Consider the following 288,358-nt stretch of genomic DNA (forward strand, 5'->3'; position numbering starts at 1 on the left):
AAGCCCAGATCCCCCTGAGCCCAGTGTGTGTGTGTGTGTGTGTGTGTGTGTGTGTGTGTGTGTGTGTGTATGTGTGTGTTCGTTTTTTCTTCAATCCTTCAATCCTTCAGTGGCCCAATCAGATCCATCGCTGGAGCAGAGTCAAGGGACAATAACCAGTCACACTTTCTAAAATCTGCTTGGGAAATGCAATCGTTTTCCCCTAAAGACGCTTCCACACATAATGTTCCCCTTCATCAGGAAGTATTACTACATCTGGAATCCATTCATCTAATTATGTCTAAAAAAGATGTCAGGACCACGTGGTCTTCAGATGTAACTTAAAGTAACCAGTGACCTTTTAAAAAGGCCACCTTGAGTGGGGATGGCGTTGAATCCTGGTGGCAGTAAGCTGCACAACCCTGAGGCCGTGTGGAAATACATGCTGACTCAGGTGCGTGGACCACAGGCAGCCCAATATGTCCTCATTTCCTGCTTAGCAATTTTTAGACTGACTTAGCTCACTGACTACAAAAAGCACAATTCTCCCACACACTGTGCTTGGGTTGGGTTTTAATGTAACATGCTCACAATTTTTAGCTTGATTTTAAATGACAAGCGGAATTTCTTTCCAAAGCAAGGGTTATCTGACTCGAATGATAAACTTGTGGAGTACAATAATAACACCAGAAGTTAGTTTTCCAGTGTAACCTAATTGGTTAAATGTGTGCTTACAGCACATATACATGGCCCGGAAGCTTCAGTGTTTTGTCTCTGCTCTGGGGTTACAGATGTAAGTCACCACCTTGCACCTCAGTCTTTGCTAAACAGAAAAATATTTCCCCAAGTTTACCTTCTGTCTTTTTTTAGTTCTTTTTGCGATATCTCGAACATGTCTGTAGTCAACATTTAAAATGGACAAGTTATCAATCTACATTTTATCAGCTTGGTGTCCTTGTAATGGTGAATCTTCGCTGTCCACCGGCCTGGGTCTGTAATCACCTAGAAGACACATCTGGGGGTCTGTCTGTAAGGGTGTTTCCAGGGAGCTTTCACTGAGGAGGAGAATCAGCCTCTGTATGGGCAGAACCAACCACTGGCTGTGGTCCTCAACCGGGTACAAAGGAAAGAGGCAACCCAAGTGGCTTCCCACTTTAATGGATTCGCCCCTTTATGCTTCTCACTGACCATCGTGTCATGCACGTGCTTTCTAATGGTTCTCTTTTGGTGTCACTGTTTCAAGTCACATAGCGGCGTCCGCAGAGGTGACTGTTCTTACCTGACCTACTGCTGGACTGTATAAAGGCTTCCCAGGATGAGTCAGCTTTGCGTTCATTAAACGATCATATATTGTGTTGATACATGACTGGATCATTTTTTGGAGCTTCGCCACGATCGTGTAAGTGGCATTATGGTGGCCTTTGACTGCTTAGTCACCAGAGAGTGGCACTATTGGAGGACTATACGGATTAGGAGGTGTGGCCTTGCTGGATGAAGTGTGTTACTGGGGGGTCAAGGTTTCAAAAGGTCTTAACTCTCCCTCTCCCTCCCCTCCTCCCCCTCCCTCTCCCTACTGCTCCTGCACCTGCCTGCAGGCCACCATGCCCCCTGCCTTGAGGATAATGGACTAAGTCTCTGAAACCACAAATTAGCTCCCAGTTTGACACTCTTCTTGTAGGAGTTAACCTGGGCGTGGTGTCCCTTCTCAGAGATAGAACTGAGGCAGGCCTTATTCCAAATGTTTTTGCTGTCTTCAGTCAGACCTTAATGGCCATATCATGTTAGTTTCTCAGGTTGTATGTCATGGCATTTCTTCTTTTTTCGTACTCTAAAATGGTTTAGTGGCCTTGATCAGCACTGATCTGGGACAGGGCCTGTCTACGTTGTCTAGGCTGACAAACTCCATGTAACCTCCTGCCTCAGCACCTGAGTAGTTGGGACTAGGACTGCTGCAGGTCTGAAGGGTGCGCCTAAAACACTCCGTCAGCTTCTTGCAAGCTTATCTACGTAGGTCCAAGTCGTCCGTGTAGATTTTCTGAATCCATTTGCTAAATTGTATTTCTTTAGGTCATTCATGGCATCCAGATTTCAGCTGTATTTGTAAGAGATTGTACAAAACCCTACCACAAACATTGTGTATTTGTGCTTTGCCCGGCACTGAGACCATGGGGTAGGTAAACTGTTTGGCTCTTTAGGAATCAGCTTTTAGATAATTTTTAGTTCTGCTTATTTTTTTTAAAACTGGTTGAAAGTTTGTTTGAATCTACATATTCCTAATGAGGGTGTGCTTATGTTTGTGGATGTGCATGCCACAGCCGGCTTTGGAGTTTAGAGGACAACTTGGGGGCGGGGTGCTTCTCTTTCACCAGGTGGGTCCTCGGAATGGAACTCAGAGAGTCAGCTTGGTTGAAAGTGCCTCTCTCTGCCGAGCCATCTTGCCTGTCCTTACAGACCGAGCACTGCTACTGCCTGCGTTCATCCCTCCCAATTCACTCTGGTTTAATTTGATGATATTTTCTTGAATATGTGCCTTATGTAACTTACTCGGAATAAGATGCTACAAGAAGATGCTCTATTTCGATTTAAAATTTGTTAAAGGGGACGTTTTTTGCTATTTTAAACTTACCAGGGAAGTTTGAGTTAAGAACAAATCTTGAGCTGGAAAGAACGTAGAACCAGAAAAGTTCCGGCTAGCTCAGTTCCGGAACAGCAGGCGCTATTTATAGAGGGGTGGAGGGAAGTACAGAAATAGGCTGATTGGTTCCTGCTCCACCTTTGCCATGTTGGGACGTGGTCCAATCGGCAGGAAGCCTGAGATTGGCTGGCGCCTGGCTGTTTATGATTGGCCAAGGCTGGGCCGTTGTTACCCTTCCAAGTTAGGTTTGTTAGGCTGCAGCTCCTTACTGGGAACTCAAAGCAGGGCTCCAGCCTCCAGTGGTGTCTGCTGTTTATTTCATGAGGTAGATTTTTTTGTAGTCTGAGGGTCTTCGCCACTCTAGAAGCCTCTTTAGAAGGAAGCGTGTGATAGTTAAACGAAGGTGTATTTCGATTGCAGTTATTTTCTATGACGCTCTCTTGCCAGGGGGTAGAAAAAGAGCTTGAAATAGAAAGACAACAGGCAAACCTCATTACAGTTTATATAAAGGAAAGTTGAATTGTGAGCACTAAAAGTAGTTTGTGCAATGACAGGCGTACAAGCCTCGTGGAGCTGTGTCAGATTCTAAGTGGTCTTGTTATCAGAATCCACTATACAAAACCAATACAAACGTCAGTAGGCTACTCGGTGAGAACTCCTTCAGTACACTGTGCCAAACTGTGTCAAAGTCCTCATCTAAGCCCTGCAGCCCAAAACGAGTATAGAATAGGCACACGGGAAGATCATGCTTTGTCAGAATTATTTATTTGTTCTTGAGATAGGGTCCTCCTCTGTGGTCCAAATTGATCTTGAACTCACAGTAATCCTGCCTCAGGCTTTCAAGGGCAGTGATTACAGAGGTGAGTCCCTGTGCCTTACCAAGGCATGCTCAACCTCATCTCAAACACGTCGTCGTCACGAAACATCTTAATAAACCGTGTTACACGGGATGTGCTTGCTCTTTGAGAACCCTTTAAGAGTTTGCCCAGACAGCTGTGCTAGTCCTCCTGTGGGGCTCATCATATTGTGGCTGCCGGCACTTTCCAGCGTTAGTGCCCCTGCTGGTCCATAGTTTGTTGGCGTTTCACTTATAAAAAATGAGGATTCCGTAGAGCGCTTACCTAGGAAGCACAAGGCCCTGGGTTCGGTCCCCAGCTCCGAAAAAAAGAACCAAAAAAAAAAAAAAAAAAAAAAATGAGGATTCCTCGGGACTGAGGAGACTCAGTGTTGGGAGCTGGCCATGCGAACATGGGTGCTGCTAGTCTGGATTCCCAAGTCCAGCAAATGCCTGATGGCCGTATTAGTCCACCTCAGAAGGCAGAGGCTGAGTCCCAAGAAAAAGCCGGTCAGCCAGGAGCTATATCTAAAATTCTGGGTTTGACTGAGAGACCCTGCCTCAGCGATTGAGATGGAAAAGGGATTGTAGGTGATTCCCAACCTCGAGCTGGGGACTCCAGATGGACACACATCACACCACACACCCTTACACAGGAAGTGGAGAAAGAAAACAACCTTTAGGGTCCTGGAAAAGCCTCCTCAGCACTGTTGGCCCTCACCTCCTCCTCCTGCTTATTTTGAGGCAATATTTTACCATGCTGTCCAGGAGGAAGAAGCAGGAGGAACCTGAGTCCAAGGCCTGCCTGTGCTGCAGAGCAAACAGGCCACAAGGAGAGTAGTGAGGCCCAGACTCAAAAGGAAAAAGGGGGAAAAAAAATCAAAATTAGAAATCAGTCTTAGTGACGTAGACCTATAGTTCCAGTTACTAAAGATGCTGAGATAGAGGATCGGAAGTTCAGTGCTAACCTGAGCTGTATGGTGAGTTCAAGGTTAGCCTGAGCAACTTAGTGAGGCCCTGCCTCAGAACAGAAGGATGTCCGGGATATTGCACAGTGGCAAAGATCTGGCTTGCATGGATAGGACTCTAAATTCAATCCCAGCAATGAAAAAAATAAAAATTATAACTACCATAGGACCTAGCAATCCCACAGAAACTTCTGTGTATCTGATGGTAAGGGACTCTGTATCTCTATGTCCCTACGTTTGCTACATTGTAATTCATAACAGCCAAGATACAGAGTCAACCCAAGTGTCTATTCCTCTGGGGAAATACTCTCTCCTGGAAGAAGCTCAGAAAGTTACAGGATCTGTGAGGCCCCTTCCTGCCTTACATGAGCAGGAACCACCGTTGTGGATGAGGCTGTAAGCAGCCAAGGCTGCTTGTACCAAGATGTGGAGGGAACTCTGGACACAGCTTTTGTGAGTCAGCACTGGTGTGTGTGTGTGTGTGTGTGTGTGTGTGTGTGTGTGTGTGTGTGTGTGTGTGTAGAGGGGAATTGTTGGTAATGCAGCTGCACTTGAATGGAATAGTTTCTTTGGTTTGCCGTTGGGGCCTCTCTGGGTGAAGAGGTATTTGTTCAGGTCTCCTCAGGAAAAAACAAGAAATACAACTGGTCCCTGGACAGAGCCTGATGGAACTGAAGATGAGCTGGGGGAGGATTGACTTGGCTCCTATAATTGGTGATGAACAATGAACTTGAGGCTGTCCTGAGGGCGGAGTGTCTGTGGAGTAGTCCTGATACAGTTCTTTCCCCCTGTGATTCAGGATGGTTTGTCTCCTTGCTCTAGAAGCAGCTGTGTGCATCCTACAATGTGTGATAGGACATGCCACCAAAGCTGTGCTGTCTAAGAGTGAGTCTTCTCTGGGGGTAATTTTGAGGTGGCTGTCTTCCTTAGGTAGTAAGCCTCCTTATGGAATGGGGTCCAGTTTACCACTATCTCCCAGACAGCTGACGAGTATCCCATATGGGACAGTGTTCTACATGGACTGTGATGGCTGTTGTGTGGCTTTTGCTGTGGCCAGTAAGACACGTAGTAGAAGCAAAGCTGTTTGCTGGAAAGAAGCTGTGCATGTAAAGAGAAATCACAAGAGGAGAACCATGCAGATGCTCTCCTCTGCGCTGGCCTCTGATTTGGTGGGGGAAGGGGATAAAGAGAGTACGGGAAACAAGTGCTAGCTTGCTATTTCATACAGCTGGCAGGATGCAGGGAAGACAGTATGAGCCAGATCTAAAGAGCACTTCCTGATCCAGAAACTTGGAACCCAGGGGAAGAATCAGACAGTGAAGAGGAGACAGTGAGGTAGAAGATATCCTCGAATCCAACCTTTAATAGAGAGAGAGGGAAAATACAGGATTCAAGCATGCGAACTGGGACCCTTAAGAATGGTTCAGGGTAGGAAGCCATGGTCATCAAGAAATGTTCTGCACGGGGCTGGGGATTTAGCTCAGTGGTAGAGCGCTTACCTAGGAAGCGGAAGGCCCTGGGTTCGGTCCCCAGCTCCGAAAAAAAAAAAAAAAAAAAAAAAAAAAAAAAAGAAATGCTCTGCACTTAAACTCCCTTAATTGGGGAAGACTTCTGAATAATGAAAACCTTGCATAAGATTGCATATGGGAACAGACGGGGTCAGTGTGTAATGTAACTAACTACTCAGCCCTCCTTGAAAAACAAAAACTACACAGCCTGAAGCAATGAGAGAAAGGGCTCAACTGAGCCACCAGGGACCCTGAATTGCCACTGGCCGAGGTCCCCATAACGATCAGGGGACACAAGTCAATATAGAGAGGGTAGACAGCAGTAAGGCGTTGAATGGGCACCAGACAGAGATGTCTGTGTGCCACAGGTGTTCACGGGAGAGCTAAGAAAGAGGAAGTTGAGTCAGCAGAGACCTAGAGACTCTGATCCCTGTGGTGGGACACAGTCTTCATGAGGTAGGAGGCCTTGGTGGATCTAAATGGTTCAGACTAGCACAGGAGCTGTGTTTGCATGGCACATGGCCCTACGCTCTCAGAACCTAAAGAAGTCTGTCCAGGCCACTGAAAGGCAAATGTGACATGTTCAGTGTTGAGCTGGAGTTCCTACGACAAATGAACAGAACACCAGATGTAGGGCTAGTGAGCTTCTCTGAAGGCTTTAAAACCTAAACAATTTACAAATAGTGTGGAAAAAGCTAAGCTTACTGTAGGGGTGCCCCAGAGAATGCTGTAACGGTTCTCCTGTGCAAGAAAGTACAGAGAGGGTGAGGACTGTTCACCCAGCTTGGGGTCCCTTCAGCAGCGAAAGGCAAAGGTCATGTGGCTGGGTGTAGTTAACAGAAAGGCAAGGTCACATGTGGCCCACAGCCTACAAGAACCAGGGAGCTGGCTCCAGTGACAGTCATGGCAGACTAAGCAACAGTTTTGCTTTCCCTGGGCCCTGAGCTGTGTCAAAGAGCACAAAGGACCAGTTGGGGTGGGAAATGCACAGCGGCTCCATGGTGACAGCAGTACCTTAGGTTACAATGGCTAAGTGGTTCACTGCAAGCCACACAGAGGGACTGGATGGTTAAAGGCCCCCATCCACTCTTTTGACAAAATAAGGGATCCAAGTGATGGGATTGTTTTATGTGCTGTTAGACCTGCTCCCACTGACTTGTAAGTAATGCCTTGGCCATGTAAGACCAACTTTCACCAGATGACGGTGGCCTTCAGGTGAAGATCCCTGCCGCCTTGTGTAAAGAGGTTTCATTAAACATCGTTAACCTGGGCCTTTGAAATATTTAAAAAGAACAGCTGTCAGGACAGTGATTAGCAGCTGAGGAGTTGATTGGCAAGGGGCCTGAGGGGAAAGGGCACTCCTCGGAGGGAGCCATAAGGGGGTAGAGGGAAGACCTCAGTGTTAGGGGCAGTCTGATCTCCCTCTGAGTTGCAGGGGAGGCATCACAAACCATGAAGGACATCACTATGGTTTGTGGATTGCATACTGAAGACAGAACATCTCTGGTTGCCAGCTAGGGAGCTTCCTGTTCAGTCTGTGATTCCTGCCGAGAATAAGTGTCTGTTGCTATGGCACTGTGGTTCGCTTAACTGACTGGAAAGGAAGAAGTAATCGCACACCTATAGCAGCCTCTCCTAGGCTCAGCAGCTTTGTGGAACAGGTGAAGAATTTGAGACTAGAGGAATGAACAGACTGTTGTATGCACCTTTTCTCTCCATTGACTTCTCGGTAGCAAGGACAGAAGCACCTGCCACTCTCAAGGCTCCTGAAGCTGTTGTGAGATTCGCAAGGCTCCTCCCACCTAAGTAGTTAGTGAGGACACTCTCTAGCAGGGTGATCTGCCTGTAGCCATGTGGGGATCTCTGGGGATGCAGCTTCTCTGAATCCCCACCCAGGCCACGATGGGCTTTTCTGGGATGGAGTTGTGTACCCATCCCTGTAAGTAACCCCAGTAAACTCAGTGATCTACTAAGCTACTCTTGGGTAGAACCGGTTCTTTCCTATGTGCCCTTAGCAGGGTGAACAAGCATTCATGCCTACCCAGAAAAGGCCATGCAACACCTGCAGATGGATAAGGAAAATAAAGGATTAAACAGACTTTGAAAAGAAGCAAGCCCTGCGATTTGTGGTATTAATGTATGGTCTCTGTAAGTGAAGTAAATCAGGTACAGTAGTCAGTGCTATACCGCATAGTTGAAATCTTATAAGGGAATTGGTCTTAAATATGTTTATACACAAGCACACAAAGATAAAAGGGGCATATGTGGATTTAAACACAGACACATTGTTTTCCCTCCATAATCATCTTTCCTTGTTATTAAAGGGATTTTGTAAGCATTTTTGAGTACTGTGTGAGTTATACAAATACATTATTTAGCGACTTTTCTTAAAAACAGTTATTTGTTTTTCTGGGTACGCTGTGTCAAGGTGTTCGTGTGAAAACACAGGGCAACCAGCAGGAGTTCTCGCCTTCGGACATGCAGGTCTTAGGGATTGAACTCGAGGTCATCAGGCTTGGCAGCAAGCTCCTTCGTCTGCTGAGCCCTCTCATCAGCCCCATTTAGCTATTAAAAAAATTCAGTGCCTAGCTCTATTGTACACAGTTTTTGGACAAGCCTTTGAGATTATTTTATTTAGAGACAAGTATCTTGCTTCATAGATCAGGTTGGCTCTGAATTATGGTCTTCCTGCCTCTTCTAAGTGTTGGAATTACAGGTGCACTACCACAGTGGCTTTCAAATTCCTTACTCTTAATGATGGATCCCAATGGGGGCGGGGGTAGGTTGGGTATGAAGCTATGAACACTTTGGTGTAGACTTGCTGGAAAGGTGAGCTGTACTCATAAAATGGCAGGAGGACCTCAACACCTGTTCTCTTGCCAACATCGCCTTTACAAGAGAAAAAGGTCACCAACGATCCCCATGGGCTGTGGGCTCGAGCAGTTGAAGTAGGACCATGTACTCTGACAAACCCCTCAAGCATCAGAGTATGCATCTTCACTTTTCTTCAGGGTGGCTTTCGACTTCTATTTTTGAGCATCCTTCTTTTAGGCTTCTCGGAATTTTCCTTTCTTGAATGTTCAACAGTATTTTTGTCCCCAGCTCTTTGAGTATCCCTTAGGAATCTCAGCCCCACTATGTCCCCAGTTGAACTCATTTTTTCTCCTACACTCATTTTAAATTTTGGTTGATGACATTATCAACCACCCAGGCTAATCTAGTTGGAAACCTAAATCTTGTAAGTTGATGTCTCATTTCTGTATTTAGTTACTAGTTTGTCCAGGTCTATCTCTTAGCTAATTCAAGTATCTCCTGTTTCTCCTTGTGGGTCTCGTTTTCCTCAGAGGTCTTTGGCCATTGGCCTACAAGAGTGAGGGGAGCAGAGGTATGGGACGGTAGGGTTCAGACAGCTGTGAGTACAACAGTGTGACTTCTGGGTTCAGCTTCAGCTTTATTCAAGGTGAACAAGGGCTATAGGCTTTTTTGGGGGATTAGGTAGGGAGTGCCAGTGTGGGTGTACATCATGGCTGGGGCTGAGGTGCTGGGCATGGAATTCCAAGAACAGAATCTGTAATCTGTCCATGAACTATGTGACTTTCCTGAGGTTTTGGGGGTTGCAGGTGGGAAGGGCTGACTGGTTCCAACACAGTACCTACGTGTCACATAGCAGAGAAGGCTGAGCAGGACTTACGTGCTGAATCACACAGGACTCACAGGAAGCTCTGTGCAGGACCATCCTCTAGACAAGGTCAGGCAGAGAAGTGAAGTCCTGCTGAGAAAGGGAGTCCTCCATTTTGCACTGAGTTCAGAGAGCTATCCAGACATGGTGGACAGTGACCTTAATAGCAGGGTCTTCCAAGATCTCCTAAGCTACCCTGTTTAAGCTTTTATCATTGGAAACTACTTTCACCAGTGTCTCTGCCACTGTCACTCAACTCATAACCTTATATACTGCTACCGAATGTTTTTTTGGCTGTTGTTGTTTTGTTTTGAGATTCTGCATAGCCAGCCCAAGCTGGCTGAGGAATTGTAAACACATGCACATACATAAACACAGGTCAAGAATTGAGGGGGGATTGGTTGGTAAGGAGGGGGTACAGTGAACGGGACCACAGTACATTATATATTTGCATGAAGTTGTTAGAATGTTCTAAACTTGAAGGTGATGATGGCTTCAGAATATCCTGCACTGGAAAGCATCGAGTTTAGAAATGGACGAACTGTATGTTATACGAATTGTTTACTAATAAAGATTTATTAAAAATGACTTTGATAGAGTAGACATTGTGAGTTGTAGGTAGTTAATACCACTAAACACAACCCTTGGCTGTCTGCTGAGAGTTAAGCCCGAATAACTGGACGTACAATGCAAGCTTAGAAATTATAAGTTTGCAGACTGTATTCACAGATAACTTCGTGATCCAGCCCCGGCTTAGCTTGTCCTTTCTGTCTTCTACTATCTCTCCTAAATACCCATCCTGAACGCCAGTCCTCAGAGTGCTGCTGAGTCTCAACTCCTCCTGGATGCTCTAAGGAAGGGGATCAATGAGCTATACATCTTTCCCAGGCATGTCCTCATTGATCCAGACAACCCGACTCAACATAAAAGCCTTGGAAGTTTAAAAGTAATAAGGGCATTTTCTTGACTAGAACTTTACAATCTCGTGTAAACTAGGAATAAAAGCATCTTTAAAAAGTTTATATCCCTTCTGGTTTGCAACAAAGTAAAAATGACATACTTGATATGTGTGGCAGCAAGTCCCCCAGTCTGAGGTGCACACTCAGACGTGAGCCTCAGCTCAGCTGGGTGCATCACTGACAAGTTCTGGTGCCCTCTAACCTCTTCCTGATGAGCTGTTTGTGCTTCTAACTCTGAATGTGCACAGCTGTGATTTTACCATATGATGATAATGCTATTTTCCTTCGGTTTCTCCCATTATGTCAGATGATCCGGAATAAAGAAAGAACATACATACATACATACATACATACATACATACATACATACATACATACATACTTGCAACTATGTATTCACGTACATGTATGTACAATTAAAGCATGTCTGGGACCAATGAGGTGACTCAACAGATGAAGGTACTTGTCACCAAGTCTGACAACCTAAACTCAGCCCGCAGAACCCACATGGCGGAAGAGACCCCAGTCCTGCAAGTTCTCCTCTGACTGCCACACAGTGATGAGGACACTCTCACTCACAAATGGTTGTAAAAAAAAAAAAATGAAAAGTACGTTACCTTCAAAAGATGCGTGAAAGACTGTAGGAGCCAGAGGGAGGGGATGACTGTAGCTGGGTGTGTTCATGATACAACAGGACACTTGCCCATATGAACCAACCATGGCTATGACTGCAGACTTCCTCGAGCCAAGAGGAAGTCAGGAGGTTCGACCCCCAAGATGAGCACCTTTGGGCAACTGAGTTCTCTTGTCAGAGGGAGTGACTTGGTCTCAGGCACTGGGTCCTTAAGCGCCTACCCATGCTCTGGTGAATGGCCCTGCACCCATGCACACACAGGCATGTAAGTGGACACTGATGTGCTCATGGGTAACAAGTACACATTCGCTTTCTCTGGTCTCAACTTTTATTTCAAGCATTTCCTATGGACTTAATGGCCTTCTGTGTTGGTGGAAAGCAGGGTGTGGGCCAATCTTTGTAAGAAACACCATGCACATATAAACTACATTTTTCATAGCTCTATTTGGCTTACAGTTCATACATTTGCACTGAGCAACTATGAGTGTGGGAAAATGCTCTTTCTGGATCGGACACAACGTGCATTCTATGGGTCTAGGGGACAGGGGACAGACTGATCTCTCATATGAATCTTCTCTGTGTAGCACCGTCATAGTCATATCCACTGGAAAAGGCAGGAGTCATGAGGCCAGCATGGCTGTTGGACACAGTTCCAGCAAAGAAAACTGGGCCAGATGCCACGATGGCTGTCATTCTGTCTCTCACATTTGGGTTTTTGTCTCTGTGCACTGCATTCTTGGGGACTTTCTGCATTATGATTCATTTTATGATTTTTCCCGAGAGAAGTCCTAAAATAAACATTACCTGACCCTTGAAAGAACCTGCGTTTCCCGTGTAAAGATGTATTTCATAGATCTGCTGCAGCATCTCGGTGTTGACGCACGTTTACCTCGCGTAATGCAGTCTCTAACATACAGTTAGTGGCAGCTAAACGTTGGCATCTCTGTATCTGGGTATGGTTTCAGTCCATGAGGAAGCCCTGCTACAGAGTCCTGCGGTGAACAGTGTATGTGACGTATACAAAGGACCTATGAAAATGCAGGAAGTGCTCCAATTCTCTAAGTGGTTACCACTCAGGTAAGATGCCTCTCCAGTGATCTGTCTGCAGAAGTAATACATAACTGAGTGCGTTTTAAGGCTTAATAATTTAAGGTAAAAGTCTTAAGACCCAAGGGTGAGAAAGGAACGTAGTTTCAATTATAAACTTCTAGACCTTGGGGGAAGTTTATTAAGAGGAACATGCAAAACAACTTCACATTCAGAAGACAGACGCACAGATGTCTGGGGAACGAAGGTGCGCTTTAATTGCGATCACATAAACGGTTTCACACTACAAACTACTTGTCAATGCTTGGTCACAGCTTCATGGGAAAATGAAGTGTTTTGTGTGGAAGAAACAACAGCAAGTTGGAATTAAGAAGTTGTGTATTCTACCCCACAAGTTAGCTGTAGGATCTTTTAATTCTTATGGTCACAAAAGCCTTCCTTTACCACTTAAAGATTTACCATTAAATCTTTACATTTCTACCCAGCTTTAACATCTGTGCTCCGATTTCAGTGTTTTCCTTACATCCTCCTGCACTGCACTAGAAACTGAACTTCTTACTTACTCTACTCACCTTCACACATGAGCGCAAAGTCCATTCAGTTACCCATTGGGCTCAGTAGGATAATTAGGCCTAAATGAGTGGTCCTGCAAGAGTGCCTAGCTTTTTAAAAAGGCATAGAACCAGGATCAGGGCAGGGCAGGGGTGGCTCAGTGGGTAAAGGAACTTGCCACCAAGCCTGATGATCTGAGTTCAATCCCTCCGACTCCTGTGGTGGAAGGAAGGAGAGAACTGACTCTCACAGGTTGTCCACTGACTTCCATGTATGTGCTGTTACACACACACACACACGCGCCTACCCACGTAAACACCCACCGAACGAATTAATATAAAAAAATGTAAAACCTTTTTTAAAGTCATGAAAAGGTTTTATGGTATAATAGATTCGTACTTGAATGGAAACAGTAGTGCTGTTTTGGGATAAATAACTCTGTATTAACCTGGTTGTTACGTCCCCATCCCCTTAAAGGGATCCTCGTTAGCATCTAAGATCCTATCGCTTACTTTCGGAGCATCGATTATCTGTTTTCCTACAAAGCTACAGACTGAGAGAAGTCTGACAAAGGAAGGAAACAGACGAGAGGAAGCACATGCCCGCACTAGGACTCAGTCAGCTGCCTCATGCACTCATTTTGGTTAATGCTGTGATAGTTTGGAGCAGTGCAGTTCCAAAATATTTCTCCCATGGCATGCAAGAGGGAGTGACTGCTGGAGCCACACAGACAGGACAGTTTCCACACGCCTTCGAAGGGTCAAATGCCTATCCTTACATACCTAGAAAAGCCAAACTCCTCTTAGTTTATTAGCGGTATGGCTGAAACCTGAAGTACGCTACCTCTTCATGTCCTAGTCCTGAAATGCTGGGAAATCTGGGGTCCCTCTGTCTCCCCAGCCGCAACACTCAGCCTGAGTCCAAATGTGAGTCACAGACTGATTCTGTATAGTGCACACTCACACAGTAAGTTTATTGGTAAATTATTATGGTACCGTATGCAGAGTCAAGAGTAAGTCAAGAGTGAGTAAGGGGTTGATGTATTTGGATACTGACATGGAAATTCTTGAATAAACGAACAAATCATTAGGTAGGGAAGAAAACTGCAGCCAGGGCTTTCTTCAGTCTTCTAATCTAATGGATGTAGAAAACATGCTCATAAATTTAGAAAAACATTTTCAAAATATGAGACATAGTATTAATAAATAAGTTATATTTACCTCAATAAATTAAAAGACTCCATCAATTTTAAGGACAGTCTATATTTGGCTAACTAAATTATAATTTAAATATAAATAGGCATCAAAAAAACAGGGGTGGCATAGTCTAAATCTCTCCCGACTGTGAAACTCCTAATGCTGGGTTTCCAGTTCCAGGATTGTCCACTCCCCTTGAGGCGAACAATCTGTGGAAGAAACACTAACCGTGGTGGCACTTGCTGTCAAATCGTCAAGTGGGGACGACAGTTCACTCCACCTGTTCCAAGTGTCAGCGTGTGCTGAACCCTGAGGTTTCGAACTATCTCGGGCTAAAAGGAGTGTCTGGTTGATTAAATACTGGGCTAGGCTCAGGTCTTCAGGCAGAGAGCTGGTCACATTTAAGTTTGCGTCTTGTTCAGAAAGCAGCTGCTTCAGCAGTGTCCAGTCCTGCTTTGCAAAGGGCTGCTCATCCTCAGAGGCCCTGTCTGCAACATGGGTTCCTGACTCCTCTTTCTGCTCACACGCTGCTGTTAGAGACATCTCATGTATTGGAGAGAGGGTTTTTGAAGGCCGGTGGTCATACATGGTGGTTTGTGCCATTGTATCACAATCATCTATGTCTCCTGAAATAATTCACAACACTACACAATGTAAAAATTGCACGTCGATACCCCTCAGAGTTTTGTAGAACAATATTAACACAATATAACAGTATTAGTTCCTCTCAGAAAAATACAAGATGGAAAAAATAACATTTTTACAAAATTGACAAAATTTTGGAGGCATTTATTTTTCTGTGTTAAAAAATTCAAGGGTAATGTTTAGCAGCAAAATCAATGTTGGTAACTAACAATAATTTTCCATATTTTAATTTGAAAACTTAGAATACAGAAAATAACAAATCATTTAAAACATAAACATAAAAGTACACACAAATCTAATTCACTACAATAGAAACTCAGAAAGAAAAAAAGGCAGCTATGTAAGGTCTCTATAAAGTGACTTGGTTTCCTGGGGCAGGATGGACACCCTGTGCCTAACGTCTTATTTATATAGTGCACATGCAAAGGAGGATGCAGACCAGGACAAACAAACAAAATACAACTTTGGAAGATCTCCTACCTTTATCATTTTACTGAATAGGGATTTCTGGTCAATATATTTTTAAATTATGATACATAATACTCAACCAGCTACTATTGCATATTTTAATGTCGGAATTATTGAAATAAGAAAGACATAAACACAGTTAGACAAGGGATTATCTTAGCCTATGAAATAAGCCGGGGTTTTGTCACATATTGTCATGGCCTCTAAGTATAACTGTGTAGGAAACTCATCTCTTCGCTTGAAAACCTCAGAATAGAATTATATTGATCCTAAGAAAGTTTTAGTCTCTGTAAAATGCATACAAATTATGATAATTAATCTAGTTAAAATAGTTTAGTGCTTCTTAGTAATATCACTATGGTTATTGCACAGCCCTCTTAGATCTATGCTAGCAAGTCCATAAATCATAGCCAACGTAACGTAAAACTCCCCATGGTCAAGAATGCTTCTATTAAAGCAGACCGGGTAACTGAAACAACACCAAACTAAGTCCTTGTCTTCTCCAGGTAAGAGCTACATGTTATCTGTGTGTAATAAACAAGGGTTTCCACTACACATTAATTACTCACTAAGATCGTAAGCAAACAATAGATAATGAATAGCTAGCTCATTTTCATATTACTAATAAATTTAAGTTCTCATTTAAAAGTTGAGACTGTAGCTTAAATATTCTAACTAAAATATAACATCCCAGGCTACAGACAACTTTAAATGTCTATTTCTGTACATTACCTGAAAACACAGCATTATTAGCTCTCTTGGGAGGTGTGGGGTGGGTGGCTGTCACTTGACCGTCCTGAGGCAGCACCTGGCTGGGACAGGAGTCGAGAGATCTCGCTGAGCTGATCTTTGGTATGGTGGAGCTGGGTTCTCTCTGGTGGAGTTCCAAATGACATGGCCGTTCTTGAGATCTGGTGTCCCCGTCCGTGAGCGTGCCGTGCTGCTGCAAGCCGTGAGCCACCTCACGTTTACTAGTCATGTCTTTACTTTCTGGAAAAGGCTGTTGGCTCGCTTTGGGCGGGACATCTAACCTGGTCTTCTCACCTGTTGAGACACACTGCTTATCTTGTCTTGGGAAGTCTCTGCTCCTAGGGCTCAGGAGAAAACCTTCATTTTTATGCCCATCGTTGCCTCTACTGTATTTGTGCTCTGCAGTAGTCGCTTCATTTTCTTTGAAAAACCTGGAGTAGCCTGTCCTTCCATGATGCTCATAGGAAACACCATCAAAAACATCAGAAGGTGAAAGAGAATCTAGGGAGGGCTGGAGGGGGGTATGGCCTTCGCCTTCGTCAGACCCCACTTCTTCACACTCATCTACCGAGAGCAACACTGACCTTCTAAACTTCTTAGTCGCAGAAAACTCACGACTTTCATGTTCAGTTCCATCTTCAAAAGCTAAGTTAATTATCCCCTGAACGTGCTGAGTACCTGAGTTGGACGGAGAGGAGTGTTCCCTAACGTTTTCTGCTTCAGATCTTTCATCTTCTGTCTCATCTGCTGAAGAAGAAACCTGGTCTACTTCCTGAGCAGATGGGACACTGCCCCGTGGAGCACTTCCCTTCTCCCTGGGGTGGACTATCGTAGATCGAGACCAGGGATCTGGCTTCTTCCTAGGGGTCTCATCATCACTTGCCGAGTGGAGCGGGAGGTCTCCCCCACCCGGCTTTCTCACTCTGACTTCGGTTCTGAGGTCACCTTCATGCACCTTCAACTCCTCAGGGGTGCTGGTGTCGCTGCTGCTTCTCCCAAGGAAGTCATGGCACAGCGCCGTGCTGCACTTGGAGACGCCTCTGTCATGGGAGCCCTCGTCATCCTGAGACCCCCCAGCGTCATAGTCTTCGGAGCGGGGCTTTATGTCGTCTGAGGATGTGGTAGCGCTGCCAGTGTCGGATTCTGGACTCTCTCTCTGATGTGTGGCACTGGTGTTCAAATCCCAGGGACCCGTGAATGGAGCTTCCGGAGCTTCATGGCTCTCTGAGGTTCCTGATGCTTCCATATTTTTATAACCTTTTTCAGATGGTTGTCCCAAGAGACATCTGGAGGAAACAGCTGAGGTGGGTGTAGCACATTTACTGTCCTCTGTGGCACAGTCATGAGGTAAGTGGCCTTGAGCTGAGAGTTCTTCTCCGTGAAATGGGAGTTTTCTGTCGTCCTGAGCAGACTTTAGGGTACCACTCATCCCTGCAGGAACACTCGGTAAAGCTGCTTTCCTGGCCACACAGTTCACACTTGGTTCACGATCTGTGCCTTTTCTCCCCGTTTGTCTCTCTCTGTCTGATACACAGACTTGGTCTGTATTTGCTGTGTTGGAGTTGATCCAGTTTTCACTTGGATTTGAAGTCACGGGTTTCAGAGAAGCGATGCACCCACAGTTTGGGTTTGCACTGCACTGACTTGAGACCTTGTAAGCGGGTGTGTGGCTTTGCTCTATACTGGTCAGTTCTGACCTCAGCTCATGTTTTACTGAATCACCCAGGGTTGACCCATCTTGGTGTTCTCGCTCCTGTCTCGTTTTCTCCTGATTGCCTAACGGACTTTGTGGTTGAGGTCTGCAGGGTGACGGGGATGCTTCAGGACCATTGGTGTCACTAGCAAGGTTAACCAGGGACTCAGGAGGCCTCTGTTTAAAGACCTGGCTCCTGTTGTCATTCACACCATGAAGCACGCTTCTCTGTGTGGTGGCTGCTTCGGGGTTGGAAGGCCGTTGAGAAGCCTGACTTTGCAGCGTAACTTGTCCAGGAAGCACTTTTTGTTTTGAGTCTTTACTGGTCATGGTTCCACCTTTCGTGGACTGACTTGGGTTTTTAGGTGTTGGCTTTGCATTAACCTTCTGCAAAGTTGCGTGTCCTTGCTTGACAACTTTTCTCTTAGGCATCTGTTTGTCCGTTCCGTGCCTCAACCTTGTTACGCTTTCATCAGACTGCCTTGAAGATATGGAAGATTTTACTGAGTGTGGCGACTCTCCTTGCGATCCTAAGAAAGTTCAGAAAAGCAAAGTACTCTCAGATTCTGAGATGAAATTATTTTTTCTAATTTTCAAGTCACTTTAGAGAAAATAAAATCAATAAAAACCAAAGGGAAACATCTAACATTGACAGTCAAGAAATAATAAATAATGATAAAGTAGAAAAGCCCCAATATTTTAAATACAGAGGGACAATTTTATGATCTTACTAAAAACCTTTGAACAGAATCTCTTTTTACCAAGAGCCTTCATTGTTGTGCCAAAATTGGATTTACATAAATATGCAATAGCAGAAAATCTGATTTTCTTCTATCAAAGCAACAAGAAAGGTCTTCTCTTTGAAGTGTTCTTTGGTGGGGGGGAGTAAAGAAAACAACACAGCTGAAAAGAAGAACTAACCTAAAAACAAACGGACATTTGTTAGTTTCTCTTCAAACTGGAATAAACGTATACTGGGTGAATATAGTTACAGCTTATTAGGCCTGACAACCCAGCTCTGCAGTGAGAACCAGATCATTGGCTACAGGAGATTCAGAACTAAAATTCCATTTATGTGTTCTGGTTAAAGTCTTAGAAATGAAATTTGGGTCAATCAAATCTGTCAACCCCAATTACCAGCTTTTTGTTCTATGTGTGATATATTTGGGGGTGCGGGGGACTCTAGAGACTGAAACCAGGGACCTGTGAAAGACAAGCAAATACTCTGCCACTGAGATACACCAGTCCTAAGACCATTTACACCTCGTTTCTGTTACTAGAATATGAGTAATTTCATCTGCTTTGATTTTTTAATTGACTTTCAGTGTTAATTCATCATGCAAATCAACATTTTTTTTGGTTTTATAAACTGTTCTTACACATGAGTGTTTAATGCATAAAAAAATGTGTGTGTACTTGTGGTGTGTGACTGTGTGCATACATGCACATGTGGTCATGCCAGAAGTCAATCTCAGTTTGTGTGTGTGTGTGTGTGTGTGTGTGTGTGTGTGCATGCTTGTGTGTGACTATGTATGCACAGGCATATGTGGCCATGTGAGAGGTCAATCTCAGTGTGTGTGTGTGTGTGTGTGTGTGTGTGTGTGTGTGTGCATGCTTGTGTGTGACTATGTATGCACAGGTATAAGTGGCCATGTGAGAGGTCAATCTCAGTGTGTGTGTGTGTGTGCGTGTGTGTGTGTGTGTGTGCATGCACATGCTTGTGTATGACTATGTATGCACAGGTATATGTGGCCATGTGAGAGGTCAATCTCAGTGTGTGTGTGTGTGTGTGTGTGTGTGTGTGTGTGCATGCTTGTGTGTGACTATGTATGCACAGGTATAGGTGGCCATGTGAGAGGTCAATCTCAGTGTGTGTGTGTGTGTGTGTGTGTGTGTGTGCGTGTGTGTGCGTGCGCATGCTTGTGTGTGACTATGTATGCACAGGTATATGTGGCCATGTGAGAGGTAAATCTCAGTGTGTGTGTGTGTGTGTGTGTGTGTGTGTGTGTGCGTGCGCATGCTTGTGTGTGACTATGTATGCACAGGTATAGGTGGCCATGTGAGAGGTCAATCTCAGTGTGTGTGTGTGTGTGTGTGCGTGTGCATGCTTGTGTGTGACTATGTATGCACAGGCATATGTGGCCATGTGAGAGGTCAATCTCAGTGTGTGTGTGTGTGTGTGTGTGTGTGCATGCTTGTGTGTGACTATGTATGCACAGGCATATGTGGCCATGTGAGAGGTCAATCTCAGTGTGTGTGTGTGTGTGTGTGTGTGTGTGCATGCTTGTGTGTGACTATGTATGCACAGGCATATGTGGCCATGTGAGAGGTCAATCTCAGTGTGTGTGTGTGTGTGTGTGTGTGTGCATGCTTGTGTGTGACTATGTATGCACAGGCATATGTGGCCATGTGAGAGGTCAATCTCAGTGTGTGTGTGTGTGTGTGTGTGTGTGTGTGTGTGTGCATGCTTGTGTGTGACTATGTATGCACAGGCATATGTGGCCATGTGAGAGGTCAATCTCAGTGTGTGTGTGTGTGTGTGTGCGTGTGTGTGTGTGCGTGCGTGCGCATGCTTGTGTATGACTATGTATGCACAGGTATATGTGGCCATGTGAGAGGTCAATCTCAGTGTGTGTGTGTGTGTGTGCGTGTGTGTGTGTGTGTGTGCATGCTTGTGTGTGACTATGTATGCACAGGTATAGGTGGCCATGTGAGAGGTCAATCTCAGTGTGTGTGCGTGTGTGTGTGTGCGTGCGCATGCTTGTGTGTGACTATGTATGCACAGGTATATGTGGCCATGTGAGAGGTCAATCTCAGTGTGCGTGTGTGTGTGCGCGTGTGTGTGTGTGTGTGCGTGCGCATGCTTGTGTGTGACTATGTATGCACAGGTATAGGTGGCCATGTGAGAGGTCAATCTCAGTGTGTGTGTGTGCGCGCGCACGCACACGCATGCTTGTGTGTGACGATGGATGCACATGCACATGCATTCATGACAGAGGTCAGTCTCACTAGTGTCTCCTCGGGACTCACAGGCTGCTCTTTTGAAGCTCTTACCGGGACGTGGGTCTCACTGCTGAGGTAGGTTGCTGTTGATGACTGCAGCCTCAAGGATCCTGCCACCCGCCTCTGCCTCCCTAGTGCTGAGGTGCTGCGTGTGCTCCACTCACCGCCCTCGGCTTTTCTCCCCTAACCCTCGTGTACAAAGTCATTCCTCAGCCCCTTCTGTCCCTCCCTCCTCTGCTTTCTTATTTACTGGAGATAGTGTTTCACGCAGCCAGTGTTTCATGGACTCACTATACAGATCAAGGATGACTTCGCCTTTATCTCCCCAGTGGAAGGACTACAGGCATGTGCCACTAAGCCCAGGAAGAAAGTAGTATTTAAAACTGGCCGTTATGTGCAAATTATATAATGTAATCAGTCTCCCTTTTTCCTGGAACCCCGAGGAACAGCAGCATGGGGACTGGTTCTGGAGAACCTCCCTCTCCTCGCGGCTGCTGAAGTCCTGCTGTTTTGTAGCAACCCTTCAGTGCTGGCCTCACACCCATAGCTTCTCCAGTCACCGAGGAGACTTTCAGGAACCTAGGCGTGCTCCACAAGAGGACCGGAAGTGGAGACCAGTCAACCGCTCCCTTAAATGTCACAGAGGACAGGGCAACCCAAATCAATTCCTACCACCAGAATCTCTCTCTACCGACCATGGAGCTTCACCTCGGGAGTCTGAGGCACCTGCACTGGTAATGAGTAATGAGTAAGGTCCTATCTTGCTCATGTGCAGTGGCAGCCTGGCCGGAGCTTGGCTTGTCCAGCTGACACTGGCCTCGAGCCTTCAGGCCATTGCAACTTTACCTTGGGTCTGAGCCAGGGTGGGAGGGGCGCTCTTTGTCCGAGGCTGAGCTGCTGCATATCCATTGCTGCTCCCTCTTCTCTTGGCCGCTGTCTGTGGTGCTGAATCGTTAAGTCCTTTGCTGCTCCCTCTCCCTTTCTTTATTACACTGAGAAGAATGATTGCACTTAGTAGTGTAGTGACATTCCAAAAACGTGAGCTTACACACCTGTCCATGAGCACAACCATCTATGATCACATGTTTTGTCAAGAAATAGAAACATATCTCTTCTGAAAATAGAGAAACCTATGTTCACACACCAAGTTTTGAAAGAGAAGACCACATATGATAAGTCATAAGTTCACATGCCATTAAGTATAGCTAAGAAACTCTTACTACATTGTTTCATTTTATATAAATAGGAAATAAAGTTTAAAATATAACTTCATAAATATATTATTTAAACAAAGAAAAATCTTTTAGAACAGTTAGCTAAAAATTCTTATATAAATAGCTTGCAGAGACAGACAGGTAAAACGCTGAGCTGAACAGAGTCTCACCTGCTAGTCACAGAAGGGCCTTGCTCATGAATAAAGCTTTTCTTGCTGGATGTTCCACTGGTAACTCTTGAAACTGGTCGAGACTTCACTGCTGTAACAGATTGGGTAAATACACAGGTTAGATAGACAGTGCTGACACGGGAGAGGCCACACTCTCTCGGTGCTGACACGGGAGAGGCCACTCTCTCTCGGTGCTGACACGGGAGAGGCCACTCTCTCTCAGCTTGAACCTATCCATATAAAACACACTTTAGCATTTAAAAGTCATGCCAGGACCATCTAGGAACTTTGAAGTATTAGGAGTTACTGAAGATGAAGGCCTCAGGGATGGGGATGCGGCTTACTTAGTAGTGTGTTTGCCTGGCTTCATCTCGAGCGTTACATAGACCCCACATGGTGGGGTACAGCTGATGTCTTAGCACCTGGGAGGCAGGGATGCAGGATGAGAAGTTCAAGAGTGTCCTTAGGGATGAAGTGGGTCTGAGGCTAGCATGGGCTGGTGGAAAGGTCTCAAACAAGCTTCTGCAGTGCTGAGGGGCTGGTGGAGATTGCCTGTCTAGCATGTGTAGAGCACACCCCCATGTTAACAAAATGAGTGCTAAAACCCACCTACAGTTGATGTTACTCCATTGTACACCATCTGTCCCGGGGAAGCACTAACGTATGGCTTCTTGTCACAAGACTTGTCTTCTACTGATCCGTTTTCTTTTGTCTCATCCACAGAGCCTGTGGAAGCCAAACGTTCCATGCTGGAATTTGCAGATCTACTGGAGGGCCCCACAGTGGCGGAGCACCCATTATCTTTCCCTTTCACTGTTTGCAAAGGCTTGGCTCTGGCTTGTGTGTTCAGGTTTGCAGTGAGAACCTTGGGCCTGGCCCCTGTGGTCTCCCCTTCTTGGTTCTGGATCCCTTTTCCATGTGCCAGGTCCTTCCGTCCAGTCGCTGCCATTCTTGCTGGTCTTCCCACAACTGTGGACGATATACTTTCTAACTTTGTGTGAGCATTGTTTTCTGTTTGGGGCTTTATTGTAGTTTTAGGCTTGCCAGGGACATGTGTTGCCCCGGTTTTCACCTCTGTGGTCACCTTGGACACTTTGGTGCCCTCGCCATGCTTGGACACTTTGTTCACACTGTTTCTGTGAGTGCCTGATGCATGCCCTGACGCTCCTAGTCCATCAGATCTCATCTTCTCATTAGTAGAGGGAGACGCCCGACACAGTTTTTTGTTATTTCCCGTCCAAGGTTTTATTTTTATAACATCAGAGCCTTGTCTCCTTTGCTAGGAAAGAAAGAAAGAAAATCTATAAATCAACGAGTCTTTGACACAGAATGTTTTATGTTTTAAGAACATTTTGGTTTGGCCTTTTGTTTGTGATAGGGTTTCATTCACTCTGTAGCTTCAGCTGGCCTGGGGCTCACTGTGTACAGCAGACTGGAGCTCACTGTGTACAGCAGAATGGAGCTCACTGTGTACAGCAGACTGGAGCTCACTGTGTACAGCAGACTGGAGCTCACTGTGTACAGCAGACTGGAGCTCACTGTGTACAGCAGACTGGAGCTCACTGTGTACAGCAGACTGGAGCTCACTGTGTACAGCAGACTGGAGCTCACTGTGTACAGCAGACTGGAGCTCACTGTGTACAGCAGACTGGAGCTCACTGTGTACAGCAGACTGGAGCTCACTGTGTACAGCAGATTGGACCTCACTGTGTACAGCAGACTGGGGCTCACTGTGTACAGCAGACTGGGGCTCACTGTGTACAGCAGACTGGAGCTCACTGTGTACAGCACAGCAGACTGGAGCTCACTGTGTACAGCAGACTGGACCTCACTGTGTACAGCACAGCAGACTGGAGCTCACTGTGTACAGCAGACTGGACCTCACTGTGTACAGCACAGCAGACTGGAGCTCACTGTGTACAGCAGACTGGACCTCACTGTGTACAGCAGACTGGAGCTCACTGTGTACAGCACAGCAGACTGGAGCTCACTGTGTACAGCAGACTGGACCTCACTGTGTACAGCAGACTGGAGCTCACTGTGTACAGCAGACTGGAGCTCACTGTGTACAGCACAGCAGATTGGAGCTCATTGTGTACAGCAGACTGGAGCTCACTGTGTACAGCACAGCAGACTGGAGCTCACTGTGTACAGCAGACTGGAGCTCACCAGGTACACCACACAGGACTGAAGGCACGCACCATGATACTGGCTTCGTTGAAGTGTTTAGAAGCAACAGTTCAGCAAAGCTCGCATTATGCTAGGCTGGTGCTCTCCCATGGGCGACATAGCCTAGTTTGTAAGTTCTTGTTATGATTTAGGATCACCCAAAACTTGAGCACCTTATCATTTTCATAAAAGCTTTGGTTACCGCCATCATTTCTGAAATACAGCATTAAATGCTTATTTAATTTGTGGTATTACAGTAGAAATTAACCCAGGAATATTCAGGCTACCCTGAGTTACAACACTGGAGGGTCTCTGAAGCCCTTCCTTCCTCAGGGCCATCATTCGTCACCCTTACAACACAACCCTTTGAAATGGCTCCTGCAGCTGTCTTCACTTGTTACATAAGAAACTGGGTCTTAAAGCACACGATGGCTTATCCAAGATCACATGCCTGGAAAGGCCAGAACTGAGACTTGAGCTCATGATGTAGTCATCCAAATTGTAATCTGAGGGATATTATAAAAATTCTCACCAAAAAATCTTCAACTCTGTGAATCCTTATTAAAACAAAATGACAAAAGCTTCTAGAAACACAATGTGTACAACTTGAACAGCTTAGGTTTAAAAGAATTCTAGATGTCAGGAGAGCACTGGTCATCCGAGGTTACGAGGCTATGGAGGAGAGACATCCTAACAAGAGCTGAGATGGGGAAAAGGGGAGGTAACACCAGGGCACAGAGCAGGCAGCACCTCCCTAAGAGGGAGAACAGCTTCAAAGCTGCTGAGAATCTTAGAACACACGTAAATTCCCCACTTTGGCAAAGCTGCATGGGGCTGTAAGGCAGAACTTGATATAACATACTGGGGGTCCAACAAAACATAGTTATATAGTTCAAGGCTTAGCTTATAAATATGGAAGGCTTCCAATATATTAAAAAATCGACTCAGCTAACACACATGTGTATAAGACAATAAATAAAGGCTAAATTTATGCAATAGCAAGGTATAGTAATAATGGAATTAATAGTGTTGTCCTAGCTTTGGCTTAATGGGGCTGGGATCGTGTGGAATTTTAATCATATTTTGGCTTTAGATTATGTAAGTTTGTAGAGTGGAGAATATTTTTCTTCAGAATGTGTTCAGAATTCTACATGATGTAAATATCAAATGGCCTTTTTCACTGGTTTTTATTTTCTTGACTTGAAACATAACCCCCTACCCTGTCCCCTGTCCCCTTTGGCTTTTGAGACAGGGTTTCTCCATGTAGCCTTGGCTGTCCTAGAACTCACTGTGTAGATCAGGCTGGCCTCAGTATCACAGAGATCCATCTGCCTCTGCCTCCCAAGTGCTGGGATTGAACGTTAAACCACCAATACCTGGAATATTTCTCTACTTTAAACACAACTTAGCGGTCTTTTTATGTATCTGACGCCATACCCTCAGACCCAGGACATGGCTGCTGTATGTACCAATTACAAGTACTTGACTACTTTTGACACTGTGGATGTCTACCAAATGAATTTAAAGACACAGCACACTGTGCTCTTAATACCACTTGCTTCTTTTCACCCTACACAGAGAACCTGAACAATGAGCCTTCTCTCGTGACAAGATTGGCAAACTAAAAGCAGGCCCAAGTTGAGTCCTAGATGTCTTAACAATTCTTCGTGTATTGGAACAGCGCCAATATGCTATCTGCCAAAAAGAGTTTCAAGGAAATGAAAAAGGCATATATTTCCTTTGTCAGATGACTATGGGACATTCACAGCATTTAAAATGTATATATTAAACGCCCAATTGTTACTCCCTCTTAAAATTAGCTTTAATTAATAAAAACTTAACTTGGAAATGTAAAACAACAAGTTTGCATGGCTCTCACTGGAGCTGTCCGCTGGACATACCTGGGAGCTGGAGAGCACGGGCTTCCTGCCAAGCCTGCGGTCATCACCCTTGTCAAGTGCGGCTGTAAACACACAACAAACGCCTGACTCCAGAGCAGCACCAAGTTCTTACATCACACTTTAGAATAAAGATCCTTCAACCTTATTCTCAGGCTAAGAAGAGCTCATGTTCTCAAGGCTTATAATGAAAATGCAAAACCACACACGTCCATTCAAAAATCCAGAATTTTCAATAACAAGTTTAACTTAGTTTCTAAATGTCAAAACAATTAATATTTCATACATAAACTTAATATGAAAAATATCTAATTACTCTAAGCATACTCTGCTGAAATTAAGAATTTTTTCTGGTTTTACAGATTTATTATAGGATTGTGGAATGAGAAGAGAAACAGATATTGTTCTCCCTTAAAATAAGGCAGGAAACAGTCCTGCAAGTCATCTCACTCTTACTGGAGCTAAATAAACATCCACTGTGTAAGTTACGTTTTTTCGGGAATTATTGAGAGACTTGTGCTTATCCTTTTAATACAAGAACTAGAATGACACCAGAAAAGTATGTGAAATAATGTCATTCAGGGTAAAGTCCAGTCCAGACTGTCCAAATTTACAGGATTTAAAGCTTTCAAAGTTTTACTTTGAAGAAGGAATTTAGTTGCAAGTGTAAGTTCTCAAATGTGTACACACACACACACACACACACACACACACACACACACACACTAAACAGCTATCAAACACCTACAACCTCCGTCCCATAAGATGCATACTGTACGGCAGAGCAAGAAACCCTAGAGATGGCAAGGATCGATTGCAGCAATCGAACGACACAGAGAAATTAATAAAGATTCTCAAGTCAGCACCTCAGTAAGAACCTCAGGATGTTAGAACAAAGGTGACCCAAGGAAATAATTACACACAAGTCAGGATTCCTTACAGTTCAACCCGTTTGCACTCTGAGAACTGCCCTGATGCAGCCTAACAGCAGGAGAAGCTCGAACAGTGCCCGTAGCACACTGACAGCTTGTCCAGGTGTTTAAGCATGTGTAAATATGCAGATTTCTAATGGCTACTGTGAGAGATTACAGAACATGGAAATCTAACTTTGTTGTGCATTCCTGTAAAAAGGAGAAAAACAAACTTTGCTGCCAATCAGAAGCACGATCAAAGGACGCCTGCCGAATGGTGCTGACCTTTTGCTTCTTCACAGTCATAGACTTTGAAAGAAAAGCCAGAGTCTAAAACCAGTACAGAAAAGTCACAGGGGAGGTGTTCAATTTCTAAAGATTCCATGATTTTTATTTCACAAAAAAGGAGTACCTTTGAAAACTGTTCTCTAATTACATCTAGTGGCTTTATTAAGCAGGTCTAATGGCTTAAGAATTTAACAGAGCTGAGGTGTAAGTTACGGCTTCCATGTTTTAAAGCACTAAACGCCGTCTTTTAGTTTATAAGGAAAAGTAGAGCTGCAGCTGAACATGGCAGTCATTTCTGAGGCACCTGCTTTAACCTAAAAATAGTCACGAAGCCATTTTAGTTCCACACCCTCAGAATTCTATCCCAATGTTTTAAAGCACGCGCACTTCCTGACAAGACATACATCTTTCGTTTAATGCTAATGTTTGAAACGGCTCCTAGGAGATGTCAGAGATGACTGTTAGGCTCCTGAGGGACCCTCCGCAGTAGCACACACTGCATCCCTGAACCAATCAACTGTGAAATAAAGCCATCTACGCTCGGCAGAAGCGCAAGGAGAGAGAGGTTCTTGTGAGAAGGACGGGAAGGAAGCTTTAGTAAAATACACCTTCAGGGAGAGCGTGTGCTTGGTGGTCTGCCTGCAGTGTCTGTCCTTTCGCTTCAGCTCCTACCCAGATGCCTGTATTCATGTTTTAGGCAACTGTGGCTGGAACACTGTAGCTAGTATACAGGAGGATTAGAAATTGATAATTACATACAAAGGAAATAAGTTTCATTTTCTAAGAACAGCACACGAAACATGGTTTCTCCAAGCTGCCTAATACCTCGCTAGTTTTGGGTAGCACTCCATTGCTGAGCAGAAGCTCACAAATGCTAACCACCCAGCCTCCAGAATGCCTTCCAACTATCTGCTCTCACAAAGATCACCGTCGGAGGACACAGACCCGAGGAACAACATACCTGCTTGGATTTTCTGCTGATCATCTATGTGCATCAGCTTCCAGCTCTCTGTGTGACGGACAGCATAGAACGACTGAACCAGGAAGGTCCACAGCTTATCACGTACGGCTTGGATCCTGCACGTAAAGCCCTGTGTTCCAGCAACAAATCAGCAGCTGGTGAGCCACATCGCCATAGCAACCAGTCATTATTCCTTCCCGAATCTACTTACTCCTAAGCTACATCAATGATGTCATCAGTTACATTTCTAAGATCACTGAGTACATGCTATTTATGAAGGCTTACTCATTAACAGAATTTTATAGTGAACATGAAGCTAAATGCTACTCTTTAAACTACGTCTTATTTTAAAACACCAGTGGGTTTTTTATGAACACCTTCCTCTGCCTTTTCAGATCAGCTATGACATTACAAGGTCAAATACTCTATGTAATAATAATAAATTTAATGAAACATTCTATCATTCTTATAGAATAAAATGCTAATAATTCATAATTATTGTCACTGGTTAATTGCATTTAAAAATAAATGATATTTACATTTTTATTTTTCCTACTCAATCTAGTTTAAAAATAAGATTTATTTTGAAGAAAAAGAAATTACCAATAAAAGTCATTAATGATTAAAGACACTAAAATATACACTTTATACATACATGTTACTGTAATTATCAGAGAAAAATGCCAAAGTTACATTGTGTTAGATAATATTGCTAAGTCCCAAGCTGGCTTAGAATTAAGGAGCCAAACTGCTGAATTCTAAACTTCTATAAAATGCTAATTTGAAGGCAAACATAACTGAAAAAATATATTAGTAAATATACCAAACATACATGAGAAGCTATATGAAGCCCAAGGTGTCCAGTACCTAACTTCAGTGACCCGTGCAGTATTGAAACTGCATGTGCAACTTAACAGCTTAAACCATTCCCAATACTGCAGTATCCTAATGAGCTTCGCTGCATTCAGTACCATTTCCTCTGCACTGTCAGACTTCAGTAATGTGTCCAGAGCCATGAGCAGAGAGCAGCTATTCTCAGCGGTGATACTGTCTTCAATTGCTTTAAAAATTTTGTCCAACAGATGAGCTGTGCTGCTCATTGCTTGTGACTACAAAACACAGAATTTGACATTTAATGGAATACATGTAAAACACACAAGAAATGTTAGAGTCTAGTGTGACAACAGCACAGTCGTCATGGCGGCTACACAACATCACCTGAAACTGTAGCCACTCTTCCTTATCTGCTTGAAAAACTGCATGGGCACAATCACTCCCCGCTCCATGCACACACACACACACACACACACACACACACACACACACACCTGTGCACACATGTACACATATACACATGCAAGCACATATGTGTGAACATGTACATGCACACACAGACACACACGCACACACACATGTACACAGATGCACACACATATGCATACACACATGCACCCAGAGGGCCACCACACACATATGTGTGCACAGGGTTTTCAAAAGCTAATACAACTGTAATAATAGAGCCAAGAAATAAAGACAGCAGCTTTATTTAGTGACTAATTTTAGAGAAAGTTGGCTCCGTATGAAAATGGGGTTTTCAAGAACCATTATCTTTACAACTTGGGCCTCTAAAGTATAGCCATGGTGACTGAGGGTTAGAGTTGGCCCAAGTACAGTGTGCCTTGCCAGGACACTCAGCCTGTCCGTCCCTCCTGCCAAAGCATCCTGTCCACCACTGCTCCAAATCTGTTGCCATCTGCTGTGGGGTTTACTCAACCCAGAACAACTACATCAGAGGCAACCTGACTTTAAAAGTGCTTATGCAATTCAAGCCAAAACATAAAGCTGGGACCAGCCACAGCACAGCACAGCACAGCACAGCACAGCACAGCACAGCACAGCACAGCACAGCACAGCACAGCACAGCACAGCACAGCACAGCACAGCACAGCACAGTCGAGACACAGCACCTGCAGGAGAAGAGTGAAGCTCGCACTCTCCATGACCTGGGAGAAGTTTTGTACAATGAACGTCACACACTCTCCTTGGAGCTGAGATGCCATCGACAGGGCTGCTTCTGTCCACTTCACCCTGGGCAGACCCGTGATTAGCTTATCACTTTCCATCAGAAGCAAGGCGGCATTCCCATGGTTCTAGAATGTTAGAAATACTTGGAAAAATTAGCTGGAATTACTACTCATAAAGCAACTTTCTAAGCAAACCAAATCCTTTTGATTTCTTGGGATGTTTCCTATGAAAAACAAAAGTGTGGGTAACTATTACCCTGTCATCTGACAGGCGAGGTCTAAGTGCAGTGAGCCCAGCAGCAGCTCAGCCGCCAGCTCCTGATTCTTAGAGCATATCAGCTCGGCAATGGATGGAAGGCTGAGTACTCAGCATGCCACTCTGGAGTACTGAGAACTTAACCACAGTACTGTCTCGCCTGATTCTTACAGACACCACATTCTCTCTGAACCAATCCCTCTCTTCTATGCTTTTTTAAAAGTATAGAATAGAGTTTATTCAGGGCATGGGGAGGGGAGGGGAGTTGAGAGGGTAGAAACAGAGAAAGGCGGGGGGGGGGGGGGGGAAGGATAGGCCAGACATGAGCACGTGGGGAGGGGTCTTGGGGGGGATGGAGAGAGAGGGGAGTAGATAGAGCAAGAGGATAGAACAAGAACAAGAAAGCAAGAGCTCCTTTATGCTCTTTTTTTTTTTTTTTGGTTCTTTTTTTTCGGAGCTGGGGACCGAACCCAGGGCCTTACGCTTCCTAGGTAAGCGCTCTACCACTGAGCTAAATCCCCAGCCCTCCTTTATGCTCTTAACACAAACAAAATTATTCAAATATGAACATAACATATGTGTGTCATACTGGGTCAATACAAAACTCTATGATTACTGGATTTCTACTAGGACCAGACACTTAGGTTATATAATAGAGTTTTATGACATTTTATATTTAACCCTTAAATATTAAACCTTAAAATTTTTATTCCTTTTAACAGTAATTTAATTCATTAAAATGCATAATGTTTCAATTGTCTTAGCAGAATAAGCAGACTCTGCTAGGCTGGAAAGAAGATCCAGTGGTTAAGGGCATTTATTCCTCTTCAAAGGGCCTGGTTCAGCACCCACATGGTGGTTCATAAATATCTACAACTCCAGTTCCAAAGGCTCTGGCACCATCTTCTGGTTATCACAGGCAACACGCACGCACACACATGTACTCAGACACGCATACATGCCCACAACACATGTGTGTCTCATACATACTCACACCTACATGCACATGTTTTTTTCGTATTTTTTATTTTATGTGTATGGCTATTTTGCCTATATGTATGACTCTCTATCACAACATGTAGACTAGAAGGGGGCATCAGAACCCCTGGAACTGGAACAACAGATGGCTGTGAACTGGCATGTGCTGGGAACTGAACCTGGGTCCTCTGGAAAAAGAGCTGGTGCCTGGACCATCCTAGCTCTCGTTTTGTTTAAGGTCCACTTAGCATTTCCTCCTGTGCTTACTTGACTTCCTGAGCAGCTGCACTCCCTGAGGCTGAGGTAATAACCTGATGACTCTACTGCAGGCATCACAGTGGAGCCCGCTACACGCAGGTGAGCAGGTAAGCCTAGCAGATAGCGCCCCACTGCTCACTGTAGATACACTGTGGTGCTCCATGGCAATACAACTGAGTATAGCAGAGAGCTTAGCTTGGAATCTCTTGGGAAACTAAAATATGGACACGCTAAAGTGATAACAGATGGTACAGACTCCTTCCATACTGATCTGAATATGTGATGAACGCTAATGTTAAATACCCTCACGTACATAGTAAAAATCTAACACTTCTAGACCCAACACAAAATTTCAATTCAGGTTAATACGATTCAAAATCCAAAGTGAATGTAAGGTATTATGAGGAGAAGTCTCCCTGGTTAGTCACCCTGGTTAGTCACCCTGGTTAGCTGTCCTTTGTTGTTGTTCTGCTTTTGTTTTTGTCAGCCTGACAGAAGCTAGAGTCACCTGGAAAGAAGAAAACCCAAGTGAGCAAATGTCTCCACAGACTGGCCTGTGGCCATTTTCCTACCTAATGCCTGACTGGGAAGTCCACCTTACTTCAGGCAATGCCACCGGGCAGATGTTGCTAGATACAAATAAAGCTGACATCACCCTAAACACCAATAGCTTTAGAATGGCAGCAATGTATTTTAAACCTGCTTGACTTTGTCATTTACATCCAGCCTGTTCTTCTCTCGTCTGAAATAGACACAGTACCTGTCTTATACTAAATTTCACAAAAATAACAAGTGATGTCTGAATAGTACATGTCTGATACAAACACCCAAAGATTCATAGGTACCACTAGTATAATAAACAATGCTTCTACTGAACCAAATTACAGCAAGAGTAACTCCTGCCATAAACAGGGTGACTACTCAATAATGAGGAGAGCTAGTACCAAATAGTAGGTGACGAAGCCCTTGGCTGGCTGACACATGGCATTTAGACGACAGGAGCGGCCCTCATGTCATGTCCCAGCTACACTTGGAGTTGCCTTCTGTGTAGCAATCTCATGCTGCTACCCATGGTTTAGTCAGAGAGACAGGGCTGGCTAGGAGCACATGAGAGAAAAGAGAAGTGGGGGGAGAGACAGAGAGAAGGTGGGGGGAGAAGTGAGGGAGGGAGAGAGACAGAGAGAGAGAGGGAGGGAGAGAGGGAGAGAGGGAGAGAGGGAGAGAGGGAGAGAGGGAGAGAGAGAGAGAGAGAGAGAGAGAGAGAGAGAGAGAGAGAGAGAGAAGGTTTGGTAGTTCTTCCTGGTGCTGTAAGAAAGCAGGCTGAGCAAGTCATGGGGAGCAAGCCAGTAAGCAGTTCTCCTCTGTGACCTCTGCATCAGCTCCTGCCTTGGGTTCCTGCCCTGACTTCCCTTGGGGATGGAGAGATGTCTGGAAGGGTCCTCCCTAAGTTGGTTTCAGTCCTACCCTGATTGTGTTGTAATTCTACCTGGAAATAGACACAGAAGGAAATTCAAGAAGTAAACTTTGTCAAAGTCAAGCAGCAAACATGTTAGGATGCTGTACGATCAATCCCCTCCCCTGCCAACATGGCCCTGAATGTAACTGTGCACTGTGCTTTATTCCCGAGTAAAAAGAGTGAGTCATGTTGCTTCCTAAAATGACATGCATCACTATACAACATGCTAACCCTTTCCTTCAAAGAAAAAAACAAATGTCAAGCTCTGTGTTTCTCACACTGTGCTAAGATCACTACATCAGCTGAGTCCAAAGGTGCCCTGAAGGGAGGCAAACTTTTGCTAATCAGTCACCAGGAGCAATTCTATGTGGGGCCATTCCCAGTTACCCATCTTCATTTCTGGATACAGAAATTTCAACTACAAGAAAAACAGCACCTTAAATGCAAGGCTGATCTAGGTAGATACTGATCTTAGAAGACACTGCCTCAGCCTGGGAAGGCTGCCACCTAGCTGGCACTGTACTGCACCTTCTGAAGGGTCTGCTGTGTTCTATCAGACCAGTAGTTTCAGGACAATAGGGAAAGTCATTAATTCAATGAGTGACAGAAACACGAGCCTGCTGCTGTTTTTAATTTCTGTGAGTGAATTTTTTAGTCATTGTTGTACTGTGTAGAATACCAAGATGATAAAGTATACATTCATGGACAACAGTTTTAGCAGAAACAGTTAGGGAGGCAAATCCATGTCCAGAGTGAATTCCTATTGCAATAAATACAAATGTATCTCTTCCATGAAGGAAGTGGCCTAATGTAACCACCTTGGGAATTGGTGCCATGGAGACGGCCCAGTGTGGTGTTCTCAATCACCGGGTGATTGTTTGCCTGGACTACTGAACCGATCGATGCACAATCTCCATTTCTGGAGCTCTTATGTCATAGGAGGTCAGCCTGTCTGACTGAACCCCAGACTAGTGAGGTAAGCACTGAGAGTGTCTTCAGAAGAACAAGTGCTTAGGGTGGGGATCTCCAATTAGGTCCTGAGTTACTGTGACTGTCATCTTGCTTTACAGAAACATTAACATTCAACTTCTGCATTCAGATCACTGTGAGTACTGCAGACTGAGTAACCTTTCTGATCGCACATAAGCACAGCGTTCATAAACGTTCTGATGCACATAAGCATAGCATTCTAATATTTCTGATGGGCACATTAGCACAGCATTCAGACCATACTCACTAAGGACTGAATCTGCATACTGAGACACGTTTTCTGAATCTCAGGAGGAACATTTGCAAAGCTTCTTTCCGACCAAAACCTTGCAAAATGGCTTATAATGCAGCTGTTAAAATAAAATAATCCAAGTTAGAGAAATTAAAATTTTTAAAGTCAGTATCTTTGCTTTCAATCATATAAACAGTACTACATATTGTGGCTGATCCTCAGTTAGTTTTATGGGCTCTAAGACAGACAATTATATTCCTTTTCAGAAATGCAGAGGGCATGAGGTCACCATGCTCACAGGTAAACACTGGAGAAACTAGGAATGTTAATCATGCAGGGGTATCTCCTCAATGGAAGAAATAAAATGTCTCCATCCAGAAATCTGGGAGTGAATGTTATTAATGACCTGGTTCCCTTTGCTATATCTAGAGCCAGACCTCACCCAAATCACAGACACTCTCCTTCCTCCTTCCCTAGCTCCCAGGTAATAGAGCCCATCCTTATCACATGTACTTTGTGAAGGAGTTTCTAAGTAGCCACACCTTAAACTTTAGTGTGCACCAAGAACTGGAGTTTCCCCACAGTACTGTGTTTATGACAGCAAACCACCTGCGGCCAGATCCCACAGTTTGATGCAGTCAGGCCTAACTGAGTTTTCATTCTCACCTTCTCAAGGTTTGCTTCCTTGCTGGCCATGATGCCTACAAGGATCCCAGCGCCCCCACACCTGCACCAGCACCCATACCTGCACCAGCACCCACACCCGCACCAGCACCCACACCCGCACCAGCACCCACACCCGCACCAGCACCCACACCCGCACCAGCACCCACACCCGCACCAGCACCCACACCTACAATAGCACCCACACCAGCACCCACACCCACACCAGCACCCACACCAGCACCCACACCCGCACCCGCACCCACACCAGCACCCACACCTGCACCCATACCAGCACCAGCACCCACACCAGCACCAGCACCCACACCAGCACCCGCACCCATACCAGCACCCACACCAGCACCCGCGCCCAAACCCACACCAGCACCCGCACCAGCACCTGCACCCGCACCCGCACCCGCACCCACACCAGCACCCACACCAGCACCCACGCCAGCACCCACACCCACACCAGCACCCACACCAGCACCCGCACCCACACCCACACCAGCACCCACACCCACACCAGCACCCACACCAGCACCAGCACCCGCACCCACACCAGCACCCGCACCCACACCAGCACCCACCCCAGCACCCGCACCCACACCAGCACCCACACCCGCACCAGCACCCACACCCGCACCCGCACCCACACCCACACCGGCACCCACACCCGCACCCACACCCGCACCCACACCCGCACCCACACCTGCACCAGCACCCGCACCAGCACCCGCACCAGCACCCGCACCAGCACCAGCACCCGCACCCACACCCACACTAGCACCCACACCCGCACCAGCACCCACACCTGCACCGACACCTGCACCCATACCTGCACCCACACCTGCACGCACACCTGCATGCACACCTGCATGCACTGCTCATCCACAGAAACAGGCACTTAAAGCTGCACTGCTGAGACCGACCCCACATATTTTAAGTGACATCTAGATCCACACACCTTCTCAATTGGTACAACTAGTTAAGAACTAACACCCTGAACTTCACTGAAAACACATACCAAGGTTAAAATTGCCCACAAATGTTGGAGGGTAAGAGTATACATTATATAAATGTGTGCACTATGTATAAAGGACACACACTAATAGCAGTACAGAAGGTGACTTACTTCATGTATGTATTATATAAACATGTGCACTATGTATAAAGGACACACACTAATAGCAGTACAGAAGGTGACTTATTTCATGTATGTATTATATAAACATGTGCACTATGTATAAAGACACACACTAATAGCAGTACAGAAGGTAACTTACTTCATGCAGTCAGCAAAAAGGCTTTCCACTCCGACCGAATGAGCAATGACTAAGCATTCTAGAATAGATGCCCACGTTCTGGGAACAGGCTAAAATTGATAGAAAATATCATATTTAATCTTTTTAATTTATAGAGGCTGGAAATATTTGGTTCATAAAGAAAAGCTGATTTATATATCTAAACTATAAAACAAATCCATACAATTCAAAATTTAATGAACCTGAAATTTTACTTTTTGGAGATCATGATGTAAAATTAAACAAACCAGATTCAGAAAAATAAGTATTATGCTTCCTCTCACATATAGATATAACTTAGATAAGTATTACTGCTTCCTCTCACACGTAAATATAACTTAAAGTTCACATACACCTGTGTGTGCACCTGTGTTTCTGTAGGACACCACAGAAAGGGGGCTATGAAAAAAAGATGAAGGGGTCCGGGGGAGGGCAGCAAGGGACAAGAAACAACACAGTGGGATATACACAGCATAAAAGCTGACAGGGATAGTGTGGTGTGGAGAAGAGGACCACGGTGAGGGAAAAGGTGGGAGCAGTGGGCAGAAGGAAGATGGGTTTAATTTGTTAATTAATTATTTTTATTTATTTACATCACAAATGTTGCCCCCTCATGCTCCCCCTCCCCTTGGCTTCTGAGGGTGTTCCGCCCCCACATCCCCCACCCTGGAGCATCAAGTCTCTGCAGGATCAGGCACACCTCTCCAATGGCGGTCAGCCCAGGCAGCCTTCTGCTGTGTATGTGCCAGGCCTCAGTCCCGCCCTGTGTGCTCTGTGGTGGGCGGCCGCTACCAGGCTGTTGTTAGGTTGTTTGCCTTTTTAAATCAAGATAAACACTACTGCTAGTTTATACGACACATTTTGAAATATCTACTTCCTACACTTAATTCTCTGTCTGGAATTAACTAGTTCCAGAAATATACTTGCAGCCATTTTCTAGTTAGTGTCTAATTTTTTTCTTAAAAAAATAAAACAAACAAAACTTTCCAGGCAAAAACCTGTGCATCGGTGTTTAAAGAGGCTTTAGTCACACTTTGGGGACAACAGTAAGTGAACTAACTGTAGCACTTCCATGCAACGAATGTCACATTCAGCACTGAAAACCGGACAGAGGAACCCTGCAGATAACCACTGAGTGTCAGTACAAAGCAACCGTGTAAGGCCTGATTCCAACCACCAAACTCCAAACCCCAAACTGCACGCCCTAACTGTGCCCCAAACTGACAGTCTGGGCTCAGCGCGGGTTGTACTCTGAGGCTATACTCTGGCAGAGTTAACAGAAGGACTGCTGCACACAGACCAACGCGTCCACTCAGCCTTCCTCAGAAACCCTGAACCAGGGTACTCTTCCTGTACCCCCTTACCTTGGCAAATGGGGCATCTAGCTTCTTAGGAGTACACTAACTGTGACACGCCAAACCGCAATTACATCAAGGGTCCCTAAATCCTATTAATACAACCACCTCCTGTAGCTCAGAGGAGGGAGGGGGACATCAACGCACCCACAAAACCTTCAGCCCCAATCTGATGCCTACAGGATGAGCAGGAATAAAGATGGAGCAGACACTGAGGGAACAGCCAACCACTGACTGTCGAGCCACCCCCTGGGAGAGCCACCCCCTGGGAGAGCCACCCCCTGGGAGAGCCACCCCCTGGGAGAGCCACCCCCTGGGAGAGCCACCCCCTGGGAGAGCCACCCCGACGTCAGCTATTAATGATGCTGCCCCTGGGAGAGCCACCCTGACGTCAGCTATTAATGACGCTGCTATGCTTGCAGATAGGAGCCCAGCATGACTGTCTCCTGAGAGGTCGCATCCAGCAACAGGTGGAAACAGCAGAGACCACAGCCAATCAGGTGGAGCTCAGGGGAGTCTGGTGGAAGGTGAGGGAGAGAACTGAGTGAGCCAGAGGGTCAAGGATACTACAGGAAAACCTAGAGTCAACTAACCTGGGCCCACGGGGGCTCAGAGAGACTGAACCCCCAACCAAAGAGCGCAATGCGGCTGGACCTAGGTCCCCCACACATCTGAAGGAGACGTGCAGCTTGGTCCTCACGTGGGTTCCCTAACAAGTGGAACATGGATGTCTCTGACTCTGCTGCTGCCACTGGATCCCCTTCCCTACCTGGACTGCCTGGTTGGGCCTCAGTGGGAGAGAAGGTGCTTAGTCCTGCTAGGACTAGATGTCCCAGGGTAGGGTGGTACGCAAGCTAGCGGGTGGCTCTGACTTCTCTGACGAGAAAGGGAATGGATAACGGGTTAGGGATTTGTAAGGGTGGGACTAGGAAGAGAGGAGGGAGGGGTATGCGGTTGGGATGTTATGTCAATAAAATAAATTATGGAAGAAAAACACACTCAGACACACAGGCACATACAGAGACACACAACATATACACACATAAACACACAGATACATAAACAGACACACACAGAGACACATATAGACATACACATATAGACACACAAGATATGTGCACACACACATATACACACAGACATGCACATATACAGACACATGGACACATAGACACAGACACACATATACACACACAGTGTGCACACTGACACACACAGACACATGTAGACACACAGAGACACATGTACACACACATAGAGACACAGACATACACACACAGACATGTGCACACTGACACACACAGACATATAGACACAGACACACACAGACACATGTAGACACACATAGAGACACAGACATACACACACAGACATGTGCACACTGACACACACAGACACATGTAGACACACAGAGACACATGTACACACACATAGAGACACAGACATACACACACAGACATGTGCACACTGACACACACAGACATATAGACACAGACACACACAGACACATGTAGACACACATAGAAACACAGACATACACACACAGACATGTGCACACTGACACACACAGACACATGTAGACACACATAGAAACACAGACATACACACATAGACATGTGCACACTGACACACACAGACATATAGACACACACACAGACATATAGACACAGACACAGACACAGACACAGACACACACACACACACACACCAAGGCCACCAGGCTCCTCTGGCCTGCACACCCTGCCCCATCACCATGGCTCTTCCGGGCTCTTACAGGGTAAGCCCCCTCTGCACCACAGCTGCCTGCTCTTCATGACAGGTGGTCCTCCCCTGGTCCTTTGCTGCCCCGTCCCAGACAGGCAGCCATGGCAGCACCGTGGACTCCCCTCGATGAGAGACAGCCGTTTGGCACTTCCGTACTTCCAATAATTTGTCCAAGGAGAGACGGAGTTAGGTGGTCACTGTGCCCTCTCTTATGCCTAACAACCCGAGAAACCAGCACTCATCTGCTAGTTGCAGCTTCGAGTTTATAGATATTAAAGATGATCAGTGATCTATCACTGAAGTCTACTTTTAAATACTCTCTGCTCTAAGAGCAGATCGAAACTTTTTAAAATGTTTCCTTCTAATCAGGTCAGTAATTTCAAACTTTAAAATTAAGAACTACTGCTAACTTGTTTGTTCAATTGTTAGGAAGGTAGCATTATTACTATCATTACCGTTAGTATTTAAGACCCTAATGTGGGCTGGGGCATAGCTCGGCTGGTAGAGAGCTTGTGTAAAATGCACAAGGCTGGGGTTCGAGCCTCGCGCTGTATGAGACGGGCATGCTGGTGAACGCCATGACTCCAGCACTGAGGCGAGAACAGGAGGTTCCTCAGCTTCATAGTGAGCTTGAGGCCAGTCCAGGATACATGAGACCCTGTCTCAAAAACTAATAAAATAAACAACTGAATGCACATATTTTACTTTGCTTATTAATGCTTTTCTTTTTAAACGTTATTTACTTACTTATTTATTTTCAAGACAGGGTTTCCCTGTGTCGCACTGGCTATCCTGGAACTCACTTTGTAGGTTAGACTGGCTTTGAACCCACATATCCGCCTGCCTCTGCCTCCTGATTGCTGGGATTAAAGTCATGGCACTACCACTGCCTGGGCTTATTCATTTGTGCGTGTATGCGTGTGCATGTGCACGTGTGTGTATGTGTGTGTGTATGTGTATGTGTTTTGCCTGTAAAGGCCAGTCACTGTGATGAATAAATGAAGACTAAAACTTTTTTTTACTTATGGTACAATATTCCAAGCTTCATTTATGAAAATTTAAAGTCTACAAAGCAGTAATGTTTGAGAATCAGCTCAACAGGAGCAGGAATCATCTCAAATACTCACTATCACAACAATCCAGTGTACAGTAAATGTAGTAAGCATGTCCCACAGAAGACATGCCAAACACGGAGGTGTTTCCAGTGTCTTAATAGAAATACTGCCCCCCCCCACACACACACACTAGAACTGGGAAGTGCTGATCATGTGGGTCTCTGTGGCGGCTGGGACCTTCCATCACGTGTGGTGCAGGCTGTGCAGCCATCAAACCCATTCAAGCGTTGGCAAATGATCTGCCCAATTAACCAAACACCGAGTGGGTCACTGATCATGCAATACAAGGAGCAGCATTCAACTCAACATGCATGACACATTAAAAGTAGGGCACGTGTGTGTGAGGATAACTCATAGAAGAGACTTACAATGTAGACAGGTGTAGTCAGTTTCTTAAAGAATCTCAGCTGAGACTGGATACTAACACAAAACATTTTTCCCAACTATTACTTTTAACCACATCTGTCAAATCTTTTTTCCTAGTAGAGTGCTACTTTAATACTTCTGAAATATCTGAGCCAAGCCTTTCCCTCCTCTCAGACTAAGCCTGTGGCCGGGAAACCTGGAATGGAGTAGAGCATGGCCCAATCTCCACTCTTCTGTTCTCTGGGTCTGATTCCTGTGGAAGGGGCCTGCATGGCTATGAGCTCCTTATATGCTTAAGTGAGGACTGAGAGAGTAGGGAGCTGTCCTTACGTTACTCTAATTCAGGCTCAGAGAAGGTCCTACCCAATGTAAAAACACGTAAACGTTATCCAAATGGCCACATTACAAGTCAAACAGTGGGTAACATTGCATCAAGAACCTAATAACAAACACTGTATAAGCAATTCTTTTAGGGGTGTTTGCTCATTGCTAAGTAAATATGTGCTCAGTGAACTATAGAAAATCTGCAGAATAAGAAAAGCATAAATACGTGAATTAACTTACATTCAAAGTGTATTAAAGAATGGCAAATCAAGGCTAATGCACAAAGGCTCGTTCTTTAGATAGTAAATTTGTGCAAATCAAAACATGCTCAAACTCCATCAGACAGGGGCTGTGCTCAGACGCGGCAGAGGGAAGGGGAGGAGCTGACAAATCCTTTGTGGGCCTTGGAAAAATGGAGCTGCTAACAGGTTTCCTTTCTCCTGCTGCCAAATTCAACAGGAGGCCTAGCTGTGTACTCTATCTTTGAATTATACAAGATTTTTATATACTGTCAACAAGTCCCCATATCAATTTGACTTTTCTTAAAATCATTACTTTTATTTTCTGGTTTTATAGGCATTTCTTGTGTTATTTTTTAGCGAGAGTCCTTATTAGCTAAATTGTGACATTTTTAAACATGACTGCATTAAAAGTTCAAAATCTAACACATATTAACTGGTCATTTGTTAGAATTAACAATTACCTTCTGAAAGAAATTACAGTAATCTCTTCTTAAAACATAGATTGCTACTTCTCTTAATCCTTCCAGTCCATACATATCAGCCACGTTCAGTATCTGACTAAAATAAACAGATATTAACTGATAATTCTCAAATGTAAAATCAGAGAATAATACACCATAATTTCTTGGTAATATGTCCAGAAAAGGAGAATCTGAGTTATTACTCTAACTTGCTCTGCATTCTCAGGTCACAGCCATCAGCACCGACACAGCCTCTGTTCTGTGGTGAGGAGGGCGGGAGAGCCAGAGGGAGGGCGGGCGTGGAGCTGCCCCTCCCCCACGTCTCAGCGCTTACAGAACAAAGGACAGGGCTGTAAAGGCTGTGTGTGCTCTCTTTAGAGTTTACGGTTTGTGAGGAGTGTCTGTGCACCACATGCATGCAATGCCCTTGGAGGTCAGAGGGGGCACCTCTCGGAACTGGGGTTACAGATGAGCTTCCGTGTGTGTGCTGAGAACTGACCTAGAGTCCGGTGCACGAGCAGCAAGTCCTCGTGACCACAGCCATTTCTGCTGCCTCATACGTACTGTCCTATACATTCCCCAAATACAGTCAAAATACAGCAAAACAGACAGTGAAAATGAAGTTTCTATCTCATTGACTCTTGGCAAAATCATTTAATAAAGCAGAACACACACAATTTTTATGTTTAAACTTACCCAAAAGTAATACATACCCAACATTAGCCTTTTCTGGAAAATCCAAAGTCCCTCCATATATAAAGTGCATCATAACACTCATTTCCACATGGGTTATACTGCAAGAAGGGAGTAACTTTCAGATCACACAGAGACAGTTCAGGTTTAATTAACATCAATGGCACATTCTCTTCCCCACCAACTTGAAGTGCTAACCTCTAGTCTTCAAATAACATGTAAGTATATCACGAACTTAAAATACCAGCCAGACTGGGTATGGTAGTGCACACCCTTAAACACAGCATTTGGAAAGAAGGGGCGGGAGGATCTCTTGAGTTCAAAAGCTTTGTCTATGAGGCAAATTTCTAATCAGCCAGGGCTACAGAGTGAAACGCTGAGTCAAAAAAAAAAAAAAAAAAAAAAAAAAAAGACAAGGGCTGGAGAGGTGGCTCAATGGTTAGTCTGTGTGGTGTGTGTGTGTAATGAAATCTAGAAAATTAAAAACAACAAAAATATCCGTAGAACCTATGGATTTTTATATAAGTTTAGAATGTTTTGTGTTTGAATTTTTTCTCACTCTGTGAGAATTTTGTATATTATATTTTTATTTTTATCATATTCTGTCCCATCCCCCAGGGCATCCCAGATCTTCCCCAATTTTATGTTCTTTTTCTCTTAAAACAACAAAAATCACAAAAGGAAAAGGCCACTAAAACCCTGGAGTGTCGGTGTTGTCCAACTGTCCCTGAGCGTGCACCGGCCCTGGAGTGCGGTGAACACACTGTCGCTCCACTGGAGAAAACTGATTACACTTTCTCCAGCAGCTGTCCCCTGTGAACAGCTTCTTGGGTGGGGTGGGACTTGATGCCCAGCTCACTCCTTCATGATGGGGTCTTGTGTGGCTTGGGCAGGTGCTACAGTCTCTGTGAGCCTGTGAGTGGATCCAGTCTGTGGTGTGTGGAGACGGAGGTCTCCTCAAGATCACGCACAGCTCTGCCTCTTACAGTCTTTCCGCCTCCTACTCAGCATAGATCTCTGAGCCTTGAGGGTGAGGTGGGATGAAGGTGTCCCACCAGGACTGAGCACCCCAAAGTCCCACTTTCTGCATGTTTTCCAGTTGTGCTCTCTCTCTGATGAGGGCTGAGCAGTGCACCGATACACGGGCATCGCAGTAGGTCACAGGAGCCATTTCACTGCTGGGTCAGTTTTGTCTTTTCGGCCCCATAACCTACTAGTCTCAGGTTCACTGACAACACCAGTACCTGTTCCACCTCACGGAGTGGACCTCAAACTTTAAAGTGGTTGGCTACTCACTAACATTCACCCCACCACTGCACTGTGGATGTCTTTCAGGCAGGTCACTATTATAGCTGTGAGGGTTGGTAAGTGGCTGTGCCTGGAGATTAACTGTCTCCTTTAGTTGTAGGCACAGCATCTTCTCTCTGGAAGCTACGCTGTGGAGATGAAGCTCCAGTAGAGTACGAGCTCCGCTTGGCCATGGTGTGCGCTGTAAGTATGAAGTGTCCTCAGCAGTAGGCCTTCCTGTCAGGTTTTGGAGGGAAGCCCGTAATACTGATAATACCCTTTAGTGTCTAGGGAAGGCCTAAGGGATTCCTTTTGGGAAAGACTCAGAAACATGTGACCCATTCACAGTACTGGGACTTTTGTTTGGCATCATATGGCATTTAGCTGGGATACCACTGTCTTCCTCATCGTATGCCAAAGTCTTTTAAAGATCTGTCTCGTGTGTGTGTGTGTGTGTGTGTGTGTGTGTGTGTGTGTGCGCGCACGCACATGTGTGCATGCAATAGTAGGTTTTCATTTGGCTTTTTAAAAAGCCTTTGGTATTAGCTACCCCTCCCCATATTCTGCATGCACCCGTCTTCCTATCCCTGATCCTTTTACCCACCTGTCCATTCTATCCTCTATTTATAACCCCATATTCTATGCCCTCTCCACCCCCCTATTCCACCTGGTCCCCTGGTCCCACCTAACTTCTGTGGGAACTCTAAGTGAAGCAGCACACACATCTAAAGCATAAATGCTAACATCCACATATGAGAGAATACATACAATGTTTGTCTTTCTGGGTCTGTGTTCCATCACTCAAGATGATTGTTTCTAGCTCTGCTCATCTACCATTGAACTTCATTTGACCAGCTGAGTCCAATCCCATAGTGTGCTGTGTTTCGTTATCTACTCATTAGCTGACAGACCCAGGCTGTCTCAGGTTCTGGCAATTATGAGTGGATCAACAGTGAGCATGGATGAGCCCCTGTCTCTGTGTAAGATGCAGCCTTTTCGGGAGATGCCCAAGAACTGTACAGCTGGATCCTCTGGTAGGTTTATTTTCAGCTTTCTGAGGAAACGCCACACTGATTCCCATATTGGTTGACAAGTTTGCACTCCCACCAGCAATGGGTAAGTGTTCCCTTTACCCCGAATCCTTACCAGCATGAGCTGTCATTTGTTCTGTTAACCTTGGCCATCCTGAGTGAGGTGAAATGAAATCTCAGTGTGGTTTTAGTTTGTTTCCCTGGTGGGTAAGGATGTTCAACATTTTAAAAGTATTTCTCCACCATTTGTGGGAAAGAGCTCTCTTTAGCTTTATACTCCATTTTAAAATTGGGTTGTTTTCTTGGTATTCAGGTTTTTTGGTTTTTTCTTTGTATATTCTATATACTTTGTCAGATGTGTAACTGGTAAAGATCCCTTCCCAGCTATAAGGTTGCCTCCTTCGGTCTCAGTGCCTGTGCTCTGTCTGGGATCGTGTTCAGACAGCCCTTTCCTGGGCTGAGGTCAAGCCTGCTCCCTCCACTCTACTGTGAGATTCAGGGCATCTGGTCTGATCCATTTGGAGTTGGCTCTAAACAGGATAAATACGGATCTCCTCTCATTCTTAAATAGGATAAATACGGATCTTCTCACATTCTTAAATAGGATAAATACGGATCTCCTTGATTTCTTTCACAAGCAGCCATCCAGTCATCAGCGCTATTTGTTGAAGATGCTGTCTTTTCTCCAGTGTGCTATGAGGCCCAGGCCTTCTATTCTAATCACACTGATCAATATGGTATTTGAAACCAATACTGTGCTATTTTTATTAGTACAGTTCTATAGGACAACTTGAAGTTGGGGATTGTGAAATCTCAGAGGTGCTTTTATTTCTCCGGATTATTCCAGATAACCTGTGGGTGCGTGTTTCTATATAAAGTTAATTATCTTCTCAATATCTGTGAAAAATTGTGCTGGGACTTTTATGGAGACTGTCGAATCTATAGGTTGCTTTTAATAGCATGGATTTTCTTTTTAAAACTGAATTAATCCTAGCAATGCACGAAGATCCATAGTTTAGTATTTTCTTTAAGTGCTTTCTTCAGTGCCTTAAACTTTGTATGATACATGTCTTTCACTTGCTTGGTTAGAGTTACCATGCGATGTTTTTTAGGCTATTGTAAAAATTATTGTTTCCCCGGATTCTTTCTCAGACTGTCGCATGTATATAGGAAGGCTACTGATTTCAGTGAGATATTCCAGTGCACTGCTGAAAGTATTCGTCAGCTGTAGAAGTTCCTCATGGAGTCTTTAGAGTCATTTATGTAAAATATCACATTGTCTGTAAATAAGATACTTTCGCTTCTCCACTTTTATCCTGTCATCTCCTCCAGCTGTCTCCTTGTTCTCGCTAAGGCTTCAAGCATTACACTGAACATGAAACTCTTGTATCCGTAGTCTATCCAGGACTTGTCATAAAAGGATGTTTGATTTTTGTCAAAGGATTTTTCTGCATCTTCGTCTAGACTTCTTGAGTTAGGGGGGACTTGAGAGGTGGCTGTCACACACTCAATCTCACCTCAGCATTTCTGATAAATAGCCTTTATTTTACTTAAAATGGACACCGTTGTTAAGTAGAAGGGCCTTTGCCATGGAAATCTCTCAATCTCAACTTAGCAGAGGCTCTAGCTTGGTTGGTGTCCTGACAGAGGTGAAGGAACAGAAACACGTCTTCAGGATTTACATTTGTATTAAGTGCATGACTTGCTGGTTCTGAAGTGATGACCTCTGCTATGGTTTGAATACAGTTTCTTCACTCTAAAAGTCATTCCCTACCAATAAAGCCTCTCACTGCTATTCATCTAGATGCCAAATTGAGGCCTGCAGTGAACAGAAAGAGAATGGCCCTTAGGCTCAGGTATTTGAATGTTTGGTTCCCAGCTGGTGGAGTGTTTAGGGAAAATGAGGAGGTATGGTTTTGTTGGAGAAATATTACTTTGTGTGGGCTTTGAGATTTCACATGCCTAGGCCCAGCCTTCTCTCTCCTCTCTCTCTCTTTCTCCCCGTGCTTCCTGCTTGTGGATCAAGCTATTGCTCCAGCACCGTGCCTGCCAGCCACCATGCTCCCCACCACAACGGTCATAGATTCACACTCTACAACTGTAACTGTAGTGTCTCTTCATAGAAAAATACAAGTAATTGAGACGGACCTTGAGGGTGATCTTAACCCTTTCCCACACTATATCCTGCCATTGGCAACTTGCAGAATGTCTCAGTTCTGACACAAGTATTCCCCTCAACGCCCTGTTTAGTTTTTTACTTTCTCCCACACACAGAATGAGTGTCTTCTTATCCCATTTCCTGCCTGAAGTCCACTTGCATTCCATTTCCTACGCTGAAATTACAAGGATTTTTCAAAACATAGCAAATCTTTTATAGTGTCCCACACACAGAGTTCCAAAAGCCTACAGAGTACAGATTCCTTGGCTTTTTATACAGTTCTTTATCACACACCTCCAGCTCTCTTCAAAGCTGTTCCAACATAAATGAACTTTCTTATTTTCTAAACCTGTCAGTGCTGTGAGTGTGCACTGCAGGCTGTGTCTCCTGCACCCCTCACACAGCAGTGCTGTATGCACTGAGGGTTGTGTCTCCTGTATCCCTCACACAGCAGTGATGTGTGTGTGCATTGAGGACTGTGTCTCCTGCACCCCTCACACAGCAGTGCTGTGAGTGTGCACTGAGGGCTGTGTCTCCTGTGTCCCTCACACAGCAATGCTGTATGTACTGAGGGCTGTGTCTCCTGTATCCCTCACACAGCAGTGCTGTATGCACTGCAGGCTGTGTCTCCTGTATCCCTCACATAGCAGTGCTGTATGCACTGAGGGCTGTGTCTCCTGCACCCCTCACACAGCAGTGCTGTATGCACTGAGGGCTGTGTCTCCTGTGTCCTCACACAGCAGTGCTGTGAGTGTGCACTGTAGGCTGTGTCTCCTGTATCCCTCACACAGCAGTGCTGTGAGTGTGCACTGTAGGCTGTGTCTCCTGTATCCCTCACACAGCAATGCTGTGAGTGTGCACTGAGGGTTGTGTCTCCTGTATCCCTCACACAGCAGTGCTGTGAGTGTGCACTGCAGACTGTGTCTCCTTGTCCACTACTATTGATTCCACCTAGAAAACAAGTTAGAAAAATAGCCCAGCTTAAGTGAGAAGATTTAAAGCACTATTTATTCCAGCTAAAATGTAACCAGATAAACACTTGTAGAACATGAGAATATTAGTGTACTCAGTTAAAAGGAAAGGTCTAAGGTCAGACTAACCACACCCTACCATCTGAACTCTGCTTTTTAAAGTTTCAAGTTCCTGTGCATGGGTGATAGGAAGAGAGGGCTTCATTCTCCCATCTATGTGTTCATTTCTCTGTCAATTCATGCATATTATTAATAAGCAGGCCTGATTCTAGACTTAGAGGCTTATAGTCTAAGGCAGTGGGTCTCAACCTTCAAAATGCTGCAACCCTTTCAATATAGTTCCTCATGTTGCAGTGACCAACACCATGAATATATTTTTGATGCTACTTTATAACTTTGTTAAAATTTTGCTATTTAGTTATAATTTTGTTAGTTGTAAACTATGATGTAAATACCTGTATTTTCTGATGGTATTTTTGAGGTATGCTGTGACCCACAGGTTAAGAATTGCTGGTCTAAGAGAAGGGCTGGAGAGATAGTTAAGAACAGTCAAGGGCACTGGTTGCTCTTCCAGAGGACCAGGCTTCAGTCTCAGTGCCTGCTTGGCCGCTGACAACCTTCTATGATTCCAGCCTGGGGGAGCCAATGCCCCTCTGATCTCTTTGGACACTGCACGCATGTGGTGCAAAGACAGACAGGCAGGTGAAGCATCCATACACATAAAATAAACTGAATACACACACACACACACACACACACACACACACACACACAGAGAGAGAGAAAGAGAGACAGAGAGAGACAGAGACAGAGACAGAGAGACAGACACATAGAGACAGGGAGGGAGGGAGGAAAGGAAAGACACAGAGAGACCAAGACAGACAGACAGAGGTGTAGGGGTGGGGGAGAGGAAGAGAGGGGGAGGGAGAGACAGACACAGACAGGCAGAGACAGAGACAGAGACAGGGAGGGGAGAGACAGGGGAGACAGAGAGAGACAGACAAGTAGGCAGGGGGAGGCAGACACTGTGCCTAACTTGGTCTCACCATCAGTGGCGTCTCCTCCAAAGCCATACCTCTTAATCTAACAGTGTCAAAGAGTCCTGCTCCCTGGTGGCTAAGCGTTCATCCATGAGCCTGTGAAGGCCGTTCTTCCTTCGACCATCACTGGGGTGTGAGTGAGTCTAGGCTCTCTGGTAGTCAAGGCAGGTGTGCAAGTGGGATAGGGTCTCTAGAGCTTTGATCCTCCTTTGTGATTTTTCTGTACAGTAATTTTTATAGCCATTTTTGTCTGGTATTGCTTTGTTTGGGCATTTTTTTGTCCTAATATTCTTGTATTTGTACCTATAGTTTCTGGTTTTGTGTTTTTAGAGGTCTTGTGTTTGTGTGTGTGTTGCTTCAGTTTTATTTGGGGTTTTTGTTTATTTTCTAAAGAGAGAGGAAAAAAGAGGGCATGAAGTTGGGTGAGTAGGGAAGTGTGGGACCTGGGGAAAACTGGGGGAAGAGAACTCCAGAACATGGCATGTACATGTACGTGTGTGTGTGTGTGTGTGTGTGTGTGTGTGTGTGTATACACCTGTTTAAATGAAAGAACATTTTAAAAGAATTAATAAATGAGATTCATATTTGATATAATTATATAAACCTGAGAAGACATTTAACTTCTCAGACCTTATTTTAATCATTTTGACATGTGAATCTTCCTTCCCTATCTCAAGGAAAGGAAGGAGTATAAATTGCTGAGGACAGAGAAACAAAGATACACTTGATAAGATCTATCTAGTTGATGCTGTCTGTCACCAGCCTACATGAAATTTTAAGGTGTGTTACAGGAGAAATTAGATATGCACTCACTACTTTCCTTTGCTGAGGAATCCCTTTATCAATATGCTTTTGTTGACCTGAGGCAACAGAAAACCATGCCACTTTAAATGTATGCCAAAAAAGTTGGCCCATTGGTAAAGCCCTTGCCATGCAAGGCTCATGACCTCAGTCCAAGCCCTTGAACCCATCATGGGAGGAGAGAATGCACTCCTAAAAGTGCTTTAACCAACACACACACACACACACACACACACACACACACACACATCTACAGATAAGGCTTTAAGGCCAGCCTACGGCGTCAGCTTTGCCACCTTGAAGAAAGAGCGCCTAAGGCATATGACACAGGCCCTAAGCCAGTTTCCAAAGCTAACACAGGGCAGCCTCTCTTGAAGAGATGCAGCTTCTGCCGGTTCAACCTGTTCTGTTCTCAGAGGACATCTTAAGTTCACCTCAAAGGAAACATCTCACATCTGGCAGATGGATCTTTCAAGTTGTTTTTTTTGTTTTGTTTTGTTTTTAAGATTTAAAAATTTTTATTTATGTGTCTATGTGTGCTGGTGCCCATGAGGTCCAAAAGAGGCCATCAGATCCCCACAGCTGGATCTGACATCTGTGAGCTGTCCAACATGGGTACTAGGAACTGCCATGACATCCTCTGGCAAGCAGGAAGGTCTCTAACCACTGAGCAATCTCCCCAGGCCCCTCAAGCTGTATTTCAACAGTGATAACAAAATGTCACTACTAGGTATGCCTTTAAATATCCTATAATCTGAATGTGCCCCTATGACCTGACTGTGTCCTCCCAATCAGATGCTGAACCTTGATCCTTCAGCCTCCAACCTTCAGCATGCAGAGAGGAGGCCGCTGGGAAGAGAGGAGCTTAAACTAAACAGAAACTGGAGCCTGGGTAGGACGGATTAGTGTTCAGAGCAACATCACGAAATCCTTTCACAATACAAGTGGCAAATGCCACAGGAGACACAGGGAACACCTGTGAGCTAAGGAAGCCCTGCCTGACCCCTGAACCTTCGCGTTGTGAGAACTGGTTTGTGGTACTTCAGTCCCTCAAGTCTGTTTCGGGGCCTGAGCAGAATCATATGCAACCTCGGTTACTAAGTGATCTCCTCTGCCTTTGGATCAGAAAGTTCTACCATCTAGGCTGTGTCTCACTGAACACACAGGGAAGACGCTGTGTGTCTCACTGAATACACAGGGAGAACACTGTGTAAGTGTCATCTGCCATCATGTACAGTCGCGCCGACTTACCCTTGAAGAGTAATGCACTCTTGGGAGCTTTCAGCCCAGCAGCCACTCAGCATTGCAGCAAAGTAACTCGACCTGGCACTTAAAATGGCCCTAGAGAGAGGACGGGAAACGTGAGCATTTACACACTGTGCAAACGGAGGTCTCAAGAATCTTCATTCCCACCTCTGTAAGCATAACCTTCTTTGTCTTGTTTGTAACAAAAGTTATAAACATAGTTATATCTACACATTTGTCTATTTAAAACATTAATTCAAAAGCCAGGCTTGACAGCATATATCTGTCATCCTACACTTGGAAAGCTGAGGCAGGAGGATCCAAGCTACCTTAGCTGCCACAGGAGACCCTGTCTCAAAACACAGAGCCAGGAAACAAGTTGAGTTCCATAAAACACCACTTACAGTACTATAAAATAAAAATAGGTTTATAAAAAGGGAAAGAGGTGGAAATCCCTGTAAATGAATTTTTTTAAAGGTAGACTTTCCAATAGAGGTTCTGAGCTCTAAGTTAGAATTTACTGCAGTTGCATTTGGCTGTATTCTAGGCCTGAGAGAATGCAAAAGAGATTTTCTTTTGAATTTTCATGTCTTTTCAAATAAAGTATTAATCAACTATTTATTCCCAAATTCCTTTATCTGTATTGGAGTCCAACATACAGAACAGTGTTGCACTCTGGTGGAGCATGGGCAGGACTGATGGAGGAGAGGGCAGAGGGGAGGGCACACTGTCGATGGCTTAATCATACATCTACACATACACACACAAACATATGTGCATTACTAGAATAGAAGCATGAGTGGCAGTGGCAGGCATATACCCAGAAGCACTATACCATCTCACAAAGACACTTGCTCAGCCATGTCCACAGCATTGGAAATGCCCCAGTGAATCTTGAAGTCTTTTAAGATTGCAGGGAGACAAAGCCTGGAGTCCTCACTTCAGGCCTCTCCTCATGAAGAGAGCACCCGAGAGCAGGATCCAGGTTTTGAAATCTTCTTTCTTTCCTTTTGCCTTTGTTCCTTACGTAGTTCTACTGCCTTCCTTCTGTGCTCTGAAGCCGGAGTGCACACAGCAGCTGGGTCCAGCTGGCCGAATACGACTGACAAAGCTAGGTGACAAAATGAGACCCGCTACGGGAGAAGTGTAAAGTGCGGCCGTGGAAGGGAAAGGCCAAGCCTTCCAAGAGTGATCATGAACTCATAACAGGTCTTCCACTGTCTGTCTCGCAAACACAGGGGAGACTGGCAAGGAAGTCTCGGCCTATTCCTGGCTGCCAGGGAACCTTGCCTGGCTGCCTGAGCTTCACTGCTTCTTGCAGATGGGTATTAGCTCAGCTGGGTAGGTGTTGGTTTGTTTTGTTGTTGTTGTTTTTCCAGTTGCTGCTGCTGCACGAACAGCTATGGCAGCTGCCATGAGGGCTGAGCATGCAAGCTGTCTATCGGCAGGCTTCAGAAAGCTCCATGATGCTGGTTTACCTACTCCTAAAGGCCTAATGAGAACAAGTAGGAAAGAGTGGTTTTCTATAAAAGCTGTGTCTACTGGGGAAAAGAAAAGAAGCAAGAGTCAAAGGACGGCGTTGACCCCACAAGGGAAACTGAGTCAGGAGGCAAGGTGTGGCATCAGTGATTGAGGTGAGCACTCGCAGCAGCTGACTGACTGACTGATGGGGTCAGCACTGGGAGGGCTGACGGGGTCAGCTCAGAGAGCAGCTGATGGCAGCCAGCAGCTAGAAAATAGGAATGGGGGAAATCAGGCATGTGCACGCACGTGCACCCGCCCCCCCACACACACACATGGTGGTTAAAGCAAAAGAAGACTCCAGCCCTTTATTTTTTCTCTTAACTCTTTCTATACTCCCTAAGAGAAAGTTTTTCCATGTAAAAACAAGATTACCTCATAGCCACGAGTTACACATTTTCCAAAAACAATCACCAGAAAAACAAACCCTCAAAAATTGATTAAAATCATTACACAATGATTTGATTATGTGTCCTTCCTTTGAAGTTTTTATCTAACTAGACATTTACCTTTCTCTCCACATGCTCATTGTAAGCCCAAGCAATAATTTTCATGCCACAGATTAACGAAGTTTAAGCAGGCCAATCTGTACTGGCAAGTTTCTGCCTATGCTCAGCACCATCTGTACTTACTAAGAACAGGGCATCTGTCTTATGTCTTATTATTGAAGTTCTGATCAGCTAAACTGGTTAATTTATCCGTTATCATAGAATCATTTATTCTTTACTCATAACCTTTCTATTTCATGGTGCACATCAGAAACCTATGACCACATCCCTTGATCAAGAACCCAGGCCCACCTGAAATGAATGTGTCTCTAGGAAGCTCACTTGCCTATGGCAGCTCTTCCTGCATGGCGCCCACCAGAAAGGCATCAGAATATGACCACTGTTGTTAGACACGTTATTAGAGAACGGCAGAAGAGGAGATGGAGCCTCAAGCATGTGAAACTTCCCACTAGGGAGACTGCCAAACTGAGCAAAAATCAGGAGGATGGCAGCTTCCTGAAGTCTTCAAGGCTTGAGGGACACTATTACAACTGGGGCACACTAAAAAGATTTGGTAGACAACCCAGGATTCAAACTCTAAGATAAAGGATGTTTATGGAACAGACGTGTCCTTATAATGACAGCTTTGAATCAGCCAATCCCTATCAGACAGACAGACGGAGGGAGGGAGGGAGTGGGGGGAGGGAAGTGGGGGAAGGAGGGAGATTCTTCTCATCAGTGGTATTAGGAAAAGACAGCTTTACTGATGTTTGTGAAAAAACGAACCTTAATACTCCACACCATTTACAATTCAAAATAGAACCACCACTAAATATACAAGTTAATATTATAAAATCTCTGAGGAAAGAGACATACATGTGAAAAATCTTTTAACTTTGAGATAGGCCAAGTTTTTTTTTTATCTTTTTTTGACGTGTATGAGTGTTTTGTCTACATGTATGTCTGTGTATCATGTACATGTTGTGCCTGAGAAAGGGGCATCGGATTCCCAGGGACTGAAGTCACAGGTGGTTGAGCCACTGTTGAACCATCTGTGGAGCTCATGGATAGAGACTTTTGAGAGGACAAAAGCACAGTGCACTGCATTTTCACTAAGACAAACATTCTGTGCTATCAGAAGAGTCTTTATATTTAACTCAACTGACTGTTCTATGATTGCAATGGAACTGAACTAGAAAAAAATAGTGGGGATACAGTGAAAAATTCCCTAATGTGTGGCACTAAACACAGTTCACTGGTAAAGAAGAACTTTAAAAAATTAGGAAATACAGGTTTAAGTTTTAAAAAAATACAATGTACCATCAGATCCAGTGGTACACACAGTGGTCCCATCACTCAAGAAAAAGAAAGACTCACAGGATCCAACCACTGATCTGAGAATTCTGCTTTAATACAGGAGCCAGGTGTGGGGTGCATGACTGTAACATAAGCATTGGGAAGGCAGAGACAGGGAAGAGACAAGGTTGAGGCCAGTCTCCATAGAGAACTCAGATCAGCCAGCCAGGACTACAGAGCAGGACTTTATCTCAAGCACAGGGGAAAACGCGTAAGATAGGACAAAGGTAGCGTCTGTAAAGTATGACTGAGTCTTTGGGACAGATTACAAACATTACAGTCTGTGATTCCTCCCAAAGCAAGGAAAATGAAAAGCAGGATTTAACTGTATGAGGTCTATAGAAGCCCTCTACTCAACTGTATACATGAGGTCTATAGGAGCTCTCTGCTCAACTGTATACATGAGGTCTATAGGAGCCCTCTGCTCAACTGTATACATGAGGTCTATAGGAGCTCTCTGCTCAACTGTACAAATGAGATCTATAGGAGCCCTCTGCTCAACTGTACAAATGAGGTCTATAGGAGCCATCTACTCAACTGTACAAATGAGGTCTATAGGAGCCCTCTGCTTAACTGTACAAATGAGGTCTATAGGAGCCCTCTGCTCAACTGTACAAATGAGGTCTATAGGAGCCCTCTGCTCAACTGTATACATGAGGTCTATAGGAGCCCTCTGCTCAACTGTATACATGAGGTCTATAGGAGCCCTCTGCTCGACTGTACAAATGAGGTCTATAGGAGCCCTCTGCTCAACTGTATACATGAGGTCTATAGGAGTCCTCTGCTCAACTGTATACATGAGGTCTATAGGAGCCCTCTGCTCAACTGTACAAATGAGGTCTATAGGAGCCCTCTGCTCAACTGTACAAATGAGGTCTATAGGAGACCTCTACTTAACTGTACAAATGAGGTCTATAGGAGCCCTCTGCTCAACTGTACAAATGAGGTCTATAGGAGCCCTCTGCTCAACTGTACAAATGAGGTCTATAGGAGCCCTCTGCTCAACTGTACAAATGAGGTCTATAGGAGCCCTCTGCTCAACTGTATACATGAGGTCTATAGGAGCCCTCTACTTAACTGTACAAATGAGGTCTTAAGCTCCTGGCTTGCCCTTTTTATTTCAATCCTAGTCTACAGAGATGGCCAAGGTTAGCAGTGTCCCAGCAGACTATCCTCCTACAGCAATCTCACTTTACGGCATATGTGTGCATCGTTTTACCCCGTGTGTATCACACGTATCCCTCATGGATCTCTGTCTCAGCAGCACACACAGTCTGAGTGTGCACTGAACGACTGTTACAGAATAGTTTTTGAGACAGGTTTGACTAAGTGTCTTAGGTTAATCTTGAACTGGCTGGTTGGGATGGGATACAAACACCTGGTCTGCCTCTCCTGCCTCAGCCACCTGAGGGCTGCAATTAGATAAATACCACCACGCCCAATCCATCAAAAAGCCTTAGTGAACAATACCATTCGAGTTCTAATATTCTATCGACACTGTTTCTCTGGCTGTGCCCAACAGTAAAGTTACACAAATACACAGCATGTCATGACTTTCATGGGGGCAATCATGAGAATGCCTCTGGCCACTGACTTGTGTAACAGCACTCTGAAGTCCATCTCAGGCACACTGGTCCCAAGGTCACCTCCTCATGTGGCACTCTTGCCATACTGAGCAGAGGAGGAGAAAGGTGCTTCTAAATCTCTGGGATGGGCTTTTCTGATGGGTGACCGCTTTGACATTTCCCAAGAGCCTTGTGGGGATGTCCCCAGACACATACAGCCTCCTAAGGTGCACACAGGCCATTCTTCTTCCAAGGTCAGATCAGCACTGGAGTCCACAACCCCCAGGCTTCTCTGGCTCCCCTCAAGCTCTCTAATACTCACTGTGCGTACCTCCTACAATCTAATCTAGCCCTGCGTCGGCATCACAAGAGTTGAATGCTCACAGTGTGCTAGCTCTCTCCAGAGAAAGCATTAAAAGCGTCTGAGGCTTAAGTGATTACTCTGACCTTAAAATAGAAACGTAGAAAAGACTCCTTTTTAATTAGGACATCTGCCTCCGGTTAACCAGTGCCATAGATGGCATGGTGTATTAGGAATCTTTGAAACAGCCTTTTTAGTTTCCAACATGTCAAGAACTATTTTCTTCTTTTGACTAAATCTGATCTCCACTGACAGCACTGCTTCTGGCTGTATCCAGATGCCCTCATTTCCCCTGTGCTGCTGCCTCACTACAATGCTCGCCAGCCCACACGTCCTAATTTAGCCGAAATGGATTCCCTATTCCATGCAGAACAATGGCCTGGATTGCTCAAAAATGACTCTCGAGGAGATGACTTTTAAGCACCCCTGCTTTAAGGAAAAGGGGTGGGGCTAGATCTTGCTTTATTTCGCTCTACACAACTCATTAAGGTTCAAACCCAGAAGAGTGTAGAAACTTTCTGAAGACATCACCATTATGCACTCTACATTGTGACAAATGTTTTAGAGGATATCTTTTGACTGCAGCTTCCTTGGAAAGCCTTTTGATGTTGAATTGTATAGTGTAATAAATGCCCTATTTACTGATACAATATGGCCAAATCCACAGTTGATTAATCAAAACTAGCCAAGTGGTGGTGGCACACCCTTTTAATCCCAGCACTGGGAAAGCAGAGGCAGGCAGATCTCTGTGAGTTCAAGGCTAGCCTGCTCTATAGAGCAAATTCCAAAACAGCCTGGGCTACACAGAAAAACCATGTCTCAAAAAGGAGGAGGAAGAGGAGGGGGAGGAGGAGGAGGAGGAAGAAGAGGAAAAGGAAGAGGAAGAGGAAAAGGAGGAAGAAGAAGGAAAGAGAAGAAGAAGAAGAAGAAGAAGAAGAAGAAGAAGAAGAAGAAGAAGAAGAAGAAGAAGAAGAAGACGACGACGACTAATCAACTATCAGATTTTAAAACAAGCTGTATACACTGCAGACATCACAGACAATCACTGAAAATGAATGTGCAGAGTGGAGAAGGTAGCTCAGGGGTAGAGCTCTAGGCTCCATCCACAGCACCTCACAAAAAGTGTCCTCACACATTTTGTCTTTCACTATAAAGCCAATCTTCCTTTAAAAACGATTCACTAATCAGGGTTCTTCTTTCCTGCAAGAATGATGCATGTACTTATCATGATTTCCAGCTCAAATATCTCTAAAGTGAGAAGGGGGTTCAAACCTTGGTGAGTCCATCTACAGAGTGTGGTGCTGGCCACACCTCAGAACCTCTCATTGCACTCTATATTGTTAGCTGAACTCAATGCAGGTTTACATGACCCTTCCCTAATCCTCTTCCAAAGCACCCACTCAGACACCACTGGATTTTCTATATTCTACACGTTGTTGGATTGCACAGTATCCATCAAATTATGTCCTCCAATGACAGTCCAAACGGGGTGAGCATATGGAATATACCCTAGTAAGCTTTGGAAGGTACAAACTTAAGACAGAGGTAAGGCTCAGGAGGAAACAGTCAGCTGGATGTCACCCAGAGGGCACCGGGAGCCTGAAGAGGAGCTCAGCAGTCCCTGGTCTGCACACCTCCTTGTTCAGACACTGAGTGGCACCAAGGATCCCCCCTTTGCTTCTATTGCTTGCACATCTTAGCATTATGTTAAGCCTCTCGTGTTGACAAACCACCATTAATAAAAGTAATACCAAGATGTTAATAACCCTCTTTTGTATAGTAATGTGAAATTAGTTCATGAGTATATATAAATATATCATTAAGAATAAATCCTGTAAAGACAGGGAATAACAAGTTTATTTTGTGAAGAATCAGATAAATATCTTAGGCTTATAGCCACCTTGCACCTTTGTCTTGTCTCACAGCAGTAGTCTGCTGTAGTGAGAGAGGTGTCCCAGACAACGCTGTCCTTCTCCAGACTCCAGTGTGGATGCAGAGCAACTGCCATTTGGTCCAAAGCATTACCCTAGATTAGCCACACGGAGGTGTGTTTGTGACCACCTGATTCCATCCGCACAGCCTCTTACCCTAGACTTTATTACTATTATTTTTACTTTACAAATGAAGAAATTGAGACTCAAGAGATTAAAGAACTTCCCACTATTAATAAATGCTGAACTCAGAATACAAATTCAGAAATACCAACTCACTGAAGCCTACTACTTCTGAAAGGCTTTCAGCTAATGTGCCCAAAAATGCATGGACAGTGGCCTGGTACAGAGTAACACACCACACTTCTGATACGTGTGATTTATTAACTGTAAAGAAGGACTGAACATTACAATTCCCAATGAAATGTCTAGTAATATAATACCAAACACTGATAAGGAGAAATATCAGATTCTGAGTGCCACGAAGCTAAAATTAGGACTCACTACTTCACTTTTCCAATAAAGAAATATAATAGAATCTTAATAATGTGACTCAGAAAATAAATTACCTCCAAAATGTAGCATTCAATTTGCCTTACTAAACATTAAAATACATGACACTTCAAAGTGGGAGATCAGCAAGAGTGGCTGTTGGGGTGCAGCCTGGAGGTGCCAGGAAGAAATTGGAGCAGTCAGAAATGCTCAATAGGACAGGGATTCACCAGGTAATCTAAGGAGTGGAGGCAGGAGACTGACACAGCTGCACCCCAGTAAGCAGCAGCAGCTGCTTAGCCCTGAGAACAGTGTCAGAAAGAACCTGAGTAAGGAGCGAGGCCGAGAGGCCACAGGACTTCTCTGCCACCTCCCACCCTGAGGCAAAGCTCCCTTCCCTTCTGTTGGGACAGAAGGACTGGGGATAAAGAAGGACAGAGGTAAAAATATGGCCTGCACACAAATGTGTTTCCTGAGCTCTTTGTCTCAATGGTTTGAACTTAACAGAATTACTATGAACTAAACGTTCAGATTTCAGCCAGAAAGACAACATGATGCAGAATTTACTATCATAATATGGAAAACAAGGTAGCAAAGTAGGTCATATTATAAACATCTCCTCAGGAAATTGCTTTGGTATTAATTCAGATTTCCTTTGTACCACAAGGTGGAATGAAAAGCAGATCTAGTGCTCTAGGGCAGTGGCTCTCGATCTGGGGGTCATGACCCCTTCCGCAAACCTTTATCTCCAAAAATATTTACATTATGATTCCTAACAGTGGCCAAATTACAGTTATGAAGTAGCACAAAATAGTTTTATGGTTGGGGTAACTGCAACATGAAAAACTGCATTAAAGGGTCGCTTACTTAGCAGGAAAAGAAGCTCTACGGGCTGGAGAGAGCTCGATGCTTAGAAGCCCTTGTTGCTCCTCCAGAGGACCCAAGTTCAGCTCCTAGTGCCCACTTGGTGACTCAACTCTAATATTCTAGTTCCGCTCCTGAAATTGCTCTTTGTCCACTCATTCAGTGCAGTCTAAGGCACAGAAGGAAGGGCCACATGTAAGCACTGAGGACAAATTGCAAATGCTCACAGCCGTGGGGTTCTGCCTGTCCTCTGTGACAGGGGTAGCTTTAGGGTTCCCCAGGCGGAACTTCAGAACCCAAATGGCCTCAAGAAAAAACTGGGTACAAAATGAAGTAAAATTTTAAAATGGTGTTGGCAAAATACAGACAGGTAGACAGGCAGACAGACACACACCTCACAGTCCGACATGTAAAACATACTGCCTAATCCCTCCTAAGTTCTGTATTTTGGTATAATAATGAGAATTTGATAAGAATTGGGCAAGTGCTAAGTATAGTTGTGTGTGTGTGTGTGTGTGTGAGGCCAGCACTCAGGAGGTAGAGATAGAGAATTATGCATTTGAGGCCAGCCAGGGCTGTGTAGCGACGACGACGAGGAGAGCTATAACTTAGGAAAACATTTATATGACCGCACCTATATCACCACGTTCTGAGCAGTAAACAGTCTCATGGTGCACTGCTGTCGGTTAACTGTGAAGTGCACAGGATTTTTGAGTTTGGGAGGTTTTCCTGTATTCTCACACCACGGCTATGGAGCCTTCAGCATTACTTCCTGGGCAGAGAACATATTCTTGTATCTGCTTAGTGGATACAGTGCTTGCCATACGAGGATAAGGTCTGAAGTCTCTGATTCCCCAGAGCCCATATAAAAGCCGGCTGCCATGGCTTCTGTTTCTAATGCTGGCACTTCTGAGGAGAGGTAGGTAAACCCTAGGGACTAGATTGGCAAGTTTTGGGTTCAGGCAAAACCCCTGCCTCAGAATGGAAAGTGATCAAGGACGATACCTGAACTCAGAGTGGGCCTTCGCACACATGTGCAGAAGACCCACATATACATGTGCACCTTAACACGCACGGACACACACACACACACACACACACACACACACACGCACACACACGCACACACACACACACCACTGCAAAGCCTGCTCTATCCTCTGTAGGTGCACACAGAGGAACTTCCTATCAAGCTCCCTATCTGAAGTGCAGTGTCTGGCCCCTCCGACTTCTGGCTGGTTCTCATCCACAGTTGAGACCTACCTTGTTTCTTTCCCTCTAGTTCCAACAAATAATTTGTATTTCTTGATAATTTTTTTCTTCTTTTAAGCAGATTTTAGGTACTTGACAACCAAAAGAGCATGACCAAAACAAGAGTAGACTTTAATTTGAAATCTAAGAAGCCTGGGCTATCTCTAACCAGTTAAGTCTAAAGCACAAACTGTTTTGTAAAAGTACAATGTAGCATCAGACTTCCTAGTCAATACTGTTCATAAACATCCTCTGTTTGGAATCACAGAACTTGAGCGACAGTGCATTCAATACAATACATGCTATTCACGTAGAAATTATTTTATTACATTTTTATTATTAATACACATGTTACCATAATACCCATAGAACTAAAAAGTGCACTTAGCTACATTTTCTGTCACCATAAGGTTTAAAGGAATTCAGGCAGAGCACTTCAAGGTTCTCGTGGATTTGAGCAGATTTGCTCGGACTGACTGTGCTGCGGAGCCCTGTGTCTGCGGGAACTAGGGCTCGAGAACTGCCCACCCTTCTCTGAACCCAGGTCACAACACAAATCAGTCTCCCTACCTGTGAGCTTTGAAGCTTTTCCCATCAACACAAATGTCAATGTCGTGATAATCCTGACTCAGGTAAAGCTTCAGCAAATCTGCTCCTAATTCAGACACCGGTTCCAGGTCACAATCATCTTTAAAAGAAAAGACAAAAGGCAGCTCCTTTAATGCTAGACATCCCCAAATTTCATTTTCTAATGTTTGCAAGAGGTTTTCTTCATAATTTTCTCAATTAGCTAGAATACTTAAGCAGCAAATTCAAAATAAAGTAAAAACTTTTAAATCACTAATATTTCCTATTTTGAAATATATATTAATTAAATATGCCTTGAAATATAGCTATATTTAAATATGTCAATACTATATATCGAGAACGAACTTCATGACTAACTGAATTAGCAAGAGATGGTTCCTTTCTAACACTCCGCTCCTTGCCTCTGAAGCCCTAGCTTGGCCACTGCCTGGCCTCCAGAGTCCGTCTGAAAAGGGCCTAGAGACAGTGTGGCCGCTGACAGGGTGGCCACGAGTGGGAGGTGCATTCACCACTTGAACTGTCAGACCCTGCCTCAAACTACCTACATAAATATATACATACATATATACATACATGTATAAACGCATTCACTCATGACTCTCCTGCTCCTAACTTCCCATCTGCTAGGATTACAGGACTGTGTCACCAGGTCTGGTCTATGTGGCACTAGACTTCTTGCATGCATCCCTCTGCCAACTGATCAGCACCTCAGCCCTCCTCTTCCTCTTCTGCTTCTGCCAGGAGGTGAGCAGTTTGTTCTGCCCAATGTGCTCTTCTACTCAGTCCACTGTGTGTGCCAAAGTCACAGAGGAAAAGTGAAGCCCTCCAGACCAGGAGCCTAAGTGAATCTGTGTGTGTGTGTGTGTGTGTGTGTGTGTGTGTGTGTATGTAGTGTGTGTGTGTGTGTGAGTGTGTGTGTATGTGTAGTGTGTGTGTATGTGTAGTGTGTGTGTATGTGTGTATATGTAGTGTGTGTGTGAGTGTGTATGTGTGTGTAGTGTGTGTGTGTAGTGTGTGTATGTGTAGTGTGTGTGTATGTGTGTATATGTAGTGTGTGTGTGTGAGTGTGTATGTGTAGTGTGTGTGTGTATGTGTAGTGTGTGTGTATGTGTAGTATGTGTGTGAGTGTGTATGTGTAGTGTGTGTGTGTGAGTGTGTATGTGTAGTGTGTGTGTGTGTGTGTGTAGTATGTGTAGTGTGTGTCTGTGTATGTGTAGTATGTGTAGTGTGTGTGTGTGTGTATGTGTAGTGTGTGTGTATGTGTAGTGTGTGTGTATGTGTAGTGTGTGTGTATGTGTAGTGTGTGTGTATGTGTGGTGTGTGTGAGTGTGTATGTGTAGTGTGTGTGTGAGTGTGTATGTGTAGTATGTATAGTGTGTGTAGTGTGTGTGTATGTGTTTGTGTATGTAGTGTGTGTGTGAGTGTGTATATGTAGTGTGTGTGTGAGTGTGTATATGTAGTGTATGTGTGTGTGAGTGTGTATTGCAGTATGTGTAGTGTGTGTGAGTGTGTGTGTTTGTGTGTGTGTGTAGTATGTGTAGTGTGTGTGTGTATGTGTAGTGTGTGTGTATGTGTACTGTGTGTGTGAGTGTGTATGTGTAGTGTGTCTGTGTGAGTGTGTGTGTGTAGTATGTGTAGTGTGTGTAGTGTGTGTTTGTGTGTGTGTGTGTGTGTGTGTGTGTGTACGTGTGTCGGGGGTCATCGGGATCGGGAGCTGCTGGTGGTTGTGAACCACAAGGTGTGGGTGCTGGAAAATGATTCTGCTCCTCTGCATCAGGTATTCTTAGCCACTGGGCCATTTCTCTAGCACCATTCTCCCATCTTGTCTCGTAACGAACTGATCATCTCGGACATTTTCCTGTGACCCCTTCAAGAACCTATGGCTAGCATGACATGTAGGCGAATAGAAACTCAACAGAAATCAACAGAAAAATGTGAAAGCATTTACTGTGACGTCAGCACTACAATATCAAGAAGATGTACAGAGAAATAAGTATTTGTAAAACTTCTTCCAAAGATTCACCATTCAGGTAAAAGTAAAATATAATAATAAATTAAAATATATATAATAAAATAACTAATGAGAGTAAAATAAATTTTATATCATACGTCACAGATCTGATATCTGTCACTGGTGTATCATAGTGTGTGTTACCCTGTACTAAATCAAGAGTGACCCAAGACTACTTCCATACTTTCAGGTCCCACACCACAAACTGCCACCTCCCTTGGCAAGTAAAACGTAACTTAGAAGTGTGTGTGTTTAGTAATGGAGCCAAACCTAACCCAACCACAAGCAGCCAACCGACCAGACTAGATCCAAAGAAGGTAAGGTGTAGCTGTAGCCAGTTGTTAGGTCACGGGTCTGTCCCTGCAGCTCTTTCCCTGGGTAAGAAACCGAAAAGCCTGGTGTGCTGCGCTCTACCCAGTACCCAGCTGTTGTGGTTTGAGTATGAAATGAGTGTCACATTCCTCTACCCCACCACAGCCCCATGCATTTGAACACCTGGTCCCAGTTGGTGTGCTGAGAATGTCATGGAACCTTTAGGAGGGGGCCTTGCGGGAAGAAGTACATCAGGCAGCAGGCTCCGAGGTTGCATAGCCTGGCCTCACGTCCTGTGTGCAGAAGAGATGTCTCACTCTGCTGCCTAAGAGGCTGGCATTAGGTCCTCTGCCTTGTCTCCCCACATGAGGGGTTGTATGCCAAGTAAATCTGAAATAAACTATTTGCCAGGCTATTTTACCACAGCAACTGAAGACTAACTGACACAGTGGCTGACAGCCCAATCCATGGTGCCTGGTTCCTCTGTCTTTTGTCACATTAGGCTATTACACCCCAAAATACACAGCTCCCACCAGCTCCTAAAAACTCACAGTCTGATATTTCCTTTGTTCATGGTATCTCTCTGAAAGCTGTCTTCTCTGCCCCTGGCCTGCCACAGTGCCTCTTTCACTCCTGCTTGACACTATTCCTTTCATGAAACCCTCTCTGGCTTTAGAGAGAAGCCTCTTTGTTTTGGGCCTGTTTATTTTGCTTCTGGTTTTGATGCTTTCCTGCCTGAAGGCCTGACAGTGACGGCCATGCTCAGCACCTTCTCCTAAGAAAGACTTCTGAAGGCAACTTTCTGTTAGCTGCTCTCAGGCTAGCTTGTGTTAGCTTGTGTTAGCTGCTCTCAGGCTAGCTTGTGTTAGCTGCTCTCAGGCTAGCTTGTGTTAGCTGCTCTCAGGCTAGCTTGTGTTAGCTGCTCTCAGGCTAGCTTGTGTTAGCTGCTCTCAGGCTAGCTTGTGTTAGCTGCTCTCAGGCTAGCTTGTGTTAGCTTGTGTTAGCTGCTCTCAGGCTAGCTTGTGTTAGCTGCTCTCAGGCTAGCTTGTGTTAGCTTGTGTTAGCTGCTCTCAGGCTAGCTTGTGTTAGCTGCTCTCAGGCTAGCTTGTGTTAGCTGCTCTCAGGCTAGCTTGCCGGGCCCCCCTTTCTCATCTCTGAGAACTTTATCTCTGAGAACTGCCCAGTTTGCTTCTGAGTGCTGTCTGATTCACCAATTGTTCCTTGTTCAACTAAACTCGGCTAAGTTTACTTGTTCTTAAAATTATCTTTTAACAAACCATATCTGAGGAAGCTAATTACTTGACAGACTTCTACTAATCAATCCACTCAGTACAAACTGCAGTGGAAGAATTGTGGGACCCTCTCTGAAGAGCTTGTCATCCAGCAACACTCAGCACATCAGCTGCTCCATCAGAATCCAACTTGACCCCCACTGCCAACTTTCAACAGATCATCCACAGCACAGTCTAGTCAGTTCAACCCCCCAAGGGCAGGAGAGACTGCTAAATGGCCAAGAGCACTTGCTGCTCTCCTAGGGCCCAGGTTCAGATCCCATCACTGTCCTTCCCAGATGCTCTCTCATTTAGGTGACATCTCCACCTCTTTCCCATGCTGGCTTCGATCCTGCCCCACCATGAGTTCTGTGACCAAGGACGAGGAGCCAGTGATGCATTTCAGCCAGACCTAGAACAGCGCCTCAGCATCTCCTGAGTAGTCACCGACTAATGCACTAAGTAGTCACTGACTAATGCACTAAGTAGTCACTGAACAATGCACTAAGTAGTCACTGAACAATGCACTAAGTAGTCACTGAACAATGCACTAAGTAGTCACTGAACAATGCACTAAGTAGTCACTGAACAATGCACTAAGTAGTCACCGACTAATGCACTAAGTAGTCACTGAACAATGCACTAAGTAGTCACTGAACAATGCACTAAGTAGTCACTGAACAATGCAAGAAGTAGTCACCGACTAATGCACTAAGTAGTCACTGAACAATGCACTAAGTAGTCACTGAACAATGCACTAAGTGCTGCATGTCCATCTGAAGAGCTAGGCATCAGGCGATGGAAGAGGCAGGCCGCCTCTACAATTCCTTCAAAAAATTTAAACCACATAATACAATAGGAAATATGAAAAAAAATACTTGACACAAATGAAAAAATCTAGAACATATCAAAAGGAAAGCGAGTCAACTTGATGGGTTACTCTATCACGATGTTCACCGGTGTGCTCCAATGGGACTGAACGTGAAGATACTGCAGCAGTGGGTAATGAAAACATACACGCTGTCCCAGTCTCCCTGGGTCCTGGCAGAGCTGCTAAAGCTCTCAGGATTTCCCCAGCGAAGTATCTTTGTTGTTCATAAATGAGTCCTTAAGGACAACGCCTACTTTAGGCTAACAGGCATATTAGGGTGCTGCCCCTGATAACCTTGAGACCGTAATTTCCAGAAAGACTAACTTACCCCAGCCTCTGGGCAGTGCAGGGCACAGCTCAACAGCAGCACCCCTGCCTACACAAGCAAGGTCCCCACTCGTTCCCTGGCACCCCTGCCAATACACAGACATAAACATAAAACTCACAGAGAAGAAAGGTCCTGGGCTCACTCTCTAGTACCACCATCACCAAAACAAACAAACATACCCATCTCCCAAAGAAAGGAACAAGGAAGAAAACAAAGCAATTTAAAAATACTTGCAGAGGAGAGCACTGGTGGCTTCTCCAGAAGACCAGGGCTCAGTTCCCAGCACCATGTCAGGCAGTTCACAACCTCTTCTAACCCAGTGGATCTGACACCCTCTTCTGGCTTCTTCTGCACACATGCACACATGCAAACACATACACAGGAACAAACAAATACCAGAACCCAGAAATGTTTCAACAGAACACTTGGATGTGTGAAATAAGCAGTGCCCTGATCCCCTGCAAACGAAGCCTCCAAGCCATTCCACAGATCTTCAATGTCTCTGCACTCATCCACACACTCATAGTAGCCTGCTTTACAGTTGAGGACAGCATGGTAACATGGGAGCTAAACAAGCTCTCTTGTCAAACTCCCTCGACAGCCCAGTGTAAGAACTACTTACACTATGTTAGGTACTCTCAGTGGCCTAGAGATATAAGCATGCAGGAGATGTGGAAACAGTCCATAAACCTATGCTCTTCATGTAGGGACGTAAGCACCAATAGGCTTTGGTGTCCTGGGTGAGAGAAGGCCCTGGAACCAGTCCTCCGTGAATAACGAGATATAAATACATTTCCAGCAGGCCTTTCACTCTCTGGAAACTCCTCTGCTTTGGACAAACAGTTACCCTTTCTGTACGACTCTCACAAGCTCAGCCTCTAATTGCATCCTGCCTGTACCCTAACTCTCCCTGTTCCCATTATAAATAAATAAGCCCACGTCCCACTTTCCCCTGCTTCCAGGCAGGCAGTCCTGGACTGTCCTTCCCTTAGGTGGTTTTGCTGCACTGATTTGTTTTTCTTTGGGATTCAAACAAAGTGTATTCCCGCAGAGCCTGGTGGTGCAGGCTTGCATAGGCCAGTAATTCCTGCTAAGGCAGGAAGACGGCAACCATAAGGCTTGCATGGGCTTCAGAGTGAGTTCAAGGCCAGGCAACCTGGTGAACAGGATGGGATACACTCAGCGTTAGACTACTTAACAGTGTAAACTAAAATAAAACAAAACAACAGCAAAAGAAGTTGCCTGCACCGTGCAGCTTCCTCGAGAAGAGTAGGTTCAGGTCGTGTGTGCTCTATCTGTATTCTCTGAACAGCCTGTACACGCCCACCTGACTGTCTCCAGCTATCTCAGGGCAGGACCACTGTCTCCTTTAAATGGGACACAAATAGGTCCTCAATGAAAAGCTGTGAAAAATGGCTGGAATGGCATCTCAGGAGTAAGGAGCTGGTACAGAAGACACAGTGGCAGAGCACACGTCTTTGGGGAAAACATCAAGTAATTAACGGGACTGTAACTCAGTGTAGGGGATTATGGGGTTTTCCTGACACAATGGAGAAAGCGGGTGAGCAGTAAATGAGCCTTCTCCACAGAGGTTCACCGGCCGCGGTAAAGCACTTCTGTGCGGCCTTGGCAGAGCTCTCTCTCAGCAGGACAACTAGCTATCAGCCTAACTTGTCCACTCTTCTGTGCGGCTTTTGTCCCTTATAATCTCTGGGTGTAAAACAACAAGTTCAGTTGTAACTGCTTCTTCAGGTTTTGAACGTCTAAGTGAGATTACACACTCGAGCACGCCCCCTTCAAAATCAAGACTGACTACTCACGTACTCATAGGCAGGTATTACAAAAATAATAAGAACAAATTCTAACTGAGATTCAACCAGTCTGGCTGCTACTCCTCATGAAACCCTGGTAATAAGATATTACCTGTGCATAAATTCTCAGCACTTCTAAATTTGGTGGGGGTATTGCTGTTTTTTTCTGTGGTGCAACTTCACTGCACAGGCAGGGTAGCAGGAGGCCTCACTACAGTGTCTCATGGATTTAAAGGCAATTAAATGGCACCAAGGTGGTCCATGAATAATATAAGGTCTACTCTCTGATCCAAAGGCCTCGGGTTCCTGTTGGGATGTCTGCATATCTAATTCACCTCTGTTTCCTTCAATTAATAATTAACTTTCAATCTGTAAGCATTCTGACACCTATCTCCACATGAAAACAGTCATTTTCAAGATGCAATACCACACACACTGTAGTGTGTACGTACAATGAACATTATGAACAATTTATTAACCAGTAAGACTGATTATCATTTTTAGAAGGTTATAGTCTTTTTTAAATGCCTCAAGACAAAGTTTTCATGCTATGGCAACTTTTGTGTTTCCTGAGTTTCCTGGTGGTTTAAGGAATATATGTGCTATGTTAGAACTAGCTCTCTGTTTGCTAAAACTTCTCTTCTTATTGGGAGATTAAATGGAAGCAGCGATATTGAGGCTGAAGTAGTTGGAAAGACAAAGAATTACATGTAAATCTATTTGCGATAATTACTCAGGGAAACAGGACGGCGACCACAGAAGTGCTTTCCTTTCTCCAGGCTCCTTCAAACAAGCAGGACCTGGCAGAGCCGTCCACAGCATGCTCTTCTCTATCACAGAATATATCTAAGATTATGGCTATACAGTTGTATGGAAGTCCAATAGACGTCTCACCCTTGGAAATAAAACTGTCACCTCCACTGGTAACATCCGCTGGGATTTCGTGTTTCCCAAGAAAGCAGTCAGATGAAGTTCTACACTGCAGGAAGCTGACGTCCAGCCCCTTTTCTGGCATTACGTTTCCCACTTGCATTTTTTGAAGAATTTCCTCTTCATAGTTTTTTACACTTTTGTTTGATGAATACACAATCCTAAAAGACAAAATATAAAATATTAATTAAAATAAAGGTTTTTTTTTAAATTTGTCTTTTACTGAGTCAGGCTCTCCTGTATCCCATGCTGGTTTTGAACTCGCTACCCTACAGTGACTTTTGAACTTCCGCTCTTCTTGCCTCCCTCTCTCACATGCTGGGTTACGGCTGTGTAACACCACATCCAGGGTATGTAGTGTTGGGGATGTAGCACTTGCTTAACATGCACAAGGCCCTGCAAGCAAAACAAAAACAAACAAACAAAAAACCAGGACTAGATGGCTTTGTTGGTGACTCTTACTGTTCTTAGAGAATTAAATCCCCCACAATTTTTATTCCAAGAAGTCGAAGAGGAATATGTCCCAGCTCATTCTCACACCCAATGTTCTGGGTAAAAGCAGACACAGGTACCATAAGACAGGAAAAAACAAGCCACTGCTCATGATTGGTACAAGGAAACATCCTCAGCTGGGCACAGCGCAGCACGCCTTCCCATCTCTGGGGAGGATCTCTGCCTACATAGCCTGGTCTACACAGCAAGCTCCAGTGCAGCCTGGACTGCAGAGAGATACTCTGTCTCAAAGAAAAGAAGGAAAGAAAACGGAAAGGAAGGAAAAGAAGGAAAACACCTCCACAAAGGATAGAAAACTGAGCCCAGCAACGTATAAACAGGATTATACAACACAACCAGTGAAGATTTACTTCAGGAAATTGAGAGTGGCTAGACAAGAGAAAGTCAGTATTATGCACTGTGCAGACAGAATGAAGGACAGCTTATGAGGCTGACGCTTAGCACTTGGTGCCTCCTTGATGGTCATGGATTTAGAGTGGATCTTGTTGGCATGGCTATAATTTGTAAGTGAGACCGAGTGCAGAACTTAAAGGATTTAAGAGTAGAGGGGCTGGGGAGCTGGCTCAGTGGGTCAGAGCACTTTCTGCACAAGCACGAGGATCTGAGTTCAGATTCCCAGAACACACGTAAAAAGCTGGCATGGGTACACCCTCCAATAACCTACTGGGGATGGAGACAGTCGCATCCTGGGAGTGTGCTAGGGAGCCAGCCTAGCCTGACTGGCAAGCTTCTGACTGAGTTAGGAACTTTGTCCCAAAAGATGAGGTGGCGAGCTAGCGGGAAACACGTGCTGCTCCTCTGCCCCGCCAGGCCCAGGCGCATGCGCACACACACACGCTCTCTCACGTGCATGCCGCACAGGGCCATCTGGGAAAGCCAGAGCTGGACAGGAGGGAGGAAGATGAGAAAGCACAAACAAAAGCCTTGTTCGTGGTTTCTGTGGGAGGAGTGAGCGGGATGAGGTAGCACCTGAGCAGGATTAGGAATTCGTGTGGGCGGGCAGATGAGTAAGGGCTGATCTCCTGCCATCTGCTACCTGGCCTGCTGTGTAGCGAGAACGTCGGAACCTAAGAACCAGATGGAAAATGGAGGTTGCTGTGTACACGGACTGCGGACTGGCTGGTTTGCAAACCAATGAGGTGCTCACAGGCAAGTCAGAGGCTGCATCTAGGAATCAGGTAGCCCTGGAAGGGGCAGTGTCTCCTCTGACACAGTAAGAACTCAGTGAGACTCCAGACACCAAAGCACCAAGAATACGTGGCTAGATGTTGCAATGATGATCTCAGAAATATTTTTCTGAGGATACGTGGCTACAGCTGAGTGGCATCTGTGTAACCTCAGGCAAGAGGACCACCTGAGCCCAAGAGCTCATAGACAGACTAGGCAACTTAGCAGCATCGCCTCTCTATAAATAAACTAACTCTTTAAAAATCGAATATTACTTTACAATCTTAAGGTAAACTTTAATCTTGAGGGGATGCACAAGCCCGGTTTTCAAACAACAGGCTAGTCATGTAGAGAGAACTCTGTTTTATACAAGACTGCATGCCACTCCACTGACTGCAAAGTCTGGAGCACCGAAGAGTTTTAGGAGCTTCATAGGCAAAGTAAAGCAACTTACAGATGATTGGATTTCATGTCACAAAACTTCAAAATGCTATTTTATCAAATTTCTTCTTTAAAAAGTCTAAATCAGACCAGCTGGGGTAGTGCATGTCTTTAAATCAGTACTTGGGAGTCAGAGACAGACGGATCTCTGTGAGTTTGAGTCCAACCTGATCTACATAATAAGTTCCAGGCCAGCTATGGCTACATGGTGACTCTCTGCCTCAAAATAAAATAAATATAAATGAAAAGAAAAAAATCTAAGTCAATGTTTTCTATTATAAATGCCCTTTAAGCTTTATGTTAAGGAAAAATTCCAATGTAATCTACTAAAAGCCGAACAGAGGCAGCAGGGCATAAACACATTCTATACGAGAGCAGCAGCAGAAGCTCATGAAGCTCACAGCACCGGGCAGCCCAAGTCCAAGGGGCTTGCACGACTTCCACTGACACAGTGTGGTTAGGGGATAAAGCACAAAGCCAGCTGCTCTGACTTCCTTATCCCAGCTGAGAAAACTGAAGCTGAGAGCAGTCACACAGCAGGACTATGCACAGTGGAAGGCAGATGTCTCCCTCCATCCCCGCTCCCCAAGTGCAGAGCTTCCTACACACACACACACACACACACACACACACACACACACACACACCACATACGGAGTCATCCTAGAACTCATTTTGCAGACCCAGACTGGCCTGGAACTCACAACGACCTACCTGCCTCTGCCCCACAGTCCTGGGATTAAAGGTGTGCCACCACAGCCTGCCTGTTCTCTATCCCTTTTAAAGTCTATTCAGCTATGTTCTTTTGAATGTATGAAGTTTTGTCTGTATACCATGTGCGTGCCTGGTGCTTATGGAAGTCAGAAGAGGGTGCTGATCCCCTGGAGCCAGTTAGGATGGTTGTGAGCCACCATGTGTATGCTTAGACTTGAACCCACTTCCTCTGCATGAATAACAAGTGCTCTAAACCACTAAGCCACCTCCAGCTCCCTTCCCTGCCACTTTTAATGATGTAAATAAAAGTTAATATTAATGTAATTTCTCTGTTTCCCTACTGTGTAAGCTCCAGCTACCCTCAGGCCTTTCCCTTCTTCGTCCTTCCTTGTAAATGTCACCTTTATCTCTGTGATTCGGTGTCTCAGATGATGGGATAAGAGCTGTACCTTGCACAGCTTGGGCTGAGCCCAGAGTGTTTCTTTCCAGTCTAGGCCTGGAAGCTTAGAGCCCCTGGACAACCTAATCTTCCAAGATGACTAAGTAAATGCAGCTTCTCTTGGCCTCTCACTGAACTGCTCCGCTTGGCCTCATGCTAACCGTGGCAATCTGTTCTGATCTCCTGGCTCCTTCTCATTCCCTGGCTCATTCTGTCTTCACCTGTGTCTAGCTTGTTCTCTCTGCAGCCTCTGTACAACTGCCCTGGTAAAACCGCTATACACACACACCATTCTCTCTGTCTGTCTCTCTCTGTTTCTTTGTCCACCCCCACCCCCAGCCTCTCTCTAGTAGCCTCTCTTACCCATGCTACTCTTGTGTGAGCTGAGCACATCCTCTCTCTGACTCATTCTGTCAAATCTTTCTCTGATTCATCATTTTATCTGTCCCTCAGTTAGACATCACTTTCAAACATGTCTGCTTCCTTCTCCAAACTAACCTTACTTCCACTGCTAGAGATTAAAGGTATGCACTAAGGGCATGACTACATTCCAGACAGGTAACACTGTAATCCAGGAGGTGTCTGAATTCTGGGAGATAATAGAGACCTAAAAGGTCTCTGGATATAATCCCTTCCCAGAGCACCAAGTTCCTGGATTAAAATTAAAGTAGTCAGTACAAGTTCAGAGTTAAAAATGGTAACTTTGGTTACCATTTTTTGGTAATGCCTGCCCTCACCACAACTCTGCTGCACTAGGGCAAAGGCATGCATTTTAAAATTGATATTAGAACCCAATAATAAGTTAGCCAAAAATAAATAACTAAATAAATTTACTAAATTATAGTTACAATGTATCTAAAGTACAGGTGCTTCACCTTAGAAACAAACAAACCAACAAAAACTCTAGCAATTGTTAGAGCTTAAAATGAAGGGCCAGCAGCCACATGGCCCGGGGGACAAGGTGGCCACCATCAAGCCCGAGAACCTGACTGGCATCTGGAGGCCACATGGTAGAAGGAGAGAACCACAGCAAAGCTGGTCCTTGGTGAGCGCAGGAGAGCTGGGGGGAGGGGAGAGAGAGAAGGGGAGGAGGAGAAGGGGAAGGGAAGAGAAGGAGAGGGAGAGGGCAGGGGGAGAGAAAAGGAAACCTCCCTCAGGACTGGTTCTCCTTTCCCCTTTGCTTTCTGGTACTGAAGCCCAGAGCCTGGCTGTGCTTCGCATGCCTTTGAGCACTGAGCTGTGGCTCTACCAGGGTCAACTCTTCTTACTCACTCGTTCATTCATCTGAGACAGGCCCGGGTGAATGAATGAACGAATGAACGAATGACAGAGTCTTTGTGTGCAATCCAGACTGGCGTCAAACTTGTGATCCTCCTGCCTCAGCCTTCTGACGCTGAATCACAGGCAAATAAGCCACAGCTGGATGTGGCTAATTTAACAAAACCATTTAAATGTTTAGATTGTATCAGTTATGTGCATAATGAGAATATGCACACACATTTAAAAGTCAACTGTCTGTCATATTCGGACGTAAGAGGAATCCAGATGAGGCACTTACTGTAAAAACGCTTTAAATTCCGAAGCTTCAACGCTGTCCACAGGAATGAGCTCATCTGTTAGGCCCCTTGATGTGTGTCCAGTGATGTGGGAGTGAAAGCCAGGGGCTCTGGCTAACAAGACTGCCCTGTGCACTTTGAACAGCGAGCCACTGACAGAAAGAACCATGTCTGTGTGCATCTCTTCCCTTAAAAGCCTGTTAGGGAAAAGGGTTACAGTTGGATTAGTGATGCTAAAAGTAGGTAACAGGTTTAAAACAACTTACAGACTGAGAAGTGAAATCAAAACAAAGAACATTTCACGAAAGAAGTAAAAACATTCAAAATATTTTCTTAATTCTAGTAATAAAACGTATTTTCTGCACTGTCCTGGATAGTTTGATGTCAGCTTGACACACACTAGAGTCATCTCAAAGAAGGAACCTCAATTGAGACGATGACTCCTTAAGATTGACAGGGGAGGGCCCAGCCCACTGTGGGTGGAGCCATCTCTGGGCTGTGGTCCTGGGCTCTGTTAGAGAGCAAGCCGAGCAAGCCATGGGGTGTAAGCCAGTAAGCAGCACCCTCCATGGCCTCTGCATCAGCTCCTGCCTTCAGGCTCCTGCCCTGTGTGAGTTCCTGTCCTGGTTTCCTTCAGTGATGAGCTACAGTGTGGAAGTGTGAGTCAGATAAGCCCTTCCCTCCCCAGCTCGCTCTTTGCTCATGGCGTTCCACTGCAGCCATAGAAATCGTACGTAAGACAGCTACACACATTGATTTTCCTTTAAAATGTAACTTCTTGAGTTCTATTAATGAACTGATTGTTCAAAAATCATACTAAAATTGAACCAAAACTATAAAAAGTCAACACCAGCAAACCAGACACAAAAAGGAGTATCTTTGTTTTGTTAATGGCCAAGTCTAAAATGCAGCCTTGGATGTCAAGAATGTCATAAAAATTTTTTTGGCCCTTTCCCATTCCCACCCAATAGAATTAATTATGTTCTAATCTATTATTCAAAGCGACAGACTCAGGAGTCTGTCCCTAGTGTATATACATAGTTATGGCAAAGCCCACTGATTACATGTTTATATAAACTGAAAAATAGAAAATGACAGAAAAGTTCATAATCTATTCACTCACTTCTTCATACTATGTGTTTCTGCTCTCTACCTACTTAAAACACTTTATTTCACTACGCCAAATCACCAGTATCATCACAGTGTGGATTCTCAGAGGATTTCTGTATTGCTGGATATAATCGGCAATCATGCCCATGTACCGGGAGGATCATGTACCGGTAAAGTCGTCCGTTACAGACTCCCTCAGGGCAAGCTAATGGCTCCTCGAATCACATCACACGCGGTCCGTGCCTCTATTCCCGGATGTCTGTCATTGCCTCATTACTGTTTCTATGCATCTCTCCCCACTAGACAATGAACTCCCAAAGGGCAAAGGCAATGTGCCATTAGTACTCAGAGTATCTGCCTGTCCACGGATCCATTTGATGCTGAGGAAAACAAATGCTTCGGAGAGCACAAGCTTTTGAAGCCTTACAAACACATTTTGGCTTGGCCAGTTGTTTGTTTGTTTGTTTGTTTGGATTGTTTTGGAAGGTAACGATATTAAAGTTGTAGGTAACTTACTTAGAGTTACAGAGTTATGCTGAGCCCCACCGCTCACCGTGTGGACACAGACTTCCTACTCTAGAGGTTCACGCTGAGGTCAGTCTTTTTGTCTTATTGTTTTATTGAGATTTCTCTGTGTAGCCCTGGCTGTCCTGGAACTCACAGATCCACCCACCTCTGCCTCCTTAGTGCTGGGATCAAAGGTGTGCACCACCAATGCCCAGCTCAAGGCCCGAATCTTCTAATGTGGCAAGTTCCCAGGAGAAGAAAAATCTGACATTCAGGTAACTTTATAGAAGAAACTTCTTCTCCGCATAAATATGTTACAAGTCTACTCCATAACAGACAGCATGAAACCTGGCTATTTTCTCCTGACATACATACCTGCCATACATTTCTAATTATACATTAGGTACATTACCTACCATAAAATGGAATGCATATAATACTGTACTATATCAAACTTACTCAAAACTTAACAACAAAAGTGTGTTGTTTTCTCAAAATTTTGCTGAAAACTCAAATTATACACCCAATTTGTCCTCTCTTCCACCCAGCTTCTCTGCTGACCCCACTACCGTTTCTAAAGTGAGTAAGAAACATTTGGACTGAATGACAGCTGTGGGTACAGCCTGCATATCAGAGGCCCTGGGTTTAAACCCTACACGCCTGGAATTCCAGACACACCAGAGACTGAAGCTGGAGAATCAGGACTTGAAGCTTATGCCAGGCCTCTTTTAGCAGGGCCCACCTGATTTACATTAGACTGCTTCAAAACAGCAGAAGTAGATCTAGGAGTAGCCGAACAGCAATCCTGCGTGCGTGCGTGCGTGTCAGAGACAGAGACAGAGAGAAATATTTGATTTTATAAAACCACTTGTATCAGGTGCAAGTGTATCTTGCATTTTCTTTAAGCTAAAAATCTTAAACATTAAGGAATGTTTACTGGCTCACCCAATAGTAAAAGCTAGAGAAAAAGCAGACTGTTGCAAAGGCCTGGTGTTGCAAAATGCTAAAACATAATGCTTGTCCCCACGAGTTTTAAGCACAGTAGAGAAAGACAGGTTTGAAAATTAAAAGGCATGGTACATTCAACAGCAAATACAGTCCCTGACCCTGACCTCCAACTACCCCAAACAGGCACCACACAAGACTATAAGCTATGTTGGGTGACCAGACAGGAGCAAGTTGTCCTCTGAGAGGCTCTACCCAGCAGCTGACTCAGACAGATTCAGACACCCATTGCCAAAGAGGTCATGGAGCTTAGGGACTCTTAAGGAAGGATAGGAAGGAGAATTGTGGGCCCCAAAAGGGATAGAAACTCCACAGGAAGACCAAGAGTCAACTAACCTGGATCTTGGGGCTCTCAGAATCTGAACCACCAACCAAATAGCATACATGAGCTGGACCTAGGCTGCCACACGTATGTAACAGATGTTCAGGCTTGGTCTTCATGTGGGCTCCGAACAACTGGAGCAGAGGCTACCCCCAAAGCTGTTGCCTACATGCGGGATATGTTCTACTAGCTGGGCTGCCTTGTCTGGCCTTAGTGGGATTGGAAGCACCTAGCCTTGCAGAGACTTGAAGTGCCAGTGTGGGCCATTGCAGAGGGCCCCTATCAGCTCAGAGAAGGGTGGCAGATGGGGGAAGGACTGTGGGAGGGGGTGACCGGGAAGGGGGGCAGTGAGCGGGATGTAAAGTGAGTAAGTAAAAAAAAAAAACAAATGAAAAGATATGCTTATTAAATATAATCTTTAAAGACGGTTTAGCATTGGTTAGAAAAACAAAGAGAAAGGGAGGAATCCCAGGTTTGCTCCTCACAACCAAGTACCAACTGACCCACGGGGGCTTCGGGTGTGGTACAGAGCAAGGGCCTTTAAAGGCAAATGCCACATCCTGGTACCTGACTCTGCTGTTGTAGACAAGAAGGTGAATGAGAGGTAAAGAACTTACGCAGATCCTGTAAGAGGAGAGTCAACAAACAGACCCGGGCATGTTGGTCTTTTAGCTATCGGCCATTGGCTGGGTAGAGTGAGAGAGTGGGACTTGAGGTGAGAAGGACAAACACCTTACAGTACAAACAGATGATGCCAGAGCCTGAGCCTGGTGGGGTCAGTGGGGACAGAGGAGAAAATGGAAACACATGTAGGTGGTAAGTGGGGTGGTGGATGTGGGAGGTGAGGTGAACGATCTTCGGTCTGGATGGGACCTGGGTGCTGGCAATGCCTTCTGTTCTTGCTCATCCGAGCTCTCTTCAGCTCATCCTTCAGATGTGAGTCCAGTTGTCTTCAGGACACCGCCTCCCAATAGTCATTATGTATTTCCTTTCAACTGTCCTAAGATTTGGAGCCATTTCCTGTTCTTCCCTGTCTCAGCTGGCCCACATATATTCACTCGACCGCGCTCTAACTTTTCCATTTCCACTGTCACCATGTAGTCCTCGGCTGCCATAAATCTCTTACCTGACTTTGTTTCTGATTTCTCTTCTCCCAAAATCAAGATCTAGATGTTAATTCTACTGTTTTTTTTAGAGAGAGAATGCCTTATTAAAATCTACAGTTTTAACCTATCCACCCTCACAGGCTGTCATTCTGTCTGCCATAACCACAAATATCTTCCAGATAAAACAACTGTCGGGACTACTATTGCTGTGATGAAACGCTATGACCAAAGCAACTTGGGGAGGAAAGGGGGTTTATTTCACTCAGTTCCATGAATTAAAAAGCAGTGAGCACAGGAGCTCAACCAGGACAGGAACCTACAGGCAGGAGCTGACGCAGAGGCCATGGAGGGAAGCTGCTTGCTGGCTTGCTTAGCCTTTCTTATAGAGACCACCAGCCCGGGGTGGCACCACCCATAATGGGCTGGGCCCTCCCCCATCACTCACTAATTAAGGAAATGTTTACGGCTGGATCTTAGGGAGGCATTTTCTCGACTGAGTCTCTATGATTCTAGCTTGTGCTGGGTTGACATAAAACTAACCAGGACAGAGTCAAATCTATCTATATGACCTTGGCTTTTTTTTTTTTTAACCAAATATCCCAATACTTTAATCTCATCTGAGCTGGTTTGTATTCCAAGCCGAAGTTGACTTCATGTGCTAGTTAAGCAAGGTAACTTCTACAGAGAAATTGTATGATAATCCAGATAGCAAGTGGTGCCTCGAAGAGTGCACACCCCGAGAAGGGATATTAATGAGATAATATACTTTCCCTCCCCAGAAGCCCATCCTTCAGTGCAGCCACTTGCAGGATGATGCATGATGATACTGTGACAGAGCAAGACAGTGCAGAGGCTCCTCCATTTTGTATTCTTGCTGAGGCCATCTCAGGTTTAACTAGAGTTTGGTCTCCTTGACAGAGAATCCCAAGAAAAACTATCCTACTCTATCGTAGGAATCCAAGGTCCAGAGATTCCAGCCAATTTAGCTTTTTTTGTTAAACTGCCTACTGTGCAAAACTCCCCCTGAGGCTGCACAATACACGGGAAGTAACTTTAAAAGCCCCTTCCTCTAAATACTTGGGGCTACACGTAGGTCCCAGCCAATAGGAATAAATACTTTCAATTGGTTATGAACTGTGTTTAAGAAGTCATCCCTGGCAAGATCTCCTCTAACAGCAGAAACCCGCCCTCTTTTCTGAGTCCTAACTCGAAGAATAAGTTTTTCTTTTCCTTTTTTCTATCCTTTTCTTTTAGACACTGGCCCACACACTACGGACTTTCTCACTGTTCTTTGGAAATACCTCACGTGTCACGCACCACCTGTCCTCTCCTGGGGAGCCTACCAGTTTTCTCAGACCCTAATATAAAGGCATAGCTTTCTCTTCCCCATGCTTCCAGGCAGCTGCCAAGATATGTAGCTTGCCTATTGAGTCTGCTTTTAAATTATTTTATTAACGAAACTCTGAAGACTATGAAGAAGAGAACCTCGGTTTTTCCAATAAACTCATGAGCCCAATGTGAAGATCCCCAAATTTCCATAGTTGTTCACAGTAAGATTTATAGAATAGGGGTTGGGGATTTAGCTCAGTGGTAGAGCACTTGCCTAGCAAGCGCAAGGCCCTGGGTTCGGTCTCCAGCTCCGAAAAAAAAAAAAAAAAAAAAAAAAAAAAAAAAAAAGATTTATAGAATAAAGCCAAGTGTGGTGGTTTATGCCCCTAATGACTGGCAGAGGCAGGCTGACCCGTGATCCTAGTCTACAGAGTGAGTTCCAGGACAGCCAGGGCTACATTGAGAAAACACAAAAAACAAACAAACAAACAAACAAACAAAAAAACAAAACAATGGGGTTGGGGATTTAGCTCAGTGGTAGAGCGCTTGCCTAGCAAGCGCAAGGCCCTGGGTTCGGTCCCCAGCTCCGAAAAAAAAAAAACCAAAAACCAAAAAACAAACAAACAAAAAAAACCCAAAACAACAAAACCCAAATAAGCAAAAGAAAGTTTTGTACAATAAGAGAGTCAGAGAAATGATTTGGGGGTTAGCAGCAGATACCGCTCTTGCAGAGGACCTGAGTTTGGTTCTTTTCACCTACACTATTATAGAAATAATATGCATTCCCAGTAAGAAATCACTCCCACACTTATCACAAGTCTAGGTATGGCTAATTAATGCCTAAGGAAGCGCTGGCCATGAATATATTTTTACTAACTTATACACACATAACTTACACAGATGCATTTTTATATACGCTACCATCCTTAAATCGATTTCCAGCCCCAGTCTGCACTTTGAACAATTTAAACAGAGACAGGAGCCTCCAAGTCTGATCACTCGGGTGGATGGGGTGTTTGCACGGCAGAGATACTGCCAGATTTATTTTCACTACACCAGTATGGTTTTCCCTCACTAGTTGGTGGCCGGGTTCATCTTACCCGCCTGTCAGAATTATGCTTTCCCTGCTAAGAGCATAGGGGACTTAATGGCAGACCAGGACTTAACGGTAGCTGTGACCCTGAGCTGCCTCCTTAGAGGCACAGTGTTCTGTCTTTCATTTCAAGTAAACGCTCGTTGTCCTAATTGAATCACTTTTCTTACAACTTTTTAAAGGCATGGTATGCGTTTCAGGGTCTGGACGCAGGCGGAACTCAGCAACAGCCACTGCCAGTGTGTCTTAGAAAAACTGGTTGCTATGCATTGTGTAGGTCTAATTGTTGTCTTCCTTCTGAGTGCGGTGAGACTGGTTCCTTGGAACCCGCAGAGCCTCCAGGCGAGGGAGGCGCCCAGCGAGCACTCTCAGGCGCCTGCCTCAGAACCAGAGCGAGGCGGGGAGGGAGTGAGCAGAGCTGCTCCCGCCTCCTACCTGAGCACGTCGCGGCTGAGCTGCTCCGACACCACCGCCTTCAGCCGGCGCCGCTCCCCGGACCCCTTCCTGGGCAGCCCCTTCCTGCCAAGCCCCGGGGACCTCGGAAGGCCCGCCGGGGCCGCGCCGCCTGCTCCACAGTGGGCCATATCAGGCTCAAGAGCCCGGGTGCCAGGCCGCGCGGGACCCGGACGGGGGCGTTCCCGAACCCAGCAGCCGGCCCCGGAGTCCTCCCCGGAAGGAAAGTTCCCGTCCCACCTAGTTTGCAGCCGGTCCCTAAATTCAGCGGACCGGGAACCCGGTGCCTAGGAATAAAAAGTCCACAGCCACGTGACCGGCGCTGCGGCGCAGGCGCACTGGCTCTGTTTACATCGGCTTCCTGCCGCCCTCCTAATCTCCCTGAAGGGAAGATCCCAGAGCTTTAATCTGTTCTTTCTTCTTACTGGTTGGGGTTAGTCAACCGTTTAATGAGTGTTATGGAGGAGTGACTTGAAATCAATGCGAGTAGCGTTTGTATCTGTTCTTCCTGGAGTGTCTGCATCCCCTGCCCTCTTTATCTATGAAAGATTAGGGGAGGGGAGGTGTCACCAGAGTTTTCCAGTAGTGAGCATTAATGTCGTGAGCAAGGACGTAAATAGGCTTAGTTGATATAGCACAAGTTATATTTTAGTATGCTGAGGGAGGGTCATCACACAAGATTCACACTCTTAAATTCCTATGGTCCTAAGGCCATCTCCCCAAGGCTGCTTAATTAGGTGATGTATCTTAGCTGAAGGTTATGTGAGGGTCCATGATTCGCTGAAAAGAGTCTTTTATTCTGTAGAAATTCAGCATTCTGGGGTCTCCCATTGCCAAGACAGACAATCAAGTAAACTTGCAGGCCTGATTTAAAACACATCCGGGGACTCTGGGGTAGGTGACCTTCATCTTCCTCCATCTCTAAGGACATTCTGTTACCAGGGAATGGGGAGTGGAAACTGTTGCTGACCCCATTGCCCTTGCTTCAGGCCAGGTGGTGAAGGGCCCTAGGGGTTTTCACCAGCCTTATACCCACCAGCCTCGGGCAAGGATAGACCAGGTTCCAGCTTCCCACTTTGAGTCTAGGCTAGGCCAGGTTCCATTCTCCACTCACAGGAATATTCTTAAGTAGAAAATTCTTATAATGTACTGACTGTTGCTTGCTAGCCAATAGATTTAAAGGTCAGTATGCTTAGCCAGTAAGTTTGAACTGTAACCTTGCTGATAGAACCTGTGCCCTTAAAAAGTATAAAAACTGGGTTGGGGATTTAGCTCAGTGGTAGAGCGCTTACCTAGGAAGCGCAAGGCTCTGGGTTCCGTCCCCAGCTCCGAAAAAAAAGAACCGAAAAAAAAGAACCAAAAAAAAAAAAAAAAAACAACTGCTTGCAATAGCCATTCCTGTTGCTTTCTAGTCACTCGCCTTAAGCGACTAATTAAAGGTCAACCCTGACACACAGGAAAAGAAACCTTGGTTTTGCATCTATCTGAGTATCGGTGTCTTACTCGGAAGGTGGGGGGCGGGGGGGGCGGGGTAGGGGTGTCTCAAAGCAAGTACCACTGACCAAGGGTCCAGGGCTTACAGTGGCTGGTCAGTTTCTGAGGACAGGACAGTTTCTGACTAGCTGCCTGAAGCCTGGGGTTTTTCTAGTAACTGACTTGCCTTGCCCAGTTCTTAGGCCTAGTCTCCTGGACTGCTAATTTGAAGCCTGTCATGGAGTCAGCCTGTCTCAGACTACTCGAACAGTAGTCTTTGATTTGAGGGTGAGGATCCTGGGAGAGACTTTCCAGCCACAAGGCAGATCAAAGTGACATCTCTCCAGAAATGCAGAACAGAGCGTTGTTCTCAGTCTCTGTTTATACACTGTCTACTGGCGTCATGGGATTCTAGGCCTGTGTCTGATTAAGTGATGCCGCTGGGTTCTGGTTATCAGGTGCAGCCTTGCGTGCAGTGGAATCCCTGGCTAAGCTATCTTTACAAATCTAAAGCTCATTTCCTTTTACCCTAGAGCTTAGCTTGAGGAATAAACGATTTTGAGTATGAAAACCTGAGGGTTAACGCTCTCACTGTTCACAGCTCCCTGCTTTCAAGCCTGCTTAACTCCCCTGCCCAATCTGGTTTCATATCACAACTACTATTAAGTTATCTACCTTTTTTTTTTTTGAGGACTTCCTCACCCCAATAGTCCTTCTTCAGTTGTAAGGCTTTTATAGGCATTCTGAGTCGAATATGTGACTCTAAAGACTCCAAGCTGGGGTCTGCTTTTATTAATGCAAATTGTGCAGTGTGTCTTAATGCAAATTGTGCAGTGTGTCGGGTCCAAATCTCTCCAAATTCTGATGGCTAGACGAAAATCCAGCATTCCTCAGGAACTTGTGAAGCCAATTCCCTTCCACCAAAGGAGCTATCTATGATATGGGTTAGCATACTAAAGTTCATGCAGGCCTCCAGGCTCCCTCATTATCACAAGTATCACAAGTATTTCAGAGTTTATGTTAGCACGCTGCCCTTCTTACCTCCTCTACAACAGTAAATGTCTCCAGCTCACAGACTTACCTCATTCTCCTCATAACCCTGCTATTTCAGCTATGCTCTCTCCCCTCCTTCCCTCACTCCCTTCTTTCCTTCCTTCCCTCCCTCTGCTCTCCTGCTATTATCTATCTATCTATCTATCTATCTATCTATCTATCTATCTATCTATCTATCTATCTATCTATGCTCTGTCCCTGCCTCTCTCAGCCTGCTGCTCATGTTCAGTCTACCACTTCCTCTCTCTGCTCTAGACTCTTCCAGATGCCTCTGGCTGTTCTCTCCCACGTTTCTGCAATAAAAATCTTTCCCTTAACCATGCCATGCGATCAATTTATAAAGTGTTCTTATTTCTGCAGCTGAGTTGCCTCTGTATGCCTTTTTCCCAATTCCACACACGTACATGCAAATTACATTATTTCATTTTTTTCTTTACAGCTAAATAAATTTCCATTATGTATTGTCAGGTCCAAAGGGTACCCTAAAGCACCCTAAAAGGGCAGGCCCCTGAGTTGGTCCAAAATTGAGTCTCAGCTCAGCTCAAGCTGGTCCGTAGAAATATTTCTGTCACTTAGATTAAATATTTCTCAGGAAGTTGTGAATCAGAATTCTTGTTTGCCAGAAAAGGAGTCGTTTCCTTTGTCTCTGGTAGAAGTGACACATAGTGACATCCAGAGTGTCAAAAGCCATGCTTGCTTCTAGGTTCCTACAGTTCCCCATCCACAGGTACCTGGTATAAATTTCAGTGTCTATACTAGCCTCTGGGCCCTACTCATCCCTGCATAACCTCTCTTCCTCCACTGGGCTGGCTTCCAACTCACAGGCTTCCCTCCTCCGGGATACCCATCCATTCTCTATAAAAAGCATGGTTTCCCCTCTGCCCCCACTTCTCCCGGTGTCTCTGCTTGTTCTCTCTCCCCTAACCACAATAAAAAACGTTCCCCTTGGCCATGGAGTGGACGTGTCAGAGGTTTCTTAGCCATGCCCGTTTACATGTATATGTAACACATTTCCACTATCCATTCGTCCGACGATGGACGTATAGGCTCAGTCCACTTCCTAGCTACTGTGAACAGAGCAGCACCAACCATGGTTGAGCAGACATCTCTATAGTGCAGTATAGAATCATTTGATGCCTTCTAAACATGTTTTCTCTCAATTAAAGAATTAAAAAGCAAGGAAGGAATGCTGCCAGGAATCCTAGGGAGTCCCAGTAGAGAGCCGTTAAATGATACCTGGGAAATCAGGGTCCCCTCGTCGGAGTACAGTTTATTAATTGATAAATTAAAGCCACAAACCTTTTTAAGTCTGAGTCTGTTTGCTGGGTTGAAGGCCATGTTTGTGCTTCTTATTCTCTGGGTGGATGGGGCCACAGGCATATGCCATTGTGCCCAATGAACCTTAAGGAAGGGAAAGGTATCATAATTCCTCAAGCATATTTTAAATATAGTATCTCTGTTGGTCAGTTTCTGTCCACATGACACGAACCAGGTAGGGCCATTTGAGAAGAGAGGACCACAACTGAAGAATTATCTCCATCAGACCAGCCTGTGGACCAGACTGTGGTACCTTTTCTTGAATATTCATTGCCCACTGTGAATGGTGCCTTCCCTGGGCAAGGTCCTGGGTTGTATAAGAAAATATGCTGAGTGAACCGTGGGGAGCAAGCCAGCAAGCAGCACCCCTCCATGGTTCCTCTCTCTGCTTCTGCTTGAGTGCTCCACCTGGCTTTCCTCAAGCCCCTTTCCTCCCCAAGCTGCTTTTTCCAAGACGGTATCCATGCTACTTAGAGTAAAAACCACTGAGCTTTTCCTCAAAGGATAATCTTTATTTAGTTCGTCATTTCCACCTAAAAGTTCTTTCCCTGTTTCCAAGGACTCCTCGAACACCTCGATATTAGGGAAACATTTATACCTCTCCCGGTAATGAGTATATATAGGCCGCCTGGAGGTCTATGTATGAGTGAAATAGCTTGGCGTATGCTGGATGCTTCAGGGCAAACCTCCTAAAAGTCCTGTAGGAAACCTGAGCTGAATCCTTGCCAGCCATCTGCTGGAAGAGTGTGGAGACATCTAGGTCTGGCACTCCGAAAGCTGCCCGGAGCATGGTTGTCAGCTCCTGTTCTGTTATATAACCATCCTCGTCGAGATCAAAAAGCTTAAATGACATTTGCAGAATCTTCTCTGTGTTGGCTGGGTTGCACAGGACGGTTAGACCTATCACATACTCTCGGAAGTCTATGGTGCCGTCCTGATTCCTATCAAAGAGGGAGAAAAGCTGTCTCAGGGGCTCTGAAATGGGGAGTTTTAAGTATCTTGAGAACTCTTCGATCCCAATCTTGCCTCCTTTGGAGGAGACTGCAACCGAAGCGTACTTGTCCAAGTGCGTGTGGATGTTGTCCCAATCTAATTTCAATTTCTGACTGATTTTTGTGAATTCCACCAGGCCAGCTTCCATGGGTAGCCGAAGGGCACCAGCAGAGATCATCAGTTTGCAATCTTCGAAACTGTGATCCGTTACCGGCAGCTTCAAAGCGTTTGCCATGTTGATTCGGACTGTGTTGGCAAAAAGGATGGGGTCTTTCTTTTCGTCTTCATTTGGGATGTAAACAGGCATGAACTCAACTTCCATTCTAGTGAAGGGCTGACTCAGGGTGAGCATACATACCTGGAAGCCCGAGAACCCATGCCACGTCCAGGTCACGGTGTCCAGGGTGTTGGGGTACCTAAGCAGTATGGGTTGCACAGGGACACCTGGGGAGAAGGCTCCTAGTTTAAAAGTGACAAGACAGGAGCGGTTGGTGCACAATCCTTCTGGAAAAATCAGAATCTGTGGCCACTTCATTTTAGATTTCACCCGCGAGAGGATCTCATTCCGGGTAGTCTTTCTAGAATTCGGGTCTTCTCGTCGCACAAGCACAGGCTGAGTTAAAAGGATGCATTGCCCAACCAATGGGATGCGCACGTGCTGGGTATCAGAGACCACTGAAGGGAGCCCCGCCACAATAACGGCGATGGCATCAAAGAAGGTGGAGTGTGGTGCGACGACGAAGATGGGGGCCTCCTCTCTGGTGGCCTTTTTCCCTTTGACCTTAATTAGGAACCCGGCACAAAAGAACGCCAAACGGAGCAAGAATATGAAGACCGGCTTTATCAAATGTTTCCTCCAACTCTTCACGGGTTCGGTAGGTTGAATAGGCAAGTTAATGGTGGAGAGTAGGGCCACTGGCCAGAGGAGGAGGAAGAGGAAGACAATGCAGGACACCCGCACGGGTACCAGCACAGTCCCCAGGAAGATGCTGCAGGCCAACTGCCAAGCACTCAGCTGCGTGTGGTGAGTGAAGGGGTTGGTCACTGCCGGCGGATATAAAGACTTATTCACCTCCTGTGCAGTCCTGCTGTCCCACACCTCCACCTCCGTCATAGTGTCTGCGGTATCTCTGCGTTGGGTTTGATGAGCCATGAAGTCTGCTTCTCAGCGTCTGTCTCTTCCTTTCTCCGCAGCTATTTCATTTGCATGTAATTAGCACACTTACAGCGAATTGTTGGTTAATAGGAAATGATGCTCTACCTTTAAAATTGGGGGGAAAATCCACAGGAGAATTAGAATCTCATCGAGACCAATCATGGTGTGCTGTTGTTTTTGGTCATATATGGTTAGCAAATTTTCACATAGCAATTTATGGTATTATATTACTCATGTGTACTTACTAAGGAGATGCGAATTTGAATGGATTAATATCAATTGCAACTTTCAAACTTAAGTGACAATGCCAGTAAGGTTTGCTGTGGACTGCTGTGAGAGCTAACGAGTGAAGTTTGTCCACTGTCATACAGATTGCTGATTTCATTCTCTTTATGCCAAGAAGTGTAAGGAAGGACACCTTAAGAGTCTGTTTTATGAGCTTTTATGTACATAGAAATTTATGGAGGAATAGATTTTGAGAGAGGAAGAGGTGGGGAAGAGAGGGTTATAGGCTCTTGTTGTGGTTTGCCCGGAAGTTATCTGTATTTTGATGCTAATTCCACTGCCCCAAGGACAGCTGCCTAGTTACATACTCAGGAATCAGGTGACTTCATCAGAACCTTCTCCCCATTGAATTTGTAAAATACAGGTGAGGGGCAGGTACAGGATAGAAGGAGGCCTGTCATTGGAGGAGAAGGAAGGATGGGCAGGAGAGAAGTTTGAAGGAAGAGGAGGAGATGAGAAGAGAAAGGAAAGAGACAGGAGAGGAGAGCGTGAGAAGCCATGGCAGGTGATGTTAAGATTCTGCTCTGTGTATTTACAGGTTGTTATCAATGTTCCTAAGGGATGGATGGTACCGGGCTTTGTATGTTTAAGTGGGCAATTATATCTTATCAATTGGATCTAAGATTATTGTGTTGTGTGTTCTTTTATGTGAGGGTTTGAGTGTAGGAAAGTGTGCGGCTGGGATGTGTTTCTGCCAAGATATCTAGCAGATATCTTGGGGCACCGAGTGCGGACCCAGCAAGGTAAAAGACTATCTTTTTTTTTTTTTTTTAAATATTTTTACAACAACAGGCTCTGACTGGAGAGGAGAAGAAGTTTGTAGGGAAGGGCGGGAGAGAGTAGCTGAGGAGGAGGAGGAGGAATGAGAAGAGAGCACATCTTTGTGTGAGACGCCATAATGAAATCCACCCCTCACAAAATCAATCATTTAAAAAGAAAAAATTAGGGCACATTAATTCTAATAGGGCAGAGTCAACTATGGCAGGTAGTGTTTATATCGTTAAGATTAGTCTACATGAACATGTCAACACTCTAAACTAAAAAAAAAAAAAAAAAACCAAAAATGACTAAAATAAGATCTAATTTACTGTGTCATCATGGTCTCCAGGATGAGTCCCTTCTTATCTGCTGTCCTTGGGAAGTCGCAGAGCCCAGTTATAGTGTGAACTAGGCTGTCTTCAAGATCTGGAAGCACTCGTAATCTGGATCATGCTGCACCAAGGATTCCTGCCGTGTTTACTAATTGGTACTCTGAATCCCTTTCCCCAGAGTGAAAGTGACTGTTTTGGTCCCCAAGTTCACATCTGTTGACTTGTATCAAGTTAGCCGTCCAGGAAGCACTATGGTCACCAAAGCTTGATAAGCAGGGTGTGGTCTCAGTGGAAGGTCACTTCCAGGTGCCGACATTATGAAGGGGGGAATCGGCAGAAGTTACAGGTTAAAACTTGCTCTCACATCCTTAGTTTGGTCCTCTCCTTTTGTTATGGTTTGTAAACAATTGAGCTTGTATTGCATTTAGAGGTTTCTATGGCACAAGAGAATTCTGAGGACACTCCACATTCTTCTGTCACTGTGAGGACTGTCTGCAATGAAGAAGACGTCACTAAGGTGCTATGACTTGCCAGCCAATTGTCTCTTTTGCCAGAAAGGATATCCCAAGACAGTGGGTAGCAGTGACTGGAGCCGCACTGTTACCCTTCTGCGGACTTGTTAATTATACAAGGCACGTTTCTACTCCTTCCTTTCCTTAATGGCGTCCTGTAGATGCTTAAGAAACAGTTCTCACGCCATTGCCACCTTTCTTTTTTATACTCCGTGTGCCAGATAGGGCGTCATATTTACTTGACTGTAACATGGTATTGCAGTAGTCAGTCCCTGACCCTCATCTATGGTCTTAGCTACTTGTGGCCCACCAGGGTTTAAAAATATGAATTGAAAAAAAAATCATGTGTTTTAAGTTGTATGGCATTCTGAGCAGTGTGATTAAAATCTCCCTCTGTTCAGCTTCATGCAATGCAAATCATCTCTGTCCAGGAGGGCAGGGCTGCTATCCACTCAGCCTTCAGATTGACAGTCCTAATGTGCTTCACTTGTTCGAAAGAAAAATCCATGCATTGTTCAGTGTTATTTAATCTCACCCACTAATGGCCCCAAAATGCCAAAGAGAAACCATAAGGGCTGCTTTTAATTAAAAAGGTAGATATTTCCCATGAGGAGTGAAAACAAAGTTTCATGCTAATTTGATCATCACAGCTCTCACTGAGAGAGAGTCACAGCCACAGTACACGGCAAGAACTTAGTTTAAGATGGGGAAAGCGTCTATCATATAGGGTTTGGGTCATCTGCAGTTCTGGATCTGCTAAGGGTCTTGGGACAGCATTTTTCATAAGAAATTGTCTGTATGCCTATAGTGTGGCAGGCCATTGTTGTAGACAGTGTGCATCAGCTTTAAAAAATTAAATCTTGCCCTGTAAAACTTGGATTCTAGTGTTCAAGGGAATTATAGTATTAATGTCTTACTGCACCGAAGGGGTAAAAAGATGTTCTCCTGCTTGGTTGATGTAGCACATGCCAGTTTCAAATAGAGTTTAGGTCGTTCATCATAAATAGAACTTAAGATCCATTTCCATGAAGACTCATCTAGCCCAGTTATTCAGATTATAATCTATAATTGTTTTAACTGTGAAATTAAAATATCCGCCATCGAAGATCCGCCTTTTATACTCTGACCCAGCTCATATCACAACTGTCTGTAAGGGTACCAAGAAGGAAACAGCCAAATATGAGCCATTTTCCCCAGGTACCTTTTGTACAACTGTGCTTTTTAAGGCAGATGTTTTTTGGGGTGAATTCGACGGAAAATAATTACACAGATTTTTTTTTCAGTACCAGGAGTCACTATATTTATTTACAATCAAGCATATTAAAATGGGCATTTTTTTCCTAATAAAACATAAGTTGATGAACGAGTTTTTAAGAGGTTTCAGAGACTCCGTGAAAGACTCCCTGTAGGAGATAAAGTCAGTCTCTCCTTGTCTCTTCCCTCAGGAATGCCCATATCAGCCCGTTCACTATGTCAGGCTGGTCTTGCTGAAGCCAGTGGCTACCTTCTGACAGAATGGTGAGTCTGAAGTAGTTTTTAACATAAATCTTTGTGACCTCGGCCATCTCCACCTCCATAAACGCATCTTCCTCTCCCCACAGAAGCAGCGTCGGTGTTGTCACCATGTGATGCTTGAGAGGCAGGCAGCTATAAAACCAGAACACATTGGCTTGAGAACCGCTGGGAGTAACCGGTAACACTAATCTCTTCCTAAAGGGCTGAAGATTGGTTCTTGGGAGGGTAGAAGAGCCTTACCCTGGGGCAGCATGAATTTGCAGGAAATGTTTAAAAGCCCCCTTGGGAGGTGGTAATGGGGAATTATTGTGAAGCACCGCATTGGGCATTGGGCGCTAAGACTGTTCCAACATGAGGAGTGTGTTAGTGAGGCAAAGGCAGACCACTGCTGCAAGTTCAAGGCTAGCCTGGGCTACACTGAGTTTCAGGACAGCATGGGCCAAAGTTTGAGACCCTATCGGAAAACAAATGAATACCCTCTAAAGAAGGAAAATGATAAAGGAATCTAATAGGTCCAATCTAACAAGACCCAAGTCAGCTCTTCACCGAATACAGCACTTCACAGCCATTTCCAATAAAGAACCAACTTGGATCTCTAGCACCAAGTGAAAAGTAGAGGGGGTAGCCTGCACTACAGTCTGCCGAACCGGGGCAGGAAGGTCTGGTGTAATCGTCAAGCCCCGGCTTCCTGGTAAGAAATCATCTCAATAAGCAAGGTGAATGGCTTCTGGGTGGTGGCACCCTGGGTAGTCCTCAATGCACACACACCTACACACGCACAAACACCTACACACGCACACACACCCACAAAACCAATCGAATTGAGCTTTTACTGAATTTTGTCCAAGACCAACCAAGGCTACACAGGAAAAACACTTCTAAAGAGGAAAACGAAAGAGCAACAACACAACCCAAGCAAAGTCATGAGTTTGCCATTCACGGGCTGTGTAGGGTTCACAGTGCTTCCTCCTGGTGGTGCAAGCTTTCCCAGTGAACAATTACAGTAAAAATGAACAAGCAAAAAAACTTGGGAAAGGGCACAAAGATAGGATTGCTTTTCCTCCTACAGCCACTTAAAACACACTTTTCTGGGGGTGGGGTGAGGGTGGGGGTCTTCGATCCTTGACTTTCTGGTCATGATTTTAATCTCCATAACCTGGGACTGTGAGTTAAGACAAACCCTTTCCCCTTAAATGGCATGCACCAGAATGTTCTATCGTGCAACCAAAAAGAAACCAAGACACTGACTTACTGATTTTTTTGTTCGTTTAGGTAGGATGTTACTGTGGAGCCCAGGCTGGCCTTGAACTTACGACCTTCATACCACAGCCTGTCCAGTGCTTGGCATTGCCATGCCTGGCTGCTGCCGTTGTCTTGGTTATCTTAGCTCATGTCGGTCTCTTTGTCTTTCCCCAACTCTTTTTGAATTGGTAGTTTTTAATTTTATCCCCCATACTGGTTTAAAGGTACTAAAAATATTCCATGCGGGGTTGGGGATTTAGCTCAGTGGTAGAGCGCTTGCCTAGCAAGCACAAGGCCCTGGGTTCGGTCCTCAGCTCCGAAAAAAAAAAAAATTCCACGCTTATTTCCCTGGCACCAAACTCTTCTTGTCCTTCCAGCCCTGAACTTCTGCCTCTCCAGCTCTACCTGTGCTTCACGAGGTCTCACCCCATCTTCCCACACAGCTCCAGCCCCCACCATCTCCCTTTCCAGTTCTCTCTCCTTGGCCTTGTGTTTCTTCCAAAGCCTTTCTGTGTGTTTGTAGCCATGGACTCATGGCTGTGGTTATTTACTTAATGTCTGTTTCCTCTGCCAAGGGTTGTAAGATCAGGATCCTTGTCTTGTTTTGCTCAACACTGTACCTCAGTGCCAGCAGCCCAGGACAGGTCATGTTCTTAAGCATGCTTCCTGAGTGAGTTAATATAGGACCATTACAATATAGTAAAAATTAGTCTACTCAAAAGGAAAGACTAAGAGGCTAGAATTATGGATAAAGCAATGGCCACGTGGGAACTTTTTATTCTCTACTGTTCCACGGTTTAAATTTTCTGTGAAAGAAACTTATTAATGTTGGATCTGGGGCTAGGGAGATGGCTCAGTGCTGTCTACACAACTATGAGGACCCGAGCTCAAGTCTACAGAATTCATGCAAAGGCAAACAAGGAATGTAAACATCTATAATCTCAGCCCTATGGAGAGATAGAAGGCAGAAACAGGAGAGCCCCTGGAAGCTTGCTGGTCAGTTAGCCTGGGGTATGTAGCAGAAAAACAAAAGGGACTTTTCTTCAAACAAAGTGCTAGAAGGTGAAGGCTGACACCAAGTTGTCACTGTGTTGTATGAGCATATCACCATCACACACACACACACACACACACACACATGCACATGTGTGTGCACACAGAGACAGACACATGTACATATACATAGACACACACAGAGACACACACATGCACATACACACAGACACACATGCACACACAGACACACATGCACACAGACACGCACACACAGAGACATCCACAGAGATATAAATGCACATGCATATGCACACACAGATATACACAAACACAAACACATATGCACATACATGCACAGACACAATGCACACATGCATATGCAAAAACACATATAGAAACATGCATACACACAAATGCATATGCCCACACAGAGACACACACATATACACAGGCATATGCATGTGCACACACACATACACAGAATATGATGTGTCTGGGGGGAAAGTGTGTGTGACATTCTAAATAAATGATAAACTTAATTTAAAATAATAAAGTGTTACCTCTTTAGATTGGAGTGTTTTACTTAATATAAAAGAAACTATACTGACCTGAAAATGTTTCGATAATGGTTAATTGGACCACTTAGTGCTCCGGGCTGAGAGAAAACATAAACATAAGCTTCTAGATCTTCTGTTGTCAGCTGACGTCCTTTTCTTCCGATGCCAGTGCTCTGACTGGTAAACAGGTGTTTCAAAGCCTAATTAAGCAAAAGAGGATAATTTAAAACTGTCAGTTACCTGTTAGTAAACTCTTACCTCAAAGGGAGCTGGAGGCTGACATTGTATTTCAATTGGTAGAGTACTTGACTAGCCTGCACGGGTGCTAGTACTGCTTAAACTGAGCAGGGTAGCACATGCCTGTCATCCCAGCACTTCGGAAATAGAGTCAAGAGGATCAGAAGCCAAGATCGTCTTTTCTACATGCCAGTTCAGTCAGGGCCATGCTGGCTTTCTTGAGCCTTGTCTCAAAAAATGGGGGAAATAATATGACTGTTGATGTTGGGGGATATAGTAGCTGATGTGGGGAATATAGTAGCTGATGTGGGGAATATAGTAGCTAATTTGGGGGTACGGTAGCTGATAGGCAATGATAACTTCTAGCTCAAAGGTCTCATTGTTTATAGATGCAATTCACATTTCTGCTTTCCTAACTTTTTTTTCTTCCTTTTCGATCCTGTTATGTATTTCACCCCACTGAAAGCATCTGATCTTGGTGCCCATTTGTATTCTACAAGACCCTGTCAGGTAGCTCTCTGGCCAACTCCTTCCTTCATGTGTCAACTACTATTTGGTGACCAGAAAGATCCGTCTTTCAAAGTTATTCAAACCATAGTAGTAATCGCTTTACTTCACAGCCCAGTTCATACCCCGGTTCCCAGCAGTTTCCTAAGTGAAGTGGGAGTTTGAAGAGATGGCCATTAGTGTCCTTACCACCGCTGCTGGTGTTTTCCAGTCAGTTTTGTCCCTTGGATTTTTTTTCTCCATCTTTATTAAATTGGGTATTTCTTATTTACATTTAAATTGTTATTACTTTTCCCGGTTTCCGGGCCAACATCCCCCTAACTCCTCCACCTCCCCTTCTATATGGGTGTTCCCCTCCTCATCCTCCTCCCATTACCGCCTTCCCCCCAACAATCCTGTTCACTAGGGTTCAGCCTTGGCAGGACCAAGGGCTTCCCCTTCCACTGGTGCCCTTACTAGGCTATTCATTGATACCTATGCAGTTGGAGTCCAGGAATCCCTTAAAATGGCCTCAGGGCTCCGCCCTTGTTTTGTGGAGCCTGCTCTATGCCATTATTTCCCAAGGCACAGACAACCTGTTCAGAGCCATTGTTGTATTTGTTTAAAATGTGAGTCCTAGAGGCTCCTGAGATAGTCTAGTAGTAAAGACACTTGCTGCCAAACCCAAGGACCTGGGTTCAAGTCCCAGGGCTCATGCAGTATAAGAAGAGAACTGCCCAATGGAAATTCTTCTTTCACTTTCACACCACCACACACACAAGTAATAAAAATGGAATGGCTTTTCACATGTCAGTCCTTCTACACAAAAATACACGTGCAAAAATGGTGAAATGGCATAAACATGAGGTGATCATATTGTTTGTAATTGAAAATGACCAGAAGAAACTCAGTGCCCACCAGTTGAGTGCTTGCTGAGTAAATTCTAGTTCAGTCACACTCTGGTGTACGAAGTGCTCTTAATACCACATGTAAAGATAGAGACTATTTCTATATGTTTAACCTGAAGTGATCGTTAGGCTACATTACTGAGTAATAGAAAAAGAACAAAATAGACAGAGCACTAGAGTAGATACTAATGTGTACTGTCCACTGTCCACTGGGTATACGGGTAAATAAAGAATCACTTTATAATAATATACTCAAAAATAAAAATCTCATCTGCTAAATTAAGGTAACCATTATAACAAGCACTTGCTCAGTCTCAAACTATATATTTCGGTGAACTTCTACACAGTTAGAATGGACATTCTGAAGCCCTGGAGCTTCTATTAAGGTTTTAGATGCCCAGTATCAGTTGAATTTTAAGGTACTTTTCCAATTCCAACACATAGACATGGGGGGGGGAGAAGGAAAGGGAGAAAGAGGGGGAGGGGAAGGAGAGGGGAAAGGGGGAGGGGAGGGGAAAGGGGGAGGGGAGTGGGGAGGAGGAGAGGTAACCCAGATCTTGAAAAACAAATGTCTCATGTTCCCTTATTGGCGGCTCCTAGCTCCAGATCATCAGATGTGAGTGTATATCCTGTAGTAGCTATAGAAACAAGGAAAGGAAAACAGGGGCCACTGCCAAGACAGGGGGATTGCTGAGCAACAGAGAAGGGATTGGCAGGGTACCAATTGGGAAATGAGAAAGAAGCTGTTCTTTAGGGGAAGAAGGGAGGTCATCGATACAGAAGAAGGGGGTGGATAAAACAGCAACGAGGATGTTTGGAGAAGATGCCAAAAATACTGTTAACTATTTATCTAAAAACCCCACGATACATATAATCCTATGTGTAAAAACACATATACCTGATTTGAATTGACTGCGCTCCCTCTAAGAGCCAAAGACCAACTCATAAAAAACCCAACGCCAGACACGAGAAGCCCACTTTCGAATTGCTGCCTAAGGTTCTCTAAGTGACCCCCAAATCACTCAGGCTATTGCTCTTGGTTGCCCCAAAGGGTGAAAGGCAAATCTTTAGTGCAGAAGACACCAGGCACTTCAGAAACAGGATTCAGAGATCCCTAGCCTGGAACCTGGCCTGAGTAGCCTTCCCTGAGGACCAGAAGACACCATGCAAGCTTCCAAAGGAGGGAAGCCACCAACAGCCCCACCCAACAATGATACCTATGAACCACATCAAGGGTCATGGTGACAAGTAAGGGTGCAATAATGTCACTCCACCCTGACAGTAACCAACTGCTCTCTAAGTGGACCTAAGACCTGTTCAACAAGAGGGATACCATGACTAGTACTGGAAACGTAGCTAATTCAGTGTTAGCGAAGTCATGGCTGTTAGAGGAGAATCTACAACTTCTACTTTACTAAACCAGCATAACCCCTAATGACAGTCTATAAATATTTGTCCTTATGCTCGCTGATAAGTCTCCATACCTCATCAAGGAAGCTTCTCTTTGCAACAGACAGAGATCACTACAGAAAGCCACAACCAATCAAAATGCAGAATTATGAAGCCCAGTGCCAGTGGACACATCTACAAAATATTTCCACATCCAAGGCTCAGTGAACATTTTGGAAGAGGGGCAGAAAGATTTTTAAGGGCCAGAGGATCAGTGAGTTTACTGTGAGATGTGTCTCCTAGTAATGTCGGAAGCTGCACCCATAAGTCTCACCAACATGACTGCCATAACGTGAGCTGAACCAGGCTGATACCGATGGACACACCACAGCAGACGGAGAAAAACCCACAGGACCTCAACTCTACAAAAGAACTCTAGGCAACAGAGGAAGGGTGGGGACAGGGGAGGTGGCTGTCCCCAAGGAAAAGCACATGAATTGGTTATCCAGTGCCAACAGTCAGCCCTGAAGACATACATACAAAAATATTACATGTACTGAATAAGTTATGTATAGGAATATATATGTATATACATGCATGGTAGTGGAATAGGTTATGTATAGGAATATATATGTATATATACACATGGTAGTGAAAAAGGAGGACAAGGATTTCAAGGAGAGTAGGGAGAGTTATACAGGAAGATTTTTCTATGAGGAGAGGGAAGGGAGAAATATTAAATTATCATTTCAAAAAAAACCTATGGCTTGGTTGAAACTAGAGAAACAATTAACTTTGTTTATTGTTTGTATCCTGTTTATGAGAGCTGTGTCCTTTTCCTGTATTTCACTTTTCCTCACCATCGTGCCCTTACTTGATCTCCTCTTGAAATGCTACATTGCATGCAGGTTTACAACTGTTTACACAGATACATGTATACATTACAGGATATGTTATGTTTTACAAAAAATAGAGATAAACGCCATTAAGTAAAATGGTCTCCTAAGAGACAGGGGAACAGGGTGGACAGAGAGACAGACAGACCAGACAGGTTGCTCTCTGAATATGCTTTGTTTAAGCTCTGGTATGGAATGTTTCTAATGTTCTATGTGATATCAAAGAATTTAATCCTATCTCAAGTTTGGTTTTGGAATACAAGTTAAGATTTCATGATTCATTTATTCTTTTTAAAAACTATACACAGATTTTGTGTGATGGAAACATCTAGAAACCCCATAACAATGATCGCCTTGACATCCGCACTGTGGTCTCTAAATTCCATTTCTCACTAAAATAAATGATAGTTCCTTGAATAAATGAATTATTCCAGAGTGGGACAGGAAGTAACAAATTCCCAAGTAAAACATTAAATATTATCACTTTAAGGTATTACACAACAGCAAAACAGAAGCCAAGCTGCAGGGGCTCCCACTTGGCTGGTATGGAATCACGTGGGCCTCAAAAGCAATAATAACTAGTATTTACTGTCATATCAAATCAGCATTTATACTGTCATTTTGTACTTAAAAACCACCAAACAGAAGATGTACAAAAAAAATCCCAGTTGATCAAAAGCAGAAAGAATGATGGAGTTAGAAAAAATTACCGGGGCTGTGGATTTAGCTCAGTGGTAGAGCGCTTGCCTAGCAAGCGCAAGGCCCTGGGTTCGGTCCCCAGCTCCGAAAAACAGAAAAAGAAAAGAAAAAAAAAAAAGAGCATCGGCTTCTCTTGAGAGAAAAAATTACCATTTTGTAGACTGTGTTGAAATAATAAACCTTGTAGCAACATAAACCTGGCACAGTGTCAGGAAGCCGTAGCTGGGCTAACAGCTCAGGAGCCTAAAGTAACTAAAACAGAGACAGCCAGACACAACCACTTTCACTGAGAGGACACATGAGGAAATGCATAGTATCGCCTTTTGAAAAATCCTTGTCGGGGCTGGGGATTTAGCTCAGTGGTAGAGCACTTACCCTGGGTTCGGTCCCCAGCTCCGAAAAAAAGAACCAAAAAAAAAAAAAAAAAAAGAAAGAAAGAAAAATCCTTGTCAAGTTAAAACCCAATTAAGCCTTACACCAGCATCTGTAACACAGGGAAAGCTGGTACCACATTGAAGCAGCCAGGGAGGGAGTGTGTCCTCCCTCGGGAGAGACAACCTAATTACTTCAACTCTATTTGCTTGTTTGTTTAAGACAGCATGTGGCTGGTCTGGCCTCACTGTGTAGGCCAGGCTAGACTCAAGTTTGTGGCAATCTTTCTGCCTCTGCCTCCTGAGAGCTGGGATTACAGGTGTCTGCCACTGTGCTCTTTTAAAAGAAAAGCAAAGAAACAAGGAATTTGAATCAAATTTTTAAAGTCCTAATAATCCGGTGCATGGTATGACTCCCCTAGTCCTAGCTAGTCAGGAGGATGAGGCAGAAGGGTTTCTTGACTATGGAAATTTAGAACAGCCTGAGAAATTAAACTTAAATTTAAAAAATTAAGTTTAAATTAAGGGCTTTTTCTCCTGCCCTGCTGATGGGCCTGCCCAACATGTTTACACAATAAACTTCCAAGCCAGCCACCTGCTTCTTACCTTCCTGACCTGATTCAAAAACCTAGCAGCTTAAAACAACAGATATGGGGCCAATCAGACATTCTGTTTTTCTTCAAACTGATCTACCTTAAATTAGGCATGGGAAGACCTTTCAGAGACATAAATAACTCCAGCACTCCAGAAGAGATGGGGTTTTGGGCTTCCCAAACTGTGTTTTTCTCTGTATTCCTGTGTTTCCTCATTCCCATTAAATATCTTCAACTGCTAATTTTGTTTGCTCTTGATTGCTGTGTTTAAGATGTCTCTGTTGATGCCTGGTTTGTTAAAAAAAAAAATTTTCCTGCTTTTTAATTCTTTAGCTGAAGGAGAAAATTACTAGATTTAAATTCTAGACAGTAACAATAAGATACAAAGCCAAACAGCCAGGCTTTCAAGCACACACACACACACACACACACACACACACACACACACACACACACTTATACTTACAGATAAGTAAGACCGGCAGAATGTATTTTAAACTAATGGCATCTATAGGCACATGTGTTTGAATGCTTGGTCCCAGTTGGTGGAATTGTTTGGGAAGGATTAGGAGGTGTGGCCTTATTGGAGTAGGTGCCACTGCGTGGTGGACTTTAGAGTTTCAAAAGCTCCCCCCAGCCCCCACCCCACTGCCTGTAACTTATGGATTAGATATGAGCTCTCAGCTATTGCTCCAGCGCCATGCCTGCCTGCCTGCCTGTCTGCCTGCCTGCTACCATACTCCCCACTGTGATGATAATGGACTGAGCCCCTGAAACTGTAAGAGTCCCAATTCAATGCTGCCTTTTATACATTTTTTTTAAAAACAAAATCTCGACTGTTCAATGTTGCTAATAAAGACTTGGGAGTCGTATGCTGGGGTAAAAGCATGCTACCTCAGAGAGGCAGAGAGAGCACCCAGTTGACCTTTCTCTACATCTGACATCCCTAAAAGTGTAAACCACCTTCCTCACGATGGACAAACCCTTCAAACCGAATGTCCCTCCCTTCTACTTCCTGTGTGTCTCTCTATCCATCCTCCTGACTTCCTCTTATTCTCTATGGCTTTTTTTCCCCTATGATCACTCCCTGTCAACTTGGTGCTTGCTCCACCTCTGGACCTATGGTTGACTTTAATCCTGCTTACAATTAACAGGAAGGTCTTGGATTGAAGGCGTGTGCTAGGGCTGAGCCATACCACAAGTAAAAACAGGTTTTTCTGGTTAATAACACAATTGCATGGTTCACAGTATAATCAAATATCCTTCAGCAGTAAGTCGCCTTGGTCATGGTGTCTCCTCACAACAACAGAACAGTAACTGAACCTAATTAAGTCTTACTATTTTATTTCATTCTTTCATTCTTGAAGATGGCCTTTCATTAAAATATCTGTCATAAATGATAATGATAATAATAAAGCGTTTGTTTGGCTTACCTTGAAATCATTGATTGAGAACATAAGTTCTGGGAGCCGTGGAATTTGGAAGAAGTAATAAAAGCTGGATCTGAACAGCTGGGCAGGGTGCCGCAGTATATACTCTGAAATTAAATGTTAGACATCATCCAAGAGCTGTAAATTAGTTACTTTTGAGAGAACTTCTTCTACCCATTTCCCCTTTAGACAATCCCATTAAAGAACCCACAAGCAAGGCTTCCATATGCCCTTTTTCTTTCCTTTTGATCTGTTATTTCCAGTGTCTAGAAAATGTATAGCGTTTCAAGTGAAAAGCAAGTTCTCCTCTGCAAAGATCTCACTCCTTGGGGAGCTGGAAGCCTGGATCACCTCAATATCCCAGACCTGACAATCACCTTAGGAATTTATGGTGATGTAGTATCCTGTTGATTAAAAGGGTTTGCTTATAGACAGATTCAAATTCAAGTCCTGATCATGGACCCTCAGACGGAGCTGGATGTTTCCTATGTATTCATTCATGTATCTAGAAAACTATTCATTCGTTGACAGTCTTTGAATCCACTGTGAGCAGTGGGGGTTAGCAACGAACAAACGAAAGGCTCTCAAGAGATGATCTTCTACCTTGTCTCAGAGGTCACTCCAATGTCAATGATACAGCTCAGTGGCATGAGGGCCCCTGAACAGTAGGACTTTGGCTGGGTAAACAGAAGCCTCAAGGCTGGTGTTTGCTTATGAGAAACCTCCCTTGTTCTCTTCCCAAAGGTCAAGTACCATGAGCAAGGACATCTCGTTCCTGGTCAATCCAAACAGCCAGTATCATCTCAAAGACCCCACCACCACCCTGCTGACCGTCATATACAGCCAGCTTCCTTTTCTGTCAATTTTCTTCTCTTGCTCACTCCCATCCCCCACCCCAGAGATAGCCGTGGCAGTCTCCCAATAGATTACTGATCCCCAATAAAACCTTTCTTTCTACCCATGGAGTGGCCCGGCTTGGTGGTTTCATTGCGCACTTGTGTGTAAGTGGTAGGTACTTAGTCTAATGCACGAGGCTCTGGGTTCAATCTCCAGCAGCACACATCATATGGAACACAGAACAAGGCAATCTTACTGAGAGTGACAGTGGGGACGGAGATGGCCAGAGAAGCCTTCTGAATGTGGCACCTGACAGGAGGGCTTAGTTTTAAATGGTGAGAGGGAGCCCAATATGCAAAAACCAAGCAAGGGCATCCAGGAACTGCCGAAGAAGTGTTGGGGTTGAGATAGACAAGCAGCAGGGAGAAAGCCAGTGTTCAGGGCACCATGAGGTGAGGCAGGAGGAGGAGCCTGCCTGTGTAGGTGTGGGATGGTAAGTATTTTAACTACTTGGCAAGACACTGCAGACAAAGCAGGAGAACTCTGATCACACACATGGCCCGACTGGTACTGTGCTCTCTTCTGCTTGCTGTGGACACTTGGGTTTTACTTTTCTTTTTTTTTTAATATTTTATTCATTTATTATACATGAGTACACTGTAGCTGCCCTCAGACACACCAGAAGAGGGCATCAGACATCATCACAGATGGCCGTGAGCCACCATGTGGTTGCCGGGACCTGAACCCAGGACCTCTGGAAGAGCAGTCGGCGCCCCCAACCACTGAGCCATCCCTCTAGCCCGGGGTTTTACTTTTCATTGGAGGTTTTCCATTTGTCTGGAAGTTTTAGGAATACCGACCATTGCTACGCTAGACGTTTTGTGAATTCATCGTTGAAGCTTTTTTCACTGTTGAATTAAGAGAAATCAATTCAACCAAAGGGAAACACGAATCCAGGCAAAACATCTGAAAATGCTTGGTAGGGTTATAAGAAACATCAAATAGGAGTCTTCCCCATTAAGTACTAAAATATTGTGTTTAGATCAAGTAACCTGCATTTCTGTCCACACCTACAGCCTACACAAATGTTTTACTTGCTCACCCCCAAGTTAAACTTTTATTTTCGCAAAGGTCTACTGGATATTCCAGGAATTTGATGGCCCCGATAGGGATCCTGTTTTCCTTGGAGCAGTGATCTCTATCCCCTTCCTTCATATCTTGTGTGTCAATTCTTTTCAAATTAGCCAATTAAGACTCTGAGATCAGAGCCCAGCCGATGGGGAAAAGATACAGGCGACACCTGAGTTAGAATAAGAACCTAGTGGACGGGCTTCCTGCCTTGGTTTGTTTGCTCTTCCAAGCACACCCTCTTGACCAACTATAATTTTGCCAAAGCCAAACATAAACATTGTTGATAGGGTATTAATCACTACTAAACACTTGAGAGTTCAAAACTTCAAAGGAAACTTCCTGAGTGTCCTTGTGGATTCCCAAGATCCTTTGTGGTATCCAAGCGATGATCGGTCTGTTTTATAACAAAACTAAGGCATTATTTGCTTGTTTTAGCCACGTTGAAATCTACACTGATGGTGCAAAAGCAATAATATAGAAACACTTCTGTTTGAACACGGGTCAACACAGAGACCCTAGCAACACTAACAGCCACTTAGTCTTCACCATTGCACAGTCGTGGTAAAAATCAGCCAATCGATCCAATTAAAAGCCAGTTTCACTTACTGATGAAATAACAAAACCTTAATTTTATTAATTCCTGCCTTGGAGCATATCGTTTTTATCGACCACATGACCAGAAGTAGAGGACATAATAATCCTGCTACTCGCCTGAATATAAGGGTGATCTCGAGAGAAGCACTTGTCACCAGGTGGCTCACACCTTCAATCCCAGCACTGGGGAGGCAGAGGCAGGGGGATCTCTGTGAATTTGAGAATGGCTTGGTCTACAGAGTGAGTCTAGCCAGTTTGTTCTACATAATGAGCTCCAGGCCAACCAAGGCTACACAGTGGGGCCCTGTCTCAAAACAAGAAGTAAAGAAACTTGCGCAAAAGTACAGCTGAATCAATGAGAGGACACTTTGTTTTTATGAACATCACTTTTACTGAAAAGATGTATGAACTATCCCTAGCCGGCATGGATCACTATGTAGTCCTATAACTATATAAACCAGGCTAGCCTCAAGTTCACAGAACTCGTCCTGCTTCTGCCTCCTAAATGCTGATGTCAGGGGTGTCAGCCACAGTCCCAACCAATAATCTGAAAATGATTGCAATGAGCAACTTAAAAGAAAACAACCCTCGCTCTCTGTTCTCTTCTCTTCCCTGCTCTTCCTCTCTTCCCTGTCCTTTCTCTCTACCTCCACCTCTTCCCTCCACGTGCTCATGGCCGGCCTTTCCTCTCCTCTCCTCTTCTTCTCTCATTAAACCTCTCCACGTGGAACCAAAAAAAAAAAAAAAAAAAAAAGAAAACAACCCTCGATGACTGTCATCCTTGATACAATTCAGACTTTCAACTGAAAATAAGAGTTTTTGAAACATCTTAACCTGCTGCTGGGAGCTAGAGAAAGTTTCAATGTTGAAGACTTTTCTGTTGCATTAGTTAATGTGATTTTAAAAATGTGTCAGGTGTTGAAAGTCTGCATGACTTTGCAAGGCAACGATGTTTCAATGTATGGTTCAAATAATTTAGTAAGAGCCATTCAAAGTGCTATAGACGAGCCCCAGATCTCTACATCTTTACTACATCCTTGTTAACCTTTATTAAGTGATTACTCTTTTAGCTTGGCAAAGTATTAGGAAAACCCTCGATTATTTGAAAGGTTATTAAAGCACTCTAGCTTGTCTAGCCAAATCCACATGGCTAGTGAGGTTATGGATCTTAGAGGGGAAACTACTGCTGCCACTTTCCCAGACGAGCTTAATTCCTGACTGCATTCTTTATACCCACAGATAAGCACAGCACTCTTCTCTTACCTTATCAAAGAAGCTTCCTTCTGCAGCAGATGGAGACCATTACAAAAGACCTCAACTAGTCAAAGTGCATAGAACAACTGACGCTCACCCCAAGAGATACATCTGCTGTACAGTTCCTGCACCTAAGGCTCGAGAGATATTAGGGAAGGCAGAGTGGTGGGTAGGAAGATTTTTGAGAGCCACAATGAAGATCAGGACATCTGCTGTGACATTGTACCGTCAAGCTATGACAGGGAAGCCACGCCCATGAGATCTCAACAACACAGGTTCCTGTCTAAACAAGATCTGAACAATACCAACGCCAGTTGCCATCCCAATAGAGTTAGGAGAAATCTCTTGGGGTCCCACCCCTCGATGAAGAGCTGTGACTACTCAGAGAGAATTAGCCTTCTCTAGGGACCAGTCCTCTGATTGGTTATCTAACACCAAGTAGTCAGCCCTAGAAACACAGGCATGGCAACAGTCAACAGACTCAGTGCTTGTTTTATACGTTTATTCATTCCCATGTATGTGTAACAACCACTGCTAAGGAGTAATTAGTCGTGAACTTGGGAGTGGGTGTGGTCATGGGCTGGGTAGAAGGAGAAGATGGGTGTGTAAATACTCGTGCCTTTTCCTAAGACACATTTGTGTGAGGCCAGATCTCTTCTCATACTTCTGTTCTAGGAACATGTTGCGACAGATTGAAGGCAGAAGCAGAGAGAAGCGCCCAGCTGTCTTCTGCTATGCCAGAATTAAAGAGATCTGTAAAACGTGAAATATTCTTTTCACTAAAACCGATTTACTGTAGTTAGCACTTTTGTTTATTCTATTTAGTTTTCATCAAAATGCAGAGCATGTAATTGGTTTTAAAAATGAATGGATATATAAATATATTTTAAATATCCTAATTTTAATTTCCTAAGTAGTGACTACTTATAGATATAACCTAGATAAACAAGTCTCCTCAGGGTCTTTAATAATTTTAAGAGCATAAAGAATCTCTGAGTTCAAACAGTTGAAGATTACCGTTCTAAAGACCTCTTTTGTGTTCAGTCGCTAAAGGACTCAGAAAAGAGGAGAATTAGTTCCTGCCAGGATTTATGATTTTCAAAGCACTGCCACCAGATTTCCTTCCTTATCCCTCTCCAAGTTAAGTGAAATATTGTTCAAAATGAGTAAAATTATATAAGCAAATAGGGAGCTAAATTTTCTTAGATTTTTTTTTCCAGGAAGGTTTAAAATCAAAGTATTATGCTGACAGTGTGGCTCAGTGATAAGTGCCTCACTACCAATTGTAGAGAACAGGGCTTAGTTCACAACACACACACACACACACACACACACACATACACAAACACTCATGCACACACACGTATGCATGCATGCACATACATGCACATACACACACTCATGCACACACATGCACATACACACATGCACATATACATACAGATTCATGCACACACATGCATGCATACACACACATGAACACACACATGCATGCATGCACACATATGCACAGACACAACTCATGCACACACATGCACATATACACACACACTTATGTGCACACATGCATGCATACACATACACATACACACACTCAACACACACATATAAACACACACTCATGCATGCACACACACATTCTAAGAGCTGGGTTAGGTGGAAAATGCCTGTAAACACACACACACACACACACACACATATACATACAGATTCATGCACACACATGCATGCATACACACACATGAACACACACATGCATGCATGCACACATATGCACAGACACAACTCATGCACACACATGCACATATACACACACACTTATGTGCACACATGCATGCATACACATGCACATACACACACTCAACACACACATGCACATATAAACACACACTCATGCATGCACACACACATTCTAAGAGCTGGGTTAGGTGGAAAATGCCTGTAAACACACACACACACACACACACACACACACACACACACACACTCTCTCTCTCTCTCTCTCTCTCTCTCTCTCTAAGAGCTGGGCTAGGTGGAAAATGCCTGTAATCCCAGCACTTGGTGGGTTCAGGTCAGCCTGGGCTACAATGTAAGACACTGTCTGAAAAATAAACCAACAAATTAAGCTAAGATCATGTATCATGTGCCATCTTTGCTTACTTGGTCACATTTATTATATTATTATTATTATTATTATTATTATTATTATTATTATTATTATCATCTATCCATCCTTGAGTCCCAGTCTCAGTGTGTATCTCAGGCTGGCCTTGAACTGCCCGCCCTCCTGTCTTACCTCCCAAGTGCTCAGATTACAGATACGACCACCTACCATACCCAGACTTCACTTAACCTTAAAAGATTATGCTAACCAAATTTTGCTGTTTTGAATCCAAAGTGTCAGTGGCGATGGTGAATTTCAAGGGCCCAACTTAACATTACAAACCCCATTTTGCTTTTGGACTCCATTTTATGATTAACTTGCCCTTAGAATGAACTCAGCTACTGGAGAAATTCCAACGTGTTCAAGAACCATCTCACTCTGGCAACAACCACAATTCCCCTAAACAAACAGCCACTCTACCCCTAGCAACAACTAATCAGTTCTTAGGGGAAAGTACCCAATGTCTCAAAATAGTTTGATTAAGCTAGCAACCATTGTTCATCCTAAGCTGAAATCATTACTAACCAGTGGAAATGCACCAAGCAAATGCCAATCAAAAGTCCCTTACCCTGCTGCAACCATGATAAAAAGGCAAGGCTTGTACCAGCTCAGTACCTTCAACACCCGTGATCCACTGTGTTGGAGAGGTTGGAGTGTCCGAGCTTGAGCTCAAATAAAGACTCTTTCCTTTTGCATACGAGTTGGATTACTGGTGATTTCTGGTGGTCTGTGGGGACCCTGTGACCTGGGGATCACACTGGCAGAAGTGGCTTAATAAAGTTTAAACTCACCTGTAAACACACTTGGATGTGGGAAGTTAATAACAATCAGCTTCATTATCATCTCAGGGTAGCAGACAGCAATCAACCAGGCAATCATGCCTCCCCAGTCATGGCCAATCAGGACACATTTGTTATACCCTATGCCGGAGAAAAACACGTTGACGTCATTGTAAAGAATCAGGAGAAGTCATTATCTCACATAAAACAGTTACATTTCTGAAACTATTTACCGCCATCTTACCAGGTATAAAAATATTTATTGAACAGGGCCTGTAGCTCGGATTCATAATCGCAGTACTTGGATGGCAGAAGTCAGAATCCAAGGCCAGCCTGGCTTACATAAAATAATGTTTCAAGAAAAAAAAAGCTACTGAGTCCGTTATTTCTTGTTTGTACTTTAGATACTGTCCCAAGCGCTGAGAACAGGTGGCTGTTGAGTGCTCGCCCCTAAATGGAACTTTTATGTTAATCCCTCTCCTCCTCCCAAGGCTCAGGAAATATCAAAGATGGGGAGCTGAAAGAATATGAATGCCGTAGGACGGAGAGCTGCCCGGTGGAATGCTGTCTTCTAGACATCGCACAGCACCTGCACTCATGAACACTGCAGCTGTGGGTACCCGCACACAGTCCACCCAGCGAATGTACTTTGGATGTTGTGGCTCATGCGGCTGTACCCATTCTGAAGAGCTACTAGCAACCAGTGCTGGGGCGTGGCTGGCTGGTGGGGCGTGGCTGCTGGTGGGGCGTGGCTGCTGGTGGGCGTGGCTGGCCGCTGGGGAGGCGCTGGCCGCTGGGAGAATCCAATGCTTTCTTCTGAACTCTGAAGATACTTGCTTGCGTACATATTTGTACACACACACACGACACACTCGACACACACGACACACACGACACACACGACACACACGACACACACGACACACGCACACACGCACACACGCACACACGCACACACACACACACACACACACACACACACACACACAACTTTTTTTAAAAGGCAAACCTACCCAAGGAGTCCAAAACATCCTTTATGTCTGCAATTAGACAGTCCAGCTTGTAACTCTCTTGATGAATAGGTGCATCGGACTCTCCGTAACCCCTCAAATCCAGTGCAACGACTCTGTATTCACTTTTAAATTCTCTCAGTTGGTGACGCCAAGAATACCTGAAGGGAAAAGGAAACATTAAGAACATTGGTGTAGGACTGGAGAGATGGCTCAGTGGGTTAAGAGCACCAACTGCTCTTCCAGAGGTCCTGAGTTCAAATCCCAGCAACCACATGGTGGCTCACAACCATCCATAATGAGATCTGATGCCCTCTTCAGTTGTGTCTGAAGACAGCTACAGTATACTTATATATAATAAAAATAAATCATTAAAACCCCCCAAAAAAAATCTTAAAAAAAAAAAAAGAACATTGGTATAGGGAGACAGCTCAGTGGTTGAAACGGCTTCTCAGCTGCAAGCCTGACTACCCAAGCTTGATCTCAAGAATATTATGTGGCAAGAGGAGAAACCCATTCCCACATTTTCTCTCTCCCCTCCACACACGTCACACACGTGCACACACACAAACATAACTAAATGTTGACTAATTTCAAGAATAGCATTAGAGAGGCACTGTACTCCTAATTACCTTGGACATTGACAGGAACTAGCTTACCCAGAGACCTGAGGCCATTCTGATTGGTCAACATAGTGACATGCCACCTCAAAACCAAACAACAAACCAGAAAAGCTAAGGCTTCCCAAGTGAAAAACTACCAGAAAATATTCTTTTAAAAACTAGGTAGGGGCTGGAGAGATGGCTCGGTGGTTAAAAGCATAGGGTGCTCTTCCGGAGGACCTGGGTGCTGTTCTCAGTACCCACATGGTGGCTCTTAACTCTTGTTCCAGGGATCTAACACTCCTTTCTTGCCTCTATGGACATCGGGCGCTCATGTGGTACACAGATTGACATGCAGGCAAAACAGCCATACAGACAAAATTAATTAATTTTATATTAATTAACTGCCCGTAACTACAGGTCCAAGAAGTCTGACCCCCTCTTCTGGCTTCGGTGGACACTGCAAACATATTTCACCCATATATACCTATACACATAAAATTAAATAAATAAAATATTTTTAAAAAGAAGCCCGCGGTCATCCTCAGCTACATAGTGAGCTCTGGTTACCCGGGTCCCTGTCTCAAAAATAGCAACAACAATGAAAAATCTCTTATTAGAAAAAAGCTATATGTGTGTGTTATGGCTGGAAAAAGAGCCCTGTGATGTCGCCATTAGGAGCTCATCTCCCTGTCCTGTCTCCAGAAATTCCTAACATGGGGCCAGTCGAACAGAGCTCAGCATTTTGTTTTTGTTTTTAGTAATTTCGACAGTTGAAATTCTGGTTTGGAAGAGTCTGCAGACTGAAACTAAGTCTCAAAGAATCCAACAGAATAATAAGGTAAGGCAATGTGTGAGGGCTGGCGCTCTTGTGTTTGAGAGCATCCGCTGCTCTTGCAGAGGACCTGCTTGGTTCCCAGCACCCACATTGGGCAGCTGGCGGCTGTCTGTAACTCTAGCTCCGGGGGTTATGATATCCCTGCTGGCCAGCCAGCCCTCACACTTCATGAGAAGGCCACGGAACTAACTAATTAAAAACACAGAGACTTAGGGCATTTTCTTCCTCAAATAAGCAAACCTATTTTGGGTATAACAAAGAAAGATACCAAATTTTCGGGGTGACCGACTCATATTGTAGGGCTCCAAAAAGCATCTGCAGGCACCGTGACATTACTCCATTGAGAAACTATACGTTTGGAGTGCGGTAGTGGAGCACACACAGGAGTGTCAGATCGTCACTCGGCAGAGGAAGGACACGCCAATGTGGATTGACAATGCAGTAAGACAGAGGATAGAAACATTGCCAGGAAAGGTGTCAGATGCAGACCTAATTATGACTGGCAAACTGCCTCGGGTCCACCCTCCACCAAAAGCACTTCTGATTAATAAGAGTTTCCTGTTTCATCTTCGATAAGTAGTGTCTTTGGCCAGGTCATGATATCCTCATGTAAATGTGTGTGAATATGTAGAGGTCAGAGGACAACCTTGGGCTTCAGCCTCCTAGCCTTTGTTCACCTGTCAGGCTGTCTTCCTTGTTTGTGTATCGCACACACCAATACAGCTCCCCCCTTGAATGTCCAGGGACTCTCCTGTCTCCGTTTCCCATCTCCTCCTGGGGGGAGGGTGCTGTGGTCACAGACACGCTATGTGTTCAGCCTTTTGTGCTGGGGATTTGAACTGAGTTCTTCTGCTCACAGAGCCTGTACTTTTCACCCACTGAGACATCTCCAAGCCACGGTTTTGTCTGTGCACTGTACTGAATGATGTAGTTTCCATAAGGGTTCTCCTCTGCCGGCTTTACAAATCTTTTGTTTGTTTTTTTTTCTTTAAAGTTTATTCAATACAACATAATCTTCAACTTCACTGAGGCGGCTGACCTTGTTCCATGACCGACCAAAACCGTTTCTAAACTGGAATTTGGTTGCTCAGCCAGCCTCAGCCTCACTTTGTCAGCTCCAGGGGGCACAGTACTACTTCTGTAGGCATCTCTGCCTGCCTCCCCTCTTGTGAATCTTACAGGTCGCTCACCCTCAGGACCTTTGAGCTGAGGCCTGCCACTCTCAGGACGGCCTCGGTGCAGGGTGGCAAGAACGATCTCTGGAGGCAGGTGCAGGTAATCTTAGAGATATTGGATGCCCTATGGTACCAGTAGAAATGTCTCCAAGCAAACTGCCCCTTCATGTAGCCTCAAAACCTGAGAGACTGCATGGCCTTCATGACAAGAAGATTGGGCACATTCTTGTCTGCCAGCTCAGGTGTTTGGGCATGTGGACATCTTTTTTTTGGCAACCATCATGCCTTCCTTAAAAAGGATTTCATAGATGGCAATCCAATTCTTCTTAAGCATCAACATTATGGCGGCTGCAGGGTCCGAGGCAGAGGCTCCTGGGAAGGGAGGGGCGTGTGCAGCGCGGCGTCTCTTCCGGCTTTACAATTTTTAGTGGATGTTTCTTGTATTTGTATCTGAAGTCCAATTCACCCCTCTTCATCATTCATTATGCCCAATAATCAATAAAGCTCTGCCTCTTGGGTATTTGAATAATCACGAATCCTGCTTATTCTGAAATGCCTATTCCAGGAAATGTCAACTCTCCCTTTGTTTAAAAAACTTGGGGCTGGGGATTTAGCTCAGTGGTAGAGCGCTTACCTAGGAAGCGCAAGGCCCTGGGTTCGGTCCCCAGCTCCGAAAAAAAGAACCAAAAAAAATAAATAAATAAATAAAATAACTTGATGTGACCACCTTGCCATGATTACATTGCTGTGACCGCCTTGCCCCATGTCTTTGTTTCAGGAGGTTGTTGTGACCAACTTAAAATGTTTATATTCTGCTCCTGTAATGCCACCCATTTGCCTGCCAAATCTCGACTCGGAAACTCTACTTCTGAGCTATACAACCCCTTATCTTCTTCATGCCCAGTACTGATCTCTTGAACTTCATGTTGGGGGGGACAGACCATGTACACAAATAAAAGTAAAAGTTTGCTTTAATTTGGCCGTGATTTGTGTTGGTAGTCTTTCACCTCCCATCTGTGGAATTAACATTTGGAGGCCTCCAGCGAGATCAATTCCCCAACCTAAATTTGGAAGTTGGACCCTTCCCTCTGAACTTCTGGGGATGGAGCCTCTCCCTAAAGTGGCTTGGCACATTCCAGGACCCTGGAACATGCAAGCTTTCAGTGTGGCAGACTGCCTAAGCCCATGGCTGAATCAGTAGCATCTGACAGACATGTGTGTGTGTGTGTGTGTGTGTGTGTGTGTGTGTGTGTGTGTTATGCATATATCATATGGTGTATAGCAGTGTGGAATTCAGTAGAGAATTTGTTGCTAAGGATCCTTTCTCTTTTGCTGAGAAGTCTCACCTTTCAATGGCTAGGTGAGAGGGAGGATTGGAGCAATTAACTTTTATTGAAGTAGGAAAAGAAAGTGTCACACTCACCCAAAGAAGGAAAATGTTTACACAAGCAAATACGCATAGATACAGATAAGCTCATACACTCATTTACATTTTCATTCTCATTTACACATTAACACATTCACATTTTTGTTGGGCCCAATCACTTTTTTATCCATTCCACAAGTATTCATGCATACTTGCATATATTTACATATATGTGTAAGTATATATATGTATATAAGTATAGATATACATACATATGTATACATGTGTATACACACAGCTTAAAGATTTACTTTTAATTGAGTGTGTGTATGTGTGTGAGTGTGTATGTGTGTGTGAGTGCCTGTGTGTGTGTGTGTGTGTGTGTGTGTGTGTGTGTGTGTTCAGGTGTCTATGGAGTCCAGAAAAGGATTTCTGACCCCTTAGAGCTGGAGTTACAGGTGGTTATGAGCTCTCCGACATGGGTGCTGGGAACTGAACTCAGGTCCTCTGTAAGAGCAGCAGGTGCTCTGAACTTCTGAGCCATCTCCACAGCCCCTAGCTTGGTTTGTTTGTTTGCAGACAGGGTCTCCCCCTAGCCCACTAGCTAGGCTGGATGGCCATTGAACCCATGACCTGTGTGTGTGCCTCTGCACGCCTGGGGTTCTAAGTGTACTGCCTGGCTCTTTTTCATGGGTCCTGGGGCTTGAAGTTAGGTTTCAGGCTCATAAAGAAAGTACCCACTCAGCGCCTCCCAGACTGTAAAGAATAATTTTAAATATCCTTATTCTGGAATTCATACATAGTGACACATTTGGCTCATATTCCAGCCATAAACTAAAGCAGAAATGGCTGCTGTAACAAAAGAAACCTTGCCCCTGTCACACATCACAGAAACAACCCTTACCACACAGAAACAAGACTATTTTTTTTTTTTTTTGGTTCTTTTTTTTCCGGAGCTGGGGACCGAACCCAGGGCCTTGCAGCTTCCTAGGTAAGCGCTCTACCACTGAGCTAAATCCCCAGCCCCGACTATTTTTATACTATGGTGGTTTTCGTTTTTTGTTTTGTTTTGTTTTGTTTTGTTTTGTTTTGTTTTTGTTTCTTTTCTTTTCTTTCCCTTTTCCTTTCCCTTTTCTTCTTCCTTTCTTTCTTTCTTCCTTCCTTTCTCTCTTTCCTTCTTTCTTTCTTTCTTCCTTTCTTTCTTTCTTTCTTTCTTTCTTTCTTTCTTTCTTTCTTTTTTTTTACAGTGGTTTTGTTGTTTTCCTGAAATGGGATCCTCATGTTAGCAGCCCAGGTAGGGTATGCCTAGCCGGCCTCAGATTCCTTTGTCTTGGCCTCCCCATGCTGGGATCACGGGCATATACCATCATGCCTGTCTTTTCTGACAGTTTCAGACAATAGCCGAGATCACACAGGAAAACAAAGAAAAAGACAACCTCTTCCCTTATTATTTCTGTTAAAATACCCCAGGATCCTGGTTTCCCAGGCAGGACACTTCGAGGTGTGGAGCATCCTGTCTGTCCTCTTCTGGAAGGGTGACACTGCTGTGGCCTCTGTGCTGAGCTCAGGATGAGGAGGCCCTGCCTGTGAGTGTTGACGCAAACATTCCAGGCAGCTGGAGATGGAGGCGGACTCCCAGAAATTGCCTGGGTCAGCTTGAAATATTTTTAAAAGAGATGCAAATTGAGGTAGAGGGAGAGGGAAAAAAAAAAAAAAAGACCATCCTTTGACAAACAGCCGTATTTTGGGCTGATTTAGCTAAAGTTCCCACAGATGGCATTATCTTCTCTAAGGCTTCCTTTGGATTCGAGGCGGCAGATGCAGATTTTACTGCTTTGGTGCCCTGCGGGATAGCACAGGTTAACCATTGACGCTTCTCAGCGGTCTCGGCGAACACTGGTAAATCTACACACTACACTATATGGTGCTTCCGGGTCTTAAAATTACTGTAAAGTGCTCATTTCTTTTTCTTTTCTTTACTTTCGTGTCTGTGTGGTTGTCTGCAATGTATGTGTGGGAGCCTGCAGAGACCAGAGGGAGGTTGCATTCCCTGGCCCTCACACCTGAGCAGCGGCTGCTTTACCCACTGAGACATCTTCCCAGGCCTCTAAGGGACAGATTTTGAGTATTTGCTGGGGCCCTACGAAGGGACTTTGATTCTATTCTCACAACGTCTCTGAGGCAGGAATATTGTGAGTGATACATAGGGTCCTTGTTCTGTTTGGCTTTTCTTTCATTGTAATACAACATTTGGACCCTGGTGACTTGGCAAGGAAATGGTTTATTTCATCTTATGGTTCCAGTCTACCACCGAGGGAAATCAGGGCAGGAACTGAAGCAGAAACCTTGGAGCAAGGCTCATTCCCTCTCATATAGTCGGCTGGCTTTCTTATCTAGTCTAGGCCCATCTGCCTAGGGATGGTAGGCCCACAGTGGGCTGGGACCTCCCACCTATCTCAATTAGCAGTCAAGAAAATGCCTCGCAGCTGTGTGAGGCTAATTGGATCTGAACAATTTTTGAGTTGAGGCTCCCTCTTTTTTTGAGTTGACAACAATAGCAACGAGGACATTCTTTCAGTCACAGGTAGACTCATTGCCTTTGCTACTCTGGGCAAATGTGATTAATGCTTTGGAATAACATATAATAGTAAGTGCCCATGCCATGCAGTATCTACGAGGTGAGTCTCTCTGCATGGTGCAAACTGCACTGGGAGTTTTTCCTCCTTAATTAGGTTGTCTCTAGATGGAAGAACAGACGACGATGTTTATCCAGGCAGCTAAATCCTTAAGTAAGAAAGTCTTCTCAGGAAGAGATACCTATAGGCTTCTTGCCCTATTGAAATCAGGTAATGAATAGTACTTTGCCACCTTGCGTTCTTCCACACCGACCTCGAGGACATTAACATTCTCAAGGCGTTTGTCCACTGAGTTGCTTTCATTCATAAAATAATGACTAAATTGTGTAAAGCTAATATTCCTTGTATTTTTCACAGGGCTAGGGGCATTTGAGGTTGCGAGAGCAATCTGGCTGGGACACGGAGTCACCTCTTTTGTCACTGGCTGGGGGGCATCTATCTGCTTCCTTCTGAAGCTTCATGCTGGGTAGAAGAGACAAACCTCCCCCAACGGAGGAGGGCTTTTCCTCAGTCTGTGGTATGTGGGAAGCTGTGCATCCTGGCTAGAACCTCCAAACAAGCTCTCAGAGCTACCTGCACCTTAAAATCAGGACTTTGGGTGACGCAAAGTCTTTAAGGCTCCAAAGAAGGTGAAGAATTTGTAATAGTAGAAACTCTAGATTCAAACGTTAAGCCAATAGTCTACTTTTGAATCACCCCAGAGAATGTCCCTTTTCATCTATTCCCTAACATAATCTGCCATTAAAAAAGAATTCCTTTTCACCCCAGCATCTTCTATCGCTTTCCAGCATGCTACATTTTCTTAAGAGTTGGACGTTAATTCCATCTGTTTTTACTTGGGTCCCTTGGGAGCGACAGAAAACCAGCGCTGTTTCCCTCCATTACTGCCGTCACCTGGGTAAATACCCTTTCGTTCATGCACGGAAGCAATTTGCCAAAATGATCGTATTAGGACTAAGGCTTTAAACATCATGTCATGACATCAGGGCTCTTATATGTGATATTAACAACACAGCCCAGCAAAGCACTCACGGGAGTTAACCAATCTCCTCTTCCCCTTTTCCTTCTGTCACACGAGGATATGTTAGTCCTCTGAAGGACAAAGCAACCAGACAGCATTTTGAAAACAGGGCCTAGGCCCTTACAGACACCGAATCTCTCCAAGGGCTTAATCTTGAGCATCTTGGCCTCTAGAACTGTGAGAAGGAAATTTCTGTCCCGGTATTTTATTCTAACCACACAAATAGGCTCACATGGTAACCGCTGTGAATTTTTGGCTATAGGCTTTCTTTTTTACTTGTTAAAACACTTATGCCTTCAACAGAGCCTACATTCACATGCACTCCCTCTCTCTGCTCTGAGTGACAAAGCCCCCTGCTGCGTACTCCAAGGTTGCCTTTGTTCAGACTCTCTCTCACCCAGGGCTGTCTTTTATCCACAACACTCTAGAGGGAATGCTTTATAACTCAAAATTTCAGAATATTGAAACATTAAAAGACTCTTTTAATCCTCACTGGAAAAAGCAGAGTTAGGGGTGGTGGTGAACACCAGTAACCCTAGCACTTGGGAGGCCGAGGGACTGGGGTATGAGTTCGAGGCCAGTGTGGTGCTTTGGATAGTCTGGCCCTAAAGGCTCTAGTGTTTGAATGCTTGGCCATAGGGAGTGGCACTATTAGGAGGTGAGACCTTGCTAGAGGATGTATGTCACTATGGAGGTGGGCTTTGGGCCTAAGCCCAGTGGGACACACAGTCTTTTCCTGTGGTCTGCGGCTCCTCCAACACCATGTCTGCCTGGACTCTGTCATGCTTCTACCTTGATGATAATGGACTAAACCTCTGAAACTGTAAGCCAGCCCCAATTAAATGTCCTTTATAAGAGTTGCCTTGGTCATGATGTCTCTTCACAGCAACAAAGCCCAAACTGAGACAGCCAGCCTGAGCTACACAACAACAGCCAACCTGGGCTACACAGCAACATCCAGCCCTGAGAAGTTAGGATGGTCATCTAAGTATGAATGCTTTTAGATTAGGAGAGAAACTATTGCTGTGAGCAGGAGCATTCAGGAGTTATCGCCCTGGGAAACGATCTACCGTTTTGAGAAAGGGATTCTATGGAAAGCTATATGCTTAGAATGTTTGCCCCTGTAAAACTATGACATTTAACTGCGGTTATAATAGTGTTAGGTCATGAGGGATCTGACCTCATGGGATGAACCTCGAATTTACCCTCTGTTGCTTTCTTGCCTTGCTACCCTCTCCATATGATGATCCAACATGGCAGCCCCCACCCGATCTTGATCTTGGACATCCCAGCCTCTGGAACTAAGCAAAATAAACCAAAACCAACCAACCAACCAACCAACCAAAACAACAACAACAAAAACACCACCACCACCAACAACAACAACAACAACAACCAAACAATCCTATTTCTTTACAACAGCATCACATGAACTAAGCCAGAATGTTAAGTGTTAATGCAAAAGAAACAAGTTAGTTGGTAATTTTACCAGAATTCTGGAAATCCATGAAGCAGCAGCATGAGGGGTTTGCCCCTCTCTCCAGCAGCAACATAGTGAAATCTTAACCCCGAGTCCTGAAATTGGAAGGATATGGAGTATGTGATCATGGGCATCATTAGACTAAGACATTTAGTATTTCCCTGTCACTAAAAGCATTCTCACTTGAATTACTTTAACATCGAGAAATAAATATTAGCTGAACAACATATCATCGATAGAATAAACAGACCAATTCACCTTGGGCGATCCCTTTAGAATACCCCTCTTACTTGCTCTGCTACAAGGTCTGTGTATATAGTTTTGAGCTTCTGAAGCAATGTTACAATGTAGCTTTCGTCTCAGTGAGGTGTCACTTTCATCCCCTGCAGGATACATAAATAATTCCAATCTGAATTTCAATGTTGCTAAGTCTACCTCACATTTTTTTTTCTCAGTTGCCTGCCCGTCAAGAGCTGCGGCATCACTTATGTAATTCACACCCCCTTCTCTTATTTTTAGGCATCTCCTTCCCACTCTGTGATCTCAAGTGTTTCATATATACTCTCCTTTGCTGCCTGTTCCCTCTGTCACATCTGTGTTTCTAACAGTGGAGTGGACAAGTGCCCAAGAGTTCACCCCCAGGAAAGGACCAGGAGCAAGGGATGAGTCCTGCGGACACCAAGGATATGGGAGCATAGTCAAGGAAGGAAAAGAGAAAAGCAAAATTCCTGGAACTATGAAAGACAGAGCCTGGACTTTGTTTCCAGCCTTTAGATGTGAGCGTCTGGCGTGTCATTTCCCTCAACTCTATCACCTTAGTTTAGAAAATGGGGCCTAAGGGCTAAGGCTGCAGAGCAGCAGCAGGGTGCTTGCCTTTCAAGCATGAGATCCTAATTTCAATCCCCAGCACTGCCATCCCTTCCCCTAAATGATGCCCAAGGCATGAAGGTCATTGGGAGGGCTAAGGATGTAACTCAGTGATAGAGCATTTGCCTGACTCGGCCAATACGACGACCTCCAGCATCACTAAACAAACAGATGTTAAGAAGAATGAAGTAAAAGGAAAAAAGAAGAATGAAGTATCTAGGTGACTAGAGTCACCACTGTGTCAACTTCTTTGTTCTGCTTCTGGGGAAAAGAAAGGCATTCTGAGGATCTCAGGAAGAGTCAGAAGCTGTGTTTCATCCTTACAGACTTAACAAATATGACTATGCTGTTACCTTTAAAAAATTATTTTAGTGGTAGTGAGTCTTGGGAGAATGAAATGCTATGGCCACCAGACTGGGTTTAATAAAGATTTTACCGCACTGGGTATATGCCAGGTCGATAATTAGTATGAATTACACTAAATTATAAGTCCGTTGGCCTATGTTTTCTTTTCCTTTGTGGTTTCTTCTTCTTCTTCTTCTTCTTCTTCTTCTTCTTCTTCTTCTTCTTCTTCTTCTTCTTCTTCTTCTTCTTCTTCTTCTTCTTCTCCTTCTCCTTCTCCTTCTCCTTCTCCTTCTCCTTCTCCTTCTCCTTCTCCTTCTCCTTCTCCTTCTCCTTCTCCTCCTTCTCCTTCTCCTTCTCCTTCTCCTTCTTCCTCTTCCTCTTCCTCTTTTTCTCCTTCTCTCCCCCTCCCCCCACCCCTCCTCCTCCTCCTCCCCTAATTCTAATTCTTCTAATTCTTGTAATTCTTCTCGAAACATGAACGAACGTACTTAACTCTTACATCAGTTTCAGGCTCCTCTTGCCTTTCTGAATCCCAGTTGCTGGGGAGTTTAGCTGCTTATAAAACGTCAGAACTCAGTAACACAAATATCTCCTCTTATGCCGCTTTGAAAGGCTTGTGAGTCAGACTGCAGGTCGTATCACAAACACTGTATCACTCCACCACCTGGCATCAGGAAATAGAAGTCTGTGGGCTGTGACAGAAGTTGGGACGAGCACGGACAATGAAAATCTGTTGGCACGGTTGGCACTTTTATTTAAGCGCAGCAAATGAAGCTTTGTTAAGAAGTGGTCACCTACTTTGTATTCCATTCTGTTTTATTCCTGACTTCTTGCACCTGCTTCCTTCCTCACACACACACAAACCATTTCTTATCGTTTAGTGCTGCCTAGGTCATCTGAGATTAGAAATGACTTTCCAAAGAACTGTCCACTCGCTCCATCTCAAAATCTGGACAGCAGGGCATTGCCAGAAGCGTCATTCTGCAGCTGATCTGAGCCCTAAAAGGCAAAAAAGGTGACAGGAGACAGCTTCTCCTTGCAGTAGGAAAGGGAGCAGAATTATTCTGAGTTGCTTCAGCAGGAGGAGGATCCGGTTAGAGAAATTCCACATTCTGAAATACGCCCCCCCACCCCCACCAACACGAAGGTTAAGGAGGGAACGAAAGCCAGAATACTGACCCGCGCGCGGAACAGCCCCCCGGCCCAGTCCCTCCTGCCTCCCCTGGGGTCCTCCGGGTGCCCGCAGCTATCAGGGGACGAATAATCAGCCCGGAGCCCTAGGCACCGCGGCTCCCGCGGCTCCCACCCGCGTCCCTCTCCCTCCCCCGTCTCCAGGCCCGCGACGGCCTTCACCTTGATGCGCACGTAGCAGTGGGTCCCCAAGGAGGGGTCGTTCAGGCAAGCGGGAGGGTTGGCCCGAGCCGCCCGGCGGAAGGTCTGCGCCGGCGCCCTACCGATGCTCCACAAAAGTTTGAGCAGGTGGACGGAGGCGCACAGCCCGCAGTAGCCGTACACCAGGGACCAGTAGAGCAGGGCGCGCAGCGCGGGCAGCAGGCGGGGCGGGCGCGGCGGGGCCATGGGCGCCTGCGGGAGCCGAGCTGCGGCGTCCCTCCCGCGCCCGCCCGCTCGCCCCGCACACGCCGCGCGCCCGGGCCTCGGGGACCGCGCAGGGCGAGGCCGGGCTGTCCTCTTCCCGTGCCGCGTCGCTACAGCCGAGCGACATGAAGGCGACGCCGAACGCCATCCCCGAGTCCCGCCGAAGAGCCTGGCTCTGAACAGGTCCCAGCGCTCGGGGTCCCAGAAGCCGCAGACCTTTTCCCGGATCTGAGAGCCGCGGAGGGAGGGAGGGACTTTTGTACTGAACTGTGGTGAATATTTCTTCAGGTGGGCACCCCTGACATTCTCTCACAGGTTTTAACTGCTCCTGAACTGGGTTCAAAGTTACCAAACAGCCCAGCCAGAAGAAGCAAAAGGGCACTTTAGACCATGGCACAAGCAATCAATTGCACCCACCCTTATCAAGGACTCCTCCCTCACCCCTCTCTTTTTTTTAATGTTCCTCTTTCCCTCCCTCCTCCTGCCTCCATTGGCATAGACTGCACAATAGTTTTATCACCCCTCCCCCCGTTAAGAAACATTCATTCTTTCTTAGTCTTCGCTTCCCTTCTTCCCCTTCGTGTTCCCCTCTTTCTCTTCCCTCCCTTCCCCTCCCTTTCTCTCTCTTCTCTCTCTCTCTCTCTCTCTCTCTCTCTCTCTCTCTCTCTCTCTCTCTCTCTCCTTCTGGAGTGTGTGTGTGTGTGTGTGTGTGTGTGTGTGTGTGTGTGAGTGTGTGTGTGTGTGTGTCCTTCTGGAGATGCAGTTACAGGCGTCTGTAAGCGTGTGTGCCCCTCATCCCCGGAACTGAACTCCGGTCCTCAAAAAAAGCAGCCGGTACCCTTAACTGGTGAGCCATCCCTGCCTGTTCCTTCCATCGGAATAGCTTAGGGCTGTTAGTGTATGTATGGAAAATGCTTCTCTGTGAACATTTTTCTATCTCACCTAGAAATGAGATGGTGGGATGAAGTGGGTAAGTGTACCTTTGGCTTCCCATGACAGAATGGTTTCCAGAATGGCTGCTCAGTGTTAGAAGTGTTGCTTAGGGCCTGCAAACCAGAATTCTTAAGGCTCTGGATTCAATTCCTACTCTAAAAAAAAAAAAAAAAAAAAAAGGCGGCCATACAATTTTGGAATCCCTAACACTCAGAGAGTTATTGCTGGGTCGCATTCTTGAAGGCACTGTGCACTGAACTCTTCCTGATTCCAACTTGTTTCAGAGGTACAGAGTGAACACTTGATTCTCATGAGGAGGCACTGTCTTCTGGAAGGAGGGGGACTGGGGGAGTGGATGTTTTAGAATCATGTTTAACGACACATTCGCCTGAATATGACACAAAACGCTACCTTGTATGCTAACTTAAATAATGAATGAAAAAGAGTAAAGTGTAATGTGCATTTATTTCCCAATGGCGAACAGTACCAGGCGTGGTCTGTGTGATGGCACGTCACTCAGATATACTCTCCTTTGACAAAGAATCTATACAAATCTTCTGCATGGTGTTGATCCCTCCCACCATGGAAGCAGGGGTGGCAGGCCTGCATGCATTAGCACGGGGCTATACCCACAAATGCTTTTATTTTTGTTTTTAAAGTTAGACGTTCCCACAGCTGAGTTTGAGAGTTCCTCTTAGTTTGGTACAAACCTTTCTTATACATAACGCAATGTCGTTCTCCTTAGTTTGTATTTGTCTTTTTGGGGAAAGGAGCTTTAATCTCGGTGAGGTCAAATTTGTTAATTTTCCCATCCTGTTTTTTAATGACAGGTCTAAAAATTCTTGGCCCAGCTGATGAGACTAACGATCTTTAAGTTTTCTTTGTGTTTGTGATGGTTTTCATATAAGATGTGCGGTTCCATTTGACATACGCGTATTTGGGACTCTTCGGTGACAGTTTGAGAAACCCAGCCTAGCTCTGATGAGTATTGGATTACATCGGGCCGTCCCATTGGTCTATAGTACTGGAGTTGTGTCTTGTCTTCCCCCCTCTCCCTCTCCTTTTATGATCCATGCTTGTATCACTTTTTACGTTCTTGTACATATCTCCTAGTCTATAGTGGTTTCCTTGGGGCATATGCTTAGCAGGAACAGCTGCGAACCTAACTGAGTTTAACATACAACTATTTGATTTTATGAAAGAGGATATTTTACGATGTGCATTTAGTCTGGCCTGGGGGGTGTGTAACTTCTCACTAATCCTTCCCAACATGTGCTGATAGAAATATTTTAGCTAACTTAACGAATTAAGATCACCACCGCACAGGGCTTCAGTTTCATTTCCTTCAGTGCCAAAGAAGCTAGACATCTTCTGATGTTCATTATCCACACGAATCTCCTGCAGCCTACACCTGGCCCAGAACTAGCAGTACCTGTGAATTGTTCTCAACTCTCCAGGCTTCCAGTCAGGTGTAGCCAAGAGATTGGGTTGTGGTTAGTGGGTCGTGAGTGCAAGAGGCTCTTTTCAAGTCTGTCGATTAAAAACCTTTCCATGAGAGATATAGAAGTTTAAGTGAAAAAGGGCCCCCACAGGCTCATGTTTGAATGCTTTGTTCTCAGTTGGTGCACCTGTTTGGGAAGGGTTAGGAGGCGTGGCCTTATTGGAGGTGTGTCACTGGGGGTAGGATTTGAGGTTTCAAAATCTCACATCATTCCTAGGTCTCTCTGCCTCATGCTTGTGGATCAAGACGTAAGCTCTCAGCTACTGCTTTAGCCCCATCTGTCCCTGAAACTGTAAGCCCCCCACCCCTGAAACTCTTTCTTCTATAACCACAGAAATTGAAAAGCAACTAAGACAAGGAGATTCCTCTCTTGGAGCTACTCCCACTCTTCTGAGTTCTTTCCCACTTTTCTTTCTTATTTTATTATTGTTGTTGTTTTGTGTTTTGTTGTTTTGTTTTTGTTGTCGGTTCGTGTTTTTTTGTCGTTGTTTTGGCTTTTTGAGATAGGGTTTCTCTGTGTAGCCCTGGCTATTTGGGAACCTGAGTTGTAGACCAGGTCAGATTGGAATTCAAGAGATCCACCTGCTTTGAACTCAGAGACCCGCCTGCTTCTGCCTCCCGAGAGCTGGGATTAAAGGGATATGCCATAATGGTTGGCCTCTCACTTACCTTCAAAGAATAAAAGTTAAAAATCTATGTTCACTCTGCTAAAACACAAAACAGAACAAAAAAATTCTGTTTGATCGTCTGATGCACTGCAGTGTACATCTTGAGAGGAGATTCCATCACAGAGAGGGGCCTGCATTCAGCTGTTTTGATGCTATTATGGCATTCACAATCCCAAGCTGACACACACTTCTGTTTCTCAGCAGAGACCTGTCACCCTTACTATATACTCAGATTTACAGCATGGGAGAAACCAGAAGTCAGCAGTGAGCTGCACACAGCCTTTCCTTCCCTCATGCAAAAACTAAAATCTCACACTAGGCCCTCATCAGTGCATCTCATCCTGTTACAAACAGGTCAGAACAGGGCAGAAAGAAACCACAGCACGCAGCACCAACTGTCAATCAGAGGTGGCGGCAGCCATGGTGAGCACACCTAACTGATAACTGGAGGTACCCTAAGGACACTGTCTGAAGGGTGAGGTACACTCAGGTAAACAATGAGAAAAAGTACCAGAGGAGCGCATGCTTTGGTGCTGGGAAAATGACACCTCTCAAAATCCTCCACGGTTCAAGCTAACTGGCTCTTTTTTCCTCCCAGAACTTTGAAGTGTGAATTCCTCTGTTCTAGTGCTGTTGCTGATAACTCATTTCTACTTGCTGAAATTAAAAGATACTCTCTCTTAAAAAGCCATTTTCCAAAATTTTGTTTATGGCATTGTGATGGCCACTGAAAAATGTCTTAGATGTGTGTTTATGGCTCATAGTTCTTGGAATGTTAAACAACATTGGAATGTTAAAATAAAAAGACTCAACCAGGCATGATCGCTCAGACCTCCAATCCCAGCACTCTGAGCTGGAGGTGGGACCACTGGGTTGACTCACGAGGGACAAGAGAGAATGCACAACACACATCTCTACCCTCCAGACACACATACACATACACACCACACACCAAACACATACACCACACACACAACCCATACTACCTCACACACATATACACTACACACACACACACCATACACATACACACATACACCATACATACACACACCCCATACTACCTCATACACATATACACTACACACACACACCATACACATACACACCACACACACACACACACACACACACACACACACACACACCTGCACGCACAAAGCACAAACAACATATAATGCACATGCAAATAGATGTCTATAAGAATTCGTTTTCTCAATGTTAAGAAAATCAAAATTGCTGTTTGTTCACAAAATGACTTTTATTATTCCTGGTTGGTTTCAGGGTTTCTCATTAAGTGTTAGGTCTTTTGATTTTGTCCTTTAGATCAGTGGCTGGCAAATTTTCTAACATTCTAACACAGTAAGAGGTGGAATAGTAAACATTTTGGTTTTTTAAAAGGTTACATAGTGTGCATGTGGCATATGTGAGGATGTCAGAGAACAAACTTGAGGGAGTCTGTTTTCTCCTTCTACAATCTTGATCCTGGGGATCAAACTCAGTCAGTCAGTCTAGGTAGCTTTTCCTACTGTGAATAGGAGTAGGTTTGAATAAGAATGCTCCCCCCCCCCCGTGGCCCCCATCCCCCACCCTACCCCAGACTCATGGGTTTGAACGCTTGACCCATACGGAGTGGCATTAGTAGGAAGAATGGCATTATTGGAGGAAGTGCGTCACTGTGGGGTGGGCTTTGAAGTCTCCTATACTCAAGCTATGCCCAGTGTGGCACACGGTCTCCTTCTGCTTCCTGTGGATCGAGATGTAGAACTCTCGGCTCTTCTGGCACCATGTCTACCTGAATGCCGCCATGTTTCCCCACCCTCTATAGTTTCCCTCTGAAACAGTAAGCCAGCCAGAATTAAATGTCCTCTGTAAGAGTTGCCATGGTCATGGTGTCTCTTCACAGCAATGAACCCTAGGTAAAAAGACACCTATTGAGCCAACTTCATCATTAAACACAAAAGCAACCATAGCGCGTAAGTAAGTGCATGAAGCTATGCTCCAATAAACTGTCTTTATCTAATCCTCCCCTGGCAGACCCCACACAGGAGGAGCTTCCTGAGCCGGGCTGCCCACCGTCTGCATGGCTGCGTTGGGTGAACCCTGGAGAGACAAAGCCCCAGGGGCTTCATCCCGGGATTGCTTCTTGCTGTTGCTCTGCCTGCTCGTGTTTGTCATTGCCGCATTCTTCATTTTTCTGACATAGTGTGACTGGGTAAAGAAAGACCCTTTCTGCCTAGTTTCATGGTTAATTCCTGGGCATCAGCCCCCTCTGTTGGGCAGACTCACTGCGATCAACGTGAAGATGAACTTTCATGAAATATCGCTGTTTAGACGAATTAATGACTTCATAGAATTCCCGATCTGATACAAACACTTTGAAGAAGTTAGAGTAATCAATGGAAAGTTTAAGGAGATGGTTTTAGTTGCTTTGCCAAATAGAGTCAGTTTTAAAAGTCTATTTTCTGGTAGTTTCCTTCCCCACATCCCAAACTGTCAATTTCCCGCCAAAAAGGTCTTATTCTTTTAAACATTTTACACATCAATGTTTTACTAATGTACTGGGGAAGGGAGGAGGAAGGGGAAAGGGTTGGGGTAAGGGATAGGGGTGGGATAGGGGGGACGTGTTATGCTTTTTCCCCACTCTTTATAGCTTTATGTTTGTTTTTTTTTTTTTAAGTTGTCATTCATTGGCAGTGGTAGAAAGTTCTGGAACTTAATCAGTGGTGACCATGCTTCAGCCTCTGGAAGACCTGGACTCCAAGCACCTGATTTTATGAAAAGCTGTCTAGGAGGTAGGCCCTGGCCTCCTCCAGTGTGGCTGTGGTGACCCTCCCTGCAGCTGTGATCCCCCCACCCTGCAGCTGTGGTCCTCCCCTGCAGCTGAGTTGTTCCCCCTGCAGCTGTGATCCCCCCACCCTGCAGCTGTGGTCCTCCCCTGCAGCTGAGTTGTTCCCCCTGCAGCTGTGATCCTCCCTGCAGCTGTGATCCCACTTGCAGCTGTGGTCCTCCCCTGCAGCTGTGATGTTCCTCCTGCAGCTGTGATCCCCCCACCCTGCAGCTGTGGTCCTCCCCTGCAGCTGAGTTGTTCCCCCTGCAGCTGTGATCCTCCCTGCAGCTGTGATCCCACTTGCAGCTGTGGTCCTCCCCTGCAGCTGTGATCCCACTTGCAGCTGTGGTCCTCCCCTGCAGCTGTGATGTTCCTCCTGCAGCTGTGATCCCCCCACCCTGCAGCTGTGGTCCTCCCCTGCAGCTGAGTTGTTCCCCCTGCAGCTGTGATCCTCCCTGCAGCTGTGATCCCACTTGCAGCTGTGGTCCTCCCCTGCAGCTGTGATCCCACTTGCAGCTGTGGTCCTCCCCTGCAGCTGTGATGTTCCTCCTGCAGCTGTGATCCCCCCACCCTGCAGCTGTGGTCCTCCCCTGCAGCTGAGTTGTTCCCCCTGCAGCTGTGGTCCTCTCCCTGAAGCTCTCCCAAGGCGACTCTGGCTATCTCAGTGCAGCAGCAGGAAGAAATGGCACAGAGTTGCTGTGGTGGTGGGCGTTGTGTCGTTCCCCTGAAGGGAGGGGAGGTGTGAAGTACAGCTGACTGGGGACGATGAACAAATCATGAAAACTCAGACTTGTGGCCACATCACAGCTCATCTGAGTGTAAAGTCAGAAATATAACGGGACTGCAATTATAGTGTTGCTGATTTCTCTTTAGTCGTGTTCAGTGTTGTGGGTGCAGAGTTCATGAATGTTTGAGTTTGTCAAATGATACAACCAATAGGGTTGAGAAGAAGGCCAGGGGATAGTTACAGTCACTACCACAAGCTTACGATGAGCAAAAATGTCTCAAAATAACCACTCAAATAAGACCTTTTAAAAATATCGTCCATCTTGACATAGAGTTTGGGGGTATTTTTACCAGGCAGGGGCTTGGGGTAAGCAGGGCACAGCGGGCATGAACCAGGGAAGTATTGTGTTTCACTTTGCCCTTTAATTGTACAGACTGAAGTTCTCAGGAAACAGTCACATATGTGTTAAAATCCTTTCATGATATGGATGGGCTCTGTCGGACATTGGGTAATACATTGCTGAAGACATTCAAAAGTTCCTACCAGGAAGGCTAAGTAAAACAATTTCTTTTTTAAAAAACTTTTATTAATAATTTTATTCATTTACATTTCAATGATATCCCCCTTCCTGGTAACCCCTTCACAATCCCCTATCCCATCTCCCTTCTCCCCCAATGAAAGAGCTAGGGAAAAGACTGAAGGAGCTGAAGGGGATTGAAACCCTATGCAAAGAATCAACTAACTGAACCCCCAGAGCTCCTAGGGATTAAACCACCACCCAAAGGGTACACATGGACAGACCCATGGCTCCAGATGCATATGTAGCAGAGGATGGCCTTGCTGGACATCACTGGGAGGGGAGGGAGGCTTGATGCCCTAAGTAGAATTTTTTATTATGGATACTTAGAATGTTGCTGATCAATAGACAAATTATCTTGGACGACCTTAATTTACTTTAAAAACCTTTGGGCTGTATTGACAAGAGCAGCCAGAAGATAATGAAGGCCTGGGACCTGTAACAGAACACCCCTCACAGTGTAAGCTACATATCCAAGCTAACACTGATGTACTGAGAAAAGCCCTGGCCCAAGACCGTGAGAGTTCATGTGACGGCTTTCATGCTGGCAGACTCTTAGTTGGGGCAACTTGAATCCATGATGACTTGTATTTGGCTCAGAGTAAGTGATCTCTTCAGCCTGTTGAGACATGGCTGTGAGTTTTTAACATTTTTGACATCTGGTGTGGAGCCCTGTGGATGGTGTACTTTTTAAAATTGCTACATCCTTCCCCCGACCCTTAGAAGAGCATACTTGGTTTTCCTCTAGGGCTACCTAGTGTCAGGTTCTTGGTCATCCAGGCAGTGTCAGCATGGGTTTCATCTCAGGGAGTGGGCCTTAAGTCAGCCAGATACCGGTTGGTCACTCCCATAACCTTTGTGCTACCATTGCCCGAGCACATCTTGTAGGCAAGGCACCACTGCAGAACAAAGGGTTTGTGACTGGGTTGATGTCTATGTTTCTCTTTTGGTAGCATGCAGAGTACCTTTCTGAATCAAACACACTAGAAGATAGGGGTGATAACGCCGGCTCAACGTCTCCATGTTCAATGAGTTGACTCTTTTGCCTGCTTTTGGGACCCTTTTCCTCCTACTGAGGTGACGCTCCTTCATTAGTGGTAGCAGTGGTAGGTGCCACCCATGCAGGCTCCTGGGTAAATGTTAGTGATTTTTTGAGACCCACATCTCCCTATGGTTTGGTCTCCAGTGTTTTGTGAGCTGACTGTTGGATGACCTCTTATTTTATTTTCAGAACATTTGGTCAGAACACTCATGTGTATACTAGCATTTGGCCTTGTCTTTTTTTCTTGGCACTCACTCCTCTAACATCTAATTATAGGTTGTTGAGGTTGGAGAGAGATGGTATGTCAGTTAGGAGCACTTGCTAAGGACTTGGGCAGTTCTCAGCACCCACATGGCAGCTTACAATTATATAACTCCAGTTCTAGGGCATCTGTCACTCTCTTCTGGTCTCCAGTGGTACAAAGACTGTACCCATGGACAAAACCCTACACATAAAATAAATCAAACTTTAATTTTGGGTTGTTTTTCTGTGCCCTCTACTGATCATGGTGATGTTCCCTTGGTTTAGAATTTTGCTGAGTTCCTGATCATAAAGACGCCAAAGATAAGAGCTGCTCACTTTCTCCAGCTCAACAAGGACAGGGTGTCAGGAAATTCTCCAGAATACGCATCGGCCTCACAAAGGCAGCGTCTAACACACCCTGTTCCTGGGTTGGAAGAGCCATATTGGCTCCTCCGGGAAGTGGCAACCCATTCATGTTCCTGAGACCACACATGTGCCTGACAAGTCTGCAGGACAAACCCCAGCCCGGCAGGTAGAACAGAGCTCGGGATGGTGAACTGTTCCTGTGGGCAGCACAGAAATCTGACTCAAGCCACAGATCTCTGCAGTCAGCACAGAAGGCTGTGAGTGTTAGGAAGGAAAGGATGCTAAGATGGGAAACAGAAGGACAGAAGGAAGTATACGGACAAGGAGAGACACTGGGCACTCGTGCCTGGTCTTCTGTGGTGACGGTGGTGATGTCACTGTCAGTCACCAGGAGCGGGGAGTCTCTGGACACCCAGGCTGGCTCTTCTTGCCGCATGTTAAACAGGAGGCCCCAGAACAGGCCCGCAGACCACAGTCAGGCCTGCCTTGGCTGTGCTTTCACTAAGAGTTTTGAAGAAATGATACTTCTATTTTTTTAAAAAAATAAATGCTTCAGAGGCTTTCAATATTTTTTAAAATGTTAGGGAACAGGAAATAAACTTTGAGAGGTCATTTCTGAACTAAAGATAAATCCTGGGAAACATTTTCTCTCCCCACACTCTCCTCACCCTGAGCTCATGCACCATGAACTTCTTCTTCCTCTTCATTACCTCCCCTGCCCTCTCCTAAATGTCTGCACCAAATGCTATGGTCTCTCTTTAAAGATGAAGCTTAGTGGAAAATTATCCTTTTAGTATTTATACCTCTAGGTGTGGAGAAACTCTCGCTGGATCTTTCTGGAAGCTGCCTTCAGCCTGTTCTCCTAGCTCAGCTCTATTCCTCTCTGCCATCCACCAACCTAAGAAGCACTCCCTACCAGGCAGCCTCAGCCACACTCTCCTATGATCCAGAGAGGGCGACAGATGCCTAGGGATGAAACACTCACTCGACCAAGACCAGACCAGACCAGAAGTCAGCATCTTCGGGCGCCTCAATCAGGCTAAGCCTCAGTGCCTGGACACCAGTGCAAAAGCCTGGATCACTATCCAGGGCGAGATGTCCCCCCTGAACCAGGAACCCACCCTACTACAGTAAGTCATAAGAAAGGCGACATAGCTGGAGCACGAGACACGGGCTTCAAAATAGCAATTATGAGTACAGTTAAGGACCCTAAAACGGATAAGAACGAATCCCTAATGAGGCCTCTGAAAACATGAATGAACATGGAAGGAAATAATGAGAGTGAAACAGAATCATAAAGAAAACCCAACTGAGGTAAAACTAGAAATGAAAACTGTAGGAAGTCAGGCAAAAACCTCAGAGAAGAAAGCCTCCCCGACAGAGCACAAGACATGGAAGAGAAAACTCGTGGATGTTGAAGACAAGGTAGAAGAAATAGATAATTCGGTTAAAGAACATGTTAAATCTAAAAACATTCATGCACAAAATATCCAGGAAATATTTGACAGTATGTAAAGATCAAATCTATGAAGAACAGAAAGGAGAATAAACCTAGGCCAAAGGTACAGAAAATATTTTCAACAAAATCATAACAGTAAAGTTTCCCAACCTAAAGAGGGAAGTGCTCATCAAGGCACAAGAAGCACACAGAACAATAAATAGCACCAGAAAAGAATTCTCCACAGCAATCGGGACAATGAACGTACAGGACAAAATAAGGATATTACAAGCCATACATAAAGGCAGTCTTTCCAGCAGAGACTCCAAAAGCCAGGATGGCCTGGATGGATGTTCTACAAATTCTAAGAGATGACAGATGCCACCCAGACTAAATTTTCCATCTACAGATCTATAGAAGTCTATACCCAGCAAAACTGTCAATCACGATAGATGGAGAAATAAAAATATTCCACAATGATACCAAATTTAAGCAGAATCTATTTGCCACTCCAGCTATACAGAGTAATAAAACCAGGATGGTATAGGTTTGAAGTCAGTGGAGTCAAGTTGACCATTCTGATAAAGTCCATACATTATGGACACCTGATTTTTGTCAAAGAAGCCAAAAATGCATACTGGACAAAAGGCCTGAATCTTTAAGAATGGTGTTTGTCAAACTGCATGGCTGCATGGAGAAGATTCCAAACAGATCCATGTTTGTCGTCCTGCACAAACCTCAACTCCAAATGCATCAGGACCTCAACATGAGCCCAGAGACACTGAACCCAATCAGAGAGAAAGTGGGATAGGCCTGAACTCATCAACACAGCAAACGGCTTCCTGAGCAGAGCACCCTCAGCACAGGCACCGAGAACAGCAATTAGTACATGGTACCTCATGAAACCAAGATGCTTCTGTATGGTGACAGATACCAGCACTGGGACAAGGGGCAGCCCACAGAATAGGGAATTCTCATCGGCTACTGCACATCTGGTAAAGGACTAATATCTAAAATATAAAAAGATATGAAACAACTGGACATCAATAAAACAACCCAATTAAAAATGGGGTACACAACTAAGCAGAGAGTTCCTGAAAAATGAACTACAAACAGCTGGGAAATACTTTTTAAAAATATTCAACATCATGTAAATCAAAACTAATTTGAGATTTCAGCTTACCCTAGTCATAATAGCCAATTTCAATAAAGCAAATGACAGCTCATGCTGGTGAGCATGTGGGAAAGAGGGGAACTTATAGGCATTTCAGGTGGGTGTGCAGACGCACACAACCACTATAGCAATCAGTGTGGCAGTTCATAGGACCAGGAACAGATCTACTCCCAAGATGCAGCTGTCCTCTCGGGGCATACGCTCAAAGGCTCCGCCTCTCGCTATGGAGGTACTCGCTTGTCCATCTTCACTCTGCTCTCACTCAGGAAAGCCACACTGGAAACAACATAGATGTTCTTCCATGGTGCAAAGGATGGTTTAAAACAGGGGTCTGTTTACACAATGAGATATTAAACAGGATGCCATTAAACAAAGTTATTAAATTCACAGGTAAATGGATGGAGCTAAAAATGAAATCATCTTGAGGGAGGAAACACAGACCCCAAAAGACAGGTTCTATGGTATTCTTTTATAAAAAGATATAAAGCTACAATCTTTATAGTCATAGGTGTAAGGTACAGAGTAAGGTACTAGTGGGAAGGGAAATAGAATGTACAGTTATTGAGAGACGTGGGTAGTGTTGAGGAAGTTTAATCCAGGAACCTGGCTACTCTGGCAAAAGATCACATCCAAAGATCTCCTAGGTCTGTATGATCTGGCCAGAATGCAGACACAGCCTAGATTACAGTGCGATCTGGCTGGAATACTGACAAGCCCTTATATACACCTTTAATTCTTAACACTGACAGTTAGTTAGTTTGTACAAGGAAGCAGCCATGCTTGAAAGTGAAGTCTAGTTGAGGGGCAGATAAAGTGGCAAATCAGAGAAAGATTTGACAGAATGAATCAGAGATAGGATATGCCCAGCTCACACAAGACTAGCACACAAAAAGAGAGACCGAGGGAGGGAGGGAGGGAGGCATAGAGAGGGGAGGCTGCAGAGAGAACAAGCTAGACACAGGTGAAGACAGAATGAGCCAGAGGATGAGAAGGAGCCAGGAGATCAGAGTGGACTGCCAGAGCCAGTGTGAGGCCAAGCAGAGCAGCTCAGTGAGAGGCCAAGAGAAACCAGAGTGAGTCGGTCAGCTTGGAACATTAGACGGTAAGGAGGCTCAGCCCCAGCACGTATTTGCACAGCTTGGGTAGGGCGTTCATCTCATTCCACCATCTGAGGAAGCAAAAGATTCGTTTATAGGGAGACTGAGTGGGCACATTAAACAGGGAGGGGGGAGGGTAAAAGAGGGAAGTGGGGGAGAACTAAGGTGAGGTGTCATACAGAAACCTACTACTCACTTATTAAATACATGTATGAAAGAAATCTAAATGGAATCACCCAATAATGTGGGAAATGGTGCCTCAATTAGACATCTCTCAGTGCCAGAAGAAACCTCTAGTGCCAGAAACGGGTTCCACGAAGCATCCAAGCAACTCAGGCTATTGCCAGGAATAGTGGCTGCTCTCCGCAAACTGAGCGTAAGCCCTCACTGCCAAAGACAACACTTACATATCCCCTGAACACAGGGAAGTCAAGCTGGTGTCTAACTAGAGCCTTCATGCCTACTGACATGTTCATGGCACTGGAAGCCACTCTGCTGCTCCCAGAGGAGAAAGAATCACTAAGTCAGCCACAAAGCTAGTGATCTAAGATGACAGCATCCCTGCCTGGCAGGCTTCTGCAAGAATGGAATCCCTGCATGACATTCTGGTGTGATAAAAACAACATACGTTGTAAGCAATTATTTTTGTCAGGGTTTTACTGCTGTGATCAGACACCATGACCAAGGCAACTCTTATAAGGATGGCATTTAATTAGTCCTCTCTTAAGGTTCAGAGGTTCAGTCCATTATCATCAAGGCAGGAGCGTGGCATTGTCCAGGCAGACGTGGGGCTGGAGGAGCTGAGCTTTCTACATTTTCATCTGAAGTTTGCTAAAATCATGGCTTCTAGGAAGCTAGGACAAGGGTCTTAAAGGCCATGCCCACAGTGTCACACATACTCTAACAAGGCCACACCTCCAAATAATGTCACTCTCTGGGCCAAGTTTATACAAACCATCGCAGCAATCATTCTCTAATTAGACTTGCATCCCACTCTCTGAAATGGAACCCATGCCTAACTTGAGACTAGACAAGCCATGGGCTTAGGAGAAAACCATACGTTACGGGGAAATGACAATAAAGTGGTTCCTAATGATACTCTGCTATTCACATAGAGCAGTGCCTCACTCAGCCATTGTTAGAGAGGCTTCCCTGTATGGTAGATGGAACTACCACAGAGACCCACAACAGCACAGTGTGAGGAGAGCGAGAGACTCGGGAACAATCAGTGCTAAGTGGGATGTCTTCATCAAAGCCCTCTCCTCAGGGTTCCGGGAGCTCTGTGGATGAGGAGGCAGCAAAATTGTAAGACTCAGAGGTGATGGGTGACTGCAGGAAACTGTCCTCCAGTGACAACAGGACTGACACGGATGGACTCACAGACTATGCTATACAGTCTATATAGGTTCAAGCCTGAGGGGGTCCTAGCGCTGAGAGGGGAGTAGACACAGGTCCCACCCCTACCCAAGAAATGAGCTGCAAGTGACATCTGCTTGCAAAGGAAAAATTAGTGTTCTCCAATGAAGTCTTGCTGGGCATATTAACCACCCTCGGGTGGGGGGGGTCAAGACCCAGCAGCAGGTGGACAGCGCAAAATGACCTTACCTTTTTATCTGATATCGCTTTGTTTGGGCTTTTGTCCCTGGTCCTTTGCTTGCATATTATGGTTCTGATTTTGTATTTTATCATTTTGTGTGTGTGTGTGTGTGTGTGTGTGTGTGTGTGTGTGTGTGTGTTTGAGTGTGTGTGTGTGTGTGTGCTTGAGTGTGTGTGTGTGCGTGTGTGTGTTTGAGTGTGTGTTTCTTGTGCTTTCTCTTTGTTATCTATTTATATTCTGGTTGGTTTCTTGTTTTCCAGTGAGAGAGAAAGAAGAGGTAGAGTTATGTGGGTGGGAGCATCTGGGAGGAGCTGGCGACAAGAAAACTGTGATCAGAATGTATTGTATAAAATTTTTAATTAAAAAGTAGAAATAGGCACAATAAAATAGCTATCACTTTAATTCTGGCTGTTTCATAAAAGCAATACCATCTTCTTATTCTCTGTCCCTGTCCCTGTCCCTGTCTCTCTCTTGGTTCTTCTCGATCGAGGTCTGGCTGTGACCAGAAGCTGAATCCTGCCATGTGAGCCAGGCTGGCCTCGAGTCATCAGCAGTGCCTCTTTCTCTACCTCTGCCCCCAGTATTGGGATTACAGCAGCTGTGCACTGCCCTGTCTGCACACACTTTGAGTTTGTACTTTAGATAATATCACAGCATTGCCTTAATCAGGTTATATTTCAAATGTTCAAAGGTTTAAAATTTAAAAAGACACACGGCTTAGACATGAATGCAGTTTGAGAAATGGCAAAACATTCCATAGGCTGCAATTTCCCCTAATTAGGCAAATATTTATTGCTATCCCCTACACATTTCTAGAAATGTCTGACTCATTCCTATAGAAGCTTGCATACACAATATTTACTATTACTTTGTTTAAAATTTAACACCTTTCAAATCATAGCTAATACACTTTAAAACAAAAGGCAGTGTGGAGTTTAAACATGGGACCAGCAGAGAACCTGACACACCGTGATGCACATGGAAACCAGATATTACTTGTTAGAAGCTGTGAGAATTCTGACAGTAGACATATATCTCTTGGAAAAGTAGAAAACTCATCCAGGCACGATGACACATTTCTGGAGTCCAGCACTTGAGAGCTGAGGGCAGGAGAATCCAGAGATCAAGGCCAGCCCAGGTTACACTGTTGAGTTCACCAAAGCCAGCATGAGTATATGAGACCCTGTCTCAAACAAGGACACAAACAAACAAACCAACAAACAGGTTCAGACAAACAACAAAAGTTAAAAACTCAACAAAACCTGTTTTATATACTTTTATATATTCTTCATTCTCTCAATCAGATGATCCCTTTTAGACTTACTTAGATCAAGACTATAATACATCACTGACAGTCCTCTTTAGAATGAATAAAATCTATTCACTTTTAGAGGTCAAAATTATAAAACTTTTTATAAATTATGTCATTAAAAGAACATTTCTTAAAAATGTAAATGAAAAATATTCTGGTGTTAAGTAATCACTTTACCACACATACTGTAAACATTTTTACCTTTCATTTAAAGTTGAGAGTTAATTTACAAACTGAGTTTTAATCAAAGTTATTTTCAAACATTGTCATAATGTCACTTTGAAGAGTCATGTCAATGGTACCCGCCATCTGTAGGAAAGAGAAGATTCTTAGTTTAAGATCTGTGACTTTATTACAGTTCTATGCAAATAGTTAAACATTTGAAAAAGTTTCATGCAAAATATAAATTACTTCATGACCTTATCTACAATTTTAATTAAAAATATAGGTGGTTCCTTTAAATATATTATCCATGGGATAAAATGCCTGAAGGAAGTGGATATGAAGTTCAATCCTGCAACTAAGAAGAGCCCTCCCTTAGGGAGTGTTAGTGAGGCTGCAGGCTGAAGCTGGCAATAAAGGCAAACGCTCTGGGAAGGCAGAGGGGGCAGGGCTGCCGGTTCAAGGCCAGCCTGGCTACATAGGGAAGCCCTGTCTTGAAAAACAAAAACAAAACAAAACAAAAACCACCCCTCCTCCAAAAAAAAAAAAAACCTATGAGAGAGAGACAGACAGAGAGACAGACAGACGAGGGTACGCTACCTCGCTTGTTCCTGTAATCTAGGAGGCACTAGGCACTAACACAGTAAATTGCTTTAACCAGGTTGGAATGAGCTCAGTGATTAAGGGTGTGCACTGCCCAGACAAAAGACCTGAGTTCAATTCTCAGCACCCATCTCAGATAGGTCACAATTGCCTATAACTCTAACCAGGCAGATTGACTCATCTGGACTCTGTGGGCATGCATACATACATGTACATGAGGCACACACATGTACACACATGTAAACACACATGTACACACATGTAAACATATGCACACACATAAGTAAATAAATATTTTTAAAGTTTAAAGTAATCCTGTGTGAGAGAACTATAACATGTAAATGTACACGCTTTGGGCTTTCATTGATTCCGGCACTAACTAATCAATTCTACCCAGTGTGCTCTCCGTGAACACGCTCAGACTGCAGGACAGCACTAGGGACAGTGCTCATTTCCATATTAATGCTCTTTAAGAAATGAGCCAAGGTGAGGAAACACACGTCAATCACCAGAAGCGAGGCCACCATATTCTTAGGCTTGTTTGTCATGCAATGCTGGAATTCACTGAGAGAAGGCTTTAGTATAGATTTTAGCATGAGCCTTGTATGAGGGAATGAGAGACACGTGAGGGGCAGTGGGGATGCTGTAGTGAGCGCACAATGCTTCCAACCATAGTCTCCAAGGTTCTCCATTGAAAGTAATGGCAAATGTGAAAATTTAAAAGGGCTCCACCCACTCCGCACAGAACAGTCATAGGTCAATGAGTTGGCTGGCTTCTTGGAAGTGAGCTGGCATTTTCATTGGCTGTGTAGGAAGACTATAGGGCTGATGAAGAAAGACTGACATGATGCAGACTTTGGGGTGCTGTTAAATGTCCTGAAGAGTTTAGGATATCGGCAATGCTATCAGGCCAAACTGGGTTATTAAGGGACACTAGACTCTAGAAAGAGTACTAGAGGGTGACTAAAGTCAGGCCTTTGAGAATCTCAACAAGAGGACTCAAGGATTTAATATAAAAATCCCCACTTACCTTTCCAAAAGAAAAGGATCCCTGCAGGCTTAGATTTTTTAAAGCAGACTTTTAATAAGGGTTCTTAAACATTTGGACCCCACCCCCTTTCAAGCCCACCATCCAAAGGAAGAGAAGAAAGATGGTAAACAGGACAAGGGGATGTGGACCTGTTTAGAAATAGTTTTGTGAGGTGATTTTAATCTTCATTTGTTAGAATACCAACAGTCTAGTTTAGTAACACCAGGATACCAAACACAAATCAACAGCAGTGGCATGACCCAGCAGAAACAGCCAGGTCTCCACCTAATCAGCACGGGTCAGTGGGGACAACCAAAACCACCTGGGACACTAGTTCTTTGCCATGTCCCTCTCGGTGAAGAAAAGATCAGTAAAGACTCCAGACAAACAAGTAAATAAGGCTAGCTTTGCAAGCACCTAATCACTGTCTATTGATCCTGCTTAAACCCTCTCATCGTGTTTCCTCCCATGGGTCTTGCCTCAGCAAAACACCATGTAAGTCTGCCTCAACAAGATACCACATGTGTCTCCATCACATGACACAACCCAAAACTTTCACTTCCAATCCCACAAATATTTGCAAACAGACAATAGAACATGTCTACCATGGTAGAAGTTCTAGCAAAGCAGTGTTCTACAATAAACTCTGGACAGAGAACGTGGGTCAGCTCTAGAGGGCATTCGTAACAGGTGTAAAAGTCTGGCTTGGTCCAAAGCACTACAAACAGTAAAACAACCTCTCTGCGCGAGGCCAAGGCCTCTTATCCCAGTATTCAAGAAGCTGAGGCAGGAGCATGGGGAGTTCCGGGTGAATTTAGGCTACAAAGCTAAGGTCCTATCTGAGAGGAAAGGAAGGAGAGAGCAAGGCAGGTAGAATTTCATTTGTTGTTTTCTAGGAAGTTAACATGCAATCAATGCCACAGCTAAGAAGAAACATTGAAACAGAGGTATGCAAAATTACAGTGTTAACTCCAAGACTCCATCAATAGATCCTTCAGACAAATTCATAACGAAACTTCAGAGTGAAATCATAGTGGATCAAATGAACTCGGGATCTACAGAACACTCCGTCCAGTAGCAATAGAAAGCATGCTCTATTTTGTACCTGATCATTTAACTGACTTTTCCAAACCAGATCACATTTTAGGCCACAAAGAAAGTTTTAACAAATACCAAACCACTGGAAAAATCTCTTATGTTCAATCAGATCATAATGGACTAAAAGTAAAAGTGAGTACTAAAGAGAAACCACACAAATGCATGGAAACTGAACCATTACTTTCAAATGATCAGTGAGTCAAGAGAAAATCAAGAACGAGAAGAAAATGAACAGACCTGCAGAGCACACAGAACACTTCAAGACTTAAGCACAGAACACGAATGCTCAGGACTGTGGCTTCATCGGTGCTCAGCAAGTGTGTGCTTTACTCACTGAGTCGTGTCTCTAGCCCCACACTATGGATTAAGGAACTCAGGTTTCTAGTGATGTGTTGGTGCTGACTGTGCTGTTGAAGTCTGTCTCCTCTGGGCATGGCGGCTACCTTTTAAAATCAGAGGAGCAGCATCAGACACATGGGACGGACCTCACAAGATTGGGCATTTCCTTTCTCATGGAAGGGGAGAAGGCTCAAAGGTAAATGAGACGCTTCCCCTCCCTGGGGATACAGAAGAGGTTAACTGTTGGAGATGAGAATGACTCCAGTGTACAAATGCCAAAAAGCTGCCATCTTCCTATACATGACCCCTTCCTCATCCACACTTGCTCCCGTGAACAACTCCAGTTACACTCTTGGGGGCATCACCAAGATTTGCCTGGAATGTTGTTTTTAGATGGGAGGAAACATTTGACGCAGGTAGGACCGTGACGCACCAGGTGCAGCTGCACTGGGCCTGAGAGCGACAGCCTCTGAGGCTGAATCTCCTGAGCCCTGCTGTGGAGGTGAGATGTATGCTGTGTGCTGTCACCATGAGAACACTGACCAGGAAGGCATGCCCGCCTGACGTGATCTGAGGTTTCTGAGGGCAGTAACAGTAAACGGTGGATTCCCCATTTACACGCCAGTTGCTTCCTTCATGTGCTCAATGTTTGTTAATTTACTCTGTCACAGGAAATTGCTATTCTCTTTTTACAATGAGCAACTTAAGTTATAGGAAAATTAAATAAATTGCCAGGGGCATAGTCTAGTAAACATCAGCCTAGTGGTCCCGTAGTGGTCTGCATTACGGTGAGCCTGCTCGTTTTGACTATGAAACCTGTACTTTAAGCTCTTATTTCAGAACCTATCCAGACCAAAGAGGTGCCACCACTGTCCCTGGAAAGCACTCTGAAATGAAGGGTGAAGCGTCCTTTCTCTTCTCAGGCTTAGTGGGCTACCATGTACTCACTGCTTCTCTTCTCCTACGCTCTTGCTCTTTCTCCCTCGCCAAATTCCGGTCTTTGAGAAGCCAGAGCTTGCTTATGTCTTGAGTTTCCGATGGGGACGGCAGCTGCTGCTGTTCACTCTGCTCTTCTCCGTGAGACCTGCCTTGCACTTTATTTGATGAAGATTCTGGAGTGAATCCGCTTCCAAACTCCCTTAAAGAAATAGAATGGCTCAGTAGGTTTCAAGCTCATTGCAATTTTTACTATAAAGACATCATTAAACAACAACAGAAAGCCATGTCCTGGGTCCCAGCTGTCAGCGCATCCTTCTTGCCTTCCCTTTCTTCCTTCTCTCTCTCCTCCTTTCTCGACAGGACCTTATGTGGCCCTATATAGCTAAGGATGACCTTGAACTTCTGATCTTCCTGCCTTCCCCTTGTTGGGATTATCGTCCCGTACCACCACACTGGGGACCAAATCTAGGGCCCTGGACACATTAGGTGAACACTACACTAACTGAGCTACTACATCTCAAACCCCTCAACTCTCCTTCTGAACGACAGGTTTTGCATGGGGTAATCCACATTAACAACAAAAAGGGAAGGATTAGAACACTGTGGCCCTGCACACAGCACAGCATTGTCCTCCTGCAGTGGAATGGGAAATCTTGGAAGACAGTTCTGGGAAATGAGGTCATTACCATTTGGTAACATTTACATTTTATTAGCTTGATTCATTACTATTTCTGTCTTCTACTAGATAGATAATCATTTGGAGAAATGTTAGTTAGATGCCCCTTTTGTAATGACAATTTGTTGTGTGTTCCACTAGACCACTGAACCACAGTGACAGACAGATTGCCAATGCATTGCTTTGCTCCCAGGCCTCACAGACGCCAGTGAAGTCACAGACCTCTGGCTCTCTTGAGACACTTTTGGGTCCTTTGCGCTGTGTTCCAGGTGTTTGCGAATCTGCTCCTGTGTCCGAGCCTTCACTTCTTTCTCTATCGCAGCTTTTCTAAACTGGTTGAAAAGCTCGTCTGAAGATTTCAGCACACTTGATGCTTTCACTGGCTTCCCAAGACTTTTCCAAGAGTCTGCATTCTTAATCTTTATATCCTAAATGACAAATATTGACTCAGTCTATGTTAGATCTCAATCAGACTATGGAAGGAAAACAGTATCTTCTGAGTTGGTGATAGAGCAGGCTAAGGTTGCAAAAGCTTTCATGGGCTTTAACTTTAGTTGGGGAAAACAGGTCTCTAAGCTTCATTGATCTAAGATCAAACTAAAATAACAAGGCTACAAACGGCTTCAGTGTACTTCACTTCTGCATGCTAACAGGGTGACCTGCTACATGTTTGCCCAGACAACTATCTTAAGAAGCAGCGACGCTGAGGCATTGCTCTGCGTCCTTCCAAGGAGGAGGGAGATGCTGTGTATTCCCAGTCTAAGCATTAGCCTCTAAGGCCTGGAACAGGACCTCAGTTACAGTGTCCCAGACATCTGGAAGGCATGAGCTGCCAGTGTGCTCTGACTGGAAGGGACTCCTCTGCAGACTAAAAGACTGTTGGATGACACAGCTACACACACAGGCAAGACTGACACAGCAGCTTGGAGTACACAAGCCAAAGTCCAGCTTAGGAAACAGTGTTTTCAAGTTAGTGTTTAACGGAACTCATGTTAAACCTCAGGTCCTCTCAGCTTGAGGCCGCCCGCCCGCCCGCCCGCCCGCCCGCGTTACTTTTACCTTCTGCACAGGAGCATGGCATTGCAGCTCCAGCACTGTGTGGCTCTCAGCAGAGGCGTGCACCACAGGGGGCCCGTGCAGTACTCGCTTGCAATCACCTGGAAGCACATACTCTTTAGAGGAATAACACAGATACTTCAGGGTACTTATCTGGACTTTAATTGTCCTTTTCCTTCCATGTCAGACATCATAAAAATAAAATAGCCAGATATAGTGGCACACGCCTGTGATCCCAACAGTCAAGAGGCTGAGGCAGGAGGGCCATAAGTTCAAGGCCTGCATGCACTACTTATAAGATCCTGATTAAGAAAAAAGGAAAGAAAAACAAAATAAGGAGACACACATACATGTATGTCTATGTACATATATATGTATATATATGGAATAAGTAAAAGAACTAAGTCTCAATACATCTTTATTATGTATCTGTTGGGTTATATTATAAAAGTAAACATTTCTCACTTGAAGGGATCTTTGTTTTGTTGGTGTTGTTTTTACTGTTTTTTTTGGCGGGGGGGGGGGGGCTATAAAAGGCTGACCTGCTATGATGTTTGGCTGGCCTGCTCTCATGATATGGGGCTCTCTGGCTTGCACACTGGTTTCAGCTCCAGAGGTGGGTCTGGACTAGGCTAAGGCAGTCATACAAGTTCTGTTTCCCCGTGGTAAGCCAATGAACGGCCTCCAGGGAGGTAGCACATGACACGATCTCAGCTCTACAGCCAATGTGAAAATGAAAATACAGAGCCCAGGGCAATGCTCACGAACTACTACCTGGTGCTGTGACTGTTACAGAGGTGGCCAGCACTTTCTCACTAAATCTAAGGTCTGCTCCACAGGAGGAATTCTTATCTTGCAGTGTAGCCTTGGTTAAAAGTTCATGGCTAGGGATACCAAAGACCATAGAGGGGAACCTACTGATACTTTGTTAAATGGTCAAAATGTCTTCTCATTATATATGTTTATGTGCATAGATATGTGCTCTTAACCTTGGTCAGGAAACTTTTTGTAGTGGACAGCAATGCAGAACGACAGATAACTCGTCAAAGGGCCAAGAATACATGACTCTGAGTGCTCAGCTCTAAATGGGACACATGCCAATTTCCCTCTCAGGGAGCACCACAGAAGAGGTAGTGACAGGAATGGGGAGGAGCATAGTGAAGGGCTATCTTCTAGACATGACACAGATGTTGCATTCATGAGCTCACAGTGGTTATCTGAACAAGACCTGCACAAGATCAAGCTGGTCAGCATTTCAGCAGGGAGAATAGGAGCTCACAAGGGCCTGCCCCTAGCTGAGGAGGAGTTCACAAGGCCCCACCCCTAGCTGAGGAAGAGCTCACAAGACCCCATCCCTAACTGAGGAGGAGCTCACAAGGCCCCACCCCTAGCTGAGGAAGAGCTCATAAGGCCCCACCCTTAGCTGAGGAGGAGCTCACAAGCCCCACCCCCTAGCTGAGGAGGAGCTCACAAGCCCCACCCCTAGCTGAGGAGGAGCTCACAAGGCCCCGCCCCTAGCTGAATTGGTAGCTGCTGGTATAGAGTCTTTGGCTACTGATGGTTCCCCAGGCTGTAGTGGAGCCTCCACATCAGTGTGCATCCCACAGCAATCAGCACGGACTGGACTCCATCGATTTGGGTTTTAATAGAAGAGGAGGATATGAAATTGGGAAGAGACATGCAGGGAGAGGTTCAGATGGAGTTGTAGGGGATGTGACAGGACACACAAAATACAATAATCCCATTTGAATTCTCGCAAATTTTGATTGGTTGAATAAAAGTATAGAGGAGAAAAAGCAAAATTAGCTGACTCTAGCTCATAAAATTCTAGATCTTCTGAATCTGTGGAGACGTGTATTTAAGCTTCTACCTCCCCTCAGTCCCTTAACTAAATCATGTTTGTCTTCAAGCTGAGGTTTGATGAGAGCTAGAAACAGAGAGAACACAGAGAGAGTGTGACATTGTCAGTGGAGGAGGCATGGGTTAAAGAACAGATCTTACATTTAGATCCTGGACAGTCTAACACACGCCACTTCATAAGTCCCTGGATGCCCAACACATGTGCACTTCTTAAGCTCACATGGACTGGGAAAGGAAAGTGTGCAGAACTACATCCCTTCTGAGCTGCCGCCGGACTCAGGCAGGAGCAGAGTGTATGTGGAAAGTAGAAAAATTCTAGAATGATTCTCCACTTGTTGACAAATGGTAACAGTGTCGTTATCACTAAATAAAAAGGAGAAGATTAAAATCTAAGTTGAGAGGCTGCAGAGATGGCCCAGCTGTTAAAGCATTGGGATTGGGGCTCAGTTCCCATCGCCCACACAGTGAGGTACAACTCTAACTCCAGTTCCAGGGGATATGACCCTGTCTTCCAGCCTTGGTGAGCATCAGGCATGTACATGGTGCATAGACAAACATGCAGACGGACACACATATGACATAAGAGTTAAAATAGTAATAAAGCCCTTTTTAAAATCTGGGGGTTGAAAAGTGGAAATTTTGTTTTTACATGGTTTGCAATGGTTATTTGATGTTTAAATAAAGATGCTTACTAGTGCTGTATAAGCATACCTGGGGCCAGAAACATTTGACTTATGCAAATAACAGAACAAAACAAAGATTTCCTATTTTTTTTTTTTTCGGAGCTGGGGACTGAACCCAGGGCCTTGTCCTTGCTAGGCAAGCGCTCTACCACTGAGCTAAATCCCCAACCCCCAAAGATTTCCTAGACGCAATCTATGGCAGGCTGTCTCTCGGCTTTTCTGTCTCGTGCTATCTAGAGAATCACACGTGGGCAAGCAGGGTGGCTGTGGTCAGCACGCCGCTTTGAGGGGAAGATCAGGACATGTTCAGGAAGCTTGGATGGGAAGCTCTGTAGTTAAAGAGAAAGAGAAGCAGCCAGCCCGGGGGCAGTGACTTACACCTCTTTCCCCAGCACTTGGGATGCCGAGGTAGGCGGATTATGAGTTTGAGAATAATGAGGATAAATAATAATAATAATACATAAATAATTGAGAATAAATACCACAACCCTGTCTCAAAAGGAAACAAAAGTTAAGGCTATCTATCAGAACATTATCTAAAGGCAGTCATACCAAAAGGTAACTGTAGGAAACATTCAGAGAGGTGGGAAAATCAAGAGAACAGGGTCACTGAAACCGAGGATGGCAGTGTTGTGGGTCCAACCGGGAGCAACACTGTCACAAGAGTGACCATGTGACACATCAAGTGTCACGACTCTCCTTCCTCCGGAAGCCTCACCTCTGTTCCTGTGTGCTTCCCTTCTGTGAGCTCATGCTGACCCTCCTACCATAACCAACACAGCACAAGTGCCCCGTGGGGCACTGCTCAGCTTGCCCCACAAGTGTCCTTCAACCTTTTATGTTTTCTTTCTCCTGAGCACTCACTGCAACATCTCACTGTCTCCCCTTCTGCTCTCCAAGATCCACCCCAGCCTCCATTTCCAGGTGGTTTAACTGCCCCAAGCAGTCTTTGCTCAGAGCTCCATCTGCTTTCTACTAGCTGTGTTCTCTCCCGAGACAGCACTGCAGCTGCTAGGGGCTTTGGGATTGCCCTTGGCGACTGGTTCGCATTTCCTTCTACATTCCTGTTGACCAAACCAGAGCTTCAGTCATGCTGAGGCCTTCCATCTGGGCTGCTCAGGCCAAGTGCACACAGGGAAGCCTTGTCTGCAGTGCCCAGCTCAGAGGCCCACAGCAGGTACCCTTTCTGAAGGCTTAGGCATGAGGTTTGCCTTGCCATGGCCAGGGTTAAGTGGGACTCTGCAACGCTGCTCCACCCTCTCCTCCTTTTCAAGGGTGATGTCGTTCTCACCACTCTAGACAGCAGCAATGCCTTCCTACTCAGCACAGTTTTACTAATCTGCCTTCAAACATCCAAATCTTTTGAATTGAAATGATAACTCTCTTGGCTGCTTTAAAAAGCTTCATGTTTGTGTTAATGAGCAGTTATTTCCCATTGGCCTCACTGAGGCATCTACCAGGCTCCATACTACGGAGTTTGTAGAACTCTGGGTGCTACAAGCCTGCATAAGCTTGGAAAAGCAGTGCTCCTGTTGTCAGTTTAGGCCGTATGTTTTTCCTTGCCAAGGCCTCTCCAGATCTCTGAGATAGCTCTCTCCTCCCTGCAGCTGGCTGCTGTGGCTAGCTGGGGCTCACCCTCACAAACCCAGGCTCTATGATTTAGCACTCTCACTACTGAGGCCCAGGTCAGGGAACCAGCTGGGGACAGACTCAGACCACTGGCTGGTGCCCAGCCGGCAACAGCATAGATTGTTTTTAATATTACATGCTACTCCTTCCTTCCTTCCTTCCTTCCTTCTTTCCTTCCTTCCTTCCTTCTTTCCTTCCTCCTTCCTTCCTTCCTTCTTTCCTTCCTCCCTCCCTTCCTTCCTTCTTTCCTTCCTCCCTCCCTTCTTCCTTCCTTCCTCCCTCCCTTCCTTCTTTCCTTCCTCCCTCCCTTCTTCCTTCCTTCCTTCCTCCCTCCCTTCCTTCCTTCCTTCTTTCCTTCCTTCCTTCCCTCCTTCTTTCCTTCCTTCCTCCCTTCCTTCCTTCTTTCCTTCTTTCCTCCCTCCCTTCCTTCCTTCCTTCCTTCCTCCCTCCCTTCCTTCCTCCCTTCCTTCCTTCTTTCCTCCCTCCCTTTCTTCCTTCCTCCCTTCCCTCCCTTCTTTCCTTCCTTCTTTCCTTCCTTCCTTCCTTCCTTCTTTCCTTCCTTCCTTCCTTCCTTCCTTCCTCCCTCCCTCCCTCCCTCCCTTCTTTCCTTCTTTCCTTCCTTCCTTCCCTTTTTTCCTTCTTATGGCTTCCTAAATTACAACAATTTATCTTAATTATTTGTGGCAACACTTAAATTAAATGTTAGACTCCCAGACACCCATTTCTGCTTTTACTCGTTCCAGCAGGATAGCCAAAGGAGCTCTACCTCTTGCCACCCAGCTGTCAGATCATCTGGCAGGCCACCTCCTCTCAAGTTGGACTCCTGCTACAAAGCCGCCTTCCTATGCTCATAGCATTGGTTTTAGTTGTAGTAACTTTGACTTAAGACTACAAACAGCTTTTTAATGTGGTACTGACTAGTCAAAATATCTTCAACTTAACCCACTATTTAGTAAGCAGCAAAATTTTTAAATAAACTTTTTATTGCTGCTTTCCCAGTGCTGGGAACGGAACCTCAGGCTCATGCATGAGGCAAGTGCTTTACCAATGGGCCACCCTCTCAGCCCCACAATACTGGGCTTCTTGGGGGGTGGGGTGGGGTGGGGTTGTTTGATTGTCATGTTTCTGTTTGAAATTCCTTGTCGCATAAACATTCAAAATCAAAATTCTATGGTAGTCTGAGAAGCTGACCCAGAACAGCCGCATCTTCTTATTCTTCTCACAGGACGCAAATGCCCTTCCTCTGGGTCCGTTCCGCCCTGCCTTCGTGGCCTGCCAATCTGCCTGCCCGCCTCTTTCTCTCTGCTTAAGGTTTATTCATGGGTTGTAGGGTTTTTGTATTCTGGGGCTTGGGGCGGGTACTGGGAACTGAACCAGAAGCCTCATACATGCCAATGATACGATCTACCATTGAGCTACAAAGCCTAGTCTCCAATCCATGTTTTTCTTGATTTCCATTTTCTTCTCCTCACGGATGAGCTGTAATTTGAGTTCCAGACAAAACCAAGCCGCATGGAGCCCTGCACCAGAAGCAACAAGAAAATCAAGACCCCTGTCTGTGCTCTTCTCAGGCTGGAGGCCAAGGCCATCCCTGGGTCCACAGTGAGGTCAAGGAGGCTGGAGTGTGCTCGACTCTGACAAAAAGGAAACAGAGTCTGCTTTGTTCTCCTCACAGCACTGCAGCTTGCTTTCCACACAGTGGTAGAGCAGCATTCACCAAAGTAGCTAACCCTGGTTAAGTTTGGGTAGTGAAGGAGGTTTCTCATCATCCATACACTGAATAAACTATAGTCAGATTACATAATTAGAACACGTGCTTATGTGCATAAAGCAGCTTCCTGGACCCAGCTCATTCACTGACCCTTGGCTGTATAACATGGCAACTCTGGGCACACATGGCCTCCAGCGTCCATATCAGACAGAACACCTGACTTGTGTTTCCTACCTGCAAGGGGCTGAGTCTGCACAGACGCAGTGCTCTCTGTGGCCTGAAGATGGTGTGGCACTTGGCAACCAGGCATCTGCTGGGGAGGCTTCCCTGGAGCTCCACATGGCCCTGTGCTCTGCTGAACAAGGGCAGTTTCAGCAGAGGTTATGTCGGGCACAGAACACTGTATCTGCTAGAAAAGATCAAGTTATCCTTCAGACTTCCAACCACAGAGAAGCATAATTAAGAGAACTGGAACCAAGACATAAGCAGCAGACTAACGATGCTTTAATGGTACCTTTTGAAAATGTCTTACACCTTAAGTCACACAGTCCTGCTGGGACAGACCCTGAAGATGAGAAGACCAAGGCCTAGGAACCGAAAATACCCTGCTGAACGCCTATGATCTTGGATCTCCAGAGCCCCGAAGGTTGCTCTCCTCCTAGTTTTTGTTTAGAAATTTTACACTGGACCCTGGACAGCACAGTTTTTGTACCAAATCAGTTAGTAGAAACCTCTGGATTCACAGCCTTAGGCTGAGCCAAGGTTTCTAAAACTTACTCCATTTAACTGCTTGACTTATAGGAAGTCAAGTCATTTCTATATTTCAGCCTTTGAGAGGAAGTCTTTGAACACTTAGTTAATGATAGAAAATAATGACTTTTTAATGTAAACAAAATGAGAAATGTTTTATTTCTCTCTTTTTTTTTTTCCAGTCTCTTGCTATATAGTTCAGGCTAGCCTAAATCTGTGGTCCTCCTCCCTCTGCCTCCTCAGTGTGGACACTGCTTATGTGCAAAGCCACACCCACCAGCCCTCAAACCACTGTAAACAAAGTTACACTAACTGTCACAACACATGCCCTGTTTTCAATGCTAAGGTTAGAGAGTCAACTTACCTTTGTATTTTCTTTTGAAGGCAAATCATTCTGTTTTACTCCAGTAAATTTAGGAGATATTTCTGAAAACATATATAGATAATTATTTCAATATTTGTAAGCTTAAAAGAAAAGCCCTACCACGATACATTTTTTTCTACATTAGAAGTAGCAGAAACTAAGAACCCATTGAAAGGGACTCAGTTCCCTGTCACAGGATATCAGGGACAGGTAAAGTTCTCAGGCAGACAAAAGATCAAGTTCAGGAGCTCTGTTGTAACGTGAATATGGTTGGTAATATATTACATATTTGAAAAATGCTAACATAGTTGCTTTTAAGTGTTTTCAACACGGAAAATATAGTGATAAATATGTTAATGTAAGTGATTGGATTGTTTTAAGATGCATACATACATAAAACCATAATCTTTTATTATTTTTCAAGGAAACAAAGAAAATAATACCATTTGGGCTAATGGGGGGGGAAAAAGAAAAAGCTCATTTTCAAAAGAATGCCTTTAATACAAATCTCTTAAAGTCACAGATTTTGCCCTATTTAAGTTAGCCTACTTTTGTTTAAGTGGGAAAAATTATTTCTCCAAACTTCTTTGTTCAGGATGGAATAAACACCCATTCAGAAATTCCACTTTGGATACTGTTCAGGCAAAAACCCAGTGACCTCGCTGACTATAAGGAGCCCAGAGGTACTTCAAAAGAACGTCACGACAGGGCTCAAGGTTTCAGACATGGCACCAAGTACAGCAGCGAACGCGCTGTAGGGGATGCTCCACGAGGCTTAGGTAAAATCACAGAGAATGGAACACAACACAAGAGAGGCACAGTGTACTATTCATCTGCCAGGGCACAGAGGAAGCATTTACTGTAAGTGAAGTACCTGATGTCCTTACTAAGCACGCAGATCCAGCTGATGATGACCATCTACTTGAAACGCATTTGGCAGTGGAGACTAGATAACAACATAGGTTTTCTCCTTTGTTTGTTTGGAGACAGTGTCTCACTAGCCCAGGATGGCCTCAAACTCACGATGTAGCTGAGCATGGCCTTGTCCTCAGGCCTGGTCTGTGTGAACAGGGCTCACCCAGCTGCCTGCAGCCTTCTCTATCGCCTGCAGGCCCCAGAGGTCCAGTGACTTTACAGGGCCTCCTCTACCCTCAGAAATATTTGCAGCAGCTGACACTGAAGTAGAAGCAAATATAATATGCTGTCTGCTGTCACAGCATGGCTGGACTCCTCTCTGTCTACTGTACAACAGGCTGTGATGCTGTCCTCCCCAGCACAGGCCTCTGCCTGTGGTGAAGCAGGAGACCCAATCCACCACTCCGAGCCAGCTGTCACAAACCACCTGAACAGTATTTGGTTCGGGGTTCGAGCCCAAGGGTTCCAAGGCTGGTCAACATCAAATGCTATTCAAACTTAAAGCATTCTAATTCAATAATTACCTTCTGCCTCCTGAAACGCCATCAGTCTCCACTGGATGTGCTACTGCTCTTTCCTCTCTTAAAATATTTGATGCTGGACACTGTTAAAATTGCTAAATGGTACTCAAAGCTGTGTTTTAATTTAAAGAATTCAAGTATTTAAAATGACACGAACCAGTATCACTCAGCCAAGACTGATTTTAGTGTTGGGGCTGGGTAGAGGGCTGACAGAAAGAGACTGAACACACAGGGTAGAGATCCAGGGCTCCTTCACACTTAAAGGAGAAACTACAGTTTCAGCTTTGAACAAAAATCCAAAGCACGTTTCATTAATATATTAACATATATATTTATTAATTTGTCTTATTCAAACTGCACCTAAACTACAATGTCCTATAATATAAACACCTTGGTGGAATTAAAAATATGACATGCCTCATTGGTGTTTTGCCAAGGAAAGCTGGAGAAGATCTCCTTAGTTTCATGACATGGAAAACTATAAAACTTATAAAAATTAGAGCCTCAAGATCTGGAGATACTAGCAAAAGGCAAAGAATATTAAGTAGGAACTGCAGAGTCGCCCAGTTCACATGGTGTGCTTGTCACTGCACTGTAGCATCCTCACCCTGAATGCTTTGTGAGACATCAGCAGGTGAGTGATGAGAGCCTCTGGTTCCCTGGACTGTGCTCAAGTAACTGTTTCTGGTTTGGGCATTAAAACATAGACGTGCATTTCTGCTATTAAGCTGAACACCATATTTCAATTAGTAATAAAGACCTGCCAGATGTGGGAGACATCGATTGAGTTGACCACAATTTTGAGCACGTATCTATTAGCACTAATTTCTCGGGGCCTCTGGCTATGTCCAGGCTACTGTAAGAAGCTCTCACTGAGTAATGAGCACGGACCAGGGATCAAACGCATACGAGGCATGTTGTGTCTGAATTTCACATCTCTCAAAAACCTAATTTAAAATTTTTGTATAAAGTTTTTATTCTAAACTATACAAAAAACTTTACTAGAGTTGGAAAAAATAGCTGGAATTGGTGGGGAGTCAGTTAAAAGGTAAAAAGCACCTATTTACCTATCAAGGTACCAAGGCCAATGCTCTAGGGACACCAAAATGCCACCAGCAAGTCGGTTTGGAATAAAATCCCAAGAGGTGTCACAACACAAAGCCAGAGTATGACGTCACACACAGGAGAGATAGTTACCAACATTTCCATTCTAAAAGCCTGCACAAGTGACTGAACCCCTTGTGGGGCAGCTGCATCTGACGCTACAGAGACAGCAGGTCCTGAGGTAGGGGGACTTGTCCAGATCACATTCTCGTGGTTACAGACACCGGCAACCAGTCCCATACCAAGCAATTTGGTCCCTGTAAAGAACCTTCAGCTATTTTCCTTGTGTTTAGTAGTTTCTTTAACATTCAGAACAAACCAGTCATAAAAACCTGCTCCTTCTGCAAAGAGGACTTCAACTTGAGTCAGAAAAGGGAAAGCCACAAAAGAACAAACGACTAAAGTTATTCTCACCTATGATAAGTAATTATTAGTTCTTTCCTGCATGTGACTGTTTGCGTGTGACATGTGAGCTGGTCCTGCAGAGATCCCAGACTTACAGATGGCTGTGAGCCACATGTGGGTGCTGAGAACTGAACCCGTCTTCTGGAAGAGCATCCAGTGCTCTCGACTGCTGAGCCATCCTTGTGCTGTATCACCCCGATCCCTGGTACATTTTAAAGACTATGAATCATCCCTGTCTCCCTGTCCATTCAAATCCAGATTTACCCATAGTACTGTCAGGAGCTTTCAGTACCTTCTAGTGTTGCCAAGGTCAAGACAGGCTATTGCAGAGAACTGTTTACCCAGGAAGACCTGGCTTGTATAAAAATAAAATTAAAAATGCGTGAGAAAGAAAGGACTACTGCAAGGTCCAACTTCAATGTAGACCTCAGTGTATAAACCGGTCTTTATCTTGCTGGACTAAGATGCATCCTTGGCTTTTACTTTCTAAACCCTTCCAGTCCTTTGAGTCTAAAGATGTCAGCTGACGAGAGCTTTAGTCATACTCTCAGTACCTCTGCAGAAGACCTGGGCAGCAGTGAGGTGACAAGTCACTTACTCCTACCTTAGCAGCACGATGCTATTACTGTGGTGTTGCTTTGCGCTATCTGCCTATCGGTCACATGAAACTTGTCTCACACATTCTGCTTCACTCCACCTGAGCTTACTTACACTCACGTAGTTTCCAGGACCTTTCCCATAGGTTCCCATCAGAAGCACTGGGATTTCATTCGTTTTTATTTAATTTGAGACTAGGCCTCATGCAGTTTGGGCTGGCCTTGAGCTTGCCCAAGGATGGCTGTCTGCCTTCACAATCCAATCGTAATCACCAGTGCGGGGTAAAAATCCGGTGGCCGATGGGCTATAGGGATGTTTACATCAATACTTTGAATATATTCCTCTTTGTCATGTGTCCAAGCATAATCAATGCCAGAACTGTCTCAATAGCCCCTACCTGAGCACTAGAGCACCCAACACAGGCGATGCCAGAATTAATTTTGAAGCCCCACCCATATCATGAATCTTATACTCGGTACTTTGACAGACATAAAAAGTGAACTTAAAGGTTTTATATCTGTACCAATGTCTAATAAATGTTCTTGACTGATCTGTACATGACTGTTTGCAGATGTTGATGTCAGTCAAAAAGAAATTTTAAATGACCAAATTAACATTGAAATTTGCAATGAAATACTGCTTCCAGTCTACAAGTTCTCACATTTACTTTTAGAAAGATTTGGAATTTCACTAGCAACTCTTGAAACAGATTAAGTATCTTGCTTGAAATGATGGCTTTTAAACAAGACTTTACTGTGTAATTAGTACTGCTTGACCAAGGGAAAATGAGCAGAAAAAAGTACAAACAAGGTTTCAGAATAATGGGCAGTGGCTCTTTGAGAGATTCAGAGGAAACCTGGCAGCTACTTACAACACTGGTGCTTTTCAGTAGTAATGTGCTGGCTAGCTTTAGTCTGACCAGCTACAATCACTGGAGAGGAGGGAACTGCAACTGAGAAAATACCCCTTATTAAGTACGACAAAGCTGTAGCCAAGACTATAGGGTGTTTTCTTAATTAGTGGCTGATGGGAAAGGGCCCAGCCCATTGTGGGTGGGACCCACAATGTGGGCTGGTGGTCCTGAGTTCTGTATTCCAGCAGGCTCAGCTGGGCCGTGGGAGCAAGCTAGGAAGCTGTGCCCTGGCCTGTACATAGGCTCCTGCCTCATTTGAGTTTCTATCCTGACTTCCTTCCATGATGAACAGGGCTGCAGGGCCTTGGGTGGTGGGAAGTTGTTCTGTGGCATCTGGGAAGATAAAGTTGAGAGCAATGGAAACGGTGGAATTTGGTTCTTCCCTCTTGAAATGAGAAATTATTTTTTTGTTTTACATAAGCACACAGTTGATTTGAAACTCTTAAAGAGCGTTTAGAGTTTTACAAAGACTTTGTATTTTAAAAGAAAGTGGATAAGGGACTTTGGACTTTTAAATGTTTGAGTTTTTAAAGACGGAGAAACTTTAAAAATTTGGAATATTTAAATTGTGATGTTCATATTAATGCGAGATCTTAGGGATGAACAAGAAAGGAAAGGTTGTGGTTTAATAGTGATGTATGTTGTGTGTAAAGCTGACAAGGGGTCAGTTGTACTGGATAGTTTTGTGTCAACTTGAAACAAGCTACACTCACTGGAGAAGAGAGCCTCAAATGAGATAATGCCTCCACAAGTTTTGGCTACAGGCAAGCCTGTAGAGCATTTTTTTTAAAATTAGTGATTGATGGGGGAGGGTCCAGGCTATTGTGGATGGGGCCACCCTTGGTCATTATTATATTTTCTATAACAAAGCAGGCTAACAAGCTATTCCTGCCTCCAGGTTCCTGCTCTGTTTGAGTTCCTGTCCTGCCTCCCTTCCATGGTGAACAGTGCTGTGGACGTGTACACCAAATAAACCCTTTCCTCTCCAATCGCTTTGGTCTTGGTGTTTTATTACAGCAATCAAAACCCTAACCAGGACATTACCTTTAAAATTTTTGCTACACCTAAACAGAGCACTACTGCAGAGAAACTAACCCACAATATAGTAAGAACAGGAACTTAACAGAGGAATCTGCCCCTGCCCGACACCCAACACCCTAAAAGATTAGGACTAATGGAAACAAAAACAAAACTGTCATAGTCAAGAAGCTGAAATAATCCAGAGAGAAACTGCCACAGGACTGAGCCGTTGATCCCATTATGCTGTCATGGAGGGGAAGGAGCTGTGGGCCCCACCCTGAACTGAGAATGGACAGGCAGTTAGCAATTGATACACAGGAAGGGACATTATCTCAGTGGGTGATCACCAGTTTTCACCCCCGATGGCACTCACTGGGACACACACACACACACACACACACACACACACACACACACACACACACAGAGTTAGAAGGGGCAGCTGGGAAAAGGAAGGGGATGAACAGAAGTGAAGGGGGACACAGGTATTATTAGAACATGTACACGAATGAAAATGTCATAATAAAACATTGTCAAACAGAATTAACAAATGCCCATAAAATGTTAACAAATCCATTATAGCAAGTATTAAAATGTAGATAAATTAAAAATATGACTAGCTTTTAAGTAAGAAAGTATGTATGTCACCAAAGCTTTCAGAAAGTTGCTTCTGCCACCTAGATTCTCAGGATCATGGCATCCACCTGCATCCACTCTGAACAAATCACTATCAGTTATAAAGTCGACATCCTATGGATACTTTCAGTTAACTTTTGTTTTACTGAAACAAAGTTTTATCCCTAGTAGCTGGCCTCAGCTCCCTGAATGCTGGGGTTACAAGTATCTGCAACTATGCCTACCTTTATTCTTATTTGATGTTTTGTTAATATATGCGATTATCACTTTTTGAGGGGTAAATACCCCATTTCCACCAATCGATGAAAGTTGGCCACATGTTTGTCACTTACTGCACAAATGCTACATAATCAGGAACAGAGGTCCGGCGTTCATTACTTTTACAAAAATATTGCATAGATGGGGGTCTGACTTACTTTTTTCTCATTTATAATCCTGCTTAAAAATGTATTGTTATTCTCAGGGAAGTAAAAATGTTCTTAGTTTACACACTAGAAATTAATAAGTTTAAGGCATTTTAAAGTGTATTAGTATTGAAGTAGTTATTTAGTATCAGTTTAGTATTAAATAAAGTATTACAAGGTCCTATAACTTAATTTGTTTATTGAAAGCATAGATGCATGTTTTTCCATTTTAGACTTTGCAATTTATAATACACTTAAATACCATTTCCCTCTAGTAAAGTATATAGATTGTATATTCAAAAATTAAAATTTCAAGAATAAATGACAAGCCAGATATACCAGTACATGCCTGTGATTCCAGCACTCAGGAGGCTGTGAGAGAAAGAACAGGAGTTTGAGTCTATCCAGGGCTACACAGTGAGACTCCACCTCAAACAATGGCAAAAGACAATTTCAGTGCCCACCATGAAGACAAACCAACCTCAGTGTAACAAGTCACAAACTACTCAGATGGTTAAATAAATAGCTGAGGAATACATATAGCTTGATGGTGAAATTGATTTCCTGGTATATTATGTAAGACCTTGGGTTCACTCAACAGTGCCAAGAGAGGGAATAAAATTTGTTGCTTTTATTTTAACATTATATATTTTTAAATCTTCTAGAGCAATCTGCATGTGCAGGAGCCTACAACCTACAACTTGAAGTCGTAAATGCAACTTGGATTTCTTTTCCAGTACTGTTTTATGCTCAGAAGTCAAATATAAGAAATACTTTATAATAAGAGCCCCCAGATGACTTTAAAATGTATTAGAATGACAAATCCTAACCACAGCAAACTTCTGTAGAACTTTATAAAATTGTTCTGCAAGTTCAAGGATGGCTTGGGCTACAGCACAAGCTCCGGCCTAGCCCAGGACACTCATGAGGACACAGCTCAGCGGTGCGGTGCTTGCCCTGCATGCACCATTGCCTTTGTCCTACTACCACACAGCAGACACAAAGCTCTCTGCAAAGCACGACACCAGCCAGAGTGCTGGTCTTCAGACTCAAACTCAGCGTTTTAGATTAGAATTCTGAGTTTGAGCTGTTGTGTTAAAGTTAGAAAAAAACGTTTCTGTAGCATTTTAAGAATACCCAGATGAGGGCTGGGGATTTAGCTCAGTGGTAGAGCCCTTGCCTAGGAAGCGCAAGGCCCTGGGTTCGGTCCCCAGCTCCGAAAAAGAAAAAAAGAACAAAAAAAAAAAAAAAAAAAAAAAAAGAATACCCAGATGATGATAAAAATTTTCTTCTCGGGGCTGGGGATTTAGCTCAGTGGTAGAGCGCTTACCTAGGAAGCGCAAGGCCCTGGGTTCGGTCCCCAGCTCCGAAAAAAAAAGAACCAAAAAAAAAATTTTTTTTTTTCTTCTCTTCAAGTAACATACTAGGCTATCATGTCAAGATTTGGTGTGGTACAGCACACCTGTTGGGAGGCAGAGGCAGGAGGATTGCTGAGTTCAAGTCCACTCTGGCCTACAATGTGAGGTCAGGCTACACAGTAAGCCAAGTGGGGAGGGAGGGAGGTGCTATACTAAAACACTCTATGTGGCATTCTTTTCTAGCACTCAAAGCATTTACTAAATTTAAGCTAGATAATTTGAACCAACAGAATAATAGTTTTACCCTACAAATAAAAGACAAGGTGCTGCAACTCATTAGGGCCACAAATGCTTTATTAGATGAAATTACAATTGTTAATTACAATTTAAAATACTAAATGCAACTTGGACTTTTCCAGTATTGTTTTATGATTAGAAGTCAAATATATGAAATAAGAACTCTAAAACGGTTTTAAAATGCATTAAAATATCAAATTCTAACCAAAGTAAAAATTCTTTTAAATTTCACAAACTTGTTCACCACTACATACTCAGAAATGTGAAAACCAAATGCAGTGACTAGCTCCACAAAAAAATAAATGAAACAAAACCAAAGGAAAACAGAATCACTGTAAGCCCTGACTGTGAACTGAAAAAAGAAATTCTTTAAGCTAAAGTTTCTGTGGAATTTTTTTAATTAAAAAAAAAAAACCAAAAAAACAAAAAACACTGAACCTCAAAAGAAATATCCCATTACCAATAAAGCAAATTGTAGGGAAGAAAGTGCCCTGGGTTCTGCATTTGCTGCTTGGTTAAAATGGCACACCTGCTGTGGTGGGGTAGGCAGTGATCGCATGGCAGCTATACAACTAGTGATGGAAAAACAAAGAAAACATGAGTGACCTGGTTTAATACAACTGACAAACTGTACAAGAATATGTGGTACTCCCACCTTTTTCTATAGATCAAAGTTAATAATCTATAGTTAAGAAACAAATTAAAAAAAATACTCTCTACAAATTTTGGGGTGAGTGGCTTCTTAATTCGAAACGACAGTTCAACTCAGAAGGCAGGGTCCAAACAGGACATACTTTATATCAGAGTGACCCAAAGTACACTGGGAACACACTGAGGCGTCCCAAATACTGTTTTTATTAAGAAGTAAAACAGCACTCGCTGCTTTTCAACCTCGTACATTTCCTAGGAGACCTCCCAGAAGGCCCAAGTCACGTCCTTTCACACAGTGTCTCTTTTAAGGAAAGAGTAAGGCTCTTGGTGCATGTTACTAAGGATGCTGGAATCCAAAGCACAGGCCCTCCAGTTAACACTCTCCCGACTCCACAGGAAAAGGCCACTCCCCCCACCGCGGCGGTACCTACGAGCCAGCTAACCTGGTTCTGAATCGCTGCTGTCGGAGGAGCTCGAGTCACTGCTGCTGCTCCCGGACCCCGAGCTGCTGCTACTGCTACTGCTGCTGCCACTGCCGCTGCTGCTGCTGCTGCTGCTGCTGTCGCTCAGGCGGGACCCACTCGCCAGCTCCGGGGGCGGCGGCGGGGGCGGGGGCAGCTTCTCCACTGCAAAACAGGGAGCGTTAACAGCGGTCAGGGCTCACGGGTGGGCGCGGAGAAACCGCCACCTACCTTTTGCTGGACGTTTCGTTTGCCGTTTCCTACAATTCAGCTGATTGTTGACGTCCAGCAACCGCCTCTCCAGCTCCAGCTTTTTTTCAGAATGGAGCTCCTCTTTAGACCTGACAACCTTCTTCGCTGTGAGAGGAGGAGCAACCGTGAGTGCGGGGAGGGGCCTGGCGGTGGGGCGGGGCCTGAGGCGGGGCCTAGAGGCAAGGTGGGGCGGGACCTAGGGATGGGCGGGGCCTGGCCTACCGTGGGGCTTCAGCGACCTCTTCCTCAGACAGGCCAGGACGTACTTCTCCAGTTCTCTAAGTGTGGATGCCTTCAGAGTCTCAAAGTCGATCTCGATCTCATCTGGGTTGGAGTTCCTCAGGGAAGGCTCCCTTGACTGTATTATATGAACTATTCGACCAAGCTTGTCTCCAGGCAGTTTGTTTATGTCCAAGCTCAGCTGCCTTTTCTCATCGTAGTTCATAGGCTTCGCATTGTCTTCCTCTTCCAATTTCAAAAGTGGCTTCTTCTTCTTTGGTTGACTGTAACAAAATTAGATATTTGTTTCATGTTTTTAAACATATTTTTATTGATGTGGGAATTTCATACAATGCACCCACATCACACAGACATTCATTTCATCTTAATCAGTTACTTAATCTAGGCAGGAGGATAGAACCAGGACCTTGCAGAGGCTAAATGTGCGGTCCTTCACCGAGCTCGCCTCCCACGCAGATTCACTCACTGAGCATACTTACTTGCTCTTGGCCTTCTCCTTTTGCTTCATTTGCTTAGCCTTTTTCTTTGGGTTCTCGTCTCTGTTAACCTTTTTCCTTTTGGGTGCCCTTTTAGACTTCTCATTCTTTTTCTTCAGCTTACGTAATGGAACTTGGGACAGAACTTGTAGTTGCTGATGAACAGCATTAAGCTGGGAAAGGAAAAATAAACAAAAGCCTTTAAACTAGTATCTAAAGCACTAAAGATATTAGAAAAAATGTAATACTCCATAGACATGCCACCCTTTGTGAAACTCATTTTGTATTCTATTTCCTTCAGGATTTTGCTTTATTTTGGAAGTTCAGTGTTTTGAAGGGCATACAAATAAATAATAAATAAATAAATAAATAATAAACAAACTGTATAGTATAATATAGTATAGTAATAAAATCAAAACAGCCCAAGAACAGGTAACATTTCTCAGTGTTAAAGTTTCTTTCAAAAGATATATATATTATATAAGATGCATTATATAGTATATATTATACATACTATATAAGCGTGTGTGTGTATATATGTGTGGTCACGTAGGTACAGGTGCCTGTGGAGCTGGAGTTACAGGTGTTGTGAGTAGCCTGACACACGTGCTGAACTCAGGACCTCTGGAAGAGCAGCCAGTGCTAACAGCTGCTGAACACCTCTCCAGCCCTATTCTTCAGACATGACCTCAGGAAAGTTAACTATTTTATCACAGAAAGTCGCAAGTTATCTCATTTTAAAAACATAAGACATTATAAGAACCAACTACTCAGACTAGGAATGCAAGGAGCAGAGTTGTAAATAATCCCCAGGCATCTTGGTGCACGCCAGCCATCCAGCGCTGGGAGGTAGAGGCAGAAGGAGCACAAGCTCATGACAAGCCAGGCACACGAGACAGTTCCAAGAGGAGGAGGAGGAGGAGGAGGAGGAAGAAGAGGAGGAGGAAAAAGAAGAGGAGGAAGAGGAGGAGGAAGAGGAGAAAAAAGAGGAAGAAGAAGAGGAGAAGGAAAAAGAAGAGGAGGAAGAGAATGGGAGAAGGAGGAAGAGAAGAGGAGGAAGAGGAAGAGGAGGAGGAAGAAGAAAAGGAGGAAGAGAATGGGAGAAGGAGGAGAAGAGGAGGAGGAGGAGGAAGAAGAAGAGGAGGAGGAAAAAGAAGAGGAGGAAGAGGAGGAGGAAGAGGAGGAGAAAAAAGAGGAAGAAGAAGAGGAGGAGGAAAAAGAAGAGGAGGAAGAGAATGGGAGGAGGAGGAGGAGAAGAGGAGGAAGAGGAGGAAGAGGAGGTGGCAGTGCCTCTAGACTTGCATAGCATACAGATATTTAAGTAGGAAATATTAAACATGGCAAATGTGCCAAAAAGTAACTACGGCTGTAGGCATCAGGTGCTGTGACTACGGCTGTAGGCATCAGGTGATCTAACTATAAAGCTGAATATCTGCGAGGACTTCGTCACAGACTAGCAGCTTGGGGACCATCAACACTTGCGTCCTATGCGGCCACCTGCTCCTGAAGCTTGGCAAGACGCTGTACTCGCTCGTCCTCAGAGTCTTCGGAAGAGCAGTCCCCCGAGGAGGCCTCGCTGCTGCTTTCTCTACTGAGGGCCTTTGCACTGTTTGTTGTAAGGTGACATGCACGCATACTCTCAACAGGTTCATCAGGAATCTTGGCAAAATGCATTTCAAAAACGTCCTATAATGGAAAATTAACCTGTTCACATTTTTTGGTTTATTTTGAGACAGAGTTTCACCATGTCCAGGCTGACCTGGAGTGCACCATGTAGCCCAGGCTGCCCTGGAACTTGAAATCCTCCTGCCCACCTCCAGAGTGCTGGGACTGTAGGCATGCACCACCTGGTTTGATTTTCTCCATTTCTGACTTAATGTGGTGAAAAGAACACCTTTAAAAGTACACATGGGGGTTGGGGATTTAGCTCAGTGGTGAGCGCTTGCCTAGCAAGCGCAAGGCCCTGGGTTCGGTCCCCAGCTCCGAAAAAAAGGAAAAAAAAGTACACATGGACATATCTGGGCAGACTTCTTTAAGACGCCCCAGAGGAAGTGCAACATGATGCTTCCTTCTGTCGGCACATACTCCGTGCCTCAGCACGCCTCCGCTATGTCTCTCAGCAGGATCGACCTTTGTTGGTAGTTAAGGTCAGTCATGTCATATACAGTTCTACCTTTCCATGACTCAAAACTGGGCCCTCTCCTGAAGCAGGACAGGGTTCAGTCAGTACCACCAGGGACCTGCCACCCTCTTCTCACTAACGATTCATTGATTGATTTCTTCTGCAAAGTAGGCAGCTTCCTCTAAACAACTGTGCCGCTAAAGCTTATAACCAAGAGGGGAAACCCCACCATGAAACGCGCAATTTACACATTATATAGCACGATTAGGGACAGAGGGTATCCTTTGTCTCTTGAGTTATGGTTCAGAAATATGTATATTGTGCTCAAAGGTAAGCGCTCAGAGAGTGGGTAAAACCTCACCTGAAGCATCCTGGCCATGGTCACAACTTCATGATCAGGAGGGTTGTACTTGTAGCAATTCATAAACATCAGCCTGACATCTGCAGCAAATTCACACGCATCCTTATACTCTTGCTTGTCCATTTTCCCCTGAGTTAAGGAAAAATTACAAAGGTTCACAAACAACTAAAGTCAATTCACATGAAACGAATGAGATGTACTGGGAAACGGAGAAAATAACACAGAGAAAATATTCCAATGTCTGGGTAAGACGATGGCCTAGACATTTGCCTCTATGCGTGTTGGGAGAATAAAAAAAAAACTTTTAAAAAGCCTTCATCCCAGAGAAAAGGAAGAATTTTGAAAATTCGTAAATGGGCAGCTTAGAAATATGGAAAAACAGGTGGGCAACAAGATGGGGAACAGCAAAGAGAGCCCGAAGCCAGACGCAGGGCCAGCACTATGGCTTCCTACTTGAGGAAGAAGTCCACTACATCCAAAAGACAAGCCAGGCATCCCCAGTGAGAAAGACACTGGGTGGTTCTATCCACAGTTCTCACAGGCCTCAAATCCAGCTGTGGCCCTGGCTGAGACAGTGACCTTTTGAGCAGGAGGGATTGGCAGAGGGAGAAAGATCTCCTGGCTCAGAGGGCTGCAGCCTAGGTCCCATTTGAGCCTGAATTCAATCTGTCACAGACCCAATGTGAATGATAAGTCTAGGAGCAGATGGGCAAGAACTCGACAAACCAAAGGGACAAGAGACAGGAGTCTTGCCTGGGCCATGAGGGTAGAAGATACCTAGGGGCCTGGAGACAGCCTCACCAACCAACTGGCTAGAGCTGACACCCCAAGCCTGAGGTCAATGGGCAGAGCCACCCACCTGCCAGGAGGTTCATGCTTGTGGTCCAAGAACTCTGCAGTTGCAACAGACATGCCCATGCCTGTGGCCACACCCCCAGCAGGGACCAATGAATGTTGTGCATTTGAAACTGAAGGCAGGGCTGCGTCTGCAGATTTCAGCCCCTTGGTTGCTTTGCCTTCTCCCATTGTAAGAAACTGTTTGGCCAGAATATTAGCTGTACCAAGGGTTGAAACTAGGGATCTTCCAGAAGGCAGGAGAAGCTGCCCAGTCCATAGGCCACAGCTTAGCAGCACAGACCCGATATACAACTGCAGGCATAGCTAAAGTGGAGGCGTCAAGTCAGCTGACCTGTGCATGTCGCTGGCCATCTCCAAGTTGGAAGAGACAACGAAGAAGTCAAAACTTTGTCTTCTTGCTCTGCCCCTCCCCAAGCTGTGCCATGTGTATGTGTGCGCAACGACTCTCTTATGGAGGTCAGGACAGCCATAGAAGTGAGCTTTCTCCTTCTCCCATGTGGTCCCGGGGACCTAACTCAGGCTGTCAGGTCTGACTGCAAGTGGACCTGGGGAGCCACCTCTCCATGCCCATCATCTCTCCAATTTAGGAAGAGCTTTCATTTTAAAAATTTATTTTCATATAATCCATTTTTGTCTCCGTTCAGTCTCCCTTTTGATGTTTTCCTATTGTGCTTCCACTAGGGCTGATCTTACCTGATTTATGTATTAAAAACCAGCTCTCGTGTTCTCCTCTTCTCATCCCTCGCATTATAACTTTTTACATTGTCTCGTTATCGAGTAATTTTTTCCATGTTTACTTTCCCACTACTATGTATTTTCTCCTTCAGAAGATTCTTCTCCTTCCCTGTTTCTCTTTTTCTATCCTTGCTTCTATTTTCCCTCTTCCTCTCCTCCCTGCCATAGCTTTATTCTTTAGCTGGTTTTATATTTAATCATTGTTTTAAACTTTGGCCCTCTGCCATTTTCTGTTTCCCAACTATAAATGGTATATTAGTGATTGTTAATCAATTTTCACTGTACTTCTATATCTCATGTTTAAAAAGTTATTTTCTCTTGTTTTAATGGTGTTCATAGCTATTCCTTAAGAAAACAAAAAAACAAATTAAACCAGGAGAGATAACAAACAAATGTACACAACACACAGAAACCCACACTCTCCCAAAACCACGAGAAAGCAAGGTGACTTCTCCAAAAAGAGCATACCTTTCCTTAGCTACTGAATTCAAAGACATGGGATGGAATAAAACATTGGATGAAGATTTAAACCGTAAACTAGTAAAAGTGATCAGTGACCTTACGGGAGATTTAAAACCAGGGGAACAAGGGAAGGAAGTGGACCACAGACCTGCAGAGGACAGCCAGTGACCCAGGGAAAGCACAGAGGAGGAGGAGGAGGAGTCTACACTATCATTTTGAGAATGGAGAATGGCCTTGGACAAAGGCCAACATTCTTTCATGGTAAAATCCCTGAACTAAGGATAAGGAGATGACAGCCCAACATTTAAGGTGCACAGACAACAAAGCCACGGCAGCTTTATGTGCATGGGGGACAAATGAACCTCCACTGAAGTCAGGACTAGGACAAGGGAGCGCACTCTTTGCTCCTACTCAATCCAGCTAGAGCAGTGAGAGCACAGAAAGAAAGAAAGATGGCACACGGAAGAGAGGGTCGGAGCTCCTGCATGTAGATAACGTGACGCTGTACTTAAAAGGTCCTAACGCCTCCATGGAAACCTCCGGGGATGACAAACACTGTGAGCAATGCAGCGGGGTTCAGAAACAACAACAAAACCAGTAGCTTTTTCCAGTATACCAATAATGAAAAGGAGATCCTGTGCGGGAGGGGAGGGAAAGTATTCCAACAGCTCAGTAAATAAAAAACAAGAATTGATAAGTTGTATTATTTGGTATTAAAAACTCCATGTAGCAGAAAGAAACCATCAGCAGAATCAAGAGACAGCCTATGGATGGATGGAAGTCTTGAATGACTATAAACTAGACCACAAGAGGATTAGTGCTAGAAACTATAGAGATTTGTCACGTACATATACACATGCAAACAAACCACATCATTTAAAATAAGGGAGACTAGTGAATGTAATAGGCAGTTCTTAAAGGAAGAAACGCAAATGGCCAATGGACAGTTAAAAGTGTTCAATATCCTTATCTATCTTAGGAGGCAAAAATAAAAAACTACGTGGATTTTCTATCTTACCACAGTCAGAATGGATAATATCAAGAGGGGGAAACCAGCATAAACTGGGGAAGATACAGGAAAATGGTACTCTATACACTGCTGGTGAGAATGGCAATCTATATTAGGTTCTCTGGAAATCAGTATGGGGTGTCCTTTAAAAATGCAAAAGAGAACTGCCCCACATGGTCCTGCATCTCATCTAAGTCCACAAAGGACTCTCAATCAGCGAATCATGATTGCTGCCATTTCTGTGCATGACAGACAAGATGTAAAGCCACCTGAGGTGCTCATCATCGGATGACTGATGAACATGTGGCACATGCATAATAGATTTTTACTCGGCTCTAAGAAAGAATGAAATCTAAGTTTTGTAGGAAAACAGAACTGAAATTATGTTAAGTGAAATAAGACAGACTTGGAAGACAAGTGCTTTCTCTTATGTGAGGGATCTAGATTTAAATTTTTGCACATTTGTGTGTATATATATGCAGCATGTACATATATGTAAAGCTGTATGTGCAGTATGAAAGTAGAAAGAGCAGTAAAGAGGTGGCAGAAAGGGACCGACAGAAGGTAATAGTGTATGTTTCAAAGGAAAGAGGGTCCTATCAATGGGAATAACGGGGATGAACACGGCAGAAGGAGCCATGGGGGTGGCAGACAAGAACGAAGTATAGTGATGTATATTACAGAAATGCCATGGCCAACACAGTGTGCATCTCTGTAACCCAGCTCTGGGAGGCCAGCCTGGGCTACATGAGAGCCTGTCTCAACAAGCAAACGAGCAAAGGGAAACAAAGGAAAGAGTCACAGGAACCCACCTCTTTGTGTGCTAACCAGAATGTAAGCAAATGGGAGGGAGGGAGGGAGAGAGGGAGGAGGGAGGGGGAGAGAGGAAAGAGGTGGGGCAGGGAAGAAGGGAGGGGGGGACACCATTATGTGCATTTTTTAAACAAATGTCAAACATTGTTCTATATTATCAAATTTTACATGTACAAAAGAAATCAATGAGCATTTACAAGTAAAGAGAATGAAAGGCGCATTGTGGGCAAAATCAACTGGAAAGCACTTCAGACTGTCTTGAAATGGAAAGTCTACAGTGAGACAGCGATGAAAAGACTTTAGAAGTGTAAGAGTAACAGGGATGTGAGTTACGACCCACAGACCAACAAACAGGCGAATTATGTGAGGCTCGTTTTAAATTAAAGAAATGCAAGGTCCGGTGTAATGGTGCATGGATCCCAGCATCCACCAGGCAAGTGTCATGAGCCAGGCTGGATGATACAGGATGTACCCACCATTTTGTTTTGTTCTTTTTTGAGACAGGATTTCTCTGGGATTTATTATGTAGAGCAGGACGGCCTTGAACTCAGAGATCTACCCTATGTTTGCCTCCTGATTCTTTTAAAAGTTTATATATCTTCCTTGCATGTATGTTGGTGTTCCGTGTGTATGCCAGGTATCCAAAAAGGCAGGCAAGGGATGGGTCTTTTCAAACTTTCCAGGAAAGACAGTTGTAAGCCACTGCGTGGACACTGGGAACTGAACCCAGGTCCCCTGTGAGAGCACACAGGGCTTTAAACACCGAGGCATCACTCTGTCTCCAGTGTACTCTCTACCAGGCACATTAGTGACAAATGAGAATGATTTCAGAGCTGAATTAAAGTCCACACCTTCCTGTTTCAGGAACCCTCTGACAGCTTAGCTGGTATGTACCCAGCTCCCAGAGAAAACACCACAAGTCCTGAGTCAGCCGAGACTCTCATGTTTAACAGGGATCTTGTTTCTCTGCAGCAGCTTTCTTAGGACCTGCCCTCCTTCCCACCGTGCCCTCCCCTGCGTCTCCCTCACATCCTGCCTATGCTTTAAGTACTAAGATAGTGCTCAGAACTGTTTTCTTTACCTCACGACTATTCTGCAAGTTACTTTCTCTCCTTGAGATACACTAAACACAGACTCTTACTTACATCCCAACGTACGGCTATTCAGACAACATTCTCTGTCTCTGTCTCTGTCTCTCTCTCCGTGTGTATGTGTGTGTGTGTGAGAGAGAGAGTGTGTGTGTGTGTGTGTGTGTGTGTGTGTGTGTGTGTCTGTCTGTCTGTCTGTCTGTCTGTCTGTCTGGGGCTTTGAGACAGGGGTTGTCTGGGTAGTCCTGGCTATCCTGGAAATTGCTCTGTAGACCAGACTGGCTGAAAAACTCAGAGATCTGCCTGCCTCTGCCTTCCATGTGTTGAGAGATTAAAGGTGGGAGCCACCACTGCCTGGCCAGATAGTACTCTTTAACCTGTGGGTCTGAGTTTATGTGTGTTGAAAAATAAAACAGTACTCTTTTAAGATGTCACAGTTAAAAACTGATGACGTGGATCCTCACACTGAAAAGGTTAACTCCCAGTACAGGGTGCATATAAACAAGTGCCGGCTGGAGAGAGGAGGACACACCATGTGGGAGCAATGACAGCAAACGGATGCTGGAACGTCATCCAAGTGTTGAGAGAAAATGACCGTCTATGTAAAAACTGAGTTTATGGTCTATAAATCAACAAAAATGACCACTGATTTTGAATTTTAACTAACAGTACAAACCTGGAGGGAGACAGCAGAATACAAGAAACGAGGGCAAACACAAAGTTTAGTAGCAAGTTAACAAACTTTACTATATTAATAAAAATAATGAAACAAAGCCATGCTTTAAAGAGAGCCAGGGCCAGGAGATGCTGTGTAAGATTACTGAGGGCCCTAGTTCAATCTCCACTAGCTCGTGAGATGGCTGTGTTTACAGGAAAGCAAGATGTATTTAAAGCGTCCCAATGTCCTCTTCAGTGTTAGTACTCTGATGTAATTGTCTTCAGTTTCCTGGACATTGGACCGATTTCTTTGCAATGATGGGACACTTTTACAATCAAGACAAGGAAAGCAAGCTCTTCCCACTCAGGCAGTATTTACCTTGATCGTTCCAAGATCCATGGGGTTTTTGACAATGTCATAGTAGTTGTGGAGTCCCAAAGCATCCACGTCCACAGGGTTGTAGAAGGGCCATGCGTACGGCAGATGCTTCTTGGCAAGCATTTCTTTAAGAATCTCGCTGCAGTGCTTCAACTGCTCCGTTACTTTGACTGTTTTTAAAACCCTGTGTTGCTGCTGAGAGTCTGGCAGGACGCTCTTCACTGTGTTTTCCTTCACTGGCGCATTCGCCGGCTTCGCTTCTCTCAGTGGCGGAGGGGATTCATTACTTGCTTTAGCTGAGGAAGTGGTAGGAGTTGTTGTGTCCGCCCTCCTCTTCACACCCTTTGTAATCTAAAGAACAGTTCAACAAGAAGCACTTAAGGAGGCACCATGCACTAACAAACAGTAGAAACAATTGCCAACACCAAGTTTTATGAGAGGATTTTCACACACATGTATTAAATATTAGTTAGAGTTAATTCTGATTTTACAGACAGAACAAATAGTTTTGATGGTTCTTCCCACAGCCCAAAAAAATCTTATATAACTCTTAAAAGACAAATGAAAGACGGAAAATCAAAGTCATGTTTATACCAAGTATGTTTCTGAGAACAGGGAATTAGCTGAGATAGACACACACTCTTAAGGTGTAAACTATAGAGGCCAGGTGTGCGGCACGGACCACAATGTTACAAAACTAAGAAACATTTTAATTGCTACATTAATAGAAAAAACCTGCCCATGTAACTATGGACAACTGGTTTTGCTATGTTTTACTCTGTGGCCCAGGCTGCTCTCAAATGTATTCCAGACTCTTCTCCAAGCAGTGACCTCTGCTACAGCCTTTTGAGTGAGTGCTAGCACTCCAGGACTGCACCTCCAAACTTGGATCAAGGTGGGCAGCTTTTGATAGCAATACCATCAAGATAGTAAAATGGTCCAAATTCTACTTAAGAAATCGCTAACATTCGGTTACTACCCTAGGTCACTATCCATGACAGGGAAATAAATGGGCAGACATGGTGTCTAGTGCCTGCAACAGGCTCACAGTCCTGTGTAACTCCCACTTCAGGGGATTTTGTGCCCTCTTCTGTCCTCCAAGTGACCCATACACATGTGACCTACATACAAACATACATTCACAAACACACATATGCACAAAAAATAAAAATACAAAATATTTTTTAAAACGACTCCATGCTAACAAACAATTTTCATGTCAACTTTTTAAAAGTATAAACATTTTAGATTTTAGAAATAAAACAAGTTTAAGCCACAGAGAAGCTAAGAGCTCACAACAGTTGCTCTGCGTACAGAAAGATCCGACTTTATGCTCAACACTCAGGTCAACGCCAAGCATGGCCACACCTGTAGTTCCAGCCCTGTGAGGGAGGGAGCTGGAGGATTGCTCCGACTGACTGGCTGCCAGCCGAGCTCCAATTCAGTGGAGGACTCTGTCTCTAGGAAAAAGGGCAGAAGCTCCGCATAGGCGTGACTAGGCTCACACACCTACACACACACACACACACACAACTTACTTGGACCACAGTCTGTGAGTCGCAGGTCGGGGGAGCCTCTTGTGCCATGTTTAAGGGAGAGAGACAGACATCAGGAAACCCAGCAGGAATTTCTTGTCGCTTAAACACATTTTCTGCCGATTTGGAGGGAGTTTGTTCCTTAGCAGAGGAAACGGCTGTCTTTTGTTGGATATCTAGTGAAATGTGAACCAGAGTCAAATACCTGATAAGTATAAAACACCACTTTTTCATTTCCTATTCTAATCGAATTCAGTTGGCAAAAGTAAGTCCCATACACTGCTGCTGACAACTTGGTCATAATTCCCCAAAGAATTGGTCCAAGATGCTGAATCCCTGAGAGATAAAAAATGCTTGAAGTTGAAAAACCCCAATATCAAAATCTCTAAAGTATAATTTTGGGAAAAAAAATTTAAGCCAGGTGTGTTGAAGGCCAAAGAAAGCAAGTAACAATAAAACCTGAAGATCAACAACAAGAAGTAGGCTCCGACTCAGAAATAAACCTACATTGTTACGGTCATCTGAGTCTACAGTCAGAGATACAAAACACACGGGACACAGAAGCACAGACACAGAGGCACACTCAGAATCTTCAGTTTTAAAATCTTTTTTAAAAACTTGGAAGAACTAACATGAATAATTCAGCTATCAGTGGAGAGACGACTGAAAAGCCAGTGTCAAGAACGAAGTACGAGGTGAGCAAATAAATGCTCCTGTTCAACATCTAGCCACCAAGAAAATGCAGATCGGGGCTGCAGGGGCCTTGGGGTTAAGAACACGCGCTGCTCTTGCAGAGCTCGGGCTGGAGGCTGATTTCCAGCACCCTCAATGGACAGTCCCATGTGTCTGCAACTCTAGCTCCAGGAGGTCCACTGCCTGCTTCTGGCCTCCACAGGCACTGACTGCATGTGTGCACACTGAAATGCGGACCTAGACACATACACCTAAGTAAAGTTAGAAAAATGAAAATCGCAATTACATTTTTTAAAAGAAAAGGCTGGGCAAGGCTGAGGCAGGAGCATCAGGAGCTCAAGGGCAGCCATAGCTTACACAAGGGATGGGGCCAGCCTGCCATCTATAAGATCTTATCCGAAAAGGAAAAAATAGAAAAGGAAAATTTCTTTGCCGTTCTCCCTTAACCCAGTCAGAATGGCTATCACCAAGAACATGGACAGAAACGAGCGTGAAGGAGAAAGGAGCCCCATGCCTGCTACTGGAATATTAATTAGCATGTCTACCCTCAAAAGCCATTCATAGCTTCCTCAGAAAGGCCATCATTAGGGGTTGGGGAGGGGATAAAGTAACGAGGAAGGGGACTGTAAGCACAGACAGTGTTTGCACAATTAACATGCTGTGATCAGGAAAAGAACGAAGTCTCACTGAGTGTAGTTGTCATATGCCTGTATGTCATATACCTAAGAAGGAGGCTGACACAGAAGGAGCGTGAATTTGAGGCCAGCCTGGGTAACTTAATAAGATGCGGCCTCGATATGAAAAACCAAAAGGATTTGGGATCTAGTTTGGTGATACACACAGACTTAGCATACACAACCTTGGCTTCACTCCTGACTCCTGGAAAAAGAAAAATATATATTAAATGCTTCTTTAAGAAACAAATTCAAGGGACTGGGAAAGGACTATTAGTGGTTGGGACTATTTCCTGCTCTTCTAGAGGACTGAAGTTTGGGTTCCCAGCACCTACAACCTGGCAGCTTACAACTGCTTTTACCTTCAGCTCTTCTGGCCCCTGCAGATACCACCACATAAATCTTTAGAAAACGAAGAAGAAGGGAAAAGACGGCGACATGTCAGAGCTGGCACAATGTTTCTGCTCACAGGTTCAGCACATGGGAAGGGAGGGGAGGGGAGGGGAGAGACCTGGACCCTCATGGCCATTCTCCCCGACAGGGAGTGTGAGCTTGAAGCTACTCTGCGCTATGTGACATCCTGCCTCAAAAATAGGAAGGGGAAGGAAGGAGGGATGAATGGAGGGCAGAAAAGAAAAATTTAAAAATATGTAGGAGTTGGAGCCGTGGTTGGTGATTAAAACCACTCACCATGTGACCCCCAAGCGCTCAGGTTTGATTTCCACCACACGCTGGCTCACAACCATCTGGATTCCCAATGGATTTGACAACTCCTTCTGGTCTCCATGGGAATACACATATATCGTGCCTCATATTTCCTTTCTTAAAAAGCATCTTTTCAGTTCAAATATTATATAATTTATAATTAAATGGCTGGAATACAGATTATGGTGAGTATCATTCATGCACGACTGATTGAGAAAACCCTCACAAGTAGACATAACCCATCTTAAAATGTGTCAACAATAAAGAAAAGGTACACACACAGTACATTAATGAAAATGATGTCAAGCAAGACCTGCTATAATCTTCTGTGTTTCAGCCTTTTAACTATAAATTGTTTAACATTTGCGAACACAAAAGATAAATATTTTTACTGATACAAAATCAATTAACACTTGATGATGCTCTATAGTAACCTATTTGAATATTAGGATTAGTTTTATATGTCTTCGTGTAAATACCATGATCAGCTCTGGTGGTACAGGCTGGTGATCCTGGCCACTCAAGGCAACTCAGAGAAACCCTATCTCAAAATATAAATCAAGAAAGGGGGTACAAGCTCAGTCAGGTAAATACTTTCAACTAGAGGAGAAAGAACTCTGAGACCCAACAACATTTCAATCTGAGCTACAGTCCATTTGGGCCCTCTTATCAACACAGCACGGTACAGACACAAGAGCCACCAAGAACAGCAACAGCCACTATAGTCAACCAGGTGACAATGTGCTAAATATCATCATGTGACCTAAACATGGCTGCACTCTTACATGACAGCCTACCCATGTCATTTAGGAGACTGTTTAAGTGGGCATATTGTTTCAAAGGAATTGGATATAGAAGAACTTCCACAAGTCTATGTCTTTTGAAGGATTCTGTTTTTTATTTATGTTTTGCTCTAACACACGGGTGCACACACGTGCACACACGGGCGAGTGCACATGCACACACATGCACACACGTGCTCCACAGAGCGTCACTGTTGACAGTGTGCTCTGTCTTACCTTTCTTCATTCTCTCCTTGCCACCCACAATCTGCTCTTCCTGTGGCATCTGAGACAGCTTCTGCATAAATAACTTCTCCAGAGCTTGGGCCATAACCACAATGTCATCTCCAGGCTAGAAAACATGTTGGAAACACGCTAAGCATGCGCGGGGTGGCTGCGGTGTCCCACTTCTCTGTGAGCATAGCTCAGCACTCTTCGGCAGGCCTTACCTCTTCCTTCTCTTCAGATCGTGTGGCAGGAAAGAACTTAGTTCTAACGCCAACCCCTCACCTTTACGAAAGGGTCGGAGTGACTTTGCTGACCAGCACAGCCATACACAAAGGGGCCTGCAGTTGGAATCTCCACTGCTGACTAGGCTGGCACTGCTGAGCAAAGCTCTTCTGAGGAAGTCAATGACCCTACACAGTCTGCACTCCTGTAGTGTTCCCCTGGGATTCCTGTGCTGCTGAGGAAAACAAAGCTAAGTGAACGTGAGAGCTGCCGTCTGACTGACACCCTGATAAAACAAAACCTCCTTGGGTTCTGTCCTCAGAGCTGCAAAGGGTGTCATTAAGTTTCCACCTTAGGGGATAGCTAGAAAATGTAACCAAGTGAGCGTGTCATCAGGTGCTCAGCCATGACTAAGACATCAAGAGGACAGAGGAAACCCTGCACGATGGCCACAGAGAGCCAGCCCACCAGTGCGGCTTCCTTTTCTTCTTGAGACAGCGTCTCACACTGTACTCAAGCTGTCCTTAAACTCACAGAATCCCCCTGCCTCAGTCTCTCAGGTTACAGTCTGGCTTTGGTCTTTTACTTTTTCTTGGCTCTTTAGCTTTAGGTAGAAATACAGCCAGTGGCTGAAAACAAGTTGAGCAAACAGATTAATTATGAAAATGATGAAATCCAATGAGAACATTTTTCTTAAAATATGCAAATTAGGGCCAGTGAGATGGCTCAGAATTCGTAAAACCACTTTCCATATGAGCCTACGGGCCTCAGTCCACTGTAGCAGAAGATGAAGCCTTGACCGTTACACATGTTCACACACCAAGAGAAAGATAACCAAATATTACAAAACCAGCATATGTAATAAAAACGTGTAAGCTGAACAAGATGGCCATGCCTCTAACTCCAGCATCCAGAGGCTTGGGCAGGAGGATCTCGACTTTGAGGTCGGCCTACGGAAACTGAGTTTCAGACTGTCCCTCCCCAGGCCCCTCAACAGCAGCACAGAGCATTTCTAACCGGGACCCTTGTTAGTGTAAGCAGCAGACCCGCACCTTGTTGTATAAGTAGCAGTTTGAGAACATCGTGTTGAAGTCTCCCACGCATTCGGAAGCCTTCTCGTAGTACCTGTTTTCCAGCCGCTTCTTAATTGTACTTAAATCCATTGGCGTCTCTATGATGGTGTAATAGTCCTGTAGGTTTGAACAAGGTCTATTAGAATGAGGCGGGGGGTGTAGTTCAGAGGTAGAGAGCTCACATAACAAGAACAAGACCGTGGGCTCCATCCTCAGCACCACAATAAATATACCAATAAATATAGCTCAGTGGTATGCATCCTTGTTCAGTATGCTTTAAGGCCTTGGGCTCAGTACAGTGCCATTACATACAATAGCATTACAACTATTGACTTAAACCATTTACACACTGTCCACCTCTAACTAAGGAGTTCAGACTGTCACCTTTGTTAACGGCCTGGAAGCCAGAGCCTTTAGGAACAAAAACCAAGGCTAGTGGTCACAGCATGACGTTTCAGAGGGAAGGAAAAGCTTCTAAAGATGACGAGGCGGGCAGCGCTGACAGGTTGCTCAGACCATAAAGATGCCCACCACTAACCTAACCACCTGACTTGGCACTGCAGGACCCACGTGGTGGGAGGCAAGGACAGACAGACTCCCAAAATACATCCTCCAACTCCCATGCTCCTGCCTTGGTATATCTGCATGCACATATGCAAATAAATGATGAAAACAACTTAGAGGATTTGGTGAAAACAAGATTTTAAATTATTTATTTTTGAAAAAATACAAAAGGAAGGGGCTGGGAGCAGGCAGTATTTATGGAACCTGACAGACTCGGGAAAATCCCAGTTCCCCGACTCACTGTGTCATAAATCATTCTGTTACTACATGACTAAACACTTCAAGTGAGACTTAAAGTTGAATGTGATGTGTGACACAAAAAGCCTTCACAGAGGAGGTCAACTGGACCACCATTCTTCATTAGAAGGATGCCATGGCATGTTATAACAAGAAAACTTACACAATTCATCTTGAACTGTTAACATGAGAATATCGACATTCAGAACATTAATTTCATTTTGGGAGTGAAGGAGAGATCATTTAGGGCAATCTTCAGGAGTCCTGAATAATCAAGTGTGTGATTATGTATATTTTACAATATTAATAAGTTAAACATTTTTATATGTATGAATACTTTGCCTGCATGTAAATCTGTGGAGTGTATGTGTGCCTGGTGCCTGCAGAGGCCTGAGAAGGTACTGGATCCCTAACATTCCCAGTGGATCTCCACCAGGTCACATTGGATCTCTGGAACCGAGTTACAGTGTCTGCCGCCATATGGGTGATGGGAATCCAATCCAGGTCCTCTGGGGGAGCACTGTTGCTCTTAGCACTGAGTCGCTCCAGCTCCAACTAATTTTTTCTTATAGATAGTTGTAGGCTTTTCTCTTTAAAATTGACATGTAAAATACCCAAGCAGATGAACAATGAAGTCAACAGGCTGTGGACAGGGAGACAACTCAGTGGTAGGAGTATGAGCTGTACACGCCTGATGGCCTGAGCTGTAGCTCCTGGAGCCACACACCTGCGATCTCAGGTGGGGCGGTACACATTTACTATATCATGTGGTGAATGCCTATGCTTTTCAATATGGCTTTTAGAATTTAAACTTGCTTCCTCTGAAGCTTATCTCTGAAGGGAATTTATGGGCCTGCACTTCCCAGTGTTATCTGAGAAAGGCTTGAATGTAGCATCTTCCATGACCCCCATCTCCCACCTTCCACACAAGACTGTGCAGGCTGGGGGCTCTGACACCTGCAGGGGCTGCAGCTGAATTTGGCTCCTGCGTCTTGGTGACAGTTCTCTCCCACATTTCATCTTGGTGACAGTTCTCACCTCTCCCACATTTCATCACCAAATGCCATTCCTAATTGAGGTGCTTTATGCAAACACAGACTAAGTCTCCATAGGTTGTACCTTGATACTGAATTTGTCCTTTTGGTCCACTACCATGTGACTTCAGGGCTTCTTAGAAGGCTCCCCTTCTGCTAGATGCAAGCACCTGAGAGCTGAGCCAGTGATGGCTTAGTAGGGAAAATACTAACCCCATGGGTCTGACAACCTGAACTCAGTCCCTGGAACCTAGGGTGGAGGAAGAGAATTGACCCCACCCCAAGCTGTCCTCCGACCTACACGGGTATCTTGAAATGTGCATACACACGCACACACGCACACGTACGTACGTGCACGTACACGCGCACACGCGCACACACGCACACACACACACACACACACATGAATTAAAGAATAAAAGCAGAAGTTAACACGTCATAAGGTGCTCACAGGCAGCTTGAGCTTCGCGGCATCCACAGGCTGTTGAAACGGCCAGGAGAAACTGTGTTTCCACAGCGCCTTCAGGACGACTCTCTGCAGGAACTGCAGCTGGTTGGTCAACCGCCCAGTTTTCTTAGCATTTATGTACTCTGGTGGAGGGGGGTTAACAATAGCCATTTGTCGACTTGGCAGAGACATTCTCAACTACTTCAGATCCTGGTATCTTCAAGGTGTCTACGAGAATATGTCCTGAAAAAAAAAAAAAAAACAAAACCTGAGTACTTTAAAATGGCTGTTTATAAGAGCCCAGAGGGTTTACCAAGAGACAAAGTAGCTTTGTTTTGCTGTTTTCTCGACAGGGTCTCACTGTGTTGGCCACTTCTTGGCTGGCCTGGAGCTCACAAAGGTAGCACACCACCAAGCCTGGCTTTGTGTTGCTGCTGTCTTGGGGATAATGTCTCAGATCTTACTATGTATGTAGTGCAGACCAGTCTCAGATAAGACTTTCCTGTTTCAGTATTGTTAGGATGAAAGGCACAAACAGGTCACACAGCTGAGATACTGCACATTGTTTAAATGATGCTTTACAAATGTCCAGGCATGGTGCTGCACACTTTTAGTCCTAGTACTCTGGAGGCAGAAACAAGCAGAGCTCCTAAGTTCAAGGCCAGCCTGACTATATATATATATATATCGAGTTCCAGGTCAACCAAGGCTACACAGTAAAAGCCTGTGTCAAGGACATGCCCTTCCCTAAAAACCCTCACATCTTAGGCTAGCAATGAAAAGGACAAGTGACAAATTTTTAAACAAACACTAACCTTTTTTACACAAATACTGTGCATTGTTTCAGTAGGTATGTCTTGGTCTTAGATGGTTTAAATGGTTTCAACACTTCACAGAATTTCTTTCTGTTCTTCAAAAATACAAATTGAGGCCTTAGCAGGAAGTCTACAAATTCCTAAGGAGAAAAGGACCAGGAATGTTAAAGGTTAGGTGTCCTACAGTTATTCCCTCAACATAGGGCAAAGATTGAAGGAGTTTTTGGCTAATTCCCCCAACCCCTGAAAATATTCTTGTGATTTAAATAATTTAAAATTCCAATTCATCAACACCCACAAGTTGTCCTCTAGCCTTCACTTGTGTGTGTGTGTGTGTGTGTGTGTGTGTGTCTGTGCGTGCGTGTGCGTCCATGCAATTCAAGGGGCCTAGCAGCATACCTCAGTGGCAGAAAGGTGGGCTGAGGCAGGCCTCGGCCCTAGTCCAAGCCTCAACACTAACAACAAAAGGAGAACCCAGTGTTCAGATCTGGCTCTTTGGCGCACATTGCTCTATCTGAGATGCCTGGACGGTGGTATTGTGCAGAGACAAGAGCTCATACTCTTGTCAGCTCAGTTCCTCCAGTCAGTCTACATTTGACTTGTGTAAAGTCCATTCAGAAACAATCCTAACCAAGTCCTTGGTCTACTATGACTGCACATATTCATATCTCCATCTCCTTATCTCACAGAGCTCAAATCCTACATCACTGAACAATCCCTATCCCACCGAGTCTCGTCTCCCCACCCTTGGTACCCACAACTTGTATTTTTTTTAAACATTTATTTATTATATATAAGTAGCTGTCCTTAGACACACATCAGAAGAGGGCATCAGATTCCATTACAGATGGTTGTGAGCCACCATGTGATTGGTGGGAATTGAACCCAGAACCTCTGGAAGAGCGGTCAGTGCTCTTAACCTCTGAGCCATCCCTCCAGCCCCCACAGCCTGTATTTCTGCTGTTGTTATTACCCCAGGATCAAGGTCTCTCTCATTGCTCAGAAGAGCCTTGAACTTCTTGAGAGCTGGGGTCCAGGCCTGCAGCACAAGACCCCAAGCTGACTCTTCTGTTTCTATGAAGTGCACCACTCCAGATGTTACATGTGGGATCACACAGCAGTCACCTTATTTTTCATTACATTTGTGTGTGCATGTGTGCATGTGTGTGTGAAGGTCAGAGGATAACTTGTAGGAATCATTTCTCTTCACCATGTGGGTCCCAGGGATTGAACTCAGGCTGTCAGGCTTAGCAGCCAGCACATTTACCTGCTCTGCCATTTTGTGAGCACTTTATATTATTTTAATTAGTTCAAAATCCTCAGTCCTTAATCCGTGTTTACAGAATACATCAGATTTTCTTTCATCCTCTTTCCTTTGCCATGTAGTCAGGGTTAGCCTGGAATTTGCAAACTTCCTGTTTCAGATTCTCCAGGGCTGGGATCGCAGGTGGGTTTCAGCCACCACCCCACCCCACCCCACCCCCACCCTTTTGTGGTGCTGTAGATTGAACTCAGGACAATGTTCATGCTAGGTAAGAAACCTACCCTGATCTATATGTGACCTCAGCTTCCATTTCCTTCAAAAGTTGGTATTTTTAAATAATTTCTTATGTATGTGTATGTGTGAGTGTATAGCTATTGTACAGTTAACACTTCTTATGTGTGTGTGTGTGAGTGTATAGCTATTGTACAGTTAACACTTCTTATGTGTGTGTGTGTGAGTGTATAGCTATTGTACAGCTAACACTTTTTTTTTTTTCAGAGCTGGGGACCGAACCCAGGGCCTTGCGCTTCCTAGGCAAGCGCTCTACCACTGAGCTAAATCTCCAACCCCCAGCTAACACTTCTTATGTGTGTGTGTGTGTGAGCGTATAGCTATTGTACAGCTAACACTTCTTATGTGTGTGTGTGTGTGAGCGTATAGCTATTGTACAGCTAACACTTCTTGTGTGTGTGTGTGAGTGAGCGTACAGCTATTGTACAGCTAACACTTCTTGTGTGTGTGTGTGAGTGAGCGTATAGCTATTGTACAGTTAACACTTCTTATGTGTGTGTGTGTGTGAGCGTATAGCTATTGTACAGCTAACACTTCTTGTGTGTGTGTGTGTGAGTGAGCGTACAGCTATTGTACAGTTAACACTTCTTGTGTGTGTGTGTGTGTGTGAGTGAGCGTACAGCTATTGTACAGGCGTCCTCAGTGGCCAGGCAAGGCAAGAAGGCATTGGATGATACCAGGATGAGGCAAATCATGAGCCATTCAAAATGGAAGCATCGATTGAAGTCTGGAGGCACCAAGAGCTCCTAAGACTCTGTCAGCTCTCTAGCCCTTCTTCCTTTTTAAAGCTGCGTGATATTCCATTGTGGACACTGCATCCTACCTTCACCATCAGCAGTGCAAGCTGCTTCTGCATTTTGGGGACTGTGTGCAGTACTCAGTGCACACAGATATTGATGCTATGGACAGAGACATAAGCAGAGTGCCCAGGAGGATGGCTCGGTCACATGGTGCTAGTCTAGCTTTTCTCGCTCTCTAGTGTATGAGAACCAGTTTTAGTTTTTGAAAGTTCTGTATTTCTGAAGCACAGCGAAGATGGAATACCACTTGGCTGAAATGAATTAATTTCAGGTCATTATCAGTCTTCAGTCTGGTCTACTCTTACCTCTCGTGTTATCTGAAACACTTCAAGCCTGGTGCAGACACAGCATTACTTGCTATGCACTACAGCTCCCTCATTACTATGCGTATAAGGCTTATTCAGGAACTGCTCTCTTCACTTAAACCAATTCACTGCAGGAGAAATGCTCTGTTCTTTCCTGTTTTAGTTCTCCTTGAGCAAGGTCTCACTGTGTAGACCAGGACTGTCCACCTTGCCAAAGCTTCCCGCCTCAGCATCCCAAGATCCCAACATCTATTGTTATTGCACAAACCATTCACACCCACCTCACTCATGTCATGTCAGATTTTAGGGTCATTTGACACTGTTGTCAAAACGTGTGAGTAATATATGAATGTTTATGCCGTGCATGAACCTGGAAATGACATCAACAAGTCACATGTACATGCCATGCATGAATCCAGACGTGACATCACTGAGTCATACATACATGCTGTGCATAAGTGCACAAGTGAAGCTACTAAACCACGTGCCACCTGCTTTCAGACTGTGCAAACCGTCTCCATCTCCGTATCAGTGTCTCATCCTACTCCACATTAACCGTGTGTGCACAAGAGAGAGGCGCAAGTGTGAGGCTGACTGGTGCCTCTCTGAAGACATGTGGCTCCTCTTTGTGTTTCCTGCCCCTCGGCACTGTCCACCAAGCACACGAGGCACTGTGACCACATTTCTACTGTTCTGTCTGTCACTATCACGTATTTTGAACACAAAGCCTTTGCTGTCATGTAGTGCAAATATCTTCCGCTACTGTGCAAATATCATACAGTTTCTCTTGGTTTTTTGGTTTTTTTTTTTCCTTTCTATTCTTTTTTTTTCTTTTTGAGACAAGGTTTTATGTAGCTCAACCTAGCCGCATAAAACTGAAGATAACCCAGAAGTCTTAAGGCTTCTACCTCTCAAGAGTCGGTCATGGGCATATACCACCAAACTTGGCTTTGTGGTTGGTGGGGGGGATGAAAGGGGGAGGGACTTATGTATCCCAGCTTACTTCAAGTTAGCATATAGTCTAGGATGGTTTTGAGTTCCTAATTTTTCTGCTTTTTCCTTCCAATTGCCACCTATTTAATTCTTCCCTTCCTTCCTTCCTTCCTTCCTTCCCTCTCCTTCCTTCCTTTCTTTCTTCCTTCCTTCCTTCCTTCCTTCCTTCCTTTCTTTCTTTCTTTCTTTCTTTCTTTCTTTCTTTCTTTCTTTCTTTCTTTCTTTCTTTCTTTCTTTCTTTCTTTCTTTCTTTCAGACAGGGTCTTATTGAAGCCCAAATGAGCCTAAAACTCAAAGCCATCCTCCTAAGTACTGGGACGACAGGTGCGAGCCTCCTGGTACTCTTACTGGTGTTTGTAGAGGACGGGAAGTTGCTGTTCAAGAAGTGGTGAGCAGAAGTAGTCTCTTAGGGAAAATGTACCCTTTCAAAGTGTTAAATGCAAACTTTACACCTAAAAGTATCAGTGACAAGGAAGCCTAGACACCGGCTTTAAGAGTTATTTATTATTGTATGAGCACATGCATGGCTGCACACATGGACATGTACACATGCTTACACAGGTCAGAGGAAAACCACTAGCCAGTTCTCTCTTTCCAGAGTGGATTCTGGAAACTTAAACCTGACCGGCAGGTTTACCTTCTGAGCCATCTCATCAGCCCCAAGTTCTTATATTAATAAATTACTTTAAAAGTACTTTATCAGCTTCTCTTGAAAATAACATCTATCTTTATTTCCATTTAAAACTGTACCAGGAGCTGAAGTGTGAGTTTAGTGGCAGAGCACTTACTTACCTTGCATGTGAGGTCCTGAGTCTGGTCCCCACCAATACAGAGATACCCACAATCCCAAGTTGGTTGATGACTGATAGGTGCTATAAATGATCATACATATTATTAGCCACCTCTAGGTGCCTAACATCTGCCTACATGTGGTTGGTGGCCATCCGTGGGACAGTGGAGACACAGAGCATTTATTATAAGGAATTACAGGAGCTGGAGAATCGGCTCAGTCATTAAGAGTATGTACTGCTTTCCCAGAGGACCTGAGTTCAGTTCCTCACACTGGCATTGGGTGGCTCCCAACATAACTCCAGCTCCATGGCATCCAGCATCCTCTTCTGGACTGTGTGGGCACCGGCACCCAGGCTATATAGACAGATACGTAAATTAAAATCAATTTTAAAGCCTCGTCAAAAAGGAAGGGATTAAATTGCAGGGACTGGGGAAAGTTCAGTCAGTTGAGTGCTTTGCCACACAAATACCCTCATTGAAAAGCAGGGAGAGGTGAAGGAGCCTCTTACAATCTTAGTGTTGGGGAAGTGAACAAAGCAAGATTCCTGTGCTCTCCGTACACCTGCTCTAGCCGAACTGGCGATCCTATCTCAAGGTGGATAGCATTCATAAAGACTACACCCAAGGCTCCCCTCTGGTCTCCACGTGCATGGGTAGACGTGGGTATACGTATGCGCGCACACGCACGCGCACGGACACGCGCGCACACGCACACACGCGCGCACACACACGCACGCGCGCACACACACACACGCGCGCGCGCGCGCACACGCGCGCACACACACACACACACACACACACACACACACACACACACGTCACAGCTTCTAAACTGTTCTAAACTTCCAGGGGCCAGGATTATTGATCCTCCAACCTCTTTTTCCCCCCACTCTGTCTCTTTGGAGTAGCCATAGCCTTCATTAGTTTCGGGGCTGCCCAGCCTCTGAGCCAACACCGTCAGGCCTGAGAGGTTCTTTCATCCAGATTCACAGTCACATTCTAAACAGGCATGGAGCCCTGTCCGTCCTCCCCAGGTCCAACGCACACGTGACCCACTACTCTGCTCTGCCTCAGGTTGAGCATCAGTGGAGAGACCTAAGGTCTGAAACGCTCCAGAATCCGGACAGTTCAGCCTCAACCTGACACTATGCCTGGACAATTCTATGTCTGACTTCATGGAACAGAATGTGGTAAAAATGCAAACACGCTAAAAATGCTGTTATAAAACTATATTTGTGTATATGCATAAACATTGCTCATACATGGAACATAAGTGCATTTAATGTTGCTGGCTGAAGATCTCACTATATTAATTATATGCAAATATTTCCAAATGTGAAATTCAAAACGCTTTTGGTTCCAAGAGTTTTCAAAAAAGGAGAGACTGGAAACACAAGGGACTTCAACATAATAGAGGGGATTCACAGCCAACATCAACCCAAAGGGACTTAAACTCAAAGCAGTACTATAAAATCAGGAACAAGACAAGGAAGATTCCAAACAGATCCATGTTTGTCGTCCTGCACAAACCTCAACTCCAAATGCATCAGGACCTCAACATGAGCCCAGAGACACTGAACCCAATCAGAGAGAAAGTGGGATAGGCCTGAACTCATCAACACAGCAAATGGCTTCCTGAGCAGAGCACCCTCAGCACAGGCACCGAGAACAGCAATTAGTACGTGGCACCTCATGAAACCAAGATGCTTCTGTATGGTGACAGATACCAGCACTGGGACAAAGGGGCAGCCCACAGAATAGGGAATTCTCATCGGCTACTGCACATCTGGTAAAGGACTAATATCTAAAATATAAAAAGATATGAAACAACTGGACATCAAGAAAACAACCCAATTTAAAAATGGAGTACCAATCTAAACAGGAAGTTCTCAAAAAGACAAGACACAAATGGCTGAGCAGCACCTAAGGAAACGGCCAGCATCCGCACCTAAAGAAACGGCCAGCATCCGTGGTCACCAGGGAAATGAGAGCAGAGGTTTCATCTTATACCCATCCGAACAAGCAACACTAAGAACACTGACAGCTCCTGCTGGGCAAGCATGTGGAGCAAGGGTGTTGGGACACTCATTCACTACTAGAGTACAAGCTTGTACAGCCACTGTGGAAATCGGTGTAGTGGTTCCTCAGGGAGCAAGGCATAGATCTACCTCAAGACCCAGCTATACTACTTTTTGACATATACCCAAAAGACTCTACATCCTACTGCAGAGACCCTTGCTCTAAACAATGCTCATAGATACTGGATTTGTAATAGCCAAGAATTGGACATAGCAATAGATGTCTGTCTGTGGATGAATGGATTAAAAATGCGGTGCATGTACACAGTGGAATATTACTCGGCTGTTAAAAATGTAGTGCATGTACACACAGTGGAATATTACTCAGCTGTTAAAAATGTGGTGCATGTACACAGTGGAATATTACTCAGCTGTAAAAAACAAAATAATGAAATTCACAGGAAAATGGCTAGAGATAGAAAAAAAATCATTCCTAGTGAGGTGATCAGATGCATAGAGACAAAGGAGGTGCAGGTGGTAGTAATTCACATATGTGGATCTTAGCTGTTCTGCCTTCAGTAAACAGGGCACAATACATACAACCACAGACGTGATTACAGAGTAAAGGGCTGAGGGGAGGGAAAGATCTCTCTAGGAAGGGGAAATAGAATACAGTTATGGATGGACAATGGGAAGAGAGGGCAGGGACAGGAGGATCAAATAGGGTGGGGACACATGTGGGGTTGGGGACAGCTAAAGGTAAGGGCCATTTGATGAGTTGTATGGAGACACAAAACAGCAGAAGTTTCTTAAACATGGCAAACACTGTTGCTGACAAGGACATTTACAGAACTCACAGTACATGGGAAGAGGTCATGCTGGGGCCTAAGCACAGCCTTCACCCCATTCACTTGTGTTCATGGTACCAGAAGACATTCTGAACATTACTAGCCAAGAGAGGTAAACACAAACCAGCCACAAACCCTGAGTCTACAACTGTGGCCTGACTTAAGATCTACACTGGTGGCACCAAGCTTGTGGACATAAACACTGTTGGAATTAAGGCCTACTCCATGAGATGGAACCATGCCCGACACTGCCTGGATGACCAAGAACCTGACACTAGATAGGTCATGGACCTAGAGTAAACAAAATACCATAGTTCTGCTGCAGGAACAGCAATAGAATGACTCCTGGGGATGAGGACACTCGCTGAGCCCAGGTCAGCACCTCACTTGTCTTCAAAGAAGTTTCTTCCTGCACTCAGTGGGAGCAGAGACCCACAGTGTGCAGTACGCAGAGTGAGACACCTGGGAACTCGGTCTTTCATGTCTAGGCTCAGCAAACCCCATGGAGCCGGAGGGAACCAGTGGGAATGGAGGACACCAAGGGAATGAGGCCTTCTAGACCCAACAGGACTGACACAGATAGAACTCGGAGAGACTGTGACAGCACTAACAGGTTCTGCACAGGTCTCAGTTAGACAGGGTCCCCGTGCTGAGAGGAAGCAGACACAAGCCCCTCTCCATACTAAACCAGAAGCTATGTTCAACTTAACCCACCTGCAAAGGAAAGCTTAGTTTTCCCCAGGGGAGTAAAATTCAAACCAGGCCCGATGCCCTGCAGTAGGTGGACGACACAGTGAACTTAATCGTCCTTTGGAGGGTTTCTGACTCCTATCTCTGCCTGGGCAGCTTTTTTGACCGTATTGATCTTTTGCTTATATTTTATGGTTTATGGTTTTATGGGTTGTCTGTGTGTGTTTCCTGTGCCTTTTCTCGGGTTCTTTTTCTCCTGCTTCTTTGCTTTGTCCTATTCTGGTTTGTTCTATTCTCATTTTTTAATTATTATGTTTTTCTGTTTTCTAATGAGTGTGAAAAGGAAGAGTGTGGATTTGGTGGTGGGGATGTGGGGAGGATCCGAGAGGAGTTGGGGGATAAAAACTGTAATCAGAAAAAACTGTGAGAACATCTATTTTCAGGAATAAATAAATCAAGAAAATTTAAAATAACCCAGTCAGGAATCTTAGCCTAAGCAACTATACCAGAGAGGAAGGAATACAGGGAGGGAGGGAGGAGGAAAGGGAGGGAGGGGGAGGAAGAGAGGGTAGTAAGGGAGGGCTGGGGCTGCAGCGGTGGGGGCACACATGCTTGTGTGTGCGAGAGTCTAAGCTAAAGCCCACCCCAAGTAAACCACCGCCACCAAGAAAGCAAGAAACTGATGCCATTTACAGTAGCATTTAAAGGATTTATTTTTATTATTTTAGGGGTATGAACTTGGAGGAGGCTGGGCGGGGGGTACATCACATGAATGCAAGTCCACAGAGGTCAGAAGTAGCAGATGCTCCTGGAGCTAGGGTTCCAATCCCAGGAAGAGCAGTACACACCCTTAACCACTGAACCACCTCTCTAGTGCCTACAATTGCATTCTAAAGGCTGGAAGTGTGGCTCAGTGGCAAGTGCTTATGTAGTAGGTAGGGCGAAAATAATAAAGTTGTTCTGAACAAACTTAGCCAAGGAGTGATGTCTGTCTACTGGAGTGTAAAAGAAGTGTAGATGGGAGACAGAGCCTGTTCGATGGCTCCAGTCAGGAAAGGCCAAAACTGTGCCAAAACTGACCACTGGAGTTTTATCCTTGGGACCCACGAGGGGTAAGTAGAGAAATGACTATCGTGAATCCTGTTCTGTTCAATAAGGGCCACACCCAACAAACAAACAAACTAAATACATTGAGTTTAAAAATTATAAAACAACTAAAGAGAACCTTAGGAAGAAAGTGAAAAGAGTCCCCCCCAGAGGAGGCTCAGTGGTTAAGGAACCTGGCTCCTCTTCCTCTTCCAGAGGACAAAGGTTTAGCTCCTGGCACCACATGGAGGCTCACAACCATCTGAGACTCAGTTCAGGGAGTCCTACTCCCTCTTCTGACCTGTGAGGACACGGCATGCAACACACTCACACACGCAGCCAGAACACTCACACACCTAAAGTAAAAGGTTAAGCGTTGAAGAGACAATCACATGGAAAGATGCCCCACTCCGTGTGCATGGAGCAGGTCTAGCTGTTCAATGTCCCCAAAGCGCCTTCCTCTCTCCCTAGAACTCAAGGTGAGGAACAGCACAGCCTTGGCTCAGACTAAGGGATTTTCTGACGAGGAGGAGCTAGGGGTTGGAGAGACGGCTCAGCAGTTAAAGCACTGGCTGTGCTTACAGAGTGATTGATTCCTAGGACACACACTTAGAGGCTCACAACCATTTAACTGCAGCTCTAGGAGATCCACCGTCTCTTCTAGACCCCGAGGGCACCGAACACGTGGGGCACAACCACACACACAGACAAAACACCATATGCATAAAGGAAACTGAATCGGGAAGCATGTGAAACAGCTGGCCCACGCTGCTGTGTGACCGGTACCTCAGTGTCACTTTCCAAGATCAGAGTTGTCTTATATTTGCCCATGTCTTCACTGTCATTAATCAGACTCAGGAAAAACAAATAAAAACAAAACCCCCAAACCAATTTCAAAAAATTCTAAGGACAAGGAGCCAAAGCTCCCAGAAGGCCACAGGCCACAAGCCGTCCAGCACTGGCAGGCCAAGAAGTCACAGGGGAAGCAGTGCTGCGGTGAGAACACAAAACAGGCTGGAAAAACGTTCCCACCACCAAACAAAATAGAGAGTCAATGCCATCTCTGTGAAAACTACAGAGACACCTCACAGACAAAGGGAAACTTCTAAAGTCAGTATAAACTACACAAGAGGGCAAGTGGCCAAGACAATGTAAAGAATGAAAGAATAAAGCTAGCTTTAAACTATGCCACAAGGCTATAGGAAGCAAAATCATTTGGCCCTGTCACAAACAGAGCAGGAGCCTGACCCGGATGGAATGCCTGTAATCCCAGCATTCCGGCACAAGCATGAGGTCAGCAGATCATCCTTTCCTACTCTCTGGGCTCAAGGTCAAACCCAGTTACCTGAGAACCTGTCTCATATAAAAGAAAACCAAATATATGGGAAAAGAAGAATAAAAAATAAAACTCAAACTCCCCAAGTTAGGCATGGTGGTACACACATTTAGTAATAGCACTGGAGAGGCAGAGGCAGGTGGATCTCCATGAGCTCCAGGCCAGCCAGAGCTACAGTGAGAGCCTGTCTCCAAACAGATGCACAGACAGTACATCAGAATAGAATCCCATACATAAATCCATACATAAACCTTTAGGAAAACTGCAAGTCCACACCTCAGAGAGCATTTGCATGCATGTGCATATAGATGCACATGCCTATACATAAATATAAGTCCTAGTAAACAGGACAGTGTGGGTTGAATCCACAGGACTGAAAAAGCAAAAACAAGAGCTAGAGAAAGAGCTTATCATTCAGAGTATTTACTACTCTAACACAGGACTCACGTTTGATTCCTAGCACCCTATAGGGCAACTCACCACCTCCTCTAACTAGTTCTAGAATGTCTGATAGTTGCACAGACACCTGCTCTATGCACACATACCCACACAGGCAGACACATAATTTAAGAAAAAGATAAATCTTTACAAAGACCTCTGGAGAAAACTTAATGTACATGTGAAAGAAGTCAATCTCATTAGTTGCACTGTGTTGTAAACCTGTGATCCAGCACTGGGAGTGCAACAGGGTCATTCAAGGACATCTCAGTTACACAACAAGTTTAAGGACAGAGTGAGCTAAATGGGGCCTGTTTCAAACAAGTAGCATTTCTGGGTTGATGGCTTTAAGTTTTGATAGGTGCTTGCTTTGTACTGGTTGTTTTGACAGTTTTAAAACCATAAACAAGCCTAAACATTTATATTTCCATGGAAGAGAGTGTCCTTGGCTATTTCAAAGTCACCCCTGAGTGCATTACACATTCCGTTTAAAATGTACAAGTGGATGAAAGAAGTTCCGGTGACACCAGTAAGGAAAAACCCACCACTGTCCGAAGGGCTAAGAGGCAAAGATTTTCCCATCTCTGGTTTGAGATCCCTGAAGGGCCAGCTCCTCAGGAAGCCAGGGCAGGGACACCACTGCAGGCCAGAAGTTGGCAGAGCCTGTCTCCTTTAGAGCAGTGGCTGGGCATGAGGGCCCTAGGACCCCTTGGTAGGGCACTAGCCTAGCACAGACAGCTCTGGGTTTGCTTCTAGGACCACACTTGAGGTGTAAAGCGCAGTCTCAGAAAGGAATTCTCCAGAACCAGACTTCAATTAGGACAAACAGGTGCTTTTCCTCCCTCCTTCCCTCCTTCCCTCCCTCCCTCCCTTCCACATAAGTAAGGAAATGGCCTGTCGATAACTTAATTTCCACCAGGAATATGGCCAGGGGAGCTATCATAGTTAAAGCATTGAGGTTTCCTTTTCAAATTTTATGACTCAACTACATTTGGATTATGTAGATAAGATAATGTCAAAAGTTGGCCATGCCTGTGAGATGCTGGGACATGCCCCCTCACCCTCAGTGATCCCTGCTTCCTTCTTTTCCGTATCTTCAACTTATCTATACCAGTCTCTTGTCACATAAACTTAGTGTAGTCTGGCATAGACCAGTGATCCCAGCACTAGGAGGCTGAAGCAGGAAGACCACAGGTTTGAGGCCAGTCTGGACTACATAACAGACTTATTTCAAAACAAAACTTCTTTCCTTTTCTTCAAGACACATGATTAGAGTGTTACGATTAGAGTATTAATGTCTCTTCATACCCAGGCCTTGAAACACCATGAATTATCCTGACTCTTCCTTAAAACAATGTCTCACAATCCTATTACCTCCTTGGAGCCTCAGCGTTGGTTTGTGTATCTCACACAGAGCACCCCAATCTGCACTGTGAGCATTACCTGCTTCATACCTGGCTTCCTCCTCGCTCCTTACAACTTCCCCTACACTAGCACTCACCATGTTCAGTTCTTAAGTCCAATGGACTCGTACTTTACCTGACCAGACTGCGTGGCAGTCTGTCACTGGACTATTACTGTGACACTCCTAAAACTCTGTTTCCCAGGACACCATCTTCCAAATTCTATTTGTTCATCTGTTAAATATTTGTAAAGCACTTAGGATGCCAAAGCCCAATGTTACAGCTGAGGCTGGAGACTTCTTTCGGGTCCCTGTGAACAGATAATTATCACTTGACAAACATAAGTAGTGCTCTGACAGGAAAAATGGGGCACCGGGGAGCCAGAGAGGAAAGAGGGGCATCAGTTACCTCCCCTGTGACCATGGTCTACTGTGCTAACTTCTGGTCCCATTCTTAATCCCTCCCTTCCCTTCCCTTCCCTTCCCTTCCCTTCCCTTCCCTTCCCTTCCCTTCCCTTCCCTTCCCTTCCCTCCCCTCCCCTCCCCTCCCCTCCCCTCCCCTCCCCTCCCCTCCCCTCCCCTTTTCCTTTCCCTCTGGTCTCTGCCTCAGTCTCTTTTTCTCCCCTCTCCCCTTTCCCCAGGCTGGTCTCAAACTCACTCTATAGCCAAGGATGTCCTAGGATTCCTGATCCTCCTACCTGCACCTCCCAAGTGTTGCGATTATAGATGTTGGGCACCATGCCTGCCTATCCCCCTTAACTTCATAAAGTGAGTGTACTTCATTTTATGCCAACCTTAGACACCACAAGTTATTAAGTGCTTTCATACAGACTACTATCCTGTCCTACATACCAACCACTAGGTTCCATTTGGTTGCTTGTCACCCCCCACCTGTCCCCCATGAGCTCATGTAACAGAGATGTCCTCAGATTTTTGTCCAAGCATTTGCTTAAGACCAAACTTTTCAAAAGCCTGACCTTCGGGACACATAGATCCTTTGATAAATTGACACCTTACTCATTGTGAGACTTAGCTCTTGCTACTCCATCAATCCTACATTACACTAGCCGCTCAGAAATGAGCAGTTCTTGGGTTAGGGATATGTCCAGTGGTTAGAAGTGCTTATAGGACATTCCTGAGGACCAGCAGGCCAGAGAGCTGTGCAGACCCAGCATCCACATAACAGGCACATGGGCGCACGCACACACACACACACACACACACACACACACACACACACACACACAATTTCTTTTAAAACTCAAAAAGTCTTGTCAGGTGTAATGGTAAAAACATTTGTAATCCTGGCACCGGTGAGATGGAGGCAAGCAAGACCAGTTTGGACTACCGAGCCAAGCAATTATCCATGGTTCCACCTCACTCTATGTATTGACCTTTGAATCACTTCTACACCACAGCCGCCATTATCACTCTTAAATCCAACTTCCATCTGCTCTAGGAGATGGGGTTGTCTTTTGTGAGACACCTCTCTCGTTCCTTTCCTCATACCTGCTCCTTCCCGTGGTCCACAGGCACTCTTGTCCATGCACAGGCCTGTGCCTGGAGGTGGGGCACACAGCAGAGGGTCTGGTATATTCCAAAGTGCTCCATAGGGTAGGAGACTGAATCGAAGACCAGGATTTCCCTGCCCTCAATATCCACAGACACAGAACAGGCACAACAAAGGCGCTCTAAATATTCTCCCGCCTTCTCGAAACTACAGTACAGAAAATGGCCCGACACTCCAACCACGAAGGAACCGTTACGCCCCGGACTTTGCGCCAACCTCCTTCCAAGCCTTGAGTAGGAAGGCTAAGCACTAGAAGCGGGAAAAAGTGGAGAAAATGGTCCACAAGTTCGCAGCTGGTCAAGACCAAAGGACGGCGGCTCCCAGCTCCCCAGGGCTTCAGGCCGCACGCACTCGGTTGGGCAATGGCCTCCCAACTGCCCTCCCTGCGGCCCACTGCTCATGGGGGAGGGGAGAGGCAAAAAAAACGGTTATTCTCACCCAAAGAGCCGCCAGGGGCGGCCCCGGGGCCGAGCCTCTGTAGCAATGGTAGTACCTCTTAGGAAGGGACCTTATCCAATCACCCTCTCCGTTTGCACTAGATGAAGCAGTGCAGGGCCCTCGCTCCCGGCTCTCCACCGGTGGCCGCCAGCTCTCGCCCGGATGGCGGCTGTCAGCAGCCAGCGACTGGCGCCTTTATGGGACTCACCCGCGAGCCGCCTGCTGATTGGCCAGAGCCTGCCACGTGACTGTGCCTGCGCCTCAAACCCTGCGGAGGTGTGAGTCTGGTCTGTGGCAGCTGAGGCTTTGAAGGTAGGCTTCGTGGGTTGGGTGTATTCGCTCCCTACCGCAGTCCAGGAAGCGGTGGGCCTGCAAGCACAGTGGCTGAAAGAGGTTTGCTGTTTGCTTGCTTGACTGGTTTAGGTTCTGCAATTATTATTTACTATACTTTGTTTTCCAAAGGAGGAGGGTGGAATTACTAAGTTTTTATTCTGTATGCTTTCCGTGCAGAGGACAACCTCCAAGAGTCAGTTCTCACTGTCCAACCACGTGGGTCCCAAGGATAGCAACTCTGGTCATAGAGGTGCCGCTGGTGCCTTTAACCCATGAGCCATCTCCTTGGTCCAAGAGGTTTGCGTTCTCCTCATGGTCTGACCCTGTGTGTTTTTCTTCAGCCTTCCGCATAGCTCATGTCTCTAGTCTGAAATCGATAATAGACACAGCTTTGTTTTGTTCTTTTTGTTTGTTTTTTTTGCTGTTGTTTTGCTTTTTGTTTTTTTTTGAGATAGGGTTTCTCTGCGTACCCCTGGCTGTTCAGGGCTACGCTAACTCACCAACTCACACAAATCTGCTTGCCTCTGCCTCCTGAGTGCTGGGATTAAAGGCGTGGACCACCACAGCTGGGATACTCAGGGGCTTTAAAAAGGCTCTTATCACAGCCGCTTGAGATGATTTAGGAGTTTGAGTTTTAGTAACTACCTCCTGGTGTCTTGGGGCTTGGGGGCACTTTAAGTGTAACAGCCTAAAGCTGTGTTGAGCAGATTAGGGTTTTTTGTTTTGTTTTGTTTTGTTCCTTTGTTTTTATCCAATTGTAAAGTTCCCATTTGTTGTTTTGAGACGGGGTCTCAGGAAGTCTTGGCTGACCTTAAACTGGCTGTATAGATGAGGCCTGCATCAACTCACAGATCTGCCTGCCTGCTTCCTGAATGCTGGGATTAAAGGTGTATGCCTCAGGCCTACCTCCAAGTAGTCCTAGATGCACCAAGAAGAAAAGAGAGAACAGCTGGTGGTTGCCTTAACTTGCCAAGAAACATCTGAGCACACCAACAGCATCGTCTTCACCAGTGTGAAGGAAACACCAGACCGTGCTCTCAAAGGAAGCAGGGCAGTCCTCCCAACTAGAAGCTACAAATCTCCACACATGTAGCTGTCCCCACGGAAGGCCCTTCTCTCCAAAACACCAAAAAAAAAAAAAAAAAAAAAAAGGCTTACTTCAGACATAGAATTAGAAAGTACTCATTTTTCTTTTTTTTTCTTTTATTTGATTTTTTTTCCAGAGCTGAGGACCAAACCCAGGGCCTTGCGCATGCTAGGCAAGTGCTCTACCACCGAGCTAAATCCCCAACCCCTTATTTAATTTTTTTAACTTATGCACTGTACATCCTGCTCACAGCCCCCCTCCCAGTCACCCTCTCCCACCATCCCACGATCCCTTTCCCCTCTGAGTGGGTGGGGGCCCTCCTGGGTAACACCCCAACCCCAATCCCCGACACTTGGCATTTCAAGTCTCTGTGAGGCTAGGTGCCTCCTCTCCCAGTGAGGCCAGCCCAGCTAGAAAAATATCCCACATACAGGTAGCAGCTTTTGGAATAGCCGTTGTTCTAGGGGTTGGAGACAAACTTTTATGTTTGTCAAGTTGCACATCTGCCATATATGAGCAGGGAGGTCTAGGTCTTCGGCTGGCAGTTCAAGCCCCAAGGATCCAGGTTAATTGACTCTGTTGGTCTTTCTATGGAGTTCCTATCCCCTTCTACACCCACAATCCTTCCTCCTATTCTTCCATAAGAGTCCCCAAGCTCCATTTTCTGTTTGGCTGTGGGTGTCTGCATGTGCTGAGCAGAGCCTCTCAGAGGACAACATGCTCTTGTCTGCAAGTGTCTTAGTCAGGGTTCTCTAGAGTCACAGAACTTATGGATAGTCTCTATACAGTAAGAAAATTTGTTACTGACTTACAGTCTGTAGTCCAACTCAGCAGCAGCTGCAAATGGATGTCCAAGGCTCTAGTGGTGGCTCAGTCCCACAAGGCAGGTAGGCAAAAAAGATAATCTTCCTTCTTCTAACGTCCTTATATAAGTCTCCAGCAGGAGGTGTGGCCCAGATTAAAGGTATGTACCACCACGCCTGGATCTGGGACTTACTTTGTCCCAGGTGACCTTGAACTCAGAGATCTCCTTGCCTCAGGCTCCTGGGATTCATAGCCACTTTGTCTCAAGGTCTCCACACCGAGACCTGGGTCAGAAACTTGTATCTCCCAGCCTCAAGATCAGGATCAAAGGTGAGCCTTCCAGAGCTGGAGAGATGGGTTAAGAGCACTGACTGCTCTTCTAGAGGTCCTGAGGTCAGTTCCCAGCAACCACATGGTGGCTCACAACCATCTGAAATGGGATCTGGTGCCCTCTTCTGGTGTGTCTGAAGACAGCAACAGTGTGCTCATATATAATAAATAAATCTTAAAAAAAAAAAAAAAGGTGAGCCTTCCAATTCTAGATTGTAGTTCATTCCAGATATAATCAAGTTGACAACCAGGAATAGCCACTAGAGCAAGCATAACAGGGCCTCATTAATAGACTTAGGGATTGGTGCTTGCCCATGGGCTGGATCTCAAGTTAGGCCAGTTATTGATAGGTCATTCCCTTAGTCTCTGCTCCATCCCCCAGGCCCATATTTCTTGTAGACAGGATAAATTTTGGGTCGAAAGTTTTGTGGGTGGGTTCGTCTCTCTATTGCAGCACTGGGGTTCCTGCCTGGCTACAGGAGGTGACCTCTTCAGGTTCCACATCCCCAATGTAGTGAGTCACAGCTAAGGTCACCCCCATTGATTCTTGGGTGGTTCCGTGATCCCAAGTCTCCATCTCCTCCCAGAAATTCCCCCCACCTCCTCACCCCTGTCAGTTGCAGATTTTCATTAATGTTCATGGTCATCTAGCCATCTCTCCTGTCCCTTCCCCACGCCTGATCCTGTATCCCCCATTTCTCTGCCCACACCACCTCCCTCCCACTTCCCTCCCTCCATCTGCCGCTTATGACTATTTTATTCTCCTTCCAAATGAGATTCAAGCTTCCTCACTTGGGCTTTCCTTCTCGTTCAGCTTCTTTGGGTCTGTGGAGTCAATAACGTGGTACCTGTATTTTATGGCTAATATCCACTTATAAGTGAGTGCAAACCATGCATGTCCTTTTGTGACTGAGTTACCTCACTCAGGAGGATATTCTCAAGTTCCATCCATTTGCCTGCAAATTCATGATGTCTTTAATAGCTGAATAGTATTCCATTGTATAAATGTACCACATTTTTTTAATCCATTCTTCAGTTTGAAGGACATCTAGGTTTCCAGTTTCTGGAATTTATGAAAATTGCTGCTATGAACATAGTGGAGCATGTGTCTTTGTGGGATGTTGGAGCATCTTTTGGGTATATGCCCAGGCATGGTACAACTGGGTCTTCAGGTAGAACTATTCCCAGTTTTCTGAGAAAACACCAAATTGATTTCCAGAGTAGTTGTACAAATTTTGCACTCCCGCTCACAGTGGAGGGTGTTCCCCTTGCTCCACATCCTTGCCAGCATGTGCTATCATTTGAGTTTCTACCTTAGCCATCTAACAGGCATAAGACAGAATCTCAGATGAAAAAGGACCTCTGAACCTGTAAGCCAGCCCCAGTTACAAGCCGTCCTTATAAGAGTTGCCTTGGTCATGGTGTCTGTTCACAGCAGTAAAACCCTAACTAAGACCTGCATCAAGAAATTTTATATTATTTGTGGCTATTGGAAAGGGTGCTGTTTCTCTGATTTCTCTCTCAGACCATTTATCACTTGTGTAAAGAAGGGCTAGCGATTTCTTTGACTTAATTTTGTACCCAACCACTTTGCTGAAGGTGTTGATCAGCTGTAGGAGTCCAGTAGTAGAATTTTTGGGGTCACTTATGTATAATATCATAGCATCTGCAAATAGTGATATTTTGACTTCTTCCTTTCCAATTTGTATCCCCTTGATCTCCTTTAGTTGTCTGATTGCTCTGGCTAGGACTTCGAGTACTATATTGAATAAGTAGGGAGAGAGTGGGCAGCCTTGTCTTGTCCCTGATTTTAGTGGAAATGCTTTAAGTTTCTCTTCATAAAGTCTGATGTTGGCTTGCTGTATATCGCCTTGATTAGGTTTAGGTATGTTCCCTGTGTCCCTGATTTCTTGAGTACCTTTAACATGAAGGTGTATTAGATTTGATCAAAGGCTTTTTCAGCATCTAATGAGATAATCATATGATTTTTTTTCTTTCACTTGGTTTATATGGTGGATTATGGTGATGGACTTTTGCATATTGAACCATCCCTGCATCCCTGGGATGAAACCTACATCATCCATCAAGATCAAATAGGTTCCTGGATTCAGTTTGCAAGTATTTTATTGAGTATTTTTGCATCAGTGTTCATAAGAGAAACCAGTCTGGACGTTCTCTTTCTTTGTTGAGTCTTTGCGTGGTTTCGGCATCAGGGTGACTGTGGCCTCATAGAATGAGTTTGGCAGTGTTCCTTCTGTTTCTACTTTGTGGAATAGTTTGTGGAGTATTGGAATTAGCTCTTCTTTGAAAGTCTGGTAGAATTCTGCAGTAAAACCATCTACCCTGGGCTTTTCTTTTTTCCTTTGGTGGGGAGACTTTTAATAACTGCTTCTATTTCTTTAGGAGTTATGGGGGTGTTTAAATAGTTTACCTGATCTTGATTTAGCTTGGTAAGTGGTATCTGACAAGAAAATCATCTATTTAATTAAAAATTTCCGTATTTGTGGAGTACAGGTTTTTGGAGTGAGACCTAATGGTTCTTCAAATTTCCTCGGTGTCACTTGTTTTGTCTCCCTCTTCATTACTGGTTTTGTTTATTTGGATACTGTTTCTCTGTCTCTTCATTAGTTTGGCCGGTTAGTCTGGCTAGGGTTTTTCTATCTTGTTGATTTTCTCAAAGAACCAGCTCTTGGTTTTGTTGCTTCTTTGTATCGTTTTCTTTGTTTCTAACTGATTGATTTCAGCCCTGATTTTGATTATTTCCCGCCTTTTACTCCTCTTTGATGTGCTTGCTTTTTTTTTTTTCTAGAGCTTTCAGGTGTACTTTTAAATTGCTGATAAGAGAACTTTCTGATTTCTTTATGGAGGCACTTAGCACTATCAACATTCCTCTTAGCCCTGCTTTCATTGTGTCCCATATGTTTGGGTCTGTTGTGCCTTTATTTTCATTGAATTCAAGAAAGTCTTTAATTTCTTTCTTTATTTCTTCCCAGACCCAGAGATCACTGAGAGAGATTTGTTCAATTTCCATGAGTGTGTAGGCTTTCCAGTGTTTCTGTGGTTGACGTCCAGCTTTAATCCAAGTTGTTCTGATAAGATACAAGGCATTAATTCAATCTTCTTCTATCAGTTGAGGCTTGCTTTGTGGTCAACTCCGTGGTCAATCTTGGAGAAGGATCCATGAGGTGCTGAGAAGAAAGTATAGTCTTTTGTGTTTGAGTGAAATATTCTATAGATGTCTGTCTGTTAGTTTCATTATTTCTCCATTAAGTTTTTGTTTTTTTTTGTTTTTGGAGCTGGGGACCGAACCCAGGGCCTTGCGCTTGCTAGGCAAGCGCTCTACCACTGAGCTAAATCCCCAACCCCTTCTCCATTAAGTTTTTGTCTGGATGTTTTGCCAATTGGTGAGCATAGGGTGTTGAAATCTTCCACTCTTAATGTGTTGGGTTTGATATGAGATTTAAGCTTTAGCAATGTTTCGTTTACAAGTGCAGGCACCCTTGTGTTTGGGGCATAGATGTTCAGTATTGTCATAGTAGATTTTTCCTTTGATGAGTATGAAGTGTCCTTCCCTGTCTCTTTTGATTAATTTTGGTTGAAAGTCTATTTTATTAGATATTAGAATGGAGACTCCAGCTTGCTTCTTGGATCTGTTTCCTTGGGAAACTTTTTTTCCAACCTTTTACTTTGAGGTAATGTCTATCTTTATGGCTGAGGTGTGTTTCTTGGATGCAGTAGAATAATGGGTCCTGTTTTCACATCCATTCTGTTAGCTTGTGTCATTTTATTGGGAAATTGAGTCCATTGATGTTGAGAGGTATTATTGACCAACGATTGTTATTTCCTGTTATTTTGATGTTGGTAGTGTTTGTGTGTTTGTGTGTGTGTGTGTGTGTGTGTGTTAGTGTGTGTGTGTGTGTGTGTGTGTGTGTGTGTGTGTGCGCGCGCGCACGCGCCTGCACGCATGTGCGCTCCCTCGGCCCCCCCATGCACACTTTCCTTGTATTTGCTGGTATAGAATTACTTATTTTCTGTGTTTTCTTAGAAGTAGTTATGCTTTCTGGGTTGGAGTTTTCCTTCTAGTAGTTTCTATAGGGCTGGATCTGTGGATAGATATTGTCTGAATTTGAATTTGTCTTGAAATGTTTTGGTTTCCCCTCCACAGTGATTGGGAATTTTGCTGGATATAGTAGTATAGGTTGGCACCTGTGGTTTTTTTAGAGGTTGCAAAATATCTGACCAGGTACTTCTAGTTTTTAGAGTCTCTGTTGAGAAGTTGGGTATAATCCTGATAAGTCTTTCATTGAATGTTACCTGGACATTTTCCCTTGCTGCTTTTAGTATTATTTCTTTGTCCTGTAGATTTTGTGTTTTGATTATCATGTGCCAGGAGGATTTTCTTTTGTGGTCCAGTCTAATTGGTGTTCTGTAAGCTTCTTATATGTTTATAGACATCTTTCTCTTTAGATTGGGTTAGTTTTCTTCTATGATTTTGTTGAGGATATTTTCTGGGCCTTGGAGCTGGGATTCTTCAGCTTCTTCTATTCCTCTTATTCTTAGGTTATGTCTTTTCATGGAATCCCAGATTTCTTGGATGTTTTGTATCAGAAATTTTTTAGCTTTAGCTTTTTTTTAAAACTAATGTATCAATTTCCTTTATTGTGTTTTCTACACCAGAGCTTCTCTGTTACATCTCCTGTGTCCTGTTGGTGGCGCTTGTGTCTGTGGTTCCTGTTCTCTTCCCTAGGTTTTCCATCCCAGGATTCCACCAGCTTGTGTTTTCTTTCTTTCTTTCTTTTTTTTTTTTTTTTTTTTTTTTTTTTTGGTTCTTCTTTTTTTTTTTTCCCCCAGAGCTGGGGACCGAACCCAGGGCCTTGCGCTTCCTAGGTAAGCGCTCTACCACTGAGCTAAATCCCCAGCCCCCAGCTTGTGTTTTCTTTATTGCTTCTGTTTCCACTTTCAGGTCTTGCACAGTTTTATTTATTTCCTCTCTCGTATTTTTCTGTGCGTCTTTAAGAGATTTATTTGTTTCCTCTTTAAAAACTCTATCTGTTTGGTTGTATTTTCTCTGTATTCCCTTAAGGGATTTATTCATTTCTTCTTTAAGGGCCTTTATCATCTTTACAACACTGGGTTTAAGTCATTTTCTTTTGTTCCGGTTGTGTGAGGATATCCAGGGCTTGCCGTAATGGAGTAGCTGTGCTTTGGAGGTAACATATTCCCCTGGCTCTTGTTGATTGTGTTCTTTCAAAGGTCTTTAGCCATCCGGATCATTTCGATCCCTGGATGTTCTTGTTGTAGTAGGTATTGAGATGTGGGTGAACCTCAGTGGTCCTGATGTGGCAGACCTCTGGGTATCCTTGGACTGTATGGTTCTGAACCTGCAGGTCTGTATGGTTCTGAACCTGCAGGGTCATGAAGGTGGGTGGAGAGGTGGCAGGAGAATGAAGCTCCACCTCCCCGGTTCGGGATGGCAGGCTGCTCAGAGGAGCTTAGCCTGACCCAGAGGCTCAGGGAACATGGAAGATGGATTGGGAAGGGAAGGTTACCTGTATGGTTCAGGAGTCTAATGGAGGTGGAGGAGAGGCAGGGGGAGGATGAATGTCCCCTGGGATAGCAGACTGCTCAGGGCAGCTATAGCACTCAATTTTCAAGTAAAACAAAGATCAAGAATTATTCCAAGCCTGGCATGGTGGCACATGCCTTTAATCCCAGTACTTGGAGGCAGAGGCAAAGGCAGAGAGGGGCAGAGAGGCAGAGGCAGGTAGATCCCTAAGTTCAAGACTAGCCTAGGCTATAGAGTAAGTCCCAGGACAGCCTGAGATGTGGAAAATTACAAAGAATGTCTCCCTGAAATTACTATAGCCTAGGTCCTCCAAGGCCCACCTCTTTGAGTCAGAGAGATACCTGTCTGCCTGGTGTGATGCTGCCTTTCTGTAGTCCCAGCCTGGGCTATGAGGTTCAAGGTTAGCCTGGGCTATAAAGTGAGGTTCTGTTTCATGGAGCTGGTTGTGAGGAGGGGTCAGGAGAGAGGGAGGGGAGGAGAGAGGGGGGAAGACAGAGAGGGAGACTAAGATACCAAGATAAAAAGTGAACAGGAGCATCTGACCTCTGTCTGACCTTGTGGATTCCCAGAGATTAAGAACAAGCGTCACCTCCAGAATAAATAGGGAAGAGCAAACTTCAGCGGCTCTCTCATTCATTTCCCTCCTTTGTTTCTAGTTTGTCCCAGACAGGCTCTGACTATAACCCCAGCTGGTTTCCAGTTCAAGGTCTTCTTGCCTCCTCCTGAACACGGAGGACCACTTGGTAGGGTTCTTAATTTCTATCTCAAATCCAAGACTAGCAGTTTCTCCTGCCCTCCCTCCCCTTGGACAGAAGTGAGCACAGGTCTCTACGGCCTGCCTAATATCCCATGGAAAGAATCCTACTCCTCCCTGGCCACACACTCTCTACGAATTCTCTTAAGAGATCTGGCTCCGTAAAAGCTTACACAGTCTGTGTCCCTCCAGGACTGTTTCTCCCCAAGCATCCTTCAGTCCTGGCTGTGGGGTTACTTAGTACTTTACTCTGCCTCAGGAAGCTATTCAGTTCTTAGATGACTCTATGACTAAAAACCCACCAGTTGGACCATCAGGATGGCTTAAGAGGTAAAGGCGTTTGCTGCCAAGCTGGGAGGACTGAGTTCCACTTCCGGAATCCATTGGAGGAAGAAAGAGACTAACTCCCTGTCTTCTGATCTACACACACACTAAATAAATAAATAAATAAATAAATAAATAAATAAATAAACAAACAAACAAACAAATAAATAAATAAATAAATGTTTAAAAATTAATCCCACCTCCAATGGTGTCCCATCTCATCCGGAGACTCTGGTGTTAAATCTGCATCCCTCGACACAGAGCTATAAGGAGCTGGCTCTCCTCACCTCTCTGACTCTGTCACCCTCGCCTCTCTGCTCAGTTGCACCTTCCTTCCTCTTTGCTATTGCGCAATCACATCGCTCTAATGCCTGCATAACCACATGTTAGAATGCAGTCACTTTTCCCACTTCCATTGTCATACGGAGAGACTGCCCCACACAATGCCCTCTGAAGTGGACTGTATACCTCTGGCCTGCCTAATATCCCATGGAAAGAATCCTACTCTTCCCTCCCTCCCCTCGGACAGAAGTGAGCATCGACTTGCAATATGGTCAAACATGACTTAGAACTATCAGGAATGAATGCTCAGTTTTAAGCTCTGCTGGGGCTGGAATCCAGGGTTCCCTGCATACTAGGTGAGGCACACTAGGCATACTGACCTAACATTGTGTTTATCTGTTTGTTGTGCTTTTCTTCTGCTGACAGCTCCACTGAGAACAGCTCCTTGTTTGTCTCTTTGCTGCATCCAGGTGATATTTACTCTCATGCTAAATGAGTGCATACAGGGGAAACAGGTTGGACTTCAACGTGGTGCAGGTCATGCATTTTAGGTCAAATAAATTACAGTTATATAATTATGTTCCTTTTGCTCTTCTCCCTCCTGAATTAAAGATACAGAAGTCCAGTGTCCTGCTAATACTAATGACAATTGGATACAGTCAGAGATTGGTTTGAAATTTCCAAAATTATTAACAAAGTCTCACTTCGTTTCTTTCTTAGCACGTTTTCATGTAACCACTAGGTGGCAGCACATACCCACACTCCTTCCAGAGTCCTTGCTTACCTTTTGCAACATTAATAGAAGTTTCATATTTGAAGAAGACATTGTAGCAAAATAAGTACTTTAATAAGCTCTGTCTCAAGGTGTCATACAGGCAGGAAAGGCAGTTACTTTTATTTTTTTTTTAATTCACTACTAACTACAGCAGAAGTGGATTCTGTCCCTGCTGCTGCCCTCCCCCCACTGCCGCTGCCTTTCCCCAGCCCTCCCCAGTATCTGAGCTTTAAGATATGACTCATCAAGAAATGATTTTTTTCTTTTTCTTTTTTTTCTTTTCTTTTTAGATCAGGCTTTCCTTCTATAGCCCAGGTTAGCCTGTAACTCATGGTCCTTTTGCTTCAGGCTCTGAGGTCTTGGGGATGGCAAGAGTAAGCTATCACAGCCCACATGTTTTCTAACCATTTAATTCAGGATGAACCTGGCATGAATGTCTTTTTTACCATCCTCCACCTCCAGACATGTTTAGGGGGGAAGCCACACGTGGGTCAACTTAAAACTTGGAAGGATCTAAAAGGATTCTGAAAGGGACTAGCAGAAAAGTGACTTACATGTAAACTATCACTCAAGCTCATCAAATATTGCTGTCGAAGTTGTCTGAGTTTATCACATACAGACTATTTACTATGGCTGTCCACGGTCAGAAATGGAATGTTCTGCTCTGGAGACCACCAATACAACACAGGTTACTGTCCTTGATTCTTGGTTGCCCATCAGAACTCCATGGTGAGACCCTATTATTGCTGGAAACACTGACCCTGAGACTTCCTCCCTGCTTAGCATTGGAGGGCACTATGCATGTTGCTGGGGAAAGGATTGTGAGCCTACAATAAAGTACCAGGATGGCATGTGAAATTAGTCATGGAAACCATAGGGCATGTTATGGGGACAACCAGCTGTCCTCCGGTTGGATTTAAGGTCCAATCAATAGGAGGAAAAACATGCCTATCACTGTAAATCTGGTCAAAAAAGCATGATTGAGTAGTCACAGCCCCAGGGGTGAACCTACTACTATTTTGCTAAATGAACTTAGTATCAGAGTGCCCTGCAAACTCCTATCTCTCTGCCCACAGAGCACTGAGGCTTTCAGGCCCCATCGGTGAAATTTCTTTGTGCAGTGGATGAGGCTTAATCCAGAAATTCCCAACTGTTCAACTTGCAGAGAGAAGTGTCGTCATCGGTGGAGTGTCCACCCCCAAATGGGACATCTGTATCACACCTGCTCCCAAAGGCTGCTCCAGGACTGTCATGGAGGATGGGGCAGAAGGATGGGAAGAACCAGGTGTCGGGGAGGCTGCCTGAGCAAGGCCGGTTAGGGTCAAACTGGTCAACAATCTAGCACTAGTGGGAGCCCCCACTCCAGCTGAGGAGCTCCTGACAGCTAATTCTGCACGAGGAAGAATCAGTTTTCTTTAAGCTGTGGCCTCTTATATCCTATAGGTTGAGTGCCATAGAACCACACCATGGATGGCCACACACCTATAAATCCAGCCAACGCAAGTGAGATTTGAGGGTTTGGGAGGTGCTGGGGAGATGGGGGTCAGGTCTGAGAAAGTTAGGCAAATACAGTAAAAGTACATTGTATGCATGCGTGAAAGTCTTGAAGGATTAATTTTAAAACCCACGTTTAGAAAAGAAATTTGATTCAATCAACTGTGCTGCTGTGGGGCCCCACAGGATTGGGGGAGAGGGTCCTGAGCTTCAGAGGCCGAAGTATTGGGTGTGGTCTTAGCTGAGACGCTTTTAAACCTTTCTGAGCCTCGAGTACGAAATGTGTATGAGAACACTGCTGCCAGGAGACCAACAAGATGGTGATTATGGCAGATAAGGAGAAATGAACATTTCTGCTTGCAAGGTGATTGTTACTGTCTGGAGCGTGGGCGGGGCGTGCCACCCCTGCCAGCGGGGGTGGGGTGTGGGCGGGGCGTGCCACCCCGGCCAGCGGGGGTGGGGTGTGGGCGGGGCGTGCCACCCCTGCAGCGGGGGGTGGGGCGTGGGCGGGGCATGCCACCCCTGCCAGCTATCCACTCTGAGAGACTTTGCTTGTATCCCCGAACCCCAATTGTCCGGCTGAGGAAGGCAAATGAAGCACTTGACATGTCCTTATTAGGGGCTTGCTGTTCGCTTGTTTCGTTGTTTGTTGGTTTTTGGTTTTTGTTTGTTTGTTTGGGGCTGTGGGTCACACCTCGTACCACTTCAGTCCCAAGGGAGCACTCTCTAAACACCAAGTGCCGTTTCCATTTCTTTACATAGCAACTAAGTCTTCCTTCTCCCTTCCTTCTGGCCTTAAACTCACTCTGTAGCTGAGTATCTTCTTGAACTTCTGATCCATCTCCGCTAAGATCACAGGTGCGCTGGATGGGTTTCTTCTCAGGCTTGGGTCACCTGGGAACAGTTAGCCTCAGATGAGAAGGTGCCTTCATCAGACTGGCCTGTAGGCAATTCTCTGTGGGGTCCAGTCCACTATGAGTCCTCAGTTGTGTTAAAAAGCAGGCGGAGCAAGCCGTGCAGAGCAAGACAGTTAAGTAGTATTTCTCTACAGCAGTGATTCTCAACCTTCCTAACACTGAGACCCTTTGGTGCGGTCTGTCATGTTGTGGTGACCCCCAACCACAACATCGCTTCATCGCTACTTCAGAACGGTAATTTTGCTACTGCTATTTATCATAATGTAAATATCTCATATACAGGATATATCACACACTCCCACGCACACTCACAGCCTGCCACTCTACTGCCTGTTTCAGTTCCTGCCTTCAGGTTCCTGCTTGGAGTTCCTGCCCTGACTTCCTTCAGGGATGGATGGTGGTTTTGGTGTGTACGTCAAACTAACATTTTTCCTCCTGTGTTGTTTTTGTTTATTATCTTTAATGCAGCAATTGAAAGCAAACTAAGACACCAGCGTGGCAGGGTTTAGGGGTGCTGGGGATGGAGTGCAGAGCAGCATGCATGCTGGGGAAAGACCCTCAACCCAACTAACGTGACCCTCATTCTTATTCCTGAAAGAGCTCTGTGGAATTGACTGTTTCATTAAAATCGTAACATGTGGGTTCCTGACGTCTAAGATGACTCCCACCCTTACAAAAGGAACAAGGACTGTGCCAAAAAGGGCCGTTACCAGGTGGCTGTGGGATGCCCAGACTACTGCGAAAGTCCACTGACAAGTGTGCAAGCCACGGTCGCTAAGAAGCTCATTGCCACGAATGCAGTAGAGACCTGACACACATGTCCCAGGTTCTGTGTGAAGCTGAACCGCTCACTGTCAGGAACTGCTCTGGTGGAGGCCAAGAAAGAGCAAACACCCCACCCCAGTTTAGACCTGCTGGTGCTGCCCAACGGCTTTCCGCAAAGCCCATGTGAAGAGCTGGAATCTTCAGGACGTAAGACAAGTCATCTTCTGGGGAAAAGTAAAATGGGAAATAAAGCATTTAAACATCTTGACCCTTGAGAGCTGGGAGTCCATCATCTCAGCACAGGCTGGTGGAGGCGGGAGTTCAGGACTTCAGCTACAGAGAGAGTTTGGGGGTGGCCTGGGATATCTAAGACCCTATCTCAAAACTTAAACAAGAAAAAAATCTTGGCACTTGAGGTCCAGAAGAGCCTTAAACGGATGTGGTCTAACCCCTTCCATTTGCACACGAGGAAAATAAACTCAGAGGTGAGGGCAACCCCTTCAGGATACAAAGGTTAGCAATACCAGGATGGAGACTCCCAAATAGCCATCGACCCTTCACCCGGACCGGACGGTCCATCTTCTCAGCTCTGCAGAGACAGCTGAGTGCAGACAGGGACTGCTCTTCTGTACGTTAGTCCAGCTAAACCTAAGAGTTGCCCAGTACACAGATTTCGAGTGCTCTGCAGTTTAGGGAACCAGAGATATGGGAGAAAATGTTAGCGTCTTCAGAGAGGACAGATGCAGGAAGGCCACAGAGCTACCGCCAATGGAGAGGGAATTGAGTGATCCAGAAACACTACGAACAAATCAAACGCATGCAAAGCTGACAGGAGACAAGGCTGGGTCTAGAAGCACAGCACTCGCAGTGCCAGCCGTGTTTATTCAACAGGTTATAAACATGGGAATCATCAGTTTGCTTGGTAAGTGCTAGGGCGACCATTACCTTCCCTTGCTCACCTGTGGCACCGGAGGCTCAGCTCCAAGCCAAGGGAGTTTGCTTCCCAGCATCACGGGAGCTTAACCTAGAATGGAGGTCAGTCAACTGTAAATTGAGAAATGCTGTGGAGGTCACAGACAGAGAGTCAGACACAGGGAGGACCAGAGAACACCTTTCTGAGCAGGGCATCAGGGGCCAGCCTTTTGGAGCAACCGGTCTGTAGGCAGTCCATAGCAATCCATGGGTAGGCAGTCCACAGGGCTGGAATGAGCATCGGTGCTGGGGAACGCTGGGCAGTAGCTGAGGTAGGGTAAGTCTAGAACTCACTCCAAGTACCCCGTGAGACCTGAAGTGTTTAAGCAGGGTTATGTCATATACGGTCTGACGTACACCTTGAAGTGCTGCTCTTAACTGCTGCATGGGCAAAGAACTCCATGAGAGAAAACACTGAGACCATTGCAAGCTAAGAGGCTTTGTGGAAACTATCCTCAGAGCCCAACAGCCGTGGTCAGAGCAGCTGTAACTGTTTGCAAGACACCATCAAGATTGAGTCTGCTGACTCCTGACGGTCACGCACAGAAGGGGCTGAGGAGGATCCTTGGACCCTCACCTGAGATTCCATCTACCTGTAGGCAATTTGTATGTAATTCTGCCCTGTTTTATTATGGCATTTAGAGACTGTCGGCCGCTATTGTGGTCTGAATAAGAGCAGCTCCAACAGGCTCATATATCTGCATGCTTAGTCCCCAGTTAGTAAACTGTTTGGAAAATTAGATGTGTCCTTGTTGGAGAGGTGTATCACGCGGGTGTGGGATTTGATTTCAAAAGCCCATGCCAAGTTCAGTCTCTCTCCCTCTCCCTCCCCCTCCTTCCCCTTCCCTCCCTCCCTCCCTTTCTCTCCTTCTCCTTCCCCTCCCCCTCCCCCTCTCTCTCTCATCCACACTTCAGTGAGATTGCTCAGTGGTATGGTTGCTTTGGGGTCACCGTGCTCTCGTCAGTACCACCTCCCAGCACTGGGGCTACACGCTTGAACCACTGTCCTTGGCTTTTTCACACAGCTTCTGGGGCTGCAGCTCCAGGCCTCATGCTAGTGCCATGAGCACTTTACTGACTGAGATCTGTCTAGCTCTCCCAACACTGCTGCCCTTTCTGAGACAGTCTCCCTCCGTAGCCCAGGCTGGCCTAGAACTCGCTGTATAGTCTAGGCTAGCCATGAACTTGAGGTGAGCTTTCTACCTTAGCCTCCCAAATCCTGGGATTACAAGCCTGAGCTACCCAGAACAGCTTTCTATATGGTTCTCTGAAGAACTACTAACAACATTTGGAGTCTAAGCCATCCCCACCTTGGCGAAGACTCTCTGAGTGCAGGCAGGAGGTTGTTGCTTATTGGTCTCCCCTTAGGAAGGAAGGAAACCCTTGTAGGCCCAGAGAGAAACGAAGCCACATCCATGATGGAAACCGTCAGGCAGGAATCCTCCGTGACCGTGATTTATGAACAAGAAAGAGCATTGATGAATGATGTCTGTCCGAGAGATGACCAGGTGCTGACCCCATCGTATCACACCCACACTGCAGACGAGAGCACCACACACACCTTCAGGGCATACGCTGCTCATTGAAAACGTTTGGCCTCCCCAGAGGAGGATGAGTGTTAAACCCATTTGATTTAGATTAGAGGCTGAATGGGCATGCGTGGTGGCACACACCTTTAATCCCAGCACCCAGGAGGCAGAGGCAGGAGGATCTCTGTGAGTTTGAGACCAGCCTGGTCTCTAAGAGAGAACTACATAGCAAGACCCCGTTCTGGAAAGCAAACAACGAAACGAGTAAATAAATACCTAAGATGGCGCCTGAGCTCGGCCTGACCACTCAGACTTGGGGGCTGGGGGAGGAAGACGGAGTCAGTAACATGTCTCGAATGTAGTCTAAGTGTTTCTTCTAAATCTGATGTCACCAATACTCAGCTCTCATCTTTGGAGCAAAGAAAATATGGTGGACATCTGTACATTTGTTTGATTGTGGATTGGGTTTAATTATCTACAAAGAAAAAAAGAATCCTCCAAATGTTTCATGTTCTTCTCTTTTAACTGCCAAACCAGGGGCCTCTGAAGTTTGACAGGCTTTGTCACAGTCCTTTGGAAGTTTTATTAACGGAGATGGAGTATGTTTTTAATCTTCTGCATCATGGTCCCCCAAATTTATTTTCTGTGATTCATTTGCGCTTGATCCTGCCACACTCTAAGGAAACAAAGTCAGCACTTTTTTACCTTGTAAACTACATGGGCCTTCGTTTCTTCCCACGCAGTTCGACGGTCATTAATGAACAAACGCGGTTTTAAATAAAGAGTCTTTTTTTCTCTTTTGGTCTCAGAAGAGAAACAAAGTCTTACAAACTCCTGAGAGATTAGCATCTGCACAGATTTTCATGTAAACACATTTCTTGCCACTCAGGCTACTCTGTGTCCGAGTATCGTATCCGCTATGAATCTGTGAGAGTAGGATGAGAACCTGACCACACACTCTTGTGCCTCAGGTGGTGTTTACTATGTGTCAGCAATTGCAGTTTCAAGTAAGTAATCAGAAAACTTTTAACAATAAAAATGTTCAAGAGAAGCTACCAATACTTTGAATCCTGGGCTGTGATTGCTTGTCATGGTTTGGGCCCCCTCTCCCAGAGCTGCCATTCGTATTTTACAGTCTCCTCCTGTTTGAGGTCTACCTAAGGCATCTAGAGCATAAATAAGTGTCTGCTCGTCAGTAGTTGCCTGACCTCAGAAACGTACTTTCTATATCCGTGCTTCTATATTCTTTTAACTATAAAGAGCATAGTTTGAACAGCACAGACTTTGGTTCAACACTCTCCAATTAGATGGTTTTAGCAAAATACCCAAGCAGAGGCTATGTCAGCAGGAATAAAGGCTAAGATATGTGCTGGCCGGTTTTATATTAACTTGATACAAGCTGAAGTCTTTGGGAGTGGGGGACCCTCAACTGAGAAAATGCTTCCATAAAATTAGGCTGTAAAGGTATTTTCTTAATTAGTGATTGATTGGGGAGGGTCCAGCCCATTGCAGGTGGTGTTATCCCTGGGTTGGTGGTCCTGGGTTCTATAAGAAAGCAGGCTGAGCAAGCCATCGGGAGCAGGCCAGTAAGTAGCACCCTCCATGGCCTCTGCATCAGCTCTTGCCTCCAGGTCCTGCCTGCTTTGCGTTCCTGCCTTGACTTCTCTCTATGATGAACAGTGCTGTGGACATGTAAAGCAGGAAAACCCCCTCTTCCCCAGCTTGCTTTTGGTCATCCTGTTTTAATCACAGCAACAGTAACCCTATTGGGACAAGACATTTTGTTGATAAAGATATTTTTTATTGATTATTTAGTTCATTACATTTCAAGTATTGTCCCCCTTTCTGGTCTCTCTTCTGCAAACCCTCCATCCTATCCCCCTTTGCCTCTAAGAGAATGCATCCCCCACCCACCCACTCCTGCCTTATCCCTCTAGCATTCCCCTTTGCTGGGGCAACAAGCTTCAACAGGAACAACTGCCTTTCCTCCCATTGATGCCAGATAAGGCCATTCTCTGCTTCATACGTAGCTGGAGCCCTGGAGCCCTCCATGTGTACTCTTTAGTTCTTTGACTGTTTGTTTAGTCCCTGGGAGCTCTGGGGGTCCAGCTAGTTGATATTGTTCTTCCTATTGGGTGGCAATCCCCTTGGACTCCTTGGACTCCTTCAGTCCTTCCCCTAACTCTTCCTTTAGGGGTCCCTGGGCTCAGTCCAATGGTTGGCTGTGAGTATCTGCATCTGTATTGGTCAGGTGCTGGCAGAGTCTCTCAGAGGACAGCTATACTATGCTCCTGTCTGTGAGCACTTCTTGGCATTAGCAATAGTGTCAGGATTTGGTGTCTGCCAATGGGATGGATCCCAAGTGGGGCAGTCACTGGATAACCATCTTTTGTCCCTGTGTTTCCTTTAGACAGGAACAAGTCTGAGTTAAAAGTTTTGAGATGGGTGGGTGGCCCTGTCTTAGGGTTTTACTGCTGTGAACAGACATCATGACTAAGGCAAGTGTTATAACAGACAACATTTAAGCTGGCTTGCAAGTTCAGAGGTTCAGTCCATTTTCAAGGTGGGAGCAGGGCAGCATCCAGGCAGGCATGGTGCAGGCAGAGCTGGGAGTTCTACATCTTCATCTGAAGGCTGCTAGTGGAAGACTGGCTTCCAGGCAGCTAGGATGAGGGTCTTAAAGTCCACATCCACAGTGACACACCTACTCCAACAAGGCCACATCTCCCAATAGTGCCACTCCCTGGGCCAAGTTTATACAAACCATCACAGACCCCCATCTCTCTGGGCCATGCCTAACTACTGGAGGTGCTCTCTTCAGGTTCTATCTCCCTTCTGTTGGGTATTTTGGCTAACCTCATACCCACTGGGTCCTGGGAGCCTCTTGTACCCCTGGTGTCTTGGACTTTCTAGCTGTTCCTCCTCCCAACGCCCATTCCCCGCTCCCCACAGCTACATATTTCTAGTCATTCTCCTGGCCCTCTGGACATCTCCCCTTTCTAGCTAGAGCAATTAGATGACAAAAGGAGGTCAAGGTATCACTATTTGCAGATGATATGATAGTATACATAATTGATCCCAAACATTCCACCAGAGAACTCCTACATCTGATAAACTACTTCAGCAAAGTGGCAGGATATAAAATTAACTCAAACAAATCATTAGTCTTCTTCTACACAAAGGACAAACAGGCTGAGAAAGACATTAGGGAAACAACAGCCTTCACAATGATCACAAAAAAGATAAAATATCTTGGCATAACTCTAACCAAGCAAGTGAAAGATCTGTATGACAAGAACTTTAAGTCTCTGAAGAAAGGAATTGAAGAAGATCTCAGAAGATGGAAAGATCTCCCATGCTCATGAGTCAGTAGGATTAACATATTAAAAATGGCCATCTTACCAAAAGCGATCTACAAATCCAAAGCAATCCTCATCAAAGTTCCAACTCAATTCTTCACAGAGAAAGAGCAATTCTCAACTTCATCTGGAATAACAAAACCCAGGATAGCAAAAACAATTCTCAACAATAAAAGAACTTCTGGGGGAATCAACATCCCTGACCTCAAGCTGAACTACAGAGCAACAGTGATAAAAAACAAAACAAACAAAAAAACAAAAACAAACAAACAAACAAAAACAAAAAACTGCATGGTATTGGTACTGAGACAGATCAATGGAATAGAATGAAAGACCCAGAAATAAACCCACACACCTATGGTCACTTGATCTTTGACAGAGGAGTCAAAACCATACAGTGTGGGGGGAAGAAAGAAACCATTTTCAACAAATGGTGCTGGTTCAACTGGAGGTCAGCATGTAGAAGAATGCAAATCGATCCATTCTTATCACCATGTACAAAGCTTAAGTCCAAGTGGATCAAGGACCTCCACATAAAGCCAGATACACTGAACCTAATAGAAAAGAAGTGAGAAAGAGCTTCAAACATATTGGCACAGGGGAAATTTTCCTGAACAGAAATCAATGGCTCAGGCTCTGGGATCAACAATTGAGAAATGGGACCTCATGAAACTGCAAAGCTTCTGTAAGGCAAAGGACACTGTCATTAGGACAAAAAGGCAACCAAGAGATTGGGAAAAGATCTTTACCAATCCTACATCCAATAGAGGGCTAATATCCAATATATACAAAGAACTCATGATGTTAGACTTTAGAAAACTTAATAACCTCTTAAAATGGGGTACAGAGCTAAACAAAGAATTCTCAGCTGAGGAATACCAAATGGCTGAGAAGCACCTAAAGAAATGTTCAGCATCCTTAGTCATCAGAGAAATGCAAGTCAAAACAACCCTGAGATTCCCCCTCACACCAATCAGAATGGCTGAGATAAAAAAAACTCAGGTGACAGCAAATGCTGGTGAAGATATGGAGAAAGGGAGACACTCCTCCATTGTTGGTGGGACTGCAAGCTGGTATAACCACTGGTGTGCCAATCAATCTGGTGGCTCTTCAGAAAATTGGAAATAGTTCTACCTGAAGACCCAACTATACCACTCCTGGGCATACACCCAAAAGATGCTCTAACATCTATCAAGGACACATGTGCCACTATGTTCATAGCAGCCTTATTTATAATAGCCAGAAGCTGGAAAGAACCCAGATGCCCTTCAACAGAGGAATGGATACAGAAAATGTGATACATTTACACAATGGACTCCTGCTCAGCTATTCAAAACGACTTCACGAATTTTGCAGGCAAATGGATGGAACCAGAAAATATCATCCTGAGTGAGGTAATCCAGACCCCAAAGGACACACATGGTATGTACTCACTGATAAGTGGATATTTGCCCAAAAGCTCAGAATACCCACAATACAACTCACAGATCATAGGAAGCTTAACAAGAAGGGGGACAAAGTGTGGATGCTTCAATCCCACTTAGAAGGAGGAACAAAATAATCACAGGAGGCAGAGGGAGAGGGTAGGGAGAGAGAAAAGGGGGGAGAGATCAGGTATAGATAACTTGAAATAGACCAGACATACAGCGCAGCCTGTCTGTGCCTCCAGTGTGCTGTAGTGTGCAGTACTGAGCCCATTCATAATGTTATTTTTAAATGAAATTTATTTTTAGTTACATCATGTAGATTATCTTGCCTTTATTGTTAAATTTGCACTATAAATTATACAAGATATGCTTGTAAAATCAGACCAAAAAGCAAACAAACAAAAAACCCAGTACTTTAACAGATTTTAACTCTTACTGACTTACCAGATCTTAGAGAAGTATAGATCCTCCAGCCTAACAGACTTTAAGGTGTTAAAAAAAAAGAATATCGGGGCTGGGGATTTAGCTCAGTGGTAGAGCGCTTACCTAGGAAGCACAAGGCCCTGGGTTCGGTCCCCAGCTCCGAAAAAAAGAAAAAAAAAAAAAAAAGAATATCTATCAACAGAAAACTAATTTCTTTTCCCCAAAGGATCTGGCCCAGCAGTCTTAAAATATGCCAGAAAGAACCATCTTGTCTTCATTTCTTTCAATTCCACGGTGCCAGGCTAGAGCCCAAGCCTGAGCGCTAGCCAGGCAACTGAGCCAGCGAGTGGGTGGGCAAGCGAGCGAGCGAGCGAGCGGGCGAGCGCTGGCAGGCAAGGGAGCTGGCCGGTGGCTCCCACCTCCCACCACCCACGGCTGCCCTTTTAGCTGCTAATGGGGCAGGTACTTCAATGCCTCTCACACTCATCAAGGATTTCAGAAGACAAAAGGAAATTGGGGACCAAAACCTCACTCACAGGGAACTTCCGTGTGGATGGATGATGTGAACCAGCCGCCACTTAAACACATCTGGTTTTGTTTTTAGTTTTTGTTTGTTTACTGCTTTTATTTCGCGTTGCTTTGTTTTGAGTCAGGGCCTTACTCTGTGGCTCTAAGATAGCCCCAAATTTACATCCCTAGTCCCTGCCTCCCAAATACTGAGGTTACAGGCTTGTGCCACAGCCATGCCTGGTTTAACCGTGTGTTGTTTATTTTACTTGTAATGCCGAGAGTGTAGCTAATGGGTAGACTATGTGCTGCTTAGAGTGTGCAGGGCCCTGGGCTCAGCGGCCAACACCAGAGCAGTCACGTGTTGCTTTGACAATCTTAAGGTCTTCATTACGGATTTTGAAGAACACCTACGGGAAAAAAATTATGCCACAATTTTATTATTTTTCTGAACCTAAGGAAGTGTGACAATTCATCCTATTAGCTCAATTTTAAAATTTATAACGTAAGTGGTTACTTTCCCATGAATAAAATTTTACATTTCTCCTTGCTAAGTTATGATTTTATTTATACATTATAAAGCGGTAGATCCCAGAATCACAAACTCCAGTAAGTGCCACCAGAAGGAGGTTATAGCACCAGTGCCATTCCTTTCTGTGACCCTTAACTGAGTAGTGAGAAAGGCCAGGAAGACACGGTCACCCCTGGAACAACACTTCAATCTATGCTATGTCAACCAATTAGCTAGTGTTTGATTTTGAGGTCTTCTGGGTAAGTTTTTACTATGACAAGATTTCAAATTTGGGATGCATCTTTGTTGGGAAGACATATTCAGAAAGCTCAGATCATGTATGAGTGTGTGTGTGTGTGTGTGTGTGTGTGTGTGTGTGTGTGTGAAGTCTTGGGAATAGTTGGAAACTGTGATGTACATCAGTGCATGTCTTCACATGCATGTGTGTGCGTGCTCACATGTGTGTACATGTGTGTGTTTCTTTTGAAGAGGATGACCTTTTACCGTTTCTAACTGTTCACTTCACTCTGTCGCTGCTCTCTCCCTTTGGACTCTGCGCCCCTCACTCTGTCGCTGCTCTCCGTTTGGACTCTGCACCTCTACATTCTATAGCTGCTGCTCTCTACTTGGACTGTGTACCCGCGGATACTAAGCTCAAAGGATTTTTCAAAGATTTTTTTTTTACGTTGCATTATGGAATTTATGTAAATATTTTCCTTATTTTCCTCCCTGATTATAAACTTGCCCTCACTCCTGGCTCTGGAATGTAACCAAGTTGAAAATACGAGACCCTGTTTGCAGAGCACAGTGAGGTCACAGCCGGAATCCTGGAGCTCCGCTGCATCGGTGGCCCCCACTCATCTGCTGGAAGAAGAGATCTGTTTAAGGTCATTTAAGCATTGAAATGAAGCCGCAGAGTTATACTTCCTCTTTGCATTTACCATTCCAGAGAAGGTATTTTTCTTTGCAAATAGGATCCTCCTTCCCTTAGAAAAACTGACTCAGCCAATAGTAGCTTTGTGCTATTGCAGATACCTTCCTTCTGTCTTATTGTATTTATTTTCATTATGTAAAGTTATTATAATGAGAACTTTGGTTTGATGAACTCTCAGGCTATTATTTATTAATTGACCAACCTACGTTTTTAATATGGAGAGCATTTTCCCCCTCACTACTTTTTCGTGCGCTCGTACATGGCTACTGTCATCTATTAATGGCCTAATTTGCTTCTTCAGAGTGAAAATATGATTTTTGTCTCTCGTGCACAGACATTGCTGCTTCCAGTGTAGAGCGTGTGAGTGTCGCTTTAAGTTTTTTTTCTCAGATGTTCACCACATGTGGGGCTTAGTTAGCATGGAGAATAATCAGGAGTCCAGAGTAACCTACCCCAGTTCCCTCTTGAGACATTCTCCCCCCACTCCCCCACAAAATGGCTGCGTGTTTTAAGAGACGCCATTACGGCCTCGCTCAAGTCTTGTTTAGGCGACTGATGCAGACTGTCTCCTGTGGCAGTTCTTGCCTCCCCCCAACCACTACCAGCCTCCTCTGTCAGAGCACCATGGGGCTACAGTGATTGCCCAACATTCGGGAAGCTCTCTGCCCTCTGCACAGAAGAAAGCGGGTGTGATGGTGCACACCGATAGCCCCAGCTACATAGGAAGTTTCAAGCCAGACTGGGATTACAAAACAAACAAATGAAACAAACACAAAAGAAAAGCTAGAAAAGGAAAACCAGAGAATGAATAAATAAATAGGCAAACTGAATTTATTCGTTCTTGAGGGATCCTTGCCCTCCCCATGTATTCTAAACTAGTAGGTGTCTGAGTTGTTCTCTAAGGCTTACACCTACAAGGGGACAAACAGCGTTATGAGACTGGGGGATAGGCTGGGGGATAGGCACCTGCTTTGCAGGCTCGAGGGCCTGAGTTTGGGTTCCTACGGGCCCCCACACAAAGTCTGGTGCAACAGAGTCCTCTCATAATCCCAGACAGGCTAGCCAGCTAGTGCCTTTCAGGAAGATGTAAAGGTGTTACAGTAAAGACGTTACCACCACAACCAGTGACCTGAGTATGGGACCCACATGGTGGAAGCAGAGTCAACTCTGACATGTTGTGCTGTTAGCTCTTCCCTCTTTCTGTGTCTGTCTGTCTCTCTGTCTGTCTGTCTCTGTCTCTGTCTCTCTGTCTGTCTCTCTGTCTCTGTCTCTCTGTCTCTCTGTCTCTGTCTCTGTCTCTCTGTTTCTGTCTCTCTGTCTCTCTGTCTCTGTCTCTGTCTCTCTGTCTCTGTCTCTGTCTCTCTGTCTCTGTCTCTCTGTCTCTGTCTCTCTGTCTGTTTCTGTCTCTCTGTCTGTCTCTCTGTGTCTCTGTCTCTGTCTCTGTCTCTGTCTCTCTCTCTCTCTCTGGTAAAAATAAGTGGCCTGGAGATGAAGGACCCTCACTTTTGTATCCCTAGTGCATCCCTAGATTATAGGCATAAGTTGCCCTGACGAGCTCAAGCATTGTTTGGGAATTAGAAAGATACCCACTGCCATTATCAACTTCTAAGCCCATAGGTTAATGCTCGGTCTGTGCTTCTGCCACTGAACATTCTAAGTCTCCAATATGTGTTCCCGAGGAGATGGGGAGGAGAGGGAGGAGAAAAACAGAGACAGGGGAATGGGAGGAGGGGAGCGAATCCCTAGCTGGTTGCTTGCAAAATCTGGGATTCCTGCTTCTTTCCCCAGCACAGGGCCTCTGGGTGAGTGTGGAGGAAAGACTGGGAACAGCTTGACCCAGACCGCTGCCCCAGGACCTTCTCCTCTCAAGCAGGGTCTCTGGACTGAGTTTGTCCTCTGACCCCATCCTCTGGGTGTACATAGTTTTCATGTTGGCTCTCCACAGCTAGATGTGATGTTGGTTCTGCTTGTTTGTACAGATTTCTCCCACGGGGACCAAGTCCTGAACGCAATTAATTTAACCCTTCTTTTAAAAAGATGTTTTGGTTAGAGACCTTAAAAGATGTGTTACATTGTTTCAAATATAACTATGCCCCTTAGTGAAGGAGTGAGAGGAAGCAGGGACTTGGAGAGTCCCTACGATATTAGCTGTTTATTAAATACATGTCTTTGGAGAAATTGTGTCTACTTCAGTTTTTCTCTACACACACATACTAAGACAGGGTCATATATAGTCCAGGCTGGCCTCAACCTTGCTCTACAACTTTGGAGGGCCCGAGCTTCTGACCCTCCTGCCTCTACTTTCCAGGTGCTTGAATTAGAGGGACGTGACACCGTGATTTATGCAGTGCTGGTGGCCGAACCCAGGGTTTTCTGCATGCTAGACAAGCACTGGATCAACTGAACTACATCCCCAACCCTCAGCTCTCACGGGGGGTGGGGGTGGTTGTTATCGATCCCAAAAACCAGACAGGAGCCAATCCGATGCAATCACTCACAGTAGGGTCTTTTTATTTGAGCTGGCTCAGTCCCCTCAGCGCACCGCCATCACACAGGACACTTTTGGTGATGAAGAGCCCCGAATATCTATCAGGGCAAGGCTTTATAGAAAACTACAAGCGGGTGTGTGTGTATTTAAGCATCTAATTGGAGAGCTACCAATGGCCTTTAGCGTAACTGGCTGGGGCTGGGAGTCATATCAGAAACTTAATTTCTGCTTCCCTCTGCATTAGAGATAGTTGGGCAGGGGGTAGGACTTGTAACCTGGAGATTCAGGTCTTGTTGGGGATTAGCCTAGAGGCTAGAACTAGGCTCAGTTTTGTTGGGGGGGGGAGGAGCAACTTGAAAACTAATGGTAGGTACTGGCCTATTGCTTTACCTGAGTTCGAACGTAGGTCAGGTTCTCTAAAATGGAGTCTGAACTTAAAAAGTATTTGGCCTCTCACAGTAATGATACTTATTTAGTTCACAGGAATTCTGGAATGATTCAATCAGATCACACACTAGCTGGCACTTTGTAAATCTGAAAGCAGTGAAGGAATACATCCTACAAGTATTGGTAAAAGTTCCCTAGAGGGGTTGGGGATTTAGCTCAGTGGTAGAGCACTTGCCTAGCAAGCGCAAGGCCCTGGGTTCGGTCCCCAGCTCCGGAAAAAAAAAAGTTCCCTAGAACTGTTTCGAGTATCGGCAAACAATTCTGACATGTTTATATTTATAAACTTTTGAGAACAGATGAAAAGGGCAATATCTTTAATAAATTATGTCACATGCGGGATATTTGATGTGTAATGATACCGTCCGGTGGAACGAAAGCAGGCGTAAATCTGTATCTTTCACGATGCAGTCGGGATAGTCCTGGCTGCCTGGCACTCCCTGTGTGGACCAGGCTGGCCTTGAACTCTCAGTGATCCTCATGCCTCTGCTGCCGGTGCTCCACAGGTGTACGCCACGGTGCCCAACCTCCACCGCGTAAATGATTATGTAACACAAAAAAGATGGGCTTGTTTCTCTTTGATACTGTGGCACAGCTTGTCTTAACTTTAACCCCTCACATGGTTCCCTCCTCCCTGCTCCTGCGTCCCTCCCAGAGCTGTGCTCAGAGGCGGAGGACGACCCTCCCCAACAGAAAGGACAGCTCCTCGGCGGCGCAGGCGCAGCAGCAGCAGCAGCAGCAGTTCTGTGAGGCCATGGAAACAAACTGCTCTCCTCCGATTTGAGAACCTTTTAAAAATTGCATTTATTACGTATGTCCGCGTGTGTGAATGTGCACCCATGCATGTCACGGCACACATGAAGTTTAGTAATGACACGTTAATATAGGCCTGAGCATGAGGGCTAGAAGAGAGGCGCTCAGGACAATGTAAGGACAGTAAGACTCACCTAATGCGACCCACGGGCGCCTGAAGGGACAGTTGTGGAAGTCTTCGTTCTTACAAAAGAAAATCTTGCTATGTACCACAGTGTGGGTGAACCCAAGGTTTCACCATGCTACGTGAAAACATTTACCTACCAAGCCAGTATTAATGCTCCATCAACATGAGGCACACACAAGCACACAAAAACATACATGGATGCACACACTAAATCCACACATGCACATACACGCACATACATGCACATACTCCCACACATGCCTGTACACACACATACACATTGACACATATACCCCAACCAAACGCACCCCTCACAGACCCACACATGTGAACACACACACACACACACACACACACACACACACACACACACGGAAAAGACAAAAGCCATTCCAGATGCCTACTGTACAATCATGTGCATACAATGTATAATACCGAACTCTATATTTTAAATTAGTTTTAAAATTATCTTTTTTTTTCCGAGACAAGATCTTATATATTACAGGCTAGTCTCAAACTCTCTATGTAGCTAAGGTTAGCCTTGGATTCCGGGGGCTCCTGTTTCTGCCTCTATTTCCAGAGTGCTGGGATTATAGTTTGTATTATCATGCCTGGCTCCAAGACAGTTAAGTACTAATACATTTTGTCCCATGATTTCTTTTTAAATCACAGTTTTAAAAATTACGTAAGGGGCTGGGGATTTAGCTCAGTGGTAGAGCGCTTACCTAGGAAGCGCAAGGTCCTGGGTTCGGTCCCCAGCTCCGAAAAAAAGAACCAAAAAAAAATTACATAAAAACCCAATATATGTGTTTATATATATGTATATATATGTATATATATCAATTGTATTTATTGCTAGCAATGTTAAAAATTTTTTTAAAAAGTATTTGAAAAGCGGGTAACATAGGGAAAGACAAACACGTGGTTGACAATAACTCAGAAGTCCTCTTATGTAAATAGATATAAGTCACAGGGGGACAGCAAGGTGACTCAGCAGACAGTCTGGGCCCCATTCCTAAAACCCAGGTGAGAACGCAAGAAAGGAACTAACGCCACAAAATGATCCTCTGACACACCATGCCATGGCATTAGCAGCCCCCATCATAATACATATATAATTGATAATAATAATTTAAATAATTAAATGTACTGAAATAGTGACAATGTGATCAGATAGGATGCAATGCCTAAGTGGACACACAACCACTCAGGGGCTGATGAGGCAGAGCAGAAGGGGCTGACACTCGCTGGGACCCACATAGCGGAAGGAGAGAACTGACGTCTGCAAGTTGCTCTCTGATTTCCATAAATGTAATGTTATGACAACTAAAAAATAATTAAAAAAATAAAAGCACCCGAAAGGAAGTCGAGCTTTTGGCCCCTGGCCGTCAAGTGAACTCAACTTTGAGCCAAGTTTTCAGTGAGCCGGCTTCTGTAGTGGATGCACCCCAGGATCTCCCTGAGAGCTGGAAGCTCCCCAGTGGTAAGTTACCATAGAGACCTAAGTGTGACGGTCACCTGAGGAAAGGCAGAGTCTGTATATGACAGGGTGCATATGTGTGTACGTCTATGAACATACTTAAACAGGTATATGCTGGGAGTGGGAATAGCTTGAAGCTCCCCAGACTGCATATTCCATACCCACTGCGACTTGCTTATTACCTCCCGATCCCAGCAAGCCAGCAACCAAAGACAGGCCGTTCGAATCACATCAGACCCACATCAGCCCCTAGAAGCAGACAACCCAGGCTGCAGACCCACCCTGCGCGATTACCAACCGTTCACCACAGAGGGACAGGTGGCTGTACCCTGCTCTTAGAGAGGTCACCTCTTCACCCAGATAAAGATAAGACACCGTGGGAAATGCATGACTGACCCCATGTGTAGGGCACAAGGAGGGGTGTGGTGCGCTGCGCTTGGAACTCCCAGAGGACTGTGTTGACCAAGATTGTAGAGCGCATTCCTTGCCTGGCTGGCCTGGTCGGAGGAATTTTTCAAGGGCAGTGACTGCAGCTCAGATACTGTTGGTGGGGAGCTTCTGCTCTTTGTGCCGCCAAGTGGGACAGCCATGGCAGAGCAAGTGCCACTCCGGGCAGTGGCTGCAGCGGGTGGCTGCTGCGGCAGCGGCAGTTTCTGAATTACTTCTGGAAACTCTGAAAACATAATCACAGTGGACAAAACTGCTGACACAGCAGAAGGCCTCCCAGTTCAGTTTGCCCTAGAAGCAGTAGAAGGGTCTGGAACCTATTGAGACCCATGCAGGGTTTTCCCTCTGACACCTGCTCCGTGGCATTGCATGGGGCATTTAAACCTTGACTGCTGAACATTGCCCACAGCTGAATTTTCAGTCATGATTTCAGAAACTCCCTAGTGCTGGGATTACAGGTGTTTGCCTGCCTTCACACTGGGGTCAGGATGAGCCGCCAGGGTACTTGATTCAGATTACCAGGGTGATACATTGTTTCCCAAATTCGGGAAGACAGGGATGGCTTGTGGGTAGGAACTGGAATCAGAGAGTAGACCTTACTTTTTTAAATTATTTTTTTTAAATAAGGATCCTTCATGAGTTTGCCTCTCATCCTTGTGCAGAGGTCATGGTAATGATCTCTGGGTTGTTCCAGTTTTTTTTTTTTTCTTTTTTCTTTTTTTTCGGAGCTGGGGACCGAACCCAGGGCCTTGCACTTGCTAGGCAAGCGCTCTACCACTGAGCTAAATCCCCAACCCCGGGTTGTTCCAGTTTTAACATCTGTGATGTTGAAGTGAGCGTTCTCATCAGTCGGGAAGGGCTAAATCCAGAGTGGCTTCAAGGCAGCATCCTGGAGCTTCTCTCTGTAGGCACAGTCACCTACACAGTAAATATTCCTTGATGAAGCAAATGAGTGAATGGATTGTTTAAATCAAATAACACACATGTAACCTTTTATCAGCACGTCCTAAACCATGCCCTAAAGAATATTAGTTGTATGATGTTTCACACTTTATTTATACTTGTTTGTTTTCTGGTTTTTCAAGATAGGGTCTCACTGTGTAGCCCTGGCTGTCCTGGAACTCGCTCTGTAAAGCAGGCTGGCCTTATCAGAAGTCCACCTGCCTCTGCCTGATAGAGATCTGCCTGCTGAGATTAAAGCACTACCTGGCTGAATTTTACATGTTTGAAAGGTGTTTCAGGGTTAGAGAGTGTGCAGAATACAAGGTTGAAAGGGGTTAAGTATAGCAGAGCTTGTAGTTTAGGGTTGTGGATCCCAGTCAGTCAACTGAGGTAGGAGGGTTTCCCTTAGCCCCAGTCAGGGCCACATAGTGAATTCAAGGCCAATGAGAACACAGACCGAGACTATCTACCAAAAAAAAAGAAAAGAATTAAAGGAGCAAGCGCAGAGGGTGTTGACAGGAACCTGCAGAAGCTGATCAGAAGTCTGGGCTAGGAGGACCTCCTGAGGTCAGGAATTCAAGACTAGCCTGGGCTACACGGCAAGACCTAAAAGAGGAGTTTCATTGTGATCTTTTTATCCAAAGAAAGTTAAATGGGATTTTTTTCAACTCTGTAATTTTTCAAGGGCTTTATTATGTTCATGTTATAGCAATATTATATGATAATCAACATTAATATTGCTTAAATGTTTATTAGCATCATTATTATGGGGGGGTGAGACACAGGAGGTCAGAGGATAACTTTTAGGAGCTGATTGTTGCTTTCCACGATGAGCCCTAGGGATGTAGTGCCTGCCATCAAGGCTATTCAGCAGCAGGAGACTTTACCTGCCGAGCCGTCTCACTTTCCACCAACACGTGACTTACGGTGAATATTTAGTGTATTGTTGGGTGTGGTTGGCACATGCCTGTAATCCCAGCTCTCAGGGAGTCATCCTTGGCTACTTAATGAGTCAAAACCAATCTGTGCGACATGACACCCTGGAGAGAGAGAGAGAGAGAGAGAGAGAGAGAGAGAGAGAGAGAGAGAGAGAGAAGAAATTTAACGTTAATATGTTCTTGTTTTTACCAGTGCTATTTCACCAAGGAGCCAGGTGTTGTCACCCAGGCCTGAGAATGCTGTCCTACATCCTGAGAGACAAGTGGGCTCAGGTGGTAACATGATTGCCCTGCCCCCCCCAACCCCTCCTTCTAGATGTGTAGGAAGTGAGGCATGGCATTCTTGTAAGATATTTTCCAGTCATTTTCATTTCTCCCGACTTGGCTTTTACACCATGGTAACCACTGGGGACATACCCAGATAATGGGGCAGTAAATAATTGTTTCTGTTGCTCTGCACTTGCAAGAAGATGGCGTGGTGACTTAGCTGCGCTGCCCGCCACTAACAGAGAGATGAGTTAAAATACACCCTGTGTTTCTGGACATACGTGTTATGTCCAGCCGAAAGCTCCAATGTGCTGTAGCCGAATGCAATGTTTCGCTTTCTGTGTATGCTCAAGACCAAGACACTGACTTTGAGGGATGGCAGGGAAGCTCTGAGTGGAAACCATTCTTTGGGCATTCCCCGAGCTAGGAAATTAGCTCTGACTGAAGCCTTTGGTTTACAGCTTGAAAGGTGGGACCACCAGTCCAAGCCTTATGAGAAGTGTCGACTGTGTGTTTGTAAACTTTAGGAGGTTGTCAATAAATCCCTTTTCTCTTTAGCAAAGGGCTGTTTATGGAGGCCTCTTTTAGATACCTCTCACCATTGATTCATCCAAAGTGTATTTATTGAGCACCTATTTCATCCAAACTGTATTTATTGAGCACCTACTGTTCATTAAACATTGGGTTTCCACTGACTGTGTTTATGTTGGTATCTTATCTATGAAGTATATTTTATTCACATTAAGAACAATTTAAGGAGGCATAGGGCATAGAGAATGGTCATCAGGAAAACGGAAGATGCCAAGATGAAACTGATTCTCTGTATATTAATCTAAAATAATTTATAAAAAATTCTCAACAACTTATTCTCCTCAATCCCCCAAATTGAAAAAAAAAACAATTCAATGTGTTAGTTCAAGTATTAATTAGCTAGATGAAAAAAAAATTAGTATGTATGTTTCTTGAAAAACTACTTTAAAATTTTCTTGTTTGAAACAGGGCCTACCCTACTGCCCTATCTGGCCTAGAAGATATGATACAGTCTAGGCTGGCCTTGAATGCTCAGTGACCTTTTCTCAGCTGCCTGAGTGCTGGTATTACAGGCGTGAGCCACCCCATTAGGTTTTAAATTAATTTTAAAATTGGACCAGGTAAAATTTTAAAGTTGGTGTCCACATCCAACATTAAAAACTCAAATAGGGAAATTGTAATTGTATGTTTTTATAGGGTATAATGTGATGCTTTGATATGCGTGTATGCTGTAGGATGATTAAAGTATGTGTGCGTGTGTGTGTTGATTTGTTTTGAGGTGGAGGTGTCCCTATGTAGCTCAGGCTGGCCTTGAACTCACGGTCCTCTTGCCTTGCTTTCTAAGCATTGGATTTCAGATTTCCAACACTCGGCTCTATCTTACACTTGCTAACTTTTGTGTTTGTGAATGTGACAAGCATATTTGAAATGGCCCTGAGTTCAATTCCCAGCAACCCCATGGTGGCTCACAACCATCTGTAATGGGATCTGATGCCCTCTCCTGGTGTGTCTGAAGACAGCGACAGTGTACTCACATACAATAAATAAATAAATAAATAAATAAATAAATAAATAAATAAATCTTTAACAAAAAGAAATGGCCTCTTAACAACTTCGAAATATACAATACTTATTAGTAACAACCGCCACATACAATAAACTCAAATGCTTGCTCTGCCTGCTTAACTGAAGCCCGTGTTCTTTGACCCACATGTTTCCATGTCTACGTTTTTGTTTTTTTTTTTTAAAGATTTGCTTGACTTAAGGCTGAGGATGTAGCTCAGTGACAAGACACTGGCCTAGTATGTGTGAGGCCTTGGGTTTAATCTCCAGCCTTGAAAAGAGAAAAAAAAAAAAAAAGATTGTGATAGTTCCTGCACAGTGTGCAGGAAACTGAGAAGCTGTGGGGCCTAGGATTGACTGTACTGGGAGACTGAGCAGGGCCCAGAGCATGACCTGCTGAGAAAATGGCCGCCGTGAACCAGGAAGTAGATCGCACACAACTGGCAGCTTGCAGTCGGCCTCCAGAACTGCGTGAGGTGAATATGTGCCCTTGGAGCCACACAGGCCAGGCTTCTTTCTGTTAAAGGTCATGGGGCTGTGACAAGAGAAAATTTGGTGAAGACATGGAAAAAACTTGAAGAGAAAAAAAGACAGGAAGAAGCGAACACCATACAGAATGTACAAACGGGGCTGGAAATGTAGTCGGAGGCAGAGAGATGGCAGAGCCCACACAGGGCCTCAGGACGAGTCAGCACTGTACACCACACATGCACACACACACACATACACACACACACGCACGCACGCACACACGCACGCACGCACGCACGCACACACACACATGCATGCACATGTGTGCACATATACATGCACACATGCACACACCCACACACAGTAGATCCTATGGTGGTTTTTATTTATTTACTCTTTGTCTTTCAGCACAGGGCCTGGACTGTCAGTCGGCTTGAGTTGTGGACACTGTTGAGAGTGTTTGGACACTAAGAAAGTTGAGGCTCAGTTATCAGGATCGTGCAGGTCTGACCGGAGGTGCAGCTGATGAGTACTGCCTTCCTGCCTCTAAGTTGGGGTGCAGCCAAGGGCCTTTTAGGTCTTGTCTCTCCTTATTTTCAATGCGTCTAGTGTTTGAAGACAGCTAGCATTTCCCAGAAGTGACAGTAGCCGTATGGATGTGATTTTTGTCTCCACCAATACGATTCAGTAGTATAATTAGAAGCCTTCCAGAGTATATCACCATTATGGCTGCCGGCCTTCCCTGCTAACTGCTGGGCAGGCTTCCCTACAACCTCTTGTCTGCCTTTGTCAAGGTCCCACTGTGGTCAGACAGCCCTTCCTTACGTTAAAAGTCTCTGGCTTCCTGGTCAAGTTCTACTCATGACTTATGTTTTTAAGCTTAAAAACCACTTATATTCATTCATTCATTCATTCATTCATTCATGAACCATGTTGGGGTAAGGGTGTGAGTACCTACGTGTGCCATCGTGGGGAGGTCAGAGGACAAGCTATGGGTCTGTCCTACACATCATGTTGCTCCCAGCAGGTGGACACAGGTTGGGCTGCTCCAGGTTTGAACACTGAGACCCCTCACCAACCCTTCACACTGTTGGCACGACCCACCTGCACCCAGCAGGGACAAAGAGTCCTAGATCCTTCTGTTCAAATAAAATCTACTCCCTCCTACGCTCTTAGAATTACCTCTGTCACCCTTTGTGGCGAGTTCTTCAGTCTCCCAGGTGTCTGTCAGGTTTCCTTTCACATGATGGTGCTCACAAGATACCTGGTAGGTATCCTCAGGCAATGTATTCATGTGTGTGGGCAGACGTGTGTGCATGTGTGTGGACAGATGTGTGTGCATGTGCACACATGTGCATGTTCATGTGTGTATATGTGTGTGGATGTGTGTGGATGTGCACATGTGTGTGTATGTGTGCGTGTGCTTAAACTGGAAGCTGAGAGAGACCATAACTAGTAAAGAATAGCTTCCTCATCATTTAGGTGAGGAGGCAATGGTGGGTGGAGGCACAGAGGCAATCATGTCTCTATCTTTGAGAAGTATTACCATAATGAACATTTAGCTGACAAGTATGTGAGGCCAAGTCAGACTATTACATTATTATGTATTTTGCGTATGTATGTGTGCTGAATATGTGTTTTTTTGTGTTAGTATGTATGTGTACCATGGCACATATGTGGAGGTAGGGAGTTGATTCCCTCCTTATTTTTAATATATATGTATATTTAAATTTAATTAATTAATTTTGAGATTACATTTTGATTACATTGCTCCCTTTCCTCCCTCAAAACCCTCTCAACACCCCCATCTCCTCAGATTCATGATTTTTCTCTAGTTATTATTCTATGTATGTACTACACACACACACACACACACACACACACACACCCCTAAATATAAATATAATCTCAGTCCATATGATGTTAGTTGTATTTCATTCATTCATTGATTCTTTCCTTTTTTTTTTTTTTTTTTTTTTTTTTTGAAGAACCTCAAGTAGGTCTCAAACTTGAGGCCTCTGTCTTAGTCTCCCAGGGGGGTGATTCTGGGAGTTCTCCACTATGTCCAGCTTGATGGTTTGAAGAGAGAGAAATCAAATAAATCTCTTGAAAAATGAGCCCGTGACCTAGGACACACTGCTGGGTAGCAGTAAAGATGGTGGTCATAAATTTGATGTAAGATTTGTAGATGGTAAAAACATAGGCAGGTCAATGGGTGGGAGATCCTGGTGGGAGCCAGGAGTCATTGGAACTTAGACACTGAAAGCAGTGAGTTGGGAGCAGAGAGGAATGCTTGACTGGGAAGCGGAACACAGTACTGTGTGACCTCACCAGGAAGTCTAACCTTCCAAACCTCCCCGGCTTGGCTTCTTCCAGAGACCAAAGTAAATAGGATTTTTGAGGACATTCTTACTGAAATCAAGGTTTGGTCCAGTGTGATGTCTCTGGGGAAAGGCTTCACCTGTGGACTCGAGTTTAACCCCTGGAAACCACATGCTAGGAGAGGACGCCTACAAGTTGTCTTCTGATGTCCACACATTAGCCATGGCGCGCGCGCGCGCGCACACACACACACACACAGAGAGAGAGAGAGAGAGAGAGAGAGAGAGAGAGAGAGAGAGAGAGACAGATGGACGGATGGACGGACGGACAGAGAGATGGACAGACTGAGAGACAGAGAGACTGAGAGAAACAAGTGTAAAAAAATCAGTGCTCATCTGGAAATCATCAAATGCTCTATGCTTGGATCTAATGCTGAGGATCTAGTAAGCTATGTTCAGGTGTGTTAATTGTATCTCTAAATAAAGAAAACAAAATGTTTACAAGGAATAATCACCTCACGACTTTTGGTAAAAATGACATGTCTATTAGAAAACAAACATTAACAAGACAGTGACCAACCCTTGGAGGCTGTGGTGTGGCTTACTTGGGAGAGTGTCTGCCTGCCTGGGGTGCACTTACCCAACAGGAGCCAAGCTGCATGGTGCACACCTGTGATCCCAGAACTCTGGAGGTGCAGGCAGGAAGACAAGGAGTTTAAGATTTCCCCTGGCTATCTATAGGGAGAGTCGAAGGCCAACCTGGGCTACAGGGATCCTGTTTTAAAAAATAGATACAAGGAATGGCCTCATGACCCATCAGGATACAATGAATCCCCATGACCCATCAGGATATAATGAATCCCCATGACCCCTAAGGATACAATATGTGGTCCCATGACCCCTAAGGATGGGCCTCTTGTTCACTTGAACTTTGCACATCTTCCTAAGTTTCTATAAACTCTAGCACAGAAGGTAAGGATAGCCTGAAGTTGACTAATGGCCCACACAGACCTCTGAATTCTAGAATGTTCCTGCTTGTCAAGTAGTGAGTTAAGCTTTGTAACATTTAAAGCTATTGATACATATCCTAGATGCTTATGATCCTTTTATGTCTGTTCTCTGGCGGGGGGGGGGGGGTTGGGGGATCATGTGTAACAATAAACTCACAAAAGAGGGCTAGTTCTTTGCTGTAGAAAAGAGGAGGGGTATCGGGTCCCCTTTTGGTCCCTGCTTTCAGCTGTAAGGGAGAACAAGCCCCACCTGGACCCACATCTGCTGTGTGGAGACCCACAAAGATCCCAAGTGGGTTTGTTGTTACTTTGAAACAGTACAAGTTTTCTGGCCTCATTGGAACCCCTGCTGTGGGGAAATTGAAGGCAGGTGAGTTCTGGAAACCTCCATCCTGGGCCTCTGCTTCTCAGGAAATGGCATGTTGGCAGAGGCTGGTAGTTTTATGGTGGCAGGGGAATTTGCTTCATTGCCAAGCCCTGGCAGGAATCAGGTCTAAATCAGGTGCTTGTTTGGCTCTCTGCCCTGCATGAGGGATCATTGAAGAGTAATTTTTCCCTGTTAATTGGAATTTTGCCTGTTGCACACTTTATCAGTCCAGACTAACCCTCACCTCAGATACAGATATAGAAAACCATGGCTCTAAATTTCTGCCTTCAATGACGATGCCGCATGAGACTCCTGCAAGTATGCCCTGGCGTCTTTGGGAGCAAACTTTCGAAATGAAGTTGTAAAGCTGCCGGTGACTATAGGCCAGCTAAACCGAAGGTGAGCGTGCATGCTGGAGCCCGTAGACAGTGTCTGTCTCTGCAGTTTTGGAACAGAGTTTGCTTGGTCACACATCCTTCAGAGTGGTTGTGCAATTACCTCCAGGCTGCTTGCTGTGCTTGACAAACCTCAAGCACATGTTTGTACCTGGGTGAAAGACCCTGTTTTTGTGAATGAGTGGAAGCCAACAGTTCCACTCGCTTAACTTCTTTTCCATCTAGTTACAGCTCCAAGGAGCTTTGATAACTTTTTCTTTTTCTTAAAGATTTATTCATTTATTATGTATACTGTGTTCTGCCTGTATATATGCCTGTACGCCAGAAGAGGGCGCAAAGATCTCATCACAGATGGTTGTGAGCCACCGTGTGGTTGCTAGGAATTGAACTCAGGACCTCTGGAAGAGCAGTCGGGGCTCTTAACCGCTGAGCCATCCCTCCAGCCCCTCCAAGGAGCTTTGAAACCCCAAACAACGGAATAAGACTTTCTACCCTCGGCAAGGGGCTCATGGTCACCTGTGGTACAAAGCACAGCTGCAGATATGGACTCTGGAGTCAGGTAATCGCCTGGCTCAGCCCCCTGCTGGTAAGCAACTCAGCTTCTCTGTGCATCAAGTGATCCTTGATGACGTGAGGGTAACAGAACTGTTGTGGGTTTTATTTTATTATTCACGTAGACAAGGTCTCACAGCCATTAGGTTGGCCTTGCTCTCCTTACAAAGGCAAAGCTGATCTGGGGATTGGGACCATCCCCTCTCCGAACACTGGCGCCTGCCATCGTGCCTAGTGAATAAGGTGGTAAACATAACACCTAGGGCTTCGTGCACATAAGGTAAGCACTGTGTCAACAGAGCTATGCTCCCCAGCCCTGGAGTTAGATTCACCAATTATAAAGCATGCGCTGTGTTCTATATCAGAACTTATGAGAAGGAGAAACAATCATAGGGATTTTTAAGGTGACCGAGTCTTTCAGAAGACTGGAGTAAGTACTTTTTCCTCCAAGGGGGCCAGGGTGAGCCCAAAGCAAACATTACTGACAAACAGGTTATTACGTATTTTCTCAGATGCCTGCTTATCAGTGGGATCTGGAGACATGCCACAGGATGAGTCACTAAAAGGGTGAGTCCCTGCTTAAGGGAGGGACTGTTCCTTAAGACAGACACAGGCTCTGCAAATCACCCGACTCTGCTGTCGAACAGACAGTTTGTACAAGCAAGAGGATGTATACTTTTTTTAAAAAAATGCTAATTCTTTTTACAGTTCTTCTTGGGGGTGAGGGGAGACCATCCATTTGCCTAAACAAGACCTGCAGGATGACAACATCAGTTGATGTGGGGGATGGGGATGGGGGAAATGTCACAAATCCCCACCCTTAGACGAAGAGTTACAGGCAATTATGGCTGCCGAGAGAAGAAGAGTCAGCCTTCTCTAGGGATGATCCTCTTGGTAGGTTAAGTCAGTTCCAATTGGTTAGCCCCAAACACATGCACAGAGGAGCAACCTTAAGTGCATGCAACACCTTCTCTGTCTGCCTCTCTGTCTTTCTGTCTCTCTGTCTCTGTCTTTATCTGACTCTGTCTCTATCTGTGTGTGTTTAAAACAGTTATTAAAGAAGAGATCATGAATTTGAGAGGGGTAGAGGAGGGCACAGAAGTAGTTGGAAGAGGAAGAAGGAGGTGTAGAAATGTAAATACAGTATTCAAGTATGAGATTCTCAAAAAAAGTTTTAAAAACTCAAATTAAAAATGACCATTTGTGTGCCTGCTTAAAAAAATGTTCGTCTGCCATATGAAGTCCTGAGTGGCTCATGCCTGGATTCCCCAGAGTTGAAGGCAGGAAGATCAGCAGTTCTCACAGTCATTCTGCCACACACCAGGTTTCAGGACGAGCCAAGACACCTGAGAGCTGCTTCAAACCAAAGAATCACAGAAGACGGACAAACGAGCAAACAAAAAACAGAAAAGGAAAAAAAATCGACAATAGGAAATGTATGAAGATACTACCTCGGACCAAAGGAAGATGGTCTCTATGGCAACAGCTGATCTTCAGGCCAATGAGGTAGCTCAGCAGTCTAAGACACTTGATGTCCTGACCCGAGTTTGATCCCTGAAGTCTGCATTGTGGAGGGAGAAAGCCAACTCCAGAAAGCCATGATGTGATACATATAAACAAGTAAATAAAGGGGGAAAGATTTAAAGTGACACCACCCCTGCACACACCGATAGTTGGTGAATACTGATGCAGTCCTTGTGTTTTCTCGTGTCATATGTTAAAACTAAGCACATCTGACCTACTTTTAACGCCCTCTGATATTGTCGATATGGAAGCTTCTGGTGGTCAAGCTTGCTGGTTAAGGATCAACATAGACAAGTGTTCCTACCTAGTAGCTACAGGCCCCTGTTTGTACACAGGACTTAGAGAGTGTGTTCGTGCATACAGAACATTTAGTATCCTAATTGGCAAAGGTAACTGGGTTTAAAAGTGGTGTCCTTTGGGATCCACGAACAGGCACTTCGTCAGTCTTCAAAGACAAAGGCTATGTAATCTAGGCTGGAACTCACGAGCCTCTTGCCACTTCCATACCTTATGTGACAATTTAGAGGTTGAATTAAACAATCCTACCCAGTTCAAGTGCTCATGTGTGCACTTGAGACTGAAGACATAGCCTGAGGAATCAATTCGAGTGCAAAGAAATCTGGAGGCCTAAAGTTAGACTGTGTTTAGGCCTGGGCTCACCGACCTGGTTCTTGTTCCTTCAGGATATCGCGTCTATCAGCATTTCCAGTGCTGATTCTCAAACAATGCTTAACGCCTATCAGTAAGGGGTTCTATTAGTTATCTTGTTGTTGCTGTGCTAAGCGCCATGAGCAAGGCAACTTGCAGAAGGCGCAGTTTATTTGGTCAATGATGTAGGAGCCCATCATGTCAGGGCAGAGACGTGGAGCAAGCAGTGGGGACACTCAAGGACAAGGAGCCAAGTGATCGCATCTTTAATAGCAAAGACCAAACAGATTGAACTGGAAGTGGGGAGAGGCTGTAAGGGCTCAGAGACCACCCCCCACCAATGATGTATCCCCCCAGCAAGGCTGCCCTGCCCCAGGACTTCCCCAAACAGCATCACCATTGGGAACCAAGTGTTCATGCCTGAGTCTACGGGGGAACCTTGCTCATTCAAATCACCATAGATGCCTAGAAAAGAGATTTCCATAGTAACTCATTTGATTGATGATACAAATCGTTACAATGAATCTCTGAAACTACATATAAACATATTAAAGAAGTGAGAAGTATTTCCTGTTTTCTCAAGTAGACCTCATCATAGAATGGAAATAAAAATAATGAAGGCCATGCTTTGTTACAGTCGTTCTTAACCTTCCTAACGCTGCCACCCTTTAATACGATGCCTAATGTTGCGGTGACACCCAGCCATAGAATCATTCCATTGCTACTTCAGAACTGTAACTTTGCTACTGTTGCGAATTGTAACGTAAGTATCTGTGTTTTCCCCAAATGGTATCCTGTAAAAATGAGTGTTAGTTTTACATTCCCACCAGTGGTGTGCAAATGTTCCTGTTTCTCTCGTGCTTGCTAGATGTCATTTACCTCGTTGCTAGTAGCCATTTGGTGGGATGGGATATCCGTGGTTTTAATCTTTGCTTTCCTGATGGTTACTGGTGATCGGCATTTTTCATGGTTCCGTGGGTCGTTTCTGGCAATACTTTGGTTGGATGTCAGTGTATGCGGATAGCCACTTCCTCATGGTGCTGTTCATCTGTGTGTTGCTGGGGTTTGGAGGGTGTTGTGCTGTGTGCCTTGTGGATACCGGCCTCTTGTCATGTACTTACTGTTGTATGTCACATGCTCCCAATCCGTGGCTTGTTTCTCTCCTTTGTTGTTTGTTGTCCTCACTGAACAAAAGTTTTATATAATCCCGTTTGTTTGCTCATGCTTTTTTGTTTGGTATCTTGTCCAAGGATAAACTTTGCCATTTCAATGTCAACTCCCCACCCCCACCAAGTGTTTTCTGATGCTCTTAGGCAAACCCACAGGGGTTGAAACCCACATGATGAAACTGTATGAGAAGCCTTCTCAATTGGGTATGTTGGCTGGCCCACGCCTGTAATCCTTGAACTTGGAAGTAGGAAGCAGAAGCAGGAGGATTGAGAGTTCAAGGGTGTGTGTCACCACCCTGAATTACAAAGGGAAAACAAAACAAAACAACACCAACACCCAAACCCCCAAACCCTACCACTCAATTCTCCATGTTAAAAGCCTAGCACTTTTAGAGGACATCTAAGTTAGAAACATTAGAGTCCTTTCTTTGGAAAGTCAGTTGTGTTAGATGGTGCTTTGCTGGGGCAAACACAGGAAGAAGTGTTTTCCTGAGGCAGACACAGGTGTAAGGTTAAGGCAGGGAAAGGAATGTTTCACTGAAGCAGACAGGTGAAAGGATATTCTGCTAAAGCACGCAGGTAAAGGGGCATGTACTGAAGGATTCTTTGCTAAAGATGCATGTATTGGTCCGCCTTACATTGCATAGTTGAGCTCCATCTGTCAGGACTCCAACGAGAAACACACCAAGAAACTTGTGGTGTGTCGCAGTTTCTTGTGGCTTTCATGGACTCGGGCTGACTGACAGTGGTGTCAGCTGAGACAGACTCACCTGGCTGAGGCAAGACCCATGGAGGACATGTGCTGTTTGGAGAGAGTATGAATAGAACTCGGTGGCCAGTGACAGGTGTGTGTGTGTGTGTGTGTGTGTGTGTGTGTGTGTGTGTGTGTGGCTGAGCTAGGTTTGTTTATGGAGCCAGCTGTGTAACACTGGTTGGTCTGGAGTCTTTGCTGAGATTCACTTCCTAGAGAGAGAGGCGTAGCCGAGAACTTCTCCTGTTGGTCTCTCCTGCTGCTGAGGCTGAGGCCTGGCTGTTTCTGCTAGGCAGTGCCACTGCTGCTGATTCCTGTTTACTGTCCCGACTCTACTGAACTGGCTGCCCATATGTCGTGAAGTGTTTGTGGGTGGATGGAGCTGTCTCTTCGAACCTGTGAACTGAACGGCCGATTTCCAGACAATACAGCTGGGAGTTGCTCCAAAGGACCATTTCTAAACAGGTCCACTCCCCTGTTACCCTTTCCTTTTTCCTACCTCTCTGGTGGGTGATGGGCTAGAAGGGAGGTTAAGGTGTCTAAGAACCATCATTAAAAAATAGACTTTAAAAATTAAAATTACAGAAGTCTAACTGGGTCCCTCATTTGTGCAAAGGTTCCCTGATTATCCAACAACTGTCAAGACTGGAAACCTGTCTTTGAACCAGTCACTTCTGTCACTTCATCTGCTGTGTCACTGGTAGAGTTTCCGGTGAAGTAGCTGGTGACAGAATTCTGTGGGTCAAGGTGCTTGCTGCCAAGCCTGAAGAACTGCACCTAAGTTGGATTCCTGGGCCCTACGTGGTGGAAAGGGAGAAAGTTGTCTTCTGACCTCACTCTGGTCAAGGCTGTTTTTGAACTTTTGATCCTCCTGCCATACTTGGTTGTATGGGGGGCTGGGGATCAAACTCAGGGCTCTGTGTATGTTGGGCACATAACATTACTACTGAACTATGGCCCCAATGGGCAATTCACCTTTCAACAGAAAGCGAAGTGTAAACAGAGCATCAGAGTTGTGTTGGTGATTGAAGTAGTGGCGTTCAAGCCTTGCAAGGTGCATGTCGCCGGCACATGCGTGCAGGCGGGACCCTGCGTGCTCGCCTGTCCTTCACACTCAGGGCCATGGGGAGACTGCAGGGTTGGAATTCAGGTAGCACAACAGCTAGAGAAGGCACTCTGTGCCAGGCTGTACAGAGAAAGAGCATGATAACCAGAACCGGGAGAAAACCCAAACTGGGGCAGAATGAATGTATGTGCACGGGGCTGCGATGTAGGAGTGGGCTTCTCTGAGATATTTTAAAAAAGAATTTTGATATCGACAACCACGGTCCCTATCTTCTCTTAAGACCCTGGTAGTTTGAAGGATCCAGAGAGAGGCAGCGAGTCCCCTCAGTGATCGCCACATCCCGGGTACCCCACACTTCTCCCAGGCCAGGGATCCCCAGCTGTTACCCCATCCCGGGCCGCTCCCTGACTTCCTTTCTCTCCTTCCAGCCCCAGCCTTCTCTGCCCGAAGGGAAGCGCAGGCTGGAGCAAGCTCTCTCGGCTCATCCATCAGCAGTGGAGGAGGAGGAGAGGAGGGGCAGGAGGAGGAGTTTCTAGGCGGCCGAGCCCCCAAGGCCCGCAGTGCCCTTCCCCCCTCGCGCTGATTGCTGTGGCTGCGCGCCCGACCCCGCCCGCGCGTGTGCGCGGCCGAGCTAGGGCGCCGCACGGGCCCGATGGGGGTGATCCAGGCTTTCGGGGACGCCGAGCGCCACTTTCCTCCTCCCTGGCAGTGAGAGACAGTGGGGAGAGGAGAAAGCGGGCTGCTGTCCTTCCAGGCCACTTTCGCTGCGCGATTCCGCGAGCTCCCGGCAGGAGGTGAAAGTCCCCGGCGGGGTCCGGATGGCGCAGTTGCACTGCGGCTGCTGAGCTCGCGGCCGCCTGCGCGCGCTGGGCGCGGGGACTCGCTTCGGCTAGTAACTCCTCCACCTCGCGGCGGACGACCGGTCCTGGACACGCTGCCTGCGAGGTACGTGCTGCTCGGCGCCCGGTGAGCGGCTGTGCACGCTGCGCGGTGCGAGTCGGTGCCTGCTTCGCGGGGTTGCTCGGGTCACCCGGGACCCAGAGCCCGGGACCTGGCTTTGGCCGGGCCGGGTTGACGCTGAGCGGAACCAGGATCCGCGGCGGTCCCGGGTGGGCAGCTCCAGGAAGGAGTTCCCCACGCCCGCTTTCGCTCTTCCTCTCCGCGGTTTCCTAGTCCCCTGCGGGGCCGCAGGCCACTGCCCTCCCGGCGCGTGACAGCGTGGGTGGGCGCTGGACCCTGATGGATAGCAGAGGCCGCGGCCGCGGGACACGCGCGCCCACGCCAGTCCAGGGTCCCTGACGGCCACTCCCTGGCTCGGGGAGTCAGTCCTGAAAACGCAGCGGAGGACGCGCCCGGGTTAATCCCGCCGCGCTCCCGCTGATGGTAGAGGCTCCCTGCGAGTGTGAACTTGGTTGGGACAAACTTGAAACTCACGGATGTTGCTAGAGGAATCCGCTTGCAGAGTTGGGCTGATTGGGACATTTGTCCCACCTTCCCGTACCCGACAGGAGTGCAGACTGCTGGCGTGACGAGCCCCAGTTACCGAGGCTTTAGGTGTTCGTGCAAACGGTCGCTCCGCTAGCTGTGAACTGGGAGGACTCGGTCCCCCAAGGTGGCTGTGCGGTTGGAGGAGTGCACAGATGTTCTGGACTGGGACCGCGCCGCCGAGCGCTGCACAGGTGTTTGCGCCGCGTGCTGCGCCCTGCGGTGACAGGAGAGCCGCGAGGGAGTGACCCACTGAGGTGAAGAACCAGCCGACTTAAAAGTTTCTTCTTCCTTTGAAGAAGTGAGCGGCTTTGGAGAGTACCCACACGCAAACAAAACAAAACAAAAACAAAACAGAAAACCGTAACGGGATCCTTTAATATCCCGGGAACGGCCCTCTTTCAGATTGTAGCGGATAATTCTAGGGAGAGCTTAGCTGGTTCTTTGGAGGTACTCAAACCGGAGTGTATTGATCCCCTCCTGTGTGTCAGTATCTCCAGCAACTCCAGCTAGTACCTGTCAGGACTTAAGGACCACCCCAACTCTATGGTTAAAAGTGATTTTAGTGGGCCCATTTTACAGATCACATGTTAGACGCTAGTCCAAAAATCATATACAGCTTTCTGTTACTTTTAACCCAATGCTGCTTGGGTCATGGCGAAGTCCTTGGCCCTCCGTTCTCGCCCAGCTTCCTGTTCGAGTTGAATATACCCTTTGAAACACAGATAGATTATCTGTGATTAATTTAGGTGATCATACATGTATGTACTTTGCAGGAGCCAGAATCCAGCTTCTCCAAGCCTGGGTCCAAATAATTATAAATAGAACTCTGACTTGTGTTAGTTTGGATCTTTATTCTTTATTACTTTTATTAATCCACCAGACGTTGTTGATCAAGGCCGCTTGGCTTCCTTAGGAAACAGCTTGAGGTTGGCACAGGAGGCAGGGAAATAATTCTTACCCCCTGAAGGGCTATTAAACAGGACTTGATTTCATGCCATTGTCTCAGCGAGAGGATGTTGCTCTGTTTCTTGATGTTCTCTGCTTTTGGCTTTAATTCTGCATTGTTTAGCGTTTGGAGGCTTGGGCACACTTTTTACTCTTGACATTGTTGTCAGCTTTAAACGTCCCCTATTGTGATGGAATCTGGCCACCCCACACCAGCTTTGCTTAACTGTTTGTACATTAAAAAAAAAACAATAAAGTCATCAACTGAGTTTTGAACCCCAGCACTTCAAAGGCCTATGCCCTGAGAAATTCATTGTTATTTTTAACATTAGCCAGCAGGGGGCGCACAGCATATTATTGATGTCCGGCGGGCACCTAAACCTGTTTGTACGGTATGTATCATATATTTCAGAAACGGAAAGTATTATAGCTTTATCTATTACAGTAACAAGTTGCTTTCTGAGTTTTCCGTTTAGTTTCAACTGTTTAAAAGTGGGATGATCTTGAGTTCAGGGCCTGAACGTGAAATGTGGGTCTAGAACCTGTGGTGATTTGGTAAATATTTAAATATGATTCATAGGGTCCCCCAGCCCCCTTTTTTTTTTCTTCTTCTTCTAGTTTGCTTTCCTTGAGAGATATGTTTGTAAGATTTTGTGTCGTTTGAATAGCATTTTAGGTTATTTAGGGGAACTGAGTGGCAATCCAAAGAGATTCGTTTCGAACCCTTTTGTAATGACCCCTAGTGTCTCCGTTATAAAACTGAACGCATGGACTCTTTCTCGGGGAAGTTGATGGATTCAGTGCTATCATTATTATCTTTCATTAACGTCTTCCAAGTGTAAGGTAGTGAGAGCTCACTCTCCTGTGTCCCTTTTGTAGAGCTGTGCATTCTACAGATATGTATGTTTTAATTAAGTTTGAGCTCCCTCATCGAAAATGCTTGGAGGTGCGGGGTAGTGGTGGCCCCTGCCTTTAATCCCAGCACTCAGGGAGCAGAGGCAGGAGGATCTCTGTGAGTTCGAGGCCAGCTTGGTCTACAGAGCGAGTTCCAGGATAGCCAGGGCTACACACACAGTGGAACCCTGCTTTGAGAAAATAAAATGCGTGTGGGTAAAAGGGCTCTGCAGTTCTTCAGACTGCAATGTCTGTATATACATAGTGATCTCTTGGGAGAGGGAATCAGATCTAAACATAATTTGCGTGTAATCTATATCTGATAGCATAAAGGTAGTTTCATGCAATGTTTTTAGTGTATCTACATTTTGAGTTCAGGTAGTTATTTGACATCTGGGTGGAATTTTCTACTTTTTCATATTTGCCCGGAGAAAGTTATGGATTTGGGGACATTTTGGATGTTAGATTTTTTTGGGTCAGGGGTGCTCAACCTGTACGTTAATAGTCCAAAGCCCTATTCTGTATAAGCACAGGTATCTGGTGTGCTTAGGTAATCATGTCTGTAAACACACCTATAAAATATTTAAGAATTAACATGCTTGTAATCCAGCCAGACGATTTTATTTTATTTTATTTTTATTAAAGTCTTTCTGTCTTCATAGTTTTGGAAGTTTTGTTTCTTGTGTATCTTGTATAAGAGATTTAACTTTTCTTTATGAACTGTTAGGGTCAAGTGGATCCTATTTTAAATCACTTTAAAATGTAGCCATTCCTTTGTAAACGTCAACCTATATTTAACATCACAGACTAGCATTAGTTCAGGGTCTCTTTTAGTCTTCCATTCTTTGATCAAGTTGACTTATTTTACAGATTTTTTTCAGACCCCCTGCTCTCTAATCAACCTCTGGTTCATGGCTATGGAGTTCAGTAAATGAGCTTAGCATCTTGATAGCATGGGGTCAGGATGGTTTGAGGATGCCAAAGCCTTCTCTCAGAAGGGGTTTAAGAATTGAAACAGTTTTTGTTTTTAAAGAAGGAAATTGTTGTCCCCTTCTTTTTAAGACTCAAAGGAATTAATTTTCCTTTTGCATAAAACTTAACTTGCAAAAAACCAGCTTGCCTAAAAGCCTAGGGAAATCCTGTTGGGTCACTTCTAGCTTCTTTTAGTACCCGAGTGGCCCTCAAATTCTGGGGATCATGAATCTGTGTAAAGCTCTGACTTTATATTTTAAAGTGAAGGACAGAACAGGTAGAATTTAGAGGGTGACAGGTAAGTGGAAATGTTACTATAGCCCATCCCCCCACCCCATGGTTCTATTGTTATTAATAATTCTTGTTCTTGGTAAGTTATTTACATTTATTGTCTCTGTCTCTGTCTCTGTCTCTCTCGTGTGTGTGTGTGTGTGTGTGTGTGTGTGTGTGTGTGTCTGCTTTTGCTTCCTTCCAGATATGTATGTATCTGGTGCCTTCCTTCAGAGGTTAGAAGAGGATGTTGTACTCCCTGGAACTGGAGTTACATGTTTTGGCTTTTTGTTTAGTTTTTTTTTTGTTGTTGTTGTTGTTATTGTTGTTTGTTTGTTTTGTGAGCCCCCATAGGTGATGAGAACTGAGCCTGTGTCCCTTGAAGCTCAACCAATGCTGTTTGCCATGTGGCCGTTCCCCCAACCTCTTTATAAGTCATTTTGAAATGTGGATTTTCTATCCTTTCATTGCTATTGGATGGAAAATTATGGTGGTCAGATTTATTGGTTGATAGAGGACAGCCTTTCCACCGAGGCCCCTATTTTAAATAATGGTTTAACAGCTATTTCAGTCAGGTCCCTATTTCCTCAAACTGTCAAACATTGTCTTTTTTCACATTCAAAATCCTTAACTACTTTTTGAAATTTACATAACTGATTAGGTTCATGTTTTAAGAGATCTTTAACTTAGAAGTTCTCGCCACTGCTTTAGGAAGTGGCCAGTTAAGAACGTGTGAGCCTACACTATAAGAAAAACTACTATTCCTATTATCTTGAGGTGCTGAGGTTTATGCATATGAGGCAAGCACCAGGTCTCTGAGCTGCACCCCTATGTTCCAAAAGTTATCCTTTCAGGCGTATCAGTGAGAGAGAGAGATTCCTTTAGATGTCTGTGAACGCAGGCACCTGCTGCAGGAAGTTCTCTGGTTTCCCTGTCTTCAGACTCCCAGAGGAAATGACAGCAATGCTTCTTTGTAGCATTTTATAAAAACGCAAACTGTTGCTAATTTGTTCAGTTTCCAGTCAGGCTAAAATAGAGCAAACACCCCTTTGAAAAGCTGTGCTAAAATGATCTGGATCCACTTTCTGGGCTCTGTCTAGCTCTGGATTTCTTGTTGTTGTAGCCTTTGAAATCACAACTTTACTTGTTGACTTCCTTGCTCATCTACAAAGTCCTTGCTTAAGGCTTAACACGGATTTCTAAGCACTACCCCCTCCCTGCTGCTACCTTAGGGAGAGGTCCAGTTATTTGGACTTCCAGCACTCTCAGCCAAGATGTGTGGTACTTTGTTGGATGAAATATCCCTATAGATTCTGCTTGGGGCTACTCTTGTTTGGACTTTATTTTACATTTTCCCTTCATTTTTTTCAGGCCAATGATGGAGATATAAGTAGGTCAACAACCTATGAGGCCTGTATTTAAGAAGGAGAGACTGTGGTAGAGCCCCAGAAACATATCTGTAGGGCATCCTAATGGACCTACCAATGAGTACTATGTGGGGTGTGCCTTGTACCAATTTGTGTCAGCAATGGCTGTGTATTGAGATTTCTTTCATCCAAGCATGGTGGACCATGTCTATAACTCCAGCCCTTGGAAGGTAGAGGCAGGAGCATCAGTGATTCCAGATCAGCTTACAATCCACAGTGAGTCCTGGGCTACATGGACCCTGTCATGGAAAAAAAAATCCCTCCAAAACAAAAACAAAAATCATAAGCTAAACCAAACTGGGAAAAAGACTGTAAGTCATGTGTAAGTGTGGGCAAGTTTCATTTTTATTTCAAATTTAATGTCTGATTGTCACCAGAATAGTCATTGAAATTAAGTCAGAAATACTAAACTTCTGTTCACGTTAAGAAAACTGATAACAGAGAGGTGTCTGTTTCTTGGGTGTCAGGCTCTGACTGTGGAGGGCCTATGGGCTTCGGTGCACTGGGAAGGACAGACACCTGTTTGTCTGTCCCTCCAACCACATAATTCACTTTCCTGGCATATGCTGAAGGTCAGGCTTTTGTATACCATTCCAAAAGAACAGTTTGTGAAAACACATTTCAGTTGATTAGTTTGTGGTGGGGGAAATAAAAACCCCTCTTTAGAGAGCAGCTTGTGAAGGGAGTCCTGGGCCTTTCCTGATGATCGGATGGTCCTCAGGCCAACTGGCTTGTTGCACCGAAATGGCCACGGGGAGGGTCTGGCAGGATGCTGCATTTTCTTTTTACTGCTTGAGTCTTTTTTGTGGAAACTTGATGAATACTTCGTTCCATGTGGTCGTGTCATCCTGTTAGCATCTTACCAATTCCTGTGCTTTGACGGTGCGAGGTTGGTCCTTGGATACAGCACTATGCTGGCGGCTGTTTGCACATTTCGCTTCATAATTATCTAACTCCAGTAATTGCTGGAGCAGACTATGACTTTTCTTTTCCCTCTCTCGCTAGGAGGGTTGTTTGAGGTGAGACACTTTGATACAAAGCCTAAGTAAATACCGTTGTGCAAGCCTCACTGTGTTGGTAGCTGTCTCTTGTGTGGCTTTTATTCTTTTAAAACAGAATGCACTCAAACACAAACCTTTCTCAGTATCCTTAAAGGTTGTGCACCTCTTTTACTTACATGACTTTATACAGTGGGTTGGCAAGTTCAGTTTGACTCGGAGGGAAAGCACCGTTGAATCATAGTGTGCAGTGAGCATCAAGGCAGTATCAGGTCTTCCCTGTGTGGGGAGAAGCTTCTCATCTTCTAAACGGGTCTACCTCTTCCTACCAAGGCCTTTCTGTCCAGACAGTCTTCTTCATTCTCTGTTCTTTCTTGTTTATTTGTTTTTACCTTTATGACTTTAGGGAGGGGGGGGGTTCCATGTCGTATATGCATAGCATACCCTGTAAACCAGGAAGACTGTATGAGCAACGGCCTTGTTTTGTGAAGAGACAGCTGTACCGTCTTGGTTTAGGATCCCTCCTAGTCACATCTGACCACAGTGGCAGCTCGGCATGGGATTCGTGATGATTTCCACGGCAGCCCAGGAAGGATGGACCCGTGTTCTTTCTCCTGTGGTTCTCTGCCTTTTCAGTTTGTGGCATCTGTGTTTCCTGGTCAGGGTGTCTGTTCACAGTTTTAGTTTTATTCAGCGTGTGGGCTTAAAGAGATTTTCTTTTAAAAGGAGTTCTGCAAGTTCTTGAAAACGCCTCCAGAAAGTGTCTCAGGTAGATGTCATGCTAAAGGGTTTTAACTGGGGCTGGCTGAACTCAGAGCAGGATTCTTTGGAGTTTAACTGGGTTGGGAGCCTGGAAAAGGGAGGAGTGTCTCTCCCATTGGGTAGCTGGAGAACGCTTCATTGTGACAGGAGGGATGGGGAGGGACTGATGTGCAAGTCTCTTGGAGTGTGCCGGCAGGAGCTTCAAGGCTGCCTGAGGTGGACACTGCAGCTGGCAACTCTTAGGATCCCAGAGATGCTGATCTCCAAAAGCTAGGGAAAATAGCCTGGCTCCAATTGTGCACACTACACGTGTGCACGTGTGTAGCTGAGCCAAGGAAAAATGATCATCTGGGAGAGGGGTTGCTGTTTCGAAGAGGGGAAGGACAAAGGACCATCGATACCAGCCTTAAAGGATCTGCTAGCTTTTCCGTCGGCTTCCAGATGCCCCTCACATGCTTTGTGTTGGGGATCAGAAGCGATTTTAGGGTTGATTTTTTTGGTCCCTGTGTTTCCTCAGAGAACAGAAGAGCAGGCAGCTTTGGGTGGTGCTGAGGGAAGAGGGTTCTGGGACCCAGCTGGTGTGTATGACCAAGTTTTCTCCATCTTTACAGTACCAGAATAGGGTGCACGGTACCCCACTCTTTCCTCACACCTTCCCCGTGCTTTCCGTACAACTGTGGTGTCTGGGCTCAGCGGTATTCTAGACTCTGTGGGAGGATGTTGGAGGCAAGATGTGTCGGCAGCTAGGTGATATCCATGAACTCATTGTCCTTCACACCAGGCAGAAGCAGCTAGCTTCTCTGTCTGTCTGTCTGTCTGTCTGTCTGTCTAAAGATGGGGTGTCATGTGCACAGGCTGGCTTCAAACTCAAAGTTTTAAGGGTGACCATAAACTTCCGATGGTCCCAGGAGTTGGGATTCTAGGTCTGCCTTATCATGTTTGGTTATGCAGTGCTGGGGCTCGAACCAAGGGCTTTGATTGCAGTAGGCAAGCACTCTACCAACTGAGCTACACCTAGAGCCCAAAGGCTAGCCTTTCAAGGTGCCCGCTGCCGCTTGCAGGATTCGTGGGGTCCTGGAGACCCAGGTGTCTAAGAAGTTTCCTTTCTATTCCCAGCCGGTCACAGCCAGCATGGTTTTCATCTTAACCTTCCCAATAGAGGGTGAACAAGATCTTCCCAAACCTGCTGCTTCATTCTGCCCCTCTCTTGGTGTTCTCTTCTATGGTTTTCTCAGAACTAGTTCTCTCTCGTCTGCTGAGTTCCTGCCCTCTCTTCGGGTTTCATGTTCAATATCGAATATGTTTGTTGGCATTTATGTTAGCACATTTTCTGTTGCTACCACGAAATAGCCGAGACTGAGTGATTTAGAAAGTCTGGGAGACTGACTGGTGAGGCACTTGTTACTGCTGGTGGTAGAGGGGCTCTGTGGAGTCCCCAGATAACATAAGGGGCAAACAGCATCCTAGCTCAGGTGCCTCTCCTCAGGGCCCTAGCCGTATGACACCACTAAGCTTTAATTGCCATCTCACAGTGGCCTTGCCTCCAGTCACCACAGCTGGGTCCAGCTCTGTCCTCTGACTCCTTCATAAAGGAGATTGAATGTCAGTGTAGGTTCTGGTGGGGGACATCCACAGTTAACATTTTCCTCGTCTATCTTTCTTCTTAGCCTACATATAATCAATGACCATATCCATTCTAGAAATCTCCAGTTTTCTATTTTAGAGTCATATTCACAGCAATGTAGGCAGCCTCATGTGGTTCAAACAGATCCCCCCATTAAATTAAGGCTACCTTCTAATGTACTGTATACTCATGGTTCTCCTCAATTTTTATGCCATCCTTGCTGCTATGCCCCTGTCCATCGATGTAGTCTGAGCTCACCATCCCTGTCATCCTTGCTGCTGTCCCCCTGTCCATCGATGTGGTCTGAGCTCAGCACTGTTGGTCTTTCTGATTGGATGGGAAGGTGTCCTGGGACTTGGAAGGCCAGGAACCACATAGCTGTGAGGTGGGACAGTGTCCTAATGGAAGGGCGTCCTGAGACACACAGCTCTGAGAGGAAGCCTCCTCAGCTCCCTACTCTCTAGGGGAGAGTATCCCTAGCTGAGCAGAGAAGCTCAGGGGTCTGCTCTGTCTCTTTTCTTTATTGCTTGTCTTCTTGTATGAGACAATCACACCTGGTAGCAAAGCTCATGAAAGAGATTTATTGGAAGGTCAGGGGTATGGAGAGACGAGTCCGGGAGGCTTATGCTCCTGGGAGGGAACAGACAGCTGCAGGGAACTGGACAAGGTTATAGGGGCTTTTGTGGGGTGGAGCTTTCTAGGGTGATTTTCAGGGTGAGGATTGGTGGGATTTCAAGTCCTGAGCTTGGGGGAGCTCAGGGATTGGTGGGTTTTCCTGTTCAGGGATTGGTGGCTTTTGTTTTGACTTTTCACTTAAATTAGCATAACCCCGGGAGGGTCCCGTTGAGGGTTTGCAGATGACAGTTATAACAGTTGGGGGGCAGGGCATAGCTGCTGGAACTCCTCAGGCCAGCCCCGGCCACTTTTCTTTCTTGTGGTTTACGAAGTATATGAAGGGAGTCCACTGAAGAGAAAGCCTTCCCCACCACTTGAGTGGTGTGAGTATCTAACAGGCCCATCTCTGAGGACACCATTCTCCCCTCTCCTTCTCCCAGGTCTTCCCAGCACCTGGACTATTCCCATCAACTTCCAGCTATTATTATTATTATTATTATTATTTTTTTTTTTTTTTGTGGCTTCTGCATCTTTCTCCCAAGTTCTCGTCCATGGTACCTTTGAAAGCACATCTGGCTTTGTGTCTCTTGGGTCATACAGATTTGTGATTCTTTTCTCCTTAGCATGGACTGTATGATTATTAAAGTTTCAGCCGTTTCCCCCTCTGCTTTTCTTGAACCTCATTGTGTTCACCTGAGGCGACTCTGTCTTCCCAAGTGCAACACGTGTGCTCACATCCCGTCCCGTCCCCTTTATAACCACTCTTCCTTCTACCGTGTCCTGCTCTTCCTTCCAGCCTCCTGTGCTATCTTAAAAGTTTTACTCTGTGAACAGACACCATGACCAAGGCAACTCTTATAAAGGACATTTAACTGGGGCTGGCTTACAGGTTCTGAGGTTCAGTCCACTATCATGGTGGAAGCATGGCAGAATCCAGGCGGACTTGGCACTGGAGAAGCTGAGGGTTCTACATCTTGTTCCAAAGGCAAACAAGAGAAGACTGTCTTGCAAGTATCTAGGAAGATCTCAATGCCCACCTACACAGTGATACACTTCCTCCAAGAAGGCCACACCCACTTCAACAAGGCCACACCTCCCTGGGCCAAGCATATTCAAACCACCACATCTGTCATTAGCTCTTCTGCTGAAGCTTAGCATGGTTCCTCTCCGAAATGACTACTCTTGCTAGCTCACGAAAGCCCTTCCTTCCTGTGGACTATCTAGATTAAAATTGAGGGTTTCAGTCAGCTTTTCATCACCATAACAGGATTCCTGGGATCATTAACTTATCAGGAGAAAAAGGTTTCTCTTGACTCACTGTTTTGGAGGGCCTTGTTCAGAACTGTCTCTGTTGTGTGGGCATGTGGTAAGGCAGCGCTCGAGGTGGGAAGCATTACAGAACAACATTATTATTCACCTCATGTCTAGGCAGGGACAGAAAAGGCTGGGCTCTCACTACCTCTTCAGGGGCCTGTCCTCAATGGCCCAAAGTCCTCTCGCTATAACCTGCTTCCTGAAGGTTGTACCTCTCCACATGATGCCTTTAATAAATCAGTCTTCTGGGGACTATTCTGTCCTCCCAAGTATCTGAAGCTCACTTCCTGTAGATCCTTAGTGAAAACAAAGAAACTAAAGACTCCTGTGTGTGCTTCCTTTTTCTTCTGTGTTTATTGCCACCCGGTATTGAGTAATGTGCCATGCTGGTCCCCAGAGCTCCCAGGGCAGGGACTTGCACATTTTGTGCCTTGTTGTATTGGAGGCAGTAAGTGGTGTGGAGCAAGTCCCTCAGAACTGTAGTGTTTGTTGAGTGGACGAGCAAGTCAGAAGATTCAGGACCTGGGAGGTTTTGATAGCTTCCACGTAGCATACACTCAGATGTCTGCTCTGCCGGGAGGGGGAGAATCTGAACTTTGACAGCCTCACTGAAGACAGGTTGGGCTGGGACACTGGGAGACTCTCCCCGGCCTTACAAGTGGTTTGGGAGATTCCCATTCCAGCAGGCACAGGCTTGTTGTGGTTTCTCTCTGCCTGTGGTTTGCCCTTTAACCCATCCTGATAAAAAGATGAAAAATAAGCCCAGCAGCAGAGGAAGGGATTTGGGGAGAGGTTGTGCAGAGCAGAAGGCAGCTCTCACATGGCCCCAACGTCCCCCTTTGGCTCTGAGTTCATCCCGTTGGCAGCTCACTGAACCCTCCAGATCTGCCCTGCTTAGGGCCCGTGCTACAATAGCCTGGAGTCTGCCAGGCCTCCTTACCTTGAATGATTTATTTTTCTTTCTTCCTTGTCCTATTTTCTTTGAAAGGAAATGTTCCACTCCAGGCAAGAAGGACATGGGAGGAAATTAAATTACTATACTTAATTATTAGTTTGGGATGGTCTCATGCAGTCCAGGCTAGCCTCAAACTCAAGACCCTCCTGCATCCACTTTACCATCTTAGAATATTTTTTGAAGATTGATTTTTGTTATGTTTTATTTGTGTGCGTGGACACATGCGCACCTGTGGGAGGGGTTCAGAAAGCAACTCTGTAGAAATCCGTTTTTTCCTATCATGTGGGCTCCGGGATCAGGCTCAGGTTGGTAGGCTAGACAGCAAGCATCCCTACCCACTGAGCCATCTCACCCCTAGCCCATCTTTGATACGAAGTGAAGTTTTAACCCTTCTCAGATTCGAGGACTGTTTGTGAAGCTAGTTCTCTCTGTGATACTAGTGATGGGTGGAGACTTCAGGAAGCATTAACTTAATCCTAAAGGCCATGAATTTTCCTCCTGAAGAGTCAGGTTTGGGGAGCCCAGGGCATGGGGGTCAAAGAGTGTGGCCGGAGCCATTGTGTCTCCTATGTCTATTGAAATAATACCAATCTGGTCTTCTCAGGACAGGGAGTCCAAGACTTTGAGGAAGCCATTATAAAGCCAGCAGTATAGTTTCCCCTGGGATTAAAGATGATCAGGTTAGAAATAAGCTGGTATGTGATACCATATATGTCAATATAATATACCTTATATCATATATGAGATAAAACGACAGGACTATCAGTGACTTGTTGAACTGGGTCCTAGGCACCCAATAGCATTCTAGGTGTTCTGTGCTTACACTTTATTTATTTATTTATCCCTTATAAAGCCCTGGGAGGGACTTAGAATCAACCCCCTTCTTACAGGTCAGGTTCGGACCCTGATCACTGGGGGCGGAGGGGACCACAGCTCCCACTACATTGTAACTGTGGTGGGCTTTGTGCTCCATTCATGACTTCTCTTGGGCCTCTGCATCTGCTTCTCTCACCACCTGGCTGGCCTTTTCTTGTTACAGTGTTTCTCTCTTCTCTGCTTAAATGTCACCTCTCCCGGGAGACCAGTCTAGCCCAGACTCAGCATCACCAAACCTGTTCTGTTTTCCTGATCCCCTGAAGCCAGACTCCATGACAACAAGGATGAGCCTAAGTCACTAACCTGTGTTTAGCTCCTGGAGTGTCCAACACACAAGTTAATTCTAAATTTTTGTTGAATCAATGGATGAAGAGACATGTAATTGCTGACCAAACTTTGCTACACTGATTTCAAAACAAAGTAGCTTGTCCCTGTGTCAGCCCTCATCATCTAGGAGCTGTCCCCTTGTCCCCAACCAATGCCCACAGTGATGTAGGAATGTGCAGCGCCCCTTTCTTTTCTATTTTTTTTCCTGGTTGTTAGTTATTTCTGGCGGAGCCCCTGTTTACAGTGACTAAGAGCATAGACTGTGGAATTAGACAGACTTGGGCTCAAATCCTGGTCCAGGGCTTCTTAGTTGGCGACCTTGGGGTTGCTTAGCAACTTAAAGGACGCATCCACCTCTGTGGGTGGTTGAGGATTAAATGAGAAGTTGTGGGGCATACAGCAGGTGCTCTCTGGCTGGTCGCTAAGATGCTGTGTGGCGAGGTGCTGAATTCTCCTGGGAAGGGGATAAGGTGTGCACATTCGAACAGTCACAGCAGTTAGAACGCAGCCTGGGAGGAAGGAAATAGTTCTTGGTCTGCCTATCTGTAAGAGACTGATGTAGATACCACCCGTTTCTAACGTCCTCAGTTGGCCCAGGGAAGGTAACATGGAGTACGTTACACAAAGACCATTCAGGCTGGGAGTAATCCTAAGTGGGTTTTAGAATGAGGAGGGAGAAAGGAGTGGAGGTCTCAGACTTGGAAGAAGAGCACAACACGGCAGATTTTAATAAAAAAGGTCTAAACTTATGGAACTCTCCCTCGTGTGTGTGTGTGTGTGTGTGTGTGTGTGTGTGTGTGTGTAATAAAATGAACAGAGCTGACAGGTGGAGTTAAATGTTTGCATCGCTGGGAGTGTACTGCACTTTTGTTCGCATAAGTTCTAGATAACAATTAGTAAGCACAACCTGACTGTTCCCTCTGTTGCTGTGTTGTGAGGTTGACTGCTGTCCTTGGACAGTGTCTTCTGGTTTTCCTCAGTTCCTGCTAGCCCTTGCACGGTGAGGCATTTGAAACAAGAATGGATGGTAGCTCATTTACTGTGAGAGACTCTCATCGCGGTCAATTCATATGATGACACCTGTGCGGAGGGCGTAAAAGAAAAACAAATTTTTAATCCATTCGTATCGGAGATGAACAAAGGCCTAGAAGGCCTTCCGGGTGGCAGGGCTTTTGCCTCCTGTGCTCAGGGTTCCTCCTCGTATCTGCCCTTTGTTTGCCTGCCATTTGTTGCTAAAAATGTTCTAACAAATTCCCCGACCTTCTGTAAATTTCCTATTGTAATGTACACAATAGTGTCTTGTCTCCTTTTCTTGGCACTCACCACCTAGCCCAGGGCCTTAAGCTTAAGACACGGGCTCCATCCCTGAGCTGTCTTCTCATGCTGGTTAGTTTTGGTTAACATGATACAGACAAGAGCACCGGGTGTCTCAGTCAGCATCTCACTGCTGTGAAGAAATGCCAGTGACCAAGGCAAATCTTATAAATATGGTGGGAGCATGGCGGCCCACGCACCACTGGAGCAGCTGAGAGGCACATACTGAGTCGCAGGCCAAGAGAGAGATGAAAAGATCTGGCCAAAGCCCACCTCAAAGGTTTCAAAGAAACCTCAACGTGACATGGTTCCTCCAACAAGGCCAGACCCCCCAATCCTTCTAATCCAGTCCTTGATGGATGAGCATTCAGATATGTGAGCCTCCAGGGGCCATTTGTATTCAAGCTATGGCACCTGGGACAAGCCTGAGTCTGCGAGCACTTCCTTGATTGACAGTGCTTCCTTAATTGACAGCGGTGTGGAAGGGACCATGCTACAGAGGATGGCAGCACCCTACAGCAGTAGAGCCGGGTTGTGTGAGAGAGCAAGCCAGAAAGCAGTGTTCAGCCTCCTGCATAGAGTCCCTGCCTTGTTTCCCTCTCCGATGGATGGAAACCTGAAAGCCAAATAAACCGTTTTCTTCCCAAGTTGCTCTTAATCAGAGTTTTATCCCAGCAGAAGGTGACCTAGGGCGCCCGCTCCTGTCACAGCTTATTCAACAGAACCTTGCTGGAATCCTTGCAGCTTCATGACTGAAACCCCCTCGATGACACCTGGCCGCTGCTTGTTCTGATTGTTTGGTGGGCTGGGTGGCCCTGCCAGGCTGAATTCCAGTCTCTGGCCTGAAGCTCTGCAGATTTGAATCCAGCAGGTAGAAGAGGAGGGGTGCGCAGCCGGATCCTGACTTCAGCTGTTGGTGTCCGGGCAGTGGCTTCTCTCTGTTGGAAACAGCTTTGCAAGCACTTGAGATGTTTCTGGATCTCATGTCTTTTTTCTCTTTTTTCCCCGGTTTTGAGAAACCATCCCCCTCTATAGCTCTTGCTGGCCTGGAAACTGCTGTGTAGATCAGGCTGGTCTTGAGTTGGTGGTAGTTTTTCTATGTCACTTCTTGAGTGCTAGGATTGCAGATGTAGCCTATCACGCCTGGCTCAAGACTGCTTTGCTTATTGTTTGTCTGTCGTGTGTGTGTGTGTGTGTGTGTGTGTGTGTGTGTGTGTGTGTGTGTGTATGTAGAGGTGTGTGCATGTGTGTGTGTATGTAGAGGTGTGTGTATTTGTGTATGTAGAGGTGTGTGTATTTGTGTATGTAGAGGTGTCTGTGTGTGTGTGTGTGTGTGTGCAAACATTCCCATAGCAGCCATGTGGAGGTGTGTGTAGATGTGTGTCTGTGTGTACAGGTGTGTGTGTGTATAGAGACCCCTATACACACACACACCTGTATACGTGTGTATGTAGAGGTGTGTGCGTGTGTAGAGGGGTGTGTGTGTGTATGTAGAGGTGTGTGCGTGTGTGTGTGTGTGTGTGTGTGTGTGTGTGTGTGCTTGCATACCCATGGCACCCATGTGGAAGTCAGAGAGCACTTTGAGGAGTTGGTTTCCCCCTGCTACCTTGCACGATCTGGGTACCAAATACAGGCCGCCCGCTAGGCAGTGTAGAAGCAGCCCTATCTGTTGAGCTATCTTGTTGACTCAGGACTTATATCTTATCTTAAAAGCATTCTTTAAAATACTTTTATTTTAAAATTATGTGTACTTGCATGTCTGTGTGTGGGTACGTGCTCCTGAGTGAAGGTGCCCATAGAGACCAGAGGCAGGGAGCCTCAGAAAGGCTTAGCCTCTGTCTCACCTACTCATACCAGCCTCCCTTAGAGCTCCTGTCTTCTCAGCACTTGAGAAGTGGAAGCAGAGGGATCAGGGGTTCAAGGTCACCCTTGGTGTTTCCAGAAGTTCTAAGCCAGCAGGAGCTACATGGAGATATTTCCCCCTACCCCACCGTCTCTCCTGGCTAAGAACATCAACACTGGTCCTAGCACTTTTGATTTCCTTGAGGCTGAATGGCGTTGGATCCTTCAAACCCTTGGTATTATTGCCTGATTAGACCCCTGCTCAGGAGTGGGTCGGACGGACCTGGAGAAGCAGCAGAGCCTCAGTGTTCTGCAGTTAACGCAGACACGGCTGAAGCTTCCGGCTCTCTCTTTCCACATGGCCCAGCCCACAGCCCTGTGGACGGACCCCTGGCTCCTGGTCCCTAATCACCTGACCTCTCACTCCCCTGCAGCCCCTGCTCAGGCGGAAAGACCCATAAGCACTGCAAAGGCAAGGCAAGCCAGGAAGCTTTCATTCATTCCTCTCGGCTCTTAATTGTGCATGTGATGGGACTGGCTGCCTCACATTCGTGACCCTTTGACCATGAGGGAGTACAGCCAGGAAGGGTGAGCTAAAATGGACCTCTCTCCCGTAAGTAGTGGCTTTGGCCAGGGTATTTTATCAGGGAACAGAGGTAATGACGACACTCACCCAGGTTTCTTCAGGTCTGACCTGGAGAATGTGGGTCTCCTGAGAACACTTCCTTTGGGCTTCTTACCATTCTGTGCAATTCTGTATGTGTGACTACGTGCTTGTCTTGCCACACTGTAAACTCAGACTGTAAAACACAAGCGTCTTGTTTGGCCACTGCATGTCTATTACCTGGTGCCGTACAAACAGAACGTGAAGGTCTGTTGACAGAAGAAAGGACGCTCCAGAGGCTAAATGTATCCTCTCAAGTAGCAAATGATACTGATTTCATATTGCCAAACAAAGGCAGAGGTTTGGTTCCTTTTCATATTGCCACACCCTTGGCACCTCGGTTGGTGCCTGGCACACAGTGGTAGTAAATATTTGCTGAAATCAACTATACTTAGATATGATTCCAGAGATTTCTTATCTAAACCCTCCCCCTCCCCCTCTGGGGATCCAGCTTCTCTGTGCGGATGAGGTCTGGCAGAAGCCGCTGTGGGCATCTGTGTACAGGTCTAAAGGGCATTCAAGTGTTACCAGACAGAGCAGCTACGGCTCCGTGTCTCCTTCCCTGGCTGCCACACTACTCTCCGATGTGGCAATCCACCCCGCCTTCCCGGGGTAACACACGGAACAGCAGCCAGAACAGTGCTGCTGCTACTGAACCATTTTCAAACCCGCGTATCACAAACAAATAAAATCACCTAAGTCGAAACATTAAAAAATTTTGGAGTGAGTGTGTATGTGTGTACACGCAAGCGAGTGTGTGCATGTGACCTCGGGCATGGCTGTGCCGTGACACTCATGTGGAAGGTTAAAGGACAACTTCCCTGCGTCGGTTCTCTCCTTTTACTGTGAATTCCAGGGATTGAATTCAGGTCTTCAGGACTGTACAGCACGTACGTACTTTTGCTGGCCCTTTCTCCAGATCTGCTTGTTTCTAAGCCATCGGGGATAACATCACTGAAGTTTAGGCAAGGTCAAATTTCCCTTTTGGATTTTTTTTTTTTTTGGAATGGTTGCACATAGCCCAGGCTGGCCCGGAACTTGTAGTACTGTGATTTCAGGCATGAACCAGGGTGCTTGCTTTATGTGTCACCGTAGAGCTTTATGGGTAGCACATGCATTCTACCAACTGAGCCACGCCACATCCCCGCTCACGACAGCTGTAATTACACTCACTGTATCAGTGCCCGTGAGCTCCCTCAGTCAGTAAGCAGGACTATTGACAACCCAAGCTCAATCCATGGGACCCGTGGTGGAAGAGAACTGACTCCTCAACGTATGCTCTGACCGCTGCATGAGTGAGTGCAGTGTCATGTGTGAACACACATGACACACATATGTGCACACACAACGTGCACATCACACATGTATGCACACATGCACATGCACACACCCGTGCACACACACAGACACATACGACACGCACACTAATAATACATAAAATAAAAAGTTTAAAAGATCTTGTTGGGCGAAGTTGAACATGCTTTTTAAAAACTTTTTACTGATTCTTTGTGAGTTTCACATCATGCACTCTAGTCCTGTTCATTTCCCTGTCCCCGCATATCCGCCCTTTGCTCTTGCAACCTCCCTCCACCCCAATAAAAACCACATACATAACCAAGCAAGCATAGAAAGTGTCTCTTTGTGGAAGCTGTACAGCGTGTTGCCCAGTATACCCCTCTGTCCACACATCTCTACTTGCAAATGCTCACTGCAATGAGTCATTGATCTGGTTCATGGCATCCGGCTTCTGTGACACTGTCCATACTGGATCCTCGCAGAGACTCCTCTGGTTATCCTGTTGTTGCCCTGTGTCAGGGAGATCCTGCAGCTTTGGATCAGCAGAACTGGCCCTTTTAGGCATTGCAACAGTAGATTTTTGGGTTGTCCAACGCAGAGCCCTGGGTTTGGGCCCCGGTGGCAGCCGAGCTGGTTAGCACGGCGGCTCTTCCTTGTGTGCACTGCTGGAGCAAGCTCTCCAGCACTGCTCTGGTGAGGCCACCTAGAGCCACCATCATTGGCAGGAGACAGGGTCAGCTCTCCTGCCTTCCTGAGAACAAGAACTCCAAAGCAAATGAACTGCGGGTCTGATTCCTGCAGTGTCGGGAGACATCACCACACAAGTTTGTGTTCTTGCTGTGGAAAACTCCAGAATCTGCCCTTGTCCGGCTGCCCGTTTACTGTAGCTGCCCCCATGGTCCAGACTCCAGCCCTAGTTAGAGTAAGTAGGAGTTTGTGTGGGGTCTATGTCAGCATTTGATGGCAGCCCTGGCAAGACTGAATGTTGGAGGAGAGAGAATGGAGGCCTATTTGCAGCGGCAGAGTAGTGACGGTGGTCAGAGCAGTGGTCACGGAAAAGATCTTGTCTCTAGTCCTGACCTTATTGTGTTATTTTGGGCAAGTGCTCATCTTGGGGTTTGGGGCCCCCTCTTCATTTGTAAAATCAAATGCTTCCAACTTCAAGTTACTTATGCTAATTAAAAAGACTTTCAGACTTTAAAGACTTTTAAAACTACCAGATCAGTTGTATAAAGCATGGTTTCCTTTTTGTGATTTAACTTATTGTTATTACTACTACTACTAGCGCAGGCACATGTGTGCCACAGGGTGCCATGTCAGTTCTCTGGTCCCAAATACTGGTTGTTTAGAAATAACCTTCACACACGCTCATACAGCATTTGTCAGTCACAGTCACCCCCTTGCTCGCTGACTTTAGACTGTTATTTGTGTAGTTCAAGCTTTCAGGTAAGTAAAGGCCGACTTCCCTAACTGAGTAGTTGAGCAGGTACAAGTGAATTGTGAATTATCTTTCACTCTGAACGGTGTCCTGTACTTAGCCAGGTAGCTTAAGAACAGCTAGTACGTTTTTCTTCCTGGCTACCAGACATCCATTTTGCCACATTTCCCTCTAAAAACAATATTTTCTCTTTATCAAACAAGCAAACAAAATCTCCTGGGCCATCAAGATGGTCTAACAGTGACTGTGCTTGCTGTACACAGCCTACACAAGGTGATTGAGTTAGATTCTCAGAACTGACTCAGAGCTGGAAGAGAAATGACTTCACAAAGTTGTTTTCTGACCTCAGCGTGGGCTGCTACCTCAAATATGTACACTGTGTCACACACGCCCCCCAAATCTACATAGACACACACACATACATACACACAGACACACACACACAAATATACATAGACACACATATACATACAAATATACATAGACACACACATACATACACACAGATACACACAGACAGACAGACACACACACACAGAGACACACAGACAGACAGACACACACACAGACACACACACAGATACACACACACAGACACACACAGAGACACAGAGACAGACACACACAGAAACATACAGATACACACACACAGACATACACAGCACACACAGAGAAGGACAGATGGACAGATAAACACACACCACACACACAGAGGGACATACACACATACACACATAAATGTACATAGACACACACATATACATAGACACAGATACACACAGACAGACACACACACACAAAGGCACACAGACAGACATACACAGAGATACACACACAGACACACAGACACACAAACATATGGACAGACACACACAGAGACACACAGACACACACAGAAACACATGGACACACACACACAGAGACACAGAGACACACACAGAAACACACACACACACAGAAACACACACACACACAGAAACACACACACAGACACACAGACACGCACACACACACACACACACACACATACAGACACACACACCCACACTCCTTAGTCTAGGTTTTTCTAAGCAGCTCCTTCGGACCGTGGGTCTAGATTCTGGTGCTGTCAAGGATTTGGTTGAGTGGGCTTTCCTCAGCTAATCCCTGTATTTACCCGAGTGCTTTGCTGGATCTCAGGAATGTGCAGCAGCCAGCTCCCATTAATGGTCTCAGAAGTAAACACTGCATGCTCCCACATCAACAGACTTAGCGGCACATTCTTCTTTGTTTTTAATCTGCGACCATCTCCCTGTTTTCTTCTGCTAATTTGTGGTGCTAAACGCTCATATCCTTTCTCGGTGGAGCACACTACTTTGAAGCTTTGGATGGTGAGCAAAGAGATCACTCTACAGTAGCCTCCAAATTGTTCCAGGGTCTCAGTGGACCTATTCATGCATTCACACAGCTCATGAGCCCAAAGACATTCTGTGAGTTCAAGGAGGGTCAGCAGCCCCTGGTCTTTTTCTAAATGAATATGACAGAACCTCACAGAAAAGAGGAGTTTGTGTTTTCTGGTTTTATTTCAGAGCTACAAAATTATGGAAGCCTGGCTCCACCCAGCACTCTGCTGAGGGGCTGAATTCCTGAGTCACTTCGAAGCTCTGGTCTGTAGTCTTGGCTGGAGATCAGCCAGGTGGGGTCTTGGGATTCCCTTTCTATCCTCCCAGGTCCTAGAACTCTGTCAGCACACTGGAGAGATTAGACAAAAACCCCTTGCCGTTTGCTTTCTTTTTGAGCACGTTCTCATAAAGAGGGGCTCCAGCTCAAAGAAGCTCTGTCTTTGTGCACCACAGCTGTGTGGAGTTTCAACTTGTCCTGCACTTCCTCAGAGATGTCTCGAGATCCGGAGTGAACTTGCTGTGGTTTGCCTTTGGGCATCAAACTGTTTAGCTTGGCTCGATTATATAATAATTATATAATTGCCCAATATTCTTGTCAGCAATTTGCAGGCCGTATTTTTAATAGAACCGTTTGCCTTTCTTTCCGTGGTTCCTTCAGAACTGGTGTACGCTCCTGGATTATTACGGCGCAGCCCCACAGGCCCTGTGCAGATGTGAGCAGAGGTGACACGCGCCCTGTGCTGCCTGTGGTTATCTGCTTCATAAAAATCCTCCTGTAAACCATATTCTGAGCGCTCTTTATGGGCTTTGCTTTAGGAAAAGTTCTGTTAGTGTTTGTTGAAATGGTATATTCTTTCGGGGAGATTTCTCTTTAGTAACCCATTTAGGAAATCTAATTATTGAAGAGGAAAAACTGGAGACAAACTCTCATCGTCGTTGTTGAGTTCTTAAGCACACAGATATTCCCGCTTATCTGATGGTGACAGAAAGGTGAGGCATCCAAGGGTTAGCCGAAGTAAATTTCGTGGCTTTCAAATAAGTTTTCTAATTTGTCGGCATCGTGCCATTCCCCAGGTGTTCTCTTGGCTTCGCTGGGTAACTTTGTTTTCCCTTGACCTTGGCCTCTCTCTGTGGCAATAAACAAAATGTGTTGGGCAGGAGCTAAGAATGATGTGAATGCCCACACTCGGGATCTTTTCAGCTGTCATGGAGAAGATCTTAAAGAGAATCGGGGTAGTGATCAAAATAGCTGATGTGTGTTGATTGATTGCATATTATCTGTTTGGCACCTTCTAAACCTGGGTTCGTTCGTTCTCTCTCTCTCTCTCTCTCTCTCTCTCTCTCTCTCTCTCTGTTTCTCCATCTCCCTGTGTTTCTCTGTCTCCCTTTCTCTCTCCCTCTCTGTCTCCCACACATACATACATACATACATACATACATACATACATACATACATTTCAACTGTATCAAACAAAACAACAACCCCTCTTCCCCCCCAAAAAAGACATACACATATCAATCACAAATATCAGCTGGATGGTGGCCACACCTTTAATTCCAGAACTCAGGGGTCAGAGGCAGGTGGATCGCTGTGAGTTTATGGCCAGACTGATCTACATAGGGAATACAGGACTATCAGGACCACACGGTGAGACCTTGTCCCAAACAAAACACGTGCATGCATGCACACATGTGTACACACACACACACACACACACACACACACACACACACCCACACACACACACACCAAAAGTAAAGCAACAGCGATACAATCTTGACAGAGCTCTAGACAGGAACCAGAACTGGTTAGAAAGAGGCTTCTGGTTCACCTGGCCCAGGACTGAGTTTGTCATCCATGTGGTAGGAAGCAGCAAAGACTCTTCTCCTTTTTAATATTGGTGAAGAGTTGAAATAGGAGCTTTGTTCTTTTTGTTTTGTTTTGTCTTTCCTCTCTCCAGATCTATCTCAGTGTAATTTTGAAATCGCTCTTAGTGGTAACCTTGTCATTGGGAGGCTCAGTCTCTAAGAACTATTTCTGCTTGCTGGCTCCCGGAGCTGTGTGTCCAGTGTCCCTGACTGCTTTAGTTGTACACTGTAACTGCTGATATGACAGGTGTCTGCCTGGAGCATCTGTCATGGTCCTAAAACCTCCACACAGAACCAACGATCTACTGGAGTGTGTTGGTACATTCCTGTGATGTACCATTCAGGGAGACTGAAGCAGGAGGGACTTGAAGCCAAGAATATTGGTCTAGCCTTGGGAACATAGTGAAACCCTGCCTCATACTTGGAATGTGAAGTGTAAGCAAGTCACTTTTAAATCTACTCTCTGTGAGAACCTTTGTTAACAGTCACCGTCTGCCCTAATTCACCTAAGTGCTATCCTAGTCTTTTTCAGGATACATTGTTTCTCTTCAATACTTTTCAGAAATTCTCCATTTAACTTTTACATTTGAGGTGTGCTGGCTTGTGAAGTTTCAACACTGTTTTCTTATTGAAATTTGTTTATTTTTGTAGGCAAGTTGAACAGTGCAGAGAAGGATCTTAAAGCTACACCCGACTTGCCACGATTGCCTTCAATCTGAAGAACCAAAGGCTGTTGGAGAGATGGCAGTGACATCCCACCACATGATCCCGGTGATGGTTGTCCTGATGAGCGCCTGCCTGGCCACCGCCGGTAATGCTCCTTCTGAATTGAATGGTTCTTACCTTCTCTTGAATGCTCATTTCCTCCCCTCTTTGGCTAAAAATATTTAGTCCATATTATCTGTATGTAAAATGTGAATATTTATGTTCTTTAGGTAAATAAATTATTTGACTATCATACTGATCCATAGTACATTTGCCTAGGCTGTAGTTTACAGACTGGGGCTAGACATTCTAATGTTGTGACAGGGAGACCCAGCTAACCTCTGTTGAGGTAGGCAGACAACAAAGGGCCCCATTCGAATTTTGTTACAGGCATAGTTAATAGCAAAGTAAGATTTTTAAGGGTCTTTTTATTTTCTTTTAAAAGACTATTCTTAAAAAAAAGTAGATCTTTTGATATAAAGATATATATCCTTATGAGATTTGGGGAGAGGAGGTGTCTGGTTTCAGCTGCTTCAGATATATTAATAAGAACGTTTTAAGACAGAGAGAGGGTCTGAGAGGTAGGCTGTCAGTACCAGCTTCAGCACTGCAGGAGAGAGAGAGAGAGAGAGAGAGAGAGAGAGAGAGAGAGAGAGAGAGAGAGAGAGAGAGACAGAGACAGAGACAGAGACAGAGACAGACAGAGAGAGAGACAGAGAGAGAGACAGAGAGAGAGAAAGAGAGAGAGACAGAGAGAGAGAAAGAGAGAGACAGAGAGAGAGAGACAGAGAGAGAGAGAAAGAGAGAGAGAGACAGAGAGAGAGAAAGAGAGAGAGAGACAGAGAGAGAGAGAAAGAGAGAGAGTGAGTCAGAATCAGAATGTAAGGGCGTGGCTCAGGGCAGTGTTAGGAGTATCCTCCTGCATCCTGACATCCTGGTGTTTAATGTCAAGGTTTACACATTTGGAAGGTTAATTTGCTCTATTTTGTCATTGTTTGTGTTTGTTCTGTAATGAGCTACATGAAAGCAATTCATTGTATAAGTTCCGGAAACTGGCAGTTCTCAACAAGGACAGCACCGACCGAGCATCTACTCCAGCCAGCCTCTGGTGTATACAGTATATAAAAATGAACAAAGTGCTTTAATTCAATAAGCTTGTGTAACCAAAACTCTGCGTGACGTCTGCCATTTTGTAGGAGATAAAATGAGATGTGGAGACACATAGTTTGCTTACACAGAGTTGTGTAGCTGGGAGATGGAGGATCCAGATTTTTACATTTTGCATTTTGTGTGGTGGGTGGAAGATAACATCTGACCACACAGGCTTCTGAAGACAGACGGGGGCTGTGCAGACAGACTGTGGGAAGGCCAGTTGGTAGAAAGATGTGTGAGACCAGAGGTCAGAATGCTACCCCCAACCACTGCAAATATTCTGAAAGAAAGCTGCTGTTGCTTCTCCTCCTTCTCCTTCTCCTTCTCCTTCTCCTTCTCCTTCTCCTCCTCCTTCTCCTTCTCTTCCTTCTCTCTCCTCCTCCTCCTTCTCTCACCTCCTCCTCCTTCTTCTCCTCCTCCTCCTCCTCCTCCTTCTCCTCCGTCTCCTCCTCCTCCTTCTCTCTCCTCCTTCTCCTCCTCCTCCGTCTCCTCCTCCACCTCCTTCTCCTCCTCCTTTTCTCTCCTCCTCCTCCTTCTCTCTCCTCCTTCTCCTCCTCCTCCTTCTCCTCCTCCTTCTCCTCCTTCTCCTCCTCCTTCTCTCTCCTCCTTCTCGTCCTCCTCCTTCTCCTCTCCTCCTCCTTCTCTTCCTCCTCCTTCTCTTCCTCCTCCTTCTCCTCCTCCTCCTTCTCTCTCCTCCTCCTCCTCCTCCTCCTTCTCCTCCTTCTTTTTATTGTTTTTTTTTGGTTGTTGTTTTAAATGCCAGTATGTGAACCTGCCTGCTCTGTCTGCGCAGCTGTCTGTCAGCAGTTTCATTTTGTGTCATTGTTGAAGAGTTTTTTGATTTTGGGATATGCATTAAAATGATCTCTTTCTTTCTCTTTTCTTTTCTTTTTTTTTCCTTTTTCTTTTTATTTATTTTTTTTTATTTGAGATAGTGTCTCTCTATGTTGCCCAGGCTGTCCTGGAACACACAAGAGTTCCACCTACCTCTGCCTTCTGAGTGGCAGAATTCAAGATTTATGCTAGCATGCCCAGCAAAAAAACCTGAGTCTTAACAAGGGTGGGTGAGAGGAAGCACATTCTCTGTGATAAGGTGTAGAACTTCGTGCACCTGGGATCTTGACGCAGGGGTTCTGTTCTTACTGATGTCAAGGAGAACCGCTTCATGGGAAAGCCATGAGTGTGACGGCTTTTGCAGCCTTGATAGCTTTGATAGTGAATCAGTCTTGCCACACACCTTCCTTTCTCTTTCAGAACATAAGGGGGGAGAGGGAGAAAAAGAAGGGGAAACATATACACTTAGTCCCCTATATATCCAAAGCTTTGTAGTGGTGGAGAATACAATAGAGCCGAAATTTTTTTAGAATCACAGGGCACCTGGTAGGTAAACAGAGGGGCAGGTGCCTCTTTTGTGTGTGTGTGTGTGTGTATGTGTGTGTGTGTGTGTGTGTGTATGTGTGCATGAGTATGCATGAATGAGTGTATGTGCACATGTCTGTGTGAATGTGGGCCAGAGGACAATTCAGGAGTCTCTTCTCAGGCTTGGGGAACTTTTGCTGAGACAGATCTCTCAGTGACCCAGACGTCACCAAGTAGGTAGGCTGGTCCCTGACTCTTACTTGATTGACATCGCTGAGATTACAAGTATTTGCCACCACACTGGGCTTTTTAAGTGTGGGTCCTGGGGACTGTCTGGGGGTTGGATTCAGATTATCATGCTTGCAAGACAAACATTTTCCTGACTGGGCACTAACCTGTAGGGAGGCTTTTTAAGCGTAGACGTGGGTTAATTGCTGTCATTTTGTGCAACCTAGTGAGCAAATGAATGGAGAAAACATAGGTTTTGCCCGTGCTGATGTATGCCAGCTCCCTTCTCCATCTAAGTTTGCTAGCAGTTAAGGATGACCTTGAACTTTTGATCTTTGTGCCTCTGGCTTTAGAGTGCTGACATTATTGGCAGGCGTCCCTATGACCGATTTATATGTTGTAAGCACTCTACCGACTGTGCCACATACCAGCCCTTTCAATAGCTCTCCTCATAGACTCAGTTTACTTCACAAAAAGCTTTTTGAAGTATTCTGGCTGAGCTGAGAAGATCATAATAATGAAAATGTATAGAGTAATTACTGAATGCTAATCTCCACCCCCAGTGCTTCTTATATGTGACATGATTTCATTTCCAGAACAATGTGAATACTGCGATTACCCATAATTCATAGGTAAGGGAACAGAACCGCAGAAAGGCTAGCTGCTCCCTCAGGGAAGGGGCAGCAGAGATAGCGGTTCCCAGATTACTTAAGGTCTGGTGACTGAGCCTTTTCGTTTCTATATTAAGAGAACGTTGAGGGTATTTGCTTTTGTTTGGCTTCTTTTTGTTGTTTTTGTTTTGAAACAGTCTTACATTGTAGCTTTGGCTGTCCTGGAACTCACTGCTGTGAGTGTGAGAGCTGCCTGGTCTAAACAGTGAATTCCCCGCACAGCCAAAGCTACAAAGTAATTTAGACCAGGCCGGCCTCAAACTCAGAGATCTGCTGGCCTCTGTCATCAGAGTTCTGGGATTAACGGTGTGTACCACAGTGCCTTGCCTGAATGGTGCTTGAGAGAGGAATGATGGGTTTTCCTGGAGCATGGCCTGTCTTCTGGAGAGAAGACTTGGAAAACTTTATGGGGATAAAGCAAGGTTAACTTGGGAGAGGAGGGGGGGAGTGGACTGTGGGGACACTGAGTACCCAGAGCTTTGGATTTCATTTTGTGCTTTAGGTCTACTGTTCTTCAGTCCTCTCAGATGAGAGGCATACCCGGCTTAAGCTAAGAATCTAAGCACCCCCTACTGTCTCCCAAAGTTAAGAATACCATGGGTTTCCAGGCAGGAAGGCTGCAGGCTGGCGTGTGTGTGTGTGTGTGTGTGTGTGTGTGTGTATGTGTGCATGTGTGTGTGTACATGTACATGAGTGCGTGTATGTCTGTGTGTGTGTATGTGTGCATGTGTGTGTGTACATGTACATGAGTGCGTGTATGTCTCTGTGTGTGTGTGTGTGTGTGTGTGTATGTATGCCTGTGTGTGTCTATGCCTGTGTGCATGTGTATGTATGCTATCTAGACAACCTAACCCATGGTCATCTTCAAATAAGAAACTGAGCCTTGGTTTTTAATCACTTGTGCAAAGTCCTGTGACTTCCAAGTGGAAAACTTGGCACTTGAGCGTAGGTATTTGGTGATGAGATGCAGGCCATTGCTGCCCTATCGGGGTCCCCCAGGAGGAGAGCCCACATGTGGAACCGACAAAACTCTTAGCTTGATCAAGTACCATGTGAGTAGGCACCCGTTCCCAGAGTCGCAACAACCTGGGTTGCCTTCATTTTCACTTCACACAAAGGGGGAGCAGACAGGATGAAGGTGGTAAAAACCGGTTTGCATGGGCTTTTCATGGGACAGGGCACGCATGTGAAGCACAGCAGGGTTTGTGTGTTCGCACCACGGGCTTGGCAGGCCCTTCTGTGGCAGTCCTTCCCTCTCTGCTTGTGTTTGGGAAGAGCAAGGTGAGGCTGGCAGGCGGTAGCCGGCCGTGACCCCTACACAACTCTAAAAATATAGTGGTTGCTGCTTCCGAGACCGGCCACTGACCAGCAGAGCTGTTTTCCCAGTCCTAGTGATGAGAAAAAGGCATGCAGGGAGAATTTAGGGAAATCAGCTTGGCCAGGTCAGGAGAGGTCTGTGAGGTGAGTTCTGCAGCACCTCCCCTGCTGTGGTGCCAGAGGCTTCTTCATTCCTGCCGTGATGTGGCTTCCAAGTGTCCTCTTGGAAGCTCGCCCGCAACCTGCACGCGCGCACACGTGCACACACACACACACACACACACACACACACACACACACACACACACTCTCACTTCCATCTAGGTGTGCCTGGGATTCCAGGTGGAGTCCACAGGGAAGCGGAGATGGTTTTCAACCAAACTGCTTTCCTGCTGAGCAAGATTTGAAGACGTGTCCTGGTGACAGACAGCAAGCTGAGATACTAGCTGGGTCAAGCTGGAGGTTGGAGAGCATCTAAACTAATAATTAGACCATCCTGTTTCCAGGGTGTCTGTACCTCCCATTTCGTCAGGGAGGCAGGCCTTAGTCTCTGTTTCTAAAGCAAGAATGTTGGGGCTTAGACTGAGTGATTTAGAAAGATTGATTCAGTTCTCGGTCCAACTAGAACTCAAACACACTTACACAAGATGACCTGCAGCACCGTGTGTTACACTGCCTCTCCCCTTGCCCCTGACCCCGCACACAGGAAGTCACGCATGCACTTCTGACTGCAGCCTGCTACTTTCCTGGGCATGCGACATAGATGTGTTCATTTAATCATTACAGAAAATGTATGATCTTGGCATTCAATGTTACCACTGCTGCTGTTCTTGCCACGGCCTCGATGGCCAGTATTTTAGCCCATGTTACAAATGGGTCAGCTATGACAAGTTCAAGGCTACAGCTGGCTGACTACATGACACCATCTCAAACAACAGCAACAGCAACAACAACAAACTCTAAAAAACTAACAAAACCAAGAAACCCAGAGTATGTTGTCCCAATGACATTGATACTCTGATATTTATATTTATTTTTTAATTGACAATTAAGATATGTTTCTGGGGTCCAATACGACATTTTAATATATGAATATTATATGTGTTTATATTAGGAGAGAACATATTTAATATTTGAATCACCTCTCCCTTTTAAAAGCCGAATTTATCTATTACTGTATAAGGGTAGCGGCCATGATTGGCGTGTGAAGGTCAGCAGACAGCTTGTGAGATCCAGGTCTCTCGTCCCATCCTATGGGACCTGGAGTTAGAACTTATTTAATTAGGCTTGGCATCAAGTGCCCCTTCCCACTGAGCCATACTGGACCCTGTATTTATCACTTTTGTGTGTCTGTGGTAAGAATACTTGGAGTTTACCCTCACAATTAAAAAAATTAATGTGTATGTGTGTGTGTGTGTGTGTGTGTGTGTGTGTGTGTGACACACTTTCTGTTCACTGTGATCTGTAGACAACTTGCAAGAGTCGAGCCTCATTTTCTATCAAGTGAGTTCTAGGGATCAAACTCAGATTGTCTGGTTGGGCAGCAAGAGCTTTAGATGCCTGAGTGGAACACTCTCCTGGCCTCTCCTCAGTAATTCATGTCCTCAGTACATTGTCACTGACTTATAGCCGCCATGATACTCTGGTGCTTTCAAGCCTTTTCCTCCTGAAACTTTGTATCATTTGGCTAATCTCCCCAGAGTCCCCTACCCCCACCCTCCATCTCATCCTCAGGCAACTAGTTTGACTCTTTGTTTCTATGTATTTGATCCTTTTAGGTTCTGTGCATGAGTGAGATCATGTAGTATCTGTCATTTCCTGTCTTGTGCATTTCATTTAACTCCATTTATCTATGCTGTAGGTCTGAGAGGATTTCCTTCTTTGGGGGGACTGCATGGTCCTCCTTTAGGTCACAGCCTGATTTTCTTTACCCATTTGCCCTCTAAATTCTCTAGGTTTTGCATCAATGGGTCATGAATTTCAGAATGGGGACCAATCAACTAACCAATAGCCACCACAAAAACAAAAATAAAAACAAAAACAAACAAGCAAAACACCCAGAACAGCAAACAATTGGATCAAGGGTTAGGTAGTAGTCTTAAAGCTTCCCAACAGATTGAGAAATACCTTCTCTTGCCAGCCTTGGGTTTAGGGACACAGGAATTAAGTTGATTTCTTTGGTGGTTTGCATGAGAATGCCCATATATTTGGATATTTGGTCACCAGTTGGTGGAACTGCTTGGGAAGGATTAGGAGGTATGGCCTTGTTGGAAGAGGTGTGTCACCGGGAGCAGGCTTTGAGGTTTCAAATGTCTACACCATTCCCAGCCTCTGCCTCTTGTTTGTGGGTGAGGATGCAAGGTCTCAGCTACTGCTCCAGTAAAACATATAGAACTTTCTTCTATAAGTTGCCTTGGTCCTGGTGTCTCTTCATAGCAATAAGCACATAACTAGAATAGCCTGTAATTATTTAATCTTTCCTTTTGTGTTTAATATTTCTTTTTGATACATAGAGAAAGCCAACTGCCAGCCATTACCAGGGTACTAAATTTTATGTTTATTCTATTTTTAATTGTATTTATTTAGTGTGGTGGTGGTGGTGGTGGTGGTGGTGGTGGTGGTGGTGGTGGTGGTGGTGGTGTGTGTACCACAGCATACATGTGTAAGTCAGAAGTCTGCTTAGGGTAGTCTATGTGGGTTCTGACAGTTGAGCTCAGGTCATCAGGCTTGGTGGCAGTTTCCTTGCATGCTGAACCATGTCACTGCCCTGCCTACCATGGCCCGTGTATTCCAAAGAGCAAAATAGAGTTTTTGAAACAGACCAGGAGCGGCTGCAGTGGTCTGCATTTGGGTTGTGTTCTCTGTGATTCTGTACACATTCACAGGCGATGAAGTGCATGAGAATCTTTGAGAAATGACTACTCACCACCGCACCAGTGTGTGTGTGTGTGTGTGTGTGTGTGTGTGTGTGTGCATGCACGTGCATGTATGGGGTTACATATATTGTATAGTGTGTGTGTGTATGCATATATGGGGTATGTTTGTATAGGGTTTGTTGTGATAGCTATTAAATAAAAGGATATATCTATGCAGATACATGTATGTATGTATTTGCAGGGAAATTTACTAACAGCTTTTGATTTGGTAAAATACACACACACACACACACACACACACACACACACACACACACACACACATATTAGGAAGGGTGTATGGTTTACAGGACAGTGACTGCGATTGTCCAAAGACCAGATGTCAAACTCCTCAGCAAATGCATTCTTTCTCTTTTGCATCTGTATCCCAGGTTGTATAATTGCTACACTGCTCTGGATTTCTGATTATTTGAATAATTTTAGGATACCAATGGCAGACCATTTTATGAACAGTAATTAAACATTTTCACTAGGACATAGCTATCTTGTACTCCAAGACAGCTGTGTAGTTGCTAAACGTTTATAGTTGGTCACAGTTGTGTACACAGGCGCTTAGATAACTGATCCTTGAACCTTCAGCAGACTCAGACTGTATGGAGAAGCAAATGCTGCTTAGCCCACAGCTGGTGCTGGGCCTTTTGAAGAGGAAGGGGGACTGTTCCTCATTTTGCATTCACTTTAAACAAACACTGCCATGTTTTAGAGAACACCTAAGGCCTTGTAGACTATGAGTAACCTGTTGTACCTCAGGGCTTTGCTGGCTTCTGGGGCAGGGGGATCAGGAGTCACTGCTTTTGTCCCCATTCTTTTACCTAGTAAAACTGCTTAAAGTGCTAATCCATTGCTGTGTTTTGGGCCAGCATTTATTGAGTGCTTAGTGTTTTCACACACTATTCCAGGGGTTGGAGGTAGAGTAGGGAAAAACCACATAACAAAAGTACTTGATCTTACAGGTCATGTCTGGAGCAGAGAGAGGCAGAGCAGAAACAACAGTCAGTGGGTCCAGGCTCCACTGGACAAAGGCAAGGGGACTAAGGTTGGTGAGGAAGGAGAGCACTTTAAAGCTGAATTGGAGGGGCAAGTGCTTGCGTAGAGTGCACAAAGTGCTGGTTTAATCTCCAGTAATGACTAAAACAATCCAAGTGCTGCTTGCCTGTAATCCCAGGCCTCATTGCTGGAGGGTGGATCAGAAGTTTAAGGTCATTCTTGGCCACTTGAGAGGGGGAGAAGGAAGAGAAAGAGGAGGAGGAGGAGGGGGAAAAGGAGAAGGAGAAGGAGGAGGAAGGGGAGGAGGAGGGGAAGGAGAGGAGGAAGACAGGGGAGGAAGGGAGGAGGAGGGCAGGAGGAAGAGGAGAATAGTTCAGTTGGAAAGAGCTTGCTTTGATTTCACTAGGTCCTGTATTTTATTCTTAATACCACCCAAAAATACTGATTAAGAAGAAAAAAAAACAGTTGGAATTTGGGCTCAATGATAGACTCTAAGCTGAAGTTAGGAACTGCCCACCTTTGAGATCACTCTTCTACCTTGCTCAGTTAGGCAGGTCTCTCAATCAAACCCAGAGCTCACTGATATGGGTAGCCTAGCTGGCCAGCTTGCTCAGTGAATCCTGTCTCTGTCTTCAGAGGCTAGGAGTACAGATGAGCAGTAGATCCCACCCAACATTTACCTGAGTTCTGGGATCTAAGCTCCAGTTTGTGTGCTTTTGGGTCAAGTGCTTTAACCCCCCAAGCCTTCTCCCCAGTCTGCTCTCATGGGTCACTCTGGGACACTTTTCTGTAGTTGTCGTTATTGCATTGAGACATGGCGGGAACCAGGGTCACTTACACGGAGGCACCCTCGGGAATGATCTGCCCACTGAGTGGGTGGTGACAGTTCTCTGATGCTTGTCAGTCAAAGATATGCCTTTGGGGGGGAGGGAGGAGTTCTGATTTGCTTTCCTGAGCCTCATCTCTGGCATTAAAAGGCTTGTGAACTATGAAGTACAACCCCAGGCTTGCCACAGCTCCAGGAGGTAGTCTTTCAGTGTTTGAGACTGAACTAGGAAAGTTCAGAGGAGTGCTTTAGTATTTTCCCTTTTAGCCTTCTGCTGATCCCCCTTTTTCTTCCAAGGTTTCCCCTACACCTGCTTATCTCGTAGGCATATGGAGCAGGCTAGGCTTCTGGGTGGCCTTAGATTGTGAAAACTAGAAAAACTCCTCACATGACTGTGCTTATGGGAAGGGGACAGACATCTTGGATTGTGAGGGAGGGAGGAGAGAGAGAGAGAGAGAGAGAGAGAGAGAGAGAGAGACAGACAGACAGACAGACAGACAGACAGACTATATTTTTATTTTCTTAAAGTATATTTTTGGGTGTAGGTGTGTGAGGAAATGGGAATGTGTGCCCTAGAAACAATGTCAAACAGAAAAACCAAACCAAACCAAAAAAAGTCCTTTCTTTTGAAAGGATTGTTTGAACTTCAGGCCTGTAGGTGACAGAACTGGAGAGCAGTGCCTGGCCCCAGCACCTAACGCCTTCTTGGTTGGCAAGAGAAGCTCTGCTGCTTGTCACCTGTTGGGTCTCAATGTGGCTCCTCTGAGCTACAATCCTGCCTCCTGCGTTTGCCAGGCTCAATTAGCTCCAGAGGACGCCATCAAAGGCCGTCTGGCAGTGGTCTGTTAATGATAGGGACGGATTCGAAAGCGCTAATTAATTGTTAGATCGTTTGCAAAGCACATGCCGGAGCGCCCAGAGCCTGCAGAGAGGTTGGCAGAGAGGCCAGCAGAGATTAGCCCGACCTTCAGACTCAATTGCCTTTTGGAGTTGGGCCAAGAGGGGCATAGCCGCTCTTTGTGGAGAAGTACACTTGGCCTTATTCTTCCCTGGATTGCCACACTGCTGCTCGGGCTCCAGGGTGACAGAGCTTTTCTGGGGCCCCTGGCAGAAGCGGGATACCCAAAGGACACTCTTAGGAAGTTGCGTGTGCGAGAGAAATACAATCACTTAACATTCATTAGCTAAATAAACACTTCCCGAGGGCCTCTCAGAGTGGGTGGGGAGCTTCAGGCTGATCTTGAAGCAGGTCAGGTTCTCAGTGTTAACTGTCCAAACGCATCAGGGTTAGGCTTTTAGGGGTTTAGAACACTTATTGAGCGTGCCTAAGACTCCGCCCTTAGTCTGTTGTCTTATCAAAAATGCCTGCCCCAAGAGAACACCCACCATGTCAGTTAGCACGTCCCTCCCCATTTAAGGGAGTCTGAAAAAAATAAAATAAAAAATTTTAAATGCCTAGTGTAAAGGAAAATGATGTTTAAAACCCGAAAATAATTAAAAACCCCTAAATTTGAAATTCTGTGTCCCAGTGGAAGCTCAGTGCAGACTACACAGGGGAAGGGGGAAAAATAGGCTGGCCCTTCTTTTCTTTGGGGCAGTATGTTTGGTGTAGCTTACAGAATCATAGTCCCTAGATTCCGCTCCACCAGACTTGTGAGAAACATGCATCCTCCTGTCTGCCCCTTAAAGATGAGGGGACCTGAGCCCGTGCCAGTGATCACCAGTTTCTGTGGATTCCGAGGTCAGCGCTGTAGAACAAAGAAGTAAGAACTTGGTGCTTGTCTAAGAGCCAACCAAGTGCATGCTGTGGCCCTGTTTAAAACCAAGTTCAGAAATATTCCAAGTCCCAGGCCTGGCCCTAACTCCCACTGACAGGCTGCATTGTCTTCTCCCCTCCCCCTTCCCCTCCCCCTCCCCCTCTCTCTCCCTCCCCTCCCCCACCCTCACCTCCAACCTGCCCTTTTGGGCTTGGGCGCCCAAGTGAGTAAGTAGCTACAAACCCCATACCAAATTGCACTTTATTAACGTGATTCAAAAGAAAAGAATTCTAAGGAGAAATTTCCGAGATTCATGCTGAGCCATTTCAAGATATTGTCAGATCTTCCTGAACTCCTCAGGAGAGTGTTTTCCTGAGCGCCTCCAGAGGGGGGCTGGTAGAGGGATGGGCTCATACTCCGAGGCCTCCTTGTTTACTTTGAGGCCCCCTATCCTGAAAACACAGGGCTGCACCCCAGCTGGCAGGCCCCAGGAGCTGGACTTGAACCCTTTTTGAAGGCATTTCCCAGATACCGTTAGGGAGTCTGATGAGACAGAAGCTCTCAGGGCTGTCAGAATCGTGAGGAACCTCTAGCCTAGGAGCCACCTTTGGGTTGATAAATGGCTAACTTTGCTGTGGGTGTGTGTTGTATGTGGATTAAATCCATGATCTCGAGTGTGCACAGCATGCACTTGCTGTCAGCTCTATGTCCCTGCCCTGTTTTTAAGGTCAGTTTGCTTCAGCTCCGTAAACTTTTGTTTGTTTGTTTGTTTGTTTGTTTTTATTTTGGGAAAGTGATGTCAGCAGGTAGCATATGAGGGAAGCTGTGATAGGATGCTACAACTAACACTCGGGTTTCATTTAATTATTACTCATTTAATTATTCATTTAATTTTAAAGACTCTAACTTAGCTGTCTTAGGAAATAACCATGGTCATTTACGCTCAAGTACATATGCGTGGGGGGAGGGGACTCCAGACAGACAGAGAGAGAGAGAGAGAGAGATAGAGAGAGAGAGAGAGAGAGAGAGAGAGAGAGAGAGAGAGAGAGAGAGCACAAAAATGGCCGAGAGTCTGCAGCCTGTCCTCTTTGTTCTGCTGTTCACAAACATGACACACCCTTCCATTTTACTAGTTAAAAAAAAATCCTCATGTACACTTGTCATTTTGGTAGGTGTTTTTTCCTCTTCTTTTGTGTGAATGTGTGTGCTTGTCATGTGTGTGAGCTGGGACTTTCCTCCAGTGCCTCATGTGTTCTAAACCTGTGTCCTACCACTGAGTGAATCTCCTAGGCCCTCAGCAGTTCAGACTTGAAGACCTCAGTGTGTTCACACTGAACAGTATTCCTTAGACCAGGGCCCTCATTTGGGCTATAATTTCGCCCTCTGTCAAGCAATCTTCATAAGTAAAGGTGGCTGTTAACATTCCCTACGGCTAGAGGGAGCATGAGCCCTGGATGCGGTAACTAAGGCTGGTTGCTAAGGAAGCGCTGGTCTGGAAGGCTTTGCTCTAGGTTATAGAACTACAGACTCACTGTGTCCTGTAAGGAAAATGATGTTTAGATGAGGCTCACCCGGGATGAAGCCTGCTGATGGTCACAGCTTCTCTTCACTGTGGTTAAAACGAGAATCCTTAGGGCTTTGGACCAAAGGTCAGCATTAGGGGCAGTCTCATTCACCAAGTATGGAATGCCATACTCTTTGGTCAGGTCCTCAGATTTTCAGTGAAATTTTGTTCACACCAGAGAAGCTTTTGGGATTTGTGAATAAAAGATTTTGTAGAGATTTACCTTCTGAGTGTGGGTGTTTGAAGACTTCATCGCGTTGAACAAATGACCGTGTTAGATGAGTCCTGTACATTTATTAAAGGAAGTATTTGTGATTTGAATGGAAAACGGTGCCAGCTTTGATGCTGTTAGAAAGCAGGGGTGGGGGCTACCAGAGGGTGCCGGGATCACAGGGGAATCAGGGCAGTGTGTTACTGTCGTACATTTGCATTAAACAATCTCCAGTCTCATTTGTGTTGTTCATGAAGCCCAGAAACCTCTAGGTTCAGGTTAGCAGGCATCTTTACGTAGAGCTGAACTGTGAGTGGAACTGGTCTGTCTTTCGTAGGCCACCATTTTCCTGAAAGAACACTGCACAAACAGTGGTCATCAGGTGTTGCATGCAGTTTTGACTCAGTACAGGGTCCGTCTTTTACTCAAAGGAAAACCACTAGTAATATGTGTTGCCAGTGATAAGATCGTATCCAATCAAAATTCATCATTTGGAGAACTTACATCTGTCACCATGGCTGGGACAGTGTCACGGTAGTTAGCTAACTTTCTGACAGGAATAATGCAGATGCTATGAGCACGTGACATCAAAAATACAGCCCAGCCTGATGTCTTGTCTGGCGTTCCCGTAAAACTCAGCGAGGCACTGGTTTCCCAATGATTGGCATGTTATACATGAATCAAAACACCCTTCATCCTCAGAGCACAGGACAGAACAATTGATTCTTAAAGCCTTTATAATTGTAGATCTAACAAAAAGAGTCCCATAAGTGCCAGGCAGTGGTGGCACACGCCTTTAATCCCAGCACTTGGGAGGCAAAGGCAGGCGGATCTCTGAGTTCAAAGCCAGCCTGGTCTATAGATTGAGTTCCAAGATAGCCAGGGCTACACAGAGAAACCCTGTCCTGAACCTGCTCCCCCGTTCCCCCAAAAATTATATAAACAACACCAATTTTTTTTCACTCAGCTTTGCCTCAGGATAATATAAGATAGAGTCATAACCAAAACTGTATATATAAAAAAATCATGGCACAGTATTATTAACATCATATTAACATTTAAAAAGTATTCCAGTTATTTGGATTTTATTTGTATTTGTTTGTCTGTTTTTTTTGTTCATCACCTTTGGTTTTATGTTTCCTTAGATTCCCCTCATCTGTCCCTGGCCTTTGGTCCTTACTGATTTGGCCCTTTAGAAAGGTGCTGGCGAGTGCTTTAGTTAGGGTTTGCTCTCTCGCAGTCACACAGGAGCAATGCTGTACTGGGAAAGATACCATGGAACTGCAGGACCCTTTTCCGGGCATCAGACCAAGAGTGCATTTTGTTGGTGGGACTTAACTCTTTGGTAATGCTAATCTTGGTCACTTGGTTAGAGCTGTGTGTACCAGCGTCCTCTGTTTATTCATAAAGCTAGTATTTTTGTTCACTTTAGAGATGACTCAGGACTCTGGAAGAGTGCGATGCATTTTAATTTATTGGAGTATGAAAAGCTCGCTATGTGACTCAGAGGCAGTGTTTCGGGAAGCCATAAAAATGACTGCTTGTTGCTTGAAATCAATGTGGAAGGGGACACAGGCCCAAGGACACGGAAAGACTCTTAAGATTGGCAGCTTCCAATAGCTTAGATGGCCAACCCCCTGCACCTGATTCACAGCTGAAGCTTCACCCAAGCACAGATTGGAAGCACGTACAGCAAATGGCATACATACCAGTGATGTATAGACCTTCCCTCTCACCATTATTACCCCAATAACCCAACAGATGAACTGTTTGCAAGTATTCAAGCTAGGCATTGCGGTAGTCTAGAGGTGGATTAAAGTACATGGAGGGTATGTGTGCCTTCTTACGGAAGGGACCTGAGCATGCCTGGTGGGGGTGGGGGTGAGGGAGGGGGTTCCTGGAACCAATCTCCGGAGGAGAGCTAGGCACTTGTGTGTCTGTGTGAGGCCGAGTTTCTTCATGTCTTTCAGGCAGAACAATGCATTGTAACAAATTGAATGCAGGAGTAGGTCTGAGACCCAGCTAGCTGCCTTTCGTTAAGCTGGACGTTAAAGAGATTTGCAAAGACATAGAACCGGGTAACTCTACCCACTGAATCAGGAACGGCGTTAGGAGTTGTTTTTTGCCCACGATGCTCTTTATGTTGAGATGCACCGTATCCGAGGTCGGCTCCGAGCAACTTAGTACGCACTTAAATATGTACTAAGGCTATTTCTATTGTAAGCATTTATTTATGTATTTATAGGTGTATATATACATATGTGTGTGCATGTATACGTGTATATGTGCATGTGTGTATGTATATGTATGTATATACTCATATGTAAATGGGTAACACACATAAATGTTGCTCAAGGTAAGAGGTGAAGTGGGTGGGCTGCAGTAAGATTGGTAAGGGAGGAGTTCAGGGGTTGTCCCGAGCTTGAGACCTGTAACTGATTTCTTTAGCTACTTCCCTTAAAAAGTAGAACATTGAATGTTGCTAGGATTGCTTTTTCCTACAATGAGCAAGGGACTCTGAATTATGGCTGAATGCTCCAGCAGTTAGTGGATATCAGGAATGTAAAAAGTATCTAGTTCCGTGGAGTTTTTCTGCTATAATGTTGCACATAAGCTTATTGTATGGGAGCAGTCCCTTTTTTTTCCAAATCACATTGTTCACAACTTTTTCAGATCAATCCTAACCATGTTGTCTAGGCTCTGATCCTCCTGCTTCACAAAGGTTAACCAGTTGCTCGCAATGTCTGTATTGAAGCAGGTGGTGTAGATGTTTATCACTGCTTATGATCCTGACTGAGTTAGTTATTTGCTCCTTAAAAAAACCCAGACCACTAAGAAGATAGGTTAGGTAGCATTAATATTTGTAAATAGAGAATTTTAAAAATAAAGACCGGCTATGCTACAAAATCCAATACTTTAAAAACCAAATTAACTATCTCAAACGTTGGAACTAAGTGTATTTTACTTTATTTCGTTCCGTATTAGTCTCTGACAGTTTCATGTGGATGTGCGGAGTGTGGGCACTTGCATCCCATTCCCCTCTCATTCTGCTTCCCTCTGCGACTTTCCTCTCAAGCCTCACTCCTCCATTGATCTGTCCTTTCCTCCTGTTAGACTAAGAATCCCAAACCTTGGAGTTAACTTTTGGGGGGTATGGACCGATGCTGAGCCTCACACGTTCTAGGCAGGGACTCTGCCACTGAGTGACATCCTCAGCTGCAGAGCCAAGGGAAGGCACTAGCATAGTATCTAAGTGTCCGTCTGAATCAGCTTTTAAGCAGGATGCTGTATTCCACGTAATTGACTTTTGTAACGGAAACTGCCACTGTTGAAGGCCAGTACCATCATGCTCGACCGTACGGGTGTCCATGTTCACAGTCATACTCAGTCCTGTTTAGCAGAAACATGAATATCCAGACACCATGTTTGTCACACTGTCATGAGAAAATACCGTCCCTGATTTTGAGGCCAATTCTTCTTTACTTTCCGTATTTATTTATATGTGTATGCGTGTTTTTCTGGCATATATGACCATGCACACCACGTCTGTGCCTGGTGCCTGAGGAGGGTCAGAAGAGGGCATTGGATCCCCCAGAGATTGGAATTACAGATGGTTGTAAGCAGCCACAAGGGTGCTGGGAATTGAACCCGGGTCTTTGGAAGAACAGTCAGTGCTCAACTGCTGAGCCATCTCTCCAGCCCTTGCTCTAGATTCTTTTGATGTCTAAGCTACTACGTGGACGTCTGATCTTGGCGCTAAACTAACTTTCTGAGCACTGGTACAATGAAGTCCGTTAGTTCAATACGTATAGACTAGAAATGTGCGGTGCTTCTGTATCAGAAGGACTCTGTTCAACAGACCACAAGTTTTATCTTATGTTTTAGAATATTACGTGATCCAGTCTAAAGGGAAGATCCTCCTTTCCCCCAGCGAGAAAGGTTAATTGCACACGATGCTTTCAGGATTGACTCAGAGCCAGATGTCTGGGTCCTACACCCAGCTCCGTCATGAAAAGGCCTTTGTGACCTTGTTCAATGTTCTTGTCAATAAAATGGAGGTGGTAGCAGTGTCTGTCTCGTTGAATTGTTTTGAAGGTTTAATAACAATGTACAAATCCCTACCTGCCACTTAAATTATTCTGCTAAGCTATACCCGTCAGGATTGGCGGTGTTTTAATCAATCATTTGTGGTTTATTTTCTCACAACACCAGAATGTTTTCTGATGGGTGTGTGCATGCGTGGACAGGCCTGAAGTTAACCCCAAGGGTCTTTCTCTTGAACTGTCCATTTTGTTGTTTTTTCTTTGAGATGGGGGTCTCTCACAGGGCCAGAGCTCTCTGGTTAGGCTGGGCTGGCTAGTCAGTCAGTTCAGAGGAACCCTCTTGTCTCTGCTTCTCCATCTCCCTAGGAACTGGAATTGAATGTGTGCACCACCATAGGAACTGGAATTGAATGTGTGCACCACCATGCCTCACTCTATCGTAGGCACCAGAAAGCAAACGTAGGTCCAGTGCATAGCACAGATCTTACCTATGATGCATCTCCTCAGCCCCGAGATTGGAACTTTTCTCTCCTTAGCAGAATTACCATCAAGTAAGTCAGACCTGGAAATTCTTACATTTGTGAGACATCATAGAATTCTAGTAACACGTTAACGTTTTAAAGAGTCTTTATTTCGTCCAGCTCAGCCTGAAATTGTGCAGGTCATCTCTCTAACACCCATTAATGGAAATTCTCAGTCTTTGCCTAAGTTTTTTTTTTTTTTTTTAAAAAAAAAACAAAACAACCTCCTGGCTCACGAGACTCTTTCTTGGGTTGTCCTGCAGTCTACCTTCACTCATACCTCTGAACCTGCCCTGGAAAGCCCATCTCAAGGCTGATGGTGAGCTAATGAGTTTGGGACAGTTCGATAGCATCTGAAAGTGACAGCATTTTTTTTTTGCCTTAATTTAGGATAAAAGGATTTGCTTTTGCAGATCATGTTTGCAGCTCGAGCTGTTCTGAGCTGGTTGGAGATACAACGGCATGAGGACTTTCTCCTTGGGCCTCGAAGGCTATGAGCTAGAGGGTAGGGTTAGTGCTCTGGTCTCTAGACACTTCTCTCCCCAAAACTCACTCCCAGACATGGCTTTCCTTTCCCACGTAGACGGGTGAGCTTTGATATGATGGCCATGAGTTAGGGAGGGAGGGTTTATTTGGGCTTGTAGCTTCAGAAGCTCACCTCTTGGTTGCTTGCTGCAGAAGTGTGTAGGAGAAGAAGCCCTTCACTTCCCGGAAGACAGAAAGCAGTAAGGCCAGGGCCAAGATATCCCCGAAGACTCATCCCAGTGAGAAACTTCTAGCTGTGTCTCCTTCCCCAAGTTTCTAGAAGCTGCCTAAATAGCACCACTGTGCAATGATCAAGTGTGTGACAAATGATTGGCAAATGAGTCCATGGGAGGCATTTGTACTGGAAGGGAACCCCTCGGAAGAGAGAGCAAAAGACCTCGGGGAGATGTCTCTGTAATTATATGCGACTTTCAGGGGGAGAAAAAAAATCTTTTTAAATATTTCTTCTCTTCTCTGTGTGAGGCTTTCCTAGAGAGAGCAGAGCCGGTTCTAATTCTACCAGAGACAGGATACGCTGCTCTCAGTTGACTATTCCATCAGGCCAGTCGGGTAATAGCTTCCCACTCCAACCCTGGCCAAGGGCTCCATGAGCCCAGCTTGACTTTCCCTGCAAATGAAACAAGAAACAGCATCATCAAAACAGCACAGTATAAAAGAAAAATGTAGTGAAAATTCCATTATTCTATGTCCACATACCAGAGCTTTAAGCGTTTTCTTATGTAATTTGCAAAGGCCGCCAGGTTGTGGGAAATACATGTGAAAATATGAAGTGGCAGGTGTCGAGAACCTGAGCGGGTAACTAGGGAACCGTGGGTCCCATTTCCTTAGGTGTCTGTGTGTCTGCCTACCATGCCAGTAGCTACACATTCTATAGGGTGAGAACATATGTTTGGATTAGGACTCACTGACACAGTCCAGGGACTAATGGATTGTTTTCTCCGAGAGAAGCGCCCTTTGGCTTTGGAACCCAGGAGGCGGCTTGTCTTATCCTCCAGGTTTCACGCTTGCCTGAAGCCTGCTTTGGCTTCAGCATTTGACTCAGTAGGGTTTAGTGAGTTAATATAATTCACTTTCCACTTTCTTTAACACAATTATGTACCTCAGGGTGGTTGTGAGGAACAGTCACACAACGTGAAGGGTTTAGAAGAGACCCTGGCACAGTAACAACCCAGGAGACAGGACCGCCACTGTCAGTTTGGGTGTTTTGAGAGCACGGTAGTGGGAAAGAGGTCAAAGGACATTAGGAAGTGTAGTGTCCTTGTGTGGACTCAAAGGACCGTAAACTACCTGTCCTGGTCCAACAAATGAGGTCTCAGTGTTTGCAAAGTTCTCTGCTCCTGAGGGACACTGTGATTCCATGTGTGCTTTCTTAGGGCGTGTGACATCGATGCCCTCTTAACCACAAACTAGCAAAGAGTGCTTTGGGAAGTTTAAATTCATTAGCTAGAAAATAAAATGATCCTTGACCTTCTTTCCTGCCTTCCTTCCTGCCTTCCTTTTTCTCTTCCTTCCTTCCCTCCTTCCTTCCTGCCTTCCTTTCCCTCCTTTCTTCCTTCCCTCCTTCCTTCCTGCCTTCCTGTCTGACTTTCCTTTCTTCCTCCCTGCCTCCCTCCCTCCCTCTCTCCCTTCCTCCCTCCCTGTCTGTCTGTCTTTCTTTCCTTCCTCCCTCCCTTCCCTCATCCCCCCTTCTTCCCTTTCTCTTTCAGTCCCTGTTTTTCTTCCCCCTTTCCCTCCCCCTTCCCTTTCTCCCTCCCTCCATCGCTTCCTCCTATCTTATGTAGCTGAGGCTAATCTTGAACTCCTGATCCTCCAGCTTCCACTCCCCAAGCATTGGCATCATAGGTGTTCACCACCACTCCAGGCTAACTTTGAATTTCCCCACTTTATTGGGGGGGGGTGGCTAAGGATTTATTCCAGAGCCTTATGCTCCACCATTAGCCACACTCTTAGCCCTGACTCTGAGTTTTCTAAGTTGTTCTTGTACTTGGAGTTTTAGCTGTTGAGTTTCTTACATAAGGGGGTCTTAGAAAAAACTACTCATTCTTTATTAGGCTTACAGAGCTGTATGCAAAGCACAAAGAAAAATAGACAACATAGGAAAAACGGCATATGAAATTTAAGTTTTTAATTTTAAGCTTTATTATAAAACGTTGTAAATAAAAAGAAGTCACACATTAAAATTAGCCAGACCCAAAGACTATACAGCTGTTCACGTTAGCAGAGGCCTGGAGTCAACCTATTTGCCCATCAACAGATGAATGGATAGTAAAAATCTGGAGTATATTTAAACGGAATATTATTCAGCCCTAAAGAAAAATGAAATCACAAAACTTGTAGAAAAATGGATGGACTTAGAAATGTAAAATATTAAGCAAGACCATGCATTCCCAGGAAGAAAACAAGCCAAGTGTTCTTTCTCATATCTGGAATCTAGCCAATGATATATATATATATATATATATATATATATATATATATATATATATACATATATATATCATTATATATCATATGTGTATATATATACATATTACACACACACACACACACACACACACACACACACACACACACACACATATATATGTGTGCCGTGGACGGAAGAGACCAGCAAGAGATTGAGCGTGGGGTGAGGAAGGGCTGCATGCAGGTACTGGGTGAGAGTTAGGGGAAAGGATAGAGAGGCAATTGTTGTTCGTTATAATGCTGCAGTAAATGTTTTATTCTTGGAGGTGGATAAATGGATTGAATTCATCCAGTAGCGAGAGTGTAAAGCCCAGCATAATCTTCACAGCTTCTATTCCAAACCCCTCCTCTAATTCTGCATGCATGTTTGACACGGCGTGTGCTGATGAAAACCCACGCATGCTGTCTTATCGTTTTGTCCCCAAGCAGAGCGGAACAGATTTGAACGTGCCATGCACCAGGCCCTGTCCAGAGTCCGCCCTCCCTTTCCCTGTTAAAATAAGATGGCTGTTATATTTAATAGGACCTTAAGCTGAGGTAATTAATTGTGACTGCTGTTTTGGTGTTCAGTAGGGAAAGGAAACATCGGTTTATGTGAACAGAGCTAATAAGGAGTCTTTGAAGTCTGCCTATGAGCAAACTTCTCAACTATTTGTTTTTTTCTCCAGCTTATAATAAAGATATAAGGGTAAGAATGTTAAGAACTCCAGGACCTGAACATTTAGTCCTGCTGGCAGAGCAGATTCAGCCCACGTTTTCAGGTTCACGAGTTACTGGGATGGATGACTTAGAGGATTTTCAGTTTTATAATGATCTGTTAGGTAAAGACGGAAATTTGTGGTTTTTTGAGAAAGGCAGGTCTTAATTTCACTTGTCTTTTAAATGACCGTGTTTCTGAATACAGTACCAGTGGGGTGTGGGGTGTGGTGTGTGTGTGTGTGTGTGTGTGTGTGTGTGTGTGTGTGTGTGTGTGTGTGTGTGAAGAACTGAGTGAGCCTGGACACCAGCACGTTCTTTGGTACACCAATCAGTACCACAGTTAGCCATTTGGCCTTAAAAGTCCTTTCGGACCTGACCTGACAACACATAAGTGTCCCTGGCCCAGGGCCAGTTTCACCTCTCCAAGACCCTTCTGTCCCTGGGACGGCTCAAACCCCAGAGAGGAATTTTCCTCTCTTCTTACGCCTTTACTCTCCCTGAGCCTCCAGGACCAGACTTGTCAGATGGGGCAGAATCACATCTGTGTATCCCAGCTGGCTCTGCAGCCCTCAGGGTCAGCACTCCTGGCCGAAGCAGTAGCTCCCGTGCAGAGATGCAGAGGGACAGACAGACCTTAGGGCCAGAGGAAAGCTCTGGATGATCTCGGCTATTAGGCAGCTGAGCACAACACCAGTCGCTGTGGTAACTGGGCTCTGTTTACAAAAATGAATAAGGACTTCTAGCCTAGGGCATCCACACCATGGACAGGGCTCCCCTTGGAAACTGACTGCCTGCCAGATTGCCAGGGCTCAACCAAAACAAAGACAAACCAAACAAGTAGCCTGGAAGTTTTCTGCCTGCCCTTGGGGGCATACACCAGGCTCCCCAAATGCTGGTGGCATTCTTCACCGGGCAGAACATTCCAGGGTGAGCTTATCTTGGTTATGTCAGAGAAAGACGGAGGCCAAGACGGTGGCCCCAGCGTGGTGCTGCACGGGCTATCTTCTCGGCTGTACGTTTAGAAGGAAGTAGTTATTAGTACTAGAGATTCAAATTCTTGACATCTTTTAAATTATGTCTTTTTAAAAAGATTTATTTGTGTGTGTGTGTGTGTGTGTGTGTATGTGTGTGTGTGTGCGCGTGCGTGCGTGCGTGTCTGTCTGTCTGTCTGTGGAATCGATTTTCCGGAGCTGCAGTTAGAGATGGTTGTGAGCCATCTGGCAAAGGTGATGAGAAGTAACCTGGACCCAGGTCCTCTGGAAGAGGAGCAAAGTGCTCTTAACCTCTGAGCCTCTCTCCAGCCCCGGTTGTGTCCTTCGGTAAACTGTGGAGCTGCATTTGAATGTGCAGCCCTGTTAGGAACAGCTGGGCTCTGGGATTATCCTCCCTGAGTTCTTCCTTTTAGGGCAGACTACTAAGAACTCCTGGTTGTTTGGCCTTCCCTATAGGAAGGCTGAGCTACTGATGTCTTCGAGCCCACTGTGAAACTTAGAGCTTTCTTTGAACCTGTGTTCTGGGTGCTTCTTCATCCTCAGGATTCATAATTCCATAGGCCTTGTCTTCGCTTTGACAGAACCAGAGCCAGTGCCTGGTCTTCCGATGCCCCATTGTAGAAATACCATGTCTCATCTCTGAGAGTCTGTTTGGGTGCAGCCCAGATGTCCTCATGGAAGAGAACTGGGTGGCCAAGTGGCTTAACATTGGGGTTTGTCGGGGGTTGGGGATTTAGCTCACTGGTAGAGCGCTTGCCTAGCATGCGCAAGGTCCTGGGTTCGGTCCCCAGCTCCAAAAAAAAAAAAAAAAAAAAAAAAAAAGAAAAGAAAAGAAAAAAAAGACATTGGCGTTTGTCAACAGAGCACACGTCAGGATCATGAACCAGAGAGAGGGTAGCCTTGGCCTCAGCTGCTCATTCTGCCCTGTAGACAACAAGGAACTGAGGGAGAAAGGAGGAGAGAGCCTGGAGGTGGGCTGTGCTGTCGGCTGCAGGGACAGTGATGGGAACTGGCTTAAATCAGAATTCCTTCTCAGAACAATTCAGGTCAACCTTTGCCCATTTCCCACAGGCTGTCAGCCTGGGGCCAGGCCAGCTGTTGTGGGACCAGAGCACTGTCTCAGAAGGTAACTCACCCTCGAGGCCAGTGCAGTTCCTGTGGTAGTTGTTGTTTGCTCCCAACAGTCCACTGTGTGGTCTCCCATTGATCAAGTAAACCAAGGCAGCTTCACTTCTCTTTTAACCAAGGGCGACTTCAATTAAAGCACAACCTCAGGTGTCCTGCTGATTTCCACGGTCACAGCACTGAGGCTGAGCCTGAGCCTACACACGAGGCAGTGAATTCAGCTCCTCCTGGCAGATTCTCTTCCCTTCAGCTCGCTAATGAGACCAAGATAGTGATGGAGGTGGGGAGGTCGGTTGGTTATGTTTGGGAATTCATCATGTGGGGTGATGGTGGGTACTGGCAAACCCAGTGGCTTACTCATTTAGTCTGCGTATGTGCCCACCTATGCATGCATGTTCGTGTGTGCGGGTGCACTACTCCATGTGTGCACACGTGCCGACGCCAGTCAGAGGATAACCTGCGTGTTATGTCTCAGATGCTTTGTACCTTTTGTCTGAGACAGGGTCTCTCATTGACCTGGGACTTTACCGACTTAGGTCAACGGGCCAGCTAGTCTCACCTGTCTCTGCCCCATCGTAGCAGTGATGGGATTGTGAGGGGTCTTTCTCCACCACGCCTGAGTTCTTCACCTGGATTCTGGGGATCCGAACTCTGGACCTCATGAGTGCAAAGCAAGCACTTTATCAACTGAGCCATCTCCCACCCCGCCCCCCGCTCGAATCTAGTGCTTCGTAGATTCTTCTAGGGTCTGAAATGAATCCTGTAACTGCCGGAGTCCCAGGTGATGTTGGGTTAGGGGTGAGAGAGAGGCTTAATCAAGGGTGCCCTGGCTCGTGCTGTCAGATTCCCTAGGGAGGTTCAAGCTAGCAGCAAGATGCCGTTCTGGACAGTACAGTCAATGGCCTCTCTGGAATCTGTCAGCCAGTAGGCATGTTAATAACAAGTCAGTTGGAGGGAAGCCTGAAGTGGCCATAGCTACCTTGCCTCCCGAATGTGGGTCAGAGAAACTGAATAGAGACTTCAGTGAGCAGGGAGTGCTAGCACCTTTACCCAAACAGGCTGCTGTTCAGATTTTTGATGACATACGCTGTTATTGTTGTAAATAAGGTTAACTGAAAATGGGCCCCTGGGAGAGTTAAGGCTTTGCTCTGTTCTCTGCCACAGACTCTGTCTCCATGTGTCCCTGGTCACTCTGTATCTATTAAGAGCCAGGAACATGTACAGACGTGTAGGAAGGGGAGGGTAACTGGGGTCCTCCTTTGTGTCTCCTCTTGTCCATTCTTGTCCCTATCCATCAAGGACAGGAAACAGCAGTCAGTTACTTTGCTAAGAGCGGTTTTTAGACAGGTTTGGAACAGGAAATGAAAACTATCGCAAAACAGGAGGCCCGGGGACAACTGTTAGAATCTTCTTAGTCCTGTTTCCTGGGGACCCTCCCCCAGTTACCACTGATAATGGTGGTTTGGTTTTTTTTTTTTTATGTTTAACTAGCTTGTAGGTGACACAGGCTGAGAATGGAAGCCAGGACCGTTCCATGCAGTAAGTTGCCAGTCTGGGTGTGTCCGTCCTGGTTATGGCTCTGGTTCCTGTGATCTGAAGCCCCAAATGCTGTGTTCCTAGCCCTGCACGTCACACCTCCAAGCCCTCCCCCCCACTAGGGACCTTCCTCTATGGCTGTGTGAGGTACAGTGGGGGGGTGGGGGGAGTCAGAATCTTTGCTTTGGTAAGGCATAGCATTTACCTGAACACATTAGTGAACCAGTGCTCTCCAGTTTTAATGGCAAAACTACTTTCTCCTTAATTCTGCTTCTTAACGTGTTTTGAGTCAAACGCAGCACAGATCAATGGACAGGTTTCCCCCGGCTGTGATAAACACTGCTGTATTTTGAACATCTCAAATATTCGGATACCTTCTGTACTCCCTGCAAAGCACAGGCAAACACCATTATGCACGAGAGAGCGAAGCCCCTGCATTCTGTTTGTGTGTATAGCTCTTTAGCTCAGGGTAGCCTGGGCTTTGTGGCAATCCTCCTGCATCAGCCTCCCAAGTGACGGGACTGAAGGTCTTGGACATCATGCCCGGCCTAACTAAGACCGAGGCTCCTCTGCAGGATCTCAGACCAGAGAGGGTGGGGGGAGTTGGGCCACTGTATGATAGGAGGATGCCATTCGAGGAGAGGGGATGGAGTTCTGCCTCCTGGAGGGGTATTGGAGTGAAACAAGACAACCAGGGCAGAAACTAATCAAACAGCATATTAGCCTTGGTCTGAATTTCTTGTAGCATAAAGGAGAGAGTGCCTGTGTTTTAGTTTTTTTTAAGACTATATATATATACATATATATATATATATATATATATACACACACACACACACACATACACACTGTAGCTGTCTTCATACACACCAGAAGAGGGCACCAGATCCCATTACAGATGGTTGTGAGCTACCATGTTGTTGCTGGGATTTGAACTCAGGACCTCTGGAAGAGCAGTCAGTGCTCTTAGCCACTGAGCCATTTCTCCAGCCTGTTTTAGTTTTGAATTATGCAAATAGTATGAAAAAACATGTACATGGCAAGGGTTAAATATCAAGATGGGCTCAGTTAGTGGAGTGCACTTTAAGCACACGTGAAACCCTGGGTTCAGCACCATTGAATAATAGGGCATTGTAGCCTGTATTTCCACCACCTGGGGGGTGGAGGCAGGGGTTAAAGGTCATCTTTAGCTTCATAGTAAATATCAGGCCTGGGGTCACATGAGATCCTGTCTCAAACACACACACACACACACACACACACACACACACACACACACACACACGTACAGGCGATGTGGAAGGTCATAGAGCAAAGTCAGACTTCTTCCTTTCCCAGGTTATCTCTGGCGAGAGTGGCCATCATCTTAGGATAACACTATTTACAGCCGATCATTTATTCAATCCCTGTTCAGCAGCACTCCTCCATGTCAAGAGGCCTGTGTCCATAGCATGTAACTTTAGTAAAGTAATTTCTCATCATATGAGAAGCTACCAGAAGTGTTTGAAAAAGAAAGCTAGGAAAACCTATGGGATAAAATGCAAACAACTGCCCAAGGTAAGGCCTTTCGTCACTAATAGGATACATGATGTTCAAATGAACACGTCAAAGGGCAGCGGGCATGGCTCAGTAATTACCCAGCATGTGCAAAGTCCCAGGTTCAATCCCGAGCATTGTGAGAGACAGGGTGGAGCCTGCCAGTTCAATATAGTTAACAGCTGTGTGGCCAAACGCGCAGGGCTGCGATATTTATACCCAAGTGAAAGACCCAAGCGAGCCAGCGTTTGCATTAGACTTCGAGAAGGCGCATGCAGTAAACGTCCCACTAGTGTGCACATAATGGCACCCTGCTGGTTGCTTCAACCTCATTTTTCCTGGCCACCTCTGTAAAGAAGCATGGCATGCATCAGCGTCACGTAAGACCCGCGGTGAACATACTCAGTTGACCCACACCTCTCTGAGTAGCATAGAGGCCCTGGGGAAGAGGTCTATGGGGAATCTGAAATACTGATTTCCAGCCATGACTATGCGGAATGAAACTAGAAAACAAGGAGGCATGTGCAGAGCAAAAAAGACTGGAAGGCGCAGGAAAGATGGCTCAGCAGATAAAGCGCCCCACCGCTGTGCGAGCTTAGCTACCCGAGTTTGACTCTAGATCCACAAGAGATGTCAGAGGAGCACCAGAGCCATAGCGTCCCTTGATTGCCACCTGCGCATGTGCGCGCGCGCGCGCGCGCACACACACACACACACACACACGCACACACACGCACACACACACACACATGCAGTAGTGAGAGATAAGAGATAGGTGAGGATGAGGCTCTGTAGGAAAGCACATGCTGTGCAAATGTGAGGATTGGAGTTCAGGTCTCCAGCGCCTCGGGAGATGCCAGGTAGGTGTGGTAGTCTCAGGAGGTAGAGATAGGGCCCTTGTAGCAAGAGGCTGGCTGGAGTAGTTGAATCAGAGAGCTCTGGGTTCAACAGATAAGGTGAGAGCCACTGGGGAAGGCAGCTGACATCAGCCGCTGGTGTCCACATCCATGCTCATATTCATACGTGTGCATGCACACTCACACACATGTGACAACGGAGGAACTGCACATCCTGGCAAATAGAGAGGAAGAGGCAGGAGGATTCCTGCAAGTTTGAGGCCAGCCTTTCATTTCTCTGATACTCATTTTCTTACCTGCAAAAACAAACAAACAAACAAACAAACAAAAACCCCAACAACAGCAAACTACAGGATAAGAATCCTAGCAGAGAGCTTCCTGATGTCTACCTCTGGCGAAGGCTAAAATCCCTTTTTATTTCCAAACACTAAGGCGTGTGCCTGCTGGCAATCTGCAGGCGTGGATCACAGCATAATATCCTCTTTCTCTGGCCAGGATTCTTATCTTCCCCTTCTAGAGCCCCCAGCACAAGGAAGTCATTTGCTACAATAAGGACTTGTGGACACATTCATTCAGTCAGGAGAAACCTGACTGATGTGTCCAGCCTTTTCTATGATGGTGCTGGAATAGGAGTTCGCATACCACAGTTCGTTAGTGATGAGCTCATGGCCGTCACTGGTGGGTGTATATTTACAGTGAGGGCCCGAGAGGGATCTAAGAACACAGCAGCTCACATCCCCTGGTTATCAGTACCATCCTCATGGCTGAGCTGGGGCCCTCATCCCAGAAAACATACTTCCTTTAGTGTTGGAAATAATCTGTATTTATTTTGACCTTCAGAGGACTCGTGGCCTTGCTGGAGGACGTGAGCCAAAATTTATGCTGGCAAGGCCAGGGCTGTCGGAGGCTTGTCTCCACAGGGACTGCATAGGGCGGTTAGAGGCAGTAGAAGGAAGGTGGCTGAGGTCAAACAGGCATTCTTGAACTTTCCAGCCTGAAAATTAAAGGGGTATTTAAGAAAGGCAGTGTTTGCAGCCACTCTCTCTGTCTCTGTGCTTGTGTCTCTCTGCCTCTGTGTCTCTCCATCTCTGTCTCTTTGTGTGTCTGTGAATATCCATCTCTGTCTCCCTCTGTGTCTATTTCTCTCCATCTCTGTCTGTCTCTCTATCCTGTCTCTCTCTGTGTCTGTGTCTCTCCATCTCTGTTTCCCTCTATGTCTGTCTCTGAGCCTCTGTCTGTGTCTTTGTCTCTCCATCTCTGTCTCTCTGTGCCTCTGTGTCTCTTCATCTGTCTTTCACTGTGAGTCTGTCTCTGTGTCTCTGTGTCTCTATGTCTTTCTTATCTGTCTTTCTGTCTGTTTTTCCATCTCTGAGTCTCTGTCTGCCATTCTGTCCCTGTCTCTCTCTTGCCCCTCCCTCCCCACCCCAGAGTTCCTGTTTGTCTGCCTTTGCCAAGGTTAGAGTGTTCTTTGTAGGCTGACCTTGGTAGGAAGAGGACATCGAATCTCATTTGTGACTCTGCTTTAATGCCTGTAATTCTCTAAAGTTTGTCAAATGCAGATCCTGGCAGACGGATCACATGACTTTTGAGCAGAATGTTTTTCTGGATCCCTCGGTTGTAAAACTATTGTTAGCTGAGGGTGCAGCTTAAGCTAGTCTTTGTCTAGCACTTGTGCAGTCTTGGGGTCCAGGTGGGGAGATAGTTTAGTTCATCGAGTGCTTGCTTCGGAAGCACGAGTCCTCAAGTTCAGTTCCCAGAGTCCGTGTGAAAAGTCAGGCATGATGGTGGATGCTTGTAACCCTTCCCCCAAGCTGGGGAGACAGAGACTCCTGAGCCGGGGAGTAGATTCCTGGGGCTCACTGGCTGCAGCCTAGTCTGAGACACTCTGCCTCAAAAAAACAAAACAACAACAACAACAATAAACAAAACAAAACAAAAAAAAACAAAGCAAAACAAACCAATATCAACAAAACCCCCATACAAGGTGAATGGCTCCTGAGGAATGATATCCAAGTTTGACCTCTTGTCTCTCTTTTCATGCACACATATATGCATACATCACACACACACACACACACACACACACACACACACACACACACACACATTCCTCAGGTCTGATCCCCAACATGGGCATAATATAAATAAATAAATAAATAAGCCCTTATAAAAATACTGTCAGACCATTAGGTGGCTGGAGGTGACTGTCGCAGCTCAGCTGGAACCGTGCCCAGAGCAGGAGGCAGAAGGAAAAGTATGTTCTTATTGCAAAGCAAATGCGCTAGCTAGAGGCTGCGTGGTGACTCTGAGAATCTTTAGCCGGAGCAGTTGTTTCTCACGACGCAGAACCACAGTTTGACTCTGTTATGTGTCTAGCTGGACAGACAGACGGTGGACGCTCGGGCTCTAGGCAAATCACACATGGGAACAGTAAGACCTTTGCTTTAGTAAGAACATCCACTATGTGAGAGCAAGTGAAAATGGTGATTTCGTAGGCAAGCTCTCAGTTTAATTCGGGGGTGGGGGTAAGCACTTTATATCACACTGACATAAAGAATATGGGTAATAATGGTGTTCTTTCATGGTTCATACTGGTTCAATACCCAGTACAACCAAGAAGGAAAAATAATGTAAACAAACAAAGAAACATACAAACAATAAAACAACTAAGGATGATCATCTAATCTGGGGTGATCCTGGAAGGACTCTGACGCTGTGTACCAGCCACCGTGGCTGTCTGTGATTGCCTGTGTGTTTTCTTAGGTACACAAGGATAGGTATAAAAGAATACAGCATGTGGTGTATGTTCAGCCCAACTTTATGCCCAGTGCAGGTGAGAGGGCAGGATGGTAAGAGTCTGCAGGCGAGGGCTAGGGAGGTGATCCAAGGAAGTCAGCCGTCACTCAGAGGCAGGATGGGATCCCTGGGGCAAGCTGGCTGTGGGATTAGCTGTGGTGGTGAGCTCTGGCCTCCATCTCGAGATCCCGCCTCAGTGAACACCGTGTATAACAATCAAGGAAGACTTCTGTGTCAACCTTGGGCCTCCATGTTCATGTGTATGTGTGCACATGTGTGCCCCACACGTATGAACACACATACAGTATGCATGCTGGCACACAGAGGAAGAAAAGTTTGCAGGACTGGTAAGTTTAAGGAAAATAACAGAGAGAGAGAGAGAGAGAGAGAGAGAGGTGTTTTGATAATCTTTGTTAAATATTTTTTCAAAGACTGGCCTCAGATTTAAAGCATTATGCAGATGTAGTCTTTGGCCTCCAGTGGTCTTCTGATAGGAACTCAGCCTGGAGCTGAACTGGGACGCAGGCTGTTTTCTCTTCGGTTTAATTACTAAATGTGCAGTCTGCAGCTTTGTTATTTCTCTTCTTGCCCCTTCTGTTGCTTTCTTCATGGGTCACTGTTTGTTCTGGAATGCCGGACACCCGCTTTTAGAATTAGGGTTTGTGTGCCTCGGTCTTAACCAGGAATGGGGAAAAATATGATCCGATGTTTTCATCTACAGGTTTGAGTAGACTCAGGATGTGCTTAGGATTCCAACCTGTAAAGTCCGAGGGCTCACGGCTAAGCAATCATACCCCAGCCTAGCTCTCCCAGGCTCCAGTATGGAGGCTGCCCCACCACGCCTTCATTGGCATCTTCCCTACTGTGTGTAAGAGGGATTTTTCTTTGCTTGCTGGCATTGGGTTATATGCCATTAAAATCTAAATTGTTTCCTGTTGTTTGTTTGTCTGTCCAGTGCTGGCATTCATACAGGTTGGACAGTCCCAAAGTTCAGATTTCTTCTTTGGCAAGTCATTAAGCTCTTACAGATGTCTCCCACCTAAATTTATAGAATTCTTTTGATGCCTGGTGCTTTCATTCACTTAGGTAAGACAGGTAACATTTGCTCCAGGTGAACCCCAGGTAAAGGTCAGAGAACCAGGTCAGGGAGGTTG

The 288,358-nt window shown here is 45.2% G+C and overlaps 5 protein-coding genes, 2 long non-coding RNA genes and 1 pseudogene across 34 annotated transcripts in view; 3 read left to right on the top strand and 5 right to left on the bottom strand.

Annotated features, from left to right (window-relative positions):
- Positions 1–12,477: 12,477 nt before the first annotated feature.
- Positions 12,478–81,151, bottom strand: Btbd8 (BTB domain containing 8). 7 transcript variants are annotated; one of them, NM_001419526.1, is given in 18 exon segments: positions 12,478–14,618; positions 15,838–18,078; positions 21,398–21,543; positions 21,936–22,026; positions 22,545–23,214; positions 26,006–26,067; positions 28,163–28,292; positions 29,134–29,271; positions 30,130–30,312; positions 34,372–34,474; positions 36,306–36,394; positions 41,951–42,047; positions 42,664–42,744; positions 51,183–51,272; positions 61,576–61,693; positions 69,092–69,288; positions 73,960–74,154; positions 80,865–81,081. In NM_001419526.1, coding segments are annotated over 18 exon segments (5,250 nt in total). In that variant the 5' UTR covers positions 81,014–81,081; the 3' UTR covers positions 12,478–14,148.
- Positions 81,152–85,216: 4,065 nt separating this feature from the next.
- On the bottom strand, positions 85,217–88,629 carry Lpcat2b (lysophosphatidylcholine acyltransferase 2b). The gene is given in 2 exon segments (NM_001025631.1): positions 85,217–86,979; positions 88,248–88,629. A coding segment is annotated over 1 exon segment (1,554 nt). The 5' UTR covers positions 86,872–86,979; positions 88,248–88,629; the 3' UTR covers positions 85,217–85,317.
- LOC108352691 (uncharacterized) lies at positions 87,528–101,040 on the top strand. Of its 2 annotated transcripts, XR_015637224.1 has the most exons (5): positions 87,528–87,664; positions 88,679–88,882; positions 90,208–90,280; positions 90,364–90,455; positions 100,826–101,040. It is a non-coding gene; the product is annotated as an uncharacterized LOC108352691 (long non-coding RNA). The 2 variants fall into 2 exon arrangements; XR_015637223.1 differs by lacking the exons at positions 87,528–87,664; positions 88,679–88,882 and having other exon boundaries at positions 90,200–90,280.
- Ephx4 (epoxide hydrolase 4) lies at positions 90,034–119,721 on the bottom strand. 2 transcript variants are annotated; one of them, XM_087582390.1, is made up of 7 exons: positions 117,227–117,364; positions 116,978–117,063; positions 107,854–108,011; positions 106,853–106,981; positions 100,085–100,188; positions 93,124–93,272; positions 90,034–90,409 (listed from the first exon to the last, which is right to left on the bottom strand). In XM_087582390.1, the coding sequence occupies exons 1-7, from the start codon at positions 117,362–117,364 to the stop codon at positions 90,181–90,183; spliced, it is 993 nt and encodes a 330-aa protein (XP_087438516.1). In that variant the 3' UTR covers positions 90,034–90,180.
- On the top strand, positions 119,659–126,555 carry LOC108352690 (uncharacterized). The gene is made up of 3 exons (XR_015637225.1): positions 119,659–120,064; positions 125,559–126,171; positions 126,207–126,555. It is a non-coding gene; the product is annotated as an uncharacterized LOC108352690 (long non-coding RNA).
- A 7,752-nt stretch (positions 126,556–134,307) lies between these two features.
- Brdt (bromodomain testis associated) lies at positions 134,308–190,420 on the bottom strand. 20 transcript variants are annotated; one of them, NM_001402393.1, is given in 20 exon segments: positions 134,308–135,069; positions 135,483–135,590; positions 139,462–139,651; positions 140,351–140,556; positions 141,188–141,285; positions 147,302–147,476; positions 148,182–148,243; positions 157,446–157,628; positions 157,695–157,820; positions 157,938–158,218; positions 158,435–158,604; positions 159,929–160,117; positions 160,915–161,043; positions 166,916–167,266; positions 168,454–168,626; positions 171,542–171,656; positions 172,807–172,944; positions 175,114–175,353; positions 175,926–176,065; positions 190,252–190,395. In NM_001402393.1, coding segments are annotated over 17 exon segments (2,844 nt in total). In that variant the 5' UTR covers positions 175,303–175,353; positions 175,926–176,065; positions 190,252–190,395; the 3' UTR covers positions 134,308–135,069; positions 135,483–135,521.
- Positions 190,421–219,705: 29,285 nt separating this feature from the next.
- Positions 219,706–219,793, bottom strand: LOC148001178 (U6 spliceosomal RNA; annotated as a pseudogene).
- Positions 219,794–233,803: 14,010 nt separating this feature from the next.
- Tgfbr3 (transforming growth factor beta receptor 3) overlaps positions 233,804–288,358 on the top strand; it is a 173,324-nt gene continuing 118,769 nt past the window's right edge. The window contains exons 1-2 of the mRNA NM_017256.1: positions 233,804–234,047; positions 257,026–257,185. Of these exons, the coding sequence (NP_058952.1) occupies positions 257,116–257,185 (70 nt within the window). The 5' untranslated portion in view covers positions 233,804–234,047; positions 257,026–257,115. The remainder of the gene's footprint in view (positions 234,048–257,025; positions 257,186–288,358) is intronic.

This window comes from Rattus norvegicus, chromosome 14 (genome assembly GCF_021556685.1).
Source record: "Rattus norvegicus strain SHRSP/BbbUtx chromosome 14, alternate assembly SHRSP_T2T, whole genome shotgun sequence".
Taxonomy (NCBI): Eukaryota; Metazoa; Chordata; class Mammalia; order Rodentia; family Muridae; genus Rattus; species Rattus norvegicus.

What these genes read in the sequence shown, in the direction of transcription:
- Btbd8 (XM_087582096.1), bottom strand. Translation starts at nt 81,013, where the DNA reads ATGGCCCACTGTGGAGCAGGCGGCGCGGCCCCGGCGGGCCTTCCGAGG. An exon ending in CTCAGCCGCGACGTGCTCAG is followed by an intron (nt 74,155 to 80,864) that starts GTAGGAGGCGGG and finishes TTTCCCTAACAG; the next exon opens with GCTTTTAAGGGAAGAGATGC. An exon ending in GAGTGCATTACTCTTCAAGG is followed by an intron (nt 42,745 to 51,182) that starts GTAAGTCGGCGC and finishes CCCTTCTTGCAG; the next exon opens with TATAACCCATGTGGAAATGA.
- Ephx4 (XM_087582390.1), bottom strand. Translation starts at nt 117,364, where the DNA reads ATGTATCCTGCAGGGGATGAAAGTGACACCTCACTGAGACGAAAGCTA. An exon ending in GGATGTTTTGGACTCCTTGG is followed by an intron (nt 106,982 to 107,853) that starts GTAGGTTTGCCT and finishes TCTCCGGCATAG; the next exon opens with GGTATAACAAATGTGTCCTG. An exon ending in CATTATCGAAACATTTTCAG is followed by an intron (nt 90,410 to 93,123) that starts GTCAGTATAGTT and finishes CTGGTTTTATAG; the next exon opens with CTGCCTGCCTCTCAAGCATC.
- Brdt (XM_087582764.1), bottom strand. Translation starts at nt 175,302, where the DNA reads ATGTCTCTGCCAAGTCGACAAATGGCTATTGTTAACCCCCCTCCACCA. An exon ending in CAAGGAGAGAATGAAGAAAG is followed by an intron (nt 168,627 to 171,541) that starts GTAAGACAGAGC and finishes ACATTTCACTAG; the next exon opens with ATATCCAACAAAAGACAGCC. An exon ending in CCATGGCCAGGATGCTTCAG is followed by an intron (nt 160,118 to 160,914) that starts GTGAGGTTTTAC and finishes TTTCCATTATAG; the next exon opens with GACGTTTTTGAAATGCATTT.